We start from the raw sequence: 233,575 nt of genomic DNA, 5'->3' as shown, positions 1-233,575 counted from the left end.
TGATTCATCAATGTTTTACCTAATATACATCCAGTGTTACAGGCTCTCAGCTGTATGGACAATCATTATCAACGTATAAATTAAATCAAATTGGAGACAAAATCCCACCCTTTCTGACACCATTGCTAACACAAAAGGAGGCAGAAATCCTGCTTCCCCATTTAACCTGCATCTTCTTATGAGCGTACCAGTAAGACAGAATCCAATGTATCCAGGAACTCCCTGTCGCTTCAATTTATCAAAAAGTTTTCCAGGGTTCACTCAATCAAAAGCTTTAGAGGCATCAATGAAACCCATAAGGGCAGATGAAGTTTGGGCCCTATTCAAACTGAATGTTCCCTTGAGTGCATATAATCACATGTCCGTGCCATGCTTTCGTTTGAAACCAAACTGATTATCCAGGGAAGAGATGAACACACTAACGCTATCAAACAAGATTTTTTCTAGCACCTTAGATAAAATACTGGCTAGTGCAACTCAATTTAACAGCGGAGTCCTTTGTAACTGCTACAAATAAAATACATAGCATTGAGTCTGGTAGTTTGCCATGAATCATAAACCTTTAATGTCTAATTGTATGCAGGTTAAAGTTTCACTGTCATATTTTAAATGTTTTTTTGTTTTTTGTTTTTTAAATCTCTGATTGGAGGCACTCATATGGATCGTTTTGTGAGAAAGAAGAGTCATGGGCCCACTGTTCTTTACCAGACATGTTGGAGACAAGTAGTGATAATTGGCACGGGGCCTTTCCGCACTTGGAAGTTTTTGGTGACTATGTGGTGATCTCCTTTGAATTTTTTCCCGTAAGAGGATACCACAGAGAGTAGGCCTACTCAAACCTTAGGGCTAATGGATCCACACGGCAGAAAAGCCCAGCAATATCGGCAATCTCCTCCTATCCCGTTATCTCTGGTTTGTGTTGAGCCAGCTAACACAAAGAAATCGTGGCTATGTTGAACTTCACTATACCCCTCACATTGTCAGATAGACCACTAAGGCAAACATTTAACTACCAGCCAAACCAGCCTATGCAACAGACACATGGTACTGCATAACCTAATAAATATAAACCTCACATTGCACCAGACTGTGACACAAATTGTGACTGTGGTTAGCCTGTGTTGTAACACAAACCCATCGGTGGCTCAATGGTTGAGAAAAGTTAACTGAATCTTTCACACTTCTTTATTTAAAACAAATCTTTAAACTGCACAGTTTTTTTCATAAGAGGCAACAAAGGTCTGCCAGATTGCTGTCAGTTTGTCTGTTTGACTCAGTACCAGTCTGTGTAATAATTCTTTGGCATATGCAGGAAACCACAGTCGCAAAGACTCAAGTTTTGCGGTAGCAAAATAACAAAGACATACGGATCTGAAGCAACTAAACCTGAGTGAGATAAACACAAATATAATTGTGTTTGCAACTTATATTAATGTCTGTTGCTTAAAGAAAATGCTTTCAGCTGCAGTCTGCAGCGACTGCATTTTCATTACATCAGCGCATAAGCCAGGACAGTCAGCGTGCATCGGGACAACACCAGATGGAGCTAAAAAATAAAAGCAGTGACTGAGGTGTGGAATATGCACATGCTACGAGAGCTCGGCAATGCTTAGCATGTTTACAGTTATTGATCATCATTCAGCATGATTTGGTTCAGATTTGCTTGAATAGTAACACGACTCTGAGACTGTAACTCTTTGATGAGTGTATACATCTTATATCTGCAAAGCATGGCTGATTCTGGCTCATTGAAAAAAAAGCTTTTGTATGGTTATCCTACCAGTATGACTTAAAAAAGAAAAAAACAAAAGAACACTCCAATGTGTTTCAGCTGTTCAGGAAATGATACAGAGGACAGCTGTGCACTGCGAGATAATCTCATTTTTTGCTGCACAAATGATATTTGCCTGAAACATGGCCTCATGTGATGCGTTTATAAATCTTTTAATATGCAATAGCTTTATGAATATTTTAAAAATGTTATTAGCAATGATCAAAACAGAGGCAACGCAGAAACATAAAAGAAGACCAATGGGAAAATGTCTCTCTTAATGGTAATTTACTAACAATGACAAATATAACATACATACATGTGCAGAATTCAGCAGTCTGTGAGGTTTGTGACTGTGCTGGTCACTCCATTAGAGAAGCACTGCTGAAAGCGGAAAATGGTTACACTTAAGCAGGCTATGACACGGGGTTACAAAATGCCTTTCTTACTCAAGATCCCTTTAACCTTTGAAAATATCTTTCACTTTACACCTTCAAAACGGTCCAAATTAACAGGCTTAATGTGTGGCTTTAAGTGCTCCTTCAGCCTTTTCTCCCTGTTTCACTTCCCTAAGTATGGCTTCTTGACAGCCACACTTCCACTGGGACCATTTCTGATGAGGCTTCAAAGAACATTAGATAGATCAACTGAAAAGCCAGATGCAGCTCTCATGTCCTGTGTTAGATTTGTATTGTTGATTGTCATTTATGCTTAGAAATATCTACTCATATATGCTTAGTTTTATAATCAATGCCATGTTGGTAGAGGTTTGATCCTTAGTAGTCTGTGGAGACTGTGTGCCTCCCAGAGCACTCTGGCATGCACACACAACTTAAGGTCAGGAGAGAGGTTATATCTGCTCTTACTGATTTATGGTATAGAAGGACACCTACTCTGTATCTGCTTAAGTATAAGAGCCTTTTGTTTAGATGGACCGCTAGACTCCTGGCACCAGCTTTGGGGAGTCTTCACGGGGTCACATCTTGACCCCACACACACACACTTACACGACACACACAGACAAGGTATTCTTTGTCCACATGTATACCTATATGAAACGTCATATGTTAATGAACCTATGCATATTCATGTAACCGCAATAAAAGGAGTGTTACAGGGAACCTGGCTGAGAGTCTGACGGAGGTCAAGTGGGTGGAACGACACTTGGCTCCATGCAGGTCTCCCTCATGCATGAGTAACACAAAGAACTTTGCCTACTTGTGTCTTGCTTTTGCTGTGTAGTAAATTGTCTTGAACGTTCCAGCGAATAGGTTTATGCTACAAACCTATCATCCTGTGTGTTTTGAAGATTCAGCTAAAGAAATTAGAACAGATTGTAGGATTCTTGTGATGTGCCGCTAGTAACAAAGTGCCGAGAAATTGAACTTAAAATTGACACTTTGCTAAGCTGTCTGTTATGTGTGGACACAACTCATTTCATCTCTTGAGTCATTCAGAGTCATTCATAACCAGTGTTGGGACTAACGCGTTATTAAGTAACGCGTTACAGTAACTACGTTATTATTGTGGTAACGCGCACGGTAACTAGTTATTATGCCAAAACCAGGAACGCGTTACTCGTTACTGGGATTTAAATAGGCTCGTTATTCGTTACTTCGTGTGGTGGCTATCGCGGAGCTTCCACAAATTCAATAACATTAGCAAGTGGTGGAAGCCAGCAGGTGGATGAAGGAAAAGGGAGGCAAGAGGAGAGACCCGAAGCGGCCGCTGGTCCGAGAGTGTCAGGTGAACTGAACTTCAGGTAAGAAGTTATAACCTGCAGTCCATCTGGGTCAGATATGAACCAAGTTTAGGTGGAGTTTATTTTCGTTATGCTGACTTTTTGCACTTGTGGCAAGTAAGCAAGGTAGAAGACTGGCAATCTTGCTGGGTATCCAGTTACGGAAGCAACACATTAACAAGAGAATTCTGAGTAAAACCAAAGTTACTTTCCCTAGTAACTAGTTACTCTGAAAGTAACGAGTAACGTGAAGTAACTGAGTTACTTTTGATAGAAGTAACTAGTAATGTAACTAAGTTACTAATTTAAAGTAACTTACCCAACACTGTTCATAACTAAAAAAAAAAACAAGAAACGTCTGGCTCCTTGGAAGCAAATTGTTAAGAAATGTTCAGTGTCTCAAGATAAAATACTGTTTCACCAAATTACTGGAATCCCTGATCTTCTGTTATATTCAAATCTTTTACAATGGACCAAAAGTGCCCCCCCCCAAGCCTTTTCAAATATTTTTTGTTTGTCTTTCAGTATAATCTTTGTCTTTCTAGTGAAAAGTTTGCCCGACTCATGCTTTTTAATATCACTGATAGCGAAAACCCTTGAATGGGCCAGCTGTTTCTGTGCAGATTCCACTTGGAGAAATTGTTACAAATCACAGCATAATGACATAAAAATGGTAATGTGCTCAGTCTGCTTCTTTGTCTCAAACACATGCAGATGCACACAGAGTAACAACTACCTCAGGGCCTCAGAGGTTGTTATCCATCATTTTCCCGCTGCATCACCACATTATCATTCTTTATGACTGTCATATTACTACATTTTCTTCTCTAAGTATACCCAACAAATCTTTATTGATTGCATTCATCCACCAATCCCAAGCCCTCCCCCAGCACATAGCCAGCATTAAATTAGTTAGTCTAACTAACCAAAGGCTGAATTTCCCTCTCCACTCTGTGCGTGTGTGTGTTTGTGTGTGGGTGTGTGGGTGAGAGCTGTGTGTTTACAGTGCACGTGGGGGAAATTAACTGCCATAGAAACAGGTCTGTTTGTTTGTCTTTGTTGGTGCTTTGTGGCTTTAAAAGAAGCTGAATGTATGTTTATTTTTCCTACTTCTACACAGGGACCTCACATGTATACATGTGAAGTTATTTCATATTTATTATTAATGCAAAGGCTGACGCAAGAGTGTGATGTTGTGCAGCGCATTCTTTAGAAATCTGAGAAAGAGATCCATGCTGAATAATTTATGCCACTTGTAAGCCTCACCACACCGGTCATAATCCTCACCACAGTCACCTAAACGAAAAGAGGTTTGACATGAGGGCAGTGGCTAAATTTAAACCATATGAATGGTTATAAAGGTGGTCATGGAGTGACTGGGAGTTGTGTAACAGCACTTTGTGAGATCAGAAGGTTAAGTGAGTCCGCTTTCTTTTTTCATTCACTTCTCTTTGTGCAAACACAGCCATCACAAGATGGTGTTACTTACTCTGAGCAAACATTTGGCCCCACTGTAGAAATAATACATTTGATATACTCCACTGTATGGATTCTACCTGCCTTCTTCAGAGACAAAAATATGCATCACTGTAATTCTTCTACACGTGTTTAAGTCAGGAACCACTTCCTCTTTTGCGCTTCTTCTTCTTTTTTTCTTTTACACACATCATGTACTCTGAGTCGTCTTTCTTTCATGTCTTTCTCCTCCTGCCTCCTCCCCCCCCCTCTCAGAGTACAGAAGTAGCGTGAGCACAGCTGCCAGCAGCCTTCGACCGGTTGAAACCTGTATGCATTGCTACTGAAAAGACACTTCCTCCACCCATCACCAGCCAGATCCAGAAAGAGCTGGAAATCAGGAATGAATCTGATACATAGTCACAGTAACAAAGTGTACACCTGCCTTGTGTGTTTATATTATCTTTTTACTGTAACTTAAGTGAAAGTGTACACTATTTGTAGAAAATACCACTTTTATGTTTCTCCTACCGAGTTGACGTTTAATTTTAGACCAGGTATAAAAACACTCCACGCGACCCCTGTCGTGGTACTACTTGCACGGCCGTAACGCGGAGTCGTACGGGCAGTGTTGCGGCCGGCCGTTGACCGTCTGTGACTTTTCCGGTTTTCCCCACCGCTACAGTGAACGCAGCACCAGGAGACGAACTGGTGGGTGGAGCATTCGCGAAGTTGCCGTGAACGCTATCCTCCAATCAGAAGCGCCCATCGCACGCGCAACAGCGGTCCGCGCAGCTCCATGTTGGATCAGTCGTTTTTTTCTTAGAAATGTAGTGACCCGGAGGTGAGGCTGCGCTTACTGTCTAGTAACAAACGGACGGCCCCGGGCAGTCAGGCGGGTTCAGGTATGAGGGCTACCCGCCGACAGACCGCAGGGCTGCAAACGAATGTTTTCTGTAGGTTTGCGTGAGCGAGCAGCGTCATCCCTTTGCTTTGAAACGGGGCCGAGAAATTAGGTTAAAGACGCACCTGGAGAGGGGAGCGAAAAGTGGCATGCGGGGTGAAGAAGAAGTAATTGGATTGAGATAACGCCTCGCTGGCAGTAAGTATATTTTCTTCTCGTTATCTTTTCAACACATTACTAAAAATAAATCGCTTTAATAACCCGCAACCTGTTGTTTATTGACTAACGGAGATTAGAGGCTGATGTGAATGTTTAACGCGGGGACACATGCTGCTTCTCTTTTCTCACGCGTCTGGGTGAATCACCTGATCCCGCACAGCGGCAAACTACCTACTGCGCAAATAAAGAAAGAAATAGAAAGAACCATTGCGTGCGCCAAAAAAATCAGCAGTTTCGTCAAACTGTGGCAGAGATGACTGGTGTCCCATGTGGGTGCGCAGGTCTCCCCGAGTTAAATACATCGTGGTGCCTGGAGCTGGTGTTGTAACCTCAGGTATGACCTAAAGTTCAGTCTGGCCATCTTTAAACTTCTGCTCAGTCCTCAATGATCTTGACTTGGAGCAAAGGGGCTGCTGTCACGTGGTGAAAGTCGTAATTCACCCTGAACCGAGTAGCGTTATTCCTCTACGAGTTTAATCAGGAAACTATCGCCACCACTAGCCCGTCCTTGATGCCAGGGCCGCCTGTAATGACCGAGGGCCCCACCCTTTCCTGGGGGCCCACATTCTCTCATGCAACGCCTCCCCCTCTCTAATCTGTTTGGATCTGTTACTGCGCCCATATGCAAAAGACTGGGGGAGGGCTGCTAATGCAAGCTCCCTGTAGCTTTGCCACAGTTTGATAAAGATTGCTCACTCCGCTTTGCAAGGATCTAGAATAGAATAGCCCTTTATTGCCACTGTACACGTACAACGAAATTATGGGTGCTCCATGCCAACTGTACAGGAGTAAAACATAAATAGTAAAACAGCAGGAACAAATGACACACAGGAGAAATGTATACAATCAAGAGGAATGTATACAAAACAAAAGAGACATATAATAGAAACAAATATAACTATATATTATCTATAGGTTATCACAGTTGCCACTAACAACAATTAATGGTGATTCCTGATGACTTCACAGTGGTGTACTAAGAAGCAACATTTCGCATCATATGCTGAGCTTAAAGTCAGAGACTTCTGAATACCTGTTCAATCAATAAAAGTAATTTCACGAATTCCAAGTGTACTTTTTTTAGGCTGATGTAAGTAACCTGTAATGGTCCAGTTAAAGTTTGAAAGCTCTAAAGTGCATCCGCCATGTTGGAATTAAACATCAGCCCTAAGGGTGTACTCAGTTAAAATAATAAGCTTCAATTACAAGTTTTATTTTACGGCTCTGTGACACAAAGCTCAAGATTTTTCTGCAGTGTAAATCTCTTTGTTTGCAACAGCTTTGCATTTTACTGCTGTTTTATACTCTTTGCAGATTTTTAATCACCATTTTTGCTCATTACACGTTAATGTCTCTGATTGGAGTAGGTTGCACTCACAGGGATCCAGGGCTCGCAAAATCGCTAGCCCGACGTCCCGGGGCTAGCGATTTTTCCAGTCGGGCTACCAAAATCTAACTCAGCCCTGCCCGTCGGGCTATCGTAGGAAGGAAAATATGTGTCTATGCTTTTGCATTCTTTCGCCAATGTAGCTGAGTAATTATGTCATTGGCATCGATGAGCCACTGTCAATATGTGACATATTGAAATCGCGTTTGAATTTGCGCTTGTTTTTTGCTTTCACTTTCATTTTGCGATCGCGCGAACGGTGTATAGAGAGCAGCAGTACTGATTGGTGAGTGACGATTAATTGCGCACCAATTCCTCTGACATCGTCTTATCACTCATTGGCTTACTATTCAAACGCGACAAGTGAAATCTCTCGCAGCAAGCTTAAACATGTGAGAGGTTGAGTGCGCAAAGAATCGCTGACCATTATGTAAGTACGTGTGTAAAAGCAGCAGGATTTACGCTGGTATTTTAGTTCTGCTCAGCCAAATAAGACAGGTCAGGGTGAAGAAGGGGCAGCCAAAGAAAAGCTTACCACAAAACGGAAAAGTTATGACAAATCAGACTATGAGGCAAAAAGAAAGCGCAGGTTTTTTGGTTTCATGGACAAAAGAATTTCTGTGGCTGGAATATGACAAGCTAAATAACATGATGTTCTGCCAGGTGTGTTGTGAGTTTCATTTGATTTCTGAGTCGACAAGCACCTTTGTTACTGGGACCAGTAATTTTAAGAAAGACCCCATGAGGACCCATGAGAAATGCAAGAAATGCATTATTGCTCAGTCTGCAGTATCTTTCCCAGAACAAACAGCAATTGCAAAAAAACATACTAAAAATAAACCAAGCACAACAAGATCTCCTGAAAAAGCTGTTTAGAACAGCGTGCTATAAGAGTGAACTATATTGGCAAAATTTAGCAGTCTTTGCAAACTTCAAAAAGCAAATGGCCTAGATCTTGGTTCCACTTACCTCTTACCCGTGACTTCAGTGGAAATTTCAGATTTAGGATCTGACACAGACTGATTCATGTCCTACACAGTTCTTACAGTTCATAGAAATTTCTGTTCAATTTGAACCAAGTATTTGAGTTGATGGTTGTAATTTTTATACAGTTGTTGTGATTTGTATTTTAACAATTTTTTTGATAATTTTTTGTTTCCGTTACAATATTATACTTTAATGTATAATATTGTAAAGGAAACAAAACATTAAAAAATAGCTTTCTTTTTTATTCGGGCTACTTAAATTTATTTTGGGCTACCAAAAACTGAAGAATGCCTGCCCGAAGGGCTACCAGAGATTTTGAAATTTTGCAAGCCTTGGGATCATTTTGTGCGGAAGAAGAGTTATGATAAAAAATGCCCACTTTTTGTGAGTGTGCAAAGAGCCTGAAACAGAAAGCCCGGCTCACAGAAAAACAGAGATAACCATCATCATGATACCCTTTCTTTCTGACTGGGATTTGCATTTTAGATTTTGTCGAGCAAACTAACACAAAGAAAGCTTGGTTGTGTTGAACTTCTTTTATAGTACACTGCTGTTTTATTTATAGCCACAGGTTTCCCATACACATGTCTTAGGTAAAATATATGGTTAATAATGTGGCACTATGACACAACACCATTCTAATATTGACTATACATTAACAGCCTAGCTGTTAGTGTGACCGCATCTAATAGTGTTAAGTCATAGTGGTAGCTGTAACAAAATGCAACCTCTCATTCAGTATTTCTTTCTATGTTCATTCATTTCTATGTTATATCCATGCAGTATCTTAAAACAATTGGATATTGTAGTTTAAAAAAAATTAAACAGCATTTTCTTTATGGGCACACAGTAAAAAGTAGAGCCAGCAATCCGATGTGATCAGTGGAAGCATTAGGCCACACCAAAACTACATGCACAATCCTTCATACAAAAATGTGACCGTCAATTTTGTGTTCTTACTGTGGAAACTGAGGGAAAAGCACGTTAACAGTAATGACGTTTGAGATGGTCATTCATGTATGTGACTGTAACAAATGCTGAATATGCTGAATAGAACTAAAAGCTGCGAGTAATGGTCAAGGGATTACCTCGTGGCCGATACACAGACAAGCTGTTAGCCTTAGTTAAAACGTCCTGTAACATGTAAGGCTGTCACGCTAAGTGAATTTTTAAATTGCAAATTACAATTCGTACCTCTAAGGAAAGACTTGTATATATCTGAAGGATGTTGAAACATTCAAAGCAGATTAATTGCTGATTTGAATGCAGATCATATTATGATGTTTTAATGTGTTTTCCAAACTATGTAAAAAGTGCAACATTCATTAAGTAAGAGAACAATTTTCAATGCATCACTAAAGGAAATGCACATCTGCCAAATGTCTTAGTGAGTAAGAACACTGGTGGATTTGGGGCTTCATCAAAGGACTCTGTTCCAAAATCAGCATGTTGTAATATGTCTGGATTTAGCACAGTCTTGGCCTGGTGCTTAAACACTACGAAAAGGAAGTGAGAGTTCAATGTAGTTCACACCATGATAAAATGATAGGGCACTTTAATACTCGTAGTCACTGATTCATGGCTCATGTAGCGGGAGGATAAATGTGTTACTCCAGCAGACTTAGCTGAGTGCATGAAATTAGTCTCCAGTTTGGTAACCTGCTATGGATTTAGATTTGTTTTATATGGAGGAGGCCATGATGGAAACAAATTAAATGCTGGGACTTTATCTCCCTCCCGCTCTTTTTTTTTTTTTATACCTGGTGTTTGTTTGTTTTTCTCCTTATAGGGGCAAACATATGTCGCTCAAGCTTTTCCACAACTTTGTACATTCCCTCAGGAATTTTCTGACATTTGAGAATCCTTATATTTATGCTAATATTATTATTCCTTATATTGAGACAGTGATTGTTATCATCTCGCTGATAAATTTAAAAACTGGAGTGAAAAAGTAGCTGAGCATGTATAGGAGGAATCAACAGTATTGAACAGGCCAATCACAATAGTTACGGCGTAGGTTTTAGATTTCCTGTTGAAGCATAAATCCACATCAACTTTGTCCTCTAAACAAAATGTGTCAAGTTATTTTGGAAGGGTTTTTTTTTTTTGTTTGTTTCTTACTCGGGCTGCTCATGACAAGAACTGAAAGAGGACTTAAAATATCTCCAAGATGTCCAGCTGACAGATTGGCTTCAAATATCTTTACTGTCAGTGGGCCCTGTGCAGTTGTTATGTCCATGAGTTCCCAACAAAATGTCAGATTTTACAAGCATCATACCAACATACCGTTTGAAATACTAATATTAAAGTAGTTGGACAGAGTCATCTGTTCTTGCAAAAGGACACAGGGCACAAGTATCACAATATCCTGCACTCGTGTCATAATTTCCTGTTGCATCTTTAGCCCTTTTTCTATTAGTATCTGATCGCCACGGTTCGCTAATTTTCAGGGTTTTCTAGTTGGCCATAGTACCTGGTACCAAATGCTAAAATAGAACCTACTTGGCCACCGGTTCTAAGCGATCCAAGTAGGTACTAAAATGTGACGTCGTCAGACTGCATGTTAGCGACTGGCTGGTCAGTGGTGTCACTCAATGAGTCATGAGAGTTTCTTTCTCATGAAAATCAAAACTGCCACACGAAAAGCCACAAACCGAGCAGTAGCTATATCATCGCCTCGACGCTCATCTTTGTTGTAGCCTTCGTGTCACATACTAATTATGTCAAGGGATGCACGGATGGGTTGCTATAACAATGACCACGCACATTATGTGGTACTGGATTGTAATGGAAAACCAGTTGAGTTTTGGCGAGCTGATCTGAGTAGGTTTTAATGGAAAAGGTCCTTTTGTTGGACCACAGTGTTTACAAAGGCTGTAGTTAAATGCATCTCATAGCACTGCTGCACCTCAGTGATCATATCACAATGTGTCTTTGTGGTGGTATAAACTTTGTGGGGGTTTAAGCTAAAAGTCCCGAGACACGTCTGGTTTAAATAGGGTTACAGGTCTGTAGGTTTTTATATATATATATATATATATATATATATATATATATATATATATATATATATATATATATATATATATATTCGAATATCATGTTTTATGCGACAGGCATGGTGCACACCCCAAACACAATCAGCTTTCATTAACGATCATGATGAGGATGAACTAGAAAAGTAACTGACCAATTTATAAATAATCCGTGCCAAAAAAACCCATAAAATAAATAGTATAAGTAAAATTAATTGAGTTTTGTCTCTTTGTTCCAGCGATGTTCACTCTCACTGAGATTGCATCCCTGAACGACATCCAGCCAACATACCGCATCTTAAAGCCATGGTGGGACGTCTTCATGGACTACCTGGGTCTGATCATGCTCATGCTGGCCGTATTTGCAATGACCATGCAGATCACCAAGGACCAAGTAGCTTGCCTTCCATATATAGATAATGCAGAGGAAGCCTCAGGAACAAGCTCGTTGCCCCAGCAGAGACCTGAGGATGTAACCTCATCCACCAGAGCCCCCGTAGGAACAACCATCCCACTGGTCACTAAGGACCTAACGGATGAAGCGGTCAGTAAGATTTATGCATTACAAGCCCCTCCAACAGGGGTCAAAACAAACCTGGACTTTCAACAGTATGTCTTTATCAACCAAAAGTGTTACCATGATGCCTTGCCCTGGTATTCCAAATACTTTCCATACCTCACCCTCATCCACACCCTCATTCTCATGGTCAGTAGCAACTTCTGGTTCAAGTACCCCAAAACAAGTTCGAAGATTGAGCATTTCGTTTCTATTCTGGGACGGTGTTTTGAATCTCCTTGGACAACAAAGGCTTTGTCTGAAACTGCTTGCGAGGACTCAGAGGAAAACAAACAGAGGCTGACCGGCACCTCTTCAGCACCAAAGCAGGTGTCTTTAGAGGGGAACGAGGACAGCACAAATGTGAGCCCATCCACACCCATGCTTGGGGTGAAATTTTCTGCAGATAAGCCTATTGCGGAGGTCCCTAGTAGCATGACAATCTTGGATAAAAAAGATGGGGAGCAGGCCAAAGCTCTTTTTGAGAAGGTGAGAAAATTCAGAGCCCATGTGGAGGACAGCGATTTTATCTACAAGCTTTATGTAGCACAGACCATTGTCAAATCTGTGAAGTTTATTTTGATATTGTGCTACACTTCAACCTTTTTAGCCAAAATAGAATTCACACATGAATGTAAGCCTGATATAAAACATTTAACAGGATATACAAAGTTCTTTTGTACACACAACATGGCTTTCATGCTGAGCAAACTGCTCGTCACCTATGTGGCATTGATAATGATCTATGGGATGACATGCTTGTACTCTCTCTTCTGGGTGTTCCGGCGACCTCTGAAAGAGTATTCGTTTGAGAAGGTCAGGGAAGAGAGCAGCTTTAGTGACATTCCTGATGTCAAAAATGACTTTGCATTCCTTTTACACATGATTGACCAGTATGACCAACTTTACTCCAAGCGCTTTGGCGTTTTTCTGTCTGAGGTCAGTGAAAATAAGCTAAGGGAGATCAGCCTCAACCACGAGTGGACTTTTGAAAAATTAAAGCAGCTTGTCACGCGTAATGCACAGGACAAGCAGGAGCTGCACCTCTTCATGCTCTCTGGACTCCCGAATGCAGTGTTTGACCTCACAGATTTGGAAGTGCTAAGACTGGAGCTGATTCCTGACGTGAGGTTCACAGCAAAGGTCTCCCAGATGACCAGCTTGCAAGAGCTGCATCTTTGCAACTCTCCGGCCAAAGTTGAGCAGACGGGCTTTGCTTTCCTCCGTGACCATCTCCGCTGCCTTCATGTCAAGTTCACCGACGTTGCCGAGATCCCGGCTTGGGTTTATTTGCTTAGGAACTTGAGGGAGCTTAACCTAATTGGCAACCTGAGCTCAGAAAATAACAAAATGATTTGCCTGGAGTCCATGCGAGATTTGAGGCATTTAAAGGCGCTATGCCTGAAGAGCAACCTCACAAAAATCCCCACAAACATAACAGAGCTTTCTCCGCATCTGGTTCGGTTAATGGTTCACAATGATGGTACAAAATTGCTGGTCCTAAACAGTTTGAAAAAGATGACAAATCTGATTGAAGTGGAGCTGCACAACTGTGAACTTGAAAGGATTCCCCATGCCATTTTCAGCTTAACCAATTTACAAGAACTTGACCTGAAATCCAACAATATTCGAACCATAGAGGAGATCATCAGCTTCCAGCACCTCAAGAGGCTGACGTGCCTTAAACTGTGGCACAACAAAATAATCACCATTCCAGCCACCATTGGCCACATCAAGTCTCTGGAGGCTCTCTACCTCTCTCACAATAAACTGGAGACCCTCCCTGCTGCCCTGTTCACTCTGCCCAAACTGCGACACTTGGAGGTGGGCCATAACTCCATCTCGGTGCTTCCTCCAGATGTGGGTCTCCTCCACAACCTCCAGCACTTGGCCATCAACTCCAACAAGCTGGAGGGGCTGCCCAAGCCTCTGTTCAGATGCACCAAGCTTAAGGTGCTGTGTCTGGGGCACAATGCGCTCACGACGCTGCCAGAGGCTGTGGGTCAGCTAGTCCAGCTCACTCAGCTGGAGCTCAAAGGAAACTGTCTGGACAGACTGCCCGCCCAGTTAGGAAATTGCCGCCTGCTGCGCAGAAACTGCCTCATCGTGGAGGACCATCTTTTTGACACACTGCCCGTGGACGCTAAAGAAAGTATCAGTCGAGAAACCTTTTAGCACAAAAGCCACCTAAAAAGACGGATGGCTGCAACCATTATTTTTGTATTGTATTATCCATGCATTTCTTGATTAGTATTTTTAGGCTGTCTTAGTTGCTTCTGTTTAAATACAGCATAAGAAAAGAGCTTTTGTTATTGCGAAGTATGTATCTAATGCAACATTGTTATTATGCTTTTTTGATAGCTTTGAGTAATTAAAAATCCAGCTTCTTTGTATATTATTCTATAGACCAAAACCATTTCAGTGGCACATTACATACATTTGTCATTATTGTTTTAGGTACTCAGGTATAAATGTAACCATTGGGAACAATCTTTTTGCCTTAACTGCTGCTATTTGTTTGTTTTGTTTTGTTTTGTTTTGTTTTTTTTACAGTGAGGGCTTTCACAAACAACAGGACAAAAATTAATAATTTATGATAGCTTGTCAGATTTCTTTCTTTTTGTGTTGAAACTATCAAGGTACTTTTTAACTTGTTGAAATCATGTAAACACTGTATTTTTTTTTTCTTCATACATATGTAGCTGAAAGAATTTGAGTTGTAAACTCAGGTGGAGACCAGAAATGAACTTTTACCCCACTGTAGTAAAGATTGTATATGAAAGCCTGCAGTAATTCATTTGCACATTGAAACCCTAATGATGTAAAGATTGGTGAATGTCCTGCTGAGAGAACTAATAAAAGGGAAATCGGTTGACTAGCTTTTGAAACCATGTTTTGAAGTGTGATTTGAATCTGTTGTGTTGAGCTACTGGTCCCACGTGTCACAATCATGTAAAGATGATGACATCTGCCTTCATTCTTGTCAATGTACTTCTGTGTAGGCCTGATATATGTGTTCTTCAGAGCTGCTGTACCACCTTGATTGAGCCTCTGCTCAAAGTTCACATTTTTATTGTACAATAAAACAACAGTCCAGATTAACGTCTAATGATTATCGATCTCCTTCAGGTTCATGACACTTGCTGCTGTCCTGCAGTGAAATCTGTAAGTTTGGAGATTATTCTTTTAAATATGTAAGGTGGATTAACAACATTTTAAAACTGTATCGCTGGAAAATGAACAGATTTTCTTTCAAAATTGACTTTTTTCCCCACATGTTTCCACTTTCATTGTTCTATTCTTGGACTTGAGTCACAGTTCAAAATGATCCTTACACTGGGCCTTGGTACAACCCCCTGACTTCAGCCTATAAAACCATCATCAAACTTTGTTCTAACTGGTTTTAAATAGAAGCTTCAATCAGCAGTCAGTCTGGGAGTGTTTTCTTACCCCACCATGAATTGTGTAGCAGAAATCAAGACTCATCAGAACAGGAAATGTTTTTCCAATTTTCTTTGTGTGTAAATTGTGTGTAGACTCTGTTTTCTGTTCTTAGGTAAAAGGAGTGGCACTTAGTGTTAAGTTCTGCTGGTGTAACCCATCTCTTTCACAGATGTACCTTGAAAGTTGCTTTACTGCATACCTCAGTTGTAACACTTGACTTCATGTCAGCTCATTCTCCTCCATCCTCTGGCACCAATAACCGTGCCACGATCAAAGTCGCCTATCTTCCCCATTCGGTTTGCTTAACCATGTCTACGTGAATATACCACAGGTGTACCTATTAAAAAAAAAGTTTTTCACACTAACAAAGCTCCAAAAACAAATTCCCAAAAAATACAAGCTAATGGCAAACTCAAGTGTTTGTGTTTAATCCAACAAACCAGTAGGGAGATAAACCTTTTAAGAACAGTATGATTTATTCGAAGTTAATTTGGATTTTCTTTCTGACCTGGCTCACACTTGTTTCTGTTTCTCGTTGGATTCACAGCCTCGCAGCAAAAAAGATCATGGCTGCAAACCTCCTGATTCTAATGGAGCTGTCCTGTATGAAGTACATCAGTTTCCTCTCACAGTTATTTCAGGTTAATTAGTGATTCTAAAATGGTACTCGTAGATGTGAGTGGTTGTCTGTCTCTCTGTGTTAGCCTTGTGAAGATGGACAGTCTGCCCACTGTTTACCCATCTCTCACCCTGTGAAAGTCCCCACAGCCCTGAAAGCAGTTAAGAAAATGAGCACAGGGACAGCAGAAAATATACAGGAAGAACCAAAAATATTAAGGATGGCTCGTTCTCAGTAAGTACTTCATTCCTGCATTTTATTATACCCTTGTTTGTTTCACTCTACATTTTTCCTCCTGGAAAAACTGTTTTTTTTCCCCCTCCACCCTTTTCTGCTTCCTGTCTGCAGCAGAAACTCAAGAAAGATTTAAAACGTCCCTTAAGGGCTTGAGTACAAAGGCCCCAGAGTCACGGCTCTTGTTAATGTTGCCAAGAGACAACTGACAATGTTACATTGACCTCAGCAGTTCCCAAGTAATGGTACGATCACAGTGTACTCTCCAGTGAAGTTAACTGAGTTCACATAATGTGTTTTTAGTCATCCAATGTCTAAAAGTTAATGACTGATAAAGTAAATGTCTTGAGTTCCTCCATATCGTCATGCACGAGATATTTTCTGAAATGTGAATCCTATCAGACTGTTGAGAAGCAGGGGCTAGATTTGGTGCTGTACTGCAGACAAGTAACAATGTGTTTGATTCCTCCAAAGGAAGAACAATAACAGCACTGTTTCTAGGTAGGTCTTGACCAGATTTTTCTGAGAATTATGAGAACACACCTGTCCTTGAGATATCCCCCTCTGGAACTAAACATGCCCGCATGTAGTGTCTTGTTTCTGTCTGCCTGTGCTAACACACATTCATTCTTAAACAACTTCTTTCAGATTTCACACTGCTGTCTGTTTAACTCCCTATTCTTATCTGTAAATCTTTTTTAACTTATAAACACTCAAAGAATTCAACATTGTACATTCATCTATACATAATTAGATGAGCAAGCAGTCACGTGTTATCTTCAGTAGGCTATATGTTCAGTACATATGTATAAGACATGCGACACTGAAACATCTGAATGTAGTTGTGCTTCTTTATAGAGTTAAAAATAAAATTCAAATTGATATCTTCTTTGGGGAGCATTTTGAATTTCTGGTGACTGTAAAGACAATTTCAGTACAGTAAACTCATTGTCTCGCTGGAAGCAGTTGTCAGACAATAGGTACACTGTGTTCATAAAGGGACAGAGATGAATTAGCAACAATACCCAGGTGGATTGTAGCATTTAAATAATCCTTAGTTGGTAATAAGGGGTCCAAAGTGTGCCAAGACGATTTCCCCACATTTTCTTTTTGCGTTTGTTAGCCACTTGGCTGTGATAGTAAACAGTAGACACTGATGTAGCTTAGCCAGAAGGGGTTTTCGCCCAGGGCACCAAACAGGCTAGGACCGCCACTGATGGCTACATTGACTTGTATGTGATTGACTGATTACACATTTTTGCCGATGAGCAGTTGATTAGAAATACTTATTCGGGTATCAGGTGAATGTAAGTTATTATGAAAGGGTTTTTACCTCTCGAGCCCACCTAAGGTCGGATCAGAATGAATGCGATCCATGAATCGATCCATTCTCTGCTGCACTTTGCTACCATCTGTCGGCTGCTCTAAGTATCATCTAAACAACATTTTAATAGGCGAACCAGCTTTAGCTTTACCAACAAAGCATATCCGCTATTTTTTTAAAATAATGAACCGTCACAATGTGGAAACGTTTCAGGCCCAGGCAAGAAGCAAAGGAGCTACTTCAGGATTTAATAAAATGCTGACTACACGGTATGTAGAGTCTGTACTCTGTGCACTCTTTAAACTGGGCTAAAATTGTTATTTGGGAAAGTTTCTGATTTACAACCTACATTAAGGTGCCTGTTAATTCAATTTCGGACTCAGTTTTTCTTTTGTCTAGCGGGTGTTAAGGGTGCAAGCATTTAATTCTACCAGCTAACGGTGCATAAAGCTTTGTTGTCAACAAATTGTTGTGAGTTTAGCTGTGCAGCTAAAGCTAATAGCAGGAATGGCTAGCCGGTGCTACATTCAGTGTTAAATGTTGCGTTTACGTGCGTAAACGTGACGTTTTATGCTTGTTTTTGCTTCATTCGATGAACAGAGTACCCCAAGACTTTATAGATGCTATGAAACGCATATCGGGAGGACAACCAGACATGGCTGCTAACACTCAAGCAGCACAGAAAGGTACAGGTAACCTCTGTATGCATGCAAGAACGTCCACAAACACGCGTCCTCACAGAGGTGCTTTATCACTCTTTAGCTCAACGCTTAAGCTTCCTTTGTCTTTGCGCCGCAGATAACCACTCCTGCAAATACAACTGCTGTTTTTGTTTACCTTTTGCCTGACTTGATTAATTTCTGAGTCTAATACGTGACTTTGAATTATAATGAAAAAGATTTCAGGAACTAGGGCAGTGCAGACGTCACCTCGTGTCTTTTTTTAATAAGTTACACACAGCAGAATTACAAGTTCATTAGTAATCAATTACACCTAGAAAACCCAAAATGTAATGTCCCCATATGAGAACGCAGAGGCTCTGAAAGTTACTGCTCACTGGACATTTTATCAGGTACACCTTAAAAGCACTTTTGCCTTCAGAGCTGCGTCAATCCTTCATTGCACAGTTTCAATTAGGAGTTGGAAACATTTCTCAAAGATTTTGCTCCGTATTGACAATGTAGTGTCAAACAGTTGCTTCGGATTTGTCGGCTGCACATCCTTGATGTGAATCTCCCGTTCTGCCACATTCCAAGGCTGCTCTGCTGGATGGAGATCTGGTGACTCCGGAGGCTATTTGAGTACAATGAACTCATTGACTTCATCCGTAATCAGACTAACTAGATTACATTATCTGGAGGCGTGTATTCTCTGAACATATACGTTGCCTTCATTTTTCATTTTTCATTTTTATATTGCAGCTTCATCCTCAGTTGACAAATGGAAGTCTTCATTCAAACCAATTGGTGATGAGGATGAAGACTCTCAGGACAAAAGCAGCACAGAAAAGTGAGTTGTGTCTCCTGTAGCCTCGGTCAAGGCTGGCCCACATTTGAGGCTTCATATTTTCATGTAGTGAATTAAAATGTAGAAATAGTGGCTGTCTGCCAGAACATTTTGTTTAATGTGTGAACGTTCAGTCATTGTTCCAAAAAAAATGAAAAAATTAATTAATCCCTCTTACCCTCATCTTAGGACTGGGCTTTATGACCCTTACAACCCTTTGTCGTCAGACTCTGAACCTGAGATGCCACCGGACCAAGACCACAAACTCTCCCCACCCACTGAGGATAACAGTGTGGAGCGTCAGTTTTTAACTTCAGCGAGAGACTGTCCTGACGGCCAACACTGGGGCTCAACCTACTCCAAAGGAAGCGGACCCCTAGACAGAGGAGAATTTGGCACTGGAACCAGACCTATAGAAATTCCAGGTCTCAGTCCAGGAATTAGAAAGCATGAACCACAGATTTATAGCCCAGAAGCTGAATCACTTAATTGTTCAAGCTTTGGCTCCTTGAGTGAAGTATTGGGCCAGAGAGGCGGCACCCCTGACAGGCGTATTCACAGCTCCTCCACCCAACAGTTTCCTGTGCCTTATGGACAGAGAACCAATGGGGAGGAGACGATAACAGCACCAGGATATAAGATGGAGGTATAGATTTTGAGAATACAGAATCATTTTTATGCAGTTTGTCTACTGTGGTTCAACTGAATCCAGTGTGATAACCGATCCTTTCTGTCCTCTTTAGACTATTAGATTATCCCCACCGAGGTCACAGGACTATCAGCATCAGGTGGGCTATATGAAAAAAGGTAATAGTAGCTGGATTACCTTGTTTGTCTCACTATTTCAAATTAACAGCAAGAAATGGCTGAATGGACTAGATGCTTTAATCACGTCACATTGTCTGAGTAATTCTCTGTATTATATTGTTCTACAGGACGGGACCAAGACCTACCATCTACAAAGGTGACAAGGAACACGCGCCAAACTGTGACTTTGGAAAAGTAAGCACTGTTCCTTCTGATGTCAAGTTGACAAAGTAAAATCACATTTCCTCTCACCATGTACTCTAATACAGTTTAGTTAAAATGTTGCAGGTCAGTCTGTAACCTTGCTGCTTGTTTGCCAGTGTTAATAATCTGTCAGATGCACTGAGTCCAGCTGAGTTTGCAGAATTAGTTTTTGCTGCAGCTGAAGTTTGTAATGCTGGAAGTATTCATAGTGATGTCAGCGTTTTGGCCGCTCCCATGTTGGTTTTATGGAACCAGAAGTAACCATATTTGTACAAGTGCACAGAAGCAAATTCAGTTAGTAAGCTGACGAAACGTTTCTCCCACCGAAAACGCTAATTATACTTTGTAGCTCATCCAGCTGAAGGACCAATAAGCTCAAGTCACGTCATCGTGAGGGATCCATCCCTTCACAAACAAAAGCTTCTCTACTCCCTCAGTATTTAGAATGTATTCAAATTTTCATATAAAGCTCATCAAATAGGTCCACATTCAGCGTTGACCTTTTAATTTGCATTATCTTGTGTAATACAGCCAACTAATAATAGACTTTTCTCTCTTTTTCTGTACTTTACACACATCACAATAACCTGTGACTTGTGAGTCACGGGTTTTTGCAGTAAGCTCGATGAGCTGCGTCATTGAAATTCTGGTTTCGGTACCACGCTGTAAACATGTTCATTTTCTTGCTAAAGCTGGAACTACAGTTTGGCACTTCCACCTTGGCTTCCTCTTTCACCCCTGAAAGTTACCACAAGACGTTAATACGTTAAACCTGATTGACTAAACTCTACAGCTCTTGCATAAACCTGCTTAAACAGTTGTGTTTAACTAAATAAAATGTCAGTCAAAATGTGGGCATGTGTATATCAGCTGTTCCTGATAAAAGTACACACGGTTAGTTTTGTGCAAACTAAAACGGCTGTGCTGGCGCTGTGTTTTGGTACTACAGAGGTTAAACACAGCATCTGCAGAGCCTGCCAGCATCGTTTATGATGTGTTGGACTGACTGACTAAAGCCCTGCTAAGTCCTGATGAATATGAGCTGTAACGTAAAAAAAATTAACTTTCCTTATTACACAGACCTGTTCCTATTTTGTTATGTACATTTCCATCACAGCAGTTTTGTCGCTCTTTTGTATACAGTCAGGAGGCAAGAGACTCAGCACTACGCTGATATGGTTGTTTCAGATGCTGCTTTGTATCATAATATTTTCCAGGTTTGACCTTTTACCTCCTACTGGGGCAGTCTGGATTAGTTAATGCCCAAATATTTTTAAATTGCCCAAATCATTTTTCTTCTAGAACGCCCATCACTTGTGACCTTTGTGAGGTTGAGCTTGCCAATGGGCAGGAGCTGCAGGATCATTTGGACAGCAAATGTCACTGGGACACCCTGGAGCACATTCAGCAGAATAATAAATACGATGACGTAATGATAGCGTTCCTTCAGGTACGATCACTGACAGAAACGGTAAAACGAATTTCCCAGTCTGTGTTCTGGCTTCTGTATCCTAAGTTTGCACTCTGCATGTACTATAGATCCATAGATAGATGTCCAACAGATCTTTTCTTTTTTTTGCAGGAAGTGATGCTGTATAGGAGCCATTATTGTAGCCAAGCGGTAGAGGACAACGCTCTTCAAAGTAAATACATGTTTTGAAATGAAAAGTCATGATGTTCATGACAGACTAAAAAAGAAATACTTTCATCTCACTCACCCCTATCGTGTTGTCAGCTCTACAGGAAAATAACCACATGACAAAGGTGGAAATGTTTCATTGTGCCGCTTGCAAAGTTTACATATCCACATCTGTTGCTGAAGTGCAGGCTCACATCACCACTGAGGAACACCTCTCTCGCACAAAGGTAATGCTGCTGTCCTACAAGTGCAATAACACAGATGTGTTTTCATCAAATATCCTTTTTGTTTACTGTAATTGTTTGACTTTCCTGAAGGAGTTTGAAGTGCATAGGAGACATGCTTGCCTCAGCAAAGCAGAAGCCATGATGAAGGAGCTCAAACCACAGTTTGAACACTTCCTGAAGGTATTTTGCAAGAGATTTCCAAACTATCTAGAGTGTACACAGTGTGCTGGCAGAGCTGCTTAACATTAATCTACCAAGCCAAAAAAAGCAGCTGGGGCTAAGACTTTTAATATTTAAACAGTCGTTTTTACAAAGTGGTTATTTTGACCTAATGTTTTCTTAAGTTGTCCAATTGTGGACTAAGTGTACTCAAAATTCAATCTTCTACATGATGCTTCTAAAACGAGTACCTGAAGCTATCCAGTGTTTGGACAATAATAGGATTTTGGTAATTTTGCCTCTGTTTATGATGGCAGTGGATTTTGAGTGAAACTATGAAGATCTGAGGTTTCAAAGGTTTTAACAAAAGTATTGTGTCCGCTTTTTAGGAATTACAGACATTTTCAAGAGGCTCAAAAGTAACACGACAATTGATTGACAAGGAGTTTCATGGCCAGTTTTGAGGCCTGCTCCCTGTTTACTCCATGACAAATTAACCAGGTGAAAGATCTGGAGTTGGTTTCAATTGTTGCCTTTTTGTAGGCGTTCACTGGAATTCTAAACATGAGGTCCAAAGAGTTATCAGTGTTAGAGACGGAGGTCATCTCTTAGGGTGCCAAACAGAAATAAACCTTTCAGAGAGATAACATAACAAAAGGCAAAAAGAGAGAGTGGCTAAATCAACAGTCTGTTGGAGAATTCTTTCCTTGGTTAAAAAAAACCCCCTCTCATGTAGTCAAAGCTAGTCAGGCAATGAAGTGAAGAAAGTCTGATATCAAAATTCATCTTGTAAATACAGAGGATTTGCAACAAGGTGCACACCACCAGTTACGGTCAAGAACAGACAGCTTCGAATAAACTTTGCCAGAAAGAGTCTGCACAGTACTGTAGAAGGTTAAATTTGCAGTTTTGTTAATACTTATTTGTAGCTTCCACACCAAAATTTGATACATAAAAACCCCCGACTTGAATACAGAAGTAATTTGAAAAACATTAGCTTGCTTCTTTGTCTTTTATTTAGTACAACTGGAAAGGAATCTTTTGACAGATTAAACCAAAATGAACTTAAAGAACAATAATGGGAAGAGAAATATATGGGCAAGGAGAGAAACAGCTTATCCAAATCAAATGTGGTTGTGGCAGTGTTAAGATACGGGGATGTATGGCTGCCTGTAGTTTTTATTGATGAAATACCTACTGATAGAAGTATCAGGACGAACTGTGAAGTGCACACGGCTATACTCTCTGCTCTAATTTAGACAAATGCTGCCAAACTGCTTAGACAGCATTAGACAAAAGAAACCCAAGAGTATTAGTCACCTGATCTCAAAACAACAAAGCATGTTTTTCAGGTAAAACTGACAACAAACAGGTAAAGACCCACAATTAAGCAGGATCTGAAGGCAGCTGCTGTAAAGGCCTTGTACAGGATCTCAAGGGAGGAAACAAAGTATTTGAGGACGTCCATGGGTTTCTAGACTTCAGGCAGTTATTGAGTGCAAAGGATTTTTATCCATGTATTAAAAACAATCCTTATATTTAGAGTTTGTCCAGTTACCTTTGAGGCTCTGTAGATGGAAGTCTGTGTATGAAACTGGTTCTATTTCCTAAACACTTGAGGCATAATTTTTGTTAAACCCAAGCTGAAAGTCTTCACTTTATATTTGGGCCTGGTATTATCACTTTCCTTATGTTTCTATACATTTATCCAGGATCTCTGGGCTACTTGGATCTTAATCAGTTATACAGATGTCATCTACTGCATGATGTATTTTGATATTTTTAAGTAATATGAGACTATTGGGTAGATGCGAATGATTTTTTTTTACTTACCAAATTTAATGAGTTCAAACTTAATACTAAAATGAATTGGCTATTTTTTAAATAAAGATAAAAATCAGTTCTTAATGGGGGACAGTTCATATGCAGAAGATATTCATGATTCATATTAGTTCAAATAAGTAAAATATGTCTTATTAGTGTGTAGGTAAGTGCAGGGAATGTAATCTTGTCTTGCAGAGTTAACTTTAATGCACTTTTGTGTGAAGTGAGACATCAAAGCCAAATTGAAACGCAACATTGTACATAAAAGTCAGCAACAAACTTTATCTTTATGTATCAAGTGAAACGTAACTGAAGCCATAAATCTTATTAATGCATTTGTTTTCACTCTCCGTACACTAGCTTGATTAGTAGAAGCAAATGATAGCCTGCGGAGCTAGGAGTAATTACTAGTAATTAAAGTGTGTGCACTCAGCATGTCTGGAGCTCTACAGATGTAACTAAACGAATTCTTTTCTTTCAGGGTGGCAGCCCATTCGAATGACAGAACTTACGTGAAGTTGTCATGAGACTGTTTACACTGAGATGCTGCGGATGAAGAGCAGTCGACTTTACTCTTCATTACCACACAAAACTGCTGTCCCAGTACTCGTGTCTAATGCTGACAGACATGCTGTTGTGGGCCTGTGAACACAATGCAGCTTTTCTTTGTTTATATACGGATTCCCATTTCTCATCTGCCTTGCGTTGCGCTGACTACAGCTGCTCCCAGACTATCTCCATCTGGGTGCTTGTAGAAGGTTAAACTTGCAGTTTTGTTAACACTCATTCTTTGTACCGTCCACATCAAAATATGCTACATTAAAAAACAAAAACAAAACATGAATGCATAAATAATTTGAAAAATGTCAGATTGTTTCTTTGTCTTTTATTTAGAACAACACAAATGTTTTAAGCATTGTATCTGTGTGATATAGTACATTTAAAATTAAATTATTTCAAAACAGTATATTTAAACATTAAATATAGGTGACATGTATGAAGGGCTTGGTCAGCACGGGTTGTGCGTGTTAGGTCTCTCTCTCTTTTTTTTTTACCTCTTTTCTTCCTCAACCACCTTCAGTTTAAATCTTGTGTTAGAAACAATGCAGTTACTGAAATACTATAAAACACTCTTTCTATGCATGACAAGTTTTCAGACATTTTTTTTCTTTTTCATTTTTTCCTCTTTTTTTGTTTTGTTTTGTTTTGCACTTTCATTCAAAATATTTCTCTCAGTAACTCTGGCCTGAAAAGAGACTGTGGGTTTTGATTTGACCGTGTTGCAATACAAAGGAAACATGACTTGATGTGAATATTGATACAGAAGAGAAGTGCTCCCAGAAACTGACTCAAACCATGAGAAATCTGAGGTAAAGGTTGTCTTCATTAGAAATGGATTCCACACTACATTACTGCATAAAACAAAACAGTCTGTCCACTTGGAATTGTATTCCAAAAAAATGGACCATGTAAAAACAGACAGGGTAACAATATCCAAAATAATTGTTTTTTTTCATCTGTCCAAATGTCCAAATGTGTACAATATCTCAGGCAATATTGTACTTTTGGCCGGTAATTTGTTGACTAAAAAAACCAAAAGTGAACATCGAATATACATACACATACAGTCTAGTGAAATCTAAAAAGGTCCCCACTGGCCTCATGAGACAGCATGTGTGACTGTCAAGGAGCCATCTTGGTCAGTCTTGAAGGTTGGGGCGTCTGTGGGCAATGAGGTGACCTCTACCATGCCTAGCCCAGTGTGAGGGACGCTAGTGTTCATTATGTGTCTTTGTAAATGTTTTATCCAGTCCTCCTGAACTGACAAGGGACCTTGGAAGACCAGGTCACAGAACCTGGAAACACAAAAAGCAAAATGCAAAACCAGGCAACCAGGTTATCTGGCAGCTTGAGACTGGGGGAAAAAATGAATTGGGGATTGAAAACAACAACAAAAAAAGCAAACACATTACCTGCAGGTGAGCCTGTACATTTCCTCTGGCGTTTGAGTTAAGGGCAGTGTCTTCTTTTTTGACCCAGGCCTTGAGCGTGTCCTAACTGCTTTACAGTCAATCGCTGAAAGACAGAATTTCATTTACAACCGGCATTAACACTACAGTATATTTAACATTATAATGGATGAAAATATCTGATGAACACTGGAAAATTGTCTAATGACATTTCAGCAAGAGTTCTTTGAATGGGCTTTGAATGTGTGGACATTTTTGACTTTTGCTGTATTATGCATGGTCGAGTGTGGCTAAGAAAGGGCCCAAGATCAAAGCGTGATGATGTGCGCCTGCAGGAAAACTGGGTCCTGACAACTTGAAGCCACCAAGAGGTCGCTCTGCAATTAAAATCTCTGCTAAAGCTCCAAAAAGCTGATGCCCTCCTACATTTTACCTTGGGGAGCACACAAATAACCACTGGTGGACTAAATATAACTAAGATTTGGACATCGCAGCTCCTTTTGGTTTCCAGCTACACAGTTTTATCAGGCTGAGATTTCTGCTGCTGTTGGTGCCTGAAAGTTTGTGAACCCTTTGCATAAATATGACCTGCTGCCAGAATAAGAGATCCCAGTTAAACAAGATAAAAAATATTATATCATTCCTTTTATTCAATAATCCAACGTTACATAAGAGAGGTAAAACTATGCTTTTTGCTTTTGCGGTCTGCTCTAACATTCTTGCTAGGTTAGGGGTTAGGATTCTGACTTGGCCGCATAGTCTTTATTCTTCTTTAACCTTTAAGTACAAATATTAGTGATGATGGTCATTGTATTGCTGCACGACCCACTTTCTCTCTCGAGATCTACGTCGCAGACGGATGTCCTGGTTTTCCTTTAGAATTTGCTGGAATAATTCAGAAGTCATTGTTCCATCAGTGATGAAGAGGCATCTTGGCCTAGATGCAGCAAGCAAGGCCCAAACCATGATACAACCATCTGCTCCTCTCCCTGCCACGCACAGCTTTGCTGTTTGGTGTTCTCCTTTTAACAATTTAGTGAACCTGAACATTTGCCAGCATGGAAGTGGTGTTACCCTGGGGTCCTTTATGATCATATGAACTACACACCTTGCTCTTGGGTGATCTTTGTGGGTCGACCACTCCTGGGGAGTGTAACAGTGGTCTTGAATATCCTCCATTTGTACACAATCTGTCTGACTGTGGAACGGTGGAGTCCAAACTCTTTCGAGATGATTTTGTAACCCTTTCCAGCTTCATGAGCATCAACAATCCTCTTCCTGAGTTCCCCAGAGAGCTCCTTTGTTCTTGGCATGATGCCGTTCCACAAACACAGATTCTGACAGACGTCTTTTTTTTTTTTTGCACTCACACCTGATTGTAATCTGGCTGATTGAAAACATCTGACTCCAATTTCAGATTAACTGATAATCCACGAGGTTCACATACTTAATACTAAAATAATCTTAGGACTTGAAAATCTGAAGTTGTTTTTGGTCACATTTATGCAGAAATCTATTAAATTCTAAAAGGTACTTTTCTTTGGAGGTTTTAACCAACAGTAGAGCATTTTTTATAAGTAGATGCTCACTTTCTTTGCATTAGGTACACTTGAAAACAAATATTTTGAAGGTAATGCGATCTGATGTGATGCTAGTGTAAAAAGAAAGCAGAAGGAGACTTCTTTGTGGTAAATGCTCCAAGACCAAAGATTTTTTTTTTTTTATTTGAAGTGGAACTGCTACTAAAACTGTGGTCAACACTGCAGAAAACAGATTGGCTTTTGTAACTATTCCCAATCTTCCAAAAAGGGTAAAAGGAGATTATTCAGTACCAGGAGAAGCCAAAGAGTATGCACAGAGGAAGAATAAAATCACTTGTTTTGTGAGCTCAGCTGTTTTGAGTTTTGATGTTTTTGTTACTGATAAGACCTAGTCAGGAAGAAGGCTAAGACAAAATTCTGGCGTGAAACTGGATTAGCAGTTTATGGGGACATAGTAGCGTGAATGGTGAGTGTAATTGTAAAGGTTTTAAGAAGAAAGCATACAGGGCGTAGTCTGACTAAAGATTTTACTAGTGGCACTTACTGGTTCCCTCGAGTAAGGCGATCCTTTTTCTTTTTGCATATGCCCGGAGGTGATTTGACAATGCAACACCACTGTGGAACGTTGCGTTGCAATGGATGCACACCTTCCTGTTGAATTCACCCTTCTCTGCAAAAAGACAAAATCAATAAGAGGAAAATAAATACAGAGGTTTAGTGAGGTTTACTTATTCGTCGGAGGTGTTGATGAATTGTAGAAACAGACACTGGTAAGTTTATCACGTCTAAAATCAAGCTTTCAACAGTTTCCATCACATTTCAGCAAATAAGCCGTCTGCGACAAGAAAAAAAATGTACTTGGAAATGCCTAAGTGTCAATACTTTATTTAATATTATACTATTAACTGCAAGGCAATAAAACAAGAATAAAGTTAATCTGTATTTCGTGTAACAGGCGCTTCCGTTTCATCCACAATACAAGGTATACTCTTATTCTCTACATTTATGCTGATGAAATCTTAATTTCAACACACATGCACACTCACAAACACACAAAACAATCCTGACAAAAATCAGCTGCTGCAAATCTGAGTTTAGAACATGCACAAGCTTAGACAATTAAATTTAATGGTAGTCCAATGCATTGTTACTTACCAGATATTTGGTTTGGCAGTGAAGATGCAACTTTTGCTCCTGAATTGTGTTCACTGTTTGAAGAAACTGTTATCATGTTTCTGGATATCTGAGAGGATCCCTTTAGTCTGGCATCTTCCTGACACTTCCTTTTCTTTAGAATTCCTATCAAGGCAGTTGTGCCTGAGAACGAATTTTTAACATCCAAATTCGTCTCCTGTTGCCTTTGTTCAGATTCAATTTCTGCTAAAGAAAAGGTGGGTATCAGCGGTTTGGCTTCAGTGCAAACGCTTGAATCGGAATTACTTTTTGTGATTCCCGTATGGGGCGATGTGAAACGATCAGCACTGGACAGCTTTGAAGAAGCACCATAGTGGAAATGGTTCCGTCTCTTTCCCACAATCTGAAGGGCCCTCTGGAACTCCTTCTTGTCCCTCATCAGCTCTCGTAGTAAAAGTAATGGGGATTTGTTTTTTGATGCAAAGCTTTTACCAAGCTTTTTGAGGTGGCCTCGTATGTGGTTTGACTGCCCAGTCCTGTTGTCAAACGAGTCCCCACATAAGGGACAAGAATGAATGCTCTTCACGGTCTCAGAGTTCGACTCTAGCTGTAATGCTGAGAGAAATAAAATAAAATTAGGCACAAAAACATTGCACCGTATAATATCAGACATTTGAACTTTGTAACACTGAACGACTTTTAATCTATAATTTAAATCCAGTTTGCAAGTTGGGTTTTATGTTTTATGCTCACAGTTCCTTCCACTGGTTTTATACAGGTATCTCAAAAGAATGACTGCCAAGATCTCGGATGCAGCTAGCTACTGTTGGCTAGCGCTTTGTCACATGGAGTTACACAGCGGGTAGCTCTGTATGCTTTATTTGGCGGAGTTTTTACCCCAGGAGGCCTTCCAACTATTCCCATCAGGAAAGGCCAGATAACCAAAGGGGATTTGTGTCTCTGGCTGGAATCAACACAGTAATCTTCCACTTGCCCAGCAGATGTGTTAACCACTACACTATGGAGACGGACGCAGCCAGGCGGCTAACCACCCCCCACCAAAACAAGATGGAGAATTTGGAAGAAGGCAGCCCCACTGATTTTCACAAAGCAGTTCTTGAGAGTTTGTCAGTGTTGATTGTTACCGATACAACCTACTGAAATGACCTTTGACACTATACTGTTTACATATGAATTAGCGTATTTCAAAGTGCTTATATTCTGCTGCACTGTTGGCTGCAGAAATCACCAAGACCAGAAAGAGAATCTTTAATTTTCTCTTGTTGCTGCTGATGTGGACAGAAGATGACACTGGATTGCAGTGACAGATCACAAACAATGGAAGCCTACAGTAGATTGTGGAGTGAACATTTCATTTGATCTGGCCATCTTGCAGAAAACCCTATTTATAGATAGTTTACATTAGTGCTGGGCGATGTGACGATATATATCGTGTGGATGATAGAAAAATGTCTATCGTGCCATTTGTCTTCTATCGTTTCTATCGTTTCTAACCTAGTTTTATAAATTATTACATAAAATATATCATTAAATACCCTGTGGCAAATATATTAGTGTTGTCTTGTCACTATACATACTCTAACTTTATGCAAGAGAAAATAAAGTATAAAAAAATTATATTTTTTGTAGGGGTGCAACAATACTGGTATTGAACCGTTCGATACAGTGCTTTCGGTTTGGTATGCATATGTATCGAACGATACAAAATTTTTAATTTATTTTATCAACTTTTCTTCTGACGATGCTGTCTGTGTTGAGAGCTCAGTGGATCTGCGTTCCACTACTCCGCCTAGGCTGCACTGTCGAGCGCAGATCCACTGAGCGCAGCGTGCTCTTGTGGGGGGTGGGGTGGACAAGCTAGCAAGACAGAAGCTAAGCTCGTTGCAACATGGCAACTGCCTCAACGCTACCCGAAATTTAACCTCCCCCACCCTCATTCAGATCTGGCGTTTGGAACTATCTTGATTTTCATGTGAAGCATGAACCTGATGGTAAGCGCGTCATGGACGAAAGTAAAACAGTATGTCGGATGTGCCACGCAATGCTCAATTACATTGGTGGGAACTAATGCGTCAGCGCAGTTAGCTCGTTAACACGTTGACGCCGTCCAGCCCCACGCATGCGGTAACTCGTTAACGGAGATTTGAAGCGTTATCGCGTTAATGTCATTTTAACGAGATTAGTGCTGACAGCACTAGTGGGAACACAACGAATATGACAGCACATTTACGCCGACATCATCCTAGTGCAAAGACAAGTGGAAGCAGACAAAAACAACAAGCACGCATGCTACAAACTTTACCTGAGTCATTTAGACAGCCGTTAGCACATGATTCTCCCTTTGGGGACCTGATATGTTTAATATGCTGCTGAGAATATAGCCCAGAAGAAGCGTATAGTATAGCTTTTATTTTGGAAAGAGCCATTTCTCTGTAATAAACTCTCTTTTCCAAAGATGAGTGATTTCTCGATCAGATAGATTTATTTTTTATTATTTTGTTGTTTCAGCAGCATTAAATTTAAAAACTGTACTTTTGAGTTAAAATATATATTATAATTTTAATAAATGACATCGAAAAAATATCGAACTGTGACACCAAAGTATCGAACCGAACCTAACCGTGAATTTGTGCCATAAACAAATCACAGTAGCCATCTCGCCTTACATTTGTAAAGGCATGGCCCCTGTTTATGTAATTGAGAAGGACAGCTTTCGTGACCTCGTCACCCTCTGCGCTCGCTGTTTACAGACTGCGTACTTTCCACATGACCACACTGGAGTCATGTTAGCCCAAGGTATGAGTCTGCCATTGATACATATTTAATGTGCATAAAGTACATTATGTACATATATACATGCATGTAGTACTCATATATATATATATATATATATATATATATATATATTAGTTTTACCAACATATATGATATGCATGTTAGTAAAACAAATATTTTCATCTACTGTTCTGGCTGTAGTAATTCCGAGTGACCCCTAATTAAGAATTAATGTGTCTAGGTCTTTGTCAAACTTTTCAGAGAATAACTGGAAACATTGCGGTAATATTGCGGTATATCGTGATATATATTGTCATTGTGATATAAAATAATTCATATCGTGATATTTTTTCCATATCGCCCCTCACTAGTATATATAACTAATTGTTGCAGTTAATGACTGGTCAGTAACAACCAGTCACTAGAGAAAAACTCCAACCAATTGGCGAGTGGTACCTTCAAATTAATTTGATTAATCTGTTTATGGTTTAGTTTTTGGAACCACATTTTGAGATCTCCTGCAGTATCTGTTACAACTCGGCAAGAACACATTTTAACAGTAGTAATAAGGAAAGCTGTAATGCACAAGAGTTTTTCTTTTAAAGAAGAACATGCAATAAGCACTCGAGTACCTTTTTTCAATCGGCGTAATGCTGACATCTTCCGTCGAATTCGCGGCCTCCTGTCTTGACAAGCCACCTGCTCAGGAGGCACAACATGGCGCGCATTGTAGCTGAGCCCTACCCTATGAAGATGCCCTCGGACGTGATTTGACAATCCAACACCTGACTCAAATACTGCAGGACAATAAGGACAGTTCTTGCGGTCCGATTCCAACTCTGACAAATCATCTCCGAAGGATTCTCCCAATGGTATTTGGTGGGCTTCAAAGGTTTCTTGAAACACTTCTGTTTCTATGCATTCTTCTTTGATTTCAGGGTCATTCTGTTCTTGCTCTTCAGTCTTTATCTTCTCAAAAAGCCTTTTAGATGCTTGAAGGGCACCCCTCATAGACATTCTTCTGCTATATGTGTAAATGATGTTTTGTTTTTCTTTTTTGATGCCATTGTCAGAAAGGTTACTGTTTGCATCTGTATCTTTAAACTGGAAAATATCCCTTTCATCATAGTTGGCCACTTCTTCAGGATTTACTTTTTTCGGACTTGGCAAAGGTTTTGGTAAGATAAAGCATGAGTCTTGGTCGGAGGTGTTGCGATATGGGGTGGACATCTTTCTTTTAGATGGTGTCTTTTTGACTGTCGAGGGATCTATAGTCACACTGGAGCCATTTGGGGATAAAGTTGATTCTTCATCCTTGACTGTCAATGTTTCAAACAACTCATCACAACCATCTTTGTCACTGTCCTGAACAGGTTTACTACAATTATTGCGTTCCTTCTTCTGCTCTAAACTCTTTTTTCCATGTCTTTGTCGAGACAGGAGAACATTAATAGATTTGTCCAGTTTTGACTCTGTTACTTGAGACCTGGGGCCTCTCTTAAGCTTGCTATTTCTGAATAAGTCTGAAATGTCACTGGACCCATTAGGTGAACAAGCTCTTTTAGAGGCAATCTGATTTTTGATAGAGATTTTAGATGTAAACTCTGCATCTTCGACAGGAGTTTTACAAGTAGGCACTTGCTGCTCCTTACCTAGTTGTGCGTTTTTCTCTCTATGCTGTGCGGCTTCATATTCTTCAAAACTTTGTTGATGGCGTCTGAGAAGGTGATTCTTAAAAATATTTTTGCTAAAAGCTCTATAAGAACAAATATCACACGAGAAGATTCCATGATCATCTTCCTGCACTTGCTTTCTAACCGTAATAACAGTGTGCTGCATAATGTCATGTCTCCTAAGGTCATTTTCACTAAGAGTCCTGAAGCTACATTTGTCACATCTAAACTTTCTCTTGTCCTTCTCATGTGTCTTTGCATGTTGAACAAATGTGTTAGGGCAATTTGTTCCAAATGGACACTGAGGGCAGAAAAACTTAGCGTTTTTATCATCTTTTTTCCGATCATTCACACCTTTGATCTCTTCAGTAAGTCTTGTTCTCTTGTCCTTATGGATGGACATGTGGTCAATAAGCAAACCACTTTGTCTGAAAGACTGGCCACACTCTCGGCATATGAAGGGCTTTGGTGAAATATTGGGAGGTTCAACATGAGACTTCATATGACGATGCAAATGATGTTCTTTCTTGAATATAAGTTTACATTTTGAGCATGGGTAACAGGACGGCTTCCCCTCTGAATGAGAATTTATTGTGAGTCTTCCCTTCAATGGAGAAAGTCCGTGTTTCATGTTGTTCTCATGTGAATTCCTTGAAGGTCCATTGTAAAGAATTTCCTTGATGGCCTTTACTGTTCCATTTGGATACTTTGAAACTTTTCCTGTTGGTGATGACTGTGACTTAGAGAATTTCCTTGACTTTCTGACTTTTCTGACAGGAATGGAATCTTCTTGGCCTTCAGCCTCAGACAGTTCCTCAGATGACTTGGGACTCAATTCAGGGTAAAGGTCTTCTGAAGGATCTACCATCACAACCATGTCCATTTTCCGTTTCCTTCTCCTTTGGCTATTAGCAGGAGAGACTTCCTCTTTAGTCTCCTCACCAGGGGAATCACTATGGTTTTCCCAAAGAAACTGCATAAACTCTTTGTGTGGGTCCCAATTTAAGTCACTGGTGCTACTAAAATTATCCAATGAGTTCTCAGGTGACTCATCAAATCCCCAAATTCCTGCAGTGTCGATTTCATGTACAGTTTTTAGAGGCGTGATACTCTTTTCCTCCTCTTTTTCAGAGGAAATGCTATTGAGTTCATGGGCCTGTGTAGCCTGATGGGAAGAAGGTCCATTTCCCAAGCCAACCGGAGACAACATATCTTCATTTGACAGAACATCAAGGACATTGTTTTGTTTTGGGGAAGGCTTGCCAAAGGAATCAGTGCAAGCAGCGGATTCTTGCGCCATTCTCACTGGTTCCTGTAGGAGTGTGAGGGCATTGATCTCAGGATCTGCATCTTTGTCATCTTCATCAACACCTGTCAGACATGACATTTCTGCTGCCATGACCTAAAAAAGAAAAGACATTCTTAAATATACTCACTAACAAACAACTAAATAGTATAGTATTATTCAGTTCAAACCTCTGGCCTGAAAATAGACCATTGGTCTGGAAATTATGTAGCTTTTTTGACTTTCTCTTCATAGTACACACATAATTGTAAATAAAAGAAAACTTCTGTGTTAAAAAATTATATGGTAATTTTTTCACATCATACGTGAGCTATTGAGGTCACATGAGGCAAGGTGTGCATGGGGGATTAAATCAGGGATCACGTTAGGATAGTAAACTATACGTTAATGCTCTCATACAGGTATTTTCTAACCAACTATTTTCTAACCATTCATCCATCGATCCATTTGCTACCACTTATCCAGCCAACAAAGAAACTAAGATCTCCCTCTCCTCAGCCACTTCCTTAAAGTGTTCCTATGACAGTCAAGACATATAACCTCTCAAAGGACATGTCGTTCTTCCAGGACATGCCCTTCTTCCAGGACATATCCTTCTTCCAGGACATGCCCTTCTTCCAGGACATGCCCTTCTTCCAGGACATGCCTGGAACACCCAGGAGACACTATAATCAGATGCCCAAACAAGCCCCTTAGTGGTTCTACTCTGAGTCAGTGAATGACCCAGCTTGTCCCTGACCTGGAGTGGGTATTCTATCCTTTTCTGACTGAGAACCATGGCCTCAGACTTGTGTTAAGTGTTAATTCTCATTTCTCATTTCTTCCAATTAACACTGGGCTGCAAACTGCTTCAATGTGAGCTGGAGGCAACCACTTGATGAAGCCAAAAGAACCACACTGTTTACAAAAAGCAGAAGCCACCAAGGTGAAAGCCTTCCAGCACCTGTTGTTTCCACCTGAAGATTCTGTCCATTAAAATTAGAATAGAAACTGTGACAAGTCCTGGTGAAGTCCAACACCCACTGGAAACAAGTCCGGCTTATTCCCAGCAATGCAAACCAAGCATTTAGTTTTTCTTTTGGTACAATAACAAGGAGCAAAATGACTATGTTTTTCCATCACATTCATGGGTGAAGGGAGCAAACATGAGGTCTGCTGGCTCAGCCAGCATAAATGTCGGCCATGCAAAGTACCCATAAACTCAGGTAAGCAGGCTGATGTGCAAGCTGGGAAATATCTGGGTACCTAATGGATGAAGCTTACCAAACCATTTTGACTTATGCACAGACAAAGATTTTAAGATAATATACCTATGGAACAAATGTAAAAAAAAACCACCCAAAAAACATTTGGTGCTCCATCTTATGATCTCTTTGGTCACAAGCAGACCTCTACAGGGCAAAACACTCACCATTTACTCTCCTAACCATAGTAAAACTAGAAAAAGAATAAACCGAAGGCCGTACTTTTCATGGAGTTGTTGTTGTTGTTTTTTTAATCATTGATGTTTTTGTCACACTCCTCCCATTCCTGTTGAACTCAGTTATTGCTCCTTTCCCAGTTCCAGCCCACTTGTCAACCAGTCAACAGTCCTCTGATGCACAGCGTCATCCACGTTGAGCACCGAGCAATTGGAATTTTGGATGACAGCATGGGAGCAATGCTGTCATCCATAGGCCCTTTCCATTGGGCATATGGAGAGCCAATGGAAAGGGGTTTTCCATTGGCTCTCCATAGACAAATACCTCAGTAAATGGACACAACTACGAAACCATGTTAAGCATAAATCTATTAACAGTTGCTTACTACAGTACTAGTCACGAACATGCCAGGGATGGTTACTAGCTAGCTATAACTTAGATATTCATCACGTAACTTATTATACTAATAGTCAAGCATAAAACATATATACACCTGTTAAAACCGGATGTTTTTATCAGCATGCCAATATTATTGGCCAAAATTTGCCATTTGGAAACCTATCAGTATCAGTATTCATAATGGTCGATAATTTAAAAACTCGAGAGATGGGAGAAACACCCTTCTTGCTATGAATATTGACATCATATAATTTTTCTGCCTCTCCAACCTCTCTAAACACAAAGTAGGGCAGGGCATAAACAATTAAGTAAATACCCTAACAGTTGTTGTGTGTGGTTAACTGTTTAAGGAAAAAATAATATGGCAACATATTGGAACATCGATTTTTTAACTCACCAAACAAAACATTTTTGTAATCTTGAAGTAACACTTAAATTGCACATTACCGTTAGCTAATATTTTTGAACTTTTTCATACCTCGCTGCACAGGAATAAATGTTTGTTTTGAACCTCAAGGGCGTAGGTAGGAAAAATGGTGCAGTAAGCATAGAATCCGCAAGAAGAACATTATTCGTTTAATTGAAAAGCTTCTTTCAGATGCTCCCACATTCCCAAGGGGTCACCACAGCAGATCGATCCACACAGATTTTGTACACGTTTTTATGTTGGAAACCATTCCTGACACAACCCTGTGTCTCCACCCATTTTTTTGCATGTTAGGTAAATGTGTTAACCACTACACTGCTGAGCCACTAATTGTTGTTTTACTGAGTATTTTGACTATTCATGTTATTTTTTAAAGTAAAACACAATTACATTCTTATAAATAGTACTTCTTTATCTTACACATTAGGTGAATGAATGGGTTAGGTTTTGGACTAAAGCCAAAATTCATCTTAAATTTGCCAAAAGAAAAATGTTTGTTTTTTGACACTAGCAACCAAGAGAACAAACATTCAATGGTAAAAATCATTAACAGGAGCCCAGAAATGCAAATATAGATCAGTGGTAGTTAGCATTGTCTGTACATGCAGCTTGTAGCATGCTTTAGCAGATAGTATAAACTTGACAAAACAGGAAACTGTTCAAAATAACATTGAATATTTATATTTTTAAATGTGTAATTAGTAGTTCTTGGTTATTTAGATGTATAAAGTAAAGCGTTTGGCTATGCTACCAGAGTTGACTTCATGGCTCAATCAGCATTTACTGTCTACAAAATAAATAAAACTAAATACAAAATACACTCGATCCTTAGCTTAGATAATTAATTCTGGTCATTGTTAACACCACAAGGTCGAAGGAGCGAGAGGTGTTGTTTTTGAAGGGCAATAAAAGTGTCATACCAAGTGAATGCTTCTGTGGCACACAAAGGTGATCCTAACATGTACGTAGCAGCACCAAATCTGCACAGGGATGGACCTTATAAATGGCTTTTGGTGAGCGGTGTTGGATTTTGTATAGAGCTGAAACTTTCAGCACAGTTGTTCAGGTACATGCCAGCCCACGACAGTTGGTGTCCGTTTCGAATATGCCTTTTTTTCAGAGCAAATATGATCATCTAGACAAATGTTCCGTTGAAGGATCATTACATTTCTTTGACGTTTATATCACGATGTGTTGCTGGATGCTGCTTGCAGGAGCTGCAGACCATTCCATTAAGGCTGTTCCACACCAAAACCTATTCCTCAGGCTAAAATCCAGCTAATGACAATCGTTACTCGCTACTCATAATACAAACACCATTCCAAATGATGAAAAACAAACAAACGTTACCTCTGAGCGGTGTGGATGAAAACAGGGCGCAATTTATACGCTGCATTGAATAATTTCTTACTTTCGTCTTCCATCTATTTCACAGTCGCCATTTTCCTGTGGTGGTCTGGTGTGGGACAGATCATTTCTTTCGTACGGGTAATCGTACACGTAATTACTCTAGTGTAAGAAGACAAACTTTTATCCAAATAATAACGTTTAATCCTGTGACTGTTTTATATTACAGCTATAGCAATAGCTCATGTTTTCGTCAAGTATTATTTCGTCGCGTATTGTTTCGAGTCGGCCTCATGCTCCCCCGAGAGATTTGTAATGGTTCAGTCCAGATAGGAGGCATAAAAGCAGAGTTAATGACCATCTCTTTTGGGTAGCAGATTTTTGGGGGGGCTTGATGTCGTGTAATCACAGTTTTAATTGATAAGATAAATTGATAGGTTTGGTTTGGATTATTTTAAGCACACATTTGGTTTTGCTTTTTAAAGTTGCTACTGACGCACAGACAGGAATTGTATGCCAACACAGGAGAAATGTTAGCACTACCCCCCCCCCCCCCCCCCCCCCATGGTTGTCTTCTCTTGGGTCTTTGTTGCGTTTGTAGCCGGTTATTAGCCGGTTCTGTTACTCTCTGCCTCGTAGTTTAAACACTTGAGACACATTTTTTTAAACATACGCGACAAAATATAAAAATAAATCCTGTAACCACTCTTATACCTGCCCCTGATTGCTTATAAGGGCATTTTCTACAGCTGAGTTAAGCACTGTCAAAAGGAAAACGTATTACTGAAACTATTGTCAGTCACTGTGGAGTGAGGTCAGGGGGTTAAACTCAGGCCTGACTAAACAATGTCTTCGTATCTGCAGAGTAATGTCTGTTATCACAGGTGGGTATACAGTCATCCTTTTAAGAAAGACGTTGTTTTTAACTTACCTAAGCGGTGAACCGTCAAAATGTCTGCATAATTTACTGTTATTAGCTGGTTCTTACATGTTAGCTAAACTAAAGCTGCCGACACTCAGGTGTCCTTAACATAACAACCTAGAAAAGTAGTAATGTAAGTATTTTGCTCTTAAACACCTTCATTTAAATGCAAATGAAATGCAAACAGATTGTATGTGGCTTTGTTCAGGAGGTGAGCTGTCATGCTGTAAACATTTTCAAGAAATCTGTTAATAACTTGTATTAGCTTAAATGCTAAAGCGATTATGACTAACAGGAGGGCTGTGCAAAAGGCCTTTGCTAGGAAAGTGGGCAGTAGGTGCAGTGATTTATTGAAACATGTTCAAACGTACATGGAAATGCAGTATATAAGGCAAAAACAAAAAAACAGAGTTCATATAATTCTAACGTGCTTGAAAGTTGATATTTGACCACCTTTATTCTTCATCACAGCCTGAACTCACTTAATCAGAATCAGAACACTTTATTAATCCCTGGGGAAATTACGTAGCATTAGGCAGGTAGAATTAGGCACCTTTCCTGTAATTTCTCTAAGTAGTCTTGCTAGTGCTCCAAGCTTCTCGAAGGACATTCAAAGGTTGTCTTTGGATGTTGGCTGCCTTCTGTTCTCTGTCAAGATGATCCCACACTGCTTCAAAAATGTTGAGGTCCAGGCTCTGGGGAGGAGAATCCATAGTGTGATAGTGTGCCATTGTGTGTGTGTGTGTGTGTTTATATACAGGTATGCTTTTACTTCATCTGCAGTGTGTTTGGGATCATTGTCATGTTCAAAATCGAAGGTGTTGTCAATCAGACGCTTTCCAGATGATATTGCTTGGCGGATCGAAATTAGGTCATGACTTTCAGATACTGTTCATGTGCTATAGAGAGTTTTGTAGGCCTTATACTTCTTCTTTTGTCCTCTGCTTGCCCAGTTTACTATTTTCCTTAGGAAAATACTGCACATAGTACTGAGATCTGATGCATTTTCAGCTTGTTGATGCAAGAATTTTATTTTAATGCCTGTCAAACTTTGTGATCTTTGGTATTTTTTGTACTACAGAAATGTAAAGAAATTATTTGCTGACCAGCTGCTAGTAACAAAGTGCCTAAAGATAGGATTTAAAATATGTTATTTTGTAAATTGTCTGTTATTTGTAGACACAACACTGGTACCCTTTAATGCTTCAGTGAGTCATAGGTTATTTTTAACTGGCTTAACAAACAACAACAAAAAATTCATAAAATGGTCAGGTACAAGGACTGGACTGAAAAAGCACCCAATGTCCAAAGGAAAACTTTGAAACACCTTCAAATGAGTTTTTTTTTAATACCAAGAAAATCTGGAATCAAAATAATTTTTAAAATGAGGGATGGCTCAAGATTATAGCACAGAACTGTATATTAAAGCTAAATCATTCCCATGTTATCTGCCCAATGCTATGATACTGTGGGGATTGAAAACTTTAAGGGCATAAACATGGTATAACTACATCATTAAGAGGCTTGATTGAGCCTCTGAGGTCATGAAAGAAAAATGAAGATAAACCTGTTAGCTCTGTGTTAATCTTTACCACAAACCAAAGTCCTTTGGTTGACAGCAACAATGGCAGTTTCCCCACATTCTCTAATCTAGGTTTTATAGCGAACAGGTCAGTTGTGCATATCTATTTGTTGAATCTCTATTTTCTTTCCTCTTAATCATTTACCCCTAAACCGGTTTGTATTCAAATTCAGTGAGTACATAGCTGTATTATCTGATGAGATGTTGGGCTCTGATGACTGCACCTTGGCCTTGGATGGTCTGTTTTTTGACAAACCCGCTGTCCATGAAGTGTAAGTACAAAAAGGTGCCCCACATATTCCCTTTTGTCTTTACCCCTGTAATCTGAATTATTCTGTTTGACAGAAAACCACTGCACCAGGAGGTCAGTCCATGGCAGCTGGAAGAGCCTCCATCTCTTACACATATTCCAGCCACTCAGGATATACAAGAGGAGGCTGAATCGCTCTCTACACGATACAGTATGTTGTGCTCTGGATTAGGTTGAATTCCTTTTCACTTGACTTGAGTAAACTGCTCAGTATCAGGCCAATTGAAGCCCTACTAAATTTAACTCTGTGACTCACTGACTCAGTGGCTTGAATAGGCTTGAAAGCATTCCCAGTTTTCTTTGACTTTGCATAAACAAATCTGAATCTGGGTCTTATGATATATTCAGGTATAGATGGAAAGGTTAATTCCCCGATGCTAACTTTCTTTAATCTAATCAAAGCACTGAAGGCGGCTTTATTAATTTTTTTAGAGGGAAACGCATCACAGCTACCAGCAACTTGGATTCAACTCTTTCTCATTCTTCAATGTGACTTGCAGGTTTCTCAGAGGCAACCCATAAGTTTCAGCCTCTTTTTAAAGGATCTGCTGGCCTTAAGGTGCTACCTTCAACAATCAGCAGTTCCTGCAGTTTTAACAGTGATAAGAAAGAGACTGAGAAGACTAACGGAGGTAGCAGCAGCAGCACCAGCCAATGCGATGGCCTCCAGGGAGGTGAAGGATTCAGGGATTACTCTCAGGGTGGCTGTCAGAGTGGCAGAGGTGGCGATGAAACCCTGCAGGACTCTGGTCATGTGGGCCTCAGCAGATGGTTGTCTCAGGACTGCAGCAAAAGCCTGCCTCTACGGACAAGGAAAGTCTTAGTTATGTGCACATTGTTTTCAGACATTTACTGTGTTGCATGTGTTTAATGATGAGTAGAAACGTAACAGTTCCTTGATTTCAAGGCGTTTTAACTGCAGATTTGTAGTATGTGACCCATGTGACGCCATAAAAAGCAAGTCAACTCTTTGTTGATCTGCTTTATATGGCCCGTGGGATGTTTAAACTAGCAGGTTTACTATCATTCACTCTATAAAACACACATTTCCATTTTTTATACATATGTACCGTTGTGCTGATTTACTCTTTAATCTCTGGACTCATAAGAACACAAGAAGATGCTAAGCCATCCTCCATGTTAGCCTTGTTACCTGATTGTGCAGCCCCCTAACAGTCTAATCTGCTTCCACCTCTCTTCTCTTCCATTTCTTTATTTCCTCCTCCTTCCCACAACAGCTTGTTCAATATTGAGGTGTATACCAGTGGAGGTGACTCTTTAAACACAGGTGACCTCAGTAGCAGTGGCGGCAGCAATCAGACAACATCCAGACCTCAAACTTTTCTCAGTCAGGTTACCATGGCGACAGCACCTCCTCCTCCTCCTCCTCTTCCTCTTCAGCCGCCACAGGCGACAGTTGGCCACGCAGCTCCTCCTTTCCCCTCCAAGCCCACCCTCTCACCCCCTCCCATGGGTTCATCTGCAGCGAGTGGCCGACCCCCGCAGCAGGCGGCACTCGCAGAGACGCAGGACAAGGGCACAAAGAAAGGTTTCGTTCCGCCCATGACGCCTCGGCCGCTCCTAATCCAAGGTGTTACACTGCACTGATATACTGGCAGGTTGACGCTGCGCTCACTGTGTAGGAGCTCTTTAAATACAGCTCATATAGCTTCTGTAAAGTGTTGCAGCTCATCAACATGCCAATGTCTGGCCATGGTAGCAGCTGCCATGGTGTATTTGGGTGTGATGAGGTGAAATGAGGTGAGCTCTGCCCATTGATTGCTCCAGTGTAATGAAACATACTGGTCACTAGGTGGTGAATAGTAGACGCAGTGGACAGGAACAATAGAGGCCATTTTAACCCATTGTGGTCTGCAAAGAATCAGCAGATTCTCTTTCGTCACAAATGTACAACACTACCAAATGCTGCATATTCAATTCAACGTGTAATTGTTTCAATGAAAATCTTGCATTAATGAAAATTTATAATGTCTTAAATAATATTGTCATTTCAGGATCTTCTGGATCTGGAGTTTTGCGCCCAGTTTCAGAAATACGTATCCTTTTTCTTGTTCAAATTGACACAATTTGAAGCTGTTAGGTAGTGTCTGAATCAAAGTGATGTTTCCTAAAACCTGTTACACAGCATTTAAGTTCAGATCTGTCTTCAGTGAGTTTCCCTTTTTCAATTACGTTCAGTCCAAAGCTCTGGATGACGTAAGCATTTGTTTGTAAATCTGCATACACAGAAATCATGAAAAACACATCTGGTTAAATGTCAATTTACACCTGTGTAAATGTAAACTACCCCTGGCACTGTGTCCTCCAGTGTATGTGTGTTTGGTCTGTCTGCAGGTTCTTTACACAAATAAAAACTTTGTGGCCTGTGCTCCGACTGGATCTGGTAAAACAGTGCTGTTCGAGCTGGCAATCATTCGCCTGCTAATGGAGACACCAGAGCCCTGGAGAGATGTCAAAGCTGTATATAGTGAGCATGCAGTATTATTGGATATAAGCTATTAAATCCCACTGCTCATTCACATCTATTCAGTGCTTTGAAATGGCACACCTAGCTATAATCACACACAGGGGCTTTGAATATGTGTGTTACTTTCACCATGTTCTGATTTTTTTACTCCAGTAATTTTTGGGGGGAGGATTTTTGACTTATGAAGCTCTCGTATAAAGAATCCATTGTTTGTTTTCACCAGTGGCCCCTATCAAAGCTCTCTGCAGTCAGTGCTTTGAGAGCTGGAAAAAGAAGTTTAGTCCTCTAGGGCTGACCTGCAAGGAGCTGACTGGTGACACAGAGATCGATGACTTCTTTGAGATTCAGGACTCCCACATCATCCTGACCACACCTGTATGTGACAATATGAAGCAGCATAATAATGCAAATGCAAAATAAAGGGTAGAAAAGGAGGGGAAATGTAAAATAAGATGTTATGTCTTATTTAAATATTGTTATATTTCTATGCATCATGGATTCATACATGATCATTTATATTTTTAAGGAAAAGTGGGACAGCATGACCAGAAAGTGGAAGGATAACTGTTTGCTGCAGCTAGTTAGGCTCTTCCTTATCGACGAGGTCAGTGTGTTTGTCACATATTTTGCTCACAGAACCGTTTTTGGATGTTACTTCTTGCCTCTTGCACAATGGGAGATGCACTGGCTACTTTGTGTCTTATGATGGAACATTGCACGATAGCACATAATTATCCTCTGCCCTCAGCACTTTATTTTACTTGAGGTTATCCATTAAAACTGATGGAACATCTTGTTCCTGGAGTCTGTATTATGGGAGTACACAGACACTGGCCTAGTTCTTTTAGACTTGCACTCATTTATGTTAATAATAAAACATAAAGATTGATTTTGTGTTTTACGTGCATTCAAATATCCCTGAGCCGTTTCCACGCATGAAAAATATGTTTGTACCAGGTGCATGTCGTGAAGGATGCAACCCGCGGTGCCACGTTGGAAGTGGTGGTGAGCAGGATGAAGGCAGTACACACCTTCAGGACTTCACAGTATCCAGAGGCCAGCCTCTCTATGAGAGTTGTGGCTGTGTCTGCTACCATACCCAATGTATCTGATGTAAGCACCCGCTGTACCTGTTTGCATTGTCTCTCATTTGTAGATCAGTAACTTGTGGATTCTCAAACTTCCTGCTTGTTTTTAGATAGCAGACTGGCTGTCAAATGAGAACGGCCCGGCCATATATCTGGATATGGATGAGAGCTACCGTCCGGTGAAGCTAAGGAAGGTGGTGCTGGGATTCCCCTGTGGTCCAAATCAAACTGAGTTCAAGTTTGATTTGTCACTTAACTACAAGATCGCCAACATCATACAGACGTACGCTGAGCAGAAGCCTGCACTTGTGGTGGGTTGTAAAATGTATCCAAACTGCATGTTGTTTATGCTTTCTTTCTGAACATGATGGAAGATGCAGGTTTTGGGGTTTTTTGCCTCATTATCTGAAAATTGTGTCTCGTAGTTTTGCTCTACAAGGAAAGGAACTCAGCAGTCAGCCGCAGTTCTGGCTAAGGATGCTCGATTCATCATGAGCATCGAGCACAAGCAAAGGTTTGATGTTCAATCATCTGTAGTGAAACATCCGCGCATGTGCAAGTTTACAGAGCAGGCTGTTCTGATTGAACTTGTGTGATCTGCTTGACTCTGCAGGTTAATGAAATATGCAAACTCCATTCTCGATTCTAAACTGAGAGGTAAGGTATCTGAAACATGTTATCAGTGGTATTTTTTAAAAGAAAAATTACCTTGGGGCCTCCTTTAGTGGTTTGCAATATGCTCAGTGATGCTTTGGAGTTTCAGTTTCAACATCCTCTTGACACAAAATAAGGTCTAAAGAAATGAGCTTGAAGAACTTGAATGGTCTGCACAGAACTCACAGATCTCGTTTGTATCTAACTTACGTACGATGAATTGGAGAAAACACATTCAATAATGCAGATGTTGCATTTGGTCATATTTATGTGAGTTTTGACATTATCAGCTGATGATTATGTGACATATTCGTGTATGGCCGAAAAGTAACAAGATGACAAAGACACTTGTAGTGCAGACACAGTGTATATAGAGTGTAATCTACTGATGTATCTATGAATTTATTTGAAAGTTGAGGTGATATACGGTTGCTGAGACAATGTCCCTTCTTACGTTTTTATGTTAATGTTACATACTTTGAAATGTTGGTAGTTGTAAGAGATTACAGCTAATGTAATGCCCCAACCAAATTTTGTTTATAGGATTTCAAATCTAGTGGCCGAACAGGAGCAAATCCCTTCAGCCAAGTTTTTAAATCTTTTAAGGGTTTTTCATGTTTTTCAGCATTAAGATGATGTTTGAGACAAGAAAATACAGTTTCAGTTAAATAAACTGACACAACACACCCACTTTCACTGCACACAGACAAATCGTGCTTAACTTGTATGTAACCCTGTTTATTGAAAACTTTGTGTTTTGAATATGCAATATGTCAAATGTCTAACATAACTTTGTGGTAACTTTGTTTGCGGCCCAGATTTGGTGGCGTTAGGAGTCGGCTACCATCACGCAGGAGTTGACTTGTCTGATCGGAAGTTGATAGAAGAAGCCTTCACTCTGGGAGACCTGCCTGTCCTCTGTGAGGCACAGTTTTATCCTGCGCTGTGAAGTAATATGTTACCACACAAGTGTGCAACATGATACTTTTTTTTCCCTGTCACACTGCTGACACAAACAGGAAGGACAAGTACCACAGTAATTGTTTTTGCACATCAGCTCCTTGAACCAATCACAGGGTTGTGTTAAAAATAACTTGTGTTTCTGTACCATAATATGTATCAATTATATAACAACAATACGAAATATTGTTATTTTGATGGTAATAGTATATATATTTAAGATGATATACTTCATTTGTCCTAAAAGTGGTGAAATTGTGTGACAACAGCCAAAATATGAAACGTATCCTGTACAAAAAAGTATCCTAAATGAGGAATAGCAGCTAATTAATTTAAACAAAATGCAACAAAACAAAAATGAAATAATTAAAAAAAAACTAGAAACAGAAGCAACAGTGAGAGCTCAGTGAATAAACATTTAAGTAAAAGATAAAATATATTTTGTCATATATCACAAATTTCTCAAATTCGTTTGTTGCAGCAGTTCAAAAATTTAAACGCATATCAGATAGCATGACATGTACTTCAGTAAAATTATCTCAAGTAAAATTAGTAAATTAGTAAAACTTTAAAATGTATTAAGGCAAAAATCATCTCTAATCCAAATAAATACAATGAAGTAATTAAGTATCAATAGTACTTAAAAATACTACATTTAAAGGTATATTAGTACAATATTTAACACTCATATCCAACACTAGAATAAATGCTGGTGTTGTTTAATTAAGGCGCAAATACAGTTTCTGAAGTCCAAAAGGTACAAAAGTCCACAAAAGGGAAACAAACTTAAATCCAAAAATTCAAAGAACAGTGGAGAGGACACGAGACAAAGGCAGGCAGCGCTATTTATACGAACACCTGGGGAGTGGACACAGAGTCACACAGGAAATAACAAGAAGACTAAACACAAAGAGCAGAAAACTCACCCAACGTGAGACGAAAGCAAGACTAGCAGAATAAACCAGAAATACAGGAAATAAACAAAACAACAAAGATAACAAAAACTCCATGAATGAATACTAAACTAGACAAAGACATTAAGAAACAAGAGACATTAAGAAAAATATGGAAAACTCAACCCAACAATGCTAGTAATGATAACTCTGGAATAACAGTGAAAAACCAAAAACTCCAACGTCAGGCAGATCCTTAGATCATAACAAACTGAGCACTAGTAGAATAACTTAACCAGTCTTCTGTTTTACTTTATGGTGTCTCAGTTTCTGTTTGCTCTCTCATTTCTACTATCCTAGTTACCACCAGGACTTTATCCATGGGGGTAAACCTACCAGCTCACCTGGTGGTGATCAAATCCACCATGCAGTATGTTGCAGGCTCCTGTCAGGAGTACAGCGAGGCAGATCTGCTCCAGATGATAGGCCGTGCTGGAAGACCACAGGCAATGACATGTTTATGACAGAATATAACAGCAATGAATGCATTATTATATTTAGGTTTTATGATGTACTTTCATTTTCATCCTTTCTGCCTCCAGTTTGACACATCTGCTACTGCTGTGATCATGACCAAGATTCAAACCAGAGAGAAGTACCTGAAGCTTATGAATGGGATAGAAGTCATTGAGAGCAGGTAGGACCAGTAGTAATGCTCTCTTTAAAATCCCTTCTGTCTTTTTCTTCTTTTTCTTCATATCGCTCTCTCACAAGTGCGCACAGGTGAAACGATCATGGGGTAACACTAGACTCTGTTTCCACAGCTTACACAGCCACCTGGTGGAGCACTTGAATGCTGAGATTGTTCTCCAGACTATCAGTGATGTCAAAATGGCTTTGGACTGGATTCGCTCCACCTTCCTTTACATCAGAGCCCTCAAGAACCCCACACACTATGGTTAGAGCCTTCTCCTGTCTTCTGCTTGTTGTTAATCAACTGTGAGGTCTGTTAATTTTTTTAAAAACCAGTGAGTGTCAGCTTGTCTGCATTTTCATTTCAGGATTCTCTGCCAACCTAGACAGATGTGGAATTGAAGCAAAATTACAAGGTGGGCCATAGCTGTACTTTTCTGAAACTGTAGGTTACTTTTAGAAAAATACTAAAAAATTCAAGCCACAGTAACCCGGCTGCTTAAAGAGGTTTTGAGTTTGCTTGTTTTTTTGCTCAAATGTAAGTGTCGGATCTGTTCCCTTATTGAAATTTAAGCTATGTACCGTTTCTGTCATCTTCATTAGAACTGTGTCTGAAGAATCTCAACTCTCTGTCCTCTGTTGGTCTGATCTCTATGGATGAGGATATCACCATCAAACCGACAGGTAGATTTTCAGGCTGTTTTCATGTCTTTTTTTGCAGCCAAGTCTAATACTAAAAACCTGAAACTGTTAAGCAATTTATTTCTGTCTCTCACAGAGGCTGGCAGGTTGATGGCTAGGTACTGCATTGCCTTTGACACCATGAAACAGTTCAGTAAAGTGTCTGGGACTGAAAACCTGTTTGATCTGGTAGGTTTTCTGTACTATGTATTTGATGTAAATGCATTTATTCAAGATTGATTCTATACAGTGTTATCCTTGACATTTTGCAGGAACAGCATGCCTGACCTTGTTCTTTCTCTTGCTGCCTCTCACAACTAAACTAAACTCAGCTAGAGAAAAAATAACCATTATGAGTATTCACCGTCCTTGTATTGTGTGTACAGATTGAGCTGCTGTCAAAGAGCAGAGAGTTCAGTGACATCCAGCTGAGAATGAATGAGAAAAGGTCCTTGAATGGTTTGAACAGGGACAAAAACAGAGTCACCATCAGGTCAGACACATTTATAGGATGCACAAATATATGCGCAGCATCAAAAACGTTGTTTTATAGGGGAAATACATAGTGGGGGGGGGGGGGGGGGGGGTGAGATAGACACAAGCCAGTGAAAACTAAATCTTTATGCGTTTTTCCAGGTATCCCATTGACGGAAAGATCAAAACCAGTGAGATGAAAGTAAACTGGTAGGTTTAAAAAAAAAAACGATAGTTTTTGATTTTATATTTTTCAGAATTTGCAGTGTTAAAGAATTGTATTACTGACTGTCCATGTACATAAATATTGTGCTTTGTAGTTTGATTCAGGCTCAGTTAAGCTCCATCCCAGTTCAAGATTTTGGACTTACACAGGACACAGCAAAGATCTTCAGGATTGGCATGCGCATCAGCAGATGTACGTTCAGGGAATAAGAAACGTACAAAAGACGAGTTGCCTGTATTCATGTTTTTAAGTTTTGATTTTATTATGATCCCATTCAGGTCTGTCTGAGTTTCTGAGTCAGCGGGTCAAGGCTGTTTTTTCTGCTGTGGTCAACTCCCTGATCCTGGCTAAGTGCTTCAGAGCAAAGCTTTGGGAAAACTCACCCTATGTTTCCAAACAGCTGGAAAAGATAGGTGGATGCCTCTATGTTCTTTTTACATTATAAATTGATACAGCATACTTCATTGTAGGTCAACTGCTGCATAATGGAAATATTAATAAACCAAATATTCCTTCTGTTAGGCGTACACTCACTGGACACTTCATTAGGTACACTTTGCTAGTACTGGGTTGAACTACCTTTTGCCTTCATTTCTGTCTTCAATTCTTTATGGCACAGATTCAACAGGGTGCTGTAAACTTTCCTCAGAGATTTTGGTCCATATTGACATAATCACATCACACGGTTGCTGCAGATTTGTCGGCTGCATATCCATGATGTGACTCTTCTTTTGCATCACATCCCTAAGGTGCTCTTTTGGATTAAGATCTGGTGACCTCCGGGGTCATTTGAGTTTGTCATGTTTTTTTGAACATGACAAACTCATGTCATGTTCAAAAAAACAGTTTTAGATGATCTGAGCTTTGTGACATGGTGGAAGCAGCCATCAGAGGATGGGTACACTGTGGTCATAAAGGGCTTGAAATGATCAGCAACAATACTCAGGGAGGCTGTCGTGTTTTAAAGAACTTCAGCCAGTACTGAGGGGCCCAAAGTGTGCCAATAAAATGCCATCCCATTACACCACCCCCCACCCTCATGTTGCTAATGCCAAATTCTGACCCTGCTTTTTTTAATGTTGCAGTAGAAATTGAGACCCATCAGAACAGGTAAAATGTTTCCAGTGCTCTGCATTTTTGTGAGTCCCTCCAGTTTCCTGTTATTCGCTAACAGGAGTAACACCCAGTGTGGTTCTTCAAGGTTCCAGAGATACTCTTCTGCATTCCTTCTTTGTAAAAAGTAGTTATTTGAGTTACTGTTGCCTTCTTATTAGCTCAAAGCAGTCTGCTTATTCTCCCACTTGCAGCGTCGACCATTTTCTCCCACAGAACTGGCACTCACTCGCTGGGTACTCTCTCTTTTCAGGTCATTCTTTGTAAATCCTAGAGATGGTTATGTGGGAAAATCACAGTACATCAGCAGTTTCTAAAATACTCAGACCAGCCCATCTGCAATCAGCAACCACAGCATTTTCAAAGTCATCATGTTAAATAATGTTTTCTCCATTCTGATGTTCACTTTGAACTTTAGCAAATCACCTTGATTGGGGCTAACAAGCAGTTGAACAGGTGTACCTAATAAAGTGACACAATAGGTAAGTGTATATTGCCGTTACACTTTATAGTATTTAACTAATAACATGCGTTGTGTTTCAGGCCAAACTCTGTCAACTGCCATGGTGCATGCTGGACTCACCACATTCAGCAAAATAGAGCAAACCAACGCCAGAGAGCTTGAGCTGGTAAGTCTGTGTAATACTTAAAAGTAAAATGCTTTATAATCTGAAGATAATCTAATAATTTATCTAATCTAAATAATCTAAAGCTTTTAATTCGTGTGCTCAGTTTGTTGTTCAGTGGGTGTGTGGTTGACGTGGTACATTTTGGTTCACGTGTGTGACTACAAACTTTGGCCAGGTCATGAGGATGTTGCACCACCCTACACCCACCTACTTTTACCTTCACATGATGCCACTTTTTCTTTCACACTTTAGGTTAATGTGAAAAAAAACAACAACTAAAAAAACAAGAGTAGACAACAATACCTAGTTTCTTAACCAAGTATCCTTACAGAACGTGTAATAGACACTGTGTCCATTTCACGTTTGCCTCTCCAAACCTGAAATGGACACTTCTTCATGCCTGTCCATTTCACGTGGAGAGGCAAAGCGTGAGATGGACACACATGAAGAAGTTGCATTATCAGCAAGAGATAATATATTTAAAGCCAGAAAGTCGGCATTGAACTAAAAACGTAAGTGCATTCCAGTGTCCTTAATCATCTGACTCTATTAAACTAATATGTACGTACACTTAAATGTGTCTGTTTAAACGCTTTCCCATGATTATTTTCATGTTGGCTTTAAAAAAAATATCTCTCTCTGCTGTTACTGCAGATTACTGCAACTTCTGCATGCTCGTACATTTCACATTTTGGAGCGGCAAAATGTGAAATGGACACAGTGAACCGGCGTGTCTGTTACACACTTGTTGTGATATCAGGTTGATGTTAAATGCCAACAACTAAAGGTGAAAGTGTAATTCTGTTATTTCAAAATCACTCAGTTAATGTTAAACATCTCCTCAAGCACTTAATGTCTGCTGAATGTGTTTGGGTGTAACTTTTGCAAACTTTATGTTGTTATACAGATTCTCAATAGGCATCCGCCATTTGGAAACCAAATCAGAGAGTCTGTCATACACCTCCCAAAGTATGACGTAATGCTGGAGCAGGTAAATGGCATTGCAAACTATTGTTATCACGGCACAAGGCACAAGCACTTCATATTTGTTGATCTTAAAAATCATAAATCATAAATATTTGATCATAAATGTAGTGAAAAATACACTAACATTTGATTTTTGTTGTGGTGGATGTTTAAACCACATTTACAAATTTCATTCATGACAATTTGTGCCTCTGCTCACACGAGAGCTTCAAGAGGGCAGTTAAAGTGAATGTGATTTCTTCTGGGCACGGCTACAAAAAATCAAAGGAGATTATTTTGAGCTTTCTGTTAGCCACGGCTCCCTCGTTAATGCGTTTTAGCCAACATAATCTCTTACTTGTTAATATGTAAAATGGCACAGTATACTGTTAGCTTGCTGAAGGTCCAGCATTTAAATTATTTATATTTTCTTGGCTTTTATTTGAAATCGTTTTCAAAATTTTACCTGTTTTCACCCATATCAACACATTTAAGTGTTTATTTCCATGTCTGTTCTGTATCATGTTCCTGTAAAGCTGTTCTGATTTATAGCTTCCAAGGTACAGCAGCACCACAGCAGAGATTGTGCTTAAAGTGAGCCTCAAAAACCAAGCACAGCTGCTGACCAGGAGAGCAGCTCAAGACCACCATCATGCCTCCGTCGTCATCGGAGACGCTGATAACAATGTCGTCTTTCTGCAGAAACTCACGTGAGGATAAAATACCATGTCTTGACTTTCACCTTTTGTAAAAGAAGCCAAAATATGGAATGCCAACATATGCTGTTTGTTTTCCAGGGACGTAATGCTGCTGAAGGGTGGTAGCTGGTCAAAGAAGATTGACGTGGCGAAGGCTATGAAAGGAGATGAGATCAGTGTGCATCTTATCAGTTCAGAATATGGTAAACCATGGAAGCACATTTACATTGTAACTAAAAAGAGGAAAACAGCAACATGTCATTTGGTTCCAATTTTCTGTATTTTTTTAAATGAAGGTAACAGCTCACTGTGTCCTTTCTTCATCTTGTATTCAACCAGTGCTGTTGTGATTGTATTTTTAGTAAACTAAATAATATCCTGTATTGGAAAATTAAAACTTAAAGTCTAATTTCAGAGATTTTGGTGTATGGACTCTTATACTGGACTGAATATATGTAAGGAGAGGATTTACCATGCGTTTCTTCTGCTGTAGTGGGTCTGGACATCCAGCAGAAGTTCACAGTGTACTACTCTGCAGCTCGAAGATTTGGGACTGAAAATCCACACAACACAACGCAGGATGCCAGGAGACCACAATCGGTGCTGAAACCACTATTAACAAATCAGCCTGCAACTCACAGGGAGAACGGCACATCTGTGGGAGAAGAGGGCAGTTGTAGCTTTGGTACAGATTACTTTTTCATGCTTTATCATGATACGGTTTATAAATATTGTATTTCTTCTGAGGCAAATGCATATTTTGTTTGTTGATACATTTTTTTCAGACTTTCAGACTATTTTTTTCACTTTTTAAATGTTCTTTTGCAGATTTAGGCAATAAAAGACTTTGCAACCACTTCTGCAAGAACAAGGCTTTCTGTGCCCATGACTGTTGTGAGTATGATGCATTTTATGAATCTGTCTGTGCAGAGGTCCTTCCTGTCACAGCGCGCCAACAACAGTGTTCATGCATGTCCTCCCAAGGTAAAGTAGGTGTTACTGTGACAAGAAAGAGGTCAGCAAACCAAGAAACCAGTTTCACTTCATATTTGAAAGACCTGAGGAGCCGATGTGACACATTTGCGCCGACCCCTGTTAAGCGACTCAAAGTGAGTAAAATACCACATCTGAACCCACATCTCATACTTTCAGTAGCTTTATCTAGACTTTTGAATGTGTTGTGTGTCTGAGGGTGTGCTATATCCAACCAATCTCAATAGGTCATAAACAGTACAGCAGAACAACATTGTATTATGTTCTTACTCCAGTCACCAGTAGTTACAATAAAACAATTAAAAGAAATTTCAGTCAAGTATGGAAGTTGCAAATAAAAAAAGATATGCACTATCCACATGGCAGACTTACATATATGTCCTATTATAAGAATAGGACGTATATGCAATGTAAACAATCCTTATTGTGGATTTATAAGTGGAAATTGTTTAGTAACAATAAGGGACATTGAAACATATATAATGCACATAGTATGTGCATTAAAGTTGTATTTGGCATACAGAAAATACAATTATATAAAAAGAAAGTCTTTACGGGACTAAATAACTACACCTAACAAATGTTATGGCACTCAGTTTATTTTTTGGGGATCTAATACTGATCACTCAGTCGTGATACTCCAGAATGCATACATGACATAGAGTGCATACAGTGCTACATAACAGTCATAACAGGATTTTTAAATTACCAAATATCAGTATCGATCTTAAAAATCCAATAAGTCGAGCTCTAAAACTTCTACTTTACAGCATTGCTTCATTTCTCTTCATTTCTCCTGCCACAGTCTGTCGATCAGCTTGAGGCCTGGACTTTGACTGGGCCATTACTACGCCTTGGTTCAGAAGGCGTAGATTTGCTGCTGTGGTTCTGTTTTGTTTTGATCGCGCATGACCCAATTTCAGCCAGGCTTCAGCTGTGAGACAAATGGCTTCACATATGAGTTTAGAACAAGTTTGGTATACAGAGGAGTTCATGGTGGACTCAATGACTGCAAGGTGCCCAAGTCTTGTGGCTTTAAGACGAAACCAAATCATCACTTCTCCACCAACATGCTTGACAGCTGGTTTACAGTGTTTATGCTGATATGCTTGATGATTGTGGTGCTGTGCATTATGGAAAACTTTGATCTTGTCTGTCCGGAGGACATTGTTCTAGAAGTCTTGTAGTTTGTTCAGGGACAATTTTGCATACCTAAGCTGTGCTGCCATGTTCTTTTTATAGAGAAGAGGCTTCCTCCTGGAAATCCTTCCAAGCACACTGTACTTGTTCAGTCTTTTTTTCTAATTGTACTCCCATGATCTTCAATGTTTAACATGCTAACTGAGAACTCTGAACACTGCGTGATCTAATCTTGGGGTGAATTTGAGAATATTGTGGCATAAATGCTCCATGCCAGTAAACTGCCAAAAAGTTTGCTTTTATAGAGGTGCTCACACTTGCTGATGATCAGTTAATTAACTGTATTGGATTAGCAGTTGCTAATTACCCTTTATGATGGTTTTATTAAGTATAAAATATAAAATGTTTCAAAGCTCATTCAGTCCAAAGTTCCCTTGGCAGATATACTCTGTGTATAACTATGAGGGCATAAGCATTGTTTTGGGTTTCTGTAATATTTTGCACCAAAATAACTAATTATAGAAAACGGCATATATATATTTTTGTAAAGAAAACCATCTTCTGCACACGGCGAGCACATTGTCTGTATTCCTGAGCTAATTAATAATATGGGTGATGTTCTGTTTTATTTCTTTAGATGAGAATGGCTGAGGAGCCTGTGTCGCTCAGCATGCAAAGGTTTGCTTACAAACCCAAAGAGATGCTACCACCCCCTTCCTGGTACACACAGCCACACTGAAATTACAGATTTATCTTGATTCTTATGTGCAAACATGTTAATAGTTTTCTTAAAAGAAAAGCTGAACATTAGATTCTCAACAATTATGAGCAAAGACGCACTTGGCTCACATTACTTTCAAGCTCTGTTTTTTTTCCATCTGAAGGAATAAAGAAAATCTCTGTAAAGCTTCAGTGAGACCTCAGTCTGGGACTGACTTGGCAAGTGAAGCTCAACTACCTGACGTAGAAAGCCTGAATGACCTTGACGGAGGTAAACGGGTGACATGACTAAGCTCCACATATTTCTTAACATTTGAATGTCACTTCTATCATATCTTCTTTGTGTCACGTGTTATATCAGATATCACGATATGTTATATCATCAGCTGTTTTCTTTCTTTTCATTTTTTGAGATTATGATGACTATTATGTGGAGGACGTGTACACAACGATGGGAGGGCCTTCCCAAAACGCTGCTGCAGCTCATCCTCACCATCAAAGTATTGTTAAATAACTTAGTAACAAAAGAAAACATATTAATTAAGTCAGACATACTCAGGAACACGTTTATTCAGCATACACAAGATTAAATGGTAGACTTAACGAGTATCACCCAACCACGGTCAGCTCTGAAATCAATAGCTGCGTGGGAGATGGAAGAATATATCTAAAAAGATATTAGATAGATATTATTTTTCAAGTTGAATTTATAAATACACACAGTAAAGAAAGATTTGATGACATGACCATGCTTTTATCTTCCTCTGTGTTGAGGTTCCTCGGTGTGGATGACCACAGATATGAGTGTTGGGAGTCAGGACTCTCAACAGGATCTAAATCAGATCAATACAACAAGCACGGGTCACTCAAAGAGCTCCACCGCACTGCCAGAACAGGCTGCTCTCTGCAAAAATACTTCATCCCTCCAGATACCGACTGTCAACTTTGACCTTGGAAACGAGTGGGATGACTGGGGCGATTTTGATGATGATAATCTGATGCATGCCAGCGAGCCAGCACTGACTTCATACACGACTGCACAACCTCAAATTCAGCAGTGTGATGAAAACCGCACACCAGGTAGAGTGAACTGAAAATCAGCTTCTCACACATTCCAGTCATTAAGACTTCATTGTGACATGAACACAGTGATGTTTTAATATCACTGGATACCCTTAAGCACACATGCCCATGTGGGATTATACATCAGATGTTCTTATGGTTTAATTAACACTATACATATGTCTTTATGTAGGCTATGTTACAGCTTCAGCACCAGTATTACTCAGCCACTCACACATCAAACCTTCTATAACCGCTGTGACAACACCACTGAGGTAAGACCACAACCTTATGCACCATTAACCACCAAGTAAGGTATACCCAGAAAGCCAGGAACCAGAAACTGTGTGACATACTGTATGTGTAGTGAGACAGTACCAGTAACTGTTAGAAAATTTGTCATATTTGCAGACTCCAGTTGTTGATCCTGGATTTTCTAAAAGTAAAAGCTTTCATGTTCCCTCCTGTGGAAACAGCTCCCAGTTTGGATTCAGGAGACAGCCGCCCTCTCTTTTCTATTCTTTTAGTTTTAGTCGATTAAAAATCGTAATAGTGTAGATTAAATGTAAAGTAAAATACAAGTGTCAAAGTTTATAGTTTTTACACGATTTACAATGACAACTTGATATCACATGCAAAAAGTGTCTATTCTTCTCTTTTGTCGCATTGTCATGAGAAACAAGGAGCATGGAAGATGGTTGGACTGTTTAATAACAATACATGTGCAATAAATGTTTTTCATGATTATTTCAGGTTGACTTTAACAAATGTCAGTCCTGAAATCAAAAAAGCGGGACCCTCACCAGTCAGCCGGACATTCACACCACAGAAGAGAATCACACCCAAGTGGAATCCAAAAGTGCATGTATGTGCAAACAAATGTGTACATGTCTATTTGTGCAGTTAGTTGTTATATGTAAAAACACTGAGAACACCATTTTCTGTCTGTTGACATCTTTTAGTTATCTATTATCTATTTAACTGTCTATTTATTCAGCTAGTACAGTAAAGCTCATACTTGTGCTATTTTTCGTCTGACTTCAGTTAATGCTTCTAACCTCACCTTTCTCAAATGTAACCGCCAGCAGTCAAGCTAATGTGCAGACATGAATCATGGCTCTATTTATTTTTGTTGTCCAGAGGCCAAATATTTTCAGTGAGGAAACCACTATAAAAACATCATTAGAACTTCTAAAACAGCCTGAGGAGGCAAAAGTGACTAGGAGATTGGATTTCTTTTCAGCATTGAGTGCCCCACCCAACGCCAGCTCATCTCTCAATAGAAGGTAAAAAAAGTGGCCTTGATTCACACCTATTGCATGTTTTCTCAGCAAATAAAAAAAGTGATCCTATATGCAGGGGATATGGGATAAGCATACTTCCTTACAGGATTAATAAATACCCTTTTTCCTTTTTCCCCCCTTTTGCATATATTCAACACCAGCAGCAAAGAGGAAGATGCTTTTGTTGGCATTTTTGATGGAATATTTTAGAAGTACTGGTGGACACACTCTGATATAAACATGTCCCTAATGTAAGGTTCTTTCTGTTTCCTGTGAGATTTTCACCTCGAGTTATAGATTGTTGCAAATTCATTCTTATTTTGTATTGTAAATGAAACAAGTTCAAAAGGGTTTTTTGATGTGATTGTATTTATGTGCGCTGTTTACTTAATAAAGCCTGCGTTCACTGGAGGATTCAGTGGAGTCTTTGGGTAATTTCTCAATGTGTGAACTCACTTGTAGACTAATTAAAAGTAGTTTTGTGACAACTGTCTAGTATCATAGGTGTGTATTCAAAGACTGCCATTCAAGTTGTTGCGTACTCCAGTGAAAGTATTAATTTCAACTTAATGCAAAGGAATACGTTCACATGTCTCTACATATAAATCTTGTTGCATGGTGTTGCAAAAATAGTATTTTACTGTTATTTTTAGATTTTTTTTTGTAGATTCAACTAGCTATTGTGAAAGTAATGAGCCTACTAGTAACGTAGTAAGTAACGTAAGTACCTAAAATACAATTCAAAACTGGTTCTTCACTAAGTTGGCTGTTTATACCTTGTGTTAGATGATGATGACTTTTTTATGCTTAGTTATAGTTCTGTTTTAGGTGGCTTAACAAACAAAAGAATTCATTTCACTAAACATGGTCAGGTACATTGAAAAGACTGAAAATGATTTTAAAAAAGCAGCCTCCTAAGAAAAATGTCCAATGAGGTTTTAAAAACCTGGAGAGAAAAAGTATAAGGAATTCTGTCTCCTTGAAAACAAAGTAAAAGCAAGAAATGAGGACTCAAGACTTTTGCACAGTACTATATATCCAAGGTTATTAAAAATATAACCACAGCTACATGATAAACCTATAGGAGGTGTTAAAACACGTTTGCTAACCGAAGTGAAAATAACCAGACATGAACAAGAAAAACAAGAACTGAAATTATGCATTAGAAAATATTAAAGCCAATTTATCTGTGGGACGATATTATTGTAAAATAGTAACTATTTCACAATCTGTTGATTTCTGCATTTATAACTGCTGATAAATGGAAAAAAGTAAAGTGATGTGAGAAACACCCCTCAACCATGTTAAGAGTTTTGATGAGGCACAATTTCCACCAGAGGGCGCTCTAAAACTTCATCTGGTTTTGGTGTTTGAAAGGGGAAAAGAATATTCGACTATTTCAATTGAATATTATATTTTCATCAAAAATCAGTGTTGAATGGGCTCCTAAAATATACAGGAAATGTTATTAGTTTTAGTCTTTTTAAATTTGGTCAAAATTGTCAACAGCCATTCTTATGAGGCAACAACTCATAACGGAGTAACAAGGAAAATAAACAGAAAACACTAAACTGTTATTTGGCTGTGTAACGTGTAATTTACAGGCAGCAGTTTTTGTTTTAAATAAGTCATGCAGCATACATCACAGCTGTAATTAAATCGTTATTGTCCGCGTGCTTGGAGTATCACGTGATTTCTGATGCTGTACCGCGAGATTTTGTTGACGTCACTTTTAGCGCGGAGTTTGTTGTTGGCGGAGACGCTTCAATACGAAAGTCTGTACAAAGTTCTTCAGCCACCGCCAGAGCGGAATATAAACCTGTAATTGATGTTTCACCGGTAGAGATGTTGGTCGGGGCTGTATAGTGACTTTATGAGGCGTTAATTTGAGACTCTTTTGGACTTTACAACCAACTGAAGCGGTAAGTTTCTTTGTGTTTTTGCTCTAGCAGCTGCAGTTAGCGAGCTATAACAATATGCTAGTGGTATCTAGGAAGTCAGACCGCGCTCTTCAAAAAACTATAACTGCAGACATTTACAGTAATGAGGACTTGTACAGCTACAGAATATTTTAAATAAAGTGTTTACCAAACTTAAATCACGAGTGTTTGCTCCATCTGTAAGTGTCTCTAACTGTTTTCTGGTTTTCAGATGGAGTTTTCTCCTGCCTGCGCTGAGCCCAGCACAGACGGATGCCTTATAGAACCTGACAGAGGTCACAAGAAACGGAAAATCTCCCGTGAGTTGGACAACTGTGATATGACAGAAATAATTCAGTAGAAATGCATCCTTATATTGGAACTACATTATTATATTATAGCTGATATACAATTAAAATCTGTGTGCTCAGCTATAGTTTGTCACTGTAGCTTAGGGTTTGCACACAGTATTAATAACCTCACTCTAGGCAGATTTCATTTTTAAGACAATCATATCATATTTTTTATATTTATTTTGCTTTCTTTGTTCTTTTTAAACTTACTTTAAGATTGTAGGATTACCATACCATAAGTGCATCTACTAGAAGGCTGAGGGGTAGCAGTGTGGCCGCCAGTATTTTTCTTTAACTCCAAATTATGTCACAGTTATTGATCTCCGTCTCCATTTAACACATTCACTCAGTGAAGCGGTGGGCGCCCGGGGAGCAGTGTAGGGACGGTATCTTGCTCAGGGGTACCTCAGGGTAGCCGTTCAGTGGAACCCTCGACCTTCCGATCATGGGGCCTCTACCTACTGAGCTATCCCTGCCCTCAATGCGAACGCCCAATGCAGGGCTCGAACCCACCACCCTGAGATTAAACCGGGCTTATACAGCTGTATCGATACTCTATCTCTCTCCCCTCCCGTTCCTATTGCTTTCTATGTGTTGACCATATACACCGCACTAGTAATGGTGTTCTGACAGTGGATTTTTTTTTTGTCTTGTTTGTTTCCAGCGGACGTGGAGATGGACGTTGAGTTTCTTTACAAAGCTGTTCCTCAGCTAGCCAAGGTTTTCCGCATTATAGACAAAATTGGAGAAGGTACGTAGTCAGTTTTGGAGTTTTTATACAGCTGGGAGAAGGATTGTTAGCCGTTCACTAACCTCATAAGGAGAAGTGCTGATGACATTTGTGTGTCTTCATTAGGTACGTTCAGCTCAGTATACTTGGGTGAGACGCAGATGCGGGATGGGAGGAGAGAGATGTTTGCACTGAAGCATCTCATCCCAACAAGCCATCCCACACGGATTGCTGCTGAGCTTCAGTGTCTCACTGTTGCAGGGTGAGTCTAACGAAGTAACTTAGAATTTTATTGACATTACACAGATGTTTTTTCTATCAACATCTATTTATTTATTTAGTTTGTGTTACTGTAACCCTGTAAACTGTCACTAATCCTTCTTAAAGACTTGGACCTGGTTAAATTATAGAGTTCCTTTGAGTTGCACCTTCATATTTGGCATTTCTTACATGCCAAATGCATTGAGTTGCTGATATGATATTGGCTGATTAGATATTTTCAATAAAGAGCAGCGTAAATAGGTGTGCCTAATAAAGTGGCTGGTGAGTGTATGTTTTTATTATTTGACAGATAATGCAGGGATTCAATTTGATTATTATTTAATTTTCCTATAATTCCATGTGGAATTGGTAGCACACCTCCAAATTAACTTTTATTTTAGTATTACTGTGTTTGTGAAAGAGGCGAGTATCCCAAAAATGTAAAATCAGAAAAGACCAAATTTTATTTGATTTCTTGCTTTTAAGTTTATTTTTATACCGTGGTAAATCGGTGTGTGGGTTTCTCATTTGTGTGACATCTTATGATTCAGTTTAACCTACGCAGTTTGGCACACTGCTGGCTGGGGTTGACAAGACGTGCAGCATAAAGCACACCAATTTATATAAATGAGTGTGCATTTGTGGTTGAGTGCTTCTGTAATGATTCTTGGACGCGAATGTCCGAGATTGACATTTCTTGCAGACATAACACATTATAATGAAATGACGCCTGTCTTCTGAGCTGTGCCCTTAATCCACTTTGCAGAGGCAGAGAGAATGTGATGGGAGTGACATACTGCTTCAGGAAGGAGGACCATGTGGTGATTGTAATGCCCTACATGGAGCATCAAGCCATTGTTGTATGTACTTTGTCGTATGTTACTGCAGTGACATGCAGTGTTTATACTGAAGTAATTTATTAATTTTTTATGGACACAATCTGAGCTTCTAAATTAGTCTCTTCTCCTGATTATGTTGACGTTGCTTTAAAATGTATTTTAAAACTTCTGATTGAAACTAAACATATTCACCAGGACATCATTGGGTCGCTAACTTTTGAAGAGGTCCGCCTGTACATCTACCACCTGTTAAAGGCTCTGAAACACATCCACCAGTTTGGCATAATTCATCGAGACATCAAGCCAAACAATTTCCTCTACAACAGAAAGAGCAAAATGTAAGTAGCTGCAGAACATTTGTAATGTTTTATCTGTTGTCAATTCTAATGCTAATATTCTGATGTAAGGCTAATGATCTGATGCTATGTGTTGTCTATATTGATACAGTGCTGGAGCATCACTCAGCTATAAGATTAGAATGTATGTTTAAAAAAAAATGACACTAATAAATTCCACATACACTTTATTACATTTTGGCTTTTGTTTTGTTTTTTTGTGTAACCGTATGCACAGGTACGCACTGGTGGATTTCGGCCTGGCACAGGGTACAGCTGACACCCAGATTGAGCTATTGAAGGTGGTGAGAAAGAGACCATCACAGAAAGGTGGAGGGTCCACAGGGAAACAAGTGGCTGCACAGCGGAGCAAAGCACCGCCTAAACTCTCTTCAAAAACCACAACAGTCTCCACCTCTCTTCCACTGCCTGCACGGCAGCAAATACACCCAACAAATTCCTCCGCATCTTCCTCCACCACCACATCTTCTTCAACCTCTCGAAAAGCACTGATTAAAAAAGCACATTCTGCTACCACCACTGTGACCACTTCTCGCACAAAGCCCACAAAGGTGTCTGCACTTATTTTATTTACCATCATTTTTATCTTCATTAGGTGTTTCTGTCCAGTGATAAGATTTACTCTAATCACACTTCACTGTGTTGCACAAGACTGAAGTATGGTTAAGCTGTACTTGGATGTTTATAACATCTGTGTTTCCATTGTTTATGTTTTGCTTATGTCATCGTCCATGTTGGTTTTCTTTAGGATTTGATAGAGCTACGCAAAGCGCCACGGACTGTGTTTGGAGAGAGGAACCTGAACAGCTGCACACCAGCTCTCTCCAACACCAAACACGCTGCCATTAGGACAGAGGTAAGCAATGGGGGAAAACTACAGTACTGTGCAAAAGTCTTGAGCTGCTGCTCATATCTATAGATTTTCTTGCAAGAAAAGTTTTTCTTTGGAGATTGGCTGGACCCGAGCATTTTAAGAGGAACATATTTTGGCTTGTTAATCCACTTAACACTGGCCTTTGATCCAAGCATAGAAAAGGCACCTAGCTAAAGGGATGAACCAGTGTTTTGTCTACACATAAAAGACAATTTAGCAAAGAAAAACATTTAAATTGTATTTGTTTGTAGTAGCCTGTTACAAAAATAAATCGTTTTACTATGAAGTGATGGAAGAAAACGATAACAACAATAACGCATTTTGAGAGACATAAATGGTATATTTGCACCAACAGGGTGATTCTGAAAGAGCTATTGGCTGAAAGCTTTCCATAGCTCAGCATGGTGTGCAACACCAAAAAACATATTCTGCTCATCTACAGTTATGCAGTTCACACTGAACATGACACAGCCATCCTAATCCTAAACATGCTATTTTTCCTCCCTGTACTGCAACTAATTACCTTTAAAATATTAACACTGAAAGCTTTTTGTAGTCTTTGCGCTGCATATGTCACTGACCTCCAGACTTTCATTCCCTCCCACTCCCCGTGGCTCATCAACAGGTTTGCTGCCATTAGCTTTCATCAGCATGAAGAAGATGGGTTTTTAGAGGCTTCTCTTATGCTGTGACAAAGCTCTGCAACTCTTGTCTCTCACGTTCACATGTAGGACTGCTTAACAGAAATAAATTACTTTTTTATATAAGCTTATTCAGTTTGATAGCATTAGGTGCTATCAAACCCCGCACTGAGCTACACTGTGTTCCCTGCTGCAACTTTTCCTGCTGGGTCTTATTATATATTATTAAGTGATATAAGGTGACCTTGAGTGTTTTGGAGGTGACATTAAAAATTGAATCATCATTACTCTTTAGCTGGTAAAACCAAGTAAAACAGAGGACGCAGCCAGCCGTAAGTACTCTTCAGCCACCCTGCCTGTCAGGACCCAGAGCAGCAGTCAGAGACCCGTACAGCGAGGCCTAACCTGTAACTGCTACTTCACTGATCGGGTCTGCAACGTCTGCTTGTCCAGGTAACTAACAAAACATCCTCCTGCACCTCCTGTTTACCTTGCACATGTTTTGGGCATTATTCTAGACAGTGAAACATTTATATGATTTCTTTCATTTATATGAAATATGATTTAATGGTGCTTGTGTCAGCTGTACAAGAACAAAAATTATTTATTATTAAAACTAAATTCTCGTTCCAATCCACTTCCACTAAAGGAAGAATTGTTAGTTTCTGTTTTGTGTCACTTCTAATACCTCGTTCCTGTCCTTGTTTTTGACTGCAGAAAGTCGCAGGTGGCGCCCAGGGCAGGAACTCCAGGGTTTAGAGCACCAGAAGTCCTCACAAAGTGTCCCAACCAAGGCACGGGTGGGTGTCTCAAGTCATTATTTATAATACATGTTTAAAAGCAAAGAAAATAAATATATGTATCTATTGTTGAACGTGATTTAAGGTGCTGTATGTTCAGAGATGCTCTCTAGTACTAAAAAAAAAAAATCTGTTTTCTCATGCTTGGTAACATTTCCTGTCATATGAGCCTGGCAGGTTTTCCAAAAATTGCTTAAAAATAGCAAATTTGGGATGTTCTTTTTTATTCTTACTAATCTGCACTCTTGCACCCTCCCCTGTCCTGTCATCCTGCACTGCAGCCATAGACGTGTGGTCAGCTGGTGTGATCCTGCTCTCACTGCTCAGTGGCCGTTACCCGTTCTTTAAGGCCACCGATGACATGATTGCGCTCGTTCAGATCATGACCCTACGAGGCTCCAGAGAGACCATCAAGGCTGGCAAGTCGTTCGGTGCGTATAAATGTCTTCTTTTGGGGCTTCTGCAGAACGCAGATCCTCACTGCACCTGCAAGACTGCAGTGACTAATCCTGCAGGCAGTTCATCACCAATCGAGTCACTATAATTCTGCAGTGGAACAATATTCTGCAGCACAGTTTCCAGAGTTGATGCACTGCATAAATATAAATGTGAAGTATAGTGAACTGAAAATGGTGCAGAACAACACATAAAACCTTTTGTGTTGTTTTAAATTTGATGCCAGCTCCATGTTTCTTCAAAGGTCTTGTGGCAAACTCTGTAATCTGAAATGTTTCCTTCTCTCACGTGATTTAGGATTTAAGAATTCATGGCTATTCATTTCATTTCATGATGCTCCAAATGCATTCAGGGGGTCACGGCTCTGGCCTGCAAACATCTTAGTTTAACACCTGGAGCCGAGCTGCTGAAATGAATACGAAAAGAGGTTCAGCAGGACCTTCCCTGAAAAAGACGAATGCAGATGTTCCAAAACATTTCAGAGATGTTCTGGATAATCTCAATACCTCAGAAAGACTGAGAATCTAGGATGACCTTTTTAGCTCGACTATTTTTTAAAAATATATTTCACACAGTATAGAATTATTGTTTTTATTAGGTCCTGAGATGGGAAGAAAACGATTCACAAATCACTGTGTTCCGTTTTCATTTACATTTTAGTGTCACATTTTCAGAAACAGGGTTGTAAAAACCTCTGTACAGAGTAATCTTATTTTTATGGGCTTGAATCTGATTCAGGTAAAGCGGTGGTGTGCAGTCGGGAGCTCCCTCGACAGGACCTCAGGACCCTGTGTGAGACGCTCAGAGGATTGAGGCCATCGCCAGATAACAAAGTCACACCACTTCCTGAGGCTACGGCAGATTCCACTGACACTCATCATCACAAGATCCAAGATGATACTCCTACACACCGTCCAACTGAAAGAACACTCAAACCACACAAAAAGGAAGCAGATGAAACTCCTGCAGAACTCTTGTGTAGTCAAACGATCAAGCACAAACATTCAGGTGGTAATGACACCGCAACTCGCCTTCCAAAGCAGGAAAAGGTGGAAGAGGAGGAGGATGAGCGTGGCTGGGACAGAGTTCCCGATGAGGCTTACGACCTGCTGGATAAGCTGCTGGATCTGAACCCTTCCACCAGGATCACAGCTGCTCAGGCTCTTCAACACCCGCTGTTCAAAGACCTGTGAGACTGTGCTGTGAGAGCACCAGGAACCAGTAAAACTATGATGTCTTAGGCTGTGGTTCAGGTGCAGAAAAGGCACGTGAGCATGAGAGAGAACGTTCACTCCTTGTAATGTGCTGCAGTTTTCCCCCCTCCCATCAGCCGTCTTTAAAAAACGCTCCTACTTAAATGTAAATGTTTATATAAAATAGGTTTGGCTTCGTGGTTGACACGGTGCACTTCAAAGTAAAAATTTCTTATATTCACAGCAGCTATGATGTAGTCTAAAGAACTGTGAAGAAGGGCATTTTAAAATGGTGGAAACATCGCAGATATTGCTATAACTCTTGACCTTTTAAAGAGGGAATAATCCATATTTTGTTTACAGTTATCACTGCCATAAAGGCTTTTAATTTGAAGGTGCATATCTGTATCCTGTGAGTGTGTGAATTCTGCTTCATTACTGTGTGCATGTCTGAGTTTGGTTTATTTATGTAAAACACCGAAGTGTCAACAGTTTTTCCCAGTTCAGGTTAATAATAAAGGCAAAAACAAAATGATGTCTCTCATTCAGGTTACATGGTTATATTCATTTAGAAGGATTTTATTTTCCACTTTTTGTTACCTGGACCCAAGAAAACAGTTCAGCATTTATTTATTTTTTGTAGTAACCCAGGGTAAAAATATGGGGTGTAGTGAAATAACATGCTTATGAATTGCTAATATCATCAAATTTTGCAAAGTTTTTTAAAAATGATTGAATGAATGAAAGGAATTATTTTCTCAAGATTGGACTATTGCTGCTCTCTTCTCTGGCATTAATGAAAAGTTGCTCTCTCTCTCGTCAAAACTCGCCTGTGGCCTCGATGTACGTAGCAGAACCTCTGACCCCACGTGTGCCTGCTCACAGCCTCGGGTTGGACCCTTCAGGCTGTGCTAAAGGCAAGAATTTAAATCTGTAGGTGATTTTGCTTTTTCAGGCCCCCTCACATCTGGAATGACCTACCTGAGAGGATCGAGCACACAGAGCCAGACCTCCTTTGAATCACTGCTTAAATCTAAATTCTATAGACTTGCTTTTAAACAATTCTGTTACATGGGATCCATTTTATTACTTTAAGTTTGTTTACCCTTTTGCACTTTGTAAACTTATGTATTGTTTTGCGAGCTACTTTGCTGAGTCTTTTTTTTTTTTACCTTTATAACCTATAACATCCCTTTGTGCTAGAGTGTTCTGGGCAACACAGGCTGCATGAACCTAAGATATTTTTGTGATGGCAGGAGAAACTGAAGCTTCCAAAGGTTACAAATTATTTTTACCAAACCACAACTTTTTTACACTTTCACCAAAAATGAAAACACCTGATTTAACCTGCGAGTACAAAAGTTTGAAAGTTTATTACCGAGCTTACAAACTTGCCATTTCTTTTAAACCTGTAATTGACAATGTATGCAACATTTTATAATTACACTGTAAAGCAAAGAGACCAGCAGTGCACTAGCACTTTGTTTTGAAACAAGTAACAGTTTTCTGTTTGAGATGATGAGCTTGTGTGGTTACAGGTTGTCCTTCACCTCGATGAGTTCCTCTATCCGTGCCAACACGCTCTCAATCATGTCAAACGTGTGCAGGGCAGAGTGCAGAGCCTGGCAGGACCAATGAAAATGCAGTCAGGAACATCACAGTGCTTTCTTAATCCCCACACACATAAATATGTGATACGATGCCATCTGACTGTGTTACTCACCTGAATCTGTGACTCTGGGGTCATGCTGGGCAGCTCCTCACCACCAACAGACACAGAAAGTACAGACTCTTCTGTGAAGAAACAAATGCTGTCAGAAAGCCTCTGAACACTTTTGATGATGCTACATGTTGAAAAGTGCCATTAAGAAGTTGTTTGAGTTGGGACGAGTACAAAAGAAGCCTGAGAAAAATGAAGCCAAGCTACCTGCAAAATAGAAGCCCTCCTGTGCATGCATAGAGTCTCTATGTTGTACTAAGAAATGGGAAATTAAAGTGTCGCTGATCTGACCTTTAGCCTTGCTCTTCTTGGCCTCCATTGTGTTCTGCAGCTCTCTTTCATAGTGGGCCCTGGACATGTTCACACCAACACGAAGGGGCTTCATGAACGTATCTTCTATTTTATACAGTTCTGTCCAGATGCCGGTCTTCAGCAGCATCAGAACACACACAGAGAAAGCTTATATACCCTTATAGGCCATCATAAAGGTGAACGGCTTGTTTTAAAATGTAATTTTTGGTGTTTTCAGCTCTACAGTGCACTCACCTGGTTCTCTGTCACTTTGTCTCTGATGACCAGGTAACGCAGCAGATTTAGAGACTCCATGACTCTGTAGAGATCAACACACACATGCGCTGTTTCTTAATCTACCTTCCAGACATTTCCAAAACTTTCAACTACTCTCGTCCATAAAGTCCAAGATTTTGTTGTTAAATAATGACTTCTGATCAGGGCGACACGTACACTCAACCAGCCACACCGATTCAACTGCTCATTAATTCAAATATCTAATCAGTCAATCACATGGCAGCAACTTAAGTGCATTTAATGACCAGTGAGTATATTTTACTGGCCTTTTTTAAAAACTAAAAAATCAACAGCAATACTACTTTGTTTATACTTATTGCACAATTTAATATAAAAAGCACCAAGGGGTGTTTGTTGTTTAAAATCTTATCGAGAAAATTCCTCATGATTACACAGAAGTGTCCAATTAAATTTAAACATCTCATATTTTCTCAGGAAGAAACAAAATTGAACAATGTAATACTTTCTTTTAAACAGTGTGTATGACCCTTTTTAACAGTGCGTGTTGGGGCTGGCTGTCACACTCCTGTGACCCGCATTAGTGTGTGTGCACAGACCTGTCCAGGTACTGCAGGAGGTCAGTCTCTGGGCCATCTGGAAGAATAAGAACCTTACGCAGCAGAGGCATGAGCTGAATGCCTTCAAACCAGACGTTACTGTTACCTGGCTGGAGACAGAGCGATAAAGAGATTCTTTTAGGTCCCCCAAGAAATTTTAAACATGGCCCACACTGCCATTTTTTCCTTTAATGTACATCTTCACCTGCAGGGCAATGTCTATCTGATTCTTGATATTTTTAATGACGTAGCCTTCAACTCCTGAGTGGTTACTCGTCTTCAACATGTACCTGAAACAAGAACACAGGTCGCTTGCAGTGGGAAGTGGAAAAGACACATTTCTGATTAATTTTCAGGGAAGAAAGGCGGAGCTCACTGGAAGAATCTGTACTTGGCTTCAGTGTTGAACTTATCAATGCTCAGCTGGAAAACCTTCAGTCCTTTAGTTCTCTGAAGACAAAAAGAAGTATCGTCAAAGTTTCATTCTAGGTACCAAAAACGAGATGAAGGTAACACAAATGAAAGCCGATTTCAAACCAAATGATCTGACATTAGATTTTAAACACATCAAAATTGATTAAAAACTTACCAGTTCATGCTTTGGACATATCGTCATGACCTTTATTAAGTTCTGAAATTAAACACTGACATTAATAACATTATATGACGCACACAAAACACAACAGTAGACCCAACAGGTCTATAATGAAGCGACTGCATTCACCTGAGGGACTGTGAGGAAGGTTTTAATCTCCAGCAGGTCAGCACGCAGACTGCCGTCCTCGACTCGCACCAGACTTTTCTCATACAGCTCCTGTGTGATGCACATCCATCATACACTGATGACTGCTTTTAATGTGCAGAAGAAGATTTAAGTAACACAGTGACCATTTACACTGGCAGGTAACGACCCTTACAGCCTCATTCTTTGGCTTCTTCTGATTGGCTATTATAGGAAAAAATGTGGGGAACCTCAAGTTTTAGAGTCTAAAGCCTCTCCAAATGCTAACCTCATTATTTGAAAACTTGGCCATGTTGAATATGAGCATCCAAGATGATGACCGTACATATCAAACCATAAGAAAACAAACTTTTCATAAGTTTTTAAACATGTTGTGTTTAATTAAAATAGCACCATGGAAATATATAGGATTAAATCCAGGAGTCAATATGTGACTCCTGGATTTAATCCTATATATTTCCATGATTAGGGTCATTATAATTTATGTAATAAATAACTAATAAATAAGTGAAAACGTCACCTACCAGTCCTTTCTGAAGCTTGGACTCCTCAGTTCTATAAAAGATAGATATCACTGATTACAGGTTGATCATTAAAGTGGACACATATATATATGTGTATAATGTGCATATTCATATTTTACAGCTTTTGTAAAACGCTAACAAAGATTATAACACAACACATTATTATGTCACGTTACCTGGACAGGAGGACAGAGACGTGCTCGATGTTACATCGAAGACTGAACACGGGACTGCAGAGAGAATACGGAGTGTTGGGAGCATTAGCATTATTTAAATGTTTCAGTATTTGTTAATGTAGAACTACTGAAACACCCAAGTACAGATTCATTTCAAGCCAAGTGGGAATAATCCCACATTGTGCATCCCAGGAGAAAAATATGTTTTCAAAATACCTGAAAACAGTGGGGAAGGTGTCTGCAGCCAGGTGATGGACAAACACCAGATGAGCCAAGCTGGCCAAAGACTCTTTAGGATATCGCACCTCCTCCTCGAGAAAGCCGGGAACCTGCTTTTTCTTCAAAAGAGGCTGGTGCACGAGACTGCTGAGGGACTCCCCAATAGAACCGAGGATGTTCTGCAGGACACAGAAAACCACGATTACCATGATATGCAAGTACGTGACGAACTGATGACATATTAGAAACCAGCAATGACACCATTTACACGTTTGAAAAATGGTTTTACCAAAATCTCGGTGGCAAAAGTCCTGAGGGGGGACAGAGCCAGCGTGTCAGGATCCTTGAGGTGTACTTCCAACAAAGGATGACTCAGACTCTTCATACAGCTTAAGAGGAGACAAACAAAAATGAAGCCTCAGCATCATCAGTTTTCAAAAGCCCTGCAGTGCTTTTCTATGACATTATGTCGGACTATCAAACGTGAGTCTGAGCTGGAAAACACATTTTTTTTCACTCACAACTTCAGAAGTTCTGTCCGCAGCTCATCCTCTTTATCCTTCCCCTGTCTGCCCACAGTCCTGTTTGTAGTCTCGCTCTGCATCTCATTATTCGGCAGGTTATGTCTGACTTCTTGAACAAAAGGTCTGACGAAATCGATCATGTCAGTGCAGCAACGGCAAAACGAAAAGACGTCATCCTCCTCTTGCTCCTTGGTGTGAGGGAGAGGCAGTTTGGCCACCTGGTCCAGCACGGACGACAGCGCCATGCCCAAAGATGACGCCTTACGGCCGCCCAGGCGCACAAGCACTGTTAGAGGCGAGAAAAAGAGAATACATCACAATAATAATAGCAAGAAAAAGCATTCAAACAGCAATATGCAACATATACAGTCAGGTCCATAAATATTGGGACATCGACACAATTCTAACATTTTTGGCTCTATACACCACCACTATGGATTCCAAATGAAACGAACAAGATGTGCTTTAACTGCAGACTGTCAGCTTTCATTTGAGGGTATTTACATCCAAATCAGGTGAACAGTGTAGGAATTACAACAGTTTGCATATGTGCCTGACTGCATGTAAGACAAGAAAAAAAAACAGTAAGAAGAGTGGCCTTAAAGATGACTAAAAAGATTCTTTACCTTTCTGTAAAGGCTTCAAGAGCAGATGGAGACTCTCTGCTATTGTATCAGGATCATCCTGCTCCAGCTGCTCCAACAGGCCGATCAGCAGCTCTTTCGGTCTGCACGTCTGCAAAAACAACCACAAAGATCACCCTTACAATGCTACATTCATGCAGTTTTCATCAGTGATGTTTTATCTTAAGTCCACTCCTGACCACTGACCTCCAGCAGGTGGTTAAAAATGGCCAGACACTGAGGAAGATTCTTGTCTTCTTTCTTCAGCAGGACCTGGATCAGCGGAGGCAGCAGGTTCCAACCCATGCATCTCACGATCTCCTGCACAGATGAAGACAGTTACACAGATGATTGTGTGACAAACCTGAGAAGCAGCGATTGGTGTCAACTTTGAGAAACGTTACCTGATTCTTTTCATCCAGCACAATACTGAGGACCTGCGCGCTGTTTCCCTCCTCGATACACGTCTGCCCAGCAACCGTGAAGATGTTGTGATCCTCGGTGGTGTAGCTGTCGTCTGGAAGAGCCTGCTGCATGAAAAAGAGACAAACAAGTGGGTAAAAATAGAGAAAACAGACATTTTAAACAGTTACTTATTAAATATTATATTCTATCAAATATCTCAAAGACACAATCTTGGCGTATTACACTCTTTGGGTTTGGGTTCAGAACACAGTCACCCCCCTCTGCTTTTAAGATTAGGCTTTTTGATAAAGTTTGTAGTTAGATCAGGTGACCCTGAACCATCCCTTAGTTTTGCTGCTACCTCAGGCTGCTGGGGGACTTCCCATGATCCACTGAAGATTTCTCCTCTATTCCCGTCTTCACTAACTGAGCATTTATACACTGCTGCTGTATGGCAGCAGTGTATAAATGGCGTGGTAGACCAATGGCGTGGTTAACTCACTCAACGTAACTCTACTCAGGCAATCAAATCCTTTACTCAGAGCACGTGTAAAAGTAGACAACTCGGAGAAGAGACGAGAGGCAGAAGCCAAAGGAATTAAGTCAGGGAGACAGACAGGGAGAAAAGGAGGGTTTAAAGTGAGATGGTTTACATGTGAAATGTAATTTAGAAAAAAGACAAAGAGGAGAAATTCAAAAACTTTTCATTATTTTAAATTAAGCACTTTATTTGAAGATAACTTTTTTAAAAGCTATAATTTTACTTGAAACCAAAAAAGAACATTTTTTTTTTCATTTGAGAAATGAATAATAAATATTGTTGAAATACCGAATTACACTTTCTTTGCTTTACATTACAACCAGTTATTGCCCATATACTGACACTGTATAACTATTAGGCTACTTTAAAATAGACTGCACTTATAATCATGTGGAACTTGATTATATTTTGGACTTGGAAATGTTCTCAAACTGGACCTCCTTACATTGTAATTGAATACCTCTGATCTAGAATATGCTCTAGTGAGAGACTCAAAACCCAGGTCAGCTCAGTCTGTGGGTGCATTCTGTCACTGTGAGTGGGTACCAGCATCCAGGTTGGTGCCAGTGACTGTGCCGACGTGCTGTTTAGGGAATTGATATCAGAGTGAAGGAGTGGATGGGGGTTACAAGTACCACTGAATACTTACACATCTTTGGACCACCTCACTGAGCTGCTCCAGAGCCATCCCTGCTGTCTTCATACGGGTGTTGTCCTCATGCAGAAGTCCTCAAAAACAGGGGAAACTTCAAGTATATAAAAAAAACAGGTCCAATGGTGTCAGAGGTTAAGCTCTGAGCCTGTGTGACTGTAAACACAGCAGAGCAGCAGGGATGCTAACCCCGCTATTAGCCGAACAGTGGCTAGCCAAACAAATTCACCGCCACGAAAAGAGCCGCTGGTGTGGACGCAAACGGGACCGAGGTCAAGGGGACACGTACCTCAGCTCAACTTCCACAAACAGCCCGGTGAAAAAAAAAGCACACACACACACACACACACACACTACACGCTACGGACTCACCGCGCAAACGAGAAATTGTCCCCCCTGGCGTACCGTAGATGGAGACACGTCACAGGTCAAAGTTGAAAGCGTAGAAAACAGAAACAGCATGGAGACGGATGAGAGAAGAAGGAGCGGGAGCTCCAAAAAAACTTCCAAAAAGGGTTCGTTAAAAGCCTGTTTTTTGTTTCTCGGGTTTTAGAGAAGTGTTCACAGCGTTGTGGAGAGTTACACGGATCTCAGAGCGCTCACAGCTGGCTTGTGTAGCCTTTGGTTGGTTGGTTGGTAGAGTAACAACATCTCTTCCCTCACAGATTAATTTAACTCGTATATTCAATTTTTTGTTGTTGTTGTTTGTGAGGCAGGTGGGAAACGTGTCAAAGCACTCACCGCGGAGGAAGAAGCGAGAAGGTGAGAAACCCCTACTCCACCAGGACATCTCTACTGGACGCTTCAGCTGCACCAGTAATCATTACCAAACATTTGTTGGTTGTGGAGTAAACACAGACACTTCTTCACGTGTGTGCTTTGTGTCAGGAGAGAGGAGCTGAAGGAGAAGCTGAGGGAGAAGTTGGAGCTGGAGAAGAGAGCTTTGAAGGTGGTGGAGCGGCTCCTGGACGACAGTGTGGCTGAGGACTTCCTAGTGGACTGTGTATGTGTCACCGGTGACTTTAGACAGGGCACAAGCTTTAGGCAAACCAGGAGACGAAGTCTTTCCTCACTGCTCTCACGCACAGGTCCTGTTACCCTTACATCACTGCCAAGCCTCTGTCATACTAAACCTGTCTCTTTTATTCACACCATGTCTGCCACGATTAATTAGAATCTCACAGTCTCAGAACATGGCCCAATCTGCAGTTTCCAGGGTTTATAATCGCCATGAGATCCCTATGATTGAGGTTTTGCCATTGGCCCAGTATAATACAGCCTGGCTCTAGCATGCTATTTAGACCTGTTATGAATTTGAATACAGCAGTGCCATTGCCTCACAGCAAGAAGGACCTGAGGAGTATGCTAAGTTCACTACAGCCAGGCTTTGTTTGCGTTAGGTGTTGACAAAGCTTAAAACCCCAGACAGAGTTAATGGACATCATTATGATGATGTTTAACTAGGCTTGTTGTTACGGGATGTCATGTTCTACTCTTTTTCCACACAGAATAATCCCTGTGAATGCTGTCTAATCAGACGTTATAAGGTGATAATGATAAAATGCTGTCAAAAGTCTCTAACGAACAGCAAAAATATTACAATAAAATGCAAAACTGTTACAGACAACACAAGATATTAATGCTGTGGAAAAATGTCAATCATGGCATCTAGTGCATAGAAGGATAAAATAAACAACCTAATGTATTCGGCATTAGTTACCATGGTGATGTAGCCAGGTGAAAAGAGAGACACTTTCGTGGCACAGAAAATTCTGACTTCAAGTTCGACATAACTCGCTAACCCATAATCTCATTCTGTAGTGCCTTTCTGTGTGGAGTTTGTTCCCCCTGTGTCTGTGTGGATTCCCTCCAGATACTCAGGCTTCCTGTCACAGACCAAAGGCATCCATAATTGGTTAGCTGGTCGGAGCTGTGAATGGTTGTCTGTATCTGTGTGTTAGCTTTGTGATGGACTCGCAACCAGTCTAGGGTGGACTCTGCCTCTCATCCTATGGCAGCTGAGATACGCTGTGTAAACACACACTTTTTTCCCATTTCTGATGACAGACTTTAGATTACATGCAGGCTTTTTGTCAATATTCAGATAATTTAAAATGTCACGCAATATTAATTTTACACAAATGTAAACCAGAGAAAAGCTGCAAAGTAACGAGTTCTCTTTACTTCACAGGCCAAAATGATCACCCCAGCTAATTACAAAGATACTGTAGAGGAGAGGTCTATTGCTAAGCTGTGCGGTTATCCCGTCTGTCCTAATAAACTGGGCAAGGTAAGGCCACTGATATTGCATTTTGTTTGCAAATAATAAACATCTCCATGTCTCATATGTGATGACTGAGTCTGTGGTGCTGTTCACTTTCTAGATCCCATCTCAACAATACAAAATTTCTACTAAGACCAATAAAGTGTATGACATCACAGAGCGCAAGGTGAGTGTTTCTACGTGAAATTGTTTTTTTGTTTTTTACACTTGCCAGAGTGTGCTTAAAGACACATTTTGGTCTTTGCTTCTTTTGTCTTTAGTGTTTTTGCAGTAATTTCTGCTACAAAGCCTCCAAAGCGTTTGAGCTACAAATACCAAAGACGCCTCTTTGGGTTCGGCAACATGAGAGGTGTGTGTGCTGCTTCTCATCTCTGTCCTAAATCACCTGATTGAGCTAATCGTTGAATGCAGTGATGTTCTGTATAATGTCTTTGCTCCCTTTCTCTCTCTCAGTCCTCCTCAAATTAAGTTGTTGAAGCAAGGAGAACGGTACGTAATAAGTTTCGGTGTTTAGTTTTCCATATTTAGCCTTATTAATAGAAAGACTGATCCAGGGTTACATGTGTGCATTCAGTGGGAGCTCTGGTGAGGAGGTGATGCTGTCTGAGAGGTGTCTAAAAGAGGAGGACGTCGAGAACCCCGTGGCTGCTCAGCACGAGGAGCTTCACAGCTCTCGGGATCATCCTGCTGGAGGCAGCCACAGTGATGTCAGTGACGGCGAACATGAGCAGGACTTTGTCTCCAGCGTGGTCTCTCAGCAGCAGAGACCCTGGGTACACTGGGGTGACCTGCCTAAACGCTCAGATGAGGATGAGAAAGGACAACAAAGGAATTCTGAAACAAGAAAGATAAACAACGAAGAGGGGAATGAAGAAAAGAGCGAACCTCCTCAGAGTCAGAATACAGAGGAACAGAGAAGTATGATAGAAGATGAGGAAAGAAAAGAGGCAGACGTGCGTAAAACTGAAGTTACTGATGCTGAAAAACCCAAAGAGCGGCAGGTGACACATACGGACCAGGCGGCACCACGAGAGAGAGAGTTATCTGAGCTTTCTGGTGTGGAAGAGACTACAGCTGAGATGAGCGTGTGCAGTTTATCGGAGACGGTAACTCGCAGCGTTCCTCGCTCAAACCCTCCAACAGAAAGTAAACAAATTCCTGCCACTAATCAGAACAGCCACGGCCAGCAAGAACTCAACATCACGCAGGTGGGTATGAGCAAGAGGGGGGCAGCTGGGCTGCGAGATCTACTGAAGAACCACGCCGAAGTCAAACCTGACTCTGTACGGATGAATCTGCTCGATTGCCTAAAAAACACATTGAAGGAGTGGTGTACCGATGAGACGTTAACGTTCCTGTACGGCTCCGATCACTCCCTTGGTTCTCCCTATGCCGAGGTAAGAGAAGAAGAAGGCAAAGAGGAGTTGGATGAAGATGACCTTGAGGATGAGGTGACAGCTGACAACAGCGGGGACAAGAAGAGCCCGTCAGCTGCAGCGCCAAACTATGACACGCTGCGGAGGGAGACCCAGGATCTGGAGCTCCGGGTCAGGGAATTTTATAAGGGCACGTGGATTCTGCCTGACGAGAAAGAGGAGCCCAATAGAAAGCAGGTAAGTGCATATTAAAAGACTTGCTTTAAGAGTTTGATTTTAAATTAGGTGAGCTCACAGAGTGAGTTTTGTTCTTAAACCATCCCCACACCAGGTGACAGTCCAGGAAAGCATCAAGGATCCGGTCCTGCCGCTCGTTGACTCTCATGCTCAGAACCTCATCCAGAAACGAATCACAGTGGAGAAACTCTCCAGCTGGTGCGTGTCTGTTTGTCCTTTATTTCTTGGATGTGGCACACAGAGCCTTATTAATTTCTTTTCCTGGTTTTTCTTCAACAGCTGTGAAGGTCCCGTGAACCTCACTGCTGCACAGTTTGACATGGCTGCACATAATCATGATTTTCATGATCAGTTAATCTTAATTCTTTGCTCTCTTGTCTTGTTTTGTGGTTGTGCTGTGCAGCCTCAGAAACATTGTAGGTCCACTGCATCTCACCATGATTGACATCACTACCGACCTGAACAACCTGGTGCGGACGTTCAGGTCAGTACACTACACACTCAGTCTGATATGTGCTGTCTGAGAGTCTGCCACCAGAAAGGACGGACACACACACGCACACACACACACACAGGAGAGGGGAGGCGAGGCAGGTGTGAGTTTATAGTGGATGAGCTCTAGAAATGTGTCAAAAATTGCTGTTAAATTGAATTCATGTTAAGGGAAGGAAACCTAGCATTGAAACTGTGCCTTGTTCTGTGGGTTCATATTAAGCTCAGAAACATAATAGTGAAACTTGATTGTTTGTATGTAACTGAATGGCAGTTTACTTTTGAACACCTGCAGGATATAGACGTGTCCCGTTACCCTCTTTGTCATAAACCTAAATCTTTCACTTTTGCAAATTAGTGAGCATTTGCACAACTATGAGCATTTATTATAGCCATGCCATACAACCCCAGCTGCAAAAAATGTTGGGATGCTGCGCAAAATGTCAATAAAAACAGAATGCAACCATTTCTAAATCTCACAAACACAGATTTTATAAAGAATAGAAAACATATCAGATGCCTAAACTGAGACATTTCACGATTATGTGAAAATATTAGGATCAAGACTGAGCAGCTAGGATATCATATCAGACAAGACTGAGACACATACCTCTTCCAAAAAGATGCTACACAGCAGTAAACACGACTCTGTATTTGGACTCTATTCATAATTAACTGTTTTCACACCACATTGGATCTACTGAGAAACACTGAAAACCAAGCTACATAGAACAGGAAACTAACTGATTGGTTATCTGTTGTGATTTAGATCTCCTCTTTTATCTCCTTGCATGAGCAAAACATGTCATGAATGTTCTTGGAATCGCTCTTATTCTTCAGAAGAACTCAAAGAAATGAGTCTAACGTGTATTTAATGAGTTGATTTCATCTAAATTCCACAACACACAGTTGTTTAGCTCTGCTTCCCCCTACAGGCAGACATGAAGTATGACGAGCAGTAGTTTTATTGACTCTTTAAAACTTGTACTTTTTTCATGTGATGGGGCTAAATGTCTGCTTCAAAGAGAATTGTGGCTATTTTCCAAGAAAGTGTTTTAATCTCCTGCACATCAAAATAAGTATTACCAAATGTCATATATCTCACAGTGTGCCACACATGCTATACATCCACACAGGTATTTGACAGGAAAACGGGGGTTACTGATAACAACAACAGTCTTTCTTCTCCAAGTGTAGCTACACTGTGACACTGAGCCAGCATGCATGACACCAGGACTCTGAAACTGAAGCAGCTGAGTAGAATGAATTATTATATACGCTTGCTGTTTTTACTCAGTCAGCATAGCAGTATGGCTTCTGTTTCTCTATAAGAATGACAGAGCTCTGTTTTAAGAAAAAAAAAGGGGGGGGGGGAATTTTTTTTAAACTTGTGCCAGAATTGAGCATTTCCTGCCTTAGACACACCCTGGATTGCCATTGGCTGCTTTGGATGTTTTCAACAGGCCTGCTGTTAAATCACTGTGTCTGTGATTTAAACGCACATCAGGCTATGGAGCAACACCGCCATGGTCCTGCTTCCGGGAATTGTCTTTGTGCTGTCAAGAGGCCCCAATAACAAGAGGCTCAAACCAAAGAATATACACAGCGCTGGCAGAAAGACATAAATCATTGCTGCATGCAGTGTTTTTGGTTGTTGCTCTCAGTCTGTGCACAATTGATATTTCTAGTTTATTTATATCTAGAATGAAGCATTTCTGCAGACTATCTGCAGAGGGACACAGATGTGTGGTGACTGTGGCCCAGAACATATAGCGGGTTATGATTTGATGTCCAGCTGCTCCAGTCTGAATTCTGAAATGTCGATGGGCGAGATACTGGAACTGCTGTGCATCCTCCATAAAATGTGCACACACACACACACACACACACACACACACACACACACACACACACACACACACACACACACACACACACACACACACACACACACAGACAGAGTACTTAACAGTGGTGCTTTATGTTCACAGGTTCACCAACAAAAACATCATCCATAAAACTCCAGAGTGGACCCTCATAGCTGTGGTGCTTCTGCATCTGTAAGTTTTCTGTGTGTGTGTCGTGTGCGCGCGCACGTGTTTAAGTTTAATGTCAGCTGTCGAGCTGCTCCTCAGCAAGCCCGGTTGAACATTGGAGAGAAAAAACATTACAAGGAAATGAAGAACCATGGTTTCTCGGGAAATAGACCACGTCGGCCGTCTTTACCCGTGTGTGCAAATGTTTGCGTGCCTTGACAATGAGAAAAGTGTGTATTTAATGTTTACTGTGCTGGTGTATGATAAGATTTTTTTTATTTATTTTTTTTGTAAAACAAGCAGGAACCAGATTTCTAAGCAACAAATGAGCATTATAACGTATGACTGGGTGAAGATGACACATACTGGATTTAACATTATGTTATTTCCAGACTGGTGCATGAAGAGGTGCTTAAATCAGAGATGCAACAGCAATCTGCATTTTTAACACTGTTTGAAATTGAAAGAAAAGAATAAGAAGTCATCATGGTGCATTTGACAGACTGCTGTGTGCTTTGGCATAGTTTGGCACCTACCATATGGTCTGTGTGTGTGTGTCTGTGTTGCTGGCAGTTCACGGACAGTTCCGTGCTGCTCCCGTCTAAGTACACAGAGACGCCTCATGGCCTTATCTGCACCTGATTACCTCTGTCCAGATCCGTGATGGAGGACAGAAGGCACACAGTTCCTGCGTATCCTTTATATTGCCCCGGGCTGGGAAACCTTTCACCTGACGGCTGATTCTGATTTGTTACTCCCTCAATGGTTCCTGGTCAGTTTGCTTTAATATCACGGCACACTGTGTGTCGTCTTGAACTTTAAAAGAAGTGTTGCACAGCTTTAGGTACTGTAGGTGATCTGCCACCTTGGAGAGCCAAGAGGTCTCTGAAACTTGCCCGACAGAAACTGTTGTGTAATTTTCAGCGAAATAAAGAGAATGAAATTCAACTTGTAAAACAGAAGCAAGATTTCTCATCTGGGGTCTGAAGTGATTTTACTATTGCAAAAAAAGAAAGATAAAAGGGTAAAAAGGTTAGTGAATGCTTTGGAATTACCAGGATTTCAGCACTGATTACTCACAAAGTGTGTTTGTCACATTGTGAATTATATGAAGCTCAGACCGCCTTTTATGAGTAATCACTGCAGAAATCCTGGTAATTCCAAAGGGTTCACAGAAGGGTTTTGGGAACGGTGTCCGTCTCTAATTCTGACAGTTGTTGTAATACATTTCCAGATTTGATTTTAAGAACGTACTGACTCCACTTCTGAACAGTCAACATTCATTTGTAAATATTACCCTTTCATTGGTCAGATGTGACACTGGTGCTCTATGATTTCATCGGTTTCCATCCTTCCATTCCTCCATCATGAATAATTTGGTGTGCTGTCTTATCTGTCTGCTGCACGGCAGCTGTGGAGCTAGTCTGGCTGCTATTGTTCAGCCCAGCTGAATAATGGATGCCCCCCCTGCAACACTAGACCCTGGGCTGAACCGGAGATTGACCAGGAGTGTACCTCCTCTCTGGTAAGGGCAGGTAGAGAGGCATGGGTGGGGGAGGATGATGGGGAGGGATGGAGGTTGGAGAGAGATGACAGAGGGCTACAGACAGTGAGTTTAGTGTTGGAGGGAAATATTCTTGCACTAACTTGACAAATACTCTGTTTTTTGTACTGATACTGTGAATCTGGCTTCATGTCAGCCATGACTTGTCTGAGCTGCGGTCTTAAGATAGAGCAAGTGGTTGAACAGATAAAGTCCATCTCGCTTAAATTGGTGGAAACTTTGACCGTCTAACCTGATAAAAGATGAATCTCACAGTGTAATTTTCCATGTTACTGAAGGCATTTCCCAAATAGAAACACACATTTATTTACTTTTTTTAAAAAATTCAATAATTATTTACTTTGATTTATTTCAAAAACAGTGGACAGTAAAACACTGGAGCCTGTCCAGCTGTCGTAGGGTGAGAGACACACGATGGGCCGGTTGCCTGTCCATCACAGAGGCAACAAGCATTCACGCTCACATTAACACCTGCAGTAAAATGTTGAATCACCACTTAACCTATCATTAATTTTGTTGGATTGTGGGAGGAAACCCGGCGCGCTTGTGGAAACAACCCACACGAGCACAGGGAGCACCCATGTGATCGGCGGATTTGAACCCAGGACTTTCTTGCTGTGAGGCATAGCGGTTGTTTTTTGTTTGTTTTTAAACAAATATATGCTCATTTTGATGACGCAACACTGAAAGTCACATTTGTTAGGCGTTCAGCTACTCAACAATTCAGAGCCTCTTTTGTCCTTATTTGGTTTCATAATGGGCCAAATGAGCCAGTTTAGGCTCTTTTGTTACCGATGCTGTTATAGCGCATGTGTATGTGGCTTTGCTGACACAAGCGAGGCCTTGCTGGGAAAAACAGCACCTTGATGGCAGCATACCTGTTTATGTCTCTCAGCATTAATGGGCCTGCAGACATGCACACGTTCCCCCTGCATGTGCGTCCTTTTGAGCAGCCTGGAAGCTTCCACTCCTCTTTAGCCGACATCTAGTTTTGTTTTTTGCTGCATTTTGTTTTCTGTGTGATTGATAATAATATGCACAGACACCACTTATCAGTAAGCCTCTCAGCAACCCCCACACTACAGCAAAGCTGAACATACACTCCTTTTACAGTGACTCAGCAGAGACTGAGCATTATTATGTTCACAAAAGTAGGATTGACCACGCGGCAGTATCAGCTTGTGTCATATGAATATACACGACAGTGTTGGCCCAAGGCGCTGTGTGATTTTCTTTTTTCTTTTTGTAGACATACGCTGTGAAGTGTTTAAAATCTATTCTCTCATGTCGGTCTCTTTCTGCTTGACATTCAGAGCTCGTCTTTACAGCTCTAAAAATGTAGTCGATGGCCAGATTTTTAATAGTGTGTGTGTGTGTGAACACTTTCATGAATAAAAAAAAGCAGGATATTTTTCTGCCTCAGGTCTGCAATAATTCTATTTGACCTGATCACTTTGCTGAGGAAAAACTCTATAAATAAAACTTTCGAGTTCGTTTTATTCAACAAATGTTATCCGTATGAGTCAGCAACCGCTGCTTTCTCATAGCACTCGGCACCTTGGCGAAGAGAGGCCTGTGTGAGAACATGGCTTAAATAAGAAGTGACTGCTAACTTTACACATCACGCTATTGAAGGCTGAACATGTCGTCTTTTACTTTTAGGGTAGTCTTTATAATGCTTACAGATCCCTTTTGTAACTTCTAAGAACTGGATTGTGTTTGTGTTGGAAGATAAGTCGCCCGTTTAGTGTTGAGTTGGTTTTAATTTGTCGGTTTTTCACATTTCAGGTTGTCAGAGGTGTCTCCGTTGGTGCGAGAAGCCCTGAAGACTTCGGCATCTGTGGAGTATTTGAACACGCTGATGGTGGAGCTGGGTCTGCAGGAGCAGGACTTTCTGAATTTGGTCCAGCTGTTTAAATCCCCTGCACACTGACACAGATACGGATAAAGCAATAAAACTGCACTCTTTGACTGTGTGACAAATGTTTGTTTGTTCTGTTGTTTTCTGGATTGTCTGTTTCCACAAAATAAATGTATCCATAATAATAATAGTAGCAGGAAGTTGTGTGTTTTATCCTGCATGTTGTTGGAGACTGTTGGTGTTGCGCACACAATCTGTGGTGAGATATGCCCAAATCAGATCCTTGAAGTTTTAAAGCTGTGGATGTTTAACGTAGGCGGGGCCAAATAAATCACACCCAGCTTTTTTTTTCTCTCCCCTCAGTGAAAACGCCATGTGGACACGCTGCTTATTGCTGCTGCTAGAGGAGCTCCTCCTGCAATAAAACCAGCGCTATTTCTCCCGACTTCCTTTACATGGAGGTTTTATGGCGCCATAATATCATTTATTATACGGGTATGCCAGCAATGCGCTTGTCTGAAAATATTTGGTTTTGACCAGATGGCGCATGCAGCGAAACGTTTCTGCTATTTAATATCTGAGATATAACTCCGAGACGTGATTGATGGGTCTGCACGGCTGAGCGCACAGCTTCTCGTTTGTTCACGGGTCAAACGAGTGGACCGGTGAACGGTGGGTTTAGCCGGTAGAGTAGATGTTTGTGGATAAAAACTACATGTGTTTAACCGGTAATTAAATGTAGAAATATGGGGAAAAAATGACAACTGCGCTCCTTAAGTTAATATTTAATCCGTTAAAAAGGCTGACTAAAACAGCACGGTAAGCTTATAAAAGCTTGTGAAATTATTTAGTTGTTTTTTTTATATATAATAATAAAAACACAACAGATAAATAAACAATCAGCGTATCATAGGCTAAGTAGGGGGAAAATAAACCAATTACAGCAAACTTAAAGCGCCACAAGTTTCGTGAACTCCTGCTTATTTCAGTCCGTGCTGCGTCTCTTTGTGCCTCCTCAGGTCTACTTTCCTCTGGAAACCTTTCCCGCAGAGGTCACAGCCGAAGGGCTTGAAGCCCGTGTGTTTCCTGCTGTGCGTGATGAGGTTGGAGCTCTGACTGAAGGCCTTCCCGCACACCTGGCACTTGTGCGGCTTCTCACCTGCAAGCAGGGACAAAAAATGGGGAAAATGTTAGGTCTTCTTTTTCTTTTTTGCACGTCTTGATTACTTTGACTTGCTAAAGCGTCTCACCTGTGTGAATGAAAGTGTGTTTTTTCATGTCTGACTTTTGGTGGAACCTTTTCCCGCAGTACTGGCAAGGATAAGGCCGCGTGTCGGAATGGATGAGCAGGTGCGTAGAGAGGGTTGAAGAGCGCTTGAAGCTTTTGCCGCAGATCTTACAGCTGAAGCTCCTCTCCTGTAAAAGACAGCATTCTGTCAGTGTCGAGAAACCTGGAAGTATCAGATTTAAATGTAGAAATGCAGTTAAAGCCAAGTCAGAGAGGTTTGTAGTGGGAAAAGAAAATGCCATCTGTGGCCTTTACGTCGAGGATGTGGATCTAAAGCGGGTTTAGGGGACGTGTGCACTGGTTTATTTCCGGCTTGGAGGCCCATACCTGCGAGTGAACCGCTCTGTGCTGATCCAAGCTCACTGCGTGTCCGAAGGTTTTTCCGCATATCCCACACTCAAACGGCCGCGTGCCGCTGTGCGACCGCCGCACGTGAACTTCCAGCCCGTGAGGCGTGGAGAACACCTTTGGAAAACACATGGATGATTCCAAATCAAACCCAAAATGAAGGGAAAACAACAGAGAAAATGTTAAAGAAACGAAAAGGAAAAGTGAACAAAATAAAAAAAACTGAAAACGATGACTTTAAGTGAAATTAGGGAAACGCCTACCTTGCAACATTTAATGCACTTGTATGATCCACTCGACTCGAGGTTTGCGCGGATAAAATCGTTCTCAGACTTGATTTCCGCCACGCGGGCCTGTTGCTTCGCATCCAGATACAGCTCGTCTCTGTCCCGCATCCTGCAGATTTGGGCCGTTGAAGAATAACCCTGGTAACATCCGGCCGCGAGGCCCCGCTGTACATAAAGGGACTCACTGCCGCTGTCCTCTCCCCTGTAGATGCTGATAGGTGACTGGGACTCCCTGTGGCTCTGGAGGTGGTGGTGATAAGACCCCTGAACCAGATGTCTCAGCTCGGTTCCTGAGTATGCCGACCAGGAGTACGGGAAAATTGGCATGTTCGAGTGACCGTCCTCCCCTGCAGGAGTGGAGCATTTCTCAGAATCTGAAAGTTAATTTGGATATCTTTAAAAACTTCAAATAATGTCCTGCATTAAAAAAAAGGACACCTGGAAAATGCACTGCACTTTATTGGACATGACTCCATACCGTGCGTAAAAGCCAAAGCAGAACAAAAGAGAAACGTTTTAAGTCGTTATTGGGTCGTGTGTCCAGTCACTAATCACAAGTGTCCTTTTGATTCTTTCACCAAATATTTTATATGTGAAATAGAAGATATGAAATATAATTATTCGTATCTTCATCACTTCATCAAAAACCTTAAAGTTTTTATGTTTAATTTATAGCCCAAATAATTTCTGCTTTAATAAACAACAACAACAACAACAACAACAACAACAACAACAACAACAATAATAATAATAATAATAATAATAATAATAATAATAATAATTAATCATACACAAATATAGTTGAACAAGTCGGGTTGAAAATGTGTAAAGGTTTTGACATCTCGCGAACCCAACACCAAATGAAACGAAGGATTAAAAAGAGAAAGAGAAAAACTCTTTAAATTTCAGACACAAACTGATGATATTTTTGTCTTGATAAGAACAGACCTGGTGAGGACGAGGGGGACGGGGGACGCCAGAAATCACAGTCGGAGGACCGGTCACAGGCGCTGCCTCCGCAGCTCAGCGGGGAGCTGGAGGACAGAGACCTCGGGGACCTCAGCCGCGACCCAGGGGACAGTCTGTCAGCGCCGGTTCTCACGTCTTCCTGCTCCAGATTGGAATCGAACTCGGCTTGAGATTTTGTTTCTATATTGGCACAAGAGGATAATCAATGAAAGGAGTTATGAATTTGTGCACTTGAATTTTCAGAATTCCCACTAAGACGACTCCTTTTTCTTCCCCATGTTTCGTGCGTAATTACGCACAAATGCACCCACCTGCGCACACATCAGCCATAATAGTGTCCAGTCTACTGTAGTCATCGTCGAAGTAGCGGTGCTGGTGGTAGCTGTGGGCCCTTTTGCTTTTCACCAGGAAAGATCTCGGCATGTTGTTGAACTCTTCTTCAGCCTTAAAGCTCGGCGCTGCTCGGGTCCGAAATCCTTCACGTCTGTCCCCTCAGCGCTGCTCTGACTTTATCTCTGGACAGATTGGAACACTATTGGTTGTCAGGCGATACGGTGTTAGGATTTTTGGCAGTCTATTACGCATGCGCAGAGAAGCCGTATCGTTTACCAGGTGACGCCGGGCAGGTGACCAAAAGTGGAGCCACCTTCCCCTCAAAGAGTAGATATGCGTCTGAAGACCACATACTGCGCTTCAATTCAGTTTACTGTAACGGACGTCAGCTGAATCACAGAAGAGGAAGTCTATGTATGTTTACGTAGCTCGTAGAGTAACGTCGACTTAAACTACATAAGGCCTAAATTAAAAGCATATAGTGTAATAATATTCACTGATATTTTTACGAAGTAAACAAGTTTAAAGTAATTTTGAAGATTTTAAGTATAATGACATATTTTTTGTTTTTTTTTTCATTTGCAATATTGTAAAGGCATTAAAATACATTTGGAGCAAAAATTTGATTTGTGTCCTGAGAAGTTGAGGTTTGTATATTCAAAGCATAAACTAACTGAAATTATCATAAGTAAATAAATTAAAATCAGTTGATTATATATAATTTGGATAAAGTGAGACATGAGAGCTGCGTGTTTGAGGCTGGTGAATACAGGCAGAGCAGGCAGTGATGGATAATGACCTATTTGTTTGACTGGTTGTAAAGTGATCTCGTTAATGAGACGGCGCACGGCCGCTATGCGCAACAGCCTGTTGGTGGGGAGCCGAAGTATCCCTTTACAGTCGCTCTGCTTCAGCTTACCCGCACTGACTTCAGCCTTATTGTTTTACATTATTAAAACCTCCTCCAGGCTAATAGACAGACCCAATTAAGCAGTCCACTGAACAAAAGTACAAGAAGAGTCACATGCAAGTGCCAGCTGGAGAGGATAAAAATGTGTAAATACTGATGATAATAATAAAATCACAAAAGCGAATTTTCCCCCCTTTAAGCAGAAATCTGTCAGGCTCAAAATGCAAATCATTGCGAAGATTTGGGTTCAAGGTCATACTAAAGCAAAGCGGTATCGATTTTATCCGTTTGTGGGAACAGACTTTGTTTGATGCAGCTGCAGCAAGTTAGAGACCTGCAAGCAAAACTCAGATAGCCGAGGCACGAAGCCGAGCGCACATGTCCCATACTCACACGGCACTGACACCGCAGGCACTAATGTCCCGGCTTCGAGAGCACACACTCTCCAGATCTCTATCCGCACTGGGTCTGACTGTCAGAGAGTCACTTCTCATACTGTCTCAACGCATTCACGCGTGCACACACACACGCGTGCGCGAGCTCCTTGTCCCTCCTGATCTCGTCCCCTCCCTCAAAAATTAATTTTAATGTCAGTCAAGCATGACGGTCAAACAAAAACACTGATTCATCTTTTGATAAAAGAGTCCCCCAGTGCCAAAATCGTTCTGCATTTGCGTCGCACAAAAATAAATCCCGCTGCCTTTTTAGATTTCCTTCTCGCGACTGTCACTCACAGCCCGCACTCCGAGCCAGATTTCTGTCCATTTCTCTGTGATATTAAAAACAAATTTACATCGGTTTCATATCTGTGATTGCCGTTATTTTTTCCTGATAAGTTACCAACCTTTACTTTCATTATTGCACTCACTGAAAAAAAGAATGAAAGAAAAGACAAAGAAAAACAAAAGAAAAATACTTCAGCTATAAAATCAACAAAAGCCCTAGCCTCAAACTCACCATTTGTTTCTGCTTCATGGTTGCTTAATTACACCTAGCAGAGATAAAAAAAAATAAAAATAAAATAAAAAAACCCCCCGGCTCAATCGCACATTTAAATCGCCCTGTTTGAATATCAGCCGCTCTGATTATTCTTAAAGTTGTGAGAAGTGAGAGAGAGACACACACGCAGAGGGGCAGACAAGTGACAACAGTCAAACTCAGGGTTACACACTGACTCAGAACAGGAAACCATGCAGAGTGAGAAGACGCTATCAGGGCTGCCACAGGCTCCTCTCGTGTGTCTCCCCCTCCCTCCCCCCAACACAGACAGGCCTTGATTCTTGCTCTTTTAACTCTTACAGCAAGTATGTGATTGAAATAGAAGCTCAATCGCAGCGATCACAGAGAGGGGGTGGAGGAGGAGGGTCTCTTTTTTTAACTTTTTTTTTTTTTTTTTGCTTTGCTTCTTTGCTTCATTCGCCACTCATCAGCCTTGTCTACCTGCGAGTCACAGTCCCACGGGGTTAAATAAAGACTTGTGCTGCTGAGCCATGAGGTTATTTTCTCAAGCTGAACCTCGAACCCCCTTTTTGGCTCTATAGCGAGGAAAGACAGAGGGTGTGGGGGGACTCCTCGTGGTTTTAAATATACTTGAGGCTACAGCTTTCGCACCACATGCATGTGAATGTTGACAAGAAGAGGTGCAGCATGCACTGTGACTTGTCGCATGTCTTGATTTTGCCTCTTGCACGTCAGGTGAAGTCAGGCCTGTATAACTCCAGTCAAACCTGGCCACTATCGATAACAACCATGGGTTCTTCAAAGATTTTAAAGAAAGCCATCAAGTCTTTTGGTCTAACTAGCTTAACTGTTTAAACGTTGGCCTTACTTGGTAGCTGAAGCTCACATTTTTCATCTGTACCCAGCCATCAGCATGAAGGGCTGACAACTGAAACCACCAAGAAGTACTAAAAACGGCAGTTCCTGAATGCCGCTTAAGGCTCCAAAAATGAATCAAGACTAGAAGTTTGCTGTGAAGATATCCTCTTTTTAAAAGGCCCTTAAGATTAAAAAATATATATTTTTCAAGGGAGACCTGGCCAAGAAGGGAAACTATTACAAGGTTACAAAAATACGCTGTAAAGATGAAACGAACAGAGGAATAATGAGCAAATGAGCAACATCAGTCCAGCTTAGATTTGGAAGCTGCAGTCTTCAGGTACAGAATTTGTGATAGAAGCTCTGAACTTTCCCTGATAGACAAAAATATTTATCTTTTGTGTTTTCTAAAAGTCTTTCCCCAACCAAGGGACAAAATAAGAAAATGTTGCTCTATCATATTCAGAAAAAATCTAAAGGAGCTTTCAGCTGTCTGCTTTTGATTGTCTGAAGTGGACCTTGACAATATTTGTGGTGCCGATGCCTTTTGGAGCATTTTCACTGCAAGTATGTGCCAAATAATACCGTTTGATCTCTGCTTAATGTGCTTGCAGCCTATCCAACAAGTCTGTCGTCAAGTGTTTCTGAGTGAATTTCTAGTATGTTATTTGTACGTTACTTATCACTAATTAGCAGATATCTGCAGGAGGCATGGTTATAGCTGAGCTAGCTAGCATTAGCTAACATTCCACTCTCTTGTCCAAATATGGAGACTTCTAGCTCCAGAAAATCAAAGTGGTGATTCCCAGAATGCTAGAATCCAGGCTTGGGAGTATGAGTCCACAGATTATATATATAGAACAAAATCTTTGTAGCTGGTGAAACAAAACAAATTCAGGAGTGCCTTACACCTGCTTTCCCCCTATAATGACAAGTGTGAGTTTGCAAAAACAAAAAAAAACACCATGTAGTTCATTATGAGTCTTCTGGAAAGTGGCTCTTTGGTGCCCTCGCTCTGTGACCTCAGTGAACACTTTCATGATGAGCTGATAGTTTCAGTCGCTAATTTAAAGTTTGCAATATGACGTTGAGTTTCATCATGTTTGACCTTATTGGTGTCAAAAGGAGGATTAAACAGGGTATGCATTACCATATGACTGTCACATTTTCACAATTAGATTGTCTTGGAACATTAGGATGGTGACAGCTAATGGGATTTTGGAAACCAGGGGGGTGGCTAAGTCCATCTTTGGTATACAGTCCATGCTACAAACTAATGCACAGTACCATACCGCCCCCCCCCCCCCCTTTATTTTTAATGCACTGTGGGCATACCAGACTGTTTACTTTCCCATTGATTGCGTGTTTGTTTCCTGGAGATTCATCAAAAAGCTGCAGTCTCACATTAAGTCAAAATGAAACTGAATGAGGAAAAAAAAAAGTTTTGTTCTTAGAAAAGTCATTCAGTCCTCTTTTCTTTGGTTTTGTTGTCGGACCAGAAAACAGAATCATTTCAAGCAGTGCTCTCTCCTTTTGCAGAACATAACCACATGAGGCTGATTTTACTAACTGCCCCACTCTGCAGTGGATTCATGGCATAATAACCTGTTGTGGTTAAACTGACTTTCCTTGGTTTATGTCCCTCTTCAGTCCCATGTGTTCAGCACGGAGCGTTCACCTCTGTACCTCCGGACTCTTGTGGCATCTCAATGAAAACCACATCACGCTATCTCATCCCCTCACAGGTTCCTTTGGCTCCATAGCTCTAACCACCATTTAACCTCCCCACCCCACGCCAACCCCCACCGGCTTTCTTTTAAACTCCTTCATTCTTTTTCCTTCAGTTAGACAATAAGATTGTAGTCCTTGTTTTGGGTTCAACTGTTCCCCCCCCCCAAACCACCACCCCCACCACCCACCCCACTGGGAATTACCAGCCAAATCTCATCAAGCTCTCAGCTGGGTCCACCTGCAGCTACCAGATAGGGACAGAGTACTAAAACAATGTATGATTTACTGGATGCAGCTGAACACGAGACAGTTCTTCTTTTACACAGGCGATCAAGAAATGTGTTGCCTTTACTTGCACACTCTCAATCAAGTCTGCAGCTGCGAGCGGCGTTCGAGCTGCTCCAACCGATTCGTCTCTGTCAAAGTTTTACTTATTGGGTTAATATTCTGATATGACACTAGAGGATCACAGAGGGCACCCCGGGATCTGCAGTGGTGCCAAATCCCAAGGACACAAAAGCCTCGGAAGCCTGCAAAAACAGTGAAAAGAAACTGCTCAGCAAATCCTCCAAGTTGTGCAGTAAACACCCCACAAATCACCTCCCTCATTCATCACTTTGGATTCAGCAGCTCCCCTTGTTTTAACTGTTTCTGGTTGTAAATTTCTCTCCCCCTCCACACGCCTCACCCCAACCCCGAGATACCGAGAAACTCAGTGAGGACATTGGTGTCTGGACGTGAAGAAAGCTGCTGGGTGTTTCCTGGTCATTGTATCTGTTTGCATGTCTGTGGAGGTGAGGCAACCATTCGAAAGGTCAGAGTTCAACAGGCACGGTTGAGTCTTAATGACCCTACAGTTCAGGTCACAGCTTCCAAACGGCAGGATTCAAAGCAAAGAAGTAATTTTATACAGAATTTATGCAGGAAGCTCATGTGTTTTAACTCAAGGGTAAAGACTGTAAAAAGTGATGTTAGGAGGTGTTTTCTTTGCATGCTGCAAGTATTAAGTTGTTTGAACTTATGGTTTATCACACTGATGCATTTTCACAGAGAAAACACCAGTATGACTGTTTTTTTTCCTTCTTTTTTCACAGGTTGTAAAACACTGGTCACAGCCGGGTAGAAGGAGACCAAAGGTGGCGTTTTTCTCACAAAAACTTCATCTCTGCACCATCTCTGCTCTTCCTTGTGTTAAAGCTAGCAGGCTCAATTTAGTTTCAGCAGAACTGATTTGGCTTTGCTTAGCATTTGTGCGTCCTTGCATTATTTGCCTGTTTGCTTCAGCGTGTCATCCTGGGCAAAGAGCTTTCCTTGCAATGTAAAATCTCTCAGTCTCACCCTGAAAAATCTCAAAATGCACGGGCAAGAACATCACAGGGTTAATGATGTGTGTGCACGCTGCAGATTTCACTCCACCCGTTCTTCTTCATGGGCTTTAGACGGGAAGGGAGACATTAAACTGTGTCTGTATGCAAATGAAAATACATGCAATCAGCAGTGAGAAAACGAGCAGGAAAGAGTGTGCTGCGTTTCAACAAAGTGCAGTCTTCTTATCTGTGGTGTGCCTGCGAACACATTTGTTGATGTGTGACTTTCTGCAAGTCATTTCTAGTCCACTGCAACCACAAAAGTCTTGTCTTAAATCTATGTCCTGGCTTTTGGGGATGAAAGCATGATTTACATGTAATGAATGGTTTCCTGTTGATATTACTTCAGTGCAGAAGCCCTCAAAAAGTAAAGTGAAATCCTAAACATTCCACACTTGGAAAACCAGTTCATGGAGCATCTTCTGAGAGAGGATAAATGCACTGCAAGCGTTACCATTTGTTCCGCCCACCACACCCTCAGCCCATGTGTGAACCTTTAGTAACTGCTGACCACTACTACTGCTGAGGCATGACTGGACAAGTGCTTGTCTTAATTGCGAAATCAGTTCTGCAGAAACAGAGCTTGAGCGGCCATGAGCAAGCTGTCCACAAGAGTGACTGTGACTTTTCTTATCTAACACTGAGACATCTGCACCGAGAGTGACAGTGAGGGATATTATCTATTTCACTCGAGCAGAAAAGCAGAAGATCACTGCTTCCCCTTTTCAAAGTAGCTGTTCATAGAGCTAAAGAATTAACAGGATTTTTTTCTTCCCCCTCGACACAAAAGCAGTCTGTTGACTATGTGTTTGGTACCACAGAAGACACTGCAGTCTAATACTGCGCTGATAAAAGAAAAGCCGCGTATAACTAACAACTACCCACATAAAATAAAGATTTTACCCACATTGAATCAGCGCTGGCATGTAAAATGGATTATTTTCTCTACACTTCTTTGCTTGTTCTTTTTTTTTCCTGCCCAAATGTGTTTCTTGCATGTCTGAGCTGAATATAAAGGAAGATCAAGCAAACAGTCAGTTTGTGGGTGCCTTTGTGGGGGCCTTTTAACAAGTGTTGTGGCACAGGTGACAAAATTCACTTACGAGCACATTGCACTTTACTTAACTCTTAGAAAATCGAATCACAACTGCAACGTTTTGCAAGTCCACGGGCATCTGTGCACACTGAGAATTGCTACATTTTGATGGATAAACTTGACGACCGTAGAGACAGGTCAGCTGAGCAGCGCGACACCAAGAAACAAGTGCTCTGTGCTTCCAAGGAAAAGGAAAAGTCTGATCAGTCACTGCCACAAGAAGGTGAAGCATGCGACCCTATGAAGGCATTTTTCTATGTGATTGTTTTTCTTCATGAGTGTTTGTGAATATCTCATTGTTCATCGTGACTCAGTGAGTTGTAGAGGTGTGAAAGCCTTAGAGCATACGCCCGTTTTGACAAACTGTGCAGTCTGTGAAAGTTATCTCTGATTGCTTTGCTGCTCACACCAGCCCCGATGTATCTTTGAGATTGAAAAAAAAAGCTTTGTTTACAGAGTACTCTTCTGCACAAATTTACAAGATGCTCTGCCAAGATACTGAAACAATAAACCAAACACAAGAGATCAACTCCTATTGCATCAATGATGAACTGAAATTCATAGATGTGCAAGAGCAGGATTGCCTTCCTGCCCTTGTTGGAGGAAGGAGGAAATTTTGTTGGGCTCCTATAATACCTGGAAGCTATTAATGACTCTGGAGCTCATATAAAATAATAATAATGGATTGCATTTATATAGCACTTTTTGGGACCCCTCAAAGCGCTTTACAATACCGCTATTCATTCACTCACTAGTGGAGGCAAGCTACAGTTGTAGCCACAGCTGCCCTGGGGCAGACTGACAGAGGCGAGGCTGGCACATCGTGCCATCAGCCCCTCTGGCCAACACCAGTAGGCGGTAGGTGAAGTGTCTTGCCCAAGGACACAGCGACTGAGACTGTCCGAGCCGGGGCTCGAACCGGCAACCTTCCAATTACAAGACGAACACCCAACTCTTGAGCCACGATCGCCCCTAAAAGGCATGTTTAAGTCATTTTAAAGCAAAAATTCACTAAATGCAACTTCTCAAATGTGCATGTGTGTGCGCTTTGTAGTAAACTCAAAATCATTGGGGTTTGACAGTTTATCAGGCAAAAAAATAAATAAAAAAAATAGATATCATGAATAACAACACAGTTAGACATGCACAGAGGAGGGATACTGGATGCACTGGACAAAAGTTGTTGAATATGGAGCTGCCAGGCAGGTGGAGACCATAGAAAAGATACATGGATGTAACAAAGGAGACATGGAGAAGGTTGGTGTGACAGAGGAAAATGCTAGAGATAGGGTGAGATGGAGACAGACGATCTGCTGTGGCAACCCTTGACAGGAGGAGGAGCAAGAAGACGAAAAATAAGCTTTTCTAGTTTTACTGCACCTGCAGCCATCAGGTACACAAATGACGTAAAAGCACAGCCTTTGCTCCGCTATCTCAGAGCAAAGGTCGTGGATGCAAAGGCAAACCCTCCTCTGTCTCCCCATCAATGCTGCCTTCTGCACCCAGCACACCCTCTGAAGAGGTCCTTAATGTCAAATAATAATAATAATAATAATAATAAAAAGCACAGTGGTGCATTGTTGCCTCACAGCAAGAAGGTCATGATTTCGACTGCACCATCTGGGATTTCTGCGTGGTTTCTCATGTCCAAAGACATGCAGTTAGTGGGGTTAGGTTAATTGCTAACCCTGATAAGGACAACAGGAAGAGAATGGATGAATAATAATAATAATAATAATAATAATAATAATAATAATAATAATAATAATAATAATAATAATAATAATAATAATAATAATAATAATAATAATAATTGATGTAAAAAACAAACAAACAAGAACGTTTTGAACATACCTTCATGGGAAATGAACTCACAACAAACCAAATAAATAAATAAGTAAAATAATTTGGGTATTTAAAACATACTCATACTGTGGCCACAAGAAGAAGGAACCATAAAGTTAATATTTTAAAGCTTGTAGGAAAAATGCTCTGATTAATCAAATGGTCTCAGCTGACGTTGATAACTTTCCTGCTCCAGCCTAAAATCAATTTCTTTCCACACACGCAAAGAAGGGAGGCTGCTTCGCTTTGCTTTGATGCGCAATGAGTTTTGCAACTGGTGTCAGGTGCTGATTTTCTCTGCGTTGCTCCTGATATTCTGACTCTTATCTGCGTTTCTTGCCGTGTCCGAATGCGTTCCACGTCCATGAACTCTGCGGATGACATCAGATTAATCACAGCAGAGTAACACCATAGGCGGGGCGCTGCTTTGCTCTTTGGAAATAGGTGGTTTCACATGGTGGGATGGAAGCTTTTCCTGCTCTGGCTGCTCACGTCCCCCTCAGTAACAGCTCATGACTGTCTGCTCGCTCATCATATGGCGTCACTGATACTCCACCTCACTTTTACAATGTGACTGAATTATAAATAGAGATCTTGGAGTGAATATGAAATAATAGCTGCTGTTTTGCATTTACACGTCAATAATGACACTATTATAAATATTGAGGGTATTACCTAACTTGCCTCACAGCAAGTGGGATTTTCTCAGCATTGTAGCATTCTTTAAGCTCTTGATCACTTTTATTTGACGTTTGTTTTACAACATGACGTTAAGTTGACTTCATTAGCCACATTCCTTCTCATAAAGAAAGAAAGAGCTTTTTATTCACCGGAAACAAAGATGGAAATACGCAAATGAAAAAAGAGAAAAACCATTTTGGTCACAAATTCCATTTAGAGTTTTCCGCTGGACGGAACTTTGCCCTCGTTGTGATAGATAAAAATGTTCAAATTTCCATTTTTCTGAGCTCTTTGAGCATTTATCAGCCATGTTTGCCTTCACTGAGACTGAGAGTTCAATGCTGACCCTGGAAACAGCTGTTGAGGTGAAGAAAATCCCACTAGTGGCTCCATATAGTCAGGAGGAGCTTTTGAATGTATTGTACTTGTTTTGGGAAAGGAAATGTAAAGTTAGGGCAGTGAGGGTCAAAGCAGCACCTGGAGCGGTGATAATACAAGAAAGGAAAAAAGCAGAGAAGCAACATTATTCTGGCATCTCTTTACTTCTGTAATTTTTATAAGGAAAATTTACAAGTTCCAGTAACAGCCCACAGACCTTCCAGGTACAGAAGTGCTTATTTCTGGACAATAGCTCCACGACTGGCAAGGAAAACTGAAAGATTTCTCTTACAATATACTACAAGTGAAGGACTGAACGCCCACAGCAGTGAAAACTGAAGTCAGAGAAGCCTAAAAAGCAGACTGTGAGGCCTGAACACTGATGCCAGAGAGGTTAAATGAGGCCACACAAACTGCATGTGCACACTGGGCTGCCAGCTCATCTACCTTAGATTCTGATTCAGCTTTCAGACATTGTGACCTCTCTGGGGACTGAGAGTCCACCCTCCCAGCAGACTCGTTTCCAGCTCGATGCATCAACATTGTATTGCGTGTCTTGATTTCACCATCGTGGAGGATGTGTCACCAAAAATGTGCTATCACATCAGACGCTTGGTGTCACAGAGTGTCTGTGGACAGCACATGCGCAGGGCTGCTGTGGCCCTGCACATGTCACCTCAAAGCTTTTCCTATTTTCTTCTTTTCTCTGTGTAAATTTAAAATCCTGACACAATGCAAATGTCATCCTGCTTTCTACGGCGTTGGTTTCAAATGTAATAATCTCTTATAGATCTAATGAAAGATTTTTCTCAGGTATATTTAACTTAAATGTGTTGCTTTTATTCAAATTGGGAAGCACTTTGTAACTATGCTTTTTAAAAATGCAATCAAAATGAAGTTATTATCCATTCATCTTCTACCACCTATCTGGGTTCAGTTTGTGGGGACAGCACCTCAACAGAGAAAGCTAGACTTCTCTCACCCTAGCCACCTCCTTCCAGCTTATCCAGGGAGGATGCTGAGACCTTCCCAAGCCAGACAAGTCCTAAGTCTGCCCACAGTAGGACATGTCCGGAATGCCTCACCTAAGAGGCATGCAGGGGGCATCCTGGTCAGATGCCTGACTCAACTTAACTGACTCATTTTAATGTGGGGGGAAAAGCACTTCTACTCCCTCTGATCCCTCTGGAATGACCAAGCTACTCACCCTCCTTATTCTAAGTGGATTATTAATTACAAAAGTGATTAATTAAATATTAATGTATTTAATTAAAAACATTTAATAAAAAATAATATATTTGCCATTTTAATTCATTAATGACACAACGAAACAGTTATTTAATGATCTATGTGATGTATTTGTGGCCCTCCACAGACCTGTGCTCTCCGTGTAGCTGCTGCCCTCTGTTGGCCTGTGCTGTTTGTCTCCGGTGCAGCAGGGGGCGCTGCCAACCCGCGACACTCCTTGGAAAAACCCCCCAAAGATAGCGACATCAGACTTCCGTGTCACGGAGTCCGCTAGTTAGTGCAGGAGGGGAAAGAAGAAGAAAAAATACCCCAAAATGGTGAGTGGATAATGCTCATATACACCGGGTGGAGACGGTTTGAGTTTGTGGAGGTGTGTTTGTTGTTAGATGAGTGTCTAAAGCGGTTTGAGGGTCAGATGGAGCTGGATATTTGCGGCTTGTCGGGCTGTTCCGGCCGGGTGAGCCGCTCGGCTCCAGCGTGGCGATTCATGGCTGCTGAAACCTCAGCTGACCTCCTCGTGGAGACTTACTCCGAGCGGTTAAACAGCTTTTGTGCCCATAGTGACAACTGGAGGCTTGATACTTATGGTACTTTCTGCTTCTGCTGACATGTTGCTTCTTCGTCTCTTCTCAGGGTTTCGTCAAAGTGGTGAAGAACAAGGCCTACTTCAAGCGCTACGAAGTCAAATTCAGGAGGAGGAGAGGTAAAAGTCAACATGAATTGCACACAGGCTCAGATCCCCTTTCTGTTGAGCATACGCCATTAAACCACATGCTGTTACTTATTATTTGACAGAGGGGAAAACCGACTATTTTGCCCGCAAACGCTTGGTTGTGCAGGACAAGAACAAGTACAACACCCCCAAGTACCGGATGATTGTCAGGTTCTCCAACAGGGACATCTGCTGCCAGGTCAGTGCCAGAAAGACTCAAACTTGAGAGGTAGCTGTTTTTAAGCAGCTGTCTCATCTTGCTCTGTCTGCCTGTCCAGATTGCCTATGCGAAGATTGAGGGAGACCAGATCGTTTGTGCTGCTTACTCTCATGAGCTGGCCAAGTATGGTATCACAGTGGGCCTTACAAACTATGCTGCTGCTTACTGCACCGGGCTGCTGCTGGCTCGCAGGGTAAGCGTGCGCACACACACACATATGTTGCCATACATTGGAGCAGATTTATGTTTTTGCACATCCTCTCATACGCCTTCATCCTCCTCCTCCCTAGCTACTGCAAAAGTTCGGCATGGACCAGGTGTACGAGGGCCAGGTGGAGGTGACGGGAGATGAGTTCAACGTAGAGAGCGTGGATGGACAACCAGGTGCCTTCACGTGTTATCTGGACGCAGGTCTGGCCAGAACCACTACAGGGAACAAGGTGTTTGGAGCATTAAAGGGGGCGGTGGATGGTGGACTTGCCATTCCTCACAGGTCAGTATGATGTCAGAGTCGCACTCGGGTGGACTTTTTTTTGCAGCTTCACTCCTGCAGTAAACATGCGCAGGAACAGAAATGTGTGCATGTTTTTCTTTGAGACATTTTTACAGTCACATATTTCCAGTTAGAGTTTACGTGGTTATTCGCTGGTCTCCGTCCAGCTAAATTTTGTCCGTTTAGTTTGCTGGTGCATCTCTGCTTCTCGATGATGATAAAAAAGCACGCTGAGCAAAATGTAGTTGGTCCTTCATTTGCATTAGCTGATGTTTACTGTCCTTTTCAAGACGGGGCTGAGAGAAGCAGGATGGGACCGTTTTTAGGATTTCCCATTAGGTGGTAGTTCCAGGTTCTGGGTACTTCTTAGTACCTGCTTGGGCGGGGTTTCAAGTGATCTGAGGCGATCCGAAAAAGTGACGCAAACAGATTGCATGCCACTGATTGGCTAGTCAGTAGTGTCACACCATGAGTCATGAGAGTTACTCCCTCACGAAAAATTTTATTCTATTTTATTCTACTGTATATAGTATTTTATTCTATTCTGTACAGTTGTGTACTGTATTTATTCTTATTGTATTCTAATTTTTGCTTCATAACTTTTGCACTGTCCACTTCCTGCTGTGACAAAACAAATTTCCCCACATGTGGGACTAATAAAGGTTATCTTATCTTAAAATCAAAGCCACTATTGTTGAAACCCGGCAATGAGGAAAATGGCCGCACAAAAACCCCCACTGTAGTCATTAGACTGACAAAATGCCATATACCGAGCATCAGGTGTACGTACCATCACCACAACATCCTCTGTTGTTGTTGTGTCGCATACAAATGAGGTCACAGACTTTTGGACGTGCTGCTCTGACAACCCAACACACATGATTTATACTTCTGCGTCACATCTACTTTGTAACTTGCACCATAGCCAGAACCCCATTTATAACCTTAATTGGGGCGTAACACGACATGCACCACCTGAGAAATGTAACTACATGTCGGGGGAGATGCACGGCATGGAAAGCTCCCATGTAGGGAGAAAAGGGATTTCTGGTTACTAGGCAAGTTGGGGTGTAAATTTCCCACAGAAGTCAAAATCAAACTTGAGGTGGTTTTGTAATGGGAAAAGAGCGAAAACTGAGTCAAGCCCAGTAGGTAATAGTGGGAAATGGCTAAAAGATCACTGGCACAAGTCTACATCAGGCCTTGCGGTCGCTGCCTGTGAGAAGGCAAAGTTGGAGCAGCAGCAACCATCTCAGCACTCACTGGTAAAACGCTGCCCCCTGATGGCGACAGTTCAACTTTGCAGAGGTTGATTACAAAAAGCAGCTGTAACACACAAAGTAGTTCTGTTCTTTGTTGTGGAACAACAAAGAACAGAACTACCTTGAACCTTGTGTTTTTGTTTTGTCTGGTTTTTGTTTAGTTTTTTTTAAACTTGATTCTTCAGAGGCGTCTTTTAATAGCCTAACTCAGTTTCTTCACACTTTCTGTTTTTTAGTCTGAAACGTTTCCCCGGCTACGACACAGAGAGTAAAGAGTTCAATGCAGAGGTGCATCGGAAACACATCATGGGCATGAACGTGGCCGACTACATGTCCTACTTGATGGAGGAGGACGAGGACGCCTACAAGAAACAGTTCTCGCGCTTCATCAAGAACGGAGTCACTCCAGACACGGTAACATAACCCTTGCTGCGTGATTTTTACGAACACGGCCTGAACAGATTCTGTCAGCTAGTTTCATGTCTGCTTAAATCATGTAACGCTGAGGTGACACTCTCAGATGCATTTAAGATTTGGTTTCCTGTTTCCAGTACTCGAAGTGGTGTTCAACTCGGTGATGCAGAAAAAGCTTGACCGCAATTGTTTTTTTGGCACTATATAAAAATAAAGAAAAGTTTGACCTGTTATGTATCATGTAGATGAATATTTCCTCTGCGATTTGATCATTTGGTGATGTTTACATAAACGTAATTTAAATATTGCTTGCATGTCAAGTATCTAATTTGAATGCATCAAATGCAAACAGGAAACTTGAACTCATAGCAGTGATGATCTCACAAAGATCCAGTATGGGCTTCTCTACATGTAGACTATATCATGTGCTGCCCCCCCTTCCAGTGATAATGTCATCTGATGTTTCCTGTTATTTTTCAAGAGAAACGACAATATATTAGGTACACAATGAACAGCTTTGTCATAAATTAAATTCCTGTTTTGTTTTCAGGTCGAAGAAATGTACAAAAAAGCACATGCCGCCATCAGAGCGAACCCCGTACACCAAAAGAAACCCAAAAAAGACGTCAAGAAGAAGAGGTGAGTTGATAGTCACCATCGTGGAACAATAACTGCTCTTATTTCATGCCAAATCGAGGCCAAAGTAGTTACTTTTTCTCTCGTGTGGTGAATGTTAATGGAGTTGTTTTTTGTCGTCGTCTCTTTCCGGGCAGGTGGAATCGCGCCAAGTTATCTCTGGCACAGAGGAAGGACCGCGTCGCCCAGAAAAAGGCCAGCTTCTTACGAGCGCAAGAGCAAGAAGAAGGAGACGGTTAGGGCCTCTGCAGAGAAAATGCAGCTCACATTGCAGACAAATAAATTTATTTGAAACTCACGCCGTCTCTGTCCTGTGTCACGAGTATTATGAGTCGCTCCTTTCTCTTAAGTTAGACTCATAACTACTCATCTGTTATTATGTTTGAACCACACTGGTGTCTGTTAACTGACAGGACTGAAATACTCAAAAGGAAACAGTGCAGTGGTATGCATTTTAATTGTGCAAAATCATGCTGTTGTTGTTTTTTTCTTCATTTCTAAGTAAACATTTTTTTTTAAAGTTACTAAACTCAGCAGCAGTCTGATCTGCGTTGTAGTGGCTTAACACATCTAGGTGTAGTAAGTTCATTTCAGTAACATGTGACGAGTCATGGAAAACCTTTTGCACAGCATGACACATGAGCTCAAGATTTTATATTCTGCACAAACTGTAAACATTCATAAAAAGGACCAGCATGAACTCTATGGCACTGTGATGTGAAAATCCATAAATAATGCCGTACGTTACCACAAATGCTCTTTTTTTCAATGGAAAATACAAACGGCAAACATTCACAAATGAAATACATTAATAGTTTTTTGGGTGGGTCAGTGATGCAGCAGTGACTTCACAAGGGTAAGAGTTGGGAGATGCACATTGATAAGACAGCCAGACTTCTGTGGATACCTTCACATCGGCCATACAGGATACTGTCTCAGTCTATCATGCAGATGAGTGACATTTTTAAAAATCCAGCACTAAGTAAAGACTTGGAATGTATCGCTAAACCTTTAGATTGTGTTTGGAGGACCAAAATCCACATCAATCCAAAACTAGCTTCTTTAGGACAAACATTAAAGGTTGGAGGGAATCTAGAGAAATCTCTGTTCAACAGCTTACTGACGTAGTACTGAATCGTACAGTACTACTTATCAGTATACTATTAAAAAAAAAGAAGTAAAATCAGCATTTATGATAGTATGTGGGTATAAATCCAAATGGCATGGGTAACCTGCACATCTGTGAAGGCACCATTAATGCTGAACATTATTCCCAGGTTTTCCCTACAAAGGCCTTGCTTATCTCAGATGACGCCAAACTCCATTCTATGTGCATTTAAACAGCGGGCTACATAGAACTAACCTGCATGGATTCAAGACCTGTCACCCATTTAAAACATCTGGTATATAAAATTACAGCATCTGCGCTGGTCTCCTCTACTGCAATTAGTAGCTCCACAGTATAATGCTTTGCACATTTGGCTAACGAGTGAAAGATCGACACAAATCCCTGTAGGATTGCGTCAGGAAGGACATCCAGTGTATAGTCCCGACTTTTTGACAATTGTATGAAACGCATGCACTGTTGCACTTGGTGACACATTCTTTCATGATAACGCACATAAGAACTATGATTTATTTTTGCTTCTGTGTAGATTTAGTTATGTTTCTAGAAGTGCTGATCGTCCACCGAATGAGTAGAAATATGTGAAAACTCTTGTTTAGACACTACAGCACAGTTTGGGTTTTTAGGTCGGTTTAAGTCCTTTGTTAAAAGTCCACCCTTATCCTAAACTCCCTCAAGTTCTAGGTTTTAATATGAAATTGTGGTATTGATGTTCATTGATTTCACAATCATTATTTTACCAGCGTAGTGCGCACTCATCAGCATGATTTTTTGTGGCAAAAACAGCAATTCAGTCTCTCGGCTTTTGAGACTTTCAGTAAAAACTACAAGTATTTTTTTTTTCAGCAGTGCTATCATGACATTCCACTGTAGTGAACAATACAATACACAATGTGTGTTTCTATGAGCGTGACTGACGGTAACATGCAGTCATTTAATCATTTAAAATAAATTTTTCCGGCCTCCAGCTTCATCCATATGTGTGACCGTTCCTAAGTGTTAGTTAACAATGACTTTAGTAAGTTTGCTACTCTTACATCACAGCCTATTTTATACCCATTTCCTCCTTCAGAGGGACTTCCCCTCCTTGTCATGAGTCCTTGGTGTGCGAGATCTGTTTCCACAGCAGGGCTTTCAGGTTGTTGAGGATAAGTGAGTGCTCCATGTTCATCTGTCCAGCATTACCTTTGAGAGCCATGCAGGCGTACAGCTGCCTCTCGAGCTCCTCTCTCATCTCTGACGGCGCCCCCCGCAGGAGGTAGTCCTTCAGCGCTTCGCAAGCCTTCGCCAAGTTTGGCCTGAATGGCTCCTCCCTGCATCGCCTCTCTGACAAATCGCAGGATGTGTGGCAGTCTGCCCCGTAAATGCAGTCGGCATCTGTTTCGCACTTCAGTGCTCGCATGGTGCGCCTGAACTCCTCCTCGGAAACCACTGCTTGGGTGTTAGTGAGACGGAGCTCATGGCGGTCAGTGTAACCAAAGTGTGCCGCAGCGAGGTCGCAGATCAGAAAGCTCCCGTAGGTGCCGTGAAAGATGTCCTCCACGAGCTCCAGCAGGCCCATGGAGATCTTAGCTTTGCGAGGCCAGGAGGGGGTGAACCACTGGTCCATGGAGCGCTGCAAACCACTAGGAACCCAAGAAACCAGAGGCCAAGGCAGAGATAAACCGTACAGGGGTCCATAGGGAACACGCTCCGTCATGTAGAGATCCCCGCAGTAGCCGATGAGACGAGGAGTGTGTCCTCTGTCCTGGAGCAGCAGACCCAGCAGCACCTCAGAGAACAGAGCACGAAAGTGCCTTAACATCAAGCCTCAGAAAACTGTTCTCCACTGTTAATTATATTATTATGAACTTATGATACCTCATCCATTTGCAGGAGGGCCCAAGTAGAACGGGCTTCTGGCAGTGACACCCGTCCATCCCTGTTGCCATCGGCGACAGAGAGGATTTGGCTGACGAGGCTAGCAAGGTTCGCGTGTTCTCCAAGCTTGGACTGGTGGATAGAGAATGAGAGAAGCTGTTTCAGGCTAAATCACAGATTTAGTTTCATCACAACTTTTATGACTTGACCTCTTTTACCTTGAGGTGATTAAAGACCATCTCTTTAAACTTCTCCACTGAGGTGCCTCTCGTAGGCTTGTCAAACACTGGGGTTTCCCTCCGTGGCTCTGGTTCTTCACCCAGCTCATAGTGCACAACCTCCCCCAGCTTACAGTGGATGATCCCATCGTGGTCTCCCCAGCTTCCTGTGTATACCTAATGAAAAGCAGAATGGGATAATTGACCGATCACTCACCTTTATCCTTTGCTAATGAGAACTCATATAAGAATAAACTTTTCATGTATCACTCTCAGAATAAAGAAATTCTTTAATACTCTACAGAGGTCTCCAAAAGTTGATTCTGTTCATCTGGATGTAGCGTTTTCAGTGGGAGAAACGTTTCGTCACTCATCCGAGTGACTTCTTCAGTCTCAGCTGACTGCAGGTTTCCCCAATCTTATCTTTGTATGATGGCGAAAGGTCCTTAGGCCCCCTCCTTGATTCAGAGATGGTCTTTCCCTTTTCACATAAGGGTAAGGGTACATCCTTCGCCATATTACAGTGCTGTGATTGCAGCCATTCCCCAACTCTCTGTGAATGGTACTCATGGCCATTGATCAGCGGTTGTTGATCAATGGTCATGAAAATTTGCATAATTATGATGAAGGAACTGACCTCCCAGCCCATTGTTCCTTCAGTGGTGCTAGTTTCAGTCATTATGCAAATGCACTGTTTATAAGATTGGGGAAACCTGCAGTCAGCTGAGACTGAAGAAGTCACTTGGATGAGTGATGAAACGTTTCTCCCACTGAAAACGCTACATCCAGATGAACAGAATCAACTTTTGGAGATCTACATACCTGGATGATTGAGCATGCATCAAGAAGATTCTACAGAGCTAATAAATCTAAAAAATAGCTACAATTGCAAATTCTTTAAATGTATAAAAATGGCTGTAGAGAAATGTTCCACAAAAGAAAAAAAATGTAAAAAATACCCTGCAAGAAAAATAGTTACCAGCTGAGCTAACAGAGGCTAATAGAAGCTGACAGAGGCTAACAGTGGCAATGAAATCTGTGCTTATTGACAAAAAGTCCAGGATAGCCTCAACAAGTTGACTCAGTATCACTGTCATCGGTCAAAAGTGAACTCCACTGTATCGACTGTATTGGACTCTTGTCACAACGTTTTATAGCCTCCTCCAAAGTAAATACAGGTGGGCCGCTAGCCTATTGACTGCTTGCTGTGGTAAACAGGGGGCCGACAGCCTACACTCATTACAAATGAACGTCCTGAGTTTTTGAGGTGACATTGAGGGTAAAAACATAAAAATACTGCACATTTTTTAATTAATTTTTTATTAATAATTCATTATTATGTGTTGGTTTTCTAACAGTGTTTAGAAAAATGTTTATATACAGAAATAGTGGAAGAAACATGCCGGCCCATGGCAGCAGTTATGGAGTAGAGTCTAAATTTGACGTATTTGTTTGTCTTGGCTGACTAACCCTATTTGTCCTACAGCAACCAGCTAGGTTTGTTAATTTCAACTGGGTGTGTTAAGAAAACAGAAGTCATCTATTGACATCTACCAGTGAGATTTTACACACAGTAATCTAAATGGAAAGTACAGTGGTCGCCTACCTGGTTGTTTGGCAGTGTTGACAGACACCTGCCCATGTACAGTGTTTCCTTGTCGCACAGACTACTGCAAGCAGACCCATCGATGATCCCCCTCCTGTATTTATCACACTTTAACAAAAAAGAGGAACACAATTATTATTGTAACGCGGGTGACATTTTCTTAATAGCCACAAAGATTTCTGAGACGAGTTCTTGCAATTTTCAAACCATGGTCTCTTCTAAACTACTGCAGTCACTCACAATGGCATTCTTGCACTCGTGTCCTCTGCACAGCTCTGTGTAGGCGGAGTATTGCACATAGAACACCCAGCTCCCCACCAGCACAGTCAGCCATGTCAGGAACAGGTAGTTCACCCGCACAAAGGAGATCCGAGCCTGTGAGTGGAGAGTTGAAACAAAACTGCGCTGATGGATCCAGATCTGGAAACTCTACAGTACCTAGGTCCCGGCAGTTCATTTTGTTATGAACCTGCATTTCTTTGTATTGGGATTACCTGGATTAACATGTTAGACAACCATGGATTTGATCTAATCACACAGCTTTGATCACATAAAAGGTTATTATAGTGAGAGTCGGGGACTCTCACAAGTACCAACCAGTACCTTGTCCAATAACAAGGTACTGGTTGTGTGGTTTATTGCTAGGTGCAACAATAGCTCATTAAGCCAGAAAATGTTTTTTAGAGTTGGGAGTCCCATTCTTACAGCGCGACATACCATTTTAGTTGTGGCTGGTAACAGCTTACTGCTTGAGTCACAGGATGCACACATCACATGTCTTACAATGCCCCTTTGAGCAGACGTCCTGTTATTTCTGTGACACGGTGAAAGTTAATGCAGTTATTTGCCATCGTGATAAAAATCAGGCAGAGTGAAACTTCTGAAGAAAACTACAAAAAAAAATCTACAAACAGCGTATTTTAAAACAACCTGATATTAGAAAAGTCAGTAACTGACTATTTGTGTCATTTTCCTTCACCTGTTAATGAACATTTACAGCGACAAATACATTTTCATCACGAATAATCAGAAGAGCTAGAGGATGTGGATGGGGAGAAGGAAGTTTGGGTATCTTTGCTTAGACTGTTGCTTCCGTGACCTGGATCTAGATAAGAGGCCAAGAACTCATAGATGGATAGTAAGGGTGGGAGGGAAAAATGGTGCCAGTATTGTACCGATACATGGACACCAGATATCAATATTTTACTAAATAAATTAAAATACTCAGGGAGTACTCCAAAGAAGAAGGCTCATCTCATGCACGACCATCCTGAGATTAGCCAAACAAACGTACATTAACTCAGCTCAAGTGAAAGTCCAACATTGGACACACTTAGCTTCACAAAGCTACCTCCTAATTCAGAGCTAGCTAATGGCTCGGTCAAGGACTAAAAATATAACAACTTCTTTAGATCCATAAAAAAACATTTTTCACATTCTGTGACCGATTGGAACTTGTGGTGATGATATGGTTGCTCAGAGCTCGTGGGTGTTGCACATTCACAACCACTTTTAAATGCAGACAGATTGGCAACATGCTGCCATCAGTCTGAATGAGTCTTTGTCAGTAAACACAATTTGAGAGGACTTGAATCAGCTGGCTGCTTGTGGGCCGGTTATATTTCTATAGAACAGGAAGGCTGCTGAATGCAAATGTAATGTGAATTTCTTTTAAAAATGAATTTGAGTCTATGCAGACTTCAACAGATACATGATTTTAAAGGATTTATCACAGTTAATTGATGTATTATTAGGCACTTAATTGCCTACTTGGTCCCTTTCAATCATAGACGTGGGCGATCGTGGCTCAAGAGTTGGGAGTTCGCCTTGTAATCGGAAGGTTGCCGGTTCGAGCCCCGGCTCGGACAGTCTCAGTCGCTGTCCTTGGGCAAGACACTTCACCCGTTGCCTACTGGTGGTGGTCAGAGGGCCCGGTGGCGCCAGTGTCTGGCAGCCTCGCCTCTGTCAGTGCGTCCCTGTAGCTACAATGTAGCTTGTCATCACCAGTGTGTGAATGGGTGGATGACTGGTTGTGTAAAGCGCTTTGGGACTTCCTTAGGGACTAGTAAAGCACTATACAAATACAGGCCATTTACCATTTTACCATTTACCATAGACTATCTCACAATAATTATGGCTGGTTTTAGTGAGTATTGGTATGCTTGCCAATCTTATTGTGATAAAACAGACACCGACAAAGTTCAACTTTGAGGGCACAGTTTACAAAACTAGATAAATATAATAATAATATTGTATTGTGTGAAGCATGGTGATGATATTGTATCATGTGGTATCTGGTGATTTTCACCTCTAATGGAATAAAAAACTGAACTGAAATTAACCAAATCAGAAACAAAAACAGCTGCAGTTGTTGAAAACAGGAAGAAAGATCAAGTTAAATGCCAAGTTAGTCATACAGTCCAGCTGTGCATACAGAAAGTAACTATTTGCTTCATTACCAACCTATAGCAGTGTTATAGCTGCGTCTCTGCGAGGCTACACTTATAAAGAGTGGTGCTTTAAGTTAAAGTGTAACTCTAGCAACAATAAAAACGATAACATGGCAATGATTTGCAGCTATAACTTTTACCTTGTTTGAAATCCTAGTTTAGTATGCCAATATACTCCTTACAGCGGGTAAATACTGATTTTGTGGTGCTGAAGTCAGAGGATCGCAAAAGTCCCTGTGAGGGGTAACGTGAAGTTTTTGTGTCAATAATTCGTTAATTTGTTCTTTGGTCACTGTGGCCAAAGGTTGCTAAGCCAACTATCCTGGCAATCCACACAACACAGCTACACATTTCACCATCTCTTCTATGGCAGAAAAGTCTGCGGCTTTGTCAAAGAGTCTCGAACTAGAATTGTGAAAACTTTACGATTAGAAGTTACAGGACACTTCTGTGAGGTCTTGATGTTGCTCTGGAGCAACAGCTGAAGTCAGTTAATGAAATGATCCTCTCGGCAGCACACAGACTAAGAGAATAATTAAATAAAAGCAAGCAAAAAGATAAAGCAAAGAGGACTGTTGGAAGGCAGAGTGGAGCAGTGAAAAGAATTTAGGTCAGACTGCCTCCGTCGGCCACACTCCTCGACTTTTACCCAAACAAAACTGCAGTTAGTCTTCCCTCCGAGGACTGTAACTGCACTTGGGAGGATAAAGTAATTTTGCTTCTCTCTTTGATTGCATGGTAGGAACTGGTTATGCCGTGTGTGTTTTGGCAGCTTGCCGTGCCTCTCATTCAGCTTTAGCACTGTTTCCAAATCCCAGCAAAATACCCTGGCAGTGTGGCAGGCACCAAGTCAAAAGCCTTTTTATCTTTCATGTGCTATGATTACTGTAGTGTGTAAACAGAGCAGAAGAACTCTGTTATGGGTTTATACACTCTGTGGGAGACATTAAAGCGTCTGATCCGCACTGACACACAGAAAGAGGGTCAAATTACTCTTAATTTGTATTCTTTTGAGATTTGAGGCATCTCACAAAATACTTCTACAAGAAGGTTAGGGTACGGGAAAATAACAAATTACCTGTCTCTCTATTTGGTGCATTTCATCAATCTGTTACTGACAACAACAGGAGTTTATTTGAGCTTTAGCAGCTGCTTTTTAACAGAGCAGGACAGATGTCTCCTCTGCACGACCGCTTTGCTTTTAAACACTGTGCGCCCTGAAGAGATGACTAAATAGACAGTTGGCCTCCACGAAAGAGATGGCAATAAGGATAAAGAGTGAACATTGCTATCACATCTGAATGCCTTGGCATGTGTAAAGGCTCTCTGCAAAGGGAATTAACATTTCCTATGTGCACACATGGAAATTAAAGGTTGGATACAGCCCAGCCCTCCATGGTCATGACAAGCAAGTGACTTTGAGTCATGCGTGCCTGTGAACTGTCTGTGGGGTGTGTGAAAGCTGAGCAGGACAGAGCTTAATCTTTCATCAAACCCTTTGGTCCCTTACAGTGTATCCTCTGCAATGACACCTGATATGTACTAAATGTCTTAACTAGGAAAACAATGCATAAACCTAACTGATGCCACGTATGAGGGTTAAAAAGAGTCAAAAAGATGTTTATTACTATATTACTAATCACAAAGACAGGGACAGAGACGCCACATGTTTTGCAGTTGTATAGCAGCCTCAAGGTATAAATCAATAAAATAAACAAAACAAGATAAGTCAAATAAAATGACTAAGTGCTGAGAGCGGAATGACCTATGCTCGATTGAGCTAAGTGACAAAGCACAAAATCCATAGTGCAAGCTTTAGGGTCACTGTCTGTCAACAGATGGTCTCAGTTACCCAAACAAAAGGCCCATATCATGTAGAGGGATTTGCGGTGATGGCCACTGTCATTTCATCCCACCTGAAATCCACAGAGCGTCTCAGCTGGCTCTCCTTTTCAGTTTTTGCCTCTAATCCCGCGTGACGCACTGAAGGTGGCTAATAATCCCTGATTGAAAACGTGTCTTTACGTGCTTAGTGAAGTCTTACTAAACTGGTTTTTAAATGTAGCAGGCTTTGACATCTGAGCTATTTGATTTCTGACAGCACAGTTTGGTCCAGGAGACATATATATGTCGGCTCTGCAGTAAACTCTGATGGCTTTGCTGAAACCTGCCCTGTAAGCTTGCTACCTGGAAGACAATAAGGAACACATTTTGCCGTGGTGGCTTTATGAGCATACAGGTTTCCTAGAAAGTTCTTAGAGAGGCTTTTTCTTAAAATTGGTGAGCCCGTTTGCATTTTTCACTGACCTTTTGTTTGAGATACATGGACATGGGGAGAAACTGATTTGAGTAGACCACAAACAGAACACATTTGCCTAATTGTTGTGCAAAATGTGCACACTGCATGCACAATATACAGTGAAAACACATGCAAAATCCTTTTTTTCTTCTAGGATCGATGTCCTCTCAGGCCTCAAAAAAACAACGCCAGGTACAGGATGACATGTTGCTTAGTAGCAACTGATCTCATTGAATTAAACCACGGGCCTACAGGAGACACTTGTTTACTGTAATTGGTTACTGGTTATAGCCAGATGAAATGAGCTGAGCTTGCCAACATGTTTCACACTTTGAGCTCAACATGTTTCAGCTTTCAGTAGACTGCATTAAACTGACGGTTGTGCATATTGTAATGCAACAGCATTCTACCCTTTTTAAGAGCAAATGCAGCCCTGTACTCTCTTCCTCTTGCATAAGCTCCTTACTGTATTGAGAGAAGTTGCTGGCAGCTGCTCCTCAAATCAGAAGGTTCAACCCTTATTACCCAGCCCAAAGGAATTACTGCTGCCCTGGCACTGCTGAAGGCAAGGAAAAGACTGAGTGGAAGCCCTGGCATCTTTACAGTCAAAAACAAAGCAGTGCCAGGGAAACGATCCTATTGTTTCTAGAGCAGGCCCGCATTCATCAGGTATTTTGCATTTTGCATTCATCAGGTATTTTGATGTCCACACCGAGCACCAAGAGGAGGTACCCGTTTACTGCCAGCTGTCAGTGTGATGTGGCACCACGGCGAGCTCAAACAATCCCACAGCATCACCTCATTTTAAACTGCAATCCGCTTCACACAACAGATCCTGGGTAGCAATCTTACCTGAAAGTAGAAAGACTTTTTCACCCAGGCCCGTGGAAACAGACCCTTCGCCATCACAAAAATAGATCATCTCAAGACGTGGACCTGGCTGTGGGGGATCATCCAAAAACCCATGGGACAAAGCGTGTTCAGCATCAAACGACGGGCACAGGGAAATTATTACAGGTTATCCGATTTTAAGCTCAGATTGTCGGTTTGTGTTGACGGCGTGAGTCGCTCTGACGGCACACTTTGCCTGCGCCTGGGCTCTCTTTGCAGCAGCTGCTGAATTCCAACCAAAGCAACATAGTTGAAGCTGGGGAAAAAACGCAGGTTCAGAGCGCAGGCGCAAACTCTACCAATAAGATATGTTTTTTTCAAGTTTACACGTGATCAACTAATTTGACCAAAACTGCTGTCCAAGCCCACTCACCGAAGTCAGATCCCCTCCGCAGATAACGGCGAGTCAATATTGCGTGTTTGCGAAACTCCGGAGGTACAAGCGGGTCAAGCCAGCAAGGAGGGGGAAGACAAACATCCGCTTCCTCCTTCAAAATAAAGGTTTTATTGCGGAGACGGTACACATAACTTCCGGCTAGGAGGTCTGATTAAAAATTACCTGTTAGCGTCATGTTATGTTGTAGCGCCATGACGTGGTCGTACTTTGCACAAGTTTATCAAACATCGCGTCGTTAAACTTCTGATGTTTTTGAGTAAACATATTTTATATATAGAACGTCTCTCTTAGGCAGACATTTACGCATAACATCTCCAGAAAAACGTCGACCAAAATAATTTAAAAAATAAAAAATATGCTTCTTTAAGGGGCGGATATGTTTTGCTTACTAAATGCCCTGCCTACAATTTCAAATGTTTGAAAAAAATGTGAGCGTCGCGGCACAGACAGCCAGCAGCAGTCGTTTAAGCTCTTCCCATAATGCACTCCCCGATCATCAGCGGGAAACCAAAATGGCGAACTTGCTTGGGGAAAATGAACCGTTTGTTATTTTCTGAGGAAGCCACAAACCCCGCATGTTTTCCAGACACGCTTTAGAAGTGAATTCAGTTGCTCGAAGAGCGGGATAAGAGCGGCTCTTCTGTCCGGTTATTTTTGTCGTACGAGTCGTTTGTGGAAACGGAGGTGACCGAATGAGGTATTGTTGTCATGTTTTCCTCCCGTTAGGGGGGGTGTGGGTCCGACGGTCAGCGACCTGGCTGGGGTTACGGCTTTGCATGTGGATTATTCCCGCTGCTGAGCTCGCCCAGCTGCCTACTATTTAATATACAAGACATTATATCAGCGTGCAGCGGCATCCCAAGCTGTCTCTTTTCATCTTTGCTAAGTGGCTGGCACTGAACACGTCTACTCATTATCCGAACAAAGGAAAGCCTGCATTGGAGGACAGGGTTTAAAGGCGAAGGGAAAAAAAATCAATAGTTCCTTAATATCTGAAATTAATAACATTTGCAATAGAAGCTAGAAATATGACATGTTTTATTAGTATGATCAAAGTATCAGCTGTCACTGAGACTTGTAGTCGAATGGAAGTGTTCAGTACATTGGTCTTTATTTTTGAAAGGGTGGTTAGGTTTTTGTTTTTTGTCTTTCATTGCATTGAAGCCACGTTCCTGACTATGTGGTTAATTAACAATTAGCACTAATTATGAGTATAATCACCTGTTGTTCAAAGCCAGTGGAGAGGAAATGCCATGTTTCACTCTTTCTTTTGTAAGCCCTTCTGCAAGCACACAATGCATCCTTGTGTTTGAGGGCTACACATACAGGACTGTTACCCTGCTGGTTGTTATCAGTTAGAAAAATGCCAATAACATACATTAAATTGTACTAGTATTCTTTTAAGGATCAGAATACACCACATATAAATAATTACAATCTGTTTACAATAAGCAGAAAAAAAAATTCTCATAAATTAACTTTGCACTTATTCCATATCTGCTTACTCCATAGTCTAAATTCATGTCTGCCTCTGTTCTCTTGCCTTGCACTGTTTTTCAGAGACTCAGGGGTTGTGGATCACCTGTCTGTGCATCACAGAGCTCATCCCCCGCAGCGGCAGCAGCAGGCTGTGTCCTTGTCCCCCACAAGCCTTTCTGCCAGGGGAGAGTATGGAGAAGACAGCATGTCTGACAGATTTTCAGAGGGACAGGATGTCCTGGCCCGGTGGTCAGATGGCCTTTTCTACTTGGGAACAATTGCAAAGGTTAGTGTGAGGATGATGCATATGATGCATGCAGGTAAACGGACTGTGTGGAGAGCGTTGGCGGAAAAACTCTTGAAATCAGTATAGGTCATCTACAGCAAAATCTGCCCCTGTCGCATCTGGAAACAAGTAAATCTTTCTTTGTTTTGTTTTTCAGATAGATCGGGACAAGCACCGATGTTTTGTGGTTTTTGAGGATCGTTCAAAGTCTTGGGTTCTTTGGAAGGATATTCAAACAGGTGAATGTTGGCTTCGAGGTGCATAAGAATTGCTTTATTGATCCCAAAGGGAAATTTAAAATGTGCAATATATTTTAGTTTAATTGCTAGATAATATGCAGTAAAGATACTGTAAGCCATTGCAAAGAGGGTAGGGAGTCAGTTATCCACAATTTGTGCTGTGCAAACCTGTCTGCCTCTTCCAGGACTTGCTTATCTCTTGCTCTTCACACTGACAGTTAACTGTAGAGTGTATCAGTACAGTCGCAGCGCATTGCTAACATGCAGACGGGCAGCTATCGCTCCACTTAAGCCCCTTTAGCTATTATGGTGTTAAGAAAAACTTATTCTTCATTTTTATTCTTAAATGGGATGGGTCATGAATAAAGCATTAATGAAAGACACCAAGAAGCTATGATCAGACACATTCGTCACATTTGAGTGTAAACGATTTGTGAGAAGTATCTGGTTAAGATTTTTCTTGGCATTGTGACATTTATGAGATAATTTTTATTTATTTATTTTTTAACCTCAACCTGATCGCGATAGTTGAATTGGGGTATATTAAAAAAGTATGACAAAGAATCATGCAGTCAAAATCGTATTATAAATTCTATTCCAGTGTGAGTGTGATAAAGTGATATGAGGCAACTGTTGCTGCGATTTGGCGCTACATGAAAAAAAAAAAAAATTGGTTTGAATAGAAATCCCCTTTCCAGGTCCACAAAAGCCACATAGTTATTACAAACATCCCACACCCTCGAATATCCTCAGGAGGATGAAGGCAGCAAACTGTCCGCAATCAGGATGAAAGCTGCTTTGTTCCTGCTGAATCAAAAGTTAAGTCAGTAGACAGAATCTTCTCTCTATTATCCTGGTGTAGACCTTCAGGGACATGGAAGCGCGATTTTGCCCACACCCCCCATAACCAGACAGTTTGGATTTTATTTATCCAGGTTGTAAAATATTTCCCTGCCACCTTCCTCTAGTTTCAGCTGGGTGAATTTGAGTCCTCCTCCTCACAGCAGCAAAAGTTGCTGTGAGAGGGATGTCTTTTGTTCTTGTGATGACTCGGTGTACTCCTCTGATCTCGTTTGACTGAAAGCTGCTCTAAATTATACCCCTAGTCATACCACCATTAATCTGAAACTTTAGTTGCTTACCTTCATGACTTTGCTGCTGTTTAGGGGAAGAAGATGATGAGGATGACGACGACGATGACATTGTGTGCTCCATATGCCAAGATGAAACTTCAGAGGAACCCAACGAGATTGTCATTTGTGACAAGTGTGGACAAGGTATCATTTATCGTCTTTGATGTTCCAACATAAGCCAGAAACAGTTATTTTATATGACATTTGAAACCCATTTAAACAGCCAGTCTCAGTAGTTTATTTATTCATCTGTTGTGCTCTAATCTCTGGCCGTTACCGATGTGTTCATTTGTGTTTTAGGCTACCACCAGCGGTGTCACTCCCCTGTCATCGATGCTGCTGTCATCGACTCTGATGACAAGTGGCTTTGCTCAGAGTGTGAGCTCACTTCTCTCGCTAAGGTACAGATTTTTCTTTAAGAAGAAATACATCAAACATTTACCTTGAACAGGTGGTTTAGACGAGTTTGTTAACATGACACATGTCTGTTTTGGAGAGTGCATTACTTGCTTTGTTTGTAAATCAAAGTGGATATAAAAGACTTCATAGATTGCTGTGGAGTGAATAAAAGTGATTGAGGCTTTAAAGTTTGTATGATCCCAAAATAAAATGTCCCAAGATTAGGAAACCCAATTAAGTGAATGAGGCTAAACTATTCTGAGGTCATTTATTTATTGAAAAATCCCCAAATATTTATGGAGAAATTAAAAATTTTCTAAACAGCTTACCAGCTTTAAAAAGCACCTCTTTATATGTGTTTACCAAATTTTCTTTTTTTATTTTTATGTATTTATTTTGGTGGGAAAAACATGTTTTTTGTTTGTTTGGTTTGCAGACGGGTGGTCCACACAGAAGAGGGGCGTCTGCTAAAGACTTTCTGCAGCAGGAACAGCAGGAGCCGCAGCACATGGAGCTACACCTGTCCTTCCCATATGTGCTGGAGGAGCTGGTGTGGGACCACGGCCACAAAACCAACATCCAGCAGTGCTACTGCTACTGTGGCGGTCCAGGAGAGTGAGTGACGTTGCATTATATTCACATATTCTGGAAAGAGTGAAGAGCTTGGATGGAAATGTTCCCATGTCCACGAAAGTTATAATGTTCATATTCTGTTTGCTTGCAGCTGGTACCTGAAGATGCTGCAGTGCAACATGTGTCAGCAATGGTTCCACGAAGCCTGTCTCCATTGCTTACAGATGCCAATGCTCCACGGAGATAGGTGACCATATTTACTGCTTCTAATGTAAATGTTTACCCTCGACAGTGGATCTTGACTGTATTGTTGTACGTATTCAAGTCTGCTCCCCGATGGCCTGCAAAAGTGTGGCTTTGGAGAACAAGGGCTGCCTATTAAAATTGGTCTTGAAATGATGGTGAATATACTTCTGGGTAATATTCAGTTTTTAAGGCACGTTTTGGAAAAAGTATGTGCACACAAACAGAATGGTAAAAAGAAACGTGTCTCAGTGGACAGTCAGCTAGAGCATAGCTAGGTTTTTATGTTAAACTTTATATTATGTTCTTGTTGCCTGAGGCCTTTTTTTATTTTTGCCTTCAGGTTTTATGTGTTTGTTTGTTCGGTTTGCAATGGTGGACCGGAGTACCTCAGCCGTCTGCCTCTCAGCTGGTAAGAGGAACTTGTACTCTGACACACACAGCTGGATTTTTATTCTATTAAATTACACAAGCATGCATTTACTCTTCTTCTTAAAAGCTCTGCTACCTTTGACGCCTGGGCTAGAGAGCTGTGATAAACTTTTACTCCACCTCTGTAATTAAATCTTGTGACTCCAGCAAACATATTTGGTGTCTTTATATTAGTATTTTTTTTTTTTAAGACAGACTGAAAGAAACAGTATTTACTGAAATATTTCAGGAAGGATGTCGCACACCTGAGCCTCTACAACCTGAGTGTGATCCACAAGAAGAAGTACTTTGACTCAGAAATGGACCTGATGGTGTACATCAATGATAACTGGGAGCTGCTGCAGCTGGGTGAGGTAAGGATAAGTTATGTAATGCACCAGTGACCAATTGTAGACCAACAGATTTTTTTCTTCTATTATTCATATTTCATTTCATGTCCCATCCATGTTTACTTGTTAGATTTGGAACAGGATGTCAGGAATTGGCAGCCACACAAGTCAGTGTTTTTTGTTTTGTTTTTTTGTTTGTTTGTTTTTGGTTTTTTTGTAGCTGCTTAATGCATCAGGTTGATTGGTGGTCTGAAAGCCACACTGTTAGGTAATCCTAGTAGAGGGTTATTTCCCAAATAGAAATAACCCGGCCCCCATTTGGATTTTTAAATATTTAAGTTTTTTCTTGTACAATATCTTTCCTGTGTCTACAGCTTGCCAACACTCCACGATCAGAGCGATATGAAAATGTTCTGGAGGCGCTTAACAATAATAGCTGCATGTAAGTTTATCTGCTGCTCTTAAAATCTTTATGCTGATGACAACATCAAAGTGCCTCAAATATCTCCCAGTATTTGCACAGACTCCATGTTTTTTACATGGCCACCCTTTCACCGTGTTCCAGGTTCATGTCAGGAAAGGAGGTGAAGAAGAAGAAGCACTTGTTTGGCCTGAGGATCCGTTTTCCTCCTGTTCCCCCCAACTGTGACGAGCCAACCAGCAGAGTGATGGAGAAGGCTTCACATGAGATAACCATCAAGGGATGCAAGTCCACTAAAGCACTGTCCGCCATCAGGTTAGACATGAAACGTGTCGATGCCCTAAAGTTAAAGGTGCCCACTGGATACTGTGTTAACCTGATCCTGTATAGAACTCATTAATGCTAGGTCCATGTAGGGAGATCTAAAGAGAGATTCAGAATAAAAACAAAAAGTTGGCATCTGCTTATTGTTAGTACTTATAACGATTATGCTTGTCTGGTGGGAAGAGCTTAGCGCACGTAATGTAGAGTAGCGGTGGGGGACTAAGCCTGAAAGTTGTATCACCATTTTTCAAGGAAGTTTGGGATAAAGATATTTATGACGCTATGGGGCCCAAAAAATACTGAACTGTGATTGCACCTTGCCGGGTGCAGCTTCGATGATCTTTTTCCTGTGAAGTGCTGACATTGATGACATGCTAAGCTAATTTTGAAGTGTGAATCTGTTGCCCTAAGGTGGTAGCAGCAGCAGCAGTAGTATTATAGTGCAATAGAAGTGACACATAAGTCAAATGCAGGCACTAAAGTTACCTAGGTAGTTTTTTTTTCCCCTTTTTTCTCAATGAAAATGTTTATTTAACACCTTATTTACTGTTAAAGTGTTAACTACACCTTGTAACAAGAGCTATACAGTACCTGTTTCATAAAGCCCTACTTTCCCACCATGTCACCATGAAGCCCGTAGACTGTCTATAAAAGATGGACCTAGCCGTTGTGACATCCTCCCCCTCATTGGTTTCTGAAATAGCATTTTGATGCTATTTCAGAAAATAGCATCAAAATGTTTGGTGCTCCTTGCCACGTTGTGTTTTTTGAAACAAGACTCAGAGGAGCTGACCGAAAAGTTGAGGACACTCATACTGTACTTACTTTTAATTTACTTGGTTGCTGTGCGCTGCTTTACGTTTGATCTGACTCAAAATGGGATCGTTGTTCATGTCATATCTCATGTTGTATTCTTGACTAGTAGACTTGAAACTAGTGACTGAAATATAAACCTGTTGGGAAAATCGTTAGTCAAGTCATAAATTAAATGAGATGTAGAGCCACAAGGTCACTTTTCATATAGTGTGACATCTTTTGCAGTGACAGGAGTCTCCCCCTGCTGGCCAGAAAGAATGGCCAGGTTCACGTTGGCTTCACTTTTTACCACTTTACCTTGAAGCCTCTTCATCTTTTATATACAACCTGTAGTAAAAGAGAGATGATTATTTGCTAATAAAACTCCTGTTATTTGTTTTTCTATAGTTCATCATTACATGCACAATTTAGAAATAGCTGCTGCTAGACTGTTAGACTTTTTTAGCTGTGCCCCTTTACCTTGTTAATTTAATTTTCCAACTACTGTTAAACAGAGTGAGGAAGTTATAACATAGATTTTCCAAATGAAATTATTCTTCTTTGCACATGAAACAAGACTATGTCACCAAAATTAGCAGGATTGATATTAGCCTCCCTGTTGCTAATATTCAGTTATCCTTCTTTTGCTTGATAACAGCATGCAGTAGTTGTTGTTGTTTTCAACAAGTCTTGCACACAACTCCTGAGCAATCCCAGCCCAATCTTAAATCTCTTAAGCGCCTCCAGATTTGATTGTCTTCTCAAATGGATGTTAGTCTTTAGTTCACCACACAGATTTTCAGTGGGATTCAAGTCGGAGCTTTGTACAGGCCAGTCAGTAAAGCTCATTTTGGTCTTGTAGAGGTCGTTCTTTACCAAGAGCAACATATGTTGTGGGTCGTTGACATGTTGGAAGACAAAGCAAAGAGCCAGTTTTTGCTGCTGACTGCTTGAGGATTTCTTTCAAAATCTTCACATCTTCCTTCCTTCCTTATTGCTTTGACCTTGATGTGAAACCCAGATCCAGACACACTGAAAAATCCCCACGACATAAAACTTCCACCTCCACGTTTCACTGTGGGGACAGTGTTCTTAGGGTTCTGTGCCTCTCCCTTCTCTCCATAAATAAGCAGCATCTCTGTGGTCAAAGAGCTCTAGTTTAATATAATCTGACCAAAGGATGCAACTTTCTCCAACTTGTGCTTGGCGTAATTCAGTTTGTCTTGAAAGTGTCTGTTCTGCAAAAGTGGAGTTCTTCTTGGTCTGAAACCTTGCAGGGTTCCAGTGATCATCTTCGTTGAGACTACAATTTCTGATTTGGCCAAGTCATGCACTCGTGTCTTGGCAGTTGTTCTAGAGTCGTCAGACACATCTCTCACTAGTTTTCTTTCCAAAGTTGTTGAAATCTTTCATTTCCTACCTCTGCCAGGCTTGTTCTGTACTGATTGGCTCTTTGAATTTCTTAATGGTACTTCTCACTCCAGTTCTTGATACTTGGAAACGCTGTGATAATTTTGAATATCCGTTTCCTTCTTTGTGAGGATGAATTCTTTTTCTCAAGTCTAAACTGATTTCTTTTGCTTTTGGCATGATTCGTTCTCAAGTGAAGCTCAAATCCTCACCAAAGGTTTTGTACGGTGTGTAAACTGGAAGATAACCCACAGTTATAACTTGGTTTTTACAAAATTGAGCATTACAGAGTTGATTGTTTGTTTGATATGTTTATTGATTAGCATTCAAATATCTCAGTGAAGACAGAACAAAGATTTACCACAAAGCAAGAAAGCATGAGACAAGGCTAATCAAAAGGTATTGGCTGAAGCATTTGCTTATTACGCCAACCCTTTTAACAAAAGATCTTTTAGCATGCAGCTCCTGTACACAGGGCTCGAAGCAAATAATAAAATTCAATTCAATTTCATTTATATAGCGCCAAATCACAACAAATGTCGCCTCAAGGCGCTTCATAGATACAGAGAGAAAAGCCCAACAATCATATGACCCCCTATGAGCAAGCACTTTGGCGACAGTGGGAAGGAAAAACTCCCTTTTAACAGGAAGAAACCTCCGGCAGAACCCGGCTCAGGGAGGGGCGGCCATCTGCTGCGACCGGTTGGGGTGAGAGAAGGCAAACAAAGCAAAAACAAAACAAACAAACAAGAAAAAACACCACCACCTTAGTAAGTAACTACATCAAAGCAAAAGAATCAAGAGGTTTTCTGTTTTTTGTTTTTGTTTTTTTTTTTTTTTGCTCTTTTCATTCTTGATATATATATTTTTCTAATACTCTATTTTTAAACATATTTTTAAACAAGGAAAATGAACTACACCTTTTTAAATCACTGTCATAACTATTCCACAGGTTAACTCCTCTAACAGAAACACATCTCTGCTTTATATTTGTCCTTATCTTGTTTTTTTTAAAGAAATCTGTTCCCCTTAAGTCATATTGACTCTCTCTGACTTTGAACAGCTTCTGAGTACTGGGGCAAAGCAAGTTATTATGTGCTTTATACATTATCTGTGCCATTTTATATTCAACTAAATCATAAAATTTCAGGGTATTCAGATTAATAAACAAAATGTTAGTTGGTTCTATATAGTTTGATTGGTTTATAATTCTTATAGCTCTTTTTTGCAACTTGAAAATAGGAAGAGTGTTCGTTTTATATGCATTACCCCATATCTCCAGACAGTAAGTCATATATGGAAGCAACAGAGTACAATAGAGTGTGTGTATAATGATTTTTTGTTCAGGACATGCTTTGTTTTATAGAGAATAGCAATGGTTTTTGACATTTTTGTTTTCACATGGTTTATATGAGACTTCCAACTCAGCTTATCATCAATTATCACTCCAAGAAATTTATTTTCGTACACTCTTTCAATTTCAATTCCATTAACCCTGATTTTAGATACATTTTTCATTTGTCTAGTGCCAAAAATAATCAATTTTGTTTTCTTTATATTTAATGATAACTTATTTACATCAAACCAGTTTTTTAATATATTTAACTCCTTTTCCGCTGTAGTCAGAAGCTGTTCTAGGTTTTTACCTGAGCAATACAGAGTGGTATCATCAGCAAACAATACACATTTTAACAGTTTGGAAATGCTACATATGTCATTTATGTATAATATAAATAATTTAGGGCCCAGCACAGAGCCCTGAGGAACACCACAAGTTACCTTCAACTGCTTAGATTTTACATTATTGAATTCGACATATTGATATCTGATCACTGCACAGCAGTGGGGTGTTGTTGTTTTTTTGTTGTTTTTTTTACCTGAAATCATTCTCTTATTAATTTCTAAAGAAAATATGTTTAGAAATGTGTTTGAAAAGTTCTTGCTCTGTTTAAAAAAAATAAAATAAACAAAAACAAAGTTTTCCAAATTTCATAGGGTGGCTAAGAATTTTCTCCTATCTATAGATGAATTTCCCTTTTTTGAGATGATTTTCACGGGTGTCCTAACAGTTGACATAACACATGAACTGCCTAACAGTTTCACTGTTATTTCAGGCACAACTGCCTTTATATGTAAAACTGTTCTGAATGTTTGTTGTTGCTCTAGAAGTCCCAGTGCTCTTACCAATGGCACAGAGAAGAAGAAGAAGAAAAAGAAGAAAAAAAAGAGGAAGCAAGGAGCACGCTCTCTGGAGACTCTGGCTAAACCACAACGCTCCAGTGAGCCCTCGTCCCAGGTGTGTTTGTGTGTGCGCGTGTGCATGTGTGTGTCTTAGTGGGCGTGAGCTGGGGTGTGTCCATGGAGGGATGGGTATTTTTGCACTGTTATTTTGTATAGGTGTTAGACATTTACTGTTGGTGTTATATGAGAAGAAACCATCTTTTTGGGTTTTTTTCCTTTGCTTTGACAGGAAATCAGGAAACCGCCACCGTTAGAGCCCCATGCTTTGGATCACTTTACATCTGTCAAGTAAGTAGGCAATTATAAACTGTAGTTCTAAAGCAATCAGAACTGTTCAGCTTTGTTAGGGTGAAGAGTCGGGCAAAAGCAAATTGAATTATCAATCACAAACACAATGTGTTTATTCTTTGATTTGCTTGATTCACTGTAACATAACAAGAACCATAATGTTTTAATCTTTTATCTTCCCCCGAACCACCAGGAGTGACAGGTCTCTGCTGTCTTTAAAAACTTCAGATGTGGAATCCATCGGCGCCCTGAGCACTTCAGAAACTACCTCAACTAGCATTTCAAGACAGTCCAGGTATGCCTGCCTGATGTTTGCTCTGCACTGAAAGTAGAATTGTGCTGGGTACAAACTCAGACTTGCATGGCTGTAGACCTTAAAGTCTTGTTTTCCTAATTTTCTGTAGTCTGTTTTTTATTGTTGCTCTTTGAATTAACAGCATTTTTTTTAACTTCCTCTTTTTCCTATCAAACACCCTCCAGCCTCTGCAGCTCCAGCAAGACACGTACAGCAGCCCCCATCATGCCTGTTTCCCCTCCACCTTTAAAACGGAAACGTGGACGGCCACGGAGGGTCCCCCAGCCCCCCACCCCAGACATCCCCCCTCCCAGCTACGCAGACCCACACCCCTCAGCCACAGAGTTGTTGAGCTCCCTCCCAGGGCTTCACTCTGCAGACATAATTCACGGCATGGACCCCAACAGCCAGCTCACCCACCTAAAGAGCTCCATCAGCAACTATTTTGGAGCAGCGGGACGTCTGGCCTGCGGGGAGAAGTACAAAGTCCTGGCCAGACGGGTCACCCTTGATGGCAAGGTGCAGTACCTGGTGGAGTGGGAAGGAGTCACTGCCTCGTAGGTTTTTCACATGTCGCTCGTCACTTCTAACTTTTCACCAGCACCCGTGGGACGTTTATGTCTGTGCTGAGGACGTGTGTATTCAGAGCATTAACTGATTATATGCCTTTATTTAGTTTGGACAGGAGCAAGTTCTGCTTACTGTAAAGCCTTCTGGTTCAGTCCAGTCCAGGGTGACTTTTACAGTTATACACACCGTATATGTGTTTAAACAGTTTCATGGACAGCACAAGGTTGTGTCACAATAGCACAGCGTTTTTCAACTCACAGGTTTGAGTGTTTACAGAGAACTGCCCCTTTATTCAGATGCAATTTAGTGATCTGTATACTGCACCTGTAGGCTTTCAGTGATCTGTTATTGTGCTTAATCCAGTGATATGCTTTCATTTCAAGACACGTTAATAATAACTGTAACCTTGTATTATTTTTTTTTTCAAATAATATCTTTAAGTGTTATCTTGGAGGATAAGAGAAAGAGGGGGAAGTTTTATTAACTAATGCTTTTTTTCCCCCTTCCCCCCACCCCACCACCACCACCACCAAATGAGGTAAATAATAATCTGCACCCACAGTCGTGCCCCGTCTCTCTCTAGTCCCAGCTACGAGTACCTCTCAGTGCCTTTGGCAGGCATGTCGTTCAGCTCTGTGTTGGAAAGTGTGCTCGTTTGTGAGCGGTTAAGGAGAAACTCGAAGCAAAAGAGATGTGCTGCTGCAAATGTTTATTGTTTTATATAGAAGTATACTACATTGATTATTACCCTTTCTACTTGTTCTGTCTCTTGACTTTTCTGTTCAGCGGGGCAGTTTTTTTGTTATTTTAATCATGGATTCACTTCACACATCAAGTTGATGGAATATCCGTTAGGTCGCCAGCTCATTTTCAGTAACAGTTGGATCATTTCAGCTTATACAAGGCAGTATTTGTCATGTATGGTAACGTTCTCAATTTTTTAAAATGTATTTGTCTACTCCTAATAGTTTAAATTCAAGCGTGGGATTCGTATTAGTTAATCTCTAAAATTCACAAGCCCATATATAAGGGCGTCCTTGGTAAATTGTGTCACTTTGTTTTTGTTTACATAAATCTCCTTTTTAAAGTGTTTTGATTTGAATTAAAGAACCTAACTTGTTTTTTGTTTTTTAATTTTGTCTGATAGTAAAATAAAAATCCTGCATAAAATGAATGTTATATACCCACCAGGAGTTCAGAATTGTTCCCTATGCATGTTAGTCCTTGTTAAAGCTGTTTGCGTATTTAACTGGACCGCATGACTCAACAGAAGGAAAGTTCATCGTTATGATCATTTGACTCAGGCTCTCAGTTTTGTGTGCGTGCGTGTGCGTCCGTGTGTGTGCATGCGTGTGTACAACAAAAAACATTGCACTTGGGTTTTTTGTTTTGTTTTTTTTGCTTACATGTCAAGTTCACCTTGTGGTCTACACACTCAGGATATGCCCCAAAAATGTCACTGCAATGCATAGGTAGGAGGATTTAGTGTAAGTTGTTCTCATAGTGTTGCTCATCAGTATTTTATTTTATATATATATATATTTTTATTTTATTTTTAAGACGACCCTCCATGTGTCATTACTTTTGACCATATTTCCATATGTAAGTTTTTGATAAGTCTCATTTGTGGTCTGTTGCAAAACCTACTTGTTTTAAACTGGGTCATAACACAATCACTGGAATATAAAATGCTGTATATCATTGCAATAGGTGAGTATTCAGTTGGTATCTCTTTTTGGAGATGTTTCTGCTTTCGTTAAAACACACAGACACTGACATGTCTTCTTTGTAGGGGTATAGTCAGTGTATTTCAAGCTACTCTCTACTCAGTGTCTCAGCCGACATGTTGCTACCACTGGCTTCCAGCAGGCTTCTGTAGCCAAAGAACATACATGTAATGTCTGCTTTGTCTTTTGAGATTTTTCTTATTACATTTTTATACATCATTACATAGGTTGATGTGATTTTTGAAAACCTGTTTTGTTAAAGGATTAATAAAGTCTGATATTTTCAACTGTCCTGTTTCTCATGTCTAACCACCACGTGTGCACTCACGGCAGGACCACGAGTGTCTAAAAAGGTATTTATAAAATATACAGCGAGAGAGAGCTCACGTGCACTGTCCTCTTGTCTGCTTTATTTCTCAGAGCTAGCTCCACTTTGAGGTTCGCCTGTGGTAACTAGGGCTGGGTATCGCCACTGATTTCTATAATTGATTCAAAGTTGATTCAGAAATATTTTTGCTCAATGTCAACCCAGGCTGAAGGTGTTGTTGGGCAAAAATAATGAGTGGCCGATGTTAGTTGGGCAGCCATATAATATCATCAGAGGTTGGGGACTTGGAGACCTCCTCTTTCATAGGGCAAGTAAAGTAGTTTTAAGCGGAGCCTTGCCTTCCCATTATTTCAAATAAATTGGTTAAATAGTTTGTTTAAAATGTAAAAAAAAATGAAGTTGGTAGAGGCAACGGAAGTGTTTGGAAATAATATAAAAATGTTGGTAAAATTGTTATTTTTAAGATATTTATCTGACCTATCATAGATACAGGCAGGTTTATCCAACAGTTTGGGGGGCGGGGACTGTGCCAGTGAGGCACAGTCGTCGTCCCCCTCGGCGCAAACCACGATGGAAACTCTGTGCACAGGATCCGTGACAGCCAGGTACTTGTGAGTTGTGTATGTCCACTCAGGCATCATTCATACCTGCTTTGTAGGCAGTTCCTGTCAGAAGGAGAGGGCACAGTGGGGCCGCCGAGGGGTGGGAGGTGAGAGGGAGTCCCACTGTACCTCTCTCCTTCTGAGATTTTAAAAAAGCCCCAAAACTTAATCTTTATATGTGTATATATGTATACATATCTGTCATCAGATGAGGTTTGAAAAAAAATTGGAGAATTTTCAGGATACAAAATTAACAATTCGAAATCAGAATAAATGTTTCTTAATGAGAAAGAAAGAAGGCAGTCTGTTGTGGCCACCCCATTTAAAACAACTACAACAGGGTTTAGATATGTAGGCATTATGATTACCCCAAGCCTCAAGGACATAACCTCAATCATTTATGATCCCCTTGTAAGAAGATGTCACAGAAACGCTAAACCGTTGGATAAACCTGCCTGTATCTATGATAGGCCAGATAAATATCCTAAAAATGACAATTTTACCAACATTTTTGTATTATTTCCAAACACTTCCGTTGCCTCTACCAACTTCATTTTTTTTTACATTTTAAACAAACTATTTAACCAATTTATTTGGAATAATAGGAAGGCAAGACTCCGCTTAAAACTACTTTACTTGCCCTATGAAAGAGGAGGTTTCCAAGTCCCCAACCTCAGATGCTATTATATGGCTGCCCAACTAACATCAGCCACCCATTATTTTTGCCCAACAACACCGCCAGCCTGGGTTGACATTGAGCAAATTTCTTCCCTTACACACTTTTCTATATTCTTCAGACACTAAGACATTAAAAAGAATATAAAGAACCCTTTCATGAATAATACAATTATAATTTTGGCATGCAGCACATAAACATGTGGGCGATCCTCCATCGCTTTCGCAATTTGATATTTGATTTGATTTGATATACCTTTATTTGTCCCACAAGGGGAAATTTCATAAGGCTGCCGACCTATTGCACGCAATGGCGGCGCCATCTTACCCCTATTTGGAGAAATGAAAAGTTTACGCCTCGTGAAAATGATGGAGGATTTAAAATATGGAAAAATAAAGGTATTCAAAAAGTTAAAGACCTATATGCAGACAGCATGTTGCTCACATTTGATCAGTTATGTGAAAAACATTTAACACCCCCAAAGCACTTTAAAAATAATTTGTCATCAAAACTGCAAAAGATTGCCGAATTCCACCATTAACAAAAGGAGGTATGTGTTAAGAATACAAAGGGAAAAGGTTTTCTCTCTATATATTATAATTTATTGATGCTTTCCTCCAAAGACTCAGCAGCAGATAAGCTGGATGCTTGGAGAAGGGAGATCCAAGAGGACATGGATAAAAATGACTGGAACCAACAATAACCTATATATAACCTATATAACACCTGCCAAGCTTTATCATATGTCCAATGATATTCCAGACATCTGTACTAAATGTTTATGGGAATGTCCTAAAATCTAGGAATTTTGGAAAGATGTTATCAAATGTCTGTCTGAAGTGTTTAAGGTAAAAATCTCTTTAAAAGGTAAACTCTGTGTACTTGGAATATACCCAAGGGAATTTAAGCAACTGGAAAAACAAACGAAATTGCTGGACTATGGACCACTTCAAGCCAGAAGAGCCATTGCACTATGTTGGAAGAGTATGGATGCTCCCTCCACGGAACTCTGGAAGAAGGAAATTGCAGACTCTCTAGGCCTGGAAAAACTAACATATATTGCCAAGGGCAAATAATGGGGCTTTGTGAATATGTGGAAGCCATATATGGATATTTTAGGGATTGGAGGTGAAGGACCTTTATGAGGAAGAAGGAAAAGAAGAAGGAAAGGAGAGAAAGGGAAGAATCTTGTTTATCCTAATTCCTTGTATTTTTGTATTACTGTGAGAATTATGCTAATTTCTACATTTGAATATAATGTAGGCAGGTTTGATGTATGGATGGGTGTGTGAATGTGAGGGTGTTCAAACATTTGTTTGTATTGTAGAACAGAAAATTTCAATTAAAAAAAAAAATCTATAAAAAGTTCCTGTCTCGACTGTTTTGTAGAAGGGTTTCTCCGAGAAGGGGAGGGCAGTGAGGCACAGTCCCCTGTCCTCAGTGCAACCCGCGATGGAAACCCGCTACACAGGAACCGTGAGAGCCAGGAACTTGTGAGTTGTGTATGTCCAATCAGGCAACATTCATACCTGCTCTGTTGGCAGTTCCTGTGAGAAGGAGAGGCCACAGTGGAGCTGCCAAGGGGCAAGCCCCAATCAGTTTTTGACAGTGACTTTTATATAACCTTTATTTATGCAGTTAAAAAAAAATCTCATTAACATTAAAAATGTATTTTGTAAGAGTAAGCTCGCCAAGAGGACAGCAGAAATGGCAGCAAATATTACAATGGTTCTGTAAAAATATTTTAAGTGGGGATAAAGGATTGGTTATAATGTAAGTACAATACACAGAGTTGTAAAGATACAACTATATTCAACTAATTCTATGTATAACCCCTTTGTAAACCCTGTTCACCGAAGTCTATTTACGAACATACGTAAAGATATTACACATAAAAAATACACAGAAACATTGGAAATCACTTTTTGGCACACCACACGCGCCGTTGTTCGCGGCTATCCCTCTTCACCAATCAATTCACAGGCAACTCAGTATTACCCAATAGCAAGGTTGGTTGTTAGTTGTAGGCGGAGACTAGGAATTACAAACTGTTTTGGATACCTTCTTCATTGCAACTGCATTGGGTAACATGTAAAGATTTGTCACAGTAGAAACGATAAATTCGTATGTTATGCTTTTATAGCGCAAGAACAATAAAAAGTAAATTTTTAGTTAAAAGGTTAATGCTGTCTGTGGGTCGTTTGGTGGCTTTTTGCTGTGAAAACAGTGATAAGGTTGAGGAGTTAGCCACCTGTTGATCCATCTAGCAACCCTGTTTACATTTAGCGAGCGTAGTTGTGCTGGTGTAGCCTCGGATACTTAAAACATGGCCACATGCTGATGAAGTTAAAGGTCTTCTGGAGCTTTTCAACCGTTCACACAAGCGGTAAATGTTGCTTCAGCGCCGGAAAGCTAAATATGCACCCGGTAATAGTCTGATGTTTGACATCAAAGAGCTAATCGGTTTGAGGGAGCTCAGCCTACACAGAAGCTGAGGTGAGTAATCACAGAGACCCAACCTGTAGTTGGTGTTTTTTGCAACAGAAACCTGCAAATAGGTAGTATGATTCTGTTTTCGAGCCGTCCACCCCCTTCTCTTGGTTTCCTCTCGCTGGTCTACAGTCAGTCAGATGGCCGTGGTGATGAACAGGTTCCGTCCTGGCTGCCTGATGTTATAATATCTTGTGGGACGGCTGAGAGACGGATTGTTGCTGGTAGGTCCAACCTCCTCCAAGTCAACGGTAAAGGGCAATGGAGTTATTTGTGAGTGAACCACTAAGAAAAAAAGTGTTTGAATATCATTTACACATTACCTGTCACATCGGACTATGTTACATGCTGTATAAAGGTATGCACGTCCATGAATTCGGTAATTGTTCGCTCAGGCATAAATGAGAGAAACTATTTTGTGGGCTGGTTTTGTTTGCATAAAGGGTGACTACCCAGGTGTGGGCTGGTTAGTGGTCTATATTTTCTGTACACGTAAAACTGAGTAATTTGTTCAAAAAATGAGCAGATCTAGTGTTACATAGCAGCTCTAGGGTAAAAAAAAAAAGTTTCTCATCCACTCCTGTGTTATGCCTTTGTTTGTAGCATGCATCATTCAACAGTTGTTCTGTAGAGATGGAGTCCATTTCTGCTTCGAGGAAGAAGGTTGGCTGTGTGCGGCAGGAAAACGCCTGTCTGGCTCTGCAGGATGAGCAGCTCATCAGTGACCTGGATGCAATGCAGGCTACCTCCAAGTCTCAGGTATAATATTACACATGTGATTTTTAATTTTATTATTTTTTTTAAGTGGAGCTTGTTAAATCTTTAAAGACTGTGGGTTAGTCTGCTGCAGATGAATGTAGTGTTAAATTAGTGTTAGATTTCAGTGGCTTTTTCCTTGAAATGTCAAATATGATATGACAAGTCTCCCGTAATAACTAGCAGAAAGTGTATACATGGGTTATCTGTGTTCGTTTGCAGGTCTACCTCAGGGGCCCTAGGGCTGGGGTTCACAACAATGTGGTGGTCATGAGTGAACAGATTCGTCAGCTTGAAGTGGAGCTGGAGGCTCAGGCCAAAGAACTTAAGTATGTCATTGACTGAAATATCCACAAGGTTTTTATTCTTAACAGAACATAAAAAAACATAGCTTAAGCATTTAAAGTGATTTTTATGAAAAATATTAGCTCATTTTGAATTTGATGGCAGCAGCACATCTGAAAAAAATTGGAATGCGTGCAACAAATGGGTGGAAAAGTAAGTGAAAAGAAACAGCTGGAGGAACATTTTACAATCAGTTTAGTTGGGAGCAGGTGTGTAACATGATTGGGCATAAAAAGAGAAGCCGAGGTTCACCAGTCTGAAAAAACAAAACAAAACAAAAACATAATCTACAAATTGTGGATGAATTTCAGAATAATGTTCCTTAATGTAAAGTTGTGAGACTGTGAATATTTCATCAAATGGACTAACAAAAAGTGGAAAACTGTTTGCGGTCAGGTAAAGCCATCAAAAGGCATCTTTGAATGTATGGAGGTGGATCAGAGGCTGTGAAATTAACAGCTTGCACATCTGGAAAGGCACCGTCAGTGCTGAAAGGTGTATATACAGGTTGTAGAGCAACATATGCTCCCATCTAGAAGGGAAGGCTTTGCATATTTCAGGAGACATTTGGAGCATCGTGAAATGAAAACTAGAACAAATTGGAACAGGCAAAGATGAGAACAAACAGGACAACATTCCTCTCCTAAAAGTCCAGCCGGTCTCCTCAGTTTCCATATGTTTCCAGACTGTTGTTAAAGAAGGGGGTTGCTACACAGTGGTACACATGACCATGTCCCAAGTTTTTTTTTTTTAGACTTACTGCTGCCATCAAATTCAAAATGAGCTAATATTTTTCTCAAATATGTAGATTTTCTCAGTTTAAAGATGTAATTTGTTTTTTATTGTTAATAAAATAGAATATGGGTTTATAAGTATGCAAATCATTGCATTCTGTTTCTATTTACTTTTTAGTAAGTCAAGCTGGAACCTTTCAGTTTCTTAAAAAAGGTCCCCAAAAGATCAAGTTCACTCTGGGTGGAAATGTGGCTCTTTATTCGAGCTTTTCAAGATTTACTTATTACGTTTGCCTTTTGTTTCTTGAAACTGTGCCTTTAATTTTGGCATTAATAGCATAACCTGTATTGTCTGTGTTTCCCAGGGCAGCAGAGCTGAGGGCAGAGTGTTGTCAGGAAGCTGCAGCTCACAGCGACATTGTGGTAGCGACTCTTACTGAAGAGCTGAGCACACTCAGGGAGGAGCTGGAAAACAAGACGGCGTTAGGAAAACGGTGGGCTTATATCCAGGCTCAGCTCTGCTCATGATTTCAATCAGTACAGTTTAAAATATGAGTGAAAATAAAAGAAAATAATCTGGTACAGTGTGTTTTGTCTGTATGACTGTCTGTACTGGGCATCACATTTTTAACATCTTATGTTTAGTTGAATTATTTACTGTATTTTACTAACGCATGTGCAACACCATGGCTTGCAGGGCAGAGCAACAGAGGAATCAAGCACTTGAAAATGCAGAGAAGCTCAAAGAAGCCTTCAAAGATTATAAGGCTACAATTTCCATTAAGCTTAAAAGGGTGTGTTTATTGAAATATTGATTGATTTAAACTAAAAAACACAGTTTTACTTGCATGTTAACATCAGAAATATGTTTTGATTTGTGGTTTTCAGGTGATGGCGAGTGAAAACAAACTAAAAGGAAGTCTCATAGAGTGTGACCGAGAGAAAGAGGAGCTGGAGAGGGAGAAGGCAGAACACAGACAGACAATTAGGTACTTTTAATTTAACTGCATTGTTATGAAGTTCTTTGATTGCTTGCAGGATTTCTAATAATCATAAAAGGTATGATTTTGTATTTTATAAGGACATTTCTGTGTGCTTGTATAGCATGTTTAATCTGCATCGTTTCTCCTCGTCTATCTCACAGTCAGCTGACGGAGGAGGTGAAACAGTTTAAGGCTGCGGCTGCTAGCCTCCAAGCCCAAATCGAAGAGGCTGGACATAAAGCTTCGCACCTGGAGCGGCAGCTTATGGAGCGAGGTGCAGAGTGCAGGGATGTGGCCTCTTTGCGCAGGGAACTGGAAGACCTGCGGGCTGTGACCCACAGCCAGGAGCAGAAGGTCGCCCAGAGCCAGAAAGAGGCTCAGCAGAGCCAGACAGAGCTGGCCGGCTTGGAGGCCATACTGGCCCTGCTGCATCTGCGAGAGGTGGGGAGACGTCTGTGTGTGTCGTTTGTGTTCTTACCCAGTTTTTGAATCAAGGTTGTGCTACGTGATTATTTTATTTGCTTCCTCAAAACAAGTCGCCCTTTATGGCTGATCGTGCAAAACAAACACATGGTTACTGTTGTCACACTTTTTCTTAAAGGGTACTTTGGGACAAATCTGTGCCAGTCCTTGCATGTTGCCCCCAGTGGACTATACGGGAGCTGCACACCTGATGAAGCTAAAGCCAGGTAGGCTCAATCAGATTAATCAGTTCATACTTGCAACATACTCTTCATCTTCTTTTTTTCAAACTGAAAGGGAAATTATTTGTTGATTATTAACAGTTTATTTGAGAGAAAGATTTGTTCTGCATTCTTCTTTGCACTTCGTGTATGTAGTTTAAAGATGCAAGAGTTTAAAACCAGCCTCTGAAATTATTTAATCTAAAAAATAAAAAGAGTAAAGCTTGTGGGTGTAGTGAAGGAGGACATGCAGAGAGGAGAGGATGCTAGGGTTTAGGATGAGATGGAGCCAGACGATCCTCTGTGGTGAACCCTTAAAGGGAGTGACTAAAAACAAAGTATAATGAATAAATTATGAACTAGTTAATGATTTGATGTTTTAAAAGGAATGTAAAGCTAAAAATAAATTCCAATATTTATCTATCTATAAAAATGCCTAAAAAAAACAGAAAAAAGAAAAAGGCATCGACTGCAGTCCTCTCTGTTAATCCCGGCAGGTGAGGGCTACCAGCAGCTCACGCGAGTGCTGCAGTCAAAGGAAGCTGAGCGGCTGAAACAGAGCAACCTGATCGAGCGGCTTCAGGATCGTCTGAGCAGGGCCCAGGAGGAAATCTCCTCCCTGCAGAGCTCCATGGCCCAGAGAGCCTCCCACTACCAGAGCCTCCACACAGAGCTGCTGGACAAACTCAAACAAGCCACAGACACCGAGAAAGAGGTAACACACTTTTTCTTATGTTTCCACACACACACCAGTGCTAACAGCAGTGTAGCACATACAGTATTGTTTCTACTTACTGATTTTTTTATTGGAACAACTCAAGCCAAATGTACCAAAGGGTACAGTATAGTATTTTATAGTATAGTATTTAGGTAATAAATCACTAGATTGTAAAGTGTACAGCGAGTTTTATAGCTCAGTAAGCTTTTGTTCCAAGTTTCAAAAGTCATGACTGTTACTTACAGATTAACTGTCTCTGTTGAACTCAGTTAAAGAAGAAAAAGGCACGAGTTGCCGCACTGGAAAAGCAGTTACAGGAGAAGACTTCAGCCTACAGTCTGGCTGCACTGAAAAACACTGAGCTGGAGACTCAATTACAGGTACGCGGTTATGATTCGAATGTAGTTTTTCTACTTTTAGAAAGTCAACGGCAAATCACACTTTGGTTCTTTTTTCATTTTGATTAAAGGAGAAGACCAGCAGCGTCCAGCATTACCAGTCACTGCTGACCAAAAAGCAACGAGAGCATCAGCAGTCTCTGGAAAAGTGTCAGCAGTCTCATTCTCACCAATTCACAGAGCAGCAACAAAGAATACAAATGGTGATCTACAGCTTTGTCTTTTACCTCTGTATTATGAATTTAATCATACTGCGTAATATTAAATGTGCTGCAACCAAAGGGTAAAGAAGAGGAAAGATGGAGATAATCTGCACTGTAATATTCCTTGTAGTAAGATTATTTTCTGTCTCCTGCAGCTGCAGTTGTCTCTGGAAGAGGTTCAGCCTCGGGTGGCAGAGATGGAGCAGGAGTTGAGTTCCCTCCAGAGGGAGCGAGACGAGGCTCAGAGAACAGCTCTGTTGCTGCAGAACTCTCTAGATCAGCTCACACAGGTCAGAACACTTGTAGCATAAGACCACAGATGCATCCTCTGTTTCAGAAGAAGACATGTATACAGTAGAAGTCGGAGAACCATTTAATAGACATGCATCACAGTACATATGCTGTTTATGAATGAAAAACTTGAAATTGTATTATTTTCAGGAGAAGCAGGTGGAAGTCAGACAGAACGAGGAGTTTCTCCAGAGTTTCAAAGAGCAGGCAGCTCGCTCTGCAGCCAAGGTGTGTACAAATAACACTGATAACAGATTTGGTTTACTGGACATGAACTTCTAGAACAAGCCAGGAATCAAACCACATCAACAACTGCAGTTACCAATATGTTTCTACACCAGGTGTGTGAGCTGCAGTCGTCTCTGTCAGCATGCAGAAAAGAGATGAACTCATACCTGCAGCAGATAGAAGAGATGAAGAAGAACTACGAGACCGAGCTGGAGAGGAACAAGGAGAAGGTACAGTGTTGGTAACAATGCAGGAAAACTCATGCAAATTCATCCAAAACCCACTTCTGAGGCACATGTTCTCCACTCCTTCCCTACTTTTTAGGTGTCCTCTCTGCAGGAGAAGCTTCACAGCACCACTCTGGTTTGTCAGAGCTCCAGTGAGGAGAACCTGCAGCTGCAGCTTTCTCTCCAGCAGCAGCAGACCATGCTCACAGAGAGCAGCGCTCGAGTTTCTGAGCTGGAGGAGAGCCAAAGCCAGCTGCACAGGCAGGTGAGCTAAGACGGAGCAAAAACCTTCTCACTTAGAAGGTAAACTTGGGGAAAAAAATGCATTTTGCATACTTGTTTTATTGAAATTTATGCTTTGTATTTATAAGTGGTACGTTTAGAGTTATTGTCATATTTTTAGTTGAATGTATGGAAAATGCTAAAGATTACACAGCTTCAGAACAAACAGAAAAGTGACTGTACCCTAATATTCAGACCTTTTCTTAGACACGTTTCATCGATAACTTTTATTTTTAAGTATCTTTTCTAATGCATCTCCTGATTTATACGGCTTGTAAAATTGTAACAGTTTGCTGTTTATTTTTATTGATAGGGAATAACAATAATTCAAATCAGAGTGTATGTTGTTGTTGGTACTCTCTGCCTGCAGGTGTCGGGTCTGGAGCAGCAGCTGGAACGAGCCCGAGTGTCTCTGCAGGAAGAATTAAGCAAGAGACAGGAAGATAATCAGGGGAAGGAGAAGAAGCTGCGGGAGATAAACCAGCAGAATGAACGGCTCTCCGAGTCTGTGGGGTGAGCACAGCTAAAACAAGAGAAACTATAGCTCTAGTTTTAGTTATAAGAACCATGTTTGCTTTTTAAAATGCAAAGCTTGGTATTATGGGCGTAACAGTCATTCGCTTTTGTAGCTGTTTAATGCAGTTTGTATGGAGGTTTGTTAAAGTTTCCTTACAGTTCTCATTTTAAAAGGAGCAAGAAAATAAAAGCACTTTAAGAGTTTAAATTAAAAAAATTCTGGAGGGTCTCCTACTCCCAAGACATGGACATCTTTCCAGCTGTGCTGAACTAAATCTTATAAAACTGCAAGTGTGCCTAATTTCTTGCAAGATAATGGTTTTTTTTTGTTTTGTTTTTTATTATTTGTGGGGTTTTTTTGTCTGCAGACATCTCACATTAGAGGTGAAAAAGTGCAGGGAGGAGCTAGTGTCCAAGGAGTCAGAGCTGGAGCGTCTGAGGAAGGATGTCGGTGTTAAGACTTCTCAGATCAGCTGTATGGAGGAGAGCCTGCAGCACATAAAGAGCCAACTCATCAGCAAGAATGACATTGGTAAGACGTGTTTGTTTTTCTCCATAGGTTTTGTGGAATTCTTTTATCTTGTTTAAATACTAGGAGCATTAACACAAACACAACTTAACAAACCTCTCACCCTCCTAGTTATGGATCTGGAGAAGGCGCTTAATCGTAGTGAGGCAGATCGGCGCAGCTGTTCTCAGAAAGTCGAAATCTTAGAGGGGCAGCTGCAGATGGTGCAGAACGAGTTGGCTGACACTGTGAAGCAACTACAGGAACTCAAGGATGTTTTACAGAAAACCCAAAAGGTTTCAGATGAGCGGCAAGCCTCAGTGGAAAAACTGACTGTCCAGCTGAGGTGAGAGCATGGCGTCATGTGCTCAGATGAGATCTTTTTTGTGTATTTATCCAGAGAAAATAATTTGCTGTTTAACATTTAATAATGGATTTTTATGCTGTAAGTATTTGTGTGTATGACTTTACAGGGAGACCCAAAGGGAGCTGGAGGAGAGAACTCACGAGGTTTTAGACATGGACAACGCCCTGAGGGAAAGACAGGGGGAGCTCCAACAGAGAGCAAAGCTGGTACATCCCAGACGCACACAACCATAGCTGATGTACAGTTCATTTAATCTGTACCATATTTTGCTGCCATGACTCATCATTTTCCTCTTTCTCGACATCCTGTTGTGTTCAGCTTGGCCAACTGGACGTGGCCATCAAAGAGCACAAGCAGGAGCTGGAGAGGAAGGTGGAGTCTCTGCAGCAGAGCCTGGAAGCCAGAGAGAGAGAGCTGAGGGACGCACAGAGGGAGCTCACTGACAGAAACATGAAGGTCAGAGAGTCTTTTTGTGCTACTTATCTCATCAACTTGTTTGCAGTTAGATTAAACTGTAGGATATTTGGATATGGAGCAGCTTTAATATGAGATGTTAATCAAACAGTCAGTCAATCAAAAGTCAGTTCCACAAATGTTTGCGTACCTTATGTTTGCATTTATTTTGTGTTGTTACTTCATAAATCTAATTTTCATGCTGTAGTCTTGGTAAACAGAAGCAGCTGCTCTGAAGAGATGTACAGATCTAGTTTAGAGTCAGTTATAGAGTTAGAAAATGAACTCATCATTGGTATGATTCAGATAACACACTGTGCTGATGTACAGTTTACATACAGTAGTCATGGTAATTTGGGGATTTTAATGATTTTTTTTTTAACTGCTCTGGTTCCAGGATGGAGTGATCATACAGCAGCGGTCCCCAACCTTTTTTGCGCCACGGACCGGTTTATGCCCAACAATATTTTCACAGACCGGCCTTTAAGGTGTCGCGGATAAATACAACAAAATAAAACTAGTACCGGTACCGAAAAAAATAAGATTTATTCATAACACACGTGAAAAGACCCAAGAAAACAGAGTTAACGATAAAAACGATAACAAAATAACACTGAAAATCGATAAAACCAAACGACTCACGGACCGGTACTGGTCCGAGGCCCGGGGGTTGGGGACCGCTGTCATACAGCATACATCTTTAATGACTTCAAAGAACAAAAATCGGGTGCACAGGTTTCAATTTATTTTTCATTTTCTCTAATCCACACAAGGTCAAAAGTATACACACAGGCTCAAATAAATACATAAACTCACTAAAATATTTAATAAGTGGTTCCTGTCTTTGAACTTATCAACTTCTCATTAGTGATCATGATAGACCTCTGCTAGCTTCTCTTGTCCAGCATAAAATGGATTTGTGTGACAGGACTCATTGGATTGTAAATCAGAGAAGATCTAAGAAGGAGTTTTGTAGATTTGCACAAGTTAAGAAGGTCTACACAACTGCTAATTCAGTTCAAACAATTGGAGGTAAATATAAGTTATTCAAACTTGTCAAGGTCTGGAAGAAGACCGAAACCATCACTCTCAGATGAGAGGAAATTGGTTTGGATGTTCAGGAACAACCCAGGAACCACCAAGGCTGATGCCTACTATGAACTGGAAACTGCTGGAACTTCAGCATCACACCTTCAAGCCCGACTGAAATTTGCAGCTGCCCACATAGACGAGTCAAATACCTTCTATCCATCCATCCATCCATCTTCATCCGCTTTATCCGAGGCCGGGTCGCGGGGGCAGCAGCCTAAGCAAAGAGGCCCAGACCTCCCTCTCCCCAGCCACCTCCTCCAGCTTATCCGGGGGAACACCAAGGCGTTCCCAGGCCAGCCGAGAGATATAATCTCTCCAGCGTGTCCTGGGTCTGCCCCGGGGCCTCCTCCCGGTGGGACATGCCTGGAACACCTCACCCAGGAGGTGCCCAGGGGGCATCCTTGTCAGATGCCCAAACCACCTCAGCTGGCTCCTTTCGATGTGGAGCAGCAGCGGCTCTACTCTGAGCCCCTCCCGGATGGCCGAACTTCTCACCCTATCTCTAAGGGAGAGGCCAGCCACCCTTCGGAGGAAGCTCATTTCCGCCGCTTGTATCCGCGATCTCGTTCTTTCGGTCACTACCCACAGCTCGTGGCCATAGGTGAGGGTAGGGACGTAGATCGACCGGTAAATTGAGAGCTTCGCTTTTACACTCAGCTCCCTCTTCACCACGACGGCCCGGTGCAGCGTCTGCATTACTGCAGCTGCAGCCCCAATCCGTCTGTCGATCTCCGGCTCCCTTCTCCCATCACTCGCGAACAAGACCCCGAGATACTTGAACTCCTCCACTTGGGGCAGGAACTCATCCTCGACCCGGAGTGGGCACTCCACCCTTTTCCAGCTGAGAACCATGGCCTCAGATTTGGAGGTGCTGATCCTCATTCCTGCTGCTTCACACTCGGCTGCGAACCGCTCCAGTGCGAGCTGGAGGCCCTCACCCGATGAAGCCAACAGAACCACATCATCCGCAAAAATCAGAGATGAGATTCTGAGGCCACCAAAGCGAAAGCCCTCCGCCACTTGGCTGCGCCTAGAAATCCTGTCCATAAAAGTTATGAACAGAACCGGTGACAAAGGGCAGCCCTGGCGGAGCCCATCACCCACCGGGAACGAGTCCGACTTATTGCCAGCAATGCGAACCAAGCTCTTGCAACGGTTGTATAGGGATCGAATGGCCCGTAGCAATGGGCCAGACACCCCATACTCCCGCAACACCTCCCACAGGACACCCCGAGGGACACGGTCGAATGCCTTCTCCAAGTCCACAAAACACATGTAGACTGGTTGGGCAAACTCCCATGCACCCTCAAGTATCCTCGAGAGGATGAAGAGCTGGTCCAGTGTTCCGCGACCAGGACGAAAACCGCATTGTTCCTCCTGTATCCGAGGTTCGACTAGCGGACGAACTCTCCTTTCCAGCACCCTGGCATAGACTTTCCCGGGGAGGCTGAGGAGTGTGATCCCCCTGTAGTTGGAACACACCCTCCGGTCCCCCTTCTTAAAGATGGGGACCACCACCCCGGTCTGCCAGTCCAGGGGTACTGCCCCTGATCTCCACGCAACGTTGCAGAGGCGTGTCAACCAAGACAGCCCTACAACGTCCAGAGCCTTCAGGAACTCGGGGCGGACCTCATCAACACCAGGGGCTCTGCCACCAAGGAGTTGTTTAACTGCCTCAGTGACCTCGCCCCCAGAAATTGGCGGGTCATTCCCCTCATCCCCAGACTCTGCTTCCTCCTCGGAAGACGCGTCAGTGGGATTAAGGAGGTCCTCGAAGTATTCCTTCCACCGCCTGACAATTTTCTCAGTCGACGTCAGCAGCGCTCCTCCAGCACTATACACAGTGCAGGTAGAGCACCGCTTTCCCCTCCTGAGACGCCTGACGGTTTGCCAGAATCTCTTCAAGGCAGTCCGAAAGTCTTTTTCCATGGCCTCTCCGAACTCCTCCCACACCCGAGTTTTTGCTTCAGCCACTGCCCGAACCGCATTCCGCTTGGCCTGTCGATACCTGTCGGCTGCCTCCGGAGTCCCACAGGCTAACCAAGCCCGATAGGACTCCTTCTTCAGCCTGGTGGCTCCCTTCACCTCTGGTGTCCACCATTTGGTTCGGGGATTACCACCACGGCAGGCACCAACCACCTTGCGGCCGCAGCTTAATGCAGCAGCTTCGGCAATGGCGACGCTGAACATGGTCCATTCGGACTCAATGTCCCCCGCCTCCCTCGGAATGCTGTTGAAGCTCTGCCGGAGGTGTGCGTTGAAGATCTCGCGGACCACCACCAGGTGGTGATCAGTTGACAGCTCAGCCCCTCTCTTTACCCGAGTGTCCAGAACATATGGTCGCAGGTCTGGTGATACGATTACAAAATCGATCATCGACCTACGGCCTAGAGCGTCCTGGTGCCACGTGCACTTATGGACACTCTTATGTTCGAACAAGGTGTTCGTTATGGCCAAACTGTGATTAGCACAGAAGTCCAATAACAAAGCACCGCTCGGGTTCAGATCAGGGAGGCCGTTCCTCCCAATCACGCCCCTCCAGGTCTCGCTGTCGTTACCCACGTGAGCATTGAAGTCTCCCAGCAGAACAACAGAGTCTCCAGGTGGAGCACCTTCCAGCACCACCCCCCCAGGGACTCTAAGAAGGCTGGGTACTCCGAACTGCCACTCGGCGCATAAGCGCAGATGACAGTCAGGACCCGTTCCCCGACCCTAAGGCGCAGGGAACAAACCCTCTCGTCCACCGGGAAAAACCCCAACGTACCGGCAGCAAGCCGAGGGGATATTAGAATACCCACCCCAGCCCGCCGCCTCTCACCAGGGGCAACTCCAGACTGAGACAGAGTCCAGCCCCTCTCCAGGAGACTGGTTCCAGAGCCCAAGCCATGCGTAGAGGTGAGCCCGACTATATCTAGCCGGTACCTCTCAACCTCACGCACTAACTCAGGCTCCTTCCCCACCAGAGAGGTGACATTCCATGTCCCTATTGCCAGTCTTGGCAGCCGGGGGTCAGTCCGCCAGGGCCTCCGCTCCTGGCCGCCACCCGGCACACAATGCACCCGACCCCTATGGCGCCTCCTGCGGGTGGTGGGCCTGCGGGAGGATGGGCCCATGTCTCCTCTTCGGGCTGTGCCCGGCCGGGCCCCATGGACTAAGGCCCGGCCACCAGACGCTCGCCCTCGGGCACCCTCCCCGGGCCTGGCTCCAGGTCGGGGCCCCGGTAACCCTATCCCGGGCAGGGTAAACTGTTCCCTCGGTGTTCTTTTCATAAGGGTCTTCTGAATCGCTCTTTGTCTGGTCCCTCACCCAGGACCAATTTGCCATGGGAGACCCTACCAGGGGGCAAAAGCCCCCAGACAACATAGCCCCTGGGATCCCTGGGACACACAAACCCTTCCACCACGATAAGGTTGCGATTCACGGAGGAGCAAATACCTTCTAGTCAGACGAAAAAAAAGATTGAGACCAGAATGATAAGAAGTATGTTTGGAGGAGTAAACTTGGAGCTTTCATACCTAAGAACACTGTACCATCTCTCAAGCATGGTGGTGGTAGCATCATGCTGTGGAGCTGTTTTCCACCTGTGGTACTGGTTCATTGCTCAAAGTGAATGAAATAATGAAGAAGGAAGACTACCTCTAAGTTCTTCAACTTAACCTCAAATCAGCAGCTAGACAGATGAAACTTGGACAAAACTGGACAAAACTGGACGTTTCAACAGGACAATTACACCAAACTGAGATCAAAACTGGTTTTGAAATGGATAAAGTGGGCTAGCATTGAGCTTGCCTTCCCCATCCCCCAAACTAAAACCTGTTAAAAAAGTTGTGGAGAATATTTAAAGGCTGGATCAGTGCCAAGAAACCAACCTCAATTTCAATGAACTCTACCAGTTTTGCCCAAAAGCGTTGTCAAATATTCACCCAGTATTATGCCAGAAGCTTGCTGGTTACTGCCAAGAGTGACTGGTCAAAGTGCAACATGGGGGCATTTAACCACATAATAATGGGGATGAAAGTATATATTTGAGTCTGTATTTATACTTTTGACCTAATTTGGATCAAAGAAAATCCACAAAAAATTCAAACTTGTGTGCTCACTTTTTGTTTTTAAAGTTATTAAAGAATGTCTGCTGTACAGCAGGGCTAGAGCCTGCTGTACAGCAGACATTTGGTCGCAAAATGCAACCAAATTTTTCAATGGTGCAACTAAAAAAAGTTCTTGGTCGCACTGGTGTGACCAGCTGTTCCAGTAAAAAGAAAAACAAGTCTCCACAACTCTGAAAGTCTGTGTGATCAACAACTAACACTCATAATTACCCTATCGTGTGTCCCAATCAGAGATATTCAGGGGAGGGACCTCTATGAATGGCCGTGGTCCTGTAGTTGTCCCGTAGTCCTTTGTGTGTACGTTTGTGTGTGTGTACGTCCTTTGTGTGCTGCCTGCCTTTCAGCGGCAGGCAGCAGCAAACACGTCATCAGAGGAGGCCGATGTGATGATTAAGTTTAACATTGTCTACAATATTGCCAAAGAGTGTCAACGCACTTTAAGCACAAGCACTTTTTCAGTAACTTATCTTTCTTGTAGAAATGTGCTCCAAATAAAGAACTTTGTGTTGATAAGATTGTTAGTTAATCATCTACAAATGAATATTGTCTGTATAGACAGTAAAACTGCGATGTTAAGCGATATGGTTGAAAAATTTGGGTGCACTTAACTTTTGTGCTGGTGCAACCGTGGCAAAAAGTTACTCTAGAGTCCTGTACAGTCATTTGACATTCATGCCAATGATGAGTGCATGTAAACTTTTGACCACACATATGCAAAAAAACTTTGTCTTTTTGCATATGTGTGTGTTTGTGTTGTCAGGAGTCCCAGGAGCTGTTTGCATGTCAGCAGAAACTTCAGAAAGTTCTCAAAGAGCTTGAAGAAACTCAGGGTCACTGTGAGGGTCTGACCAGAGAGCTGGATGCCGCCAAGCTGCAGACCAAAGAGACGGTATCGTCAAAACACTGTTTGTTTCTTGATCATATTAGATCCAGTTTGCCTGCATGTCCCTGTCTAAGGTAATGCTGGGTGGGGGTGTTCAAACTGTCACTTAGTGAGACCTGGGAGCAGCTTGCTAGTCTGCCACTGAGCAATCTTGATGCTCATGCTCAGTGTGTTCACTGCTATCAGCAGGAAGCATCATTGAAATTCATTAAGCAATTAATGACATTACAGGATTTCTCCTGGTTCAGAATCGGCCTTTAGGGAGTGAAGCATGATTGGTTTGCATTAAACAACAGGAGTCTTAAGGCCTCCTGCCTTAACTTCTGTTAAAAACAATATACCATACTTAACAGAGGTCTACTTATTTTCCTCTTCTTTCTTGCTATTTATAAAGTATGCTGGAGTTCATGAGTGACTGAATTAAAGGCCACTGATTTTCCTTTGGTGGCAGACCAAATTATATTTATGCAGGAAAAACCCTGTCACGTTGTACATCTGTTTCTATCATTAATTTGGCTGTGGGGTGTGTGCAGGAGGCCCAGCTGTGTGGTGTAGAGGAGGAGCTGACTCTGAAGGAGGCGCGCTGGCTGCAGTCGGAGGCCAGGCTTCAGGGCATGGTCACCGGCTTAGAGCAGGAGCTGGAGCTGGAGAGGGAGCAGCATAGCAAAGAGGTACTGTTGTGTCAAGACTGGTGACAGACTGCTCTGTTAACGGTAAACTAACTGTAGACTGTTTTAATGGGAAACCTCAACGTTGTGTGCCGTGTAGAGTTTGCCTCAGATCTGCTGAGTTTAATTTAAGTCTGGACTCAGGGTCCACAACACTTGATGGTGCACCTGATGTGTTTGCACCAAAGATAAAAAACTAATAACTTAAATAATAAATCTTGAATTCCATGAAATGTACTTAATTTAATTTATTTGACACGAAGCCCAATCTATTATTTTTGCCTCTAAAATAATCTGTGTGACATTTGGATTTTATCGACCTCTTCAGTTTTCCAGAGAGTCGAGAAGTAAATTTCCGACACTTATTGTGGATTTTTCCTAATAGAGCCCAAACTTCTTGGTCAGCACTATTTCTGTCAGTTTCCTGTCCGTGAGTCAATGTGTTTAAGCCTTTGTGGTTTTTCATGTTCTGTAGTCCTAAATATTGTTCCTGTTTCAGTCTGATTTGTTTTCCTCTTTTTTATTTATGTTTGACTTTTACACGTCAGTGACGCCATATGATTTCCTTATTTTATAGTATCTTTTCTCATGTTACTTCATCTCTGTTACGCACAGCTGAGAACATGTTGGTTTTGCTTCTTTGTCTTTTTGCAACGTTTAGTGTGAGTTTATTAGAGCACATCAAAACCACATCATGAAGCAGTCAAACAATAATGCTCATATTTATATTTCATATGTCAGGTTCCATTTAACTAATTTATTTTAAACTTTCTGTCATTGGAAAAAAAAAAAAGCAGCACTTTTCTCACGCGTCTGTTTTCCCTCTGTTCCCAGCTGGAGTCTCTTCAGGAGACTCGAGGCCAGCTCCTCAAAGTCTCGGAGCAGATCTCCTCCACAATGCGCTCCTCCCAGGAACAGCTCACTGTTAAACTTCAGCAGAGCCAGACCCAGCTCGAAGAAGCCAGGGTCCGCTTTGATCAGACCAAAGCCCAGCTGGACCAATCTAAGACGGAGCTTGAGCACGCCTGGAAGCGAGCTACTCACCTCCAATCACAGTTAGACCAGAGCCAGACACAGCTCCTTCAGAGCCAGACTCAGCTGGAACAGAGCAGGAGTCTTTACGAGCAAACTAGAGCCCAGAACAGTCGTCTGCAGGCACAGCTGGAGCATCTCACTGCTGTGCTAAATCAGACCAGAGTCGAGGTTGCCCAGCTCCAGAGTCAGCTCCATGCCTCCGAGAAGTCTGTGGAGACCTCCAGTGATTCCCTTCTCATCAAGGTAGTCAGCATAATGAAAGTTGCATGTTGTAAGTTCTTTATGATAGTTTTTTTTTAAAGCTAATGTTCCCCTGTTCTGGCAGGAGTCTGAGGTGGCTCGTCTCCAGGCCAGGATCTCCAGTTTGGGACGAGCTGCAGACCGACAACATCTGTACAATCACAGCCCGTCTATCTCTTCTCTGCACAAAGTCACAGACTCTCCTCAGCTCTGCCTCTCTGCTCCTTCCCCTGCATCCTCCCCCAAAAAGCTTCAGACGACTACCAGCTCTCCTCCTCATGCCCATTCCTCACACCTAAGCTCCCCAACACATGCACAGACGTGTTTATCACCCTCTGCTCGCTCATACCTTAAACCCACCTCGGCTCTTCATCTCTCGGAGAGCCGACAAACGTGTGACTGGCTGCAGAGCAGCAGTATTGACTCCTCCTTGGAGCTCCCTGAGAGCGTAAAAGCCACACTGAGAGAGGCTTTGAGTAAGCAACCATGGGAGTCTTTGTCACACTCAATTTCCTCTTTACCAGACACAGTGGACCACAGCTGGCAGGGCCTCAGTGCCTCAGATGCCACAGTAATCTCTGATAACTCCTTCAACCCGCTTACTTACATGGTGGACAGAGAAAGTGACAGAAATCCACACGTGGAAGGCATCATGATGGAGAGGGATGAAGGCGAGCTGCTCAGTGATTCGAGGAGGGAGTCTGTGAGCACTCTGGTGGGTCAGGAGGAACAGGCTGATATGAGTTCACTGACAGGCATGCTGAAGTTTGTCAATCAGACACTGGCCATGCAGGAAGATCCTTCTTTATGGAGATCCATAAACCTACCACATACATGACACTGCCTCGGGTTAAAACACTCATTTAACCACCAACATGCACAGTTCCTGCAAAATTTCACTTCTTTTTTTGCATCATTTGCTTGGTTTTGCTCGATGGGTTCAAGGGGTGGTGCGGGCAGCAAAAACAAACGGCCTCCCAGCTGTCGTCACATTTAAATTTAAATGTCACTGAGCCCTGATTGGGTCACGTCACACTTTTTACCAAGCAATCAAAGGCCACTGAAAAGCTGTGATGAAATGAAACCTGTGTCCCTGAATTATCTGCTCTGTTACAGGAAATTACAGTTTTATTCAGGACAACATCACTATTACTAACAGGTCATCAAAGGTCATGAAACATAGACACTGAAGGAGGCTTTATAGAGAGAAGGTGCTAATGATGGATGTTAATTTTTGTTTTTAGAGGGACGTCAGAGAGGAGGAGAGTCGTTTTGCATTTCTGTTGTTTAAATAGGTTTCTGCATTCATCAACATTATTATTAAGATGACCACTACTATAGCAGACTGTAAATAATCCACTGTGATGTTTTATTCCAAATTGTAGCATTCTTGTTTCATGTATTTTTTATTATAACCAATATTTATGTGTTCTTAAATAAGCTAATTTAATTAAAGAGTTTTATATAAAACACTTTGTGATTCTCAGTTATTCTTCTGAGAGCTGGTTTTGTTTGCTTATTCCCATGTAGTTGGTGACTGTGGGGTCATGTTACCAGAGCAACGGCTTGTTTTGTGTCCAGAAGGGAACAATTTCTGGCTCAGACTGATTTGAGCGAGGGTGGGGCTCAAGCTGGTTAAACTGCCTTTTGCATTTCTGTAGTTACGTAACACAAACTGGAGCAACGATCAGCCTTCATTGAGTTTTGGGATCAGCTTTTACCAATTTACAATCAAAATCACTGAATTCAGGTATATAAAATTCAGCCCCCATGCATGCAGACTCCTACAAACATTTGTGGGACACTCAGCTCAGTTAATTACAGCAGGGTACCATGATAGGATGCCACCTGTGCAATAAGTGCAGTCATGAAATTTCCCCATACTGGATATTCCACAGTCAGCTGTTGATGATATTATAACAAAGTGAAAGTCACTGGGAATGAAAGCTACCCAGCCTCAAATTGGTAGTCCAAGTGAAATCACAGAACAGGGCCAGCAAATGCTAAGGCACAGAGGTTGCCATATTTCACTAGTTAATCGCTACAGACCTCGAAAGCACAAGAACAGAGTGTAGTGAGCTTCGTGGAATGAGTTTCGATGGCCGAGAAGCTTCATCGACGCCTTACGTCGCCGAGCACAATGCAAAGCGCTGCAGAGGTGTAAAGCACGCTGCCACTGGACTCCAGAGCAGTGGAGACGTGCTCTGTGAAGTGATGAATTCACTCATCTGATGGATGAGTCCGGGTTTGTCGGTTACCAGGGAAACGGTGCTTGTCAGGCTGCATTGTGCCAAGTGTAAAGTTTGGTGGAGGGGGGATTATAGTGTAGGGTAGTTTTTCAGGAGTTGGGGTCAGGCCCTTAGTTCCAGTGGAAGGAACTGGTTCAGCATGCCAAGACATTTTGGACAATTTCATGTTCCCAACGCTTCCCAGGGGAGTTCAAACTATTATAGTTGCAAAGATTGAGCTGACATCATATTAAACCCTATGGATTATGGCATGTCAAATTCATACACATGTGAAAGCAGACAAATGAATATTTTTGGTAATAAATTGTGTATGATATTTTGAACATTTGTTAGCAAATGTGTATAGATGTGAGAAAATAACAGTTTAGTTTGAAAGCTTTAAAGAACACAACGCTGTATGAAGAACACTTTCTTGGGGCCAACTGCAGATTTTGTGCAATTTTGCATCAATGCAATACAACTCCAAAGAAAATTGTATTTAAAAACCAAAACAAAACTGAATGTAATGATTTACAAATCTTGTAAATTTTATTCATAATAAAACTATATCAATAGTACTGAGACATGTTAATGTTTCATGAAAAATACTAGCTCATTTTGAATTTGGTTGCAGCGCCACATCTTTAAAGCAAGTTGATACAAAAGACTGGAAAAAGTAAGTAGTAGGAGACAACGTTCAGATCAGGCATGCCGTTCCTCCCAACCACGCCCCTCCACGACCAGTGTTGAAGACTGCCAGGTGGAGCACCCTCCAGCACCCCATGCTGTGACTCCAAGAAGGCTGGGCACTCTGAACTGTCGTTTAGCGAAAAAATGGAAACGTCAGTCAGGATTAGTTAAACTCTCCCAACCACCGGGGGAAACTACATACATATGACTATATCTGGCCTCACACACTAGCTCAGGCTCCTTCCCGATCACAGACGTGATGCTCCACGTCTCCGCCGGGAATCAAACTGCCAGGGTGTCTTCCCTTGACTACAACCCAGCACACATTGCACTCAACCACAGTGGTGCCTCCTGCAAGTGGTGAAACCAGAAAAGGGTGGGCCCATGTTGCCTCTTTGAGCTATGTCTATGGGGACCCAAAGGACTAAGACCGAAGCTTACCCAGGTTTGGCTCCAGGGCGAGGCTCAGGTAATCCTTGTCCCAGACAGGGTGAACTGGTCATTTCTTCATTGGGGGTGTTTGGAAGCGAAATGTGATTTGCATTGAAAACATAAATAAAAGCATAAACTCAAAATGGGTGCCACAGAAAGCATGAAGAATAATAAGTATGATAAGTACCAATAAGCATGAGAAATTCAGAATCTAAATCAGTGGAGCACACACCTAGTGTTCATTAAACATACCACACAGCAACAAACACTCCCAGAAAATAATTGACAACCCGGTTTCTAAGAATCACTTGTGAATGCAAATTTCCATGAATGCAACCATCAAACAATGCAACAGTGCAGGCAGAAAATTAAACCGTAATGCAGAAACAGTGTGTGGAAAAAGTAAGCACGCGCTTACTGCTTCTACAGGAATTAAGAGGACAAGTAGCAGCTAGGTGCTGCTAATCCAATGCACTTGATTAACGTTATACAGCAACGTCATATGTTAAAATGCAGTTAGAAAAAGACAAAAATGGCTTGTTTGGAAGATTTGCCAGAAGAAAGTCTCTTTTCTCTAAAAGTAACCTCTGAGCACAGCTCAGGTTTGCAGAGTTGCATCTGAACAAACTACAAGACTTGTGGAACGATGCCCTCTAGAGAGTAGACCAAACTGGAGACATCCATAATGCACAGCTCCATTTTTGGAGTAAACCGAACACAGCATATCAGCACAAACACCCCATACCAACTGTGATGCACGGCGGTGGAGGGGTAATGATTCAGGCTTTGTTTGGCAGCCACGGGACCTGAGCAACTTGCAGTTATTGAGTCGACCATTAGCTCCTCTGTATATCAAAGTATACTAACTGTCTGACAGCTTGACTAAAAGTAGGTCATGCAACAGAAGGTTTGTGGGAGTACCTCTAAAAACCTTTGCATAAATAGATGGCCACAAACCTCATTGAGCTTTAGCAACGCTATAAAAAAGTGCGGAAGTTCCTGAACAATGATGTGAGAGACAAATGAAGTCATACAGAAAACAAGCACTTAGTTGCTTAACTTTGTAGACACTGTTTCCTCATTTCAGCTCAATTTGTATTAAGAAAAATAATTTTGCTATGTCCCAATACATAAAAAACTGAAACTGAATGAAGGTGCACTTTTTTTTTTTGCACTTATCTAGTCAGTCACTGCACTCTACACAGAATTAGTTCCATATACAGCCTCTCTTAAGATCATGCCCCATATTTTCTTTATATAAATTAATGTTTATTTATAAATTTGAGAGATGCTGGTAGCAGAACAACCCTAATGGTTTCTTCACTCAATACGTTTGTGTTGATGGGAAAGCAAATGTTTCCAGCATGTCAAATAATCTCTTTGTGTTAAACACGACATTTCTTAGACAGATACCAGGAAAGCAAAATAATAGTCATATATTTCAGCCCAGTCTAGATGAGGTGCGCTCACTCATTTCAGGTCATAAAAAAGTGTTTGCTATGTGGCAGGAGGACAGTCTGGTTTAATGACCACGGAGGATTTCCGCCCTACGTATGAGGCGTCGATGGACGCTGTGTATGTTTGCACTTCCTCACCACTGGCCAAGCTGTTTATCAGAGGCTTTCTCTTTGTGAGGGTATTGTGTGAGGTGTGTGTGTGTTTCTACTAGAGACAAAGACTACAACCATCTAATCAAACCAAGCTGCATGTTCTCATGTAACAACAGGGCTCAGAGATTCTGAATATAAGCTGGTGGATAATTTGAAACTCAGCCTTTTTTTAGCTGTATATATTTCAGAAGCTCCAGTCTTTCTGTTCTCTTTTCGTTTGTTGAGCTCTTCTTAAGAACTCTGTTAGTCTAGAGGATGTGGTTCAGACTGGGGTCTGTTGCGTGCTATAAAGTCGAGCACTAGTTCCCTTGTGGAACTTTCTAAAACTGCTAAGTAGAAGTACATGCCAAGTATGTCTTGCTCCCATTACATAGATGAATATGTATAATTATTAAGAAAAAAATCACACTTTTGTATGGAAATATCTGGTGAGATTTCAAATAAATGACAACTACTTAAAGCACATTCTTGCTGACCTGATCTCTAATATTAAGGAACACAGGAAGCTGGAAAAATACCAAGGGTTGAGAGAGGAGATGGAGAATATAATGAGCATGAATACAAAACCCAGATTAGTTTGCTGCTGTTGGTACACACCCAGTGCCCACAGCTACAAACACTCCCACAAAATAACTGACAGCCCAATTTCTAAGAATCAAAGCTCGAACTCTGCAAACCAAACTAGTTACTGCAGATTTCCACAAAGCCAACCATCCGATGACAATGCAAACAGATTTCCCACAGGTGTATACAGGCTTACCATCTTCTCTCCTGACTATACTGTGTTCCATCAGTGAAGGCTGCCCTACACTTACAGCAGTAATATTTTCAGTGTTTTACCTCCTGGCTTCATGTATAATGCATTTACATGATATGGTACTCAGTAAGCATGAGCAGATATGGGGAGATTGCTGATGCCACCATCTTCAAAATTATAGAGTAGTTTCTTGTTAGTAATTGAATGTTTTTACATTACTATTACTAGTGTACTAACACTGTTGTGCATTTCTTGACGCGTGGAAGATCAAGAAGAGAAGTCTACCAAAGAACTGACACAGGACCTGAGAAAGGCATCTGGCGCTTCAATTAATCGGGCCACTGTTCACTGAAGCCTCGTCAGAAATAGTCTCAGTGGAAGGGTGGCTATCAAGAAGCCATTCTTAAGGAAGAAAAATGGGGAAAAAGATGAGGTTCGACAAATAACACAAGAACTGGACTAAACCTGTGGCATCAGGTTTAGTCCAAATTAGACATTTTTGGTTTAAGTCATTGTCAATATGTTTGCATGTAGGAGAGACCTACATCAGTGTCTGCAGCCATCTGTAAAACATGGCGGAGGCTGTTTAATGGATAGATGCTGCATTTCAAACTGTGGTGTTGGAGATCTTGTCAAAATTGATGCAATTCTGAACACAGAAATGTGCAGATTTTGACCCACCATCTGGAAAACATCAAACACTCTTGCAATCATGTAAAAGCAAATCTGGATAAATAACACATATTGGAACACCATCAGTCATGGATTGACCTCCCTAGAGCCCAGACCTCAACATTATTGAAGCAGTGTGGGATCATCTTGACAGAGAACAGAACAAAAGGCAGCCAACATCCAAAGAAGAGCTTCAAGAAGCCTGGAGAACTCTTCCTGAAGACTTCTTAAAGAAATTACACGAAAACTGACTAAGAGAGTTCAGGCTGTGCTGAAGAATAAATATGGTCTTTCAAGCTTGTTAGAATTGTACAAACTCTGTTTTTCTTTTATAAACTGTGTTTTCATGAATGTTTGCACATGTTTTAATAGATTTCTGCATCTATTTTTCTAGGAAAATATAAAAACAACAACTATACTTTTGCACAGTATAGTGCCTGACTGAGTTTACACAAACAGTCGTAAGAGAACCTTTGCAAAGCTCGAGACCTGTATGCCAGGGTTAACCACAGAGATTTGCACGAACACAGGCTGTCTGTTTGGCACACGAGTTTAACCACAGAAGGCAAGACACTGGTTAACAGCGTTTATCAGGTAGAGCACACTGAACTGTGCACTGCAGACTACAATAAAGTAATAATCGTGTTGTTTAGAAATACGAGATCCTTGTTTGCTCGTTGTCACATCAGGATGTTGGCTCTGTGGGTTGTTCTGCTTTTATCAGGCACTGAAGGTGAAGCAGAGCTGCAGGCTAACAAGATTAATAAGAAAATAAGGTTTGAGTTCCTGTTTCTGTTCTATCTGCTCAGACCACATTTCAGCTGTGTTCTCATGGACTTCACGTGTAGCAGTGCTTTGTCACCAGGTGGGGGATTGTCATGTGACTACATATGGCGGAAAAACAACTATTTGTGGTTGACGCTGCTGAAAGGTTATTGTTATCTCCTTTGACAGCCCTCCACAGTCACCAAGCTGCAATTTACTGGCCTTTCCCTCATTAAGCCAAACCTTTACACAGAAGGAGTGGTACTAGAGAGGTTTCCTAGTTACTTATTTATGACAATCCAGGTTTTCAGACATTTAGCTCTGTGCCTGTAGCAGCTTTGGTTTGGCCGACGCACACTGTTGACTGTTTAGTTCCTGCTATGTCAGAAGCAACTCGAATGTGTTGGCAGAGGGAAAACTAAGAACCAGTAAGAAGAAGGTGGGGCATTGAAAGTTATAAATAAATACAGTGTGGAAACTGGTTTTGAAAAACATTAGGCATGGTTTTCCAGGTTTTGCACAGTCTCTGAGGCTGTTTACACACGAACCTTCCTGTGTCCAACGAGTGTCAGGATAACAATCTGTCATGGTTCTGGGTTTTTGTAGAGTATTAGGTTTTTTATAATTTCATTTTTTTATTACTTGTTGTGTTTCTAGTTTCCCTCTGTCTTTCACATTTTGTTCAAGAGTTTTTACAAACTTTGCATTTCAAAATGCATTGGACAAAGTAAAAAAGTTTTAAATATAAGGATTGTTTTTTAGTACTTAATGAAAAATCCTTCACAGTCAGTGACTGCCTGAAATCACCAAATGCTGTGTTTCCTCCTCTTGAGATGTTCTGTTAGGCCTTTACTTCAGCCATCTTTAGCTGCTGCAGGCTCTGCTGGGTTCAAGAACAGCCTGATTCTTTGCACTGAGAGACTTGGGTTACTTTGCAGCATGATTTGGGTCCTTATCCATTTTCACTTTGAAGTGATACCTGATCAGTTTTGCAGCATTTTGTCTAAATCTGAACAGAAAGTATAGCCCCATACACTTCACATGCCATCCTGCTACTTGTACCAGCAGTCGCATAATCAATAGTCACTGATGATCGTATTTCGCTGGTGGCCATACATACACGTGCCGAGACTCTGCTGCCACCATGTCTGACAGATAATGTGACAGACTTCAGATTATAAGATGTTTGTCCTTCTTCATACCTTTCTCTTCCCATCATTCCCATCGTTTACCTTGGTTTCGTCTGTCCAAAGATTGCCTCTGGAAAAATACAAACAAGTGAATTTGTCGCAGAGTAAAATACATATTTGATACCCAAGCAAAAGACAACTTAGCGCTTGATGGACAAACCCTTGTTGGTGAGAAAACGTACAATCAAATTGATTTTAAACTTAGATGTTAGCTGTTGTGAAGGTGTTTTTCTTAGTCCACATTTCAATCACATCTTGATTGTCTGATGTGCCTCTGTTCAGAGACAAAATTGCAAAACAAGCAAGCAAACAAACAAACAAACAGGGCTTTTGTCAAACCAATTATGGAGCTAACTGTATTTCAACTGTATTTCCAGATTTGTGTCACCTTTTGCATTTTGAAGTTTTTGCATCAGTAAAGACTCAGTTTTTGGTCTTTTGGTCTGCCTCTGTGTCTTGCATTTGGGTTGAATAAAATCCACCTACTACCATGTTATCTTTTATTTGATTAATAGATACAAACATAAAAACCCATAAAGGATTTTACAGCCGTGTCACTGTATTTCTTGACTAGATGCACTGACTAAACCGATTGGTTCTTACAATCTGCTCACAGTGTTTACACTAAGCCTGGGTTACTTAGCAGCTCCGCAGCTGCAAAGTGATGGCTGCCAAATGTTTGCAAGTATTGCTGCACACATGAAAGATGTGCTCAGTCTGATAGTGATCTCATGTGAGTCACCATTAGTTGGGTCTGAAGACTGACACAAATCAGCAACTGCTATTTCCTACTGTTGTTACTAGTTCTTGTGCATCAGTTCTGACTCTGTTAAAATGCCCATTAAGAGTCTGACAGTGCTGCAAGAATCAATCCATATTGCTTAAGTAGGCTACTCTTTTCATATGTTGACTCAGTAAATGCCAGGGTGTTGTTTCATCCTATCTAATCTCAAAAAATAAATGTGTATCTCTTAAAACAGAACCATTCTTTGGGTTAAATGTTGTTGTTTTTTTTTTTACATGTAGTCTTTTCAGGCACTAGACTGTAACAGACGAATAAGCCTCCGATGATGAGAGTATAATCCGTTTTGCGGTGGTTGCATTGTCACCGAGGATGTGCATCAGCCAGCTCTCGGTGTGTGGCACAATGAGCCACAGGCAGCATTTCAGCTGACACTTCACGCCCTGCTTAATGATAAGACCACCGAGTCTGGCACCAGTGAGGTCCCCCTGACTGATCAGATAAACATGAGTTTAAAGTGGTGAAGCGAGATTTCTCACTTATAAATGAATTAATCTAAAAAAAATTAAAACGGAAACAACTAAACCCACAGAAAAGAAAGTCACAAATTCACTGGCACAGATGTTTCCTCTTTTCACCTCTTCATTCAGCTGCATCAGTTAAATCGAGTTATCGTAGGTTTGCACAGACACAGCTGAGGAACAGCTACACCACGAACTGTGCACACAATTTTAGACAGTTTTGCATACTTGATAAAATATCAGGTTAGCCATGTTGACCACTCCAACCCGCTTCCTTCTCTCTTTGGCTTGTAAAACAAAGCGAAGCTTTAATCAGCTGTTACCAGGTTGTTTTCTCATGTAGTTGCTGCAACAATCTAATCAAGCATTAGTCAGCTGCTGTAAGTTTGATAAAGAGAGGAAGCGCGATCTTTCATCTGTCCACTGAGTTCTCAAGAAGCCTTTGTAATTTCACACTGGATTCTCAACTTGTGAGCCTTGTGTGAAGAAGAACAAAAAACAAAACGTGATTACACTGAAATATTCTGCATGATATTATGTGAAACTTTCTAATGTATACACATTTGCAAGATGCACTTTTTAAAAACTTTTTATCTGTGTATAACATTCTCGAAGAATCTCGAAGCAAATTCACCCAAAGGTCAGACTGTAAAATGTTCAGAGAAACTGGGACAAACCCGAGACTCTACAGGCCTCTTTAAAAGAACATGCCAGCACTGCTCAGGTTTGCAAAGCTGCATCTGAACAAACCACAAAGCTTTGCACCAACGTCCACTGATGGAAAAGACCATGCACCATGCTTGGAAAAAAAAACCAATCACAGCATATCAGCACAAACACCTCATACCAACTGTCAAGCACGGTGGTGGAGGAGTAATGATTTTGGCTTGTTATCCAGCAACAGGACCTGGGCACTCAGCAGTTATTGAGTTGATGATGAACTCTGTATACCAAAGTATTCTAGAGTCAAATGTGAAGCCATCTGTCTGATGGCTAAAGCTTGCCCCAAATTGTGTCATGAAAGAGCGCAATGATCCCAAGCACAGCAGCAAATCTACAACAGGATGGCAGAAAAAGAAAGGAATCAAAGTGTTGCAATGGTCCAGTCAAAGTCCAGACATCAACCTGATTGTAACACTGTGGCGGGACCTTAAGAGAACTGTGCATGAATAAACCAATGAGACATACCGATAAGTCACAGTGAAAGTAATTACTTCAAGTTATTGCTGCTAAAGGTGGCTGTACAAGCTATTAAATCATGGGTGTACTAAACTGTTCACACACCGCTTTTTGTTAAACAAATGACAACAAATATGCAACACATTGTTGTTCATCTGACATTATATTTAAAGAATTTCAGAAGGTGTGGACCAGGTGAGTTTTAAATTGGTGTCATTAGAACTGAAAGAGGGTGTACTTTGTGTTTCGCTGTACCTGTCGCAAAAGAAGAAGTACAGCAGGTAGAGGCTGGGTGTGACTTATGCAAGCATGCCTTCAAACGTGTTTGGTGTTTTCATGTGTGCAAATGGTGACATGCCCCGTGGGTTTTGTGCACCATGGTAACAAAGCCAAAAGTTGTTTTACATAATGTGTTATCTTGAAGCTAATGAGACCGAATGAATGTTCTGGATGCTCTCGTTTAGAGGTATGTGTGGTGTCCTGTATCTGCAAGGGCTGCCTGGTTTATTCAAGCAAGGGGGAAGTTGGTGTCACTAACATCTGTATTTCAAATCAACACACAGTTGTCTTTTGAATATAGACGCTGTTTCCCAACCCACAGTATCTGATTTCCTATGATACCTCTGCATTATAGGATTTTAAAGGCAGACACATTTCCCTGCTCTTGTTTTTTCCAGTCACACCGATCTCAAGCCAAACCTAAAGTCACGCATTCAGGTGCTACTTCTAAGAAGCCACTGCATGCTGAACTTTGTCCCTCCCTACATGAAAGCTTTATAATCTGCGCTGTGCAGTCCACAGTCGTGTTGGCACAGCACTGTAAAGGCAGACTTTCTTCCTGAATCACCACAGCACAATCCTCTCTTCTCAGAAAGCTTCTCTCCGCCTGAGAAGTATTCATGCTGGACACTCCCCCAGCACCACTCCTCCTCCCCTTCCTCCTCCTCCGTCTCGTCATCTACAGCACATCAAAACCATAGACTGTCGCCTCACTCCCGCATCTACGACCTCCATCGACTCATCTGCTCATCTCTCTCTCCTGTGTGATTCATCCTTCAAACAAACTGTGAGTTTCCCCCTTTTTTTCCTCTCCCCCCCCCCCCCTCCACCCCACCCCAGTCTACGTGGGCTGTGGCATTTCTGCACTTTTAATTCTTGCATAATTTCTTTAGATCAAAGGTGAACAGCTCGCGATCTTAGCTGATAATCGCTGACTTTTCGCTCTCATGTAGCCAGGCAGGATTGGGACGTTTAAAGCGAGTGAAATTCCAGATGTGGAAAGTTTCCAGTTGTTGTAGTTGTTTTTTCCCCCTCTTCTTCCTGAGTCACAGCAGCCAGCGAAAGGGGCGAAAAGGAAGGAGAGAACGCGTTAGAGCTCGTGATGGGAACTATTCTTTCATACTGCTGCTGATCGTTATCGTGTGATTGAAATATGATTGAAACGGAAGCTTTAATTGGAACATAGACAGTGGTTGTTAAGAAGTTATGCAATAGTCAAAAAAGAGGAAGAAGCAGAACAGACTTCACTCTTAACACAAATGCACTTTTTAAACATGTAAATATATCAGAGGTCTGCAGCAGACAAGCACAGTTGGTGGAAGATGCTCTTCCCAGCATATGGCCCCCACCCCCACCACACAGAGATGCAACATTGTGCTCATTACTGTGTTACATTAGCGTTAATATCAGTGCATCTGTTTCCAGTTCATGCACTTTATGGGGTCTGGAGGTTTTGTCCATGATGCAGCACTTATTGATCAGCCTCTTACAGGAAGTCCACTCATTTTTTTTCTTCTTCACTGAAAGCTGAGCTGCAGGCCGCTCGTTTAAGACACAGCACTGCAAACAGTAACAGCAAGTGGTGATCATGATGCGTGATTCCTTGGATTGTGTTTGTTTGGTATGATTTAAACTCTCAGTAACATTAAATATTTCAGCCTGCGTGATGAGCACAGATGAAGGGGATGTAAATTAAATGTAGGTTTATGGTTTTACAGCAGTGGAAGTGGACGTTGTCAGAGCTGCGTAGTTAGAGAAGTCTTAGTCTGAGAGAACAACTATAATCCTGCAGCCACACTTGTAATCAGGCTCTTGTGTAATCTGGACAAACTACCAATCTGTACCGTATAATCTCTCAATTTCTTTGGAGCAAACGTTCAACCTTATCACAATATTCATTTATTTAACAAGAACCTCCTGTGAGTTCCTGGACTCAGTGCTTCAGCTTTCTCACTGTGTTTTGTAGCAGTCCAGACATGTAGTATAACTTGATGTTATAGAGTCACTCCAGTATCAGCCATAAAAATATGATAGGAGTTTATGAGGCAAGCAATACAGGTCAAGCAGCACTGTCAGCCTGGAATGTGGTATTGTTTATTTTAGTGGAGATATGATTTTCTGATTAAATGTGTGCTGATAATGGTACAAAGTTCCTGCATCAGTCATTTCTGAAAAACATAACTTTATCTCAGACTCTGGTGTCACAATATGCTGCATATATTATGACTTTTTAGAAACAACAAAGGGTTTCTCAGACCATTTAGGTTTTTTTTCAATGAGTTGTGCAAAATAAATAAATAAAATATGATACTAAGCAGAGAGTCATTGATGTACGGTTCATGGCTAATATGATTATTGAAAGTTGGTTGACAGACGTTGAGCAGCAGTGCGTGATATAGTTAAAGAACCTGTCTTTCTAGTTCAGTGTTTACAGTGAGTGTCCAAATATGGAAGAGGCTTAGAGGAGAGATAGAATGTATATTTATAAACTGCCGTGGTTAACCCCCCTACCACCACCCCCTTCCCTCATTGGTGTTAAGACACAATCTAGCGTTTGTTGTTCAGGAAGCACATCATAAATTTGGTTGCACAAAATAACTTTTGCATTGTGTTTGTGAGCGCTCTCAGCAGCGTCTGCTGTTTCTGTCATTCTCAGAATGCTTTCTGTGGCTTTCCAGGAGTTCAACTGCAGCCACATTTTGCATGGCAAAAACATTAAAATTATTTCCTGTGTCTCTACCTGGCTTCCTTTAACATTGAGACTATTTACTTCCTCTTTTTCTTTTTTTCTTTTTTAATCTTTATTGTGTCTCAGAGCATCATGGTTAGCCATAAGGAGTTTGAAACTGCAGGGAAGAAGCCAGGGCTGCAGGTGTGGCGTATTGAGAACATGGACCTCAAGCCGGTTCCCAAAGCCCTGTACGGCTCCTTTTACACCGGAGATGCCTACCTGCTGCTCTTCACCACCTCAGCCCCATCATACAACATTCACATGTGGTTGGGTAAGACATGGATGCTGCAAACTGCAGTCTTGCAATTTACTGAAGCTTCTGCTTAGTTTTGTTTGATTGCACCAAAGCAGATCTAGTTGTTTTCATTCCAGTTTCATGATAAAGTATGATGTTTGGCATTTTCCTCAGCTACAAACTTAAGTGATATATTCAGAGTTTTAAAAAGTCACTTCCTCCAGAGCTGCTGCGTTTCCTTGCAATTTTTAGTACTTAAACTCACAAACAGACAGGTATAGCTTTGGGTTTAATGAGAGCAGATACCGTTGCTTCATCGTGAGCTTGCACCACAATAGCCTAGTTTTGGAAACTGCTTTAGGTTTTTAGATCTTAGACCTGAAACATCCTCCCTTGTGTGAGGAGCTTAAAGTAACAGGACTTTGAGAAATTCCTCTCGCCTGCACAGTTCCCTTTTTGTGGCTTAGAATTAAATTATGAGTGAACAGAACACTCAGTGATGTGCAACTTTAACCACCCTGAACGTTTTCTTTTTTCCTTTTGGTTGCATAACAAAAACAGACACATAAAACAAACTGCTGGATGACTCACATCTGGAATGCCCCTGCAGATCATTAGAGACGGGTACTAGTTTTTTGCAGGTTTGCGTAGTTCCCTGCCAGTCTGTGTCCAATGCCATCCAACCATCTGCAACACATTACAGTCTTTATAACACTGGAACACAATTAATCCTTCCGTCTGGGATCAGTGTTAGTCAGATAAAACTTGTGGAATAGTTTTATCCATGTTGTGTGCCATCTGACAGTAATAACAGGATACAGAGAGGCTCTGCTGCTCATGTGGTTTATGCGATTATAACCATGACTCCAGTCGTGACTCAGAGGGCGCATAAGGTTACTGCTTGCACTAAAGCGCTGCAGATTTCTCTGTAAGAAGCTTGAGTTTTGAGCGTGAATACGAAGCAGTTGCAGGACTGTTTCTAGAACTAGCCGGTTACAAACATGTGTTTTCTGCAGGGGATGAGTGTTCACAGGATGAGAGTGGAGCGGCAGCGATCTTTGCCTCACAGCTGGATGACTTCCTGGGTGGTGGCCCGGTGCAGTACAGGGAGGTGCAGAACTACGAGTCCAACACTTTCCTGGGTTACTTCAAGTCAGGCATCAAGTACCAGGTGAGCTTTATGGAAGTCGGGATCTTCATGCAAACTACAGGCGACTCTGGCAATCTGTGATTGAACAAAGCAATAAAAAAGATTTTTGCCAACCAGTCATAAGATACACATTTTGCTCTAACAACTGACAAATGTTGCCAAAGGGGTCACTGACTGGTCACCGCCAGCCACCGCCAGAAAAATTGAGCAACCACTCGTCAGCTCGGTGGGGAATACACATTTTCCCCCCAAGACCCGTGGTTTTAAGGGGCTGTGACTGGAGCCTTATTTGGCTTCCCCTGTATTATTTCCACGACTGTCGCACGTGCAAAATGGCAGACAAGTTAACGTCACACCAGGTTTCATTTTGACATGTCTCTGAAGAAACTTTGATAAGAAAAACAAGCATTATTTTGACCTGAAAATCATGCAAAGCTACACTAGCAGAGTCCAAAAAGTGAAGCTGGTAACGAGCAAGTAAATGACAGGTTCCAGTCAGCTATTAAAAGGCTATTGATAGGAGAAGAGGAACCGCTGGTTTAAATTAGTAACTAAATAAGGGACATTTCTGTAATGATTTCTTGAAGTTTTTTTTCTGCTCCCAGTCCGCTATTAAATAACAGAACCACAAAAGTCCTGTAAACAGTGAGAGGTGTGATGACTAATATTTTAAACATCGAACAGTGATCTGCTGCAGAACTCTGTTTGACTGAAACATGTCTGCAGTGTTAATGATTACCAGCGTCCTGTGAACTTTGCTGTTGAAATGAGCTGATGATCCTGAAGTTCAAAGAAATCATAGCATTCCCCCTTTTTTCTATATCTCTCTGATGGTGTGTCTGATGGACTGATTGATTATAACCTAGGCAACCAGCCTCTGCAAATAAGGATACTGAGAAACACAAGCTAAACCACTTTTAACAGCCATCTGTTTCTCATAACCCCAACCCCCCTTTGTGGCTTTAGTTAAATGTAATTAGCCCGAATGCTTGCTTACTACTTTTGTTGGAGAGTTCTGCTCTGCATATGTTGCAGAGTCCAAGCACACTGGCTGTGTTTGCGACACAGCGAAGCCGAAACAGAACCAAACCTCACATTCTCGACAGAGCTTTGGTAACTTCACTGTCAGTAAACTATTCTGACAATAAACAGAGCATGCGTTGTTGCCACGGAAAAAATTGCTACCATCTGACCAAGAACAGGATGAATGTGGTTTTCATTTGGTGGTCAAAGTAGCCACGCCCCCCGAGAGTCTAACAACACTCAGTCATCTGACCTCAGCAGCAGAGGATGAGTCACTGACTCTTCTGGGTGTTTTTTTTTTCAAAGTCTAATTTAAGCAAGTTTCCTTTGTTGTTGTTTTCACCCATATTTCAGTAAAAGCCACTTTAGTCAAATTCCATTGGCTGTAAAGCTCTGGATACACAACAAACACAGCAGAGGAGGCAACAGTGGTGGCAGGCATTACACCGAGTAAGGTCAGAAAGAGCATACAAATGAGAAACTGGGGTGAGGAAGGTTGCAAAGTAGCTTGCAGAAGGATCACGTTGAGGAAAATCACATTATGAGATTTTTAAAAGTCTACAAAACACAAACGTTTAATTCAACTTCTATTTCAGTTCATTTTTTGTGTGGTTATAAACTGACAAGGATCATCATGTTGTTCTTCTCCAGCAGAGGGTATTTCTGTTCATTTGCATGTTTTCTAAATACTTGCTTTGTTTATTGGCTCTACCAAGGACGGCACATTACGTGATAATCCCATCCCCCAGGTACAACGGTGTTGCACACAACAATCTTCATTTTATCCTCAGTCATCATGTTAGTTTCTTTTCCGTCCATTGTCTTTGTTAACTCTGAGTGATGACATGTGGTTATGCCATTAATTGACCGCATGTCTTAAGGAACCAGTTGTTCCAGTTGTTCCTTAAGATTTTACAGTCCTGTGTTAAACTCATTTCATCGTCAGCTGACTCCACACGTCTTCCCCTTGAACATTTGTGACTCACCTGGTCATTTGGCCCGTGTGTAGTAGTTGTAACTAAAACTGCAGCTCAGGTGTAAAGATAGCTCATCTTCTCTTAAATCAGCTCATCCCCCGCATTTCTTAGATTTGAAAGACTATTCACAGGATAAAACTTAACGCAAATCATCATTGGATTTCACAGAAAGGAGGTGTGGCCTCAGGTTTCAAACATGTAGTGACCAACGGCGTGGATGTAAAACGCCTGCTGCACGTTAAGGGGCGCAGGGTCATCAGAGCAACCGAGGTCAATATGTCCTGGGACAGCTTCAACAAAGGAGACTGCTTCATCATTGACCTGGGAAAGGTGAGCTGTTTCTTTTATTTGTGTGTGTGTTTGCTACTGTATATACAGAGTGCAGTTTAACCTCTACAGTTTCTGTGAAATAGTTAATGCTTTCACATCTTTAAACCTCCTTTCCCGGGTTCTCCCCTCCTGCAGGACATCTATCAGTGGTGCGGCAGTGAGTGTAACCGTTTCGAGCGGCTGAAGGCCTCCGAGGTCACCATCGACATCAGGGATAATGAGAGGAACGGCAGAGCCAAAGTGCATATGGTGGAGGAGGGGGAAGAGCCGGCTCCCATCATAGAGGTCAGACACGCACATTCCTCACTTGTCTCCCTCTTCTAGCAAATGTCACCACACTTTAACCTCAGAGGTGATCACTTGAGAGCAGGAACTTTAAGTGCAATTAATGCATTCGACTGCCACGGAGTTAGTCAGTGTGGGAACAATGCTGCCCTTTGTAAGTGCTGCTCATACGCCAGCTCTGTGCCAGGGCAGCTTAGTAAACAGTTCCTTTACAACAAGATGCCTAATGAGATAGAGAGAGTTAGGGGAGGGCTGGTTTAACGAGCATACTTTCAATTTATAGAGATATATTTTTTTATCTGAATAAAGCTGTGTTTATATTTGCACTAAAAAGCATTTAATCAGTGTTAATGATGATAAACATTTAGTGATTAATGCCTTTGCTTACTGTTTAGGTTCTAGGACCAAAAACCTCCATCGCCCCCAGTATTCCGGATGACGACAAGGTGGAGACTTCCAACAGGAAAAAGGCTGCCCTCTACATGGTGAGAAACACAATTGACAGTCAAATAAATGTGAACACCCTGACTTTGATACAAGGGTGGAAAGATTTCATAGCGAAAAAAAGAAATTTCATCTTATAATTATAAAAAAAATCTGAATCAGTACCTGATGGGGCCTCTTTCCTTTTCTTTTAGATCTCAGATGCATCTGGCTCTATGACGATGTCGTCTGTGGCTGCATCCAGTCCCTTCAAGCAGGCCATGCTGTCTCCAAAGGAGTGCTACATCCTGGACAACGGGGTGGACAAGACCATCTTTGTGTGGAAAGGTGCAGCAAAACATTTTTGTGATAACACTTCTAACATTCTTGTGCTTTTTTCTTCTTCTTTTTGCACAAATTCTAACAAAGAAATGATTGGAAAGCGCGTGTTTACACCTTTTTGGTCTCTCTGATTAAGGCTACACATGTGAAAGAGGTATATTTAAATGCTGCTGGTTTTATTTTTGGCACTGCTGAACAATAACAGGAAGTCTACAGCAGTAATTTTGTGTTTTATGACTGCACTGCAATTAGCCTCTTTACGTAAATATCCGCAGATATTTCTCACTCTGAATAACATAAAGGTGAATTACACCTCCTTTGTTTTATCTGATTCTAACAGGCCCTCAAGCCACTGTGTCGGAGCGTAAAGCAGCCATGGCTGCAGGTCAGAAGTTCATCACTGATAAGGGATACAGCAAAAATACAACGGTAAAGCCAACATGTACTTAGTAACTTAGACAAAAAAAACCCCCAATTGTAAATACCACAGTGCAGCTAACCGTAAAGCCAAATCTCTGTTTGACTTGCAGATCCAAGTACTTCCTGCAGGTGGCGAAACGTCTCTCTTTAAGCAGTTCTTTTCCGACTGGAGGGATAAGGATGAGACCACAGGTCCCAGTAAGGCCTACACTATTGGCCGCATAGCCAAAGTGGAGCAGGTTCCCTTTGATGCCTCCACCCTACACACAAACAAAGCCATGGCAGCGCAGCACGGCATGGTGGACGATGGCAAGGGCAAAGTCCAGGTAGGAGGGTGTTAAAAAGTGAAACAATAGCACAGATAAACACAGCTGTGAGGTTTTGTTTTTTTTTTAAAGATTGGGTCTGGTGTTCTAGATCTGGCGTGTCGAGGATGGTGCAAATGTGCCCGTGGATCCCTCCTCCTATGGTCACTTCTATGGGGGCGACTGTTACCTCATCCTCTACAGCTACAGACAGGGATCACGGGAGCAGCACATCATATACACATGGTGGGTAAAACAGCAAAACATGTATAAAGCGTATAATCTCTTTAAATTAGTATGAAGTAAAAGCTGTGGCAGAGTGTGCCACACCCTGTCTAAGATCTCTCTCTCTATCTCACACACTCACACACACAAACGCACGAGTTAATGACGTGGTTCAGACTGTGTTGGTGCTACTGTATCAGGCAGGGGCTGAAGTGCACACAAGACGAACTGGCCGCTTCGGCGTTCCTCACAGTGAAGCTGGATGACTCAATGGGAGGAGCCCCAGTTCAGGTTAGAACCTGACCCACTACACACCTCAACATCACATGCACTAAACAAGTGTGTGTAATCACAGAAAGACCCTGTAATGTAATGTATGACTTAGAAATGTTAAAGAAACAATCTAAATAATGTGAGCAGTTATTGTATTAGTGTAATTTTTCTCCCTAAATGACTGACATGAACAGATAAAGGTGATATGAGAGCTTATGGCTCTCAAACTAACCTTAATACGTACATATAACATTTACCTTTCTTTGAATCTACTCATCACACTTCCCACATAACTAGTACGCACCATTTTTAACTTATGGGCTGTGTAACGACGACTAAAACAAATATTTTCTGCCTGTCTTCCGATACTTCAAATTTATTAACTATTACAGAGGATTTAGTGTAGCTGATGAAAACTAATTGCTTCATAAAGATCCCATAAGAAAGAAAAAAACACCCCCCAGGATAACCAGCAGAGGGCAGTGTTTCTATAATTTTTATTTTGATCCCATCCAACCTGCAGCACGTTAAGGTGCCATAACTACAAGAACTGCATTAAAATGTGTTAGTGCTGGTTATACATCAAACTCTCAGCAATACTGGAGACGTTAAGACATGTTTTAAGCTGATTTTCTCACACAACCATGCCAACACAGCTGATATCATTGAGTATTTTCTTTAAAAATAAACTAAAGTATTTAAAATATTAGATAATAATCACGCTATATTGCTATTTAGTTAAAATTTTTCAAATTTTTTTCAGTTGTGTTGCATTTATATAAAAATCACTTAGCTGAAACTCAATTTAATTATAGTGAATATCAAGTGAGCATTGATCTATTTCAGTCTTGTTATTCCTGCACATAGTGATACGGAACCTTGGATTACCACTTCACTTTGGTGTTGGTAACCCTAAGAACAAAATCTGTAGCTAAACTGGAATAACTGGATTAGTCATTGCCTTTGCTGGTGAATTTTGTTAATACCCACAGGTGAGAGTGTCACAGGGTCAGGAGCCTCCCCACCTGATGAGCATCTTCAAGGACAAGCCAATGATCATCCACAGTGGAGGAACGTCACGCAAAGGTGGACAGACGAAAGCCGCCAGCACTCGCCTCTTTCACATCCGGCAGAGCTCCTCCAATGCTACCCGTGCGGTGGAGGTAAGCTTGTTTGCAACACACTGTATGTGTGTGTGTGTGTGTACAAGAGAGTTCTTATTTGCTCCTCTCACTTGTGTGGTTCCTCAGGTCCAAGCTACTGCCTCCAATCTGAACACCAACGATGTTTTTGTGCTGAAAACGCCAAGTGGCTTGTTTGTGTGGCGTGGCGTGGGCGCCAGCGATAAAGAGATGGAAGCAGCCAAGCATGTGGTGGCTTTCCTGGGTGGTAGTCCCAGCAATGTGTCAGAGGGCAAGGAGCCAGGTGAGTCCCCAACATAAAACAAGTGAGAACTTTCCTTGTTTATTGCTCAAAGAAACTAACTCTGCGCCTTTTCTTTTATTTATCTGAAGATAAAAAAAGGAGGTATTTTATGGGACATATTTAATCTCATTCTAATTTTTTTGATTTTGATTCACAATTGAGTGATAAAAGACTGTTTGGCTGTTTTTAAGTTACTTACAAAATATAAAAGTGTATATAAGCTAAGAAATTACTTATGTAAAGCCATCAAATTCTACCTTTATTTGCCATTTGCATTGATGCCTGATGGCGTCAGTGATACTGAACACTAACATTCATTTCAGGTCTGATTATGATTATACTTAAAGAGCTGATGCATTTTATTAGTCAGGGGCCCAAAGAGGCTGTGATTCACTTCCTGTCCAAACAAATTAAGCATCAATTAAATGTTATGTGTAGCTAAAGTCGGTTGTGTATTCTTCTCTCACAGCTGACTTCTGGTCTGCTCTGGGAGGCAAAAAGGATTACCAGACGTCAAAGAGTCTGCAGAGCGGGATGAGGCCCCCGCGTCTCTTTGGCTGCTCCAACAAAACAGGAAGACTCAGTGTAAGTCAGGGAGAAGAATGCAGCTCAAACTTTTTTTTTTAGAGTAAAGATGTCACATCTGGCTAAAGATCAGGCATTGTGACCATCTCCTAATATTGTGTTGGTCTCCCTTTTGCTCCCAAAAAAGCCCTGATCGGTCTAGGCTTGGATGCCAGTAGACCCCTGAAGGTGTGCTGTGGTATCTGGCACCAAGATGTTAGCAACAGATACTTTAAGTTGTCTAAGTTGGGAAGCGGCACATCCATGAATCAGACTTGTTTGTCCAGCATATCCTGCAGGATTAATATCTGGATAATTCGGAGTCAGCATCTCAAACTCGCTGTTGTGCTCCTCAAACCATTCCTAAACCATTCCTGCTTTGTGGCAGGGTGCATTATTCTGCTGAAAGAGGCCACTGCCATCAGGGAGTACCGTTCACATGAAAGGATGCACATGGTCTGCAACAATGCTTAAGAATGTAGTACGTGTCAAAGTAACATCCACATGGATGGCAGGACCCAAGATTTCCCAGTAGAGCATTGCCCAAACGTCACACTGCCTCCACAAGCTCGCCTTCTTCCCATAGTGTATCATGGTGCCAGGTGTTCCTGGTAAGTGATGCACACGCACGTGGCCATCCACATGAGGTAAAAGAAAACACGATTCATCAGACCAGATCACCTTCTCGCATTGCTCCGTGGTCCATTTCTAATGCTCACGAGTCCATTGTTGGTGCTTTAGGCAGTGGACAGTATTCAGCATGGACACCCTAACTAGTCTGTGGTTATGCAGGCCTGTACACAACAAACTGTGATGCTCCTTGTATTCTGACACCTTTCTATCAGAACCAGCATGTACTTTTTGGGTAATTTGAGCTACAGTAGCTTATCTGTTGGATTAGACCACTAGTGCATCAGTGAGCCTTGGCCACCAGTAACCCTGTCGATGGTTCACCACTGGTCCATCCTTGGATCACTTTTGATAGATACTGACCACTACAGACCAAGAACACCCCACAAGGGCCTCGTTAATCCTAATATGGCTCTCATCAAACTCACTCAGATCCTCACACCTGCCGATTTTTCCAGCTTCTAACTCTTCAGCTTTAAAGACAAAATGTTCAATTGCTCCCTAATATATGTGAAAAGCGCGTAGAGATCAGGACAACAGAAAAAAGAACAAATAACAAACAGAAGTCGAAGAGACGGCCCGCCATGAACACTGGCGCCATCTTGGATGAGTGCCATATATCCGACCCACTAACAGCTGCCACAATGAAGAGATAATCAGTGTTACTCACTTCACCTGTCATTACTCTTAATGTTATGCCTGATCAGCTTATAGTGCTAATTTGGTAAGGACTGTGACATTTGAACGCACCTAAGCCCTGCAGGCAGTCAGTCTGAGCTTCCTTTTGTCCCATCTCTCAGGTGGAAGAAGTTCCTGGAGACTTCACTCAGTCAGATCTGGCCACTGATGATGTAATGCTCCTTGACACCTGGGATCAGGTGAGATGATCTTTCTGGCATGTGTGAAATGTCACTTTCAGAACTTTTGTAGGACATACTTTTAAAATTATGACTTTTTAAATCTCTCCCGTCTCTAGGTCTACATTTGGATTGGCAATGATGCCAATGACGTGGAAAAGGAAGGAGCTCCCAAAATAGGTTTGTTACATTACAACTGAAAAAAAGTTAAAGAAAAAGATGATTTCCAAAGCACACGCAAGATACTGTTTGACAGCATCTTGCATGTGAAACAGAATCAGAAAACTTATTGTGCTTAAGTATTTTAAGTTTCAAATCAAAACCCAAAAACTTTAAGATCAGAGGTAAACACCACCTCTCTTCACATTCTCATCCTCCATCTCTCCACCTGTCCCTTCCCCTCTCTTCCTTCTTGTTGTGCAGCAAAAGAATATGTGGACTCGGATCCCTCCGGTCGCAAAGGAATCCCCATCACCACCATCAAACAGGGAGCAGAGCCTCCAACTTTCACTGGCTGGTTCCAGGCTTGGGATCCCAAGATGTGGGACACAGATCCATTGGACCGAATCCGTGCCCGCTTCTGAACACAGAACTCCCGGCTCTCCGTCTCTGTCTGACTCCTTACCTATCCTGCAGTCCCTAATGCTGTTTTTATTCATTTTAATTTCAATCCCCAAGTGCCAAAAACCAATGCTATCGTTGTTATCACCCTTAATAGCTGCCTCTGCAACAGTGCAGTGTACTGAGCTTCATAAACAGGAATGAATCACATCTGCATGCAAACGATGGCTTCTGCTAGCAGTTATGTTTAATTGATCAAAATGGTTGATTGATCATGTCCAAAAGCCTTTACATGTTTAGCAAATACCCACTGAGGGCTCTAATAGGAATAAGAAAACACGAAAGCCATTTAGGCAGCTGGACAAACCCTCTGTTTCAGTTTTTTTTACTGTTCTACTTGTGTGTTCAGAAGCAGCCATTCTCTCATGCTTTCTTTACAGTTTCTATATCAAAACAGCTTACTTCTTCAGTACACATAAATGCATGGTGTTTTATGATTGATAATGGAAAGTTGTATACTTGCTATGAGTTGCACGGAGCTTTTTTGGGGGGGGGAATCTGTGCTCATGAATTTAAGAGTCACACAATGGTAAATGGCCTGTATTTATAATGCGGTTTTCTAGTCCCCAAGGACTCCAAAGTGCTTCACACAATCAGTCACCCACCCATTCACACAATGGTATGTGTATGTCACATGTTAAAAATCTATTAAATGGGATTTTCACATAGATGACTTTTAAATAAAGCTCACAGTGTTTCAAACTTGTGGTTATTGAGCATTCTTGAGCCTTGAAAGCCAGTGCACTGCACCACCAGCGTATTTATTATTCTGCCTACAGAAACCGCGAGGTCTAACAGCCACATATCACTAAATGTTTTCCCTCTGTTGGATGGGGAATAAAGCAAAATGGGATCTTGTTGCAACAGGAGTAGAAGTAGGAAGAAGAAATGAAAACTCTGCTCACAGCTGCACTGTTCTTCAGGATGGCAACACACTTTAATAGAGGAAGTGGCCTTAGCACAACTTTTATTTTTTGCACTGCTGTGTATACTCACATTTGGGTACAGTCAATGTTATCTCCTCCAGGAGAGGACACAAACCCCGCTTCAGGGGGATCAAAAGCTAGTGTACTCCAAGTGCCAGCCCTTTGAAGCTTGGATAAATGGGAGGGCTGTATCAGAAAGTGCATATGGCATAAAATCTGCACCAAATCAAACATACAGAGCCAACCACTGTGGTGGATTCTTGGAAAATAAGGGAGCAGGTGAAAGGGCCTTATTTAGTAAAATACAACCTAAAATCTTTGGATTACTGGAAAACCAATTTAAGATAAGATAAGATAAGATAAGATATAGTACTGTGATTATGAGCACTGGTTACAAAAACACAAACATTTAAATAATTTCATATGAAAGACTGTGTGCGTGTGCCTAATAAGACGGAGGGCACAGGCCACCAAAGGTCCTGTGTACTTTATAGGAGTTGTATGAGACATATTTTGTACCTCGGTCTTTATTAACTATGTGTATAAGTCAGTGATTCTAGCTCCATGACAAAAAATGTGAGAGTCACTGCTTTAACCAAAATGTACAAAGTTATTAAACAAAAATAAACAAAAACCATAATTACTTTCATGAGGTGTGTTAGTCAATGGTGTCAGCAGTTGGTTGAGTGCTTGAATGTTTGGTGTAAAACCTGAATAATTATGGACAGGGCCAACCAAACAAATAGCATTGTTCTAGATGGACCAATAAATAGATGGAAAGAGTGTGCAACAACTGAGATAGACAGCTCTTAAGTGCCCCAGGGGGACTGCACGGGTGCCCAAGCTGCACCAATTTACACCTCCTACCAGGAACACACAAGGCAACATAGAGGACAAAAGGGGAAAACATACAGCAGGCTTAGCAAAAGCAGCAAGGCAGAGTGCTCTCATACTAAGCCGTCAGAATATGAAGTATTTATTCTTTTCCTCAGCACTATATTCAACACACCTAACAGCTTATTGGCCCTGGGCATGTATGCTGGGCAGTTTGACTGGCCAGTTGCTGTTTCCACCAGCAGATTCAGCTGTGCAACAAACTAGTTGAGACAAACCTTCACTGATAAGGTTTTATTTCTAAAATTCAGTATTTTCACAATAAAAGTCTTTCAAACCACCTGTTTAAATGTGAACAAAAGGGATCTTTCAGCAGCTCCCATTCAATTAGTTTCACACTCACACCATTACTGAATTAAGAAGCCAAAATGAAAGCAGTCTGTATGCAGAGAAGCAGCTTGTTTAGCTTGAAGCATTTTTCCTCCTTACAACTGCAGGAGGAATTTCTATAGAAAGAAACGCTGGGAAAAATATTTTTTCCTGCTATTTAATTGTTTAAAGGATAGTTAATTACTTTGTTGTAATATAAATGGGCATTGGAGATGTCTTCATCAATAGGAAAAGCAGTAAAACTGAAATACATTTAAGAGGTTAAAATATATAAATGTCTTCACATTTTCCAAAGCTATACAGTGGGGAATCTTTGGCGGGCCGAATCTGGCCACCGGCCCTTACGTTTGACACCTCTGCTCTACTACATGTAATGTGAAGACTTAATTACAAATTGTAAGCAATTAAATTGGCTCATTTTTTGGAGGGGCAGCGAAAGTCTGATCTACTGGCTCTAGGAACCAGGAAGATTTAGTGACATTTTTAATTTTATTTTAACTGCCGAACATTAGTTGGCTTAAAACCTTTGAGTATTTCACGTGCCCAGAAAAATCTGAACTTACAGAACAAGTATTGTGCAGCCGCATATTTATATCTCTTCCTACCTTGGACTAAGAATAGGTTAGGGGGGACAATGTGTCGACGGCTCCAAACATGAGATGGGACCTCACAAACCTTCCTTTAAATAGCCCTGTCCCACACAACAGGGACGCTATTACAGGCATTCAATGACACAGTAACCTGCATTACCAGCCTCTAATGCAATGCGGTGGCGCTCCACAGATCTTCCCCCTGATCTTAGCTGGCTGTTGAGGGATAAAGCTGAGCGCTATTCGGTCATGTGATTCCTGTTTTTTTCCCTCCTCCTCCTAAGTTGAAAGGCAGGAGCAGAGCGGTGGGGGCCCAGCCTGCCTTCCTACTTGCAGTGGATGCATCGCTTTCTTCTCCCCCTCTTGTCCTTCCAACATTACTGTTTCTCGCTCGGTGGTGATATTTTCAATCCAACATTTCCTTCGCCATGGCGGGGGCTATTATTGAGAATATGAGCACCAAAAAGTTGGTGATAGTGGGAGTTATTCTGCTTTTGTTCCAGGCGTTTGCCTTCATGGTCGGCGGTTTAATTGGTAAGTTGTTTTTTTCCCCGTTTTCCTTGCCTCTATTTTATCTGTACTTTTATTACGTGCTTTTTTCAAGCTAACGTCTGTGTTTGTACGCGCGTGCTCGCGGGTATTTAAAGGTTAACGTGTACAAAAGGCTAAAACGGAAAACTTTTAAGTTGAGTTCATCGCTATTTACCTTGATAGGAGCGGTTATAAACGCTCCCGGTGAAACAAAAGACGTAGGGCGCTAACTTTTAGCCGTATTTTTTACCTTTCGAGACGAAATGGCACCTCCGCTCTAAATCACTGCTTTTGTTTCAAGGTGTTCGCTGCCTGCGTGCCCACAACCAGTTGGCTTCGTTTCTGTGCTTAAAAATAACGCAGAACATCACACTTTTAATGGGCTGTTTCAACACAGAAAAGCTCTGGGATACCTTTTCTTTTCCTTCCCCCGACTACTTTGATCCCAACTCGAATGTTCTCCTCTCCCTCTTCTCCCCCCTCCTCGCCGTATATAATATCTGCTGTGTGGGGGCCCCCAGGCAGCATCTCTACCTTCCTTTCATTCCTTTCTTCCCCCTGCGTTTGTCTCCCCCTTTTTTCCTCCCCAAATCCCCACGGCCTCGCAGGCAGAGCATTAATGTTTCTCCCGTCTTCTACGAGTTTCATTTGCATCGAGGCAGACATGCACAGACCTGCACAGAAACACACATACACGCGCAGCTGTCAACGTTGCATTTTTTTGCCTTCAGGTCTGTATTGGAGTTGCTGTCAAGTTTCTTCAAATCCACCCACTCAAATACGCGCGCACAAGCCCCACCAGCAGTGCAACAGCACGGTCGATAGAAGTTGGGTCCATGTGAAAGATGCCTGTGTTGCTTTTAGAGTCTGGAAACCACCCACCAGCCAGTCCCCCCCTCTCCCTCTCTCTACATGGCTGATAAATTAGCCTGTTTGGTTCATTCCTGGCTGAGATGGTTTTAATGAAGCCAGATTCCTTTGTGTTTGCTCGGTGGCCGGGGGCGGCGAGGGTAATTGAGTAGAAAGGGGGTTTTCTCCCCTTGTTTCCCGACAAACCCGGGAACACGGCATGGGGTCAGCGGGCTGAGGGGATGGCCATTATTCTGGACACACTGGGATAGAGACTGGAGGAGCTGGTGTGCCTCTGGACTCACGGGGTCACTTGATAATTGAACTCCGAGGGGATCCAGATAACTGGGTTTAATTCACTCCAGTGGGTCGTCCTTGTTGCTCTGTGTGCATTTTAATGTTTAATTTCAAACAGCCTTTAGCACAGATAAAGATCCTCGTGGTGGAGTTTTATGACTGTGCGAGAGCCTATAGGTGTGTAAACCGTGGCATCCGCCCTTTAGCTTTTGGTTTGGAGTGAGCAGATATGTTTAGATGTTCAGATAAGTAACAGGATCTTTCTGGACAGGTGCACACGGTTTTCTTCCCTCTGTGGCTACTGCACCTTTGGACACAATAAAAGGTTGAAAAATACATCGGTCTAACAGTGTTACCACTTGTGAGTCGGTGCTTTCTAACAGTAGAGATGGAGAAGAGAGCTTTGCATCTTCTTTGAAACACCACTAATCTCTTTTACAACCTGGATGTGAAAACTCAAAGCTCTGAATGCTCATCCTCACGAGTCAGTACTTCCTACAAGTACCCTAGACGGTGATTACAGCTCATGGCACCATACTAGGAATTTTACTAAGAGCTTAATAACTTCCCAGTAGTTCTTTCAGATTTGCTCAGCATTTTGCATATTTATCTTAGAGTGTGAGATTTTGTTTGCGTATCTTTTGATTGAAGCCATTTCAAAGTTTTATCTGCATGATTTGAGTCCACATCCTGCTTGTTATAAGCCAGTATTCAAATCAAAAATATTTTTTGAGGCATAAATATGTTTTTATGTCCCTTGTCCTAGTTTTGACTTTCATAACTCCCAGGTACCCATTTGTTCTTTTATTCAGTCTGTCGGTGGGAAGTGTATAAAGAATAATAATAAAAAAAAGAAGTTAAATCTGCTTACTTCACTGCTTGTTTCAGTTCAAGTTTAGTGTCTGACTTATGGCTCTGATTTTAAGTTGCATCACTGCAATGTAGTGCAGACCTCCTGGCTTAAGTTTTCAGAGTTTTTACTGTATGAATGAAATTATTTGAAAAGCTGAGGCCATATTGTACTAATGAAGAAAAACATCGACTTTCAGAACTACTTTCTGTTCTGATGGCATCTTAATATGGTTTGTGAAAGGCATACTGGTAATCTTACTGGGTCAGACTGCATAACATTTACTTATCACAGTAAACAACAGCACAAAGGTGTTTATCCTTGTTTTATGTCCGCTTTTCTGATGCATCTCTGTGAGTTGCTCAGAGAAAAGACAGTTTTAGAGAATTCCCCAAAGACAAAGGTCATGTATGTTGAGTTACTTTTAATAATAACTTTTAATACCCTTTTTTCATATCAACCTAAGTCAGTACACGTGAGACCAAATTGATTAAAAAAAAAACCACACAACAACAACAAGGTTGGGGGAGCATGAACAAAACTGGAGCATTTCTGTCCAGAAACTAATATCACTAGATTAAGTGTGTATGTGACCCTATTGTCAGACTGCTGGTCTTGACTGCTTCTAACAAATCGTTAACAGGAAGTTGTGTAGTTGGATGCATTCAGTTGATTCTAGTATGTGAAATGCGTGCTCCGTGACCAAGCATCAAGATGCATCTATTAGCGTCACCATATAAAGGGAGAGAGTTAACACTTTAAACATTTAACGTAAGAGTGGTAACTTCTGTAACTACTTGACTTCACAGATGAGCTGATTAGATTCCACCAGCAAACGACTTTCAGTACTCTTCTGTTGGTTTATACGCTGCAGGTGAATGATTTCCTACAAAGTGGTCATTTACAGCTGTTTGGATGCATTTTTTTTTTTAAATCAATTTACTAAATGCTGCCAAATTATAATCATCAGAAAAGTTTGACCTCACGTGTCACTACTGCTGTGGCAAGTACTGTGTATTTACATTGGCTCATTGTGCTACTGCTGTGTGTATGTCTGAGTACAGCTATGAGGAGTATAAATACAAAAGTGACCTTTGTCTGAGCTGGTAATGTATAAGGGCTTGCAGGTAAATGCCAAACCACTATAAATCTAAAAGATTCACTTATTTGCTGATTGTTCCGCATTATTTCCTGAATTAATGTTGGGGTTTTTGGGGGCTTTTTTTTTGTGTCTACACCTTCACTCAGACCTTTCAGGTGTTGTTCACATCAGGCCTCTAGGTTCTACAACAGGATGCCAGAGTTTCTTTGCTGTCATGATAATGGCCGTTTTTGTTCTCTTACAATAGTTCCTGTGAGTAGAGACTGCAAACAGCAGTCTTGTCGAGCTCATGAATCTCAATGCGTAAACACTGTAATTGGTGCCTGAGAGCTTTTGGGAATTTTCCCTCCCTCTCACTTCAGACAGAGCCTTGCTTGTAGGCATTTCCTAAACAGTGTAAAAAAGTAATTACCAAAGTGTTTGTACTGATTTGGCTGAAAGTCAAACTGGCAACTGTTCCTAAGATCTTAACATTGTCCTTGAACAGTTTAATCTGCAGCACTGAAGACTGATGTATTATATTTGGGCTAAAATAATTTCATGTGATTGGTAGGACCATTTAAAAACAAAAGCAAAAACAAAACTCCTGCAGTATTTCAGTTTGTCACTTAGTCTAACCTCTACCACTTTGTCTTTCCAGCTCCCAGCCCCACCACAGCAGTGCACTACTTGGCCACAAAATGCGTGGATAAACCGAACAAACCGCAGCAAACAAAATGGTTCATGCCTTGGGGTCAAAAGGAGTGTGATAAGATCCGGTCCTTTGATGAAGCCATGGCCAAGAGGATCGAGGCTAACAACATTGTGTTTGCTGTCCACATTCCTCTTCCCAACAAGGAGATGAGCCCGTGGTTCCAGTTCATGCTGGTCATTCTGCAGTTTGACATCGCTTTTAAGATGTACAACCAGATAGGTGAGAACTAAAGGTGTCTTATGGGTTTTAAAGGAAAATAAGGGATGGGGCAACATAGCCCATGTTTCGTCTCAAGGACATGGCTTTTTTTCCTGCATGCCGTGAACTTTGTCAATATTTTGTCTCTGTGGTATTTCTTGCTTTCACAATCTGAAAAGAAAATATTTACAGAGGCTCTGGACAAAGCTTACCTCTGAAATATTCACAACTATTGTAATCTCAAGTCACCAGCGTTGTAAAAGTCAGCTACAGCTAATCTTTTTCAGTACAATTCTTCTTGTTTTCCTCTTTCACCTTCCCTGAACACTCATTATTCATCAGAACGTCTACCTTAAATGTATGGCACAGAAAGGCAGCAAACAAAGATGAATGTCTTGCTGTTTCATCTCAAAAGCCTCGCAGATCTGAGGGTCTTTGTCAGTCACTGTTGAGGCAGGTATTGGTTGCTTTAGGCCAATTACATTTCCTTGTTTTCCATACATCTTGGATATTTCATTATCCCAATTCTCCCTTTTTTTTAAACATAAGCTTAGATTGATAAGGATATTGCCCATGTGTAAGCTGTTTGAGATGTAATTTTAATGGGTTAGGGAGGAAAAAAGGTTGAAATTTGTCATTGTTTTGTTTATGCTGCTGATCCAGGCTGCCTTTTGATGTCTTCAGTCGCCCACTGGAAACTTTTTTTGCATCTTCTCCTAATTTAAAACAACATTGTTGTGAAGTGTACTAGTTCACAGCTCGATCTGCAGCATTCTAATAATGTGTCGAAGTACTTCAGAGGAGGGGGAGAAGGGAAATAACTAGCACCTCAGAGAAGACAGGGTTTGGTGTCATGGCAGGGTGCTTAGAATCCTCAAAGAAGGGATTAGAGAGGATGATGAGAAAGTCTAATGAGAGTCTGGATCACCAGCAGAGTCTGGGGAAGTCGATTTGAATCTCAATGAAAAATTTTCTTCAAATGGATTGCAATGCATAGCAAAGTATTTGAATGTCAGGTTGAGTACGATGGGAACGTTTGATGTAAAGAGGCTTATCTAGACTGACACATGCTTGTCAGCCTTAATACAATCCATTGTAGGCCAGCACACTCAAAGGTGATGAGAAGTATTTGTAGCAACAAAGAGGGCAAAATACCTCAATCTTTGCCTTTCTCGTCTGGCTTGTCTAAACAGTCATGGTACAGTGGCGTCCTACTCATCAGCATCCCTTACTTGCTCACATTCTTGGCCTCGGTTGTGTCAGGGGGCTGTGGGTTGTTTACTGCCTGGCTGTCTGACAGATGAGTCAGTGATTCAGCCTGGACCACAAATAAGCCTTTTTGCCAGATGTCATCGACTCATTTTGATCTTTCTGAGCTATGCGAGGTGCTGTGAGAACAAATGGATGCAGAAGAAGCAGAGTGCCACATTTAGTAGAAATCGGGTAGTGCTGGAAAAAGCAGGAATCTCACCTTGAAACGTAAAATAGTTGACAATTTTAAACCCTATGATTTACATCCCTTTTCTAGTGTACAACAAACTGAAAAAAAAATAAGAGGCTGGTAACGAACAGCCTGCCTAAATTGGCATAAGCATTGCGTAATGAGAGGCATTTTTGTGTCTCACATTATGGAAAGCTCTATAATCTTATAAAAGAGGAACAATCAGGTAGTCAAATCACCGTTTTATGTTGTCTGGCGCAACTTCTAATATTAAGCCATGTCTACATTTTTATTCAATAAAACTTACTGCATAAAACAATTCATTGATTCTGATTTCCTAAAATGCCAGTGAGCTCCCAATTGAAACGCTGGAGCCACTTTGTTAATCTGCCAGTAACAAAATACCATGAGGGTTAAATCCCGAGTAGAGCAAGCTCACAAAGGTGGGTGGATTTTGTTCTGCTGGTGTATGACGAAGGAACACAAGGCCATCTCTTCCTTGACTACCTTATCTGTGTAACAATGTTCATCCCAGAGAAGAGCGTCACCCTTATTAACCACTACACCCACCTGCCCCACTCCACCTAGTACCAAGCACCCCCTTTCTGGCCCAGGTCCAGCAATAACACAGCTGTTGAGGAGGCTTAGTTTCCGTGGCAATGGCTGCTGGAGTGGACTGGAATGTTTGCATGAAGCGAGCTGACATTTGAGGGCGGCCGGCTCAACCAATGGCAGAGGGGAGGGCATTACAGAGACAGTCGGCTGCCAGTTTTCATCTGGCTCCCTCTTCTTCTCTCCTTTTTTTTTTTTTCTTTTCCTTTCCCCCCCCCTCCCTGTCTTACAGCAGAGGCCACCGGGTTTCTTTCTCTTCATTCCAGCTTGTTTCATAACGGCACAAGAGGCTCTCTGGAGGGCTGGAGGAGAGAACACTTGGCTTTGTAATGTGATCTAAAGATGCAGCTTTAATAGCTTGGCTTTGGATCTTTTTGTTGGATTCACTGGGCTGGGTTTTTTAAGGTCTTGTTGAAGTTTGGGTGTATTAGGAAGTAACCTTGCTATGGTTACTTTGGAAGTAACCATATCGAACACGTGGATATTGAGAAATAATCTTATTAATACGAGTGTTTCAGAACTATTCCAGATTTGCAGGACCACTGTTTAGCACGCCAGTGATCTGCACTTTACATGAATGATGCAAATGCCGATTGCCAGTGATTAAACTCACTGATTGCTTCTTAAACGTTCTACAGATTTTGACACATACAAGGAAAAAAGCTAGGCGTCCACTGCTAAGAGCATTTGGTGGCTGTATACTGAAAAAGGCCGTGGCTGTCTGTCACCACGTTTTAATTTTATCTCATTGCAAGGATGATAAGAGGCAGCAGGTTTGTGCAGTGACGAGGCACAACACACGTCAAAATGCAGACATGTGTGTATATGTATTATTCAGAGCCTTTTTTGTTCTTTCCATCGGGAAAAATGTTTCTCTCTGTCTTCTTTATTATTGTCAGGATTGTCTTTAGAGTATGTATATCAAGTGTTATATTAATGCAAAAGCAACTTCTTGTTGTGGTGATGATGATGATTATTATTATTCCCCAGAGGATGGATCATTGGTGTACATTGACGTTGGCCTGGCCTACAGAGATGATATGCACAGTGAATGGACAGAGATGGCTCACTCCTTCGAGCAGAGGAAACTCAGCTGCAACTTCACTGCTACCAAGGTAGTTAAGACTGTAGCTCGACTTTTAAATTACAAAAGCTTGCTCATTTTATTGACTTGGCACACAGAGCCAAAGTTGTGTCATGTCTGGGCTTGCCTCTGTCCTGTAGCTTCAATAACTCAGTGCAAACTTAATTTGTCTGCTGTACTTAAAAAAATTAGTAGTATAAGTATAAAGTATTTTAAAGTACAACTCTGTCTGCCCTGCTGTTTTTACAGACATGTCTGAACTAGATGCAACACCCTTAATTTACCCAAGAACTCGGTTCTCCTCTCTGAATCATATTTAGTCGGTTATTGTCTAGCAATAAGGGGTAATGGGGTTTGTTGAAAGGTGAGAGCATAACTCTTGAATAAGAAGAGGTATTATAGTATTTTTCCACAACTGCTGTTAAATAGAAATATAAAGCAATATGGTACAAAGCTTTTATGGAAAAGATACTCTGTTTAGGTATTAATTGCAAAACTAGATGGATAAATTGCTGTAGTAATAATGTAACCTTTTTATCAACTTATACAAGAATGATCTGTAAAGTTAAGTTAGTTTATTATATACAGTGGGGCAAAAAAGTATTTAGTCAGCCACCGATTGTGCAAGTTCCCCCACTTAAAATGATGACAGAGGTCAGTAATTTGCACCAGAGGTACACTTCAACTGTGAGAGACAGAATGTGAAAAAAAAAATCCATGAATTCACATGGTAGGATTTGTAAAGAATTTATTCGTAAATCAGAGTGGAAAATAAGTATTTGGTCACCTCAAACAAGGAAAATCCCTGGCTCTCACAGACCTGTAACGTCTTCTGTAAGAAGCTTTTCTGTCCCCCACTTGTTACCTGTATGAATGGCACCTGTTTGACCTCATCATCTGTATAAAAGACACCTGTCCACAGCCTCAACCAGTCAGACTCCAAACTCCGCCATGGCCAAGACCAAAGAGCTTTCGAAGGACACCAGGAAAAGAATTGTAGACCTGCACCAGACTGGGAAGAGTGAATCTACAATAGGCAAGCAGCTTGGTGTGAAAAAATCAACTGTGGGAGCAATCATCAGAAAATGGAAGACATACAAGACCACTGATAATCTCCCTCGATCTGGGGCTCCACGCAAGATCTCATCCCGTGGGGTCAAAATGATCATGAGAACGGTGAGCAAAGATCCCAGAACCACACGGGGGGACCTGGTGAATGACCTGCAGAGAGCTGGGACCAAAGTAACAAAGGTCACCATCAGTAACACACTACAACGGCAGGGAATCAAATCCCGCAGTGCCAGACGTGTTCCGCTGCTGAAGCCAGTGCATGTCCAGGCCCGTCTGAAGTTTGCCAGAGAGCACATGGATGATACAGCAGAGGATTGGGAGAATGTCATGTGGTCAGATGAAACCAAAGTAGAACTTTTTGGTATAAACTCAACTCGTCGTGTTTGGAGGAAGAAGAATACTGAGTTGCATCCCAAGAACACCATACCTACTGTGAAGCATGGGGGTGGAAACATCATGCTATGGGGCTGTTTTTCTGCCAAGGGGACAGGACGACTGATCCGTGTTAAGGACAGAATGAATGGGGCCAAGTATCGTGAGATTTTGAGCCAAAACCTCCTTCCATCAGTGAGAACTTTGAAGATGAAACGAGGCTGGGTCTTCCAACATGACAATGATCCAAAACACACCGCCCGGGCAACAAAGGAGTGGCTCCGTAAGAAGCATTTGAAAGTCCTGGAGTGGCCTAGCCAGTCTCCAGACCTCAACCCCATAGAAAATCTGTGGCGGGAGTTGAAAGTCCGTGTTGCTCGGCGACAGCCCCAAAACATCACTGCTCTTGAGAAGATCTGCATGGAGGAATGGGCCAAAATACCAGCTACTGTGTGTGCAAACCTGGTAAAGACCTATAGTAAACGTTTGACCTCTGTTATTGCCAACAAAGGTTATGTTACAAAGTATTGAGTTGTATTTTTGTTACTGACCAAATACTTATTTTCCACCCTGATTTACGAATAAATTCTTTACAAATCCTACCATGTGAATTCATGGATTTTTTTTTTTCACATTCTGTCTCTCACAGTTGAAGTGTACCTCTGGTGCAAATTACTGACCTCTGTCATCATTTTAAGTGGGGGAACTTGCACAATCGGTGGCTGACTAAATACTTTTTTGCCCCACTGTATATTAGTTTATATTATGAATCGCATGGTTTCTGACTCCAAAGTCTCATCATATTATGAAAAAGGTCTGTATCATTAGCCTTAGTGAGAATACCCAAATTTATGACCTAGTGAAAAAGCAGACTATTGAACCCTTGTTAAAAAAAATTGGCTCAAGGTACAGCATCCCAGGTAGAAATGTTTATATTATTTTATATTATTTTAATATATTTTATATTGTAAAGGCTTCTGACAAGTTACATGGGTAAATTAGTTAAACTGAAGTATTAAGGACATATTTTATACTCAAATTATCCAATGAAAACACTGCCTAGGCTATTTTTGTACTTACATTTTTGTGGGAAAGAAGAATGGAAAATGCTCTGTATTTACTTACGCTGCTGCCTCAAAGCTACATTCAGCTAATCTTGTGGATATAGTCAGTTTCAGAACTGTTGATGCTAATGCTTACCTAAAATAAATTCAAGTAGCTTGTCTCTTTAGGTAAACGTGTTTTCAAATGCTTGTTTACTCCAGACTCACGAGAATGAGGGCCGTTACTACGAGTGCGACTTGCTACCTTTCATGGAAGTGGGGAGCGTGGCCCATAAGTACTACCTCCTCAACATTCGCCTACCTGTCAACGAGAGGAAGAAGATCAATGTGGGAATTGGAGAGATCAGAGACATCCGACTTGTTGTAAGATTTCACAATGACATGTCATTACCCCATTAAACTCTCACAAAAACACATGCATCAAATACAATATGCTGGGCTTTAAAGGGTTAAGGGATGTTCTGTTATAGCCCTTTTCCACTAGTACCTACTCTGCTCTGCTCAACACGCCAAGTTTTTAGGGTTTTCCATTAGATGGTAGTATCTATTATCAGGCCTTTTTTAAGCACCTGCACAGCAGGGGCTGAGGCTATCCAAAAATGTACGTTAACAGACTGCATGCCACGGACTGGTTAATCAGCAGCATCACTTGATGAGTCATGAGAGCGTCGCCTACACAAAATCAAAAATGCAATTTTTGAAACCCAACAACAAAGGAAATGACTGCACAAAAAACAATACATTGAGCAGCAGGTATACCAACGCCTTGACATCCTTCATTATTGTGCTGTATGTTTTGACCCCCACACATTATGTTGTACTTAATTGTAATGGGAAAAACACTGAAATGGAGTGAGGTCGAATCACATTGAGCCAAGTAGGTATTAGTGGAAAACGGCTATTAGTGTTACCGTGCACTGACACTGATAGCGTTTCTTTTTGCTCATCAGGGAATTCATCAGAACGGTGGCTTCACCAAAGTTTGGTTTGCCATGAAGACCTTCCTCACACCCAGCATCCTCATCATCATGATCTGGTACTGGAGACGCATCACCCTCATGAGCAGACCTCCTGTCCTGCTAGAGAAGTAAGCCCCCTCATTATCAGCATCATAGTGATGATCTGTAAAAAGTGCAACTTTTCTTTTTCCATTTCCAAATAACACTAAATTTTGCTGCTGCCATCCACCTTTCTCTTCACTCCATCCATCTATCCTCAGGTGACCAGTGATGAAGATTCAAATAATTGAATTAACTGTGGCTCAGTGATTACAGATAAATGATATGTTGAGGACCTGCAGTAATTGTTAGATGATAACACAGCTCAGCTTCAGCGCATGTACTAGATGAAAGTACATATTAACTATGGATGAAAAGAACAAGTAGGTCATACTAGCTGTGTACAGTATAGGTCACTGAGATCAGAGGGTGTTATTCATCAAGCGTCTGAGGAGGAATGGTATCTAGGAATGTTGGTATTTCGCACTTGGCTTTTTAACTACCACACTGAAAATTCAATGAGGTGGTGTAAGCAAAACAATGTGGGAAACATGAGAAAGCTTCATGGCTGTTTTTGTATATTCCAAAAAAACCCTCAAATATTTGTATTAATTCTATAACCAAGCCAAGTCGATGAAGGTTCAAGCAACACATGGAGGCAGTTGTGCTGCCCTGTGAACAAGTTGAAGTCATGCTCCGAGCCCAGTGTTTGTCTAACCCCCTGCTGTGGAGAGAAGACAGATCAGTAAGAGGCAGCGTTCTGCGCCACAGGAAAAGCCAGGCGAAGCGTGAAACACGTTACAAAATCTGCAAGCACACACGCATTTAGGAACAGGAACACACCCGCTACCGGGACACACACACAGTGTATCTCTCCTTCCCTCTGTGTTTTCCAGCTCAAGGCTCTTATTCCCAGATGACCAGCAGGCTCTCAGGAAGTGCGAATTGTACCCTATTTGTGGACAGTGGATGATTTTTTCATGCTTTAAAAGCTTTACTAGAGTCTCCTGCCATGCTAGCCCACATAGGTGTCAGAATGGTAAACCTCAGGCTTTCTCTAAAGTTGTGTGGAGGATGGATGTGAGAGGGAACACAGGATAATAGGAAACATCTTTATTTTGTCATTGGAAACATGTGCTGAAAATGTCAACTCCTCAGGAACGCAGCAGACATTTTGAGTTGCTACGGCAGAAAACAAATGATAATGTTGATGGTTGCTCACATCTATTGCCTGACTCACTCAAATGCACTTAAGAAATAATTCATATTATTAGTTACATCTGTACTTTTCATGCTGTCCCATGTTAAGTAGGGAAAAAAATGTCTGCCACTTCAGTTTCACAAACTAAACCCTTTGACTTTTTTCACACATGCAGGCGTATGCAGGTCCCAGTTCTCCTGCCTGTGTCGATGGTGCCCTGGACACATTCCATACATACCGGTCTAATGTGGTTTCACTTTGTTCACTTTGCAGAACTGTCTGGCGTCAAATTGCTTAGAACGTGTATCAGATTACTTCTCTTGCCCACAGTGTTATCATAAGGGTGTTTGTACCCACATATTTTAGGTCATTTATCTTCTGTAGCTCTGTTTTGCCCTCTTATCTGTCTATTTACACCATTTGTTATATCAGCTGGTCACATGCAGGGACCTGTTGCAAGTTGCTAAGAAGATGAGCCTAATTTTCTCTTTCTCTGTGGTGATTGTTCTCAGTTCAGTGGACTCTAGATTTCATGAAACAGATATTCAAGGTCTAGCAGTAATGAGGCTGTTTAGGTAAAATACATGATTTAGAAACCCATAAGTCAAGCTTCTGTGGGAACATGCTGTGGTTGTAGCTGAATGGGTAAGCTAATCAATGTCCTGAAGTCTACTAAGCCTGGTTAAGTAAATGCTCAGCCTAAAACAAAAAATGTACAGTGGGGCAAAAAAGTATTTAGTCAGCCACCGATTGTGCAAGTTCCCCCACTTAAAATGATGACAGAGGTCAGTAATTTGCACCAGAGGTACACTTCAACTGTGAGAGACAGAATGTGAAAAAAAAATCCATGAATTTACATGGTAGGATTTGTAAAGAATTTATTCGTAAATCAGGGTGGAAAATAAGTATTTGGTCACCTCAAACAAGGAAAATCCCTGGCTCTCACAGACCTGTAACGTCTTCTGTAAGAAGCTTTTCTGTCCCCCACTCGTTACCTGTATGAATGGCACCTGTTTGACCTCATCATCTGTATAAAAGACACCTGTCCACAGCCTCAACCAGTCAGACTCCAAACTCCGCCATGGCCAAGACCAAAGAGCTTTCGAAGGACACCAGGAAAAGAATTGTAGACCTGCACCAGACTGGGAAGAGTGAATCTACAATAGGCAAGCAGATTGGTGTGAAAAAATCAACTGTGGGAGCAATCATCAGAAAATGGAAGACATACAAGACCACTGATAATCTCCCTCGATCTGGGGCTCCACGCAAGATCTCATCCCGTGGGGTCAAAATGATCATGAGAACGGTGAGCAAAGATCCCAGAACCACACGGGGGGACCTGGTGAATGACCTGCAGAGAGCTGGGACCAAAGTAACAAAGGTCACCATCAGTAACACACTACAACGGCAGGGAATCAAATCCCGCAGTGCCAGACGTGTTCCGCTGCTGAAGCCAGTGCATGTCCAGGCCCGTCTGAAGTTTGCCAGAGAGCACATGGATGATACAGCAGAGGATTGGGAGAATGTCATGTGGTCAGATGAAACCAAAGTAGAACTTTTTGGTATAAACTCAACTCGTCGTGTTTGGAGGAAGAAGAATACTGAGTTGCATCCCAAGAACACCATACCTACTGTGAAGCATGGGGGTGGAAACATCATGCTATGGGGCTGTTTTTCTGCCAAGGGGACAGGACGACTGATCCGTGTTAAGGACAGAATGAATGGGGCCAAGTATCGTGAGATTTTGAGCCAAAACCTCCTTCCATCAGTGAGAACTTTGAAGATGAAACGAGGCTGGGTCTTCCAACATGACAATGATCCAAAACACACCGCCCGGGCAACAAAGGAGTGGCTCCGTAAGAAGCATTTGAAAGTCCTGGAGTGGCCTAGCCAGTCTCCAGACCTCAACCCCATAGAAAATCTGTGGCGGGAGTTGAAAGTCCGTGTTGCTCGGCGACAGCCCCAAAACATCACTGCTCTTGAGAAGATCTGCATGGAGGAATGGGCCAAAATACCAGCTACTGTGTGTGCAAACCTGGTAGAGACCTATAGTAAACGTTTGACCTCTGTAACATAACCTTTGTTGGCAATAACAAAGTATTGAGTTGTATTTTTGTTATTGACCAAATACTTATTTTCCACCCTGATTTACGAATAAATTCTTTACAAATCCTACCATGTGAATTCATGGATTTTTTTTTTTCACATTCTGTCTCTCACAGTTGAAGTGTACCTCTGGTGCAAATTACTGACCTCTGTCATCATTTTAAGTGGGGGAACTTGCACAATCGGTGGCTGACTAAATACTTTTTTGCCCCACTGTATGTGTGTAGCAGTTTTAGTCCAGATACAGAAGTTTATCCTTAAAAATTGCCTTAAAGCTGCCAACACAATTAGGCACTATGTGTTTTTTTTTTTTTTTTTTAAGTAACAAATAATACTTGTTGGGATGTAACTTTATAAAAATAAAAACACACTTCAGGATGAGAATGTCTCACTATGATAAAGATGATCCAGATCACTTGGAACAGCCTTACTGCCTTCTGAGATTCAATTGGGACCAAAAGCATGCCATAAATCCCACTGGGAGTCCTACTTCCCCAGTCTTTAATTCAAATTCAATGAAATGTTCAATGAAACTTCATTTATATGCCACCATATTCGATGCGTCAAATGAAAACCAGGCTAGTTCAAACTGTTTTTTTTCCCCCCTTCTTTCCTAAAAAATTCAAAACTTTTAAATAAACATGCAAAAAACAGATTGAATTAATCTTCTATTATATTAATTTTAACATGAAGATCTCAAACTGTGTCCATTCAAAAAAATCAACACAACAGGCTAAAGATGGAAACGACTCCAGCATGACTGCGGTGGAGAGGGGTGGGAGGTGCAGCGGTTGATTGCTGACTGGGAAGGTTGCGGGGGGGTGTTCCCCTCATAGCCCAGAGGTTTGCGGGACAAGAATTTGGGTCAAAATGATGTTTATTTAATTTTTATACATTAGAAAGTGTTAAGTACAAAACACTTTTTTCCCCCTCTGACATAGTTTTGAGAGAAATCTATAGACCGCGGAGTTAAGATAATAAACACTGGAAATATCGGAAAGTCCAGTTGTTTTTGATTGCATCATCGCTTAGCTCTTAGCATAGGAAAAGCAACCCAAAGATGTAAACCGGGAATTTCAGCTGAGTCACATATTATTACATAAGTCATCAAAGTAGGTAATGTTGAATTTATGGTTGTTGTTTTTTTTGCTTTCCTAGGGTAATCTTGGCTCTAGGAATCTCCATGACATTCATCAACATCCCAGTGGAGTGGTTTTCTGTTGGCTTCAACTGGACATGGATGCTGCTTTTTGGAGACATCAGGCAGGGCATCTTCTACTCTATGCTGCTCTCCTTCTGGATCATCTTCTGCGGGGAGCACCTCATGGTACTGTACAAAGCTCCATTTACTTTGGTCTTGTGCATGGTTGTTCTGACTCGCTTTTGATCTTACTTATGGTTTCTTAATCTCACTTTTATTTAAGTATCCTGAATTATGGTGTTTGAATGAAAGGATGATCGAGCTCGGATAAAAGCAAGGACTGCATGCATGCTCAGGAGAATGCCTCAGCTACTGCGCACTGTCTTCTCTTCCTCACTCCAGCCCATATTGATGTAGGAAAATGCAGAGCACCATGCACTTGCATGTGTAATCACAGAGGACTTGTGCAGATCATTGTTTCTTGATCCAACTCTGTGCTTTCTGAGTGTAAAGGTGTATTTAGTTTGAAGTACATCTTGCGTCCCCATATTCATCACTTGCAAGACTTGACTCTTAATTTATATAATTTCCTTATTTCTCAGAGCTAGAGAACAAGCAAATATGACAGATGTGAAGAGTTCAATTCAGTGTTTCATTATATGCATATTTGTTTGGGTTTGTTTTCAGTAATGTCAAAAAAACCCCACATGGTTCTCATGACTTAAAGCTTTGTTCTTTGAATAAGGACAATAAAACTTGAGTCTTGTCCTGGGTTCATGTTAAAAACCTACACGTCACACTATAAAGTTTGGAAAAGGGGTTTTGCCCATTTTATCTTGTTGTCATTTTTGTCCAGGAAAAACAGTTCTTTGAAACATTGGTTCTGGGCAGAGAAGAACTGAAGATGTGTGATCTCTGTCTACCAGCCATCAAAATCTTCCCTGAACTTGGCTGCTGTCATCCCATAAATCGCAGGTCATTTTTATCTGACGTCTGTAATCTGGCCCGGATTGAGGCAGTCACGGAGATGATCAGACACCAGCTTTTTTTGGTCACCTGAACACAGTGACCATTGTTTTGATCAGCTCCATGTCTGCCTCAGACAGGTTCATCGTCTCTTTGCCCCGCCTCAACTCTCTGGACTGTAGCACAGCAGGCTTTTCTCCTGTTGGCTGGCTGGCTCTGCTCCACTTGTTTTCGTTGGCTTCAGCATGCTAAAGCCTCTGCAGCAATGTCGCATCTCTACCTGACACACCTGAGCTTGTACGTGGTGTGGTTCCATGGCCTGTTCTTAAACCTGGTTGCTTGTTCTCAAGGTTTTGCTCTGTACAACCTGTTTATTCTGTTCATTATCTAATTTTGCTGTATGTTAATGTGTAAAAGTTCAAGACAGTTTTGCATGACAGCTGTGATTGGTGCTTGAGCTGATATGATTAACAATGTATGCACAATCACTGTATTTTTCAAATAGGTTTTATCAGATATTAATAGAAGGGAACATCATATTTTAAAAGTCCCCTGTTGGATCAGAGACTGGTACATTTTACATGTGTGATGCAGATGTTCAGTTGCTCTTGTGAGATCAGAAGCTGACATTTATGGCATTTCATACATTCGAGGCTGTGTTTGTGTAGGGCTCTCATGTATTTCCCACCTTGTCATACAACAGTATTGTTCCTCCCATTGACAGATGACTTTGGTGAGACTACTAGAGAATTTTTATTCCAGTACCCGCCCACTTTGCATAAACAAAATTCAGCAAATCTTAGCAATAATGCACAAAATGAACAGTGACATTCCCTGCTCTCTGCTTGCTCCTCTTACTGGTCCCTACTTCAGTTTGGTTTCTAATTTAGGTGTGTGTGTGTGTTTCTTAATTGCACTGAAACATGTAGAGACGCCAGCAAATCACTATACAATGCTTAAGTGTTTGATCATGTTGTTACAAATTTGAACGACAGAAAGATTCCGACTGTTTTGTGTACCATTTTGAATAATCAAAACAGAAAAAGATGGTCATGTGACTATTACATAATTGATGACTCTGCTGTCTTAAAAAATTCCATACATTAGACAGGTGTGCTTATTATGTTGCCAAACAACTTCCAAATCCTTGGCGTTGGTCTCTGCAGATATCACAGACTTTATTAATTACACTTGTCCTTTTTGTGCTATTACTCATCCAAGTATCTGCTGCACAAAAGTTTATTAGATCTCTCCCTGTCAACATCTAATAGACACACCTTTTGGCATCATTTATAACCTCTGGTGTGTATTAACTCTGAACTCTTTCAGCTTGGTCCACTTGTGCTGAACATTAAACTTCAGTCCTTTCCCAATGCTTTCTTTCTGGATTCAAGTAGCTTACTCCCGTAACTACTTGAAGACATTCACGTCGTCTCCTTAAAGCTCTTCTTGTGGCGTGATACAGCAGGATCTCTTCATGTAAAGCAGCATGACGAGCCTTTTGGGTCCTTCTGCAGAGAAGTCTCAATATTATGATGGTGCCTGTTGATATTTTCTTCTTCATCTTCGTCTTAATCCTGGGTACAGTGTCTGGACAAAAGTATTGAGGAACACCTCTTAATCTTTGAATTCAGGTGTTTTCAGCTCAGTTGCCACAGTTGTATAAAATTAAGCACCTAGCCAGTCAGTCTGCCTTTACAAACATTTGTCAAAAATGGGTCATTCTAAAGTGCTCACTGGGTGTGGTTATGTAATAGGATGCCAGTGTTGTAGCTCAATTTTCTTTTACATTTTTTTCCCCTCCTTGATATTCAGTGATCAACTGTCAGTGGTATTATTGCACTTTAAGTGTTTAGGAACCATAAAGGTGCTAGAGTGGTTACAGTGTGAGGTCATGGAGTCCTGAGGCACAAGTTGTGTCGCCAAGTCACAAAACTCTGCTGGATAACTGCACAGGTCCAAATATCCTCTAGAATTAATCTTTAATCTGAGTAATTTATCACAGTGCTATTTCAGTAGTTACGTCTAAAATTGTTTTGCTAACAAATCAAAGAATCTGTATTTCTGTTTGTCCTTCACCTGTCTGTCTACCTCACACTCACTGAATGTACTGCTAATGATCTGAGTAACTACAGTGTAGTGTTTGATGTTGTTCGGATGAAATATTTGGTATTTTTCCTATTTCTTGGAAATCAATGGATGGAGCCTGTTTCTCCTGTGAACAGGCATCATCAAATGTGAGATGTCACAGGTCAGAGAATTTTGCAACTACTGAAGCTTGATTTATGTCTTTGTAGTATCAGAAGTTATCATAGTTTCTAAATTACCCTCCACTGACTGTGAGATCTACATTTGCTGGCTAACATGTCTGTGACAGTGAGCACAGCCAGTAGTTGATTTTTAAGATCGCAGTCCAGTCAATCAATCACAAATCAAAAAATCTGATGAAGATGGTGTGTTTATAAAAGGACATGTTTCATCTATAGCATGGCCAGTCCTCGAGAAGGTAGCATGCAGTAAGTGATGAAATGTGAAAAACATCTGTCTGTTTTGTGCTTCTTTCAGGACCAGACAGAAAGGAACCGTTTCTCAATTTACTGGAAGCAGGTCGGACCTGTCGTGTTTGGTTCCTTCTGCCTCTTTATCTTTGACATGTGTGAGAGGTGAGACTAAGTTTCATTAAACACAGTTTTAAATAACCACATTAAAACGGAGTATGTCCATTGCATTATAGAGGTGCGTTTACAGCAAACCACAGACGGTATAAAAGATGGACGTACCACCGTGACCATGGCAAAGTCTTGTTTATGAACCTTTGAACTGGGCGTTTTTTGCTGTCTCTGTTTGGAAACCAGACATATAGGGAATGGATTGATTTGATTACAGCTGAAGACAATGCATGCTCATTGGCTACTGATTTATTACTCATAAGCTGTTAGCCAATCGATATACCCTAGATCAGCAGTCCCCAACCCCAGTCGTTTGGTACCAGGCTGCGAGAGTTGAGACCCGGGTGGGAAATTTCTGTAATTTTTATCTTCTTTTTTTTTTTTTAAATTGTTTTTATCCTTGGTTTCCCTGGGTCTTTTTCTGTGTGTTATAAATAAATTTTTTTTTTTTTTTTTTTTTTTTTTTGTGTACCGGTACTGTGTTTTTTTTTTTTTGTTTTTTTTTTGTATTTATCTGTGACACCTTAAAGACCGGTCCGTGAAAATATTGTCGGACATAAAGTGGTCCGTGGCGCAAAAAAGGTTGGGGACCGCTGCCCTAGATAATGCCCCGTTTTAACTCTAATGAGCATATTCTATGCAAGTTTTGTGATTTATTTACATGACACTATTGAGTCCAGATACTCATCAGGAGACTATATAATTTATTTTTTCAAAACACAATAGTCACTCCTTATTTGCAAGTGCTATGGCTAATTGTTGAAAATTAGTTAAATGTACTGCATTGTACCAGTATTTTTCTTTTCCATGTGTTGTGTGTTATTATATTACTCCTTTGAAGTGTGCCTGTATTAGGGCTGCCACAAACGATTATTTTGATAGTCGACTAGTCACCCATTATTTTTGCGATTAGTCGACTAATCAAATCCATTGGACGTAAAACATACAGCTTATTGCACCAGCAGCATCTGCTCTTATATAACTATCATTAGCTTACAGCTTTAAGTGTTTAAGGTATGTGCTAACTAAAAGTAAATACAAAATGATAGTTTATTAAATTTTAATGAAATTTGCAGGTTGTTTCGGTGAAGTTTAATAAACTCCTTGCTATCTGAAATATAACAGGACACCGGAGTATATTATCGAGCATCTCACAGTTCTGATAATCAGTTGTCTGCTTGACGTTTATTCAGCTGTGTAAAAACTATAACTTTAATCTCAGCCAAACCGATTCACTCAGGAACAAATAAAATACAAAAAAAGGCCAAACAATAACATTTTTAAGTTATCTAAGTCATTTATAGATCATGTTTAACCTGAGTAGCGAAAGACGGCGGTGGGTTTGAAAACGATTTGCCGGGAGTCCGGTGTTCTCACGGGCTCTAGTGAGCCTTGCTCCCGGCTAGCTATCGAGCTAGAAAACGTCGGAGCGCTTTTGAAAATATGTGGTGTCTTGATAAACTGAGCAGATATTTGAGGTTTACACAGCTACATTCTCGCCTGAAAATATGTTAAACTTTATTTTGTGACCCAGAAAGAATAATAAGAGTAATATTAAAACTAACTAGCTGCCGCCATTGTTGTAAACTGAGCTGGGCTGCGCTATGAATTCTGGGACAGAGCTACTTCTTCTTCTTCGGGGTTTAACGGCAGCTAGCATTGTACATGCAGTGCTGCCATCTTCTGTTTCAGTCCGTTATTACACTCTTAAATCCTACTTATTCCTGCGTCTTTTGGGATCTTACAAAGCTTCAAACGAAGCGTCGACTATTAAATTAGTCGTCGACGATTTTAATAGTCGACGTAATCGTGACTAGTCGACTAATCGTGGCAGCCCTAGTCTGTATATAAAAAGATTTCTGTCATACTTGATTATTATTGATTTTTTTTTTTTTTTTATTTGTTTTTCTCCTCCTTAGAGGTGTCCAGCTGAAAAATCCCTTCTACAGCATCTGGGCTTCGGACATAGGAACTGAGCTGGCTGTATCCTTTTTATGACCAAATGTTGAACATTCATTAGGCAGAAATGATGACAGTGGAGACCCTATGGCAGAGTAAATTACCAAAGCATGACTTCTGAGTTTAGCATGAATAAACATTTTTATGGTTGATCTTCTGCTTCATTTGTTGGAACAGATTAATTTCTTCATTGATACTATGCCAGCTTCCAAACTGCACTTGGCTTCTGCACAAACTGGCAACTGTATTCTCTTGACTAATATGATAAAACATTCAGTTCTGCCATATGTGCATTGCTGAGGGTTCTTGTGTTTACGTGTGCATATCCAGTTTTGTTTGCTTGGGAATCTGATTGATGTAAAATTCATCAGCACACAACTTTTTTTGTTTTCTTTGGTCACCTTGGCTGCTTTAAAATATATTATACAATGATCCATAACTGCATGAATAGAGTTGTGGGTTTATGAGTATAACTTTAAATTTTTCACCTCAGATATTATTGTGAAAATGTGTTTTGTAAGTTTAAATTTGTGGAACCTTTTCATCTATTTTCACTATTAGTACTACTACTACTACTTACTTCCTTGACAAGAGTTTCCTTAGATGGCTTTCATAATTGTGGCAGGGATCTGTGCGTGTCTCTACTTTCTCTTCCTCTGTTTCATGGTTTTTCAAGTCTTCCGCAACATTAGTGGCAAGAGGATGTCCCTCCCTGCCATGTCTAAGGCCAGACAGCTTCACTATGAGGTGTGTGTCTGCGGTTTAGTTAGTCTGTCATGCCAGTGTGCTTAGATCTAGGTTCTTTATTATCTTACACACACACTAATGCACTCCTAACAGTGTTGTGACGCTTAATGTTTTCTTACCAAGTAATCCCACTGTCATCATTTTAGGGTCTGATTTTTAGGTTCAAATTCCTCATGCTGGTCACTCTGGCCTGTGCTGCACTGACAGTGATCTTCTTCATCATAAGTCAGGTGAGTCTCATTCATAAAGTTACAAAATCTGTTGTGTCTCAGAGTAAGGGCCAGTTACCACATTGACAGGACAAAATCATTAAAAATGGTCTCTCTTGGTTTTGGTCCAGGTGAATGAAGGGCACTGGCACTGGGGAGAACACACGGTGCAGGTGAACAGCGCCTTCTTCACTGGCATCTACGGCATGTGGAATCTGTACGTGTTCGCCATCATGTTTCTCTATGCACCGTCTCACAAACACTATGGAGATGAGCAGTCAAGTGGTCAGTGCATCACTGGTAAGTACACCTTTCTACTTGCCTTATAATTAACCCGGCTTTTTTTCTTTTCTTTTGTTTGGTCTCTAAAAATTAAAAAATCATGGCAATAATTTATTGATAAGGCTAGTTTTCATTGCTTGCTCCTAGACGTAACCCCTTTCTCTTCATTGATTTAAAGCTGAATTTTATTAATGCCCCCAGTAGCTCTTACTTCAGTCTAATAGAGAGCAAGTATCTGTCTCCTCCTGTAAAGCTGCCTATTCATCCAAAGTTTGTTTTTTGGAGTGAGTGAGAAAGGCTTGATTCCCAGGGGAAAGAAGGGTCTCTTTGGCCTGAGAGTGAGATTCTAATGGACACCAGGCTTCCTTCCAGGCGGAAAAGAAGGGAACAGTGAAGAAAGGGGGTGGGGCGAAGAGCAAGGAAGTAATGAAAACCATCCATCTATCTCCTGACGTCAGTGGCATGAGAGAGAGAAAAAGAGGGTTTGAAGTTTGGAAGCTTTCCCTGAAGTGCGTCAAGGGGTCTCATGGGAGGAGCAGCTCTCTCCAAGCTTCACTCTCCATGTTTTGATTTACTTTTTCAGCTCTCTAGTTTCACTTCTGCTTTGCGCAAGCTGAGAGTGTTTATGTAAATGAAATTCAGCTAAAGCAGCTTGATATGCAACAGACTCCTGCCTGCAGTAATGTAAAGTTGGAAAAAACCCAAAAAGGACTAAAGGTGTCCTTAAAAATGTGATGATGATGTTTTATGTGCAGGTGATGGCGGAGCGAACAGCGGCGAAGACCTCCATCTGACCACAACTATCACGCATCTCGATGGTCCCACTGTGGTCTACAAGATGGCTGGCAAAGAAGCCCAGGAATAGATTTAACACTGTTACGCAGACTCCCATCTACTCTCTGCTCCACCACTGATGTATATGTAATCAAACAGGCTTCCTCTTTATGTCTGAAGTGGCTCTAAAATGGGGTCGACAATCCACCTTGCATGCAATTACCATCACCCCGAAATTGCTCTCTGGCATCAAACCACGAGGTTGTTTAAAAGCCAGTATGTTCCCAAAGTGTCTTTTTGTATTTGTAAAGGCTGAATATCAGCACTCCTATCAGTCCTGTTCATTTCACGGTGGAATTTCTTCTCACATTTCATACTTTATTGTAAACTATGTGGTGTTTGTTAATGTTGCACAATACCTTTCACACAAAGTCTGGTACTGAAAAAGCTGCTTTACAGGGAGACAAAAGCAGTTCTTTGTGGCATGAGCCGCTGTCGCACTCCTGTGCCATTTGTTTTAAAAACCTGAGCTGACGAAGACCGACTGCAAGATGTTTTAGACACGTGGTTTGATTTTCTGCTTGATTAGGGGGCGTTTTCTCATTCAAGGCGTTCAGAACCTGTCACAAACGTATGTGTCATAGAAAGTAGATCATATGGAGTACTGCTGTCACAATTAGTCATTCAAGTCCTTTTAAAAAAATAAAAATAAATGAAAAAAAAAAATATATATATCTATCTCACTGGGGAAATGTACAGACCATAGCCACATTGGGAAATGCATACTGTATGTTTATTTGGTTACAATGTAGATATCTATTTTTCATAAAGTGCTTATTTTCAACTTCAAAAATATTGATAGAGCTGGATGCATATATTTTGTGAAGTTGATTGTAGCCTATTACACTTTCTTTTTTCTTTTTTTTTTTTTAAGTGTAGTCTATTTTATTTGCTTTTTATGCTGATTTAAATAAAAACTTTTACTTAATGTGTGTATTGTTAAGACTTTTTCTTTCACTTCAGACCAACGAAAGAAATAAAAATGTGTTTTTGTGAAGGGTTTTGATGCATAAACCGTTGGACACCTCTGCTGCACACAGAAAGGAAAGAGTGCGCCTCAGCAAGGCTAACAGCAGAATGACAGTGCTGCTTTCACTTTTGTCAAGTTAGCTGGAGACTTTTGGTGTAACAGGAAACAGATTCAGTGTTTATTCTAAACATTAAGAATAAGGGAAAATCTTTACTGTGTTTCATTGAGAATTTTCTTGCATATCTGCATGTTGGTCCCAGAGGGGACGTTGGTACTCTGAATGCAGCTTTCTGTGTTGCTACTACTGAGTATATCTTGATTAGAAATTTGCTTTCTGGATTATAGTTGATGTAAAACCAAGTATAACTGTTTAAGGGGCAACAGAATATTTAATTTAAAAAAAAAAAAAAAAAAATGCTCAAAATGCGGTGAATAGTGTTTTTCAGTAGTTTTGGTTTTTTCTGTGGAGTTTGTTACCAATGCTTTGTTTTGTTTTCCTTTTTAATCCTTATTTTTTACATTAGTCTTTGTTACTGTTGATGTTTAATTTAGTGTTTTAAATAATATGCTGAGTATTTTTTGGTCGTTTTGTTTCTTTTTCTTTTTCTTTTTTTTTTTGGTAGCATGATTAAACACGTTCAGAGTAGGTAATACAATACAGACAGAACTTGAGTTGATTCTCTCATATATATACTCACCAGCTGGGTTATTGTGGAAAAGCTGCTTATATCTAACCAGTCATTCCCATGTCATCACACCGAATGCATTAGGCAGGTAAACATAGTCAAGGCAACTTTCTGAAATACAAATCGGACAACAGAATAGGGAAGAAAAAAGATTTAAGTGACTTTGTGGTTGTTGGGTGTCAGGCTGCTCTAAGTAGTTTGGAAACTGCTGATCTACTAGGATTTTTCCACACAACCATGTGCGGGGGTTTACAGAGAAAGGTTTGAAAATATCCAGAAATCTGGATTAAAATTGTCTGGTTAATGTCAGAGGACAATGGCTAGACTGCTTCAGGCTCATACTAGAAGAATATCTCTAAAGGCACCGCGCACGGAATTTTAAAGCAAACAGCAGTAGACGACCACCAGATATCATTCTTGTCAGCTAAAGACAAAACGAAGGCTGCAATTCACACAGGAAAAGGGAATCCACCAAAGCACTAGCATGTACCTAATAAAGTGGCCCGTGACTTTAGACTTCCAATTCTCAATGAATATTTACATCAGGACCTCACTGACTAAAATAAAAACCATTTCCTATGTGCTTTAATTTAATTTATTAATTTTTTCTAATTAAGAGAGTGTTTATTAGAAATGCATTTCTCGTTATCCGTGGCAACTGATGCAGAAATGACAGCAAATTTACATTTAAAAGGCCAACTTTACACTTAGCTTTTTAGATTAAATTCTATGTTATAATGCAGTAGCTTTAGACTGCTCGACTTTCATTTTATTGTGAAATTTTACGGAAGTCGCGTCTGAGCGGTGGGTAGCTTGAAGCTGGCGGTCGCCCTGCGTTTCGGTTGGTCCGCCTCTCTCCCGACAAAATTCGGCTGTTCTCGACGCAAAGCGTCCAAGTGGAGGAAAAGGAAAGAAAAGGGGGAAGCTGGCGAAGAAAAAAAAAAGTAAACCACAATTAAAAGAAATTAGCTCTAAACGTCCGCAGAAAGTGAAAGCTGAGCTTGGAAGTCGACGGCGAGGTCTCCGCTGAGCTTGTTTTCCACAGTCTGTGGTGTAAACACGTTAGTGTAGTTCTGACATTGCGCCGTGAGAGACAGAGCTGAGGGAAAGGTCTCCTCCCAGTCTGTTGACGGAGACAGTTTGGCTTCAGTGGAAGGAGACACGGCTATACCTGACTGCACAGTACACCGGCCAGGTAAGACTGCAAACATGTTGATAAAATGTCACATTAGTAGCCGATATAACGAGCTTTACGCTGAAGCAACAGTTGGTCTCAATCTGTTCTACTATGAGACATATTTACTGTCAGCTGCCAGCTTTCAGAGTCTCCCTCCGCCTGTGCAACACTTAGGTGGCACCACAGACAGTTTAGACACACAAATGTTATTTCTGCAGTTGTGTGTCTACAAAGAAATGTGCGATTCGTTTGGTATTCAACAGGTGAAAAGCTTTTAACTGAAGGTTTGTTCAACACACTGCTGCCTGCTGCCCTGATTATTCCCCAAAGGCTCCACCTACTGTGTTTGCCACATAGTGACTTATTTTGAAAAGCAGATAGATTATTCCAGAAGAGAAAATAAAACCAAGCCACTTCCTTCATGGCAAATCAGATGTATAATGGGTAGGGACATTACTAGTGTAAGCCCACCATGAACCAGTTCTGAGCCTGGGAAGTGGCTGAGATGTTTACATGGGACATCAACAGTTCAGGCCATTAGGAGGACAGAATACAGACCAGCCATTGATAAGCCCAACTCATTAGTACCCCATTCACTGCCATCAAAGCTTCCTCTCGACATGAGTGGATCACACCGCACACAGTGGAAGCCCAGGAGCATACATTTCCTGTCTTCACGTTCCTGACATGCCATGAAGTTTTATTTTGAAGGAGTGAACTGCCTCAGAAGTCAGAAGAGATGAAGTGACCGAATCTGTGCATCTGCTTTATTCCCATTATAGAAGCTTTTAAACTTCCTGTTTCATTAATGAAGGAATTGACAGCCCTACAGTGCTGGGTCCAGTCATAAGGCTGCTATTATGCTATTACATGGAACAGACTCTTTTTTTAAAAACTTATTTTCAGCTCTTTTTTTAAAAAAAATGACAGAACAGCTCCTCAGATGAGATTTGGGATGTTTTCAACGTGTTATCACCTAAAAAAACCCCCCATTGCTTCTTTTTAGCGGCACCCGCTGCATTTGTAGTTGTGTGAGTAGGTTAGCTGGATAGCTGGCAGGATTTAGTATGACGTGTGATGCATGTAAATTGATTAGTAACAGAGGAAGGGGGCTATGTGATCGAGATGGGAACCATGTCCTGCTTAACGCAGCGGTTGGATGAGAGAGGAACGGGGAGGGGAACTCCTTGTAAGCTGCAAGACTGAATGGAGGATCACTTTTGTTTTGTTTCCTTCCTCCTTCCCCATCTGAGCCAAGTTGTGGGATGTGGCCGCACATGCAGCTGTCACCAATGCTGTAATCCTTTATCTGTGAATGGCGTGCATCTCCTCCTCTGACACAGAATGCTGCTGGACTCGATTGGCAGCGAGTTTTTGACAAGCAAGAGGAAAATGCAGCGGTGACCACCGTCTAAGACCAGGATCTGTTTCCTCATAGAGCTCTCTGTGATTCCCCGCAGTGGAGAGTTTTGTTGAAGTAGGAGGCGGTATGTGTGTACGTGCCTGTGTGTGCCTGCTTTCGTGTCTTTTCAGTGATCTCACTACTTCCTTAGTGGGCTGAGATTCACATATTTTTCTCAACATGTTACTCACACGCAGAAACCGACATGACTTACAGGCTACTGAGTAAATTATATGTTTCTAAAAGTATTTGTGCTAAAGTACATGTTATTACATTCACACCCTTTCTCCTCTCAATTCCTGAGTCCTTTAAGTAACGTGACAACAACCTCATGGAAACACTGATATTTCTCTCAGCGCTGGAATAATTAGTCAGAGAAAGTTAATCACTTTAGCAGGCACAGATTCAGAAAAAGTCTTGAGTCACCCCTCATTTCTTTATACTTTGCTTCCTGGGAGCCAGACGTTCTCGTAAAATTTTAAAATGGACTTGAGCAATATTTCTCCAGGCTCTGTGAAAGCCATTCAAAGTTGTTCTTTGGTCATTAACTGCTATTGCACTCATTTCCAGTCCAGTCCCCGTATATGACTATTTTCAGAGGAATCTTATTTGTTTGATAGTACAGTCAACACAAAGTGATCTTTGAATGATTCACTTAACACAGACCTATGGGTCAATAAAAAATGTATCTAACTCAAGAGATAAACCAGTGATAGCAAAGAACCAATTTTAAAAAGTATTTCTAAGTACTTTGTTACTAGCAGCCTGTGACAAAAACACATGCTTCCATTTCTTCTTCTCCGACTTTAGTTGAATCCTCGAAAAATGCCATGGATAACACAGTTTGACAGGTATAAAATATTATTTCCACCAATATAATAATTCCCAAAGAAATATTATTCAAAAACATGGGATTTATCAACATATTGTGCAACTTGTCCCTTAAAAATGTGAGGAATCTGGACAAGTCGGAGACAAAAAAGAAGTGGCAAATCTGAAAATAAAGAAAAAAACCTATCTTTAGCAGATAAACATTATCTGAAAGTCATGTCCTTAGGAATAGGGGGGAAAAATTTAGGAAAGACCTGATACAGGGCCTGAGATATACATGTGGTCATTCAGCTGATCTATCTACTGTTCCCTGAAGCCTCACCAGAAATGGTGTCATTGGAAGGGTAGCTGCTAAGAGGCTATTCTTAATGAAGGTAAACAGAAACAAAAGGCCAACATATGCAAAATTACACAAGAAATGGACTGAAAATCGTTGGCAACAGGTCTTATGGATTGATAAATCTAAATTTTAAATATTTGGTTCAAATAATTTTCAGTGAGTACAGAGGAGATCAGGAGAGTATTTATAGCTGGGGGGCAGGATTGTCATCATTTGGGGCTGCATTTCAGCCAGTACTGAAAGTAGCCGGTCAGATTTTTGATCAACCATGCCATACCAGCTGTAAAGTGTTTAAATTGAAGACGAGGATGTCCCTGAAGAAGCCTGGAAAACTATTCCTCTCAACACCAACTGGTCGCTGCAGATGGCTGCCCCACTGAGCCTGGTTTTGCCAGAGGTTTCTTCCTGTTAAAAAGGAGGTTTTCCTTCACCCTGTTGCCAAGTGCTTGCTCGTAGGGGGTCGTCTGATTGTTGGTGTTTTGTACGGTCTTTTGGTTACAGTATAAAGGAGCTTGAGGAAACAGCTGTTATGATTTGTCACTATATAAATAAAATTGATTTGAATTAAAATGAAAGGAAAGCTGCATCAGAGAGTTTAGCCTGTGTTAGAGAATATAGGTGGCCATACCAAATACTGACTCTCAAGCTTGTTAGAGTTGTAGAAACTCTGTTTTTGCCTTGTATACTGTGTTTTTATAGATGTTTGCAGCTGCTTCAAAAACATCACACAATTATTTTTAATTTTCCTACCAAAATATAAAGAAATGAGGGGTGGATAAAGACTTTGGATCAGTACTGTATGAGGAATTTGCTGTTTCTGATTCTTCACACTTTTTTTTAAAGGCTTTTTTTTGTTGGCTGAAATGAATATTAAGAGTTATTCAAACCATCATTTCTGAGAAGTAAAAATGCATTTCTCGCCATGTGACATTTTAAAGAAGTAAGCAACCTTCATCAGTGGTATAAATGAGTAATTCACTCCTACTTAAGTCCTAATTTTCTTTCTCTGATCATTGACAATTAGTAATCATCATCTGATTACTGATTATTCACAATCTATAACAAACTTTGAAATCATTAGTCAGTAATTGCCAGATAGTTGCTTTTGTGTCTTCACGGAAGTAATCATTGTTGAGTGTTGAAAAAAACCAAACATTAGCTGGTCCTGAGATTATCGTCAGACACCGAAAATGTTGCATAGTTTACTCTGCAAAGCCGCAGCATTTTATTAATAAATAACTCAAAACTTAGATTAAAGGAAAACTTTATTAAATGTCTTGGTAAAATGGTGTAAAACTGGCAACATTTATACTGAAGAAATCAAATAAACAAGGCGATGAGGTGTTTGATATCAGCTTAAACAGAAAGGCTCAATATTGTGAAATGGCAGATTTCATTAATACATTCCTGATGGATCTTCTATAAAATGTACTGATAGTTTTATGTGTGTTGTCCACTCTTATTTGGCAGTCTGTTATCTCTGCTCTTACGCTGAAGGTCAAAATCCAGAACTTAAAAAAAAAGTCTAAACAGTCTCACAGGAGTCTATACAAGTCTTTTGATTCACATTCCTGGACATGAATCTTCTCTCTCTTACTTTTTTGTGTACATGAAGACTATTCTTTATTGTTATTTTGTTTTTTTTATGAGCCTGGTGTCATATCTATTTACGGGGTCCCTATACATGTACGTGTAAGCATGACTGGCCAGCATATAGTGAAGACAAAGAGCCTTTGTTTAAGTAACTTAAGCTGTACTTAAAAACACAATGGTTGATGGTTTTTATCACAGTCCAGGGGATTTTCCTTTGGTAAAAGGCCAAGATCTTTGATGGCTGCCAAGATTTGTTATGAGGATGACAAAGGTTATCATAGTGTGTATATATATGTTTATATATATATATATATATATATATATATATATATATATATATATATATATATATATATATATATATATATAAAATAAAACAGTTTTCTCGGTTGTATGTGAAAAAATATATTTATTCTATTTTTACAAGACTGAAAAATGTCACTCATGTTAGGGTTTTATGCAGTTTTTCCTCTCTTTTGTTTCACTAAGAACTCCACAACGTTGTCTTTTCAGTGATGATTTTCTTCCACTTCAGCTATACAGTATGCAAAGATACACTCTGGGCCTCAAAAGCTGCTCCAGCTTGATGTTTGCGGTGTGTGTTTGTGTATGCACTGCATTGTGTAAGTTGGTAGTCACAAGGCTGAGCCTACAGTGTCTGGTTTGCTTGAAATTCACCCTACCCAGCAGCAGATGTACTCAGTGGTGGTGACACTGCGGATATACAGTCACACCCATGTGTTGGTTTGGCAGCACAGTCACTTGCTTTTATGAAATCCCCGGCATAACTCAGTCCTTTCTTATTGGCTAAAATGGGCCAACTTGGTGAAACATGTGCTTTATAGCCGAAGCGTTTTCCAAGATGCTGTTTTATTAATTAATCATTTTTTATTTCGTGTGTTTCAAAGGTGATTTTAGATGAAAGTGGTTTATTCACTGCTGCCTTCAGGAAGTGAGGCGCTCTGTGTGCTCATGTACTAATCAGGTTGACATCAGCCTGACATGTACACATTTGCTAAGCAGGAAGTGTTGTCATAGCAACCATCTCAGATAGGTAAGAAAGGTAGCGCGCAGACCTAATTTCCCCCGTTTCAGTAAATGTGTCAAGGCTTTCTGATTCTGATTCACCGCCGTGTCTCAGCCTTTTGCTGACTCTGTCTGCTTGTTGTTTCAAGGATACACTGGTCCCTGAAGCTGGGTTCAAGCTGTAGAGATCCTATTATTGTGTTTGTCAGTCTGAGTGGAGGACACAGGTGACAGACACAAAGGTAAAACTAGTGCCAAACACGGAGCATCTAACATCCATGTGAGAGGAAAAGCCACGGATTTCTTTACCTCTGCAGCTTTCTGCTCAGTGACACAGCTCATATTTTCTTTAAAATAAGCCTTATTTAGCAGTGTAGACAATATTGACTCAAACAAAAAACAGGGTGTGCAATCAGACATGAAGCAGAAATGCTTACTTCGACATCAATAATACTGAATGAAGTCGATCTGTTTCTATTCAGCGACATATTTAAATATTTCTCTGTTCCAGTGTATAGAAGTATCAGAATTTATGTAGATTTTCAACTGTTCATGGATCTAATGTTTAAAGCCTGAGGAAGGATAATGATTGACATCCCTTGCCCAGACTTATTGCCAATGTTTTATATACAGAAGTTGTTTTAAATATCTTTTAGGTTTTCATGGTATTTTTTTTTCAAGTGTAAGAAATACACAGAAGCTCAGCAGCAATACATTGAGTCAGCAGTCATATAAAATTGTAGAAGAAGCAATGATATAACTCACACTACTGCAAATCCTCAGGTTCAAGTCTGTCCTGGGCCATTTGCTGGATGTCATTCTGTACTGCCCTGTCCAAAATAAAGATGAAAACTCTTCAAAATAGACTTAAAAAATAAAAAAACTCATCTAGATTAAAACAAGAAACTTGAATTAGCATGTGTTTTGCTTTTTTGTTTTTTGATAAATTGCCTAAATGGTTATTATTGATTTATGCCTCTGGCTTCGGACTCTTTGATTAATTGCCTAACACTTCCATCCTCAGAGACTGAAATCACCAGCTTACTTTATCATTTAAATGCATACTGAGTTGCACAATTTAGATTTTGCTTGACTCAATTTTTTGCATTTGTTCCGGTAGAAACAGTGAAAACCACTTTAGGTTGTTTTTTACTGACTTTTGTTCTAAAAAAGGAGATTTTAGGCAGTGACTTATGAGAGTCCTTGGTATGCCGTGACTGATGGTACCTGCAAAGCGCTTCGGGCTTGTAATAACATGCCTCTGTAAGCCAAAACTAGATTTTGAACGAATATTTTTGTTGGTGTATGAAAGTCTGCACAAAACCAGCCTATAGTGAGAGTGATTTAACAAGTCAACTCAACAATGCCATCTTGAGTCTGTTTCTTTTCCTTATAGCTTCAGGTTAAAGTTTTGTTTTCTTTAACTGTTGAGCAATACCTTAAAACTGATGCTGTAAGGGCACACATTGACATATGAGCCCTTTTTGTGTTGAGGTTGGTGAGCAGGCCTCAGTTTGTTGCCAGTACATAGCTGTTCATCCTGATCTCTGGTTGGACAGGAGAGGGAAAGCAGATAAGATAGGCGTGTTTGGAGTGTAAACTATGTCCAAGGTTGAAGTTCCTTGTAACCTCACTTTAATGTGAGGTTAGATTTGTAGCTGTCCCACAAAGTGTAAAGGTTAGTCGATGGACTAGGGAGCTCAATGCTCTGCAGTATTTGGGAGGAACCTCTCTTCAAAAGAGAATTGCCAAAACTTCTTATAACCAATAATTGCATAATTATAAGGGTTAAATGCTTCTAGCTTCCTAGATTTGAGGATTGCTTTCTCAGTAGGCCTTTTTCATACAGTGGGAAAAGCACAGGTGACGGCATTAATGGTGGCTTTGTACTACACTGCTACAGTGTCTCAATACTAAAACCAAGACATTGAAACTGAAGCAATTAAATGTATTTGGGCCATTATTAATGAGCAGTTTCCTATGTGACCTTGTAAATAATGTTTTGTGCATTTTAATCGTATTTATTCATTTATTTTTGCTATTTCAAATTTGTATAAATGCAGTGGACATTTTGTTTTTACTATTTTTTGATTCTGTGTGCAGATTAAATGCACACATATGTACATTCACCAGACACTTCACTGGGTATACCTTTGCAACTAGTTGTTAACACACATATGTTATTAGTCAGTCACGTGGCAGCAATATAATACATTTAGGCATGTAGACACGGTAAACACGGCCTGCTGAAGTTTAACTGAGCATCAGAATGAGGGAAAAAAGGTGACTTAAGTGACTTTGAATGTAGCATGGTTGTTGGTGTCAGACAGGCTGGCCTGAGTATTTCAGAAACTGCTGAGCTGATGGGATTTTCCCACATAACCATCTCTAGTGTTTACAGGGTCCTAAAATAACCAGTGAGCAGCAGTTTTCTGGGTGAAAATGCCTTGTTGATGCCACAGGAGAATGAGCAGACTGCTTTGAGTTGATAGGAAAGCACAACTGACTCTGAGCACAAATCACATGGAACCTTGAAGCTGATGGGCTACAACAGCAGAACACCACACCAGCTACCACTCCTGTCAACTAAGAAACTAAGACTACAATTTAAACAAGCTTAACCAAACTGTACATGTTATCATATGTGATGACTTAATTTCTGCTGCAACATTCAGATAGTAGGATCACAGTTAGATGTAAGAAACATGAAAGCATGAGTCCATCCTGCCTCGTATCAATAGTTCGGTTTGGTGGAGGTTTAATGGTGTTGGGGATATTTTCTTGGCACACGTTGAACCCTTTAACCCCTGCCACAGCCTACCTGAGTATTGCTGGCTATGTCCAATACTTTATGCCCACAGTATAGACATTGTTCCATATCACAAAGTTCAAATTCTCTCAAACTGGTTTCTTGAAATTCTGGGATGTGGTGGTAATTCACATCATGGATGTGTAGTCGACAAATCTGCACCAACTGTGTGAGGTGATCATCGTGTCATCACCCTAACCTATCATGGACCAAACTAAGGAATGTTTCCAGTACCTTGTTGAATCTGTGCCACAAAGAATTAAGGCAGTTCTGAAATTAAAGTCCAACCCTTCTAACCCTTAGCAAGCTGTACCTAATAAAGTGTCCAGTGAGTGTATCTATAATACAGTCAGTGTTCTGCCTGACAGTCCAGTCGAGTTGTGTTCTTGGACATTAGTGAGTCAAACAATTGCAACAGTTCATGGATCTATTGATTATTCTAGTGGATTTATTCAATCAATAATTATTAGTTTTTAACTCTGTCTATAACTCATTTACAATATGAAAATTACTATTAAAAAGTTTGGGTCTCACTTGATTTGCAGACATCACGGTCGAGCTTAGAGTCTTTTTATGGATGCTTAAGGACCCCTAAATGTAATCTTAGCAGCCCTAAAAAGACAACTATAGTAATACTAGTAATAGTAATATATTTTACTATAATCTGACATCATCTTCTAATGTTATATTCTGCCAAACTGTCTATTGGAAACGGTACAGGTTCCAGGAAAAACGTGTAAATGTGCAGTGTTTTTCATGTCCTGATGTTAAAGTGCACACACATGGGCACTGGATGCTTCAGCAGCGAGGCTTGTAATTGATAAAAAGATTTGTGCTGCTCACGACGTTGAGAAGATGAAGAGACACAGCTCAGTGGTGCAGATTTAAAAACAGTTTACCTCAAACATTAACAAGCGAAAGTGCAAACTGTTCTGATAATGCAAGGTCACTGCCGTGTCTTAAAAAGTGTGTTCCTATTTACATTTTTTCTCTAAAACGTCAACTAATGTAGGATAGATTATAGAGTTTTAGCTAATTTAGAAACCCTGACTTACTGTAAACAACATAGTATTCATAACATAGTTATAAAAACAAGGTAGTTTCTGTTTTGCCCACATTTATTAATGATGTTTTCAAATAACTAATCTGTGTGTTATACTGTTACCAAAGGTGGATTCTCCTCGGTCTACTCTCACAATAACTTGTCTGACGAATACTAATTTAATAAATACTTATTTAACAAATTAAGTAAATACTTTGTTTAGCTTTTTCTTCTTTTCTTCTTTAAAAAACATGTCTGTGTGTTATTGTCAGTGAATAGAAGAGAATGGAGAGAAGACAGATTATTCTTGTAAGGGTAGGGGAACAATGTGTAAATGAGGGAGGACACAGAAGTATTCATTGGCTTGATTCCCAGGATGGCTGTGTGTGTCATCAACAAAAATATACGTATTTAAAAAACAAAACTATCACCATGTGGGTTCCTCTCTGGCTTTATTGTGTGATGCTCTGCTTCCTCCCCAGTGGTAATGTCACAGGAGCGGATGATGTTTGGCAGCATCGTAACAATCAGCAGGCCTCTTTAAGAACAAATAAACAGTGTCTCTCTCACAGAAGAGTTGGCCTTAAAGCGCATTATGTGGGTTTTGCTTGAGAGCCCAGTGTGTGTGTTTTGAATACTTCACATAATTTGAAGCCAGTTCCTTCTGTAATGGCGAGGATAAATAACAGAGAGCACAGGTTTTCTGTGGATTGCTTTTACCACTTTAAAGTAGACCAAAGCAAAACTAAATGCTGTCACAGTCATTGGAAACAGGCCAGAAACAACTCTTCAGACTTCTTGGATCTTAAAGAGGTCTGTTGTTCAGCTGTCAGTACTTTCTTCCTGCCACAAGGTGGTGCACTCTGACTGCTTTTCTGCCTCCCTTGAGAGGCCCGTCATTTTCATTGGTGCTCCTACTGCCGGTGCCACCCCAGCAAAAGCAAGCATTTGCCAAAATATGTTTTAATTCAAAGCATCATTTTTCCAGCAGCTATGCTTTTTACATTTAAATAAATTATTTTATATTAGTCTCTTTACCTTTATGAGTCCAGCTCTGTGTGACAACTAGGCCATTTATCTTGATTGCTTTCTCGCACACACTCCTCATGTCACTGTGTATGCCTGCCTATTGTCTTTTACATTTCTTTCCTCCTTTCTTTTTTTTCCTCATAAGGGTATGTAAGGGAATTTTTCCTGCAAGGCGAGCATGCATTGTCTGTTTTGCATATGTTGCACCTCTGACGTGAATCAGGGATCGTTTATTTGTCTTGTTAGACGGCTCAGATAGCATGGGTGCGTACATGTGTGCACTGTGATTATGTATCAGCACTGTTTACTGGAAGGACTCTATAGTAACCAACACAAGCAGAGCGCCATTAACGCAAAGGCCGACAGACGAGCCTTAGTCTCTTTGTAATGTACCGTTTGTTGGTAATACAGTTAAGATCATGGCTCAGTAAAGGATTTCTAATCTTATAACAAAGGTCAGAGGAGCAATACCTTATTTCAGAGTTAGATATGTTTGACTTGTGATTTCTTCATGCATAGTCTTATATGCAACCCCATGACCATGGATTAATGTCACCGTGATAGGAAGCATAATGACCATTTGGGCTGTTCCACTTGTGATTGGCAAGTACATAAAAAATGTAGAGTTTCCTGTAGAAACATGTAAACTTCTGTCTGGTTGGACTGGATATAAAATGCTTTGAAGTTCTCCCACTCACAGGAAGGTATACCTTTTTTTTTTTTTACTTCATAAACACTCCTTAAATTATTTCCTCTGACATGCACAGGATTTCTTAAGACTGAGGCCCAAATATGGGCATATCCTGTTGTAGGATCGTGTGGGTAGGCCAGCCTTCCAGCAGTAAGGAATGCTGGCTATGACTACCTTTATTGCATTAATGGTGTAATAGCAACTCCTAAATATGTACATATGGGTAGGGTTCAGTGCTCTGTCAGCAGCATGCCATTTTTACCTAACTGAAGGAAAGTTCAAGGTGCAGCAGAAGCATGCAGCCTAGCTTAAAGGGTCCAATGACAAATGAATCATTCATAATCCTCACAGTCCAATCAGCATTTTAAATTCAGCTGTCTGGGCGTGTGCGAGTGGGCTGGAGAAACAGTGTCACTTTGATGGATTCTTTCATTGCTTTGGGGGCCTTTCTGAGTCTATGGGGAAGTTTGCTGGCATCCCAAACAAAGGCCAGTGTGTGTCCTTCCTCACAGAGGCCTGGCTGGGACCCCTCCTCGACACCTGTAGCAGAGGGCTCTGCATCCACAAGCGTCCTCGCTGTGTTTGAGAGAAAAACCCGCGCCCCTTTATTCACTTTTAAAAACTCTTCGGGCCCCACAGTTTTTGTCTGTTATGCTCAGTTTCTGTTTGGAGCAGAAGCAGGTGTCTGTGAGATGCACAGTCGCTGTCTGTCTTCTTGTCCACATTCTCAGTGTCTTCTCATTCGCTCAGATCAGGTGTCTCATTCACACTCTTGTCAAATTCACTTTCTTTTAAACCAACATCAAGGCTTTGTTTGGCTGTGATTTATAGAGTTACTCGCTCCTTCGCGGTGCAGCAAGGCCTCACATTTGGTCCAGGAATGCTTCATGTACAGCGACTCCTTGTGCAGCTACCTTTTTGAACTGTTCCCAATAGGCAGTGTTCCCTCTCGCTGCACTTCTTGTTGCAAAAGACCACACCGTTATCTGATCATGTGGAGATTTTATTTTTCTCAGTGGAGAAATCATTTGCAGGATAAGCAATTTAAACATTCATGAACTGTTACTGCAGTTAGTCTATCTGATTAACACACACACACATACATTTCTGTGTATAGCTCTATTTGCAGAAGCACTTCTCGCTCTGTTGCTTTCCTGTGTGTTGCTCTACGATGACCATATGGCACACACTTTTCTGTGTATTGTCTTGACTAATTATTTTTTTTGTCCACCACTGGAGTCTCTTTAAATGACTATAGTCCATTTAAAAAAATAAACAAAACTACTCGCATGAATGAGCCAGGTGAACTTAGTGACCTTGTAGTGCTGAGAAGTGGATGGAGCATTAAGAGAGAGGAAGTAAAGGGAGACGAAGGGAGGATGAGGAGGAGGCAAACATAATTTTTGAGGCGATTTGGGGTGGGCTGCAGAGGAAGTGGCCTCACTGTGACCCACAGTGTGAGCCTCTTCCTGCACCCGACATGTCTTTGAAACTGTTAGATGAACAGAGTCACGGTGGTTGGAGGGAGGAGCAGCCATTCATGTGGCCCCTGATTAATAGTAACTCGGGCTCCTTTGTGTGTATGTGTAGTAGGGGGGTGATTGTAAGTCAATCTAACTATAAGTCAACGGGCTGTCTGAGATCCTGTCTGCCTCTTTTTCTGGATTTTAACCGTCATAATTTAAACTTTTGTTCCTGATGCCTAAATGTCTTGTAATCATGTTGAGTGTCTGAAAAGTAATTAGAGGAACAAGGAAGACATTTCAAAAACAAAACCACCGTTTTTTTTCTGTGGCGTTACTGGAATTTGAGGCTGTTGCAGTTGGGGAATTTAAAGTGACAACATGCCTACTGAATGTCATTGGTGTTTCATTATCTTTTGGGTGTTTTTTGTGGGATTTTATGCAGTGATGAAATTTTTTCACACTTGCAAGTTTCTGAATCTCAAATGGTTACTTGTTCCTTTTTGTGTGTGCGTGGGTTTGTAGACTCATCACAAGATGCAACATGGTTATTTGTGGTACATTTACAGCAAATGCTGGCTCTAGTGTTTCCTAGATTGCCATTGTTTTGACAAGTGAGAAAAGACAAGTGAAGGGTGGAGCTTACTGTAAAACTGCACTCCTATTGGCTAGCAACTTGTCAATCCAAAGACGTTAGACATTGAGCCTAACAGAGATAATGGTCGTGTAAAAATAAACTGACCAAGCTGAATAAATGTTTTATTCAGTGTGACATGAAATGAGACCATAAACTCATCACAACATAGTGTATAGATCAAGTCCGATACTCATAATTTCTATAGGACCAGAAGTGTAATTGCAAACCGCAGCTGTAACCACTTCTTGGCTATTGAAAAGAATACAGGTTTACTGTAATGCTTTATTTTTCAGATGCAGCAGTTGTGTCCTTTATATCGCTGCAAGTTTTCTATATATGCTAATATGAGTTTTTGTATGTTTTAACAATAGCATGAAAATCAGAAGAGAAAGCAGAAAGGAACTTTAACTTGCAAGATTCATGTCCAATTTTGGTCTTTGACTTTACATAGCTGTGTGCTGACGTATGTATTATTCCTGATCATAAACATTTGTCCTCTTGACCTTTCCCCTCGTCCCGCTCAACCCTATCCGAGGCCTCCACTGCTGTCATAAAGTGATGATAAAATCATTTACCTGGACTTTGAAACAGTGGCACAGTAAATGCATGTAGAGCTTACTGTAATAAGTACTTATGCCCCCATAGTCCTAATCACTTTGGAATAAGAAATATATTAGTATGCATCAAGTCTAATAAGGTTTTTAATGTCAGCACAATAAGGAGTATGCATTTATCAGAGTGACTGCTGCATTTTCCAATAATAACTCAGGGATCAGCACTTCTCTTGTCTCTGCTGACACTTTCTATGAGCTTGTTTCTGTTTTCTTTTCTGTATGCGTGTGTGTGTGTGTGTGTCGCCTTCTCATGCAACTTAACTTGAGTGGTCATGTGGAGATATCCGTCTGCTATCCACATGCCTGTCATTCCTGTCCCTGCGTGTGCAGTAATGTCCCTTCTTACCAGCAGATAATTGGGATCATTGGGTTCTAAATCATGTACAGTCACTGCTAATAGATAAAACATGAGCCCACATGACTTCTTCATGACACGTAAAGTCATCCCACACTTTTTGTAAGCTGGAGGAAGGCTGATGCTCAGGTGGTGTTGCTCAGGTTTGGTTTGGTTTTTTAAACTGTGCAAAAACTGGTGTCCTGGGTATAGTTTATAAATTTTTATAAGAGCCTGATTCTTCTCACTTCTAAAGTGCAGTTTCACCTCCTCTCTGTGATTTCTATAGCCCTCTGGATTATTTTTCACTTATCTAGGTTTTACGTAAGGGAAGCAGTTCATACTCAGAGTAGAAAAAAACATCCACAGTCCACAGCCATGTGGCCTCATGACCTCTCATCTGTAATGACAAAGGTGAGAAGTTTGCACACAAATAAATTTTACCATGTGAGCATGGCTTCTTGGGGATCTGCGGAATTAATGATGCACTGGCACAACAGTGGCTCATGTCAATTTTAATGGGAAATACAAGTGTTCTTAAATGTAGATGCAGGTGCTCACTGTTCCCCTGGAGCTGTGTTCCAGTTGCATTTATGGCTCATAACATTTGTTAGAAAAGCAAACAGAGTAATAAAGGCTAAGGCATGCCAATGTATACAGTGATTCAGCAGAAATGACAAAGGTAAAGTACAGTAGAAGCAAAGGGAACACCTATGAATATCCATGCACCAGCCTGCTCACATGCATCTACAGTATATATATATACATATATATATATATATATATATATATATATATATACACACACACACACATATACATATATGTATGTGTATATATATATATATATATATATATATATATATATATATATATATATATATATATATATATATATATATATATATATGTGTGTATATGTGTGTGTATATATATATATATATATATACATATATATATTTTTTTTTTTCAATTTATTTATTTATTTTTTCTGTTTTTACAGTTTATTGAGTGGGCCTAGGTGTGTTGCAGGGGCAGCTGTGGCTAAAGGAAGGTTGGTGATTCGATCACTGGCTGCTCCAGTCTGCATGCCAAGGATACTGAGCTCTGAGTTTCTCTCGATGCATTCAATATCGAATGAGTCGAGAGCAACTCGTAGGACTGTGTGAATATTAGATAGAAAGCACTTCTACACAGAAAAAAAATGCCTGTACAATGTGGATGAGAGGTAAAGTGCTTTGAGTAGAAAGAAGAACAAAGTCATTTACCATGTATCTTTTCTTTTTCCTCTCTTCTTACTTCTTTTCTTTTTTGTATGTGTCTGTCTCTCTCTTTTCCTATCTCTCTGTCTTTGTCCCCTTTTCTTTTGCACTCGCCCTCCCTTGCTCCCCTCCTCTCTCTCGACCTCTTTCTCTCTTTTCCTCTCTCTTTCTCTCTCTGACGTGAGCATCCTGAAAAACAAACGCACACATTTTCCACCACTGATCCCTTTGTCCTGATCTACATGGCTGTTGGCTGCTGTTGATCAACAACAAAAGATTTAGTACTTGAATATTATATTTTGCTTAACTTTCCTCAGAACAGATTCTGTAGTAATTTGCTTTAAAATAATATACGTGTATACCTGAATGCCATACAGGGGGCATTACATATATACACTTGTATAAATGGACTTTGACCCTCCTTACACACCTAATCTTTGTTACACACACACTCATCCCCATTTATGTCACCAGCTGACTAATCCCATTTCCTCTTTGCTCAAAAAACAATCTCCTTTACGACCTTTATGTTGTATTCTAATAAGCTCTGTGACGTCTATGCCATTATCAATTATTCCATGCATGCATGCTGTTGCTTAACGCTTCCTGCATCAGCTCCAGCTGGGATCAGGCAGAATCTGCGGCATAACTAACTACACACCTTTGCCCTTTTCTTTTTCACCATCGGTGCAGTAGTAGTGCACATAAATGTTGTCTGTTGAGCTCAGGGGTGGCGCCTGGAAAGGCCGAATACGTCTGTTTATTGTTCCATATAGGCAAGGCAGTGTTGGAGCAGAAATGGAGCACCATTGTGTAGTATCTCTCTGCCTTCGTCATGAATAGTAGCTTTCAGAGGCAAGGGGGACTGAGGCGAGAGGCAAAGCACTCACAATAGCTTTAAGTTTTATAGCAGTCTCTAGCAGCAGATATTTGGCACAGGACCAAATGCAACATACACACAGCTGCACAGCTTGCTTTCTCCAGCTGAACTCTCTCTCCCCTGCACACATACAAACTCTTATCTCTCCCTCAGTCTCGGTCGCAAGCGCACAACTCTCTGCCCCGCCATTCATTCCTTCCCTGCATCCATTTCCAGCAAACTCCACTCGGCTTGCACTAAGCTTTCTTTTGTTCAGTTTTCGGAGAACAATGTTGTTTGTTTTCCGAGGGCAGCGCAGAGAGAGACGCTGCCTGGCAGCCTCTTTGCCTAGGTCGCCCATGTCTCCTGCATGTCACTCTCTGTGCGTCTGCAATGACGTCCGGAGGGCATTATCTGCCACAGGCCTCTGTTTGTTTTGGGCTGCTCCAGGCTCGATAATGACCCATTACTGGGGAACCAGAGGCTCACGGGCAACTACATGGAAGCTGTCGAGTCCTTGCTAATCTGGATGGTGCCCAAATTGGTCATATTCAGCTACAGTTGGGTGTCATTTTTAACCTGAACCAATTGACACCAGCCAGTAGCAACAAAGAGCTGCTGGCTATTTTTAGAATACCCTCTAGCTGCTAACAATATCACTGGGGCAACTTTCTGAGTCAGTTTAAGTCCTGCTCTTAGCATTTTGACATCATGCATGTAAAGCCAGGAGTCATGTCTGAAAGGCTGTTGAGCATCAACAAAATCGTTTACATAGTTGTTTCATTATTTCTGGCCCCTCCTATGGAAGGAATCCAAGGAGTCAATTGACAGTTACATCAATGGAAAGACCAAATATCTCTCATTCTTTGCTCTTACGTTCAGCGTATTGCAGATTGCAGACTCTTTCTCGAGGCCCTCATGTTAGCCACTTGTGATCTTTTTGGATCTTCCCTTTAATCATTTTATCTGTTTCAACCCATACTGCACATCACTATCTACTGCACTTTTGATATGAAAGGTTGCTTGAAGTTACAGCCCAAGGCTGTCTCTACTTATTGTCTAATATACAACACTTTTATTAGTTCCAGGAACCTTCAGGCGTAGTACCCCAAATTTTCGGTGTTTGCATAAAAAGGTAGGTTTTTATTCTTTCTGAGGATAACAGGAACTTTGAGTGACATACATAAACCCAGATTAAGTGTAGGGTGTTAGGCTGAACACATGAATGCAGCACAGGTATCCTTTATTATGGAAAAAGTGTAAATATCAGTAAAATATTAAAGTAGTTGAACAATACCCAGAAGAAATTACTGTTATGCCGGGCTCACACTGTGCGATTTTTGGGCCATTTTGAGCCGATTTTTGAGTCGTGCGACCGTTTTGGCGATAGGCCCGATTTTGGCCTTCATCGTGCGTCGTGCATCGTGTAGTATACGTGGGGTAACACCTCACGACCAGCTTCCGATCATCAATCGCTTGGTCGCGACCGTCGTGAGGGTGTCGCCGCAGTTTCTCACACTGCGCACGCGCAAACACAAATGTCGGCGAAAAAGACGACGCAGCACGGCAGTGCAGCGTGTGATCTGGACACAAGCGATGGAGGTACTTGTAGAACTTTGGAAAGCTCATCCGAGCCTTTTCGATGTGGCCTCACAAAATTATCACGACCGCAACAACCGTGAAAATAGTTGGATTTACATTGCTGCTCAATTACAGCTGCCTGATCAATGTTTTTAATTAGCAATTTAGCAAAGTTGATGGTGGTGGTGTGCGTGTCTGTGTGAGTGAAAGACAGAGAGGGAGAGCGAGCGACAGAATTTCTGTTATAACCTTCATTTTATGGACGCACAGTGTGAGCTCTCGGGTCGCATCAGAGCATCGGGTCGTATAGTGTGAGACCCTGCATCGTGACCTACGAACTTCTAACCCCTGCGAGTCAATCGTACAGTTTGAGCAGGAGCTGAATCGCGCGACTGACAAAATCGCACAGTGTGAGCCCGGCATTAGTGAACTCCAGGCTGTATTCGGCTTCATTTTACTTGAACTTGCTAATATGCATCTACTGCAAAAAGAAAGCAGTGCAAAGAGAGAAAATGACTTGGCTGAAAGGGTATCACAAGAAAATAAAAGGATGTTACATTATCAGCTGCTAGCTAGACTATTGCATCTTATTTCCTATTAGCAGTGAAAATGCAAACAGAAAAAAATCCTTGATAGATTCCCATTGGATACTTGCCTCCAGCTGTTCCCCAAGAACTGTTTGATCTGAATTGAGATGCTACAATGCACTATACTGTTTTATGTTACCCATGTTTGTTGCTGCAGTTAAGGAGGTCACAGATTTTTTTTCTGTATCCTGGGATTCACAAACACAACTCCCACCACACCTGCTGCAGGTACCTATTAAACCTTCACTTGCCTATGCTACACTTAGTCGACATTCAGCCCTAATCTTTAAACCACAGTACACCCACATTTAGGATTGCACAACTGATAATTTGCGATGTCAACAATAGCCACGGGCCACCACATGGCTGACCCTGCCTGCTGAAAATAGCCCATTCAGCAGTTTGGGAGCCAGATTTTGCCACATGACTCAGTGATGTGTGTGTGAGAAAGACAAATAAGTCAAAGACAGAATTTGGGCCATTGTTTTAATCGTGATGAAAAATCGTAGTTCACAGAAAAGGAAACAAGAACAAAAGTAATTTTAAAAAAAAGATTTTTTTCACACACTCACATCAAGTAGTGAGTGTGTGAACACAGCTCTCTGGGCTGTGAGCTGTGTCTGGAGTGGAATCTAATTAGGTTGAGATTGCCTTCTTTCGTCATGTGAGTTCTTGGCCCTGCTTAGTTTTTACGTACCGGTCCTGCTTGTCCTCTCAATTATCATTGTTATCTGTCATTATGTCAGGCAGTCAGAGACGCTGACACAAATGCTGCTCCTCTTGTGCGCTGTATCAGCCACTCTCTGTACAGCAGCTATGTTCACACAGTCCTGACCTAAATAACATCATGTTTAAGGACACTGATTCTCTTACTTGCCATTTCATGGATGTACCCAACTTATCTGACTTCATGTGCAGCTTTTCCTTGTACCTTTGTAGCTTCTAGTGCTTTTGAATTGACTTTGTAGAAAAACTGGGCTGAGTTGCAATTTCTGCAGCAAAACTTCTCAGCCATTCAGTCTGTGCTTGAAACAAGGAATCATTCATACTTTATTTGGACAAGAATGAGCCTCGAGTAATTGTGCATGAATTCAGGATTTAGAAACCCTGGAGAAATGAGTCCAGTCTAGTCTTCTGTCTAGACACTGTGGGACTGTGTTGAAGTTTGCTCCAGTGTGCTGGATTGTTATTTATGCCTCCTTACTGGCAACAGCTGTGGCTGGAGGCATCATATTTTCAGGTTGTTTGTCTTTTTCTTTGAAGGTTTACCTTTTTTCGTGGCAGTCACGTGAATGCGGATGTCTCAGGACACCTGAAATGTGAAGTAGTGATGATTATGTGGATTTTCTGCATTGCTAGCATTCAGATGTATGTGTATATATAACACAGTGTCTACTGTCATGACTGAAACTATTAATCGAAATCAACTTTACTGGCCAAAGATAAATATACCTGATACCCTTTTTTTTTCTTTTAAGTTAATTAAAAGCCCTCATTACATTTATTATGCAGACGTGGATGGATGGATGGATGTAAGGCGCAGCTTGAATTGCTGGTGGAGACACTGCAAGGTGATTAGACTAGTTGATCCAGTCAGTCTGCAGCAGAAGTTACAGGATTGTGCAGTTAGTTCTGAGAAGCCATAGTACGTGGGTTTGAACTTAACTGTATCATGAAATATACTGTGTTATGTTTAGCACCACATGTCTTATGTGAACAACTTTCCATTAATCTTTGAACGGTCCTGCTGCTTTTCCTGGAAACTATCTGATTGCGCAGGGATAGAAATGACTAGGTTAGCTGCAGGTTAGCTGATCTCAATCAAGCAGTCTTGGTAATCATAAGGAACACTGAACTTCCGAGTATTCCCTGTGGACAGAGTGTGCAGCCAAACCTGCAGCTCTGGGGGTGGTGCTGCAGCTCTGTGTCTTGTCAATGTATGTGCAAATGCTAAACCTGGAACCCTTATATACATTTATCACTAGTGACTAAGCAGCAGACACCCTCCCAAATTTAGCAATTTGGGCATATCTTCTATTTTTTTTTTTCAATTATTTTTTTGTTCAGACCTTCTACATCCAAAGTGCTTTAAATACTTAATTTCTTAACATCGATCAAGTCACCAGCATCACCAGCATTTAGAGTTAAGCTTAGGTTTAGATTAACATCCTTCTCTTTTTATCGATCCATTGCATACTGTGTATAAAAGATGGATATAACCAATGTAATGTCATCCATTGGTTTGAGTTTCTCTTTGATAATTTGAGTATAATGGAAGACAGCTATTATGCTGAACTAAGATTTTTCTAAACTAAGAAAAATGTAAATATTTCACCCATCAAGTCTGAAACAAAGACTTACTGGTCAGGTTGTTTAATCCGATTACCTGCATTTTATTAGTCCAAGAATTACCAATACTCTAAGAAACCCAAGGACAAAGATGCTTGAAGGGTTCATTACAGTGAATCAAATTAGGCCTCAATCGCACAGACGTAGAAAGTGGTGTTGGCCCCCTAGCAACCTCTAGCTGCTAAGGAAAAAAGTATGTAGTTCCCTGCTGATTGGCAAGCAATCACTGCAGATTGTTGGTTGACCAGTGGATTCCAGATGATCACTGATCAGTCTTTGGTCCTGTGACTGAAGCTTAAATTGAAACAACCCGTAGCTGATACCTTATGGCCTATATATCAACTCCTTGTCATGCAAAGTCTCTATTAATGCAACCCATAATACGTTTATGCCTTTTATATAATTTCAACAGGTGAATTATAGGTAAATTCAGTCTCATGCAGTTGTAATAAAGGAGGGAAAGAAAAGAAACCTTTCTTAATACCAAACTGTAAACGTGTTTAATTCTGCTGTAGAGTTGGGCATTTTAACATGAGTGTCTTTGAGAGGCAAACTGAATATGGCATTATAGGAAGTATAGTTTTCAACCATTTGGCATACACAAATGGAGAGCTTATAAAAAATTAATATGTTGGGCACAATTGAATGTATGAAACTCAATGACAAAGGAAGCTTTTTCTTTTTTTTAATAAAATGTTTTACATTAGCATGTGGCTAAAAAGTTACCTAACCCTAAGCCTGCGATGCTAAATTATTAATGAACATTTCTGTAAAGCGACTTGCTGACTCAATGAGTTGTTTCAACAAAGCTCATAAATAAGGATGGCAGATGCCCTGGTGCTCGTGTACCAGCTGTTGCGTATGATAACAAGTCTTATCAAGAATGGCAAAATTGTGTGTTGTCAGGGCCTGCAAAATGTTACAGTAGCACAGTAATGCTAATGAGCATTTCTGAAGAAGAAGTTTGTTGTGCAGTTAATTTGCATAAATTGTGTTAAAGGTCCCAAGTCTCTAATGTCTCTTTGGCAGACAAAATCATTGCTGTTTTAACTGCCAAACAGCAGCTGACAGACAAACCAGAGCCTAATAAGTACCTCTTTCTTTTTTCTGGTGGGAAAGTAGTGATGTCAGGCTTGTGGTTCTCACAGTATAAAACAAGTATAAGCTCGCCACGTCTGTGTTGTGCCTCACCCCTTCTTTTTCACAGACTGAGAAACTCTGCAGCCTTCTAGTTTATAAACACAATCACGCTTTACTCAGCATCAGGACTGATGACTGAGTATTAGTAAGGTTGATAAGCACTGTTACCTTATGAGAACAGGGCAGTGTTTATAGTAAAGCAGGCTGCAGAGTAGCTCTGAGGGACATGTTTTAGGTACAGCAGGAGACGGTTTTTCGCTCAGCTGGAAAAGTGCTGAGTTGCAGCACAAAGTATGAGAGATCTACTTTTAGCTTTGCCTGCAGACTAGGAAACTCCTACTGGCAGGGGGAAGGTTGTAGTTGAGAAAGATATCACGATTGTGTGTGTGTGTGTGTGTGTGTGTGTATGGAAAGGGGAACAGCTAGTATAATGACGTGTGGCTGGAGTCCTTTAAACTCTTTTCAAAGCTGCAGACATCTGTCTGTATGTTGCATTTTCACAATTCACTGCTTTATTTGGAAAAGCACTAACACTTACAGTCTGGACAGTAGATTTTCAAGTATTTTTAATATAATCACCTATAAAATGTGATTTATATTTTTGCAGATAAAAAAGAGGCTCTTGTGCATAATCATGTATGTGCAGCTTGCACATGTATAATGTCAGCAGATGTAGTTTAATACTGCAGAAAGCACTCGTCGTGCAGCCAATTTGTCAGAAACACGACATCAGAGCGCATGGTCTATGCCTTTCTTTTTTCTTTAGTAAAAATTGTTGCATGAGCGAAGAAGTAATTGCAGGATCGATCTGATTTAACAAACAAATAGCTCCCACACGGCAGCAAGACACAGTACAGTTTGTTTCCTTACTTGAGATTAGGTTGCAGCTCTTCATCTGACAGTTCAGTAATGTCCTTCATGTTCTGTACTTTCTGGAAAAAAAATAATTTATGAAATGTGTTTCCCTGTGTCAGAATGAAATGTTCTATTAGCATCAGCAGAGACTAAAAATACAGGAGGTATCATGAAGGTCGAATCTGCCCATGGTAAAACAACTACACTGAGCAGTTGCAGTTACTGAATGTAAAGTCAATGGATCACTGTGGCTGCAGGAGTGGCGTCAGAAAGCTGAGCTTGCTTTGATAAAAATTTAAAGGATTCTGACTTTAAAAGGACCTCAAAAGCCTTCACTACAAACATCCATTCTCAATCATCAAAGACATAGTTGCCTCCAAGTCTTTTACTATATTCTCACCGCTATGTTATAAACTCCATGCTCAGATGGCCTGGCCTGCATGGGTTTGCTTAGCTCTGTATTTTTATGTCTGAATTTTATTTAGAGTTTCTTTTTGTGAGAACTCGTTTTTTGCATCAAATTTGCATGCGCGCAGGAGTGAGATAATCCAAGTTTTTTGAGCATTTAGGTTACTGTGACATTTTTTCCTCCAGCTCCTCCACAGCCCAAATAATAACACCCATTCTGAAAAGGTCCTACCGATCATTGACCAAAGACAGTACCAGTTGGTGTATCTGCAGAAGAACGCAGTCCGCAATTACCAATCTGTCATTTTTGGGTCAACTAAATGTAGAGCTTTCCATGCGTAAAAGGCTGATCCTTGCCTGCCTCTCATCACCTTATGTCAGTTAAAGTGTGAAGTACAGCTGTCAGTACTTAAGCCCTAAAGCAGTGTTACTTTATTACAAAAGCTGCTCCAATCTAAAAAGCCCGAGACACTCACTGAAGAGACCACACAGACTGACTCTTCTTTTAGCCTTTAATGTATGTTATTTGTATTCGTCAGCCGATTTTAAGAGGGTTTTTTGGGTTTAAGCTGCAGTGTAGTAATAGTGTGAGACACACAGTTTTTCATCTCTGGGTGTTGCTGTTAATAGCATTGACTCATAATGGTTCCCTGTTCTCGGTACTTTGAACACCGTGCTAATGAATGGCATGTGTGCGGGTAGGTTTGTGTGTGTAAGATACAGCAGAGTGGCGGGCCCATGCTGCTCTGTGCAGTAGGTGGTCCTGCCTGCTTGTATGCATGTGTGTTGTGCTGTAAAAGAGGTGGTCTTTTTCTGATCCTTGAAGGTAAATTTTTTTTGCTCAGCTTCTGTATGTACATGGTGGTGGTTAATGCCACACACTCATGCTCACAGTGCTCTCCCATAGAGTTTCAGCCAGGCTGCTGCTGGTGGTAGCTGGCATCACATCACAGGGGCTGCACTGTTTGACTCATTTTACCTACAGAAATCACTTATGAGTCCCAATGGGAGTCCTGCCTCTTCCTTCTACCACACATGCTGATTAAAATGATCACCACAAAGTAGTAAACTTTCAATTCTGTCTCAGTCTTAATTTCATCTTAAATAACATTCGTGGAGGTCTCTTTAGTTCCCTTCACATGCCAGGCTTCAGATGTGGAGAGCCAAAGCTTTAAAAAGTGTCTCAGTCTAAATACTTATTACACTTGAGGGTTACTGACAGCAACTAATATTTAAATAATGGGTTGGTATTAGACCTGAAAGCAATGATTACTTTGGTAGTCGACTAATCTGCAAGTTTTCCTTTGATTATTTGATTATGCAACGATTATTTCAACAACTCTCTCTCAACTATCTCCACTTCCTGTAAGCAGATCTCTTCTTCCAGGCTCCAGGTACCTTTCCCCACCTTATTCCTTCCACCTGTGAATCCCCGTGTTGTCTTGTCCTACAGCAAATTAAGATAACGACTCAGCAAATTAATTTTAAAATAATCAGTGTATTAAGTAACACAAATTAAAGTGCTAGTAGTATTTAAAAAAACAAACAAAAAAAACAAAACAACTAAAAATAGGAAACTAAAATGGCTTCCGTCCATAAGTTCAAATAAATTTTCACATTAAATCCAAAAGATTTAGTTTCCACTCCAAAATAACAAGTTACCAACGTTAACAGATGAATTCATCAAGGATTCACAGTTGCAATGGACAAGCTCTGCAGTGGGGCTTTCTCTTATTTTTGAGATGATGTTCCCAGCTGCTGATAACAATGCAAAAGTCGCTCTCTGTCATGACTTCAGCCATTTGAGAGGTGCATGAGCCTCATTAAAAGACGAACTCATCTTCACGCCTGTGCTTAGTACTAGTGAAACAGAACAAAACAGAATTAGAAAGGACCGTTACTAATCACACATTTGGTTGTATATCATAGTTTCTCATAGTGTAATTCTATAAAACTGACCCATTCAGAGTTGACATCACAGCTCCAGGGTGCTGGGGTTTTAAATGCTCATGTGCTGCAATAGTGCTGTTGTGGAAGCAAAGCTACATGTTACACAGTCTGCATTTAACTTGACTTTCTGTGAAATGCTTTTTTAAAATCTCCATTTCTATTTTCTTCAGTCCTCCTGTTTTGCTGTTTGCGCCACATTCTTCTTCGTTAGCATTGAGTGCAGCCTTGGCAGACAATATTCTTTCCAAGCTCCTTAGATTACCATGACCTGGATGACTGAGAAGCTACACAGATATCCTTTTGTGTCGTTATGCATATTTTTCTGTAAAATACTCTGATGGACAGAGGAGTTCATGGTCGACCTCAAGGTGCCCAGGATCTGTGGCTGCAAAACAAGCACAAATCATTATGCCTCCACCACCGTGCTTGACAGCTGGGAGGAGTTGTTTGTCCTGATGGTTTTCATCAAACACAGCATGCATTATGGCCAAACATTATGGCCAAGGATCAACACTCTGTACATCGAAAGGACATCATTTAGAAGTCTTGTGGTGTGTTCAGACATAGACTTTGTATTTGAGATTCAGCTCTTGGGTTGTTTGCAGTTCTTCTGATCTTGGGGTGAATTAGCAAGGACGTCCAATCCTGGAAATATCTTTAAAACACACCTGAATGACTGCATACTTGTGAGCAGAATGATAGAAGTTTTCTTATTTAAGACACAGTGTGCACATAGAAAAGTGAGAAGTTACGATCACTTAACATAGCACAGCATAATTTATACAGAAAAGAGAAAAACTTGGTAAAATTTCAGACTAAATCTCCCTTTAAACCCTTTAAATGAATTTGTCTGAATCACGCTGGCAGCAAAATAAAATGTGGTACCTTTTTAAATCTGCTTTGGTTTTACTTGCACCTCTGATCTGTGATTAAGAGCCCTTTTATTCTCTTTTGCAGAATGTGTAATTGCTGCTGAAGCTGAAATAGCAGTCTTTAACTCAAGACATGGATGATTAGCCTCTCTGCAGGAAGAGAAAGGACCAGTCCAAGTTTTGTTTTGTTTTTTTTACTTCAGACCTGCCGTGTGAAGCTTGTTTGCATTTCTCATGCTATCGCAGTATTCCTTGGTAGTACTTGATCAGCAGTTGTTGGACCGTGTTTGCATATTGCACTATGCAGTCGGTTTTGCTTGATAGTGCCAAGATACCAGAATATTTTATCTGGAAGCAGGAAAATGCTAGCCCATCTGGAGCAGGTGAAGTAAAAGTCTGGAACTTTATACCTGTGGAGATTTTTAGGGTCAAGAAGTGAGGATCAAAATGCCTGAAGAAAAATCTTTGCTTCTTTCAGTATAATAATAAAAGAAAAAAATCTAAGCTTGGGCATGTCCCTTGCACAAAATTCCTCCACACATTGAAAAGAAGAAAAAAACAAAGACTTTGACTCAACATGTTTAGATAAAAGGGTTTTCTTTGTCCTCTTCACCTTTTGGTGGCTCGCCTTTGTGAGGAAGATGAGGATGTCTCTACCCTCTCATATTGTGACGCAAGACTCTTTGATGTCTCACAAGATATCGATAACATTTCAGCACTTTGAGTCATCTCTCAAACTCACTCTTTTGAAGTCTTTACTTGTCACTGGATGGAAATAAAACTCCAATCAGGCACTTCCCAGGAGAACTCTTCCGTCCCTTCATGTTTCCGTTTTTGTCTTTATTCCTCCCTCGCTCTTTGTTCTTGAAATGAAAAGCAGTGTGATTTGGCTACAGCATCAGACGCTGTCTGGACTGACTACATCCTGCAGACAGGGTCTAACAAAATAAACATTTTCTGCAATATGTTTGCATGGGACTAAAACTGGCTTTAGGACTGTCTGTGGCTGTTGCAAGTTCACGTGTGTCTCGTTTACAGCACCTTCCTGTATCATTTACAGTTACTGTGACCGAGGCCTCGTTACACAATCCTGTGCCCATTCAGAGCGGATGCAGTAATTGGAGCATTTGTGCACCAAAACATAAACACAGTAGTAATAGTAATAATAATATACTTGTTTGTATTTTTCTGTTTGCATGTTTCTAAATCAGTAAAGATTGTGCTTTAACACCAGGGTATCTCTGCAAAGCAGAAAATAGAGCCCTGTAGGTATTTAGCTAAAACTAGAGTATAAAAACCAAAAATACGCTCTAAGGCAACTTTTAAAAAGCCTGAATGAAAAATCATTGCCTTTTTGTAACTGCATACAGGTTGATTGATTTATATATTTCACGCACACTGTTTGTTAATTTAAATTAAACGTCACAGTTTGCACAAACTTTCGACACAAACTTCTGAGAAGCTGTACTTTAGGCTTCCTGTTCTCTGCTGAGAAAGGTTTTGGTCAAAGTAAGGTGTGTCACAAGAAGGCATCTGTGTGTTATGCAAAGATGTTACAGGAAATAAGTCTGTTTTTATGGGAAACACAGACACGTGGCAATAAAAGGAAGCAAGAGAGCACAAGAGCGACATCGGAGCTGGATTGTGAATTATGTCCGGGCTTGTTCGCTCTGTGTGTTAATGATTATCAGAAAAACTCTGAACACTTTGTAGCCTTTGGTGCAAACACACACATCATGCATTTTCTGATCTTCATTAACTGTCTTAGGTAGCAGAGTGTGTGCAGCTCACATACTTTTGCTGCAAGTATGCACTGGCAAAACAAAATTTGCATATTTCAAAGGAAATGTGGATGTTTGGCCTGTCTGTGTGCTATAGAGCTGTTGGTATGCAACACATTACATGCATTACATAAGGTCAAATCATTTAATAGCTTGTGATGAACACCTGAGACACGTTCAGTGCCAAGTGACTGGAATCATCATTTCGATAGAAGTGCAGGAACTGAAAACAAAACTAGATTTTATTGGCCTCTTACATCAGTGCATTCTTACCAAAAACATATTTGCATTCTTTATCTGTTTCTTCCTCCTCATCCAGTCGTCTTCCATTCTTCCTTGCAGTGTTGCATCGCCCAGGATGTCTTCAAAGCTTCACCCTTCCAATAACATCGCCCATGCCCGACGGACGGTGAACCAGCTGAGAATAGAGGCGAGCATTGAGAGGATAAAGGTATAGTGCCTCATTCAAGCCACCTCTCCTGTTCTATGTTATGTATCTTTTCCACCAACAACATATGGTCCAGGGGTGCTTGCTCTGGGGGGTGTAATGTTCTCTTTACATATGATTTGTCACTATATAAATAAAATAAAATAGAATTAATGGCTCAAAGTGTAGTGAACTGCTCATGTTCAATGTTACGAGATACCTTAACAAATAAAATACACATTTAAAAACATGTTTATGTTCTGCAGAATAACATATGAATGGAGTGTGGAGAAAAATTGTTGTTTTTGGTCAAATGTGAGGTGTGTACATGGGATTATCCAGCCAATCACACGACTGCTTCTCTTAAAAGTTGTTGCTTCTACACAAGCAATAGCATTGGATGATAACTCGTGAATTTGAGCCACTTTGTGGAATACAAATTACAATTTGTTTAGTAATTTGTATTCCTTTTTCAGAGTCTTTACTCCATCAAACCTGGCAGAGACAGACACGATGGTCACATGTTTAGATACAGTGGTGCTTAGAGTTTTTAAGGATATCCTTATTTCACATGTTCATCTCAAATAGATGTGATGCCGTACTCTAAAACCAGTCTAAAGATCCAAAGCTTTTGAACATATAATTGTTGAGCAGTACATAAATATGTGTTGTGTTTACAAATGGATTGACTTTGTGTGCTTACGCATTGCAACAAAGACATCCATTAAAAGCTCTCTCCATTCATATGTGATGGGTTTTTTTTATTTCTTTATTTTTTATTGTTTCCACAGGTATCCAAGGCCTCTGCAGACCTTATGAACTACTGCACCGAACACGCCAGAAATGACCCTCTCCTTACGGGCATCCCTGCTTCAGACAACCCCTTCAAGGAAAAAAAACCCTGCACTATATTGTAGTGGATGTCACCTAGCCTTTATCTGTTTTTTTTTTCTTTTGTGTGTTTGTTTGTTTGTTTGTTTTGGCTTATTAATGTTCCTGTATTTCTTTGTGTTGGGAGAAATTGGAGGAGTGGACTGGGATCGAATCATTACCATGTGTTCAGAAACCATGTGTTGTGTGCCTGTTCCAGCAGCCCTGTATTATTCACTGAAAATATTGACCCATTCTTCAGTTTGAGCTCTAACCACTAACAATACGTTGCCTCCAAGTACGTAATATCAAAGCAGATATCCTTGTCGAAATGTCCCAACAGCACTTGCAATCCTCAGTGATGGATTTTGGTCTTTCCTGATATGTGCACACGTCATCTCCGGTGGGCAGCGACTGTTACTCGTCTCCCTGGTTTGCCTTAAATGGGTTCATGCAGCCAAAGTGTCCCTCCTGCCCTTTAAAGTGTGTCATCCAAGGAGAACAGTGAGAGCCTCAGAAAGAGGTGCCACCGGTATTGTACGGTTTGGATTACTAAATTCAGGGGCAGGTTCTGCTCAAATGTTACCGTGATGTATTTTGGATTGGAGCAGTAACACTTAGTGTTAAATTCCAGTAATGCAAAGTATTTTACAACCCATCCCAGCTGCAGCAGCCCCCAGCTGCTTCTGCATAATCTGCATCCAGCTCAGTTCAGTCTGTTTCTCTCTGGTACTACAGCTGTAATCTGATAGTGTAAAATCTCCTTGCAGTATAATTACCTTGTATAGTGTTTCCTTTAGCTGATATAATGAACCGTCATGTTGATATTCATTCCATATAAACACCTTTGGTCAAAGATAATCATGAATTTACATGAAGCAACACTGTGTAATGAAAACCTCGGGACCAAGAAAACCAATGACACTGCATATTAAAAATATTTTTAATGGTGTCTGAATTTGACTGTTTTAGCCGTCCTTTGTAAAAACTTTCTGCGGTACGTTATTTTTAGGATGCTCACGACAAAACGTGCTAGCGATCTTTACTCAGTGTCAGCCCCGCCTGCTCGCTCATCACAAGTGTCTTAGTCAAGTGAACGTGCACATCATTATCTTTAAGTGTTTTGGCACCAGGTGGGCGTAATGTGTGTGCGTTGATTTCTTTTTACTTTTTATTTTTTTTAAACCACTCTCTTAAAACTGCTCTAGTTTTCCACTTTTGTGTTTGTGGGGATGGAGGGTGTCGGTCTGGCATGTGCTGTATGTTGTGATTTGCTGGGAGAAAAATATCTGCTATGGTGAATTTTACAATAAGAAAAAAAAAAAAAAGACAGAATAGATAGTATTAATTGAAATCTTCTTCACTCTAAAGCCTTACTTATGTTTGCCTTGTATGATGAAGAACATTCTAACTTGGGAGTACTTTCTTTAAAGATGTTTCTATCAATTTTTATCTGTGGGATGAAAGCGATTTGTAACAATATTGTGCCATCGGGTTTTGTCTACATGTCACGAGCAGAACTTGTTAAAATTGTGTTTCACTTACCAGGTGCTCCGCTTTTCAGCAGTTTTGGTATTGTTGTCTTCTCCAAAGGGTACTTTCAGGTCTTCAAATCAGCAAGATCTAGTGTTACTATCAATGGTATTGTTATTTTTTATGATTTTTGTCTAAGCTGTCAGTTCTTACTTGCAATAAACGAGTCCTGTATGCCTCCTAAGGAAAAAATTCAGATGACCACTGCCATGTCCTAATTTCTGTCCATTCACAGTGACTCTGTAACAGCCTTATTGTACCATTTATAGATTAATTTAATTGTCAAAATCTGCATTTTGATAACTGTCTTTATTAATATTCCAACATTTGTATGAAGACTTAACTGAAATTAATAAAGTGAAGCATTCCTACAGTCCAATACTGTACTAATATCTCAATAAAAACGTGCTGTGCTGCATAGCCTTGCTACTATCCATGATGAGATTTATGCAGAATAGAAACCCGATGCTGGCCTCTCATGTCCATAGTGTTATCTATCTACTTCCTCTCATTAGACATGTGTGTATTTCTTACTTGGGAGAGAAGAGACCTCGGGCCTCTCACTAGGGCAGTTTAAAAACCGTGTGCAAAGCTAAATATAGAAAGTGCAACACTCTGATTTCCACCACTCTTGGATAGTAACTATTTTGGGGCACAGCCTGCTTAGCCTGAGAGTCTGTTTTTCTTCTCTGCTGGTGGCCTCTTGGGTCTCTCTGACCTTGTTTCATGGCAGCTGGTGGGTACAGAGCGTTTTACGTTTTCTGCTCCACACAATGGGAAGATCATACAGGAATGGCATATTGTCAGCTATTGTAACAACTGCAGAAATACAGGGCTGGATGTGACAGTTCTCACACATACAGCCACGTAGTGATGAAAAAACACAACAACCCAAAACAATGTCACCTATTATTTATTGTTCAAAAGCTACACAGGCGAAACTCTCCTCTTGTTTTCTCACGGTGCTCGTCCCTCAGAGATCAAATGTCACTGCAGGAAACATGAGTGTCGTTAGTATTGTACAGACTATTAAAAATAGAGACTTGTAATGGAAACTTTAGAGGGGACCTGTTCTCATTTTTAACTCCATGTTTTTATTAACCGACTCTACTAAAGTACCTTTGCAGATTTGCAGCTGAAAATAGTGCTTTTTTTTTACAAACAAACAAAAATAAAATAAATAGTGGGCTTTCCTCTGATTGGCTGGCCCTCATAAACAAAACAAACAGAAAGTGGCAGAGGCTTATGTACTTACAGCCAGCGTTGTGTGCTTGAGATGACCATTGGACTTTGAAGCCTGACCTTATTACAGTTAGCATCTGCCATTGTAACATTACACATAAGACAAATAAAAACAGGCCCATTTCAAGTTGACAAAGCTATGATAAGATTAAAAACTTGTTGGTGGGGTGGCATGTAAAAGCATCCATTAAAGATGTTTTACAGACATCTGTAGGCATGAATGCCCCTGAAGGCCACTGCAGTAATCCCAGTTTGTCATTGTGCAGCAATGTGAGAGTTGGGAGTGGGGGGGGGGGGGGGGGGGGGGGCAGCGGCTGGCAGGGTAGCTCACTGACCATGTGCCCCACTGTGAAAATCTGTCCTGGCAGTTACAGTGTCAGTGTGTAGGAATGTGCTGATGTGTGGGAGGAAGGGCAGGGTGAGGCTGGATGATGGAGGGTGTGGAGTGCAGTTGCACCTCAGTTCCTCTGGTAGTCCCAGCTGCATGTTTATCTCTCCATTGCCAGCTAATCTGTACTTTTCCTGTTTTAATTACAACATGTAATGCACAACTCGCCCATAAACAGCGCTGCAAATAATAGAGTACTTTCACGCTAGTGCTGCCTGTATGTCAGTCACTTTATTATTCGTGTTATCAACTCCTTTGGAACATTTCAGAAACTTCTAATTGGCTTCATTTATATAACAGCGTCAGTTTCTTTAACAATGATAAGATTAGAATATACAAACATGATTAAAGGCCCAGCATGCCCTTATAAACTAATAGGCATTCTCAGTCAGTATGATTCAGCATACTGACACCAAAGCTGTGTAAAACTCTGCAGGAACTTTCATGAGGGCCCCATGTGACAATAAAAATGATGATGCTGAAACTCCTGATGCGATCTATTAGTTTTAGTGATTTAGAGTATGCAATTTCTGGAAATATTACGGTGGGGTTGTTGCTACTATAAAAGCTGCACAGCTTTTTCGCTAAAAAAGATGGATTGAGATGGCATTTAAAGTTATATAACAAAATATAGGAAAACTGAAATAAAAAGCTTTTATTTTTGAAAATAAATCAGACTTCAAAGCATCTGTTACATTCCTAGAATTCTCTGTGGCTTTTATTTTGAAAACCACGTTTAAACTGGTCATGCAGATGTAACTGGGACTGTCATGTAAGTTTCCACCACTGCTTATAGCTGAGCTCATGAAACATAAGGGCAACTTTAAACTAGCATGAAATTTGATAGGTGCGACTGGTGAAATGTACCTTATCAATATTTACCATTTCCATAGATGTGACCTAATTTTTCCGATTCATTTGTTGCTCTGGCTGTCATGCACCCACCAGCTTAAAAGCTCCACGAGCCCACACAGTTAGTGAAACAACTCCTAAATACCTTAGGGTGTAATCGTCCATCCGGTCTATATCCTGACACTTCATCTCGAGGAGATAGTCGTCCCCCTGTGACGCAAAATCCTTAGAGCAGGACAGCACTTTACTGGCTGGAGTAAATCAAGTCTTGTGCAACATCCCTGCAATGTTTAAACAGTGCTGATAAATGTGTCATGGGTCATATTCATACGGTTGTGCAGCTGATATGTATTGTTGTGACAGGTGTGTCCATTAATAACATTCCTCTTGTTGATATTAATTTGTTTGCCATTAGGATAGCATCTCAGTATAACGCAGCCTGATCAAAAAGCCTTACATAGCCATAAAGAAGAACCAGCACCTCTCTGAGTCTGGGTTAAACAGCACTGATTTTTGGCTAGATGCACCTATTAAAATGATAATTGATCTTGACGGCGCACAGTACGTTCAAATCTCAAGTCATTATATTACTGCCTCAGGATATTAGGTTACATCAGCACAAGCCAAATATTCGATGTTCAGAGTGACTCAGCAGCTAACTGAACTTTGCTCTGTGTTTAAACAACAGTGAACTTTTCCCTGCAGTAGCACATGACCACCAGGTGCCAATCACGAAAAGGGAAAAACATCCAGCATAAACTTCCAAGGAAGTCAAAAGTGGTATTACAGGGCTTACATCAGCCCTCCGCTGCTCACATCTTAAAATAACCTTTCTCTTTCCATCACAGAGATGCCACGTTACATCAGTCAGCGTCACTTCCTGCAGTCACAAGCCGGGCGACCTTTCACACGGTGCCAGCTAAAACTGTAAAACCACAGGGCCTGTGGGAAATTTTCTAGGGCAGGGGAACATTCTGATCTAGGTAGCACTTAGGAGTGGCTTTAAGTGCACTTTGCATTTCTGAGTGCAGTGGAGGCTTCTGGGTGATGTAGTAAAAACAGCTGAAGCATTACTGAGGCACTGGGTTTTGTTTTCAAGTACAGTCCTCTGCTATATGCAGCACAAACTGTGAGATTTAAGCAGAGCACAAAACCCACCAAACTGGCAAAGAATTAATAAATTCACTCTGACTATAGAGAAGCAAGCCAGTCAAGTTGAGCAGCAGTAAATAATTCACACAAAGGCTGAACTGGATTGTGCAACTCAAGGACAGGCTTCTGCCCTTCTCGTGATTATGACTGTGCACTTTTAGAAGGGGATTGCCCGCCTGACTCCAGTCCTGTGACATCATCGAAACTCAACTCCAGAGAGATCACCTGCATGTGACATAGCTGGGAAGGGAAAGGGTGAGGGGGTGGCGGGAGCGCTCCAGATCATCTTGCACGAGGTTGCGTGCTAGTGTTAGAATATGCTCCAAGTTTTTTTCCACTCCTGTTTCCAGTAAGGACTCTCTGCACATTATTGGTCCTGAGGGGAGAAACCAGCGTATTCTGAGCAAACCCTCAAGAGACCTGCAATAGTTCTCAATATTTTATTTAATTTTTTAAATGGTGTGGTACGTGATCCCCCCCCCCCCCTCCCCTCCCCTCCTGAGGAAGTCAGCTAGTGAAAATGCAAACTGCCAACAACAAATCAGAGTATTGGTGAAACGGGAACCTGTTTGGATGAATGAGCAAGGTCCTGCTGACCGAGGCAGAAGCTGGAGCAGAGAGAGCTGCGAGGATTATTGTTCTCTTCAGCTCAGAGATGGCACTGAGGCCAACATGACCCCTGTGATCCACATGTGATCCACTTGCTAAAGGTCCCATTTCAGCTCGGCTTTGCTAAAATTTCCAGAAATGCAAAGGAGAGATCAACAAACGCAGTTCTTGTTCCAAAAACAAAATACTTTTATTGACACCAATACAGATAAGTGTCTCATATTCAGATATTACAAATATTTTATATATATAAAAAAAGAAAAAAGAAACATAAATACACTTAAATATAATTAGAAATAATTTAATAGTAACAAAGGAACTATTTCACTTGTAGCAAGAAGCCAGCTGGTATTAGAAACACTAGATACACAGAATGTCTTCACTGGATGTGTAGCCCTTCCCTTTTTTTCTCTCTTTTTTAAATATAAATTATCACAACAGCAAAGTGAACATTAACAGTTTTCAATCAAACAAGTGAAACTGCAGTAGGTCCAGTGTTTCAACGAGTGCTTTGTTTCTGCAGAGAGAGGCCGAGGCCTTGGTCCACTCAACGGCTCCGCGTTCTGGTTTCCCCACACTTTTCTGACTTCTCCGTCACAGAGTCCTTTACCAAACAAACACATGATAGTATCCGTCTGTACTGTGTCCAGCCAGTGTCACATTTAAAGAAAGAAAAGAAGAAGAAGAAAAAAAAAAAGCATGCCATTTCCACCTTGTGATGATACAAGAACCTCGCCGCCTCATCTCGATTGCCAAGGCTGACAGACGCAACTCCAAACAGCCCTGTGAAAATCCAACCCCCTGCTTTTTTCCTCCTCATCCTTTAAATACATCATCTCATACAGACAGCAAGGTTTTTTTTCCCCTCGTTTCTTCCAGGAATTTTCTTCCCCCCCAAATCAGCAGTGCTTTGGAATTTGATCTTTGGATGGTAATCTGTGTCCATCAGGGTTCACGCCTCTCTTTGTGTGCAGATAAAATTCGTCTCTGGACACATTTTTGTCGCTGGTTAAAGTTCATCGTTCAGGCAAGTTGATGATGGGTACCCACTGGTCCATGCAGCGGCTCTCTCTGCAGAATCTGCTCAGTTTGCTCAGAGCTGGGTCCTTCCATGATGTAGAATGTGGGCTCTAAAAATATATATAAACAAAAGTATGTAAATGCCTGTTCATTTGTTTACTTCAAAGTACAGATAGTTCCTGTATGTGCTGGTAGATTCAAGGTATTTTCCTCCACCGTGATTCCTCAGAAGTCACGAGG

At 41.1% G+C, this 233,575-nt stretch overlaps 17 protein-coding genes across 25 annotated transcripts in view; 12 read left to right on the top strand and 5 right to left on the bottom strand.

The window, feature by feature from the left end:
* Positions 1 to 5,776: 5,776 nt before the first annotated feature.
* Positions 5,777 to 15,480, top strand: lrrc8da (leucine rich repeat containing 8 VRAC subunit Da). Its single transcript, XM_006786803.3, has 2 exons — positions 5,777 to 6,069; positions 11,739 to 15,480. Exon 2 carries the CDS (start codon positions 11,741 to 11,743, stop codon positions 14,228 to 14,230), a length of 2,490 nt encoding a protein of 829 aa, XP_006786866.1. The 5' UTR covers positions 5,777 to 6,069; positions 11,739 to 11,740; the 3' UTR covers positions 14,231 to 15,480.
* A 2,075-nt stretch (positions 15,481 to 17,555) lies between these two features.
* On the top strand, positions 17,556 to 24,908 carry LOC102784044 (DBIRD complex subunit ZNF326-like). 2 transcript variants are annotated; one of them, XM_006786800.3, is made up of 11 exons: positions 17,556 to 17,945; positions 18,277 to 18,362; positions 19,098 to 19,185; positions 19,372 to 19,828; positions 19,926 to 19,989; positions 20,118 to 20,184; positions 21,496 to 21,643; positions 21,776 to 21,836; positions 21,929 to 22,059; positions 22,150 to 22,239; positions 24,524 to 24,908. In XM_006786800.3, exons 1-11 carry the CDS (start codon positions 17,719 to 17,721, stop codon positions 24,542 to 24,544), a joined length of 1,440 nt encoding a protein of 479 aa, XP_006786863.2. In that variant the 5' UTR covers positions 17,556 to 17,718; the 3' UTR covers positions 24,545 to 24,908. The 2 variants fall into 2 exon arrangements, with proteins under 2 accessions (XP_006786863.2, XP_087687845.1); XM_087831719.1 differs by lacking the exon at positions 17,556 to 17,945 and adding an exon at positions 17,955 to 18,031.
* On the bottom strand, positions 24,891 to 38,350 carry znf644a (zinc finger protein 644a). 2 transcript variants are annotated; one of them, XM_087831717.1, is made up of 6 exons: positions 38,060 to 38,350; positions 32,116 to 34,558; positions 28,709 to 29,302; positions 28,098 to 28,223; positions 26,016 to 26,118; positions 24,891 to 25,898 (listed from the first exon to the last, which is right to left on the bottom strand). In XM_087831717.1, the coding sequence occupies exons 2-6, from the start codon at positions 34,553 to 34,555 to the stop codon at positions 25,703 to 25,705; spliced, it is 3,459 nt and encodes a 1,152-aa protein (XP_087687843.1). In that variant the 5' UTR covers positions 34,556 to 34,558; positions 38,060 to 38,350; the 3' UTR covers positions 24,891 to 25,702. The 2 variants fall into 2 exon arrangements, with proteins under 2 accessions (XP_087687843.1, XP_087687844.1); XM_087831718.1 differs by having other exon boundaries at positions 38,121 to 38,350.
* Positions 37,730 to 42,137, top strand: LOC148097758 (uncharacterized). 2 transcript variants are annotated; one of them, XM_087831721.1, is made up of 4 exons: positions 37,730 to 37,775; positions 40,734 to 40,832; positions 40,906 to 41,021; positions 41,371 to 42,137. In XM_087831721.1, the coding sequence occupies exons 2-4, from the start codon at positions 40,762 to 40,764 to the stop codon at positions 41,739 to 41,741; spliced, it is 558 nt and encodes a 185-aa protein (XP_087687847.1). In that variant the 5' UTR covers positions 37,730 to 37,775; positions 40,734 to 40,761; the 3' UTR covers positions 41,742 to 42,137. The 2 variants fall into 2 exon arrangements, with proteins under 2 accessions (XP_087687847.1, XP_087687846.1); XM_087831720.1 differs by lacking the exon at positions 37,730 to 37,775 and adding an exon at positions 38,683 to 38,940.
* An 8-nt stretch (positions 42,138 to 42,145) lies between these two features.
* On the top strand, positions 42,146 to 58,045 carry hfm1 (helicase for meiosis 1). 2 transcript variants are annotated; one of them, XM_006786796.3, is made up of 36 exons: positions 42,146 to 42,461; positions 42,886 to 42,927; positions 43,017 to 43,087; positions 43,226 to 43,358; positions 43,582 to 43,733; positions 43,885 to 43,962; positions 44,316 to 44,471; positions 44,557 to 44,757; positions 44,872 to 44,960; positions 45,060 to 45,103; positions 45,919 to 46,020; positions 47,314 to 47,459; positions 47,556 to 47,650; positions 47,778 to 47,911; positions 48,015 to 48,062; positions 48,250 to 48,330; positions 48,425 to 48,516; positions 48,714 to 48,820; positions 48,964 to 49,011; positions 49,122 to 49,219; positions 49,306 to 49,440; positions 50,684 to 50,769; positions 51,677 to 51,760; positions 52,288 to 52,445; positions 52,533 to 52,636; positions 52,927 to 53,118; positions 53,262 to 53,327; positions 53,418 to 53,542; positions 55,204 to 55,286; positions 55,451 to 55,557; positions 55,700 to 55,786; positions 56,061 to 56,366; positions 56,542 to 56,623; positions 57,102 to 57,213; positions 57,489 to 57,634; positions 57,793 to 58,045. In XM_006786796.3, the coding sequence occupies exons 1-36, from the start codon at positions 42,230 to 42,232 to the stop codon at positions 57,839 to 57,841; spliced, it is 4,071 nt and encodes a 1,356-aa protein (XP_006786859.3). In that variant the 5' UTR covers positions 42,146 to 42,229; the 3' UTR covers positions 57,842 to 58,045. The 2 variants fall into 2 exon arrangements, with proteins under 2 accessions (XP_006786859.3, XP_087687848.1); XM_087831722.1 differs by having other exon boundaries at positions 53,262 to 53,542.
* Positions 58,046 to 59,354: 1,309 nt separating this feature from the next.
* cdc7 (cell division cycle 7 homolog (S. cerevisiae)) lies at positions 59,355 to 66,585 on the top strand. Its single transcript, XM_006786795.2, has 12 exons — positions 59,355 to 59,553; positions 59,783 to 59,870; positions 60,568 to 60,654; positions 60,760 to 60,895; positions 61,661 to 61,754; positions 61,929 to 62,071; positions 62,307 to 62,640; positions 62,838 to 62,945; positions 63,900 to 64,057; positions 64,322 to 64,404; positions 64,686 to 64,835; positions 65,599 to 66,585. The coding sequence occupies exons 2-12, from the start codon at positions 59,783 to 59,785 to the stop codon at positions 66,051 to 66,053; spliced, it is 1,836 nt and encodes a 611-aa protein (XP_006786858.2). The 5' UTR covers positions 59,355 to 59,553; the 3' UTR covers positions 66,054 to 66,585.
* An 822-nt stretch (positions 66,586 to 67,407) lies between these two features.
* Positions 67,408 to 73,683, bottom strand: glmna (glomulin, FKBP associated protein a). Of its 2 annotated transcripts, none has more exons than XM_006786794.3 (18): positions 73,322 to 73,683; positions 72,131 to 72,256; positions 71,934 to 72,047; positions 71,730 to 71,838; positions 71,101 to 71,389; positions 70,869 to 70,968; positions 70,577 to 70,758; positions 70,361 to 70,414; positions 70,185 to 70,215; positions 69,643 to 69,732; positions 69,508 to 69,549; positions 69,295 to 69,368; positions 69,124 to 69,208; positions 68,919 to 69,028; positions 68,320 to 68,383; positions 68,065 to 68,200; positions 67,777 to 67,847; positions 67,408 to 67,675 (listed from the first exon to the last, which is right to left on the bottom strand). In XM_006786794.3, exons 1-18 carry the CDS (start codon positions 73,373 to 73,375, stop codon positions 67,586 to 67,588), a joined length of 1,821 nt encoding a protein of 606 aa, XP_006786857.2. In that variant the 5' UTR covers positions 73,376 to 73,683; the 3' UTR covers positions 67,408 to 67,585. The 2 variants fall into 2 exon arrangements, with proteins under 2 accessions (XP_006786857.2, XP_035761985.2); XM_035906092.2 differs by having other exon boundaries at positions 72,131 to 72,253.
* Positions 73,684 to 73,761: 78 nt separating this feature from the next.
* rpap2 (RNA polymerase II associated protein 2) lies at positions 73,762 to 83,367 on the top strand. The gene is made up of 12 exons (XM_006786792.3): positions 73,762 to 73,839; positions 74,041 to 74,086; positions 74,213 to 74,327; positions 75,516 to 75,614; positions 75,709 to 75,774; positions 75,869 to 75,957; positions 76,062 to 76,097; positions 76,183 to 77,221; positions 77,316 to 77,419; positions 77,625 to 77,705; positions 79,705 to 79,773; positions 83,102 to 83,367. The coding sequence occupies exons 1-12, from the start codon at positions 73,785 to 73,787 to the stop codon at positions 83,244 to 83,246; spliced, it is 1,944 nt and encodes a 647-aa protein (XP_006786855.2). The 5' UTR covers positions 73,762 to 73,784; the 3' UTR covers positions 83,247 to 83,367.
* A 712-nt stretch (positions 83,368 to 84,079) lies between these two features.
* On the bottom strand, positions 84,080 to 86,547 carry gfi1aa (growth factor independent 1A transcription repressor a). Its single transcript, XM_006786791.3, has 6 exons — positions 86,378 to 86,547; positions 86,046 to 86,246; positions 85,074 to 85,471; positions 84,790 to 84,927; positions 84,425 to 84,590; positions 84,080 to 84,333 (listed from the first exon to the last, which is right to left on the bottom strand). The coding sequence occupies exons 1-6, from the start codon at positions 86,487 to 86,489 to the stop codon at positions 84,155 to 84,157; spliced, it is 1,194 nt and encodes a 397-aa protein (XP_006786854.1). The 5' UTR covers positions 86,490 to 86,547; the 3' UTR covers positions 84,080 to 84,154.
* Positions 86,548 to 97,689: 11,142 nt separating this feature from the next.
* Positions 97,690 to 101,508, top strand: rpl5a (ribosomal protein L5a). Its single transcript, XM_006786790.3, has 8 exons — positions 97,690 to 97,790; positions 98,107 to 98,176; positions 98,269 to 98,384; positions 98,464 to 98,598; positions 98,696 to 98,898; positions 100,397 to 100,574; positions 101,125 to 101,213; positions 101,348 to 101,508. Exons 1-8 carry the CDS (start codon positions 97,788 to 97,790, stop codon positions 101,448 to 101,450), a joined length of 897 nt encoding a protein of 298 aa, XP_006786853.1. The 5' UTR covers positions 97,690 to 97,787; the 3' UTR covers positions 101,451 to 101,508.
* A 135-nt stretch (positions 101,509 to 101,643) lies between these two features.
* On the bottom strand, positions 101,644 to 112,180 carry dipk1aa (divergent protein kinase domain 1Aa). Its single transcript, XM_006786789.3, has 7 exons — positions 112,034 to 112,180; positions 111,622 to 111,916; positions 106,261 to 106,395; positions 106,021 to 106,128; positions 104,415 to 104,591; positions 104,197 to 104,328; positions 101,644 to 104,107 (listed from the first exon to the last, which is right to left on the bottom strand). The coding sequence occupies exons 2-7, from the start codon at positions 111,673 to 111,675 to the stop codon at positions 103,427 to 103,429; spliced, it is 1,287 nt and encodes a 428-aa protein (XP_006786852.1). The 5' UTR covers positions 111,676 to 111,916; positions 112,034 to 112,180; the 3' UTR covers positions 101,644 to 103,426.
* A 324-nt stretch (positions 112,181 to 112,504) lies between these two features.
* mtf2 (metal response element binding transcription factor 2) lies at positions 112,505 to 125,508 on the top strand. Its single transcript, XM_006786788.3, has 15 exons — positions 112,505 to 112,754; positions 113,618 to 113,822; positions 113,980 to 114,061; positions 115,228 to 115,338; positions 115,495 to 115,595; positions 116,030 to 116,208; positions 116,318 to 116,413; positions 116,753 to 116,821; positions 117,071 to 117,194; positions 117,545 to 117,612; positions 117,736 to 117,906; positions 122,287 to 122,416; positions 122,591 to 122,649; positions 122,843 to 122,944; positions 123,130 to 125,508. Exons 1-15 carry the CDS (start codon positions 112,750 to 112,752, stop codon positions 123,503 to 123,505), a joined length of 1,878 nt encoding a protein of 625 aa, XP_006786851.2. The 5' UTR covers positions 112,505 to 112,749; the 3' UTR covers positions 123,506 to 125,508.
* Positions 125,509 to 128,887: 3,379 nt separating this feature from the next.
* On the top strand, positions 128,888 to 146,526 carry ccdc18 (coiled-coil domain containing 18). 2 transcript variants are annotated; one of them, XM_006786787.2, is made up of 25 exons: positions 128,888 to 129,343; positions 129,470 to 129,561; positions 129,941 to 130,096; positions 130,316 to 130,422; positions 131,538 to 131,666; positions 131,870 to 131,966; positions 132,061 to 132,161; positions 132,317 to 132,596; positions 132,757 to 132,844; positions 133,336 to 133,553; positions 133,826 to 133,936; positions 134,026 to 134,157; positions 134,313 to 134,447; positions 134,599 to 134,676; positions 134,790 to 134,906; positions 135,001 to 135,168; positions 135,556 to 135,698; positions 136,070 to 136,233; positions 136,342 to 136,555; positions 136,683 to 136,782; positions 136,895 to 137,032; positions 142,991 to 143,119; positions 143,647 to 143,784; positions 144,616 to 145,059; positions 145,142 to 146,526. In XM_006786787.2, the coding sequence occupies exons 3-25, from the start codon at positions 129,971 to 129,973 to the stop codon at positions 145,892 to 145,894; spliced, it is 4,110 nt and encodes a 1,369-aa protein (XP_006786850.2). In that variant the 5' UTR covers positions 128,888 to 129,343; positions 129,470 to 129,561; positions 129,941 to 129,970; the 3' UTR covers positions 145,895 to 146,526. The 2 variants fall into 2 exon arrangements, with proteins under 2 accessions (XP_006786850.2, XP_087688178.1); XM_087832052.1 differs by lacking the exon at positions 128,888 to 129,343 and having other exon boundaries at positions 129,411 to 129,588; positions 129,969 to 130,096.
* A 10,229-nt stretch (positions 146,527 to 156,755) lies between these two features.
* scinlb (scinderin like b) lies at positions 156,756 to 169,639 on the top strand. Its single transcript, XM_087832501.1, has 17 exons — positions 156,756 to 156,908; positions 158,937 to 159,123; positions 160,104 to 160,258; positions 162,406 to 162,567; positions 162,703 to 162,852; positions 163,248 to 163,337; positions 163,491 to 163,623; positions 163,958 to 164,046; positions 164,148 to 164,363; positions 164,455 to 164,588; positions 164,768 to 164,858; positions 165,833 to 166,003; positions 166,091 to 166,265; positions 166,735 to 166,850; positions 168,260 to 168,337; positions 168,436 to 168,496; positions 168,740 to 169,639. Exons 2-17 carry the CDS (start codon positions 158,943 to 158,945, stop codon positions 168,898 to 168,900), a joined length of 2,163 nt encoding a protein of 720 aa, XP_087688627.1. The 5' UTR covers positions 156,756 to 156,908; positions 158,937 to 158,942; the 3' UTR covers positions 168,901 to 169,639.
* A 2,245-nt stretch (positions 169,640 to 171,884) lies between these two features.
* wls (Wnt ligand secretion mediator) lies at positions 171,885 to 195,800 on the top strand. Of its 2 annotated transcripts, XM_087832502.1 has the most exons (13): positions 171,885 to 172,211; positions 175,947 to 176,219; positions 179,242 to 179,366; positions 182,044 to 182,205; positions 182,793 to 182,929; positions 187,306 to 187,474; positions 188,145 to 188,244; positions 190,776 to 190,917; positions 192,843 to 192,906; positions 193,486 to 193,629; positions 193,776 to 193,859; positions 193,970 to 194,138; positions 194,876 to 195,800. In XM_087832502.1, exons 1-13 carry the CDS (start codon positions 172,106 to 172,108, stop codon positions 194,983 to 194,985), a joined length of 1,785 nt encoding a protein of 594 aa, XP_087688628.1. In that variant the 5' UTR covers positions 171,885 to 172,105; the 3' UTR covers positions 194,986 to 195,800. The 2 variants fall into 2 exon arrangements, with proteins under 2 accessions (XP_087688628.1, XP_006786849.2); XM_006786786.3 differs by lacking the exon at positions 188,145 to 188,244 and having other exon boundaries at positions 190,820 to 190,917.
* Positions 195,801 to 197,424: 1,624 nt separating this feature from the next.
* Positions 197,425 to 228,159, top strand: gng12a (guanine nucleotide binding protein (G protein), gamma 12a). Its single transcript, XM_006786785.3, has 3 exons — positions 197,425 to 197,805; positions 225,585 to 225,693; positions 226,461 to 228,159. The coding sequence occupies exons 2-3, from the start codon at positions 225,601 to 225,603 to the stop codon at positions 226,584 to 226,586; spliced, it is 219 nt and encodes a 72-aa protein (XP_006786848.1). The 5' UTR covers positions 197,425 to 197,805; positions 225,585 to 225,600; the 3' UTR covers positions 226,587 to 228,159.
* A 4,441-nt stretch (positions 228,160 to 232,600) lies between these two features.
* Positions 232,601 to 233,575, bottom strand: part of gadd45aa (growth arrest and DNA-damage-inducible, alpha, a) — a 2,766-nt gene continuing 1,791 nt past the window's right edge. For both annotated transcript variants that reach the window (XM_006786782.2, XM_006786781.3), the window contains exon 4: positions 232,601 to 233,445. In XM_006786782.2, the coding sequence (XP_006786845.1) occupies positions 233,332 to 233,445 (114 nt within the window). In that variant the 3' untranslated portion in view covers positions 232,601 to 233,331. The remainder of the gene's footprint in view (positions 233,446 to 233,575) is intronic.

The sequence above is a fragment of the Neolamprologus brichardi genome, chromosome 18 (assembly GCF_056152115.1).
Source record: "Neolamprologus brichardi isolate AB-2024 chromosome 18, ASM5615211v1, whole genome shotgun sequence".
Lineage (NCBI taxonomy): Eukaryota > Metazoa > Chordata > Actinopteri > Cichliformes > Cichlidae > Neolamprologus > Neolamprologus brichardi.
This window is presented reverse-complemented; position numbering and strand designations above follow the sequence as displayed.

What these genes read in the sequence shown, in the direction of transcription:
- scinlb (XM_087832501.1), top strand. Translation starts at nt 158,943, where the DNA reads ATGGTTAGCCATAAGGAGTTTGAAACTGCAGGGAAGAAGCCAGGGCTG. An exon ending in CAACATTCACATGTGGTTGG is followed by an intron (nt 159,124 to 160,103) that starts GTAAGACATGGA and finishes TGTTTTCTGCAG; the next exon opens with GGGATGAGTGTTCACAGGAT. An exon ending in AAAAGGCTGCCCTCTACATG is followed by an intron (nt 163,338 to 163,490) that starts GTGAGAAACACA and finishes CTTTTCTTTTAG; the next exon opens with ATCTCAGATGCATCTGGCTC.
- gng12a (XM_006786785.3), top strand. Translation starts at nt 225,601, where the DNA reads ATGTCTTCAAAGCTTCACCCTTCCAATAACATCGCCCATGCCCGACGG. An exon ending in CGAGCATTGAGAGGATAAAG is followed by an intron (nt 225,694 to 226,460) that starts GTATAGTGCCTC and finishes TTGTTTCCACAG; the next exon opens with GTATCCAAGGCCTCTGCAGA.
- rpap2 (XM_006786792.3), top strand. Translation starts at nt 73,785, where the DNA reads ATGGAGACGGATGAGAGAAGAAGGAGCGGGAGCTCCAAAAAAACTTCC. An exon ending in GCGGAGGAAGAAGCGAGAAG is followed by an intron (nt 74,087 to 74,212) that starts GTGAGAAACCCC and finishes GCTTTGTGTCAG; the next exon opens with GAGAGAGGAGCTGAAGGAGA. An exon ending in GTCCTAATAAACTGGGCAAG is followed by an intron (nt 75,615 to 75,708) that starts GTAAGGCCACTG and finishes TTCACTTTCTAG; the next exon opens with ATCCCATCTCAACAATACAA.
- dipk1aa (XM_006786789.3), bottom strand. Translation starts at nt 111,675, where the DNA reads ATGGCGAAGGGTCTGTTTCCACGGGCCTGGGTGAAAAAGTCTTTCTAC. An exon ending in ACGAGTGCAAGAATGCCATT is followed by an intron (nt 106,129 to 106,260) that starts GTGAGTGACTGC and finishes TTTTTGTTAAAG; the next exon opens with TGTGATAAATACAGGAGGGG. An exon ending in CCCTCCTGCAAATGGATGAG is followed by an intron (nt 104,108 to 104,196) that starts GTATCATAAGTT and finishes CTGTTCTCTGAG; the next exon opens with GTGCTGCTGGGTCTGCTGCT.
- znf644a (XM_087831717.1), bottom strand. Translation starts at nt 34,555, where the DNA reads ATGGCAGCAGAAATGTCATGTCTGACAGGTGTTGATGAAGATGACAAA. An exon ending in ATTACGCCGATTGAAAAAAG is followed by an intron (nt 29,303 to 32,115) that starts GTACTCGAGTGC and finishes TATTTCTCTCAG; the next exon opens with CATTACAGCTAGAGTCGAAC. An exon ending in ACTGCCAAACCAAATATCTG is followed by an intron (nt 28,224 to 28,708) that starts GTAAGTAACAAT and finishes GTCTTTTTGCAG; the next exon opens with AGAAGGGTGAATTCAACAGG.
- glmna (XM_006786794.3), bottom strand. Translation starts at nt 73,375, where the DNA reads ATGAAGACAGCAGGGATGGCTCTGGAGCAGCTCAGTGAGGTGGTCCAA. An exon ending in GTGAGGTGGTCCAAAGATGT is followed by an intron (nt 72,257 to 73,321) that starts GTAAGTATTCAG and finishes TTTTTCATGCAG; the next exon opens with CAGGCTCTTCCAGACGACAG. An exon ending in CAAGAAGAGCAAGGCTAAAG is followed by an intron (nt 67,848 to 68,064) that starts GTCAGATCAGCG and finishes GTTTCTTCACAG; the next exon opens with AAGAGTCTGTACTTTCTGTG.
- wls (XM_087832502.1), top strand. Translation starts at nt 172,106, where the DNA reads ATGGCGGGGGCTATTATTGAGAATATGAGCACCAAAAAGTTGGTGATA. An exon ending in TCAGAGACATCCGACTTGTT is followed by an intron (nt 182,206 to 182,792) that starts GTAAGATTTCAC and finishes TTTGCTCATCAG; the next exon opens with GGAATTCATCAGAACGGTGG. An exon ending in CCAGACAGCTTCACTATGAG is followed by an intron (nt 193,630 to 193,775) that starts GTGTGTGTCTGC and finishes TCATCATTTTAG; the next exon opens with GGTCTGATTTTTAGGTTCAA.
- LOC102784044 (XM_006786800.3), top strand. Translation starts at nt 17,719, where the DNA reads ATGCGATCCATGAATCGATCCATTCTCTGCTGCACTTTGCTACCATCT. An exon ending in GGTGGGCTATATGAAAAAAG is followed by an intron (nt 19,990 to 20,117) that starts GTAATAGTAGCT and finishes ATTGTTCTACAG; the next exon opens with GACGGGACCAAGACCTACCA. An exon ending in AGAGGACAACGCTCTTCAAA is followed by an intron (nt 21,837 to 21,928) that starts GTAAATACATGT and finishes TCGTGTTGTCAG; the next exon opens with CTCTACAGGAAAATAACCAC.
- rpl5a (XM_006786790.3), top strand. An exon ending in CAAATTCAGGAGGAGGAGAG is followed by an intron (nt 98,177 to 98,268) that starts GTAAAAGTCAAC and finishes ATTATTTGACAG; the next exon opens with AGGGGAAAACCGACTATTTT. An exon ending in GGCTGCTGCTGGCTCGCAGG is followed by an intron (nt 98,599 to 98,695) that starts GTAAGCGTGCGC and finishes CCTCCTCCCTAG; the next exon opens with CTACTGCAAAAGTTCGGCAT.
- cdc7 (XM_006786795.2), top strand. Translation starts at nt 59,783, where the DNA reads ATGGAGTTTTCTCCTGCCTGCGCTGAGCCCAGCACAGACGGATGCCTT. An exon ending in CAAGAAACGGAAAATCTCCC is followed by an intron (nt 59,871 to 60,567) that starts GTGAGTTGGACA and finishes GTTTGTTTCCAG; the next exon opens with CGGACGTGGAGATGGACGTT. An exon ending in CAAGGCTGGCAAGTCGTTCG is followed by an intron (nt 64,836 to 65,598) that starts GTGCGTATAAAT and finishes AATCTGATTCAG; the next exon opens with GTAAAGCGGTGGTGTGCAGT.
- gfi1aa (XM_006786791.3), bottom strand. Translation starts at nt 86,489, where the DNA reads ATGCCGAGATCTTTCCTGGTGAAAAGCAAAAGGGCCCACAGCTACCAC. An exon ending in TATGGCTGATGTGTGCGCAG is followed by an intron (nt 86,247 to 86,377) that starts GTGGGTGCATTT and finishes GTGCCAATATAG; the next exon opens with AAACAAAATCTCAAGCCGAG. An exon ending in AGTGCATTAAATGTTGCAAG is followed by an intron (nt 84,928 to 85,073) that starts GTAGGCGTTTCC and finishes TGTTTTCCAAAG; the next exon opens with GTGTTCTCCACGCCTCACGG.
- lrrc8da (XM_006786803.3), top strand. Translation starts at nt 11,741, where the DNA reads ATGTTCACTCTCACTGAGATTGCATCCCTGAACGACATCCAGCCAACA.
- ccdc18 (XM_087832052.1), top strand. Translation starts at nt 129,411, where the DNA reads ATGATTCTGTTTTCGAGCCGTCCACCCCCTTCTCTTGGTTTCCTCTCG. An exon ending in CAACCTCCTCCAAGTCAACG is followed by an intron (nt 129,589 to 129,968) that starts GTAAAGGGCAAT and finishes GTTGTTCTGTAG; the next exon opens with AGATGGAGTCCATTTCTGCT. An exon ending in GTGATTCCCTTCTCATCAAG is followed by an intron (nt 145,060 to 145,141) that starts GTAGTCAGCATA and finishes CTGTTCTGGCAG; the next exon opens with GAGTCTGAGGTGGCTCGTCT.
- LOC148097758 (XM_087831720.1), top strand. Translation starts at nt 38,903, where the DNA reads ATGTCTTCGTATCTGCAGAGTAATGTCTGTTATCACAG. An exon ending in AGTAATGTCTGTTATCACAG is followed by an intron (nt 38,941 to 40,733) that starts GTGGGTATACAG and finishes ATTCAAATTCAG; the next exon opens with TGAGTACATAGCTGTATTAT. An exon ending in AAACCCGCTGTCCATGAAGT is followed by an intron (nt 40,833 to 40,905) that starts GTAAGTACAAAA and finishes TCTGTTTGACAG; the next exon opens with AAAACCACTGCACCAGGAGG.
- mtf2 (XM_006786788.3), top strand. An exon ending in TACTGTGGCGGTCCAGGAGA is followed by an intron (nt 116,209 to 116,317) that starts GTGAGTGACGTT and finishes GTTTGCTTGCAG; the next exon opens with CTGGTACCTGAAGATGCTGC. An exon ending in GATCACTTTACATCTGTCAA is followed by an intron (nt 122,650 to 122,842) that starts GTAAGTAGGCAA and finishes CCGAACCACCAG; the next exon opens with GAGTGACAGGTCTCTGCTGT.
- hfm1 (XM_087831722.1), top strand. Translation starts at nt 42,230, where the DNA reads ATGGCGACAGCACCTCCTCCTCCTCCTCCTCTTCCTCTTCAGCCGCCA. An exon ending in ATGACGTAATGCTGGAGCAG is followed by an intron (nt 51,761 to 52,287) that starts GTAAATGGCATT and finishes TCTGATTTATAG; the next exon opens with CTTCCAAGGTACAGCAGCAC. An exon ending in GCTGTGACAACACCACTGAG is followed by an intron (nt 56,624 to 57,101) that starts GTAAGACCACAA and finishes TGATTATTTCAG; the next exon opens with GTTGACTTTAACAAATGTCA.